Source organism: Mus musculus, chromosome 19 (assembly GCF_000001635.26).
Source record: "Mus musculus strain C57BL/6J chromosome 19, GRCm38.p6 C57BL/6J".
Taxonomy (NCBI): domain Eukaryota; kingdom Metazoa; phylum Chordata; class Mammalia; order Rodentia; family Muridae; genus Mus; species Mus musculus.
The window spans coordinates 40,277,757-40,565,379 of record NC_000085.6 but is presented as its reverse complement, the minus strand read 5'-3'; the positions used below and the strand labels follow the sequence as shown (position 1 = coordinate 40,565,379).

The 287,623-nt window shown below is 45.8% G+C and overlaps 2 protein-coding genes, 1 long non-coding RNA gene and 2 pseudogenes across 58 annotated transcripts in view; 3 read left to right on the top strand and 2 right to left on the bottom strand.

Annotated features, from left to right (window-relative positions):
* The window catches only part of Aldh18a1 (aldehyde dehydrogenase 18 family, member A1), a 38,207-nt gene extending 23,084 nt beyond the window's left edge, over positions 1-15,123 (top strand). For all 3 annotated transcript variants that reach the window (NM_153554.2, NM_019698.2, XM_030251003.1), the window contains 7 exons: positions 324-544; positions 2,341-2,478; positions 7,534-7,729; positions 7,840-7,961; positions 10,603-10,789; positions 11,761-11,856; positions 14,051-15,123. In NM_153554.2, the coding sequence (NP_705782.2) occupies positions 324-544; positions 2,341-2,478; positions 7,534-7,729; positions 7,840-7,961; positions 10,603-10,789; positions 11,761-11,856; positions 14,051-14,232 (1,142 nt within the window). In that variant the 3' untranslated portion in view covers positions 14,233-15,123. The remainder of the gene's footprint in view (positions 1-323; positions 545-2,340; positions 2,479-7,533; positions 7,730-7,839; positions 7,962-10,602; positions 10,790-11,760; positions 11,857-14,050) is intronic.
* Gm15801 (predicted gene 15801) lies at positions 3,625-6,461 on the top strand (annotated as a pseudogene).
* A 36,301-nt stretch (positions 15,124-51,424) lies between the features above and the next one.
* On the top strand, positions 51,425-273,340 carry Sorbs1 (sorbin and SH3 domain containing 1). Of its 54 annotated transcripts, none has more exons than XM_017318090.2 (32): positions 51,425-51,709; positions 113,982-114,066; positions 163,070-163,122; positions 166,770-166,838; positions 171,864-171,992; positions 182,598-182,624; positions 182,747-182,859; positions 188,364-188,396; positions 191,763-191,904; positions 195,661-195,690; positions 200,214-200,386; positions 202,115-202,178; positions 212,815-212,862; positions 212,974-213,103; positions 215,367-215,481; positions 220,941-221,024; positions 224,630-224,695; positions 225,234-225,335; positions 228,345-228,394; positions 237,758-237,930; positions 238,443-239,909; positions 240,548-240,633; positions 243,420-243,587; positions 247,312-247,358; positions 250,649-250,763; positions 250,891-251,016; positions 253,517-253,711; positions 255,047-255,799; positions 265,078-265,137; positions 265,727-265,917; positions 268,736-268,848; positions 270,264-273,340. In XM_017318090.2, the coding sequence occupies exons 3-32, from the start codon at positions 163,113-163,115 to the stop codon at positions 270,329-270,331; spliced, it is 4,947 nt and encodes a 1,648-aa protein (XP_017173579.1). In that variant the 5' UTR covers positions 51,425-51,709; positions 113,982-114,066; positions 163,070-163,112; the 3' UTR covers positions 270,332-273,340. The 54 variants fall into 54 exon arrangements, with proteins under 54 accessions (XP_017173579.1, XP_030106661.1, XP_030106663.1 ...); XM_011247172.1 differs by lacking the exons at positions 51,425-51,709; positions 113,982-114,066 and adding exons at positions 169,612-169,701; positions 187,001-187,726 and having other exon boundaries at positions 188,364-188,735; XM_030250801.1 differs by lacking the exon at positions 182,598-182,624 and having other exon boundaries at positions 188,364-188,735.
* Positions 259,594-268,498, bottom strand: A930028N01Rik. Its single transcript, XR_386702.4, has 2 exons — positions 267,285-268,498; positions 259,594-266,121 (listed from the first exon to the last, which is right to left on the bottom strand). It is a non-coding gene; the product is annotated as an RIKEN cDNA A930028N01 gene (long non-coding RNA).
* Positions 273,341-282,590: 9,250 nt separating the features above from the next.
* Gm5693 lies at positions 282,591-284,429 on the bottom strand (annotated as a pseudogene).
* Between the last annotated feature and the right edge of the window lie 3,194 nt (positions 284,430-287,623).

Here is a 287,623-nt window from a genome sequence, read left to right as displayed (position 1 = left end):
AGCCTGTCTCGTTAGTACTGTGGTAGATTATGCGTAACAACTACATCACAACCTCTTGTTTACTAAATTGTCAGATAGAATCCCAGGCTTCCCTGGTTTGAGATGCTGAAATGTTTTAGAATGTCACGTGGTGAAAGTGATAATTTGGGGACATGAGATACAGTTGTCAAGCAGTCTCTCTCCACCCTGAGGAAGAGCTATGTATACCTAAATGTCACCGTATCACCAAGACTCTCAGTTTCCTGTCTATCCCTACTCCAGTAAAGTCGGTGGCCAAAGCCCGCCCACATCATCCACTTTATCTTGTCCCACTGCCGTTTTAGGAAGACTTGCCAGCCCCCTGCTGAAGCGCCTTAGCCTCTCCACGTCCAAACTGAACAGCCTGGCCATCGGGCTGCGGCAGATCGCAGCCTCCTCACAAGAGAGCGTAGGCCGCGTCCTGCGCCGGACTCGGATTGCCAAAAACCTGGAGTTAGAACAAGTGACTGTCCCAATAGGTGTTTTACTGGTGATCTTTGAGTCTCGCCCTGACTGTCTACCCCAGGTATGTGAGACCATATCCGCCTGGGATTGGGTTGGGAGAAGCATATATTACCAGGAGATAAGCCACCGGAGATGTATGTATTGTGTATGTATGTGTATATATATATATATATGAATGAGCATATGTAAGAGAGAGAAAGATCTTTCTCTTTAGCCCAAACACATTTTCATGGCACTGCCAGTTTTATTATTAAGGTGAGTTATGCATTTCACCCTTCCAGCCATCCTAGAGAAGAGATGCAAACCAGCATTATAAAGCTAATATTCCCTGCCACACCTCCTGCAGGGAGGGGGAGAAGAAACCCCCAGCTCTCCTGGCTAGCTGTGCTCTTTGTTCTGAGACTGGCACATCCCTGCTAGGCTGCTGCTGTCATTCACCTAACACCTGCCTAACCGCACAAAAGGACTCCATTATCAGCGCCACAGAGTAATTCCTGTAGGAACATCACGTAGCAAAAGCGCTCTGTGCAGTTAATGGAAGACAGAATGCAGCCCTCTTTAAGGAATGTGGCTGACACGTGTCAAAGCAGCCACACCTGGAAACATGAGGTGACAGTAGAGAGCTGGCCTCGCTTCTGCCCTAAACTCTCTGAGAAATCAATAATGGGTCATCTCACAACTAAGCCGTGAATGGGATAAGATCAACTCTTTATTTGTGCTTGCTCCGAGGTCTCAAGGGGAAATTCTCTTTTAAAGTGGAAAGCTAGCCCCTGTCCATGTAAGGCATCGTGGACTGTGAAGGCTGCAGAGCTCTGTGGCAGGCACTCCCTGGCTGGACCTCACATTAGCTTGTTCCTCACAGGACTCCCTTCCCATGGTTGCCTGTCCTCAGCCAGGCTCACTACCCCTCTGGCCACAAGCCTGTCAGTGGTGGCTGCAAAACTCATTTGTGCTAACAGAAATGAGTCCCGATTCTGTGTGGCTCTGTTCATGAAATGTCCTAGCCACCCCCAGTTCCTCACAAGGAGTAGGCTTTCTCCTGTGGCTGAGGTGCCTCATCTGAAGTGTAGCCCCAGACGACTACACACGAATCCTAAAAATTGTGTGTGGAACATGGAGTATCTGCATTGAGGTAGAGAAGGTTTGCATGACCACCATAAGGGGCTAAAGAGCAACTCAAGCCAAAAGAAAGCATTAATAATCCCTAATCTGGAGGTTAAAATGGCCAGGCGAAGGGTTTTAGTAGCTTTGTTTCAACAGCTAGGGTGATTTTCATCTAACTGAAAAGTGTTCAGAAAAATCAAGTTTCTGGCTTAGGATGACTGAGCCTGTGTGAAGCTGACTGCTTCAGTGGGACAGCTCATCTTCCCCCTGCTCTGAGCAGTGGGTGCTCCCTCGGCACGCTGCTGTCACCGTCCAGGGCTGGCAGGAGCTTGTGTTCTCCAGATTCTCAGGATCAGGCATGTAGAGCCCCCGGGTCACTCCAGGACAGCCATAGGTCTCCCGTACCACCCCCTGAGTCGGTGGAGTGAGTGGGTTCTTTACTATAGAGGACTTAAGCATCCTAGGGAGTACCGTGTGACCCTGACCATGAATTTAGCATGCATTGCTGCTGCTTCTATGGAAATCACATAGTTTAGTTCCCCAGACAGAGTCAAGCATCTCGGAGTGTCTGCCAGCCCTGCGTTCGTAAGCCGTGTGACCTGGAGAGTCACCACCCTTTCTGGGCTTTGGTATAAAGTGGGATAAAATGAGTTTTTCATTGACTTGGATGCTGGTAAAGGTGAGATGGACACACAGCAATGCAGACAGACATCATTGTCACGCTGACCGTCTTGTCTTCCCTTTGGTCCGCAGGTGGCAGCCTTGGCTATTGCCAGTGGCAATGGCTTGTTGCTCAAAGGTGGGAAGGAGGCCGCACACAGCAACCGCATTCTTCACCTCCTGACCCAGGAGGCCCTCTCCATCCACGGAGTCAAGGAGGCCATACAGCTGGTAGGTGGCTGGGAACGAGGCTGGTCCCACCCAGATAGGGGCAGGTGAGGTCTATGGAAATTTGTAGCAAATACTCGGTTGTTTGAAGCCAAGATGCTTCTACAGGCAAGCTTGGTTAGAGAGGCAGCAAGTTCTGTGACCCCTAGGCCATTCTGCAGAGCCAGGCAGGTTTCCACTGGCTTGGGAGAGCTTCTGCCATACAGATGTATCCTGGTACTACTGGGTATCAATTAGACCGTCATTCTTCTTTAAAATATAATTTTCTTTATTCCTAGTGTACTGTGGTGTGCATGTGAGTGTGCTTGTGTATGTTTAGGTTAGAGAATCTCTCCCCTTCTACCTTTACATGGGTTCTGGGAATTTAACTCAGGTCTTCAGGCTTGTGTAGCAAGCACCGTTACCTGCTGAGCCATCTTACTGGCCCCCAGACCCTTGTTCATTAGTTTACGGGAGTGGGAGACCCACTATAGGGCTGGGTTCTTCCCATTGTTGAAGTTATGTAGGGTAATCTGACTCAAGGGTAAAGAATTCTCCAAAGCCGGGCAGTGGTGGTGCACGCCTTTAATCCCAGCACTTGGGAGGTCTAGGCAGGCGGATTTCTGAGTTTGAGGCCAGCCTGGTCTATAGAGTGAGTTCCAAGACAGCCAGGGCTACGAAGAGAAACCCTGTCTTGAAAAAGCAAAAAACAAACAAACAAGAGTTTTCCAGTCTTTGGTAGAGTTTAGATTAGACATAAGTCACTTTAAGAATGTTTATCATCAGCCCTCATGTGGTATGGGAGAATGAGAGCCTGCTGCTGCCCCTGCTACTGTGGTCACTGACCTGGCCTGAGTGGCCATATGAGCTCTGTGTAAGCGAGCAGCTTTCATTACCTCAGTTAATTCTCGGTATTACCCTGTGAGGAAATGCTGCTCTTTCTTAGGCCCTTGTTCTAGACTGCGTAAAAGCAGACTCTGGGGTACAAAATTTACCAGTCTGTGGTACGGTTTGGATTTGGTTTAAGCCAGTTCTAGAGCATTCTCTTTCCTATGGAAGGCTCCTCCCTCCAATATCTCGGGATTCCCTTCTTCCTGTTGGGAGGGGCTAACTTAGTACGTGCTCAGGGAGAATCTGGTGGGGAGATCCCAAGCTTAGAAATTCAGCCCAGGGCGCGCGCATTGGCTCTGGGCTGCGGCCGGCTCGGCGACGCTCCTCGGGCAGCTCACTGCATGGTCGTCTGGTGCCCCCGCCGCCTGCATCCCCGCCGCCGCCCCGCGACGCCCACCGCCGCCTGCCCTGCCGCCGCCGCCTGCGCCGCCTCGGGACCGGCTGTATGATTAGGCCACAATCTTCAATGAGTAGACATATTCCTCAGTTCTGTGGTGTTCTCGGTCACACATTTATGGAGTTTCTGAAGGGCAGTGGAGATTACTGCCAGGCACAGCACGACCTCTATGCAGACAAGTGAACTGTAGAAATTCATTACTACTCCACCAAGAAACCCCCATAAGAGTGGATAACCTGGACACAGGCGTGTTGAATTGAAATCTGCAGAGCATTTGACAAGAGCTCAGACCTGGATGGGGTAAACCTCAGTGCACTTCCTTTGTATTGCCTCAGTATTACTGGATTGAAGACTCACTGCTTCTTGTTAGGAGGTTCATTTCATTGCCCGTTTCTCCCAATTCATACTCAAGCACTGAGAATTTCAAGTGGAGTATATTGAATATTGAAGTAGACTTCAGGTTGTTTTTTGGTTTTGTTTTGGTTTTTTTTTTTTTCTGTTTTGGTTTTAAATCATTTCTGTATTCAATTTTTTAATTCTTTCATAACCCTATTGGGTGTTTTTTTAAACTAAATTAACATGGCTCGAATGAACCGCCCTGCTCCTGTGGAAGTCACATACAAGAACATGCGATTTCTTATTACACACAATCCAACCAATGCGACCTTAAACAAATTTATAGAGGAACTTAAGAAGTATGGAGTTACCACAATAGTAAGAGTATGTGAAGCAACTTACGACACTACTCTTGTGGAGAAAGAAGGCATTCATGTTCTTGACTGGCCTTTTGATGATGGTGCACCACCATCCAACCAGATTGTCGATGACTGGCTAAGTCTTGTGAAGATTAAGTTTCGTGAAGAACCTGGTTGCTGTATTGCTGTCCATTGTGTCGCAGGCCTTGGCAGAGCTCCGGTGCTTGTTGCCCTAGCATTAATTGAAGGTGGAATGAAATATGAAGATGCAGTACAATTCATAAGACAAAAGCGGCGTGGAGCTTTTAACAGCAAGCAACTTTTGTATCTGGAGAAGTACCGTCCGAAAATGCGGCTCCGCTTCAAGGATTCCAATGGTCATAGAAACAACTGTTGTATTCAATAAAACTGGGGTGCCTGATGCCATTGCCTTGGAAGTGGAACTTCAGATGGGACCTGATTTGTCATGCATATTACCCAATGTGTCGGCTTACTGAATAAGTCTACTGCAGCTCCACAGGAATACTGAAAAACCAGTCTTACCAGGCCACAAGTTTGACAGAATTGCAACCTCTATATTTGGGCTATGATCAACATGTTTGGACACTTAGCAAAAGATTTTTGCTGGTCAGCATTTAAAATGTGCTTATTATTTGTACCAATTGACCTTTCCTAAAATAAGGTATTGAGTTATGTCATTAAATGTACTCCTGTGCCAGAATATTATTAGTCTATAAGGAATTTAGAAGGATTAGGTGCCAAAATACCCAGCACAATACTTGTATATTTTTAGCATCATACAGAACCAAAATTGCAGGAACTGAGAACTCTAGACCATCCATGGTGTATTCCTTCAGTCATTTCAAACACTGCAGGGCTTCTCTCGTTATCTGCCTGCTCACTCTGTTTACATCTCCCACACTTATGCCAGAATACGTCAGGTTTGCTTAGCCATCCTTTATTTTTTTTATTTTTTTTTTAACTAAGTCTTGCGCTGATTATTTAATATGTCTGTCTCATTTTGTTTTGTTTTGGGAAACCTCTGTTTGAAAATCAACTTTGTTACAGAAGCACATATCTTCAACAATGTCTCCAGACAAAAAGCCTTATAGTTAATTTAATGTTTGCACTCAGAAGTGCAACCTAACAGGGAGGGCCTGAAAAAGAAACGAGAGGAGGCTATTAAATATTTTTAGTAATATGTTGCCTTTGTCATGTGCAGAACATGTAGAGTATGCTCTTTAATTTAGTAAATATTTTTAAGACATAGAGATACATTGTTGTAGCTAACCAATTCTTAATCAAAATTTCTGAAATTTTTGTGTTTTCCATACCTATCAGAAGTTTTCCAGCTTGTTTGAATTATGGCTTTCCTCTTCCCAATCTCTTGCAAAAAAGACAAAGTGGGATGGATCTGCTAGTGAACTGAGCAGAAATGTTTTATACGCCTTTTGAGCTATGTAACTTAATAATTGGATACTTGATCATTTGTTTTATTATGTAATCGATAAAATGGTGATGTGTATTAAAGTTAGTTCAACCATATATTTATACTGTCTGGGAATGTGTGGTTATAGTTCTGTGGGAGAAATAGTTTGTCAGTGTTCACCAGCTTGTAAAAACTTAGTATGAGAGCTTCAACATTTAAATAAATGATGAACCACATTCGTCACTGAGGACACTTTTGCCTAAAATTAACTTAATTTGTAGAAAACAATGGATTCAGTTAATATCATTTCAATTTATGGAAAAAATTGTTAGGGTTGCCAAGTGCTTTTTATTAAAAGTTTCTCTTTAAAGGTCTAGATAATTGTGAATCAGTTGAATGTTGGGCACCGAGGGGAAACAGTTTGTAATAGATGATCTAGATTTTTCAGTTCAGTTCCATCAGTCACTTGTAGCTCTGCAATTTCCAGACCAGTTTTCTCATTTTTAAGTTCATTACATGCCTGTATATATTTTGAAATTAATTTGAACCTGAGTATTTGGCACATGATGGCTTAATAAATTTTAACTTTCAATAAAAAAAAAAAAAAAAAAAAAAAAAAAAGAAATTCAGCCCAGCTCCTGCACAGCCTGCCTGGATGGGTCCCCTCCCTCCCTCCCTCCCTCCCTCCCTCCCTCCCTCCCTCCCTCCCTCCCTCCTGCCCTTCCTTCCTTCCTCCCTCCCTCCCTCCCTCCCTCCCTCCCTTCCTTCCTTCCTTCCTGGCAGTGTATACTATACTTACAGTGCTCCATGCAGATTGCAGGTAGACTACTCTGTAACTGTGTCTGTGTGGGTATGCATGGCCACTAACTACATGTCCCCAACACGCCATGGGGGCCCTTCCTGCCCTTCCTACTCTCTTTGACTTGCACCACATTCAGTTTCTTTTGTCTGTCCCTGAACTTTGATACAGTCATCCAGAACGCACTTCCCCATTCTATGACTTTTGTTTATTTTTATCTCGGTGCTGCTATTCATCTGTGTCTTTGCATCCCGAACTTCTTTCTCCTTTTCCATTGCCCAGTAGTAGTTCATTTATAGCCACGTACTACAGTTCATCTTTTCTTTGTCCATGAGAATTTGGGCTGGTCCTAGGTATTGGCTTCATGGAATAAAGCAGCTATGAACATTTTGGCACGTGTATGTTTGTGTAGCTGTTGTACTATGACTAGTTGGAAGACAACTGACAAATCCAAAAACGAAAAGAAAATGCCTGCTATCGCTGTGACCCAACACAGGCACTTGTGATTGGTCTAGTCTGCATCCCAGGATGGTGTTTGTCAGTGGAAGTCTCGGGGAAGTGGTCCCCCTCCTACCAAGATCAGCATGCCTTCCAGTGCCCACTTCTTTTAGTGATCCTGTAGCATGGCGTCCTCTGTGCCTGCCTGTCATTCACCACAGCACTCAGTACCTCCCAAGCATTTAAAAACACTCTCTGTCCTGTGTGGTTAGCTGTCCCACTGCCCTCCCTTCTGTGACTGAGCTCCCTCCAGGGACTGGCCTCGTCTCCATCTGAAGCGCCGAGCATGGCGCCACTCGAACCCTACAGTCCTGTCTCTGCAGTTTGACCAGAAGATGCCATCTTCCTCTTTGATCCTCTCCCTCTTCAGGTAAACACCAGAGAAGAAGTTGAGGATCTCTGCCGCCTTGACAAAATAATAGATCTGATCATTCCCCGAGGCTCCTCCCAGCTGGTCAGAGACATCCAGAAAGCTGCCAAAGGGATCCCAGTGATGGGCCACAGCGAAGGCATCTGCCACATGTACGTGGATTCCGAAGCCAGCGTGGACAAGGTCACCCGACTCGGTGAGCTGACCCGGGGCTCCTGGGGAGTCAGGGGAAAGAAACTCTTGGTGAATCCTCTATGTCTGCGGATCATGTGCACAGCACTCACTCTTTATTCTTCTTCCCTCCAGTCAGAGACTCTAAATGTGAATACCCAGCCGCCTGTAATGCCCTGGAGACGTTGCTTATCCACCGAGATCTGCTGAGAACACCCTTATTTGACCAGATCATTGACATGCTCCGAGTGGAACAGGTATGGTGGACCGGCGGGAAAGATCGGACCACCGGGAGCAGCTTCCGGGCACCTTAGGGAACAGGATGTTACTCTTGCACTGTGCATGCAGAGCTGTGCTGAGTACAGGGGCCCGAAAGATGTAATCCCTGCCCCCTGCGGTCGGTGGGGGGTGGAACTGATACACAGATGCCCGTTTCTATGTGTGTTCCAAGACACAGCACATTCCCCCACTGCGAGGGTTCAAAGGTAGCAGGCCACATAGCACCATACGGAATGGGATCTTCACAGCAGCGTTTCATTTGGGTAAAAAAGTTAACTAGGCATTTCCTTTTATGTAACTTAAAAAAAATGCAGAGTGCTTTTGTTTCTGTTTTGAAGTGGGGCACAGTGTTTTTACTATTTCTTGTGTGAGAGTGTTATGCATGAATGCCTGTAGACCACATGTGCCCCAAAAGGCCAGAAGAGGGCATCAGATCCTCTGGAACTGGAGTCACAGACAGTTATGAGCTGCCGTGTGGGTGCTGGGAATTTGAACCGGGGTCCTCTGGAAGAGCAGCCAGTGCTCTTAACCGCCAAGCCGTTCCTCTAGCCTCAGAAGTCTTTCCAAGAGTAAAATCTATATGTATCCATGCCTTTCCTCCACAATGTCTTCAGTTGCCAGTATAAACGCGCTTACTGAATGGCATTCAGGACGAGCAGTTTGAATAGCTTTTGGGTTTCATTCATAACCTGCTATCGAGGTTGTATGCAAATATATTCGGTAAGTTTGAGGTACAGACAGGTTTATGCTGTGCTAAATTCACAGTTGCAAATGACTGGAAGGTGTCATGGCCAAATGGACAATCTGTTAAAGGTCCTGCATGACTGCATTTCCAGCTTTGATAGCAGGTGTGAGCCTGCTGACCTCATTAGCTAAGACCCTGGCATGGCATCCTTTTGCCGGAAGGGAAAGATGCTTATCAATACAGTATGGCCCCAGTGAAGAGCTGCATTAGTTTTCGGTGGCATTATAGCCAAACAAAATGCCCAGAAAAAGCCACATAAAAGACTGTACTTAAACACAGCTACAGGAAGGACCATATAAATCCTCAGAAGAACAGAAAAATCCCTAGAATCTCTGTGTGCGAGCACAGAACTGAGTAGAGGCTGCCAGTGGAAATGTGACTCCCTAGTGGAGCCCAGCGTCTCCTCAAGGCTGCAGCTAGGTAACCCGAGAACCAACAAATCAGCCACTCCCTGTAGTTTTCCGTAGCCTGGTGCCGTCCCTAACTTGTTAACTTGGTTTACTGTGTCAGAGGGTTCGTTCCCTCATGGTGGGGAGCAACTCACCTCATGGTAGCTGGAAAGCAGAGAAGGGGAAATATAGTCTTCCAGGACATCTCTCCGGTGGTCTCCTTCCTTGAGAAGGCTCATCTTCTACCTTTTACCCCCCTCCCAGTAAGCCATCCTACCACAGAGCTGCCAAGGGACTGGTCCATCTTTGGAAACAGACACCCTTATTTGACCTGGTCATTGATACGTGCAGAGGTGTGCTTCACTAATCCCCAGTCAGGTTAACAGTGAGAACTACCCAGTGCCTAAAGTCATTGTTTTGAAAGTGAAAGTGCACCCCACAGAATAAAAGGGAGTCACAACACACAACTGTCCAAGCTCAAGTTGGTAAACTAGTGGCCCATTGAGTAGGTAGTCTGTTGGCTGCCTATAGATGCCAAAACTCACAGTTACCTGCACTGCACAGGAGGAAAGGTGTCCTTGGCTAGAACTGAGCCCCCTCATCCTAATGAAGGCAAACCCTTGGCATCCCCAAGTGTCAGAGGGAGGACTACCTTGGCAGGCTTCAAACCAAGATAAGGCAATGCGCAGACTGCAGGAAGCGCCTTCGTGTGTAGGAACTAAGCCCTCAGGGTGGTCTGATCACAGATTGGGTCCCCCAATCCTGGAGAAAGTGGAGTGCCCAACATAGTCACATTAGTCCCTCCAGCCACCAGGCAAGACAGAGCTTGTCATAGCTGGAACCAAGACCTGAAGGAATCAAGGCATGAACCTAGCTAGTCCTGTGCAGACGCAGAGAACGAGGCCTCTGTGGAGTTGGACTGCGATCAAGTCCCTCAGGGGCCAGCCCAGGATCCTTACATGGCTCTAACTGGGAATAGGATCGGTATGAGGGCGTGAGCGGGCATGGCAGGCCAACATCATCCAGGTAACTAATTGGAAGCACTTAGCCTGGAGCACCAAGCCAGGGCTTCCGTGGGATGTAAGAAGTAAAGATACATCTATGGTGCTTTCTCATGAAACCAGCGCGGGTTCCACTTTATAGAGAGTGAGAGTTTATGGTCAAATGTTCCTTTAGTTAAAAAGCCAGAAGCCAGAGGCTTGTGCGCCCAGACATTCACCATTCAAAGGCCTTTCCTGTCAGTCCTGCCCCAGCTTGCTCAAGGTCCTGTTGCTGGAAAAGTGGCCAGGAAGCCCTGACCTATCACTGAGCAGAGCATCCTGGTGTGAGGAGGGCTAAGACACCCTCCAGGCCCACAAGCAGCCTGGCCGTCGCTTGCCAGGGCCCTGCTGCTGCATAACCCAGCTCCTCCTCGCACAGGCTGTTACTCAGGCCCAACTGCTGACTCATTCTTGTGGGTTTTGTATTGGATTTCCTCTCTGACAGGTAAAAATTCACGCAGGCCCCAAGTTTGCCTCCTACCTGACCTTCAGCCCCTCAGAAGTGAAGTCACTCCGGACGGAGTACGGGGACCTGGAAGTGTGCATTGAAGTGGTGGACAGCGTCCAGGAAGCCATTGATCACATCCATAAGTACGGCAGCTCTCACACAGATGTCATCGTCACAGAGAACGGTCAGTTTGCAGTGATTCGGGCATGTGGTGTACAGTTTCTTGGCTCTGACCTACAGTTGGTGCTGTTGCTCCCAGCCCCTCCGGTCCCACAGGAAAGCCCACTCCAGACTAACCAGGGACAGTCCTGGCATTGGAGACTGTTGGTGGCTTGCTGAGTGCTCTCTGATCTATCTGTGGGTTCATCCTGGTGGCCCCCATCAGCGGGGCAGGGATGATTGGCACCACTTTAAGACTTCCTCTGCTTCCGAGGCATCGTCTTTACCTATGCAGCTGCCCTACCGCGTAGTTCAAAGCCAGACATTGTGTCTAAACATCTGTAATCTCAGAACTCGGGAAGCTAAGGCAGGAGGATTGCCACAAGTTGAAAGCCTGACTGGACTACATAGCAAGACCCTGAGTCCAAAAACAAAAAACAGAAACAATTTACAGCTAAAGTAAACCAGCACCCAGAGGTCAAGAGCAGGACAGACTCTGCACACTGCTTTATTTAACACGCCAACATGTAACATTTAGCATACACGCCAGGGTGGCTGGCGCTGAGATCTGCTGCTGAAGGAAGCCATATGGTCCCTGAGGAATTCACAGCCAATTTACTGAAGCTATGACCATAGATAGCACCAAGCAGCCGCAATCGTAACTGACCGCTTACCATGAGGCATTGTGGTGAGGATTCTCAGGGGCCAAATGGCTTTCTCCACACACAGAGCTAATGCCTGTGGACTTGGTCAGACCTAGACAGGCTGTCCCAGCACGGAGACATAACACCTACAGATCAATTCCAACTGACTGTCTCTCACCTCACCGGCCCGGCCATGGGATCTAGTTTGCCATCTTCCCCTTCAGCGTGCTCCCAAGCCTGCATGTTTAACATGTGAGGAAAACACATGCAGCCAGATCTGTCACCAGGGAGTGACCAAAAGTGGGTGTGCTCCCCATGGGTCCTCCTCAGTTGGTTTCTCTTTTCCCTGTAGAGAAAACAGCGGAGTTCTTCCTCCAGCACGTGGACAGCGCCTGTGTCTTCTGGAACGCCAGTACTCGCTTCTCTGATGGTTACCGCTTTGGACTGGGTAAGAAAGGCAGGGGAATGGAGTCCCCTGTGGCTCTCCCACTGTGGTGGCTCTAAGGACTGTGCTGAAGTAAAGACACCTCCCTCCAGCCACGTGTGTGACCTAGATACACAACAGCCCCGTGTACCACCTGTGTTGGTAGACCTCCCACCTGTGAAAATGGTAGCTTCACCTAATTCCTTTTCCATAGATGGGGAAACCAAGAGACAAGTCACTTGCCCAGAGTCACACAGCCAATGTCAGATCTAATGTGTACAAGCCTGGGCGCCCCCATTACAATGTAGGCTGGCACAGCTTATCTGGGCTCACAAGCTGCTATGGTCGCCAGAGAGCAGGCCATTGCAGACCTACTGTTCTCGAGTGACACAGCCAGGTTGCCTCAGAGATAGGAGGCAGAACATAGGATGGAAGGTGTTGATATTGGTGCCTTAGGACACATCACAGAGCCTAAGCACCAACATCAGGAACCAGGAAAGAAGTGTGTGTGTGTGTGTGTGTGTGTGTGTGTGTGTGTGTGTGTGTAGGTGGGGTGTGTCACTCTGGAGCATGGGCTTAGAATGTACAGGCTCTGGGTTCACCACTGGCACAAGCACAAACAAATGTGGTTACTAGGAATAGACACCTGGTCCTTTCATCACTTATAAAACTTCCTGCTCTCCTTAGCAACATTTGAACAGCCTGCTTTCCCAGGGGGCCATAACCCAAGAGTCCAGTAAGACATTATGGCACAGTTTGTAAATATTTGAAGGGCATAGGTATGTGTTATCATTTTGCTTTGTTTTATATTGTATTGTTTTGAGACAAGGTTTTCCTTTGTAGCACTGGCTATCCTAGAACTTGACATTTAGACCAGGCTGGCCTCAAACTCAGTTCTACATACCTCTGCCTCCCAAGCGTGAGTGCTAAAGGCTTGTGCCACCATGCCCAGGCAACACTTGAGAATTTTAATCCCTTGAAGCATTTTGTCTTTGGTGTTGGGCTTTTCGCATTGGTGCCAGGGATCCAACCCAGGTCCTGTGACATTGCTGTGCTGCTGAGCTGTACCCTAGGCTCCCTCCCCCAGGCTTTCTGCAACATGTGATCTGCCTGGAGAAATCCCTCTCCCCGAGTGTGGAGGGTGTAAGGGGATGGATGCACCACAGGTGTCTTAGTCATTGATTTGAGTGCCTGTTTGTGTCGCATTGGGACTCTCACTTAAATTAACTTTCACAGCCCTCAAACTCAAACACTGTAGAAAAGCAATGGCTGGCCTGTCCTTTAGTTCCCTGGCCCAGTGACTATCTACTCCACAGTAGCAGGGGCTTGCTCTTCACGACCTCATCCTTAGGCCTGGTGCATTGGACACACTCAGGGATGTTGTAATGCACGAGGAATCCCAACGGCCACTGAATATGGTGGAGAACACAGAGCCAGACCCAGGAAAACCCCTGACCTCAGGAACAGGAGGGAAGAGAAACGAGCAAGAACTTGTCACGTATTCAGTAACTGGCAGGGACTGAGGTTCAAAGCACTTGCTGCTTCGTCAGAGGACCAGCAGCCACATCAGATGACTAACATCCCTAACTCCAGTTCCCGGGGATCTGACCTTCTCTTCTGGTCTCCACGGGCACTAGCATGCATGTAGTATACATATAAACATGCAAGTTGCACATAGTTAAAAAAAAGTTTACACAAAGTAAAAATAAATGAATCTTTTTAAAAATGAGTAAATAGTATTTTGGTATAATGGCCCATACCTGCCACCCTACCACTCAAGAGGCTGAGGCAGGAAGACCAAAAATTCAAAGCCAACCTGGTCTATACAGTAAGACAATCTCAAAAGGGCAGTGGGGGCAGGCTTAGGGGGCCATACTTTATGCTAGACATTGTTATAAGCTTCAAGACATGCCCAGATGTTAAAATGGGGTCCACAATTGAATTAAACTGATGAAGATGGATCTAAGACTGTCAGAATACACTTGGGTGAAGGCCAGGAAGAGAGGGGACACACGGCACTGCATTGCAGTTTGATCTGTAGTGACAGGACTCACCCACAAGTGAGGACCGTCAGCCGGCCCAGGGAAGATGGGTCAGAAGTTAGCAGAGAAGACATGCATCGCAGGCTCATGGATGAACAGGGGGCAGTGGGTGGGAAAGCCTCGGCTTTCTCCGTGAGTTTTGTTTTCTTTTGTCTCGTTTTTTTTTTTTTTAATAGGAGCTGAAGTTGGAATCAGCACATCTCGAATCCACGCCCGGGGACCAGTAGGACTTGAGGGATTGCTAACTACAAAGTGGTTGCTTCGAGGGCAAGACCACGTGGTCTCGGACTTCTCCGAGCATGGAAGCCTCAAGTATCTTCACGAGAATCTCCCTGTTCCCCAGAGAAATTTCAGCTGAGAGGTGCCAGGCAGTCGGGACCGTTGTGCGCCGTCTGGCACATGGAGGCTACTCCAGGATCTCCAGAGAGAACCTGATCTCGTCCCTCACTTCTTGGAAGGGTCTGTCTTCTGGACAGTTCACCTATGCTTCTGGCTCTCCTCAGCGTTTCCAACCTTAGCTAATGTTCACACTCCATTTTGGCCTTCTTGGGTGTGTCTGTCTCCGTAACTGGGGTTGAATCTAGGGCCTTGCACATGGTAGGCAAATGCTCCACTGCCAGGCTGTCTCCCTGGCCCTGCAGTCCAGTCCTAGGAAGAGAATCGCTGTTGGAGACAGAGAGGCTTGGCTTTTCCCAGTCTGTTCACATCAGAGGTAGACCCTAAGGGACGCATCTACCATCAGAGACAATGGAAAGTCCTGGCTGCCGGAACGCCTCAGTGAGGTAAAGTCTCTTGGCGTTTTGACTGGGACCAGCCCAGCCATTCTCAGCCTCTCGACATGTAATTTCATTTCTTTTACGAAAGCTCGTCTTAAGGAGGGCTAACTCCTTAAAACCTTTAACATTTTCATTGGAAACGGTGACTGAGACAGACTGACTGTATCCACTGGGGAGATGACCTTGGTGTGTCTGTGAAGTTATGGGCGCACATCCTAGACATCTGCAGTCTGTCTCCGGCCTGGGGACACATGGTACCTTCAAAGTAGTTGGAATCTGAGCATCACGCTGGAGGGATGAATTTCAGGATGTTCCTACAAGTGGGAGGAAGATCTACAATCATGCTTGACCTTTTTATACAAATTATTTTGACATCCTATTCTCGACCTCCAGGACAAAGACTAGAGATTATTTTAATACTTTAGATTCTCCCCCCCCCCCTTTTTGAGAAATAAAATTCTTATAAAAGCCCATGTGCACAGTTCGTTTTCTCCCTTATTTGTCCTTGCCGTCATCTCCACTCTCCCTCCCTGGTGACCCTTCCTGCCCTGCTCTCAGCATGTTCCTGGAAGTTGGCTTGGTGGGTGGGAACGGTCATGGGGGAGCAGTTTCAATGGAAATGGCGAAGGGAAACCTTCCAGGGAGGGACTCCGGTCTTGAGAGGAAAAGAAAACAGAACAGTGGGCACCAAGAGTTTGTAGTCTGCTTATATGATGATTTGGGGCTGTGCAAGACATGAACATATTTGTTTCTGTCACGTCCTCCCCAGCATCTGCTCCACCATGTCACCAGCCCACATCTTTGGTTCACTGTGGCTATAACTCAATTCACTCTCCTGACCTGCCAAGTGTCTCTAAACACTTCTAATCCCCTCAATCCCTTTCCTTTAGCCCCTATTCTTAGTCTTCACAACCCTGCAGTCTGCATTTCAAAGACTTTTTATTTCTTGGAGGCCTCCAAAAAGAAGCAAGTGTTCACTGACAGGCTGCTTCTGATCCTCAGCGTGGTTTTATAGGCATAAGAATTACTGTGTCGTGTGGATCATGTTCCCAGACTGGCTCCAGCTCTACCTCTCATCTAGACCCTTACATGGTCTGGCCTGGCAAGGCACCCAGCCTGCCTTGCCCGGTGAAGGGGGAATTCTGACATAGCTTGCCTGAAAAGGGAATAAGCAAGATCCAGCTGAAAAGACAACACAGATTCCACAGGCAGCTCCCACCAGACAACAGATACCCCAGGAGTCTGAAATAGCAGATCCCTTTGGGAGCTCACTGTGAACACAGGCTGCCATGTGGGCTCTGGGGAAGGTGGGTTCTGGGATTGACTGGTGGTATGGCTTACAGGCTGCAGGTTAATGCAACCAAGGTGCAGGGCAAGAATGAAACCAGCGAGTCTGGAGAGCAGTGACTGTTGATTTAGGGCAGAAGGCTATATATAGGTTTCAAGAAAGTATGCCCTAACAGTGGTGTTGGTATCTCCTAGAGCCTTGTTTTTACAGCATGGGACAGAGATAGGGTATGTTCTGGAAAGGGCAGGTTGAACAGCCAACAGGGCTCTTTGCCCCTATTCAGAAACCGTAGCCCTGTCAATTTCCACAGAGGTGAGGCCACCAGCACCCTCCCTTTCTCCACTCAAAGTGAAGAAACACCTACAGGGCACTAGGAGGCAATCAAAGACTTGAAAGTGGCTCTACGTGGGTGGCCCAGTGTTTACTGGGCTGTCCTGTGGAGAGGAACTTCTTACTCTGAAGCTACTCCTGTGGTCCTTGCCTCCCACCATCAGCTCCTAAACAATACATGCCACAGAACCAACCAACCCTGACTCTCCCGGTTCCCACAAGGGGGCCAAAGAAAGAGTCCCTGGCACATGAGTTCATGGTCTTATTCAAACGGTAGTTGTACTTGGTTGTAGATTTTCTGTGATTAACAGCCCAAGGCATCACTATGGGACATACCCCCATTCGGAGATTGCTTATTAGATAGTTGACCAGCACAGGATGGAAAGCGGTTTGGCTGCCCTTCTTCTCTTATTTTATGAATCTGTCTCTCCCTTGTCTTGTCAGTTGGTGTGATTCAAAGCGGGATACTGCTCCCGCATCATTCTGCAATCGATGCTCACGTGATTCAGGCCTCAGTAATCCAAGCACTGCTGGGCATGTGGTTTAAATTTGACCAAATAGCATGTTGGTAGAATATTTAGGCAGTTATTAGGAAAAGTAAGCTCTAGTCTCCTGGGGCCATAAAGTCTATTTCAAGGAGATTAAAGCTGATTGTATCCAGTCTGCTACTGTGTAGGAAGAGTTTGTGGAGGTCATCCAGCAGAGGAGAAGCCAGAGGCTGTGTAGTGAGCCCAGCTCCATCCAACCTGTGTCTGAAGGAGATGTAAGTACACTGTAGCTGTCATCAGACACCCCAGAAGAGAGCATCAGATCTCATTACAGATGTTTGTGAGCCACCATGTGATTGCTGGGAATTGAACTCAGGACCTTCGCAAGAGCAGTCAGTACTCTTAACTACTGAGCCCTCTCTCCATATCTAGTCCGCTCCTAGATTCAACTCAGCAATTCAGTTTTTTGGTTTAAACTAGTCTGAACTGGCTTTTTATTTTTCATATTGGAAGACTGGATGATATACCTGGGTTCAAGTCTCTGCTCTGCCACTAGGAAACTGCATGGCCTAAGCAAGAAATTTAGCCTGTTTGTTCTTGGGACTGTTGTTATGCCTGCTACATAGTTGGTAAGGTAGAGGCACTGCATTGTGAGGGAGAGGTGACCACGTTCTGTGCTGTCATTCCTCGTGAGCTTGATGCTGTTCCCAAACTCCAGAAGTGTCTTGCTACTGATGATGCTACATTCAAGAGCCAGATTTTCCTATCCTGTCTGCAGCTGCTCCCCCAGAAGACCACACTGGTCCACTCTGTAAACACTGAGGTACAGAGCACAGAGTCTGAATAGACATTTAAGCACCGGGGCAGTGTGGGGAGCTATCACTGAGAAGGGCATGAAGCAACAGAGATCTTAGTTTGAATCTGAGAGAAAGGGAGAGGAATATTGCCTGTTGCCTGTTGCCTGAAAGAGAGGAGGTGATCCTGGGAGGGCTGAAGGGGAGAGAGTGTGGCAACAAAGTGAGAAACAAGGTTTCCAGATACTACACATGATTGATACAGTGTGGTACTGAATAGAGGGGGGTGGGGGCTCAGCATCCAAGAGCTAGCCACGCAAGCCTAATCCCTATAACCACAGTGGAAGAGGAGGACTGATTCCTACCAGTTATCCTATAACTTTCTCACATGCATGTGCAAATGTCATCGCCTCAAATAATAACAAAAGTAAAACAAATGCAGAATTTACATCCCCGAGAAAACACAAAGTTTCGGTATAGTTTTAGTCATCTGAAAATTTTAACTGTTAATCAACCCCCCCCATATATATATATATATATATATATATATATATATATATAACTATGAGATGCTGTTTGTTGTCATTATTACTCTGATGCCCCTAAGTTTGTGTGCTGGATAATTTGCTGTTAATTTGACCCAAGCTAGAGCCATCAGAGAGTAGGGAGCCTCAATTGCGAAAATGCCTCCATAAGATTGGACTGCAGGCAACCCTGTTAAGAACCTTTTCTTAATTAGTGATTGATGGGGGAGGGCCCAGCCCACCATGTGTGGTGCCATCCTGGACTTGTGGTACTCAGGTCTGTAAGAAAGCAGGTTGAGCAAGCCATGAGGATTAAGCCAATATGCAGCATCCCTCTGTAGCCTCTACATCAGTTCCTGCCTCTAAATTTCTTCCTCATTTGAGTTCCTGCCCTGACTTCTTTCAGTGATAGACTATGATGTGGAAGTGTAAGCCAAATAAACCCTTTCTCGCCCAGCTTGCTTTTGGTCATGATGTCTCATCACAACAATAATAATAACTCTAAGATGGATAGATATTGTTTTATTTGGGGGTAAGATTTTTGTGCTCTGTTATAACAAAAGCCTCTTGCACTTGTATTTCCATGTACAAGTAACAAGAAGTGCAACTCAAACTAGTATAAAGAAAAATAGTTGTTTATATAACTGAAGAAGCCCGGAGGTATGGAGAATTGCAGGCTGGTATCCAGTTGAGCTGAGGTCTGAACCCCGATGGTCATAATTCACCTACATGACATGGTAGGTGTTCCCTCATGCTCCTGGAACTCTGGCCTCTGCCTAAGTTACCACCCCCTACAGCCCCCACAAGAGAAGCATGGCCAGTAGTCATATAGACAATGGACCAAGCTTCTGACCTTCAGGCTATACTCCTCCCCAGTTACCTAGCAACAGTGAAGACCATAAAAGGGGTGCTCAGCCCCCACCTTGCTCTCTTACTCTTACTCCTCACTCTCTTACTTCTTACTCCTCTCTCTCCCCTCTCTTTGTCTTTTCTCCTTTATCTTCTCCTCTCCTCTCTCTTATTCTTTTTCTCTCTAGCTCTCTCTCTCTCTCTCTCTCTCTCTCTCTCTCTCTCTCTCTCTCTCTCTCTCTCTCTTCCCTTTCTCCCTACATTTCTATAATAAAGCTCTTAAACCATAGAGAGTCTCTGCTCCATCAAGATCCGCTGCACACTCTGGTCGGTGTTGGGAACCTCTTCCCTTATCCCTCTCTCCTACAACCCAGGTTTAGCAAGGTAGCTCCATTGTCCCCAGGTTGGGGCTGCCCCTTCTCCACCCCCTGATGAGTGGGTCAGAGGCTTAGATGCCCACCCAGGGCTGAGTGGAAAGCATCTGGGAGCCCCCCTCCCCAAGCCTGCATCTGCCTGCTCAGAGCACAGGAACTCTGGCCAGATGTTGGGCCCCTTTTCCCTTCCCCCAGGGCCTCCCCAGGGTCCCCCCTTTTTTGTTCCCAACATGGAGGTATAGTCTGACATGATTTGATTAGGATTCGAGCCCTGTTTCTCTAGAAATCTCTGTAAACTGGGTCTCCTCAAGCTTTGGAGTCTTCAGCATCATCGCAGAACTTATCGAAACATCACAGAGTCAATAGATCTGACGCAGTGGCAGAGTTTTCCATCTAGGTATGGGGGTATTCTTTCTATCGCTCAATTGCAAATCTTCAGTTCTTCCTATGTGGCATCCACACTGCCCAGGCATTGTGGACAGTGGGGGAACATTTGAAAGCTAAGTACATCTTTGACACTCCTCCTAGTCAGTCAGACAGGCAACACACACACACACACACACACACACACACACACACACACACCTTTAGTCATCACTGAGTTTATGGGTATTCATATACTCAATACTTCAAACTGGCCCAAAGAGCACAGAAGGACCAGCTAAAACTGAGAAAGACAAGACTGTCTTCTCTGAGACAGGAAGTAAGCCCTCACCAAGAACTGAATCCTGGACCTTGGAAGTGCTGGCCACCTGTTTTGTTGGGGAAGGGTGATTGTCTGGGAAGCATTGGGTTTTAGAAGGAACTCCTATGGCACCACTGGTAAGAATGTTCCCTGTGCAAGCATCAAGACTTGAGTTTGGAACAGAATCACATTTAAAACCGAGATGTAGTTACATATGCCTGAATACCCAGCAATATGGAGAAAGTAGAGTCAGGAGATTCACTGGGACTTGCTGTGGGGATGAGCCTGCCAGTCCTACTTTCCCTGAGCCATCCGAGCTCTCTAACACTAGAGGGCAGTCTAGCCCCATGGACCTGAGCAAGTCTGCTTTTCCTCAGTCTACCAAACACTTCTCGCAGTTCCATCCTGCTCTGCTAGGAATTGCTAAATTGCATCTCAGACAGAAGGAGGACATGGGCTTTTGCTGCTTAACCTATGGAAACTATGTAACATTTCTAAACTTTTGTAATGCTGATGCATACCTGAGGTTTTTGAGATCCTAGGGGAAGCACTCAACATCATGTCCAGCACATGGTACACTGGCCTAATGTTACAATGTATACTTCTAAGGAATAGATTTCAGCTTAGCCCTGGACATTGCTCTTAATGTTTAAGCATCCCTTCCTAAGAAATCAGGTAGTGCCATTCTTTGAACATAGGTACTATGTATCAGATGGCATCTTAGGATACTGAGGAAAAATCACTATTTTTCTTTCCTAGATATAGAAACTGAGAATTGGAAAGGTTGCCTGGGCACTTCAAGGTCACATGGCAAATGGTTGTGGAATCTAGATTTAAACAAGGGACCATGGCTTCACTGGGCCGTGGCTGAAGACCTTCCCCAGAAGGTTTTTTTGTTTTGTTTTGTTTGTTTGTTTTGTTATTTGTTTGTTTGTTTGTTTGTTTTCCGAGACAGGGTTTCTCTGTATTGTACTGGCTGTCCTGGAACTCACTTTGTAGACCAGGCTGGCCTCGAACTCAGAAATCTGCCTGCCTCTGCCTCCCGAGTGCTGGGATTCCCCAGAAGTTTCTTAAGCTTTGGCTTTGAGGCTAATCCTATGGCTAAAGGAGGTCGGCATAGCTACTCACTGGACCCCCTTTCAGTAATCAGATCCTCATTTCTGCTCCAGCTTTGCAAGAGGAGCTGCTGGGCTGGAAACTCTTCCACACCTGCTCTGGGAGGGAGCCAACTGAGTCTTAATGATTTAGGGAGTCTCTAGCCACTTGATATGACGAGCAGGTGTGGATGCTTCCGTGACTTTTTATAGCATGCCTTTACTTACCCTTGTCCCCTCCCCCAGATGCTGGAGGAAAAAAGAGGTGACATTCTCCATCCTGCAGGTGTGTCTGCCTCCTTCTTCATTTTCTACCCAGAAAACCATTTTGGAAGGCACGGACCAATTTCCTTGCAAGCTTCAAGTTGCACCTGCTGGTATAGATAGGATCCTAAGTAGCAAGTAGATAACTCATCTTTTTCTGTTAACACACATTTCCTTTTCTTGACCCTAAACTTACCACAAGTCAAGCACAAAGATTGAGTTTACATGAATGAACAAAAGCTAGATTTTTTTTTTGTATTGTGGATTGCAGCTATGTGAACAGGGGTGGCGGGAGGGGGTGTCCTACGCTGAGAAAAAAGAATTGGAAGGGAATATGAATAGAAAAGTGGCAAGTGGCCCAACTAGGGTCATGTGTGACCTTTACCTAGGCACTTACATACACCCCAGACCGTAACTGCTCAACTCCCTTTTCCTCACTCTTTTCTGGAGCTATTATTGCCCGGTGGGGTGCAGGATGGGGTGTCACTGTGGCACCACGAAAGCCCTGTTTTCAGGTTTGTTCTTCACTTGCACCGTCAGCCTGTGACTGAATTGTTAGCACCATCTTTCCTAGCTCCCAAACTGCATTGTGAAGTGAAGCCAGGGGAATCCACTGAGTTCTAATCATGTATCTCTTCCTTATAATGAAATAACTCATCATGAAAAGTCTTGTTTTGGGCTGGTGAGATGGCTCAGTAGTTAAGAGCACCAACTGCTCTTCCAAAGGTCCTGAGTTCAAATCCCAGCAACCACATGGTGGCTCACAACCATCTGTAACAAGATCTGATGCCCTCTTCTGGAGTGTCCGAAGACAGCTACAGTGTACTCACATATAATAAAATAAAATAAATAAATCTTTAAAAAAAAAAAAAAGAAAAGAAAAGTCTTGTTTTTATCGTTGATGGTTCGTTTTGTCCGCTTGACACAAACTAGAGTCACTTAGGAAAAGGGAACCCCAACTGAGCAATTGCCTCTATCAGACTTACTGATTGATGTGGGAGGGCCCAGCCCATTGTGGGCAGTCCCATCCTAGATAAATGGGCCTGGGCTCTGTAAGTAAGATAGCTGAGCAAGTCAGCAAGCAGTGTTTCCTCCCTGGTCTCCGGCTCAGTTCTTGCCCTGACTTCCCTCAGTGATGGATTGTGATCGGGGAGTCTTAAGATGAAATAAATCCTTTCCTTTCCAACTTGGCTTTGGCCGTGGTGTTTTATTACAGCAACAGAAAGCAAACTAGAGTAAGCATTTATTGACACCGAGGAGAAGCTTATTATAAAATGTCAATAGGGAAACTAGGCTATAAATAATAAAATGCTTCTCAGGTCAGCAAGATGGCTCAACAGGTTAAAGAGCTTGCCAGCCAACCAAGTTTGAAGCAGAGAACTGACTCCCACACAGTAACCTCTGACTCCTTCATTCTTGATGCAGCATGAGCCCTCCACCCCCCATACAAATAAAGATTTTTTAAAAATTATTGTATTCTCAATGGTATCATATACATAGAAAAGTAAAAGAAAATATATTAAAATGTTCCTGAGAAATTCCCATTGAGCAACGCGGTGGATAATATTGATTGTTGACAGGAAGTAGACTCATCTAGAAGACGAACCTCTAGCTACGTCAGAGAGGGGGTTTCGGATAACTGGAGTCAAGAGAACCATCCTGACTGTAGGCGGAACCATCCTTGGATTAGTGTTGTGAACTGAGTAAGAAGCAGAGAGTTAAGCGCCATTATTGGTTCCTCTCTGCTCTCTGACTGGATGAAAAGAGACCAACTGCCTCGGGCTCCTGCCATCATCACTTCCCCACCTCGATGGACTGCACTGGCAAACTGTGAGCTTTGGCTTCCTCCTTACTTAAGTTGCTTTGTCTGTTCTATGTCACAGCAATGAGGAGAGTAACAACATAAGCAGCCAGACTACAGCGGATTATATTTCTATCATTATTTTTCTAAGTTTTCTACTTTAGGACATGTTCCTTGTTTTCATGGTTACTAAAGTTTTTCTTTTTCTTTTTTTCCCCTGTGATGGGCATGAATGAACATAAAATTAGTCATATTGTTAGGTCTTTTTTCACTCTAATGAGAGACTTACTTTCCCTCCTAGCCCTTTTGTATTCTGTCCTTTGAAGAGAAGAAACCTAGACTTAGGGGCATTTGGAGAAATAGCCAGTTGAGGGAAAAGTCTAGATTGTGGCCCAAAGCAGCCCCACAGAAACACTGGGCCTCAGAGGAGACTAGACCAGAGTTCTAGCCCAGACTCTGTCTCTGCACTGTGCCAGCTCCACCAGGCACTCCAACTGTATCTTGGGGTTCCTATTGCTGTGATTAAACTCTATGGCCAAAAGCAACTGGGGAGGGAAAAGTTTCTTAGGCTTCTACTTCCACATCACAGTCCATCACTGAGGAAAGTCAGGAACAAGGAAGGAACCTGGAGGCAGGAGCTGATACAGAAGGAATGGGGGGATGCTGCTCACTGGCTTGCTCCTCACGACTTGCTCAACCTGCTCTCTTATAGAGCCCAGGATCAGCAGCCCAGGGGTGGCCCCACCCACAGGAGTCTTGGCCCTCCCGCTTTAATCACTAAGTAAGAGAATGCCGTATAGGCTTGCCTACGGCCAGATCTCATGAAGGCATTTTCTCAATGAGGGTTCCTCCTTTCTGATGACTCTACCTTGGGTCAAGTTGACACAAAACCAGCCAGCACAAACTGCTTCACTCAACTCCAGCTTTCCCGCTCGGCTCACTCAGGAGGCCACATCTTGGATTCTGTTTGCAGATTCTGTTTCACTGTAGACAATTAGACGGTAAATAATTGAAGAGAAACGGAAACTGGCAAAGTGGTGTGTGATGTCCAAATAGCTCTCTTGTTTACTCTCTGGTGTAAACTCAAGGCTGGTCCGCAAGCCTGGAGACCGGAGTGTAGGTAAAATGCGCAAACACAGGAATCTCCCATTTTTCCTCCTCTCTTTGGATGCCATTTGGGGAACTCACTTTCCTCCTTTGGTTAAAGTCAGAAACAGCTTGGCTTACGCAGACACGCAGATGACATCTTAGACACGTCTGAACCTCCTCCCACATGGGGTTGTGTGACCCAAATCCAGAAGCTCCAATTTCTCCTTCTGGGAGGACTCATTATCTAATAAGGCTGAGGACTCCATACATCTCCAGCCATGCTCTCTCTTCCTCCGTGCTGAGGAAGGTACCTTTCCGCCGGCCCCACTAGACCTGTCTGTCGATAAAGCAGCAGTCTTAGTTAAGACTCTGAGTTACAGGTAACATAAGCCAGCCCCACATAGCTTAAGAAGAAAAGGATGTGGACACCGGAGTATCCTCCGAGCCCAAAGGCGGAATGGATGACCCAGACACTCAAAGGCAGGAAGTCAGCTCAGGTGTAAAAGGGAACTGTGTAGCTCAGGTCATCAAACATCAGGAAAAGCAAGTGGACAGGAATCTCAGGGGTTCGGAACCCACCCTCAGCCCCTGGATATAACTGAGCTCCTCTCCAGAATGAGGGCTTTGTTCCTCTAGTCCTTGGCTAACTTCTTTCAGACTTTTCTCGCAGCTTTGTCAAACTTCCTTCCTCTATCCCACCACTTCAGTTTTAAAAGATGTTCACTTATCTATTAGGCTCACTGGTCTGTGATTTAGTTATGACCTTACTATGGCTAAATATTAAAATAGCTGCATGGAATCTCCTCTTCTGCGTGTGCTAAAATGTCTAATAAAATCTAGGTTTGGTATAAAAATAAAATCATAATTCTTAAGGGCACAGAGAGCTCAGACAGAGATGAGGATTAGTGAACTAAAATTCTGAGAGAAATGAGTCCTTTCTGAACAAACTTGTCACATCTAACAGTTTTATCCCCCTACCTCCCTTTTTTGTTTTCTTTTGTTTCCTCCAAATCCAGGTGCCAGGCAAGGAAGGCTACAGAATGTTCTGTGTGAGGTCGTCACTGGGACAAAGAACATAGTTGGATGCTTCATGTGACCAGCAGATCAGTAGACTCCACGGGTGCTCTGAACGCGTGGACAGTTTGCCCCATGGAGCAGTTACCCTAGTAAGTCTGATGGAACAGCAGAGGTTGGGTTCTAAATAGCAGGATACATTTCCTATGGGCTTACAGGAAACAAAATCTTAATGGAGGGAGGAGGCCTGCATCACAGAATGCAGTTGTGCCTCTCAAGATGTTTGCCAAACTCAGGGGTAAGCTGCCAAACGGCTTGCTTAGCTCAAGCTGGTAAGACCAGAACTGAATCTTCCACAGACTTGCAGGAGTGAGAAGACAAGAGTCTTGCCAGGCTGTCAGTCCAGAGCTTAAGTGGGTTTTGTAAACCTTTGGAAGGACCTGGAGACGTACCGGGATCAAGTGACTTGGAAATTGGTCCAATTGACTGTGTAATGACCATCCCCTCACCGTATCTGCCAGCACACAGAAGGAGCCATCAGTCAGTACCTGCTGCCTCTGGTTGGTCAAAGAGCAGGGAAATTACCTAATGACCAAGAAAGAAAGCAAACATGGAAACAAAAGTATTTGAGTTAGCAGACAAAGATTTTATAACATAGTAAAGAAAATAAAGGAAACACATTAGGTAAAAAAAAAAAAAAAACAAAAAAAAAAACACACATTCCATCAGACGATTGGAATCTATAAAAATAGAATCAAAGAAGTGTCACAAACTGAAAAACACGATATCTAAAATTTAAAATTCATTAAATGAAGTCTTTGCATACTTGTGTATCTGCTCACCCAAGCCTCCTGAGTTCCTTACCCACATTCTGGCCCACATGAGAATACACAGGACTTCTCCATGACCAACAACTAAAGAGACAACGGCCAGGGTCCCAGAAACCCCATCCTCTCATGACAGCATGTCTCTCTTCTGATTGGTCAATAGCTGCACTTTTCCAGCTGTTAAATTTTGACGTCAGTTAGCTGGGCATAGTGGCGCACACCTTTAATCCCAGCACTTGGGAGGCAGAGGCAGGCGGATTTCTGAGTTCGAGGCCAGCCTGGTCTACAGAGTGAGTTCCAGGACAGCCAGGGCTATACAGAGAAACCCTGTCTTGGAAACCCCTCGCCCCCCAAAAAAGAATTTTGATGTCAGTTTTCAAATGATTGAGGCTTCATTAGAGGAATTTCCTAAAGGATGAGGTCTCAGGTGAAGAGGAGGACAGTTTGGATATAGAAAGGGATATTTGCTCATTGATGGTTACCATACAGAAACCTGGAACTGAAGCCTACTGTTTGCTGAGTTCAACTTGGGAACCTCTCACGCTTCGTCCTTCTGAGTGTTGGTATTACAGGTGTGCACCACGACACAGGGCTTGTCTCTCACACATACATTGAATTTGTTTCACTAGCTGTTTTACCTTTTGCATTCCATACCTTCTGGATCACCAGGTAAGTGTGTTTGGTTTGCGCTGATTTAAAAGTAGTCTATCTTAGGGTCTGGAGAGATGACTTAGCAGTTAAGAACACTGGCTGTTCTTCCAGAGGACCCATGTTTGATTCCCAGCACCTACATGGTGGCTCATAATCATCTGTCATTCAGTTTCCAGGGGACTTGATGTCTTCCTCTGGCTACCATGGGCACCAGGCATACATGTGGTTCACAGTCATGCATGCAAGCTGTCATGGTTTGAATATGCTTACCCCAAGGAGTGGCAGGCACTATTTGGAGGTATGGCCTTGTTGGAATAGGTGTGTCACTGTGGGTATGGGCTTTAAGACCTCCATCCTAGCTGCCTGCAAGCTAGTCTTCCACTAGCAGCCTTCAGATGAAGATGTAGAACTCTCAGCTCTGCCTGCACCATGCCTGCCTAGTTGCTGCCTTGCTCCCACCTTGATGATAATGGACTGAACCTCTGAATCTGTAAGCCAGGCCCAATTGAATGCTTTCCTTATAAGAGTTGCCTTGGTCATAGGGTCTGTTCACAGCAGTAAAACCCTAAGACACAAGCAAAACACCTATGTCCCTAAAACAACAATAGTAAACATTAAAAGTATGACTGTGGGCTGGAGAGATGGCTCAGTGGCTAAGAGCACTGACTGCTCTTCCAGAGGTCCTGAGTTCAATTCCCAGCAACCACGTGGTGGCTCACAACCATCCATGATGAGGTCTGATGCCTGTCTTCTGGTGTGTCTGAAGACAGCTATGGTGTATTCATATACATAAAATAAATAAAAGTATGACTGTTCCAGACATTTTGACTTTTATGGACCCTTCAAAGAAGCCTTGATATGGAGTTCCGCAAATGTCTCAACGTTGAAATTTTACAGACGTGGAACCTGAGACCTATAGAAGAAGATTGCCAAGGTCGTGTGCTATGGTGGTGAACGTGGAGCCTTCACTCTCCTGAGGTCAGGTTCATTGCTTTTCCACTACAGCACCACTGGTTAAGCACAGAGGAGATTTGGAAAGTGTCGATGATCTTGTTTTCTGTGCTGCAAACAGCCACTGTGATAGACTTGTCACCTTCTCCTTTTAAAGCTGAGCTATGACAGCTCCTTTCACTTTTCCTTGTAGATTTTGTTTATTTGCCACCTCTGAGACTGTTCCACAGCTGTCTAACACATTGCTGGAGACTCTAAATTTCCTCTAAAATACAGGTTGCAGAACCTGTATTCTCCTCTCTTCAGCTAAGATTGTGATTGAGGAAGGAAGACACGCACTGTCATCTCTTGGCTACATGGGGCAGGTTGATCAATTATCCATTGATGGCAGTCACTACAAAACAAAAGCAAGCATAAAACGGAGGTAGATGGCAATTAGTAGAAGGGAGTCTGGAGTTCTCCTAAAAGCCTGTGTATAAAAGGCTTGCTTGGTTTCTTGCTCTGCACTACTGGGGGCTGGGAAAACTTTCTGAGGAGGGGCCTAATGAAATAGTGTGTGTGTGTGTGTGTGTGTGTGTGTGTGTGTGTGTGTGTGTGTATACCATCAATGGGAATTGAATAGCCCACATGCCATCCTTCTCCTCTTTGCTTCCCATGGCAAGATGACTGGTTTTGCCCTTCGGAGTGTTCTGTGATGTGCTTCCCTCTTACAGTGGCTTGCAAGCATCTTCCTGTGCAGCCAGGGCTGAATCCTCCCAAGCTGAGCTGAAATGAACTTTTTGCCTAGGTTTGCTGGGATGTTTGTTACAGTAACAAAAAGCCAAGGGATACCTGGACTTTGCCGTTTGGAGACTCCTTCCCTTCATCAGCCTTGATTTGGGCGCAGGTTGGTTTGTTGTGTACTGGCTGTGTGTGTGTGGGAGCGCGCTCGGTACTTACTTTGGAAATCTTATCAGTTTTGCTGGAGCCCTTCCAGTATGGGGTGCTCCTTATCAATGTTTTACCAGCAGCATCTTCTGTCAACAAGTCCTTCCTGTCAGGATGGTAGAAGCATGCCCTAGCTCCTCCCAGCCTCCCGCCAAACTGTCAATACACATCAAACAAGCCCACCTCAGATGCCAAGGTTCCCACATGTAATACTAAAATCTTTACTTTTTAAGTTAATTTTTAGATGTATTTGTTTTATTTAATACATATGAATGTTCTGCCTACATGCAAGTATGTCTACCACAAATGTGCTTGTTGTCCACAAAAGCCAGAAGAGAGCTTTAGATCTCCTGGCACTGGAGTCACGAATGGTTGTGAGCCACCATGTGGGTGCTGGGGCTTCAACGGGGATCCTCTGCAAGAGCAACCAGTACTTTCAACCACCGATCCATCTCTCCAGGCCAGGGTGGGACTTTTAGCCCCTTTAAACGGTCCTGCAATCAGGTCTTGTCTTTGTGGGGAATGATTTGGATCCGTTTGTAGATTTTCTTCAGGGAAGAAGAAAAAAGTTCTGATTTGCTTAAAGCAAGAACAAGAGCTGGCTTTCAGAGAGCTGGTTAGAACGGACGGAGAGCATCAATCTGCCTCCAAAAAAAAAAAAAAAAATTAGCTTCCACATGAAAGGTAGATGGAGCTTTAGCTATTTCAGCTTTAGTCAAAACGTTTCTTAAAAGCCCAGGGTTGTTTCTGTAAATTCCAAGATCTAGAGCCTGGCTTTGTTGTTACTATACCCAGGGGTCCACTAGAGCTACACTGCGATGTCTATTTAAGAACTAAATGTGAGGGTTTATGTGTACCACGACAGTTTCTCGGGACAGGATGCTCCTTCATCCCGAGCCTGGTTGCCTGGCGGTGCTCTGATCTCTCATCTTCAGTGCTCCAACCCTGGCTAGAAACGCAAAGCTAATAAACTCAACTAGGAATCATCATCATAACAACAACAACAACAACAACAACAACAACAACAACAACAACAAGGTATATAGAAGAGATCTCCCTCCAGCTCCATAAAGACTGTTTAGTGGAAAACCTAGTTAAAGGTGCAGTGGAGGCAGCCATAGGTAATGGTAAACTATCAGAGGAGTTTTTGTCCCAGGGAGGAACGTGACAAAGAGCTCCTTTTGGATTGAGGATCTAATAATGTAAGGGGAGAGAAGCTTCATGGAGGGCATGGACAAGTCCATGTCTCGTAACTCTTCTTTGCCTTAAAGTTGATGGTCCACTTCCCATGCTGACATTTGCCTACTAAGCAAGGTAGGCAAAGAGGAGATGCAAAATGGCCACAGCTTAAGATGTCTATGTGGAAAGAGGTAGAAGCTGCTGACGTCACTGTTTCCATTTTAATCGTTTCCTTTTAGCTCTCTGGAGCCAAGGTAGGAGCCATAATGGGCGGCGATGATGACAAAGATGACAATGACAACAATGGCGACAACAACAACATCTTATTGATTCAAATAAAACTTCCATGCTTTGAAGAAAGATGGGCAAGGGCTAGAGAGATGGTTGGGTGGTTAAGAGCACAGACTACTTTTCCAGAGGTCCTGAGTTCAGTTCCCAGCAACCACATGGTGACTCACAACCATCTGCAATGGGTTCCGATGCCCTCTTCTGGTGTGTCTGAAGGCAGCAACAGTGTACCCATTAAGTAGATAAAAGGGGTGGGGGCAAAACATTAATCAAGGCAAATCAAGCAAAAAGAGGAAAGAATGAGAAAGGGCAAATGGCCGCATGACTGTACATTGAGGAGCAGTAAGAGGAGGAGGGAAAAATGGAGAATCCAAGGTGAAGGGTCTGTTGACAAAATGGGAAGACAAAATAGCCAGAAAGTCACCAGGGAGAGTTATCAAAGCTGGAAGGAATGTGAAGGTTCAAGCGAGGGAGTGTGAGCAGAAACTGGATTAAGGGAAGGGTTTGACTGGGAACAGGAGTTCAGAGGAGAAGTTCAGGGAAGTGCTGGTGCTTAGAAATATATCAGACAGTCTGCTAAGGGGTTTACATCGATGGTCTTAATCTAACTTTACTGACTCAGAAGTGCGGCTGCTCTAGTTTTTCTCAGCACCAATGGAGAAACGGAAGTTTAGAGAAATAAGCATTTTGCCCAAATTCAGTCCGTCAGTGAGGAGCAGGGTTAGAATTTAAACCTGGGTGTGCTGACTCTGGAGCTCTGGCTGCTAATTCTAACTCTTCCAGAAGCTTCTCTGAGTCTCCCCCAGATTCCCTTCCAAGACTGAACAGATTCAGGGTGGAGTGCGATGTGGGTCAGTAAAAAGAATCTTGTCAGTCTAGTACGCTTTTAGATGCCAACGAGGTTAAAAAACCCATGTCAAATGAGGACGCTTTGGGGAAGAAGGGTAGATTATCTTCCACTAGAGAAAGGTGGGACACTAGGAATGTGAGAAGGAAGCAATCATTGCAGGAGACTTTTCAGGGAGACCAGTTGGGGTGCTAATGAGGGAGAAGTGGGTTAGAGTTCAGTCTTGAGACAATCTTCTACCTAGGATTTTCTAGAAATGGGGTAGGGTGGGGCAATGGCCCCATGCTGCAGAAGCCTTTCTGTCACTGAAGGCATATGGTCAGTATTCCAGCTTAACGTGATGACAGAGGTTCTCAACCAGTGGGCCACAACCCCTTTGGCAAACCTCTATCTCCAAAAATATGTACATTAAAATTCATAACAGTAGCAAAGTTACAGTTATGAAGAAGCAAAGAAAATAGTTTTATGGCTGGGGGTCCCCACAACATGAGGAACTGTATTAAAGGATCGCAGCATTAGGAGGATTGAGAACAATCGATCAGTGTCAAATGTGGAGCATCCACAATGTACCATACCTGTTCTAGACTGTCATCCAAAAAGTAATAAAAGGAAACACCTAATTTTACTGTGTGTGTATGTGTTGGGGCATGGGGGACAGACAAGAAATTACTATATTAGTTGCTTATAAGCCAGAATAAATAACATCAAGAAGATGAACAAGGCCCGAGGTAAGATACAAGTGAAAAGTCTGAAATGTTCTGCCGAGGTTCTCCTGGAATTTTTCTGTATTTCTAGTCCATCAGCCCCTGCCTTCTGCGTGTTTGTAGTTCTTAGCACCTACAACTTCATTCTAGTAATAGCTCTGAGTCACTGAGCTATCTGCTTGTTAGCAATGGAAAGTTCCCCCAACGGCTCTGTAGCCCAGGACTTTGCTGCTTCAATGAGAACATGTGAAGCCCACCCTTGGTTTTGGGGAAAAATGAGTGTCTAGAGATACTTTACAACCCCCAACTTCCCAGAGGAATTTGGCCCAGGCTGGGTCTATACTAGGAACATGAGCTTCCAGGTCTCCTTCCTCTTTGCTGTCTCCTCCTGACGCTCATGTTTATCTCCTGAGATACTTTCTGGGTAAAACATTGGTTCACGAGTCCTTATGTCTCAGGCTGCATCTTGGTACTCAGCCCTTACCAATGAGGGGGCCGTGGCCTGATTTACATTTATAAAATGCACTCACGGATGAAGGAGACTTTCTTTGGGAAGATGTCAATGGTGAGAGCAGAATAAGGAACCTGAACTCTTACTGTTTTTTACATTTTTCAGGTCTATTTTATGTGAATGAATGTTTTCCCTGCGTGCCCAGTACATCATCTAGGTCAGAAGGTGTTAGATCTTCTAGAGCTGAAGTCATGGGTGGTTGTGAACCACCACATGGGTGCTGGGAACTGAACCCAGGTCCTCTGTAAGAGCACCACATGCTCTTGACTGCTGAGCCACCTCTCCAGCCCCCAAGGTCTGTTTTGACGATAGAATGAACAAAGTTGGCTGGACTGTGAATGAAAGAAAGAAAGAGATCCAAGGTATTTCCTAGATTCAGTGATGTTGTTTAGAGATGTTAGGAGAGAGGATTGGAAGATCCATCTGCAAATCCGGAGCAAGCCTCTGAGCACAGCCTCCTGGCAGTGGTTACACAGGAAACTCAGCCACAGACAACACACATCTAGATTGGCAGGAAGCTGCAAAAATCACTGAAGCTGCCCAAACGCCTTTCGAGTTATCTACTGGGCTGTTCCTGTTTCCTGCTCCTACAGTTCTCCACCCTGTTGAATCCAGGTCATGTCAAGCATTATGAAACGAACAGAGCCTTTAGGTAAAACTGCCCTTGTGTAAGAATCATGCTGACTTTCCCAGCTTGTCCACCTTATGCCTTTGGTGACCGGTCATCTTGAGTCTGAGAAGAGCAAAATGTCTTATGTTTTTTTTTAAAATAATAATTATTAGTAATATCAGTTATTGAGTATTCACTAAGTAGCAAGTGCTTTGCTTAGAACTTTGCAAAATAATCTTATTTAAGCTTCACATTGCCTCTTTGAGGTGGTGCTCTGGTCTTTCCCTCTTGGGGTTTAAACCATTTTGGCTTAGCCATTCCTCCCAAAGGTGGAATTGGAACTTGGAAGTCCCATACCAGATCCCAAGTCCTCAATGTGTGGTCTGATTAAACTCACTGAGGACAAATGTACTCTCAGGAATACTGAGCATCTCCTGCAGTCTGGGCTGCGGAGCCCTAAGGCAGTAGAGTGCCAGCTCCTCAATTCCCCACTCTCCAGCTTCTCCCAGAGACACGCCCACTTCCCTCTGGCCCCACCTATGGTGGTTACGATTGTTGGTCGATGGTCGGCCTTTTAGAATCCAGAATCACTGAGAAGACAAGCCTCCGGACTTGGCTGTGAAGGAGTATCTTGATTTTATTAGTTAAGATGAGAAGACACCGCCTAAAAGTGGGTGGCACCATTTCTTATGCTGTGGTACTGGACTGGATCAAAAGGAGTGTCTAAGTTTCGACTCCTGTTGGTATGCTTTAAAAAAAAAAAAAATCTGACAAAAGCCATTTAAAAAGGAGATCATTTTTGCTCACAGTTCCAGATTACAGTCTGGAGAGTTGCAGTGGTAGGGGCTTTACCTTACCTCCACACTCAGAAATAAAAAGTAATATATGCGTGCATATTTGTATTCAGCTTTCTTTCTCCACTCCTACACAGGTCAAGATCTCCTGTCTAGGGAATGGTACCACCCATGGTGGGTGGGTCTCCTCATTTAATGCAATCAAGATAATTGTACTGGGCATACTCACAAGCCAACCTGATCTAGACACTCTATCTCCCAACAAGACTGAGTGTGATATTGACAGGCATTAACACCATAAGGAGAAAGACTGAGACAGCCCAGCAGGTAAAAGTAATCTCTATACAAGTCTGAGTTTGATTCCCGTAACCCATGGTGAATGGAGAATACTCCCTCCTTTCCCCTGATACTGTGGCACTTGCCTGCTTGCATACACCATACAGTTATACACATAAATATAATAAATATAATTTAAATTATTATGAGAGAGACAGCCCAGCCTCATTATTTATCACTAGTTGTTTTCTAACAGATACAATGATACAATGTGGCCAGCTGTCTCATGCTCCTGTCTTTAATTGATACAATGTGGCCAGCTGTCTCATGCTCCTGTCTTTAATTGATACAATGTGGCCAGCTGTCTCATGCTCCTGCCTCTAGGACTTCCACACCCTCAGACCGTGAGCCAAAATAAATCTCTTCCTTACATTGCTTTTGTCAGAGAATTTTGTCACAATAACAGGAAAAGTATTTAAAAAAACAGCCATCCCACCTCTCTTTGGCACCCTTTGGCTCCGCTCTGCACAGAAGGCTCCTCCCCTACAGAATCTCTTCTTCCTTATTTTGTTTGTATGTATGTGTATCTATGTGTGTATGTGTTTGTGAACGAGAGGGCTCATGTACACCTGTGCCAGTGTGCTCATGGAGGCCAGAGATCAAGGTCACATATCTTCCTCTATCTCTACTTTTTTGGTTTTTTTTAAAACAAGATCTCTCCGCAAAACCTGGAACTCACTGATGGCTGGCAAGCGAGTACCAGAGATCCTCCTATCTCTGCACCAGTCTTAACATTTAATTCTGGGATTAAAGCCACACTCTGGTGTTTTAAATGGATGCTTGAGGGTCTTATCTGCACTGGCTCCCTCTTTTGCTCCCTGAGAGGGCTATGCTAGAACCACAGGTGTTCAAGAATTTCTTTAGAGGCACTCCAAAATAATTTTTTGGGAACATGTCAGATCTACTCAACCCATGTTTATCAAGTGCCTGCTGGGTGCTAGTCTCTGTGTTTGTCACTGAGATGAGAAGTGATAGACCTTGGCCTTGACTGTAGGAGACCTGGGAGGAAGGCCAGTCATGTTGTCTGGGTGATCAGATTAGAAGTCTGTTCCCCGTTGCCTGGAGACTTCGAGGGCCTTTTCTAGTTTAAGAGAAGACTCAAAGCCAGAAAGAATTCTTGTTTTGCAGTAAAATATTGACTAAATCACCAATTCATTCTTATAAACCATTAAATGTATTGTTATTATAGACAATTAAATGTGTTGTTATAAACCACAAGACATTCTTGCAGATACTGAAGCAAACAAGGTGGCTGGGGAGTTGGCTCGATGGTTAAGAGCACTTGTTATATAAGCAAGAGGACCTGAGGCTGAATATCCAGCATTCACCAAAGGCTGAACCTGGCTGTTCAGCGGCTTGCCTTGTTCAGTGAGAGACCTTATTTCCAAAAATAAAGAAACAAAACTAACCAAAACAACAAAAGGGGAGTGATAATCAAAGACATTTGACATCCCCCTCTGGCCTCTGCATGCATGTGCACCTGCACACATGTGTGCATCCATCACAGACACCCCACCATCAATAACAAAAACAACCTGAAAGCTCATGGATCTTATACTATGTTGTGAAGCCGGAGTAAAGAGATCATAGTACTGCACACTGTAAGCCCACTGAGGGGAAAAATGTTAATAGTTTTAATGATAGTGATTACCTCAAAATAATGAGTTCTGACAGCCACTTTTAACATAATTGACTTTATGGGTTTTTTATTTGAATATAATTTATTAGCCTACCATCACTCCTCCCAGATCCAGCCATGAGAAAGCCCATTGTCTGTACCATGCTAAGGAGGGGAAAAAAAAAAAAAAAAAGACTGAGTGCAAAAGAAAAGAGAGCCCACATGTTGGAAAGCTTTTCTTTTTGAAACTTTGGTGTTTCAATTAAAAGACTTAGAGAAGACTACTCCCCCCAAAAAGGCATCATTGCCCCACCAGGTAAAGTTCTCAAAGCCTGGTTATTATGGTCTGGTTGGCTGGGAGAGGATGGGAGCCTCTTGTTATGACTAAGCTTTGGGATGCTGGAATCTCCGATATATAACTACAACAATTTCATCACCCTAGATCCCTTATCTATCTCCCTTCAGCCCACCTCACCCACGCAGCTCTAAACAACCACCAGTCTCCTTAATGTTGCTATAGACTGTTTGGCCCAGTTTGTATGAATAGAGCCATATATTATGTGGCCCTTTATGAATGATTCCTTTGAACTCTTGGCAAAGGTCCATCCATGTTGTACTCTGTGTTAGAATGTCCTGTTATGGTCAAATGATATTCTACTCTATGTATATACCACGTTGTGTTTACCCCCTCATCTGTTGGTCTGCATTTGGATCAGTTTTTGCTCCTTGGTCATTCAGAAGAATGCCACTCTAAACCTTCTGGGAAATGGTTTTGTTCTTGCAGGCATATGTTTTTACTTCTGCTCTGTGTATAGTTTAGTAGAGCTGCTAGATCATATGGCAACTCTATGTTTAGTTATCTGGAGAACTTTAGACTATGTTCCAAAGTGTTTATAATATTTTGCATTTTTGCTTTCATTATATGAAGGTTCCAGTTCTCTACATCATTACAAATAATCACCTGGCTTTTTTTTTTCTTATAAATAGGTGTGAGGTGTAAACTCATTGCAATTTTATTTTCTATTCCCCAGATGATTAGGGCTGCTGAGCAGATTTTTGGCTACTTGTACATCTTCTTTGGGAGAAACGTTTATCCAGATCCTTAGCCTAAATCTTATCTCTTAAATATGATGCTGTATTTTTTCCTTCCTGTCAGGAAGCATCGTGCATATTCATTAATCAGCATGTAAAAAAAACTTTGTTATGCAATTAGCAACTTTGTACAGGGCATGTTAGTCAGGATTCCATCATTCCAACCAAATATCAGAGAGGATTACTTTGTGAAAGGAAAGATTTCTTTAAGCCCACAGTTTAGGAGAGTCTACTCTGTGTATGTCATAAGCATCCTATCATAGCAAAGTGCACTGTGCAGCAAAACCAGTCACACCATAAGTCAGGAAGCAAATAGAACAGGACTTGGGGCCCATCCTCTGGAGGGCACACCTGCCAGGACCTAATTTCCTTCCACTGGGCCCCACTTAGGAAAGATTTTATCACCTCCACTCCCTCAACCTAAGTCCTTAGCACATGGTCCTGCAGGAAACATTGAAGATCTCAACTACAGCTCAGGGCTTTTAAAGCCTTCCTGCATTTTCCTGTCTGATTTTTGTTACTGTTGTTCTTGCTTATGTGTTTTGGGGGAATTCATATTCATTTGTACTTGCCCAGATTCTAAGCATCTCTTAGAAACTGCCCCAGGTTCTTGCTACTCTGGGTTCTTGGTCCTCGTTAAAGTCCTATAATAGTTTGGTTTTTCTCATGAATAAAATATGTTGCTTGGTATTTAAACATTATTCAGGGTACTGGGGAGACAGCTTGGTACTTAAAGCTCTGGCCTTGCAGGTGTGAAGACTGGAATTTGGATTCCTGTAATCCAAATGCAGAGTGGTGTGTGCTCAGCCTGGGAAGGCAAAGGCAGGGCAATTTCCGGACCAAGCTGACCAGGGCGACAAGCCACATGGGTGAACTCTGGGTTTGACAGAGAGATCCTGCCTTAGTGGATAAAGTGAAAGCATGATTGAGAATTGAGGACTAACACCATCTTGGGCTTCCAGATACATACACACATGTGCATGCGCACTCTCTACAGGTACCTACACACACGATCACCTACATATACATGCACATATCATATTCTTGAAAGTGGAAAAAGAAAACTTCATTTAGAAGCATATCGGAAAAGTTCCCTCCAAGATTCCAACTGTGTGGCACTCTGAAAAAGGGGGAAACTTCAGAGTGGAGAGGCAGACCACAGGTTGGCAGGGCTGCAGATGGAGAGAGGTATGATAGACTCAGTGCAATCCTCCTGTCTCAGATTTCCTGATGCTGGGATTACAGGATTGCATCCCTATTTTTGGATATTTTAAAGAAAAAATAATAGATTCTAGAAAATCCAACCTCTTTCTTCTTTTTCCAGGGAATTTTTTTTTTGTTAAACTTCTAGCCATTTTACATCTATTATTGCTTTAGATCCCTACCCTAAAATGACATTGAAATAAGTCTCTGCAAATTATTTTCAAAAGTAAGCTTAACAGTTATTTGTTATACATGAATCTCTTCCTTATTCATCTTTCTTGCACTGTAGCCTTTCATTGTATGAGCATGAATGGAAGTTTTAAGATATTATTTGAACACAGATTGTAACGATATGAGGAGATGTTAATGTTGGCTTATATTGTGGGAGTGTGGGATATCTTCTACATTTCCTAAACCTGTTAACTGAGTAAGCATCATTTTATACTGTTTAAAAATGTGATTAAAGAGAGACAGTACTACTGAAACAGGAGTCTGTGTCCCTGAAAGGATCATGTCCTGTCTGGCCTCCGCTGGCAGCCCCCCTTCAGGTGATCTCCAAGCAAGCAGTCTTACCTTCTTCTGCCTGGCCATGTTGCAGAAGCCACGGATTGGCCCCTCTCCTAATAGCTACATCCCCTTAGTCTTCACCGCATACTGGGGTAGTTTTTGATGCCTGATCCCTACAACAGGATTGGGTATAATTATGCCTGCTGTGATATTATAGGATTGGATATAAATATTCTTGCTACACGTGAACAGGGTTTATTTCTGTCCACAGTTTGCCAGCTGGCTGTGGTGGTACACCCTCTCCGAGCAGAGAGGAGAGAAGAACTCTCTTCAAGGCAGAGGTACAACGACAGTTGGATCAGAGATTTCAATCAACTTCCCGAAGATCAGCCTGTGTGCTGCTGACAGACAAGGCTCTAGTGTTGGGAGTTACAGAACAGAGGCATAGAGTTGGACAGATGTATTTACAACTAACGCGGAGCAGGCAAGCAAAAATATGTCCATTTTTCTCCCTGCTCTGGGCTCCAGCAGGCTGGCTCAGACAGTCCCACGTCACAGTGGCTCTGAAGCCTCTCCTCCCAGAAGTACCCATGTGGCCACCTTCTCCCCAACTCAGGTCCCACATTTTTTTTTTTCTTTCTGGTCTCTGGCTAGTTTCCCCCTGTCTGCTCAGGTCTGTCATCAAACTGAATCCATACTATACATTCTCAGATGCCTAAACTCAGACTTCCGATTTCGCTCCTTAACAAAGGTCATGATTCTGGTTACCTAGGGGTTCTTTGCTTTCTCCCCAGCTCCTTGCACCTCAGGAGAAGGCAAGGCTTGCAACACTTTCCCCTATCACACACAGTTCCCAGTTCTCAGAGATGAACAACTGAACAACTATTTGTTAGCCGAATGAATTACCTGATGCATGAAATGCCTCTTGATCTCCTTTCCCTGGGCCGCCTCCCTGGTTTCAGCCCTGGTTACTTCACACCTGGGCTATTGCAGCCACCTCGCAACTGGGCGCTCTGTCTCTCCACTTTCTTGGCACTAGTTCCTGTTATTGCTGTCACCAGACGTGTTGCCCCTGTGTGCCACCTCTGTCACACCAAGCCCCGTTTAAACACTCTTGCTCATTCTTCGTTGACTAAAAGTTCAGAATTTGGAGCTTAGTTTTTAAGGTCACCATACTCTACCCCACTACATCTCTGACTTACTCACACTCCTTTTTGTTTTGTTTTGTTTTGTTTTGTTTTTGTTTTTGTTTTTGTTTTTTTCAAGACAGGGTTTCTCTGTATAGCCCTGGCTGTCCTCCTGGAACTCACTTTGTAGACCAGGCTGGCCTCGAACTCAGAAATCCGCCTGCCTCTGCCTCCCAAGTGCTGGGATTAAAGGCGTGCACCACTGCCGCCCGGCTTTACTCACACTCCTAAATTCTCTTTTTTATATGTTTGACCTCAGCCCACCCCACCCCAAGCCCCTGCCCCTTGACAGAGTCTTCCTATGTAGCCTAGGCTGCCTCTAATTCACAGCCATCTTCCTGCCATAGCCACCACAGTGCTAGGATGACAGGCATGTGGCACACATGCTGCTGTTCTCATCCCTTGTCTAGTTCTACACATCTCGCTCTAGGCCATCTCCATAGCTACGGCCAGCCCCGCCCAGTCTCGACAGGACATTCCCATTTCTGTCCAGTCGCCACACTTCACCGTCTTGCTGTCCCAGCTCCCATTTACTCTCTCATATCATTTCCTCAGATCATCTTGGCCTGATGGAGAATGTAGCGCGGTGGCATTGAAGAATAACCAGTTACACTCTGAACTGTTTCATGTTGTTGCAGTGACCCTACTGCTTAGCTTTTTCTTTCTCTTCTATGCTTGGATTAACTAAGTATATCATATACTCCATCTGCTTCATTCCAATCCTTCTGTGTGTCCCCATCACGGCACGTGACACAGGCTAGCCAATCCCTTGTCACACTGTTTCAGGGATGAGTTATTGTGGTTCATGACCCCAACCAGTTTAACCACAATCTTCTAAGGGGTTTGTCCTACTGGAGCTATCATGGAGTTTCACCTGGGCTCTGAGCTTGGGAAGGGTGTGAGTCCAGGATCACCAGGTTGCTAGTTAGGCAGGGAAAGGTGATCTGGTCTGTAGTAGGAGAGATTGTAGCCAATGCCTGGAAAAAGCAGAGGTGAGAAAAGAAATCTGATGTCAACTCTGGTGTCCTTGGAATAATTATGCCCAAGCTGGATTTGCCCTTGACATTTTAATTACTACTTGCACACATTTCCTCCTTTTCATTTGGACTAGCTTGAGTTTTCTGTTGTTTTAACAGGCAGAGGCTAGAACTCCTTGTGAAATGAGATGAATGGGTTTCTCTTGTTACTTTCGCACATGCCATTTTGTTGCTCTACCTATTTTTATTTTTATAGGCTTGAGGAAAAATATGTTGCTAAACATTCTACATTATTTTGAAAATGCAGAGACGTTTAAAGGTAAAAATGAATATAACACCCACATATCCAGCATTTGAAGCCCCACTATACACAGTTGGCTTCCTTTATTCTTCTTCTTTGCATTTATATAGTTTTAAAATGTTGTGTACGCATTGTGTGTATGTGTGCATGCGTGTGTGTGTGTGTGTGTGTGTGTGTGTGTGTGTTTGTGCGTGCGCACGCGCCAGAGGTTGAGACCAGGTGTCTTTTCTAGACTGGTCTCCACCTTTGTTTGAGACAGGGTCTCTTGCTGAACCTAAAACTCACCCAGTTTCAGGGCTCCACCTGTCTCTGTCTCTTCCCTCAAGCCTGGGATTGCAGGACACACAGGATGGATGTCCATGGTTAGGTTCTGGGGATCCAAACTCAGGTCTTCAAGCTTGTGTGACAGGAGTTTTCCTAACTTAGCCGTCTTCCTGGCCCCTCTGTTCTTATGATGTAAAATTGTTATACTGTATGTATTATATATTCAGAGACGAGAGAAGAGAAAAGAGATAATAGGAGATTTTAAGAGAGAGAAAGAGGACAGCAGAGAAGAGATGGCACTTGTTTGGTTGAAGTCCATATTTTATCCTTCCTTGTTTCCAGGAGGGGTGGAGGTGCTTTGTATTGTGTTCTTTGGGCTTTGCGTGGCAATGGCTGCTTGGGCTGTGTGGGTCCATGGCTTTGTGTCCCACTGAGGGAGGAAGAGCTGCAATTCAAGATGGTCAATGTGCAATCCTAGCAAAATCAATCTATTGGAAACTAATGAGGCACACATAGTTCATGCACTCCGAGGCTGATCTGGCAAATGAGATAAACAGGGTTCAATCACCAGAGAAAAATCAATGATGCAAAAATGCATTTCAATCTGGCCTCACTTCCCTCTGGGATGCCCACGACATCACATTCTATTGTTCTGATGCTTCTGTGGCAATTCCGGTCTAAGCCTCTGAAAGCCAGGCCAGTGCTTCACACCCACAGAGGCTGGTAAATGCCAAGGTTTGGGACTAAGACTGAGAAGCCCCAGGCAGCCAACGTGTACAAGAAGTGAGGCCTTTCTGTTTTGTAATCAAACCCTGGCTTCTGTTTCTAAGCCGCTCTGGGTGTCGGTGACAGAATTAGCAAGTGATACGATTTTATAAGCTCTGTTGGAGAGCAAGTCACAAGAGTGCTATGTCATTAATTTATCATTTTACATTTATAAAACAAAATACAGCGTGATGTTTCAGTCTTAAAATATTTGGTGGCACTAAACTTATTTTTTCCTTAAATATGCTAGCAAGATATTATTATGAAAAATGTAGAAACTACTGGTAAGCAAAAAGAAAAAAATTAAGTCATCTCTATTAAATTACATCTGTCGAATTTACCTCTACACATAATTGTTTTTAAGAAATAAAGGAGGGGCAGAGAGATGCTCAGCAGTTGAAAGAGCTTACTTATACTGCTCCCTGTGTTGGATTCCTAGCCCATCAAGTGACTCACGACCTGTAGCTCCAGTTCCAGGGCTTCCAATACCTCTAGCCTCTGCAGGCACCGGCATTCATGTGCACATATCTCCCTCCCCCCATACATACATGATTAAAACATTTAAATATGACATGATATATGCTATTCTATAGCCTACTTAAAAGTCTTAATATATTGGAGCAGCTATTCCAAACAAGACTTTCTTCTGTCGTGTATCTGGTGTGTAAAATATTCTGTGTATTTGGAACCCGCTAGGTCCTCAGGAGGTCTGACTAGAGTGAGATTTTGGCTCTGGGAAGTGTGTGAAGTATTAGAAAGCACCCAATCTCATCCTAGATAGGGTGTCTTACAGGAACTGGAACCCAGCAAGGACCTGAGTGCCATAGGCCTGGCTCCAAGGCAGGCCATAAACAGACACTCAAATTGACCCGTGGGGTCAGTAGGTTAACTCCCAGTGTGGTTATCAAATGGAAGGCACATGTGGGATCCAAGACCTACATTAACGGAGAAGATTCAGGGCAGGGCCATCTGGGGCTCTACAGGAGCAATAGATAGTCCCAAATAGCTGCTCCTCTCCTCAAGAGTAAGGACTCAATCAATTTGTGCCAGCAGCGTTGGAGAGGATGAAAATTGGTAAGAAGTTGTTAAATAAAAGAATGCTGCACCTACCTCTTCCAGGTCACCCTAGACATTAGCTCCTCTAGGAAGGCTTCTATTGTAAATATCCTCTGCTAATGCTCCCTACCCACCCCAGCCCATGCTAAACGGTGCTCTTCTCTGCCACTCATACAAATCCATGATGAAAATGACAATCCAATCTAGTAAGACAGAATGTTTGAATAGATATTTCTACAAAGTAGAAGACATACAAAGGGCTAAAAAGGACACAGGACTCAATATTGTTTGCCATAGCCATGATGAGATACCACTTCCGACTCATCAGCACAGCTATCATAACAGCTATACATAATATCATGTGTTTGTGAGGATGTAGATTACAGGCCTCCATGGTGTATGTGCGTGTGTGTGTGTGTGTGTGTGTGTGAGTGTGTGTGTGTGTGTATGTGCATGTGTGTGTGTGTGTGTGAATGTGTGTGTGTGTGTATGTGCGTGTGTGTGTGTGAATGTGTGTGTGTGTATGTGCGTGTGTGTGTGTGTGAATGTGTGTGTGTGTGTATGTGCGTGTGTGTGTGTGAATGTGTGTGTGTGTATGTGTGTGTGCGTGTGCATGTGTGTGTGTGAATGTGTGTGTGTGTATGTGTGAGTGTGTGTGTGTGTGTGTGTGTGTGTGTGTGTGAATGTGTGTGTGTGTGTGTGTGTGTGTGTGTGTGTGTGAATGGCAAGTGGCACAGCTGCTTTGGGAACAACTTGTCAGTTCCCTAAGAAGTAAAACATAGTGTATGACCCATTTATGTGCTCAGGAGAACTGAAAACACACGTTCATTCAAAACGTTGTTCGATAAGGTTCGTTCGTTCGTTCGTTCATAGCAGTATTGTTTATAACAGCCACTCAGTAGAAACAACACAGATGTCCATGGAGTTGTGAGTAGATAAGAAATGTAACATATCTATATCATGGAATATTATTAATAATATTATCCAATATTATTCCATTATTGGAAAGGAGCAAAGTACTGACACATGCTACAAAGGTGAGCCTTATAAATGGGTGGAGCCAGGCAAAAGAGCCACCTGTTATATGATTCCTTTCATTTGAGATGTTCAGAGCAGGCAAATCTACATACATAGAAGATATAGCAGTGACTGCCAGGGATGGAGAGGTGAAGGCATGTGTGAGGTACCTGCTGGCAGGAATAGGAATAGGATATGCTTTTTACAATGATGAAAATGTTCTGGAGTTAGATAGCTGTGTTAGGTGGTCATACAACCTTACAAATTGGCTTGTTGACCATAATATTTACCACAGTTTTACAACTGACTATGAATCTATCAATCTCTCCCAGGAGACAAAGCATAGCAGGGGTGGGTGGAATGGGCTTCATCCCCATTTTCTGGTTCTCCAGCTCTGAGTGAGGACATGGAGAACTGTAGGCAGCTGTCTTAGTCAGGGTTTCTATTCCTGCATAAAACATGATCAAGAAGCAAGGTGGGGAGGAAAGGGTTTATTCGGCTTACACTTCCACACTGCTGTTCATCACCAAAGGAAGTCAGGAAGAAGGAAATGATGGCCATGGAAGGATGTTACTTACTGGCTTGCTTCCCCTGGCTTGCTCAGCTTGCTTTCTTATAGAACCCAAGACTACCAGCCCAGGGATGGAACCACCCACAATGGGCTAGGCCCTCCCACCCCACTTGATCACTAATTGAGAAAATGCCTTATAGCTGGATCTCACGGAGGCATTTCCTCAAGGGAGGCTCCTTTCTCTGTGATAACTCAAGCTTATGTCAAGTACAGCAGCCAGTACAGCAAACCATATAATGTTTATAACTTGGATAGCAGAGAGTTCTCTTTCCACAACCCCAGCCTTGCTTGTGTGGCGATGTGCCCGGCCTTTATGACCTTTGGTTGTCAGAAGTCTAGATGTAGCAACTTCTGGGAAGACTCACTGATCCAACATCCACCCCACAGTCTTATCTAGGGTCGTACTGAATCCAAGCAAAGGGGCTGCCTCTGGCTCTGCTGGGGCTCTTGCGTTCCTCTATGAGAGCTTATTGGCAGCACTCTTTCTCTGTGCTGTAGGCAGCTGGAAAAAACTTGTTCTCTTTTATAGAGTCCACCTGTTCTTGCTCTTTCACTGGTCATTATTCCTGGGTCCGTCCGTTCTTCCTTCCTTCCTTCCTTCCTTCCTTCCTTCCTTCCTTCCTTCCTTCCTTCCTCCCTTCCTTCCTTTTGATGTTGGGAATTGAACTTAGGGCCTTATAGGTATGCTAGGCAAGCACTCTATCTCTGAGTTTACATTCCCAGTCTGGTTAATTTTTTTTCTCACCTGCAGAGCCAGGCAGGCCAGGCAAACCTTGCTTTCACTGCCAAATGCCCCTGGGAATAGGCAACTTTCCCATACTTCCTCTCACTGAGTGCCTCTGGGGTCAGCTAGTCAGGGAAGCAGGCAGTAAGATTCCCTAAGAGGTATGGCCTGGGGACTACACTGCTATGCCGGGCAATGGGTTGAGGTAATAAAGGTATTAAGTTTTACTGAATGGGGACAAGGCAGCCATGTTTGGGGCAGGGCAGATGTGCTGAGGTAATGAAGGTCCTGAAACCTTGTGAGTACCTCAGCCGTCTCTCTCTGTTCTTTCCACTCGGTACTTCTTTTGATAAATGCTCACGAAGCAGAAATTCCCATCCCGAGGCATCCTTGTGACTTAATTTGGTCTTCTGCAATGAGTCCCTCAGTGAACTCTTCCAATTACCTCTGATAAGTCTCCTGCAGCTTCCGGAAAGCCAGTTACTCTCTTTAACATCACTGCTGTTGGTTTTAAAAACCCTTATTAAATTTACATTTGTTTCGTAAGGTTAGTTGCCCCGTTCCTGAAGTTGCTGTATTTTCCCTGCCAGACCATCCGACATGGTCTCTCTGGCTCTCTGCATTCTCTGTCCTTTTTCTCTTTCTCTGTGTCAACCTCCTCACATTCCTCCTCCTGCGTCCCCTCCCCCCTCTCCCCAGCCTCAATCGGAAGGCTTCTTGGAGAGTTGTCAGCTGTGGGTACCCACCCTAAACGTGGGTTTCTCAAGTAAACAGTCAATTAGTTAGATTATTCCACAGAAGAAAGTCTTCTGAGGCTCAGCATTTTCTAACTGACGACTCTCAACTCTCCTGTCCCAACCAGAAAAGATACATCTCTTAGCAATGCCTTCAGCAGGCCACCTTGTCTTTTTATCTGCTGAGTTCCCAGCCAAGGGTGTGAGCCCTTCTCTAGGGACACACACTGGTTACACACTGTGCCAACACGGTGGCTGACAGCTTTACAGCCTGATTTCTACCAAAGGCCCATTTTTTAAAATCATAATTATTTTGACTCTCTAAGAACATGTGAAAATGTCCAAGTCAAACCTTGCACCCTTGGTCAAACACAATATAGTACTTGGGGTTCCCTTGTGAATGCAAGCCTTCACCCAAGGGACAGTATAAAACACATCTGAATACATGTTTGTGGGTGATTAACACGGGGCTGGTAACTGGAATCTTGGTGTTAATGATTTATATTTATTCTGAGTAGTCATGTATACATCCTCATTGCTCTTGTTGTTTTTGACCTGGCTCCTGAGACATGTCCTGACCAATCTCCACTCCCCACTCATTCCATCAAGTTTCCCTAAGGCAGTGACTATTTTCATAGTCACAGGCTTTCAAAGAATGTGGAATTCTTGGAAGTGACATTCCATTCCATCAAGTCTTTTTTCTTTTCTTTTTTTATCTTTCTTTTCTTTTCTTTTCTTTTCTTTTCTTTTCTTTTCTTTTCTTTCCTTCTCTTTCTTCCTTCCTTCCTTTCTTTCTTTCTTTCTTTCTTTCTTTCTTTCTTTCTTTCTTTCTTTTTTTTTTTTTTTTTTGTCTTTCTGTGGTTCTGGGAATGGAACCCAGGCACTGAGCTATAGTATGGTATGTGCGTCCAATGTTTATATCAGTTCTATACATTTTAGGCATAAATTTTGCCCTCCCCTGTACTGCCATGCCTAGATGAGAGTCTGTTCATTAAGGAAATTTTGCTGTTTCTAAAGTTTGCCACTGTCATCTAGAGATCTGTCACTAAAGCTGTGCAACCCCAGGGATAGACAGAAGGAAGGCTAGTGACTCAGGTTGTCTGTGCAGCCTTGTTTCTTCCTCTCTTGATTCCTCAGGGAGAGAGATGGCCTGTGGGTGACTCGAGAGCTTGGTGCTGACTCCGGTTTGTATGCAGGACTCTCCTGCTTCATAGTTTACTTCTGTTTCCAGTAGTAGAGACACTGCTGGGAACAATCTGAGGCACATGAAGAGAAAATGAGGAGTTACTAATGAGAGTAAATTAAACTTAAGTAGATTTTTTTTTTTTTTGTTGTTTTCAGTGTGAGAGGAACAGTAGTAAGGCCTATTGAGATGAGCAGGCCCAGGCTGAGAGTTTGTGGCATTTACAATCTACATAAAGAGGGGCGGAGGAATAAAACTACAGAGAAATACACTACGTCATGTCAAATATGCGTCATTCCACATGAAAGATAGAGGTGAAGTGTTGTGGGTCTGGGATGCGGGGGCCTCCCCATGTCCCTGGGGAGCTGGGAATGAAAGTGAGCTATAGGAGAGACACAGTTGTGATATAGAGAGCCCTCATCTATAATCAAGGCCAGTGGTTCTTGACCTATGGGTCGTGACCCCTCTGGCTGTCTCATATTCTACATATCAGATGTTTACATTATGATTCATAGCGGTAGCAAAATTACAGTTATGAAGTACCAATGAAATAATAATTTATATTTGGGGGTCACTACCGACATGAGGAACTCTATTAAAGGGTTGTAGCATTTGGAAGGTTGAGAATGAATGACCTAAGTTTTACCCCTTAGGCCCTGGGGTCTCCTCTCCTTAAGACCAGTTACATTATTTATAGGGCCCAGTTCTTCGATCAAACCTAGGGCCTAACACATGCTAGGCAGGTGTTCTACCATTGAGATATAACCCTAACCCAAGGGTCTAGTTCAAAATAAAAATTCAGGACCTTTTGTATGAAAATAAAAGAACTCCAAGAGAGGCAATCACACCATTAAAGCAAGTGTGGGGTATTTCTCAGTGTAGGCTGCTTGCCTGTAGTGTGGCCTTGGCCCACGTCCTAGTCAAGGTTTCTGTTGCTGTGATGAAACACCATGACCAAAAGCAACTTGGGGAGGAAAGGGTTTATACGGTTTATACTTCCACGTCATAGTTCATCATTGAAGGATGTCAGGGCAAGAACTCCAACAGGGTAGGAATCTGGAGGCAGGAGCTGATGCAGAAACAAATGGAGGGGTGCTGCTTACTGGCTTGTTCATCATAGCTTGCTCAACCTGCTTTTCTATAGAACCCAGGAATCACCAGACCAAGGATGGCACAAGGATTCACAGTGGGATGGGCCCTCCCCCATCAGTCACTAATTAAGAAAATGCCCTATAGTCCTATCTTATGAAGGCATAGCCTTCATTGAGATTTCCTTCTCTCTGATGACACTACCTTGTGTCAAGTTGACATAAAACTAACCAGCACAGCCTACGTGAACTTGACTGGCTCTCTGCCTCCTTTAGGCCTCACCTTGGGGCAACAGGGAGAGGACAGAACTTACTCTTGCCACATCTATAACACCAGGCCTCCCTCCCAGATGAATCAGTGAATGGCTGGAGATAGGAATGAGTCGGTCTAATTAAACCTAATAATCCCTTAGGTTGCTTTTATTGTGAACTATTATTAGACCACAGTTTGGGAGTTGCTCTTTGAAACTGGGTCTCACTGGGTCTCACTGGGTCTCACTGGGTCTCACTGGGTCTCACTGGGTCTCACTGGGTCTCACTGGGTAGCCTAAGCCAACTCTGAACATTTGCCCCAGCCTTCCAAGTGCTGTTATCACAGAAGCAAGCTACCACATTCTGGTCTTCATGGAAGAGATGTCTTAGAAATGTTTTGAGGTAGAAGGTTTTGCTTCCTCTCTGTCTCTTCTACTTGCCACCTTCCTGTCTTTTCCAGATTTCTCCGTCTCTCTTAGACACCTCATTTTATGCTTTCCAGTGAGGAATGGGACACTTGCTGAAGCTACTAAGGGGTTAGTTCAAGAGTTCAACCTCTTTTTAGGTCTCTTGAGTTTCAGTTTTCTCATTTCTAAGAATGGCCTTGAGTAGAATTCAAATTTTCCTGAGTACAGTCTGGTGTTTCGTTTTTAAATTATTATTTTTTTAAAAAGTTCACTGGATAATCTGATAACTTTTTATTTGTTTGTTTGTTTGTTTGTTTGTTTTTCAAGATAGAGTTTTACTCTGTAGCCTGGGCTCTCCTGGAACTCATTCAGTAGATCAGGCTGGCCTTGAACTCAGAGATCTGCTTGCCTCTGTCTCTGGGATTAAAGGCATGTGCCACCACCACTTGGCTTGACAGATGTTTATAAAGGGAAAAAAAAATCAGAAAAACAAAGATGAACAAAAATATTTATACATAATTCTAGAGGAAAAATTGTAATGAGATTTTACACATCAGTTTTCAGTCATCCTTCCCATTCAATAATATAAGCATTTTTGAGTTTTGCTATGGCAACAGTGGGCCATGGCGGCTTACTGATGGTTGTGAGCTATTGTGTGTGCACTAGAAACTGAACTGGGTACTCAGCAAGAGAATAAGCGCTCTGAACTATTAAGCCAATTCCACAGCTCCCCACCCCTTTAAAATTACCAAAAATACTTCCTCATTTTTCATAGCTACCTAGTGTTCTGTTAAATGGTGCATATTTAATGTATATAAGTACAGTGTAGTTGTCTTCAGACACAACAGAAGAGGGCATCAGATCCCATTACATACAGACGGTTGTGAGCTAACATGTGGATGCTGGGAATTGAACCCTGGACCTCTGGAAGAAGAGTCAGTGCTCTTAACCACTGAGTCATCTCTCCAGCCCCAAACGGAACATTGAGTTGTTCTGACATTGTGTGTGTGTGTGTGTGTGTGTGTGTGTGTGTGTGTGTGTGTGTGTGTTCTAAACCTTGTTGCCTGGATTTGGTAGGTAGATAACTCTCAGTTTCTCTGCCTTCTATTTCCTACCTCTTTGGCTAATCTCCTAGTATCACTGTGCCTTTAGCTATGTTGTTGTTAGATGTGTAGCGGTGCATATAAAGCTCACAGCCCTGGTGCAACAGTGCACTGTTAATACAGGCACATTCATACTTGCTGCTTTATTATTTTATAGACCAGAGAGCTGTTTGTCCAGACTGTAGCATAAGGTAACAGCAGAGCCTGGGAAGTGTGTTTTACAAAGCAACAGGATGAGGTCTGGGCGAGGCAGAGCCCTGTGCTGAGGGACCCCGGGTTCTCTGGAGGCTTCTTGTTTCCTTGGTTATAGCACGAGCTCCCAGACAGCTAGAAGTCTTCAATTAAAATACACAGACAACAGAATTGAGGACAGCAGGTGCTCAGCCAGGACCTGTCACTGTTCCCTGACATCTAACAACCTTTACAGACAGGGTTCCCCTTGCCTGTGCAGTCACTAGGTCCTATTCTTACCCCACCACACAGCCTGCTAACTAGGAACACAGTTGGGCTGAAGATTCTTGCCCAAGATAGCAGAAAAGAATTAATTGTGCTCAGGTGACTATTCTGTTGTGTTGGAAAGTTGTAAGTCAACTTGACACAGGCTAAGGTCATCTGAGGGGAGGGAACCACAATTAAGAAAATGCCTCCGTAAGATGGGGCTGTAGGCAAGCCTGTAGGGCATTTTTAAAATTAGTGACTGATGGGGGAGGTTCCAACCCATTGTGGATGGGCCATCCTGAGCTCATGGTCTTGGATTCTATATGAAAACAGACTAAGCAAGCCATGGAGAGCAAGCCAGTATGCGGTATCCCTCTGTATCAGCTTCCTGACTCCTGCCCTGTTTGAGTTCCTGTCCTGACTTCCTTCAATGGGGAGCAGTGTTGTGGAAGTGTAAGCCAAATAAACTCTTTTCTCCCCAATTTGCAGAGTGGTGCAGCCAATAATCCGCTCTAGAGGCTGAGTCAGGAGGTTGGCCTGGGGTGTGAGTATGTGGGGCAGCCTCTAATCCCAGAAGGTGGGATTAAGGATCATCTTTGGCTGCACGGTGAGTTTGAGGCCGCGCTAGAATACGTGAGCCGCCTGTCCAAAAATAAATAAATAAATAAATAAATAAATAAATAAATAAATAAATAAAGACTAAAACGAGAAACTAGTAACAACGTCTTTTTCACAAGGCTGGGAAAATCAAATGAGAAAATAGGGAGCATTAGGCAACTGTCTGGTAGAATATAATCAGACTGACAGTGCCATTGGCAAGCTTTTATTCACTACATTTTATCAAGAGGAATTATGGTGCCATTTTACAGATCAGCAAAAGGGCACAGGGTTAAGTAATTTGTTTATAGCTAGGACACACTGTTATTTTACGCTTACTGTTCTTTTCAAGCTCTCTGTGGGCAAACCCTTATAGAGACCACAGGGCCAGCGTCTGGAGTCACTCGCGGGCAGCCCAGGGTAGAAAGGGTTAGCGGGTGCGCGCGCGACATCCGCGGGAACCCGCGGGCGCGCGCCCCGCTCACAGGGACGCAGGCTTGGCGGCGGGCTCTTCCTCGCCTCCCCATTGGCGCACACGCCCCTTCCTGTCACGGCCGGCCAGGCCCCGCCCCCTGGGCGCTGCCGGAGTGGACGGTTCCAGGCCATGCTAATGAGGGGCTGGTCGCCGCCGCCCATTGGCCGGCCCCAGTGTCGGTGAAGTCAGCTCGGAGTAGCAGAAAAACAGAGCGGGGCTGACTGTAGCGTGGAGCGCGAGCCGGGCTGGACGCGCGCAAGCCCTTGCCGGGGACCCGCGAGGTAAGCGGGCGGCGGCTGCGCTCTCCGGCGGCAGCTCCCGGGCGGGCGCAGCGGGCCCCCGGAGCGGTGCCTTTGTTCAGCGCGCGGAGGAGGTGCTTTTAAAGGGCCAGCTGTTGGAAGGACCTGGGGGCCCCCCTTCTCCCAGAGCATCCCCGGGTGGCCGCGGGGGACCTTCGCCGAGCCGTGTCTCCCGGCTGCTCTGTGTCCCCTCTCCCCGTCCCTTCAAGAAAAGTTGCTAGGACGCGGGGAGGTTTGGGGATTCCAGGTTTCTTTATGCCTTTTCGTTTTTGGTAGGTGAAGGTAAGTGCGATCATGGCCTCTGCTTAGGAGGGAATGTCCGCCCGCTTCAGCCTGGCTGCAGTGTGGGTGGATGGAGACGGGAGAGCCCTGGTGGGTTTGCGCTGGAAAGTGAAACTACTGAGGGTCTTTTCTGCAGTGGCCAAAGGAAGAAGGGCGCAAGTGTCAGGATGGAGGCATCTCAGGTGTATTCATTCATCAGCACACCCTTCCACTCCATCACCTAAGCCGAGGGCGGCGGGAGGGGGGCAAGCACTACGCTGCTGGCCCAGACCAGCCTGCATCCGAGCGTGTTGGTGGGTGTGTGTCTGGGTATACGGTGCTTCCGCTCACCGCCCAGGCCCCTTCATGCTTCCCTGGATGACTGGATGACAGCATCTTGCAGGGCAGCCCATCACCAAAGGGACCTAAAGCTACTCCTTTCTCTTATTTCCCAGGCTGTCCCTCCCGGGGTTTCCACGGTCTTTTCCCTGATAAGCGGTGGTGACATTCGAGATAGGAGGGAAAGGAGGCTTTAAAGTCATTATGCTTCTTTGAAGGGCGACGTGCTGTCGATTTCTGTATCCTGGAACCTCTGCGTGTCATACTATGCCTTTGAAATTCATCAGTGCTTTTTCCGGGCGGACAGAATTTATTATGCATTGCTACATAGAAGCAGAAGATCCCTCTGAGCCGGCTCATTCCATCCTGTCCGAGGGTTTTCCCAGCATGTTCTGGACGAGCCTTTGGATTTTTGTTTGAATCGCTGAGCTCTGGGTTGCCCCTGTTGTCACACGGCCGACCTACTGAAATTGCTAAAATTGATTTCAGTCAGTAGGCGGGATGTTCATCTAGAGACACCATAGAACCTGCCAGGCATGTTAGGCCGCTGACTGATCCCCCCCCCCCCCCCCCGCCCATCTTCCAGTCCCCAACACTGGTGTGTCCTTTTTCTTCCTTGGAGAAGGCCAGGGACAGCTTGTCTGACCACATGCTTTTTTTGATTTTTTAAAATACCTCTCTTTACATTTAAGTGTGTGTTTTGGCTGGAAAGATATCGAGGTGGTGATTGAAGGGTGGATTAAAAGTGGGGTGGACAGCAGCAGGGGACAGCCGTGCCAATGACAGAAAACACACATTGGGAGATTTTATAGCTTCAGCCTTCAGTGAGTGAGTGAGTGAGTGAGATGTCTACAGGGTGAGGTGTGTTGGCTGTGAGGGGGAGGGGTGGAGGAGGAAGATACTGCCAACAGTTTTTTGCCCCACCCTCCTGCTGCCGCCTTAAATAACTCCTGGCCAGCCCAGCCCTGAGGTCTTTTTGAGCCTGAGGGGAGAAAGGTGGTCTGTTAGCCCACCTCTGCCTGGGGCACCTTTGATGCAGATTAGGAAGGGTTAGTAGTTCTTAGGGTAGGGGGTCAAAGATGGTATATTCCTTAGCCTAAGGACTCGTGGTAACAGTCTGGTGACTTCCCTGCAGGCAATTAGTACCTGAATGAAGTGCTGGTCGACCTCTGTAGGACAACCCCCTTTTGTTGGCTCTACCTCCTTTTTTTTTTTTTTTTTTTTTTTTTTGCTAAAGCAAGTTGAATTTCTGTAAACTTTTTGAAGAGATTGGGAATATTGGGATGGGGTTGTAAATATGGCAAAGAAGAAAAGAAAATTGCTTCTTCCTGGCAGAACAAAGACCCGTTCAGCTCTTCTGTTTCTTCTTCAAAATAGAGTTGGATGCAGATTGCTGGGTGTGGAGAGATAGGGTCCAGGGAAGAGAGCCTCGCCTGTGGCACTGGTAGTGTCCTTGTCTTCGAAACTCCACTCTCCCTGGACCCTTCTCTGGAGGTGGATGTGGAAGGCACTCACTGGTAATTTAGGATTTAACTAGCCTTCAAGGAGGAATAGATGATCAAAAAAAAAAAAAAATTGATGTAAGCTTGTACCAGAAGCAGGCTGGCTTTGGCTCTGATCAGCACTCTCTGGGCCTTGAGCTTGTGGCTTATGCTGTGTTCCTGTTGGTAAAATAAGAGGCTTTAGAGTGGTGACGTTCTAGGGTTCCCAAAAGCACCATTTAGTTTAAAATCACAAGTACATTTTGTGACGGCGATTTTAGATTCTTTGCTGTTTGCTAGTCAGATGTTAAATTCTGAGTATTTAAGCAAGACTACTGAAGAAGCACTCGAGAGCTGGGGCTTCTGTCGGAGTCAGACTACCTTTTACTTGATTGGTGCGATTCATGTGGTTTTAGAGTATGTAAATAATTCAGGGCTAGAATGATCCAGAGTGAGAGACGTGGACGTAGGAGCGAGTTGGTGTGTGGGGGAGGTGAGGATGGGATGACAGATTGCGGAGGAAAGGGCGTTTCTATAATTCATTCCCTCCCCGCCTGTGTTTTATTTATGATCGCACAGGTGAGCGTTTAAATATTGGGAACATGGGGAGGGGGACCTCGATGATTGATCCCTCCTGGCCTTCACTGAGGAGTGATGCTGGGGAGTTGTGGCCATTTGTCTGAGGTCTATCTCGACTAGCAAGGTGCAGAGGGGGATAAGGATCTGGGTCTTGTGGTCCAGAGTAAGGCCCTCCCTTTTGTGAGAGGAGCCTAAGATGGGAAGGAGAAAGATGAGGAGGAAACAAGAGATGAAGGGGGAGACTGGAGACTCCATAGCTTCAGCCTTTGGAGCCAGGAGTAGAGCAGTCCTGTGTCCTTGGAATGAAGTAAGGATCGGAGCCCCTTAGATGAGTGTGTGTGTGTGTGTGTGTGTGAGATGAGTGTGCTCGTGTGTGCGCATGTGCATGCAAGTGTGTGTGTGAGTGTGGGTGATGTGGAGGTGTTAAGTGCCCTGATCCTGCCACAGATTTTCCTTGCTGACTCTGATTGTAGAATGAGGTTGAAGCTGCTTGTTCAGAGCCAAGCAAGACCTTTTGCCAGAGCCGGGAGAACTCAAACACTCAGGGGCATTAGGTGTGCTGAGGAGAGCTGACGTTGGGCCCAGTTCTGCTGCAATTCCAGGTTCATATTTGTGTATTTTTTTGTTTTGTTTTGTTTTTACATTTCCGATACAAACCTTAAAGTTTTCCATGGACTGAATGGTAGAATTTTCCCATCTAACCTTCCATCATACATTTTATGAGAGAGCATTTCATGTCTTGCCTTTCCAGAGGAGAGCTCCTGAATGGTGGCTCATCATCTTTGGGAGGTAGGGAGGCTCTGGCCTGTGACCTGCGTTAGTGCTAACCCTCACGTTTCAGTGAGCAATTAAAGGGTGGGGAGCAGTGGGTAACCAGAGCATTAACTATTCAAAGGCAAGGATAAAAGATGATAATTCTTTGACGTCTGTGGCCCAAGCCAACAGCCAACAGTGAGGAGCTTGCCTTCCTCGGGCCAGCTCCCAGGTACGAAGAAGTCTCTGTGGCTTCTTCAGGCCTCATGCTTCAGGCATGTTGTGAGGCCCTGTGGCCCTGTATCTTGTTACCTTCGAGGCTTTTTTTCCCCTGCCTATCTTTCCTGTGGCCGTTTGTTTTTTCCTCCCTTCCTCTTGTGTTCTTCTCCCTGCTCTCTTCCCTCATCCTCTTAGTAATATATCTTTGTAGTGTGTTTTAGTGTATTATTGCCTCATTAAAATTTCATGTTCTCTGTTCTTAATTTAAAAGCAGTTTATGTCTTTGACTATATATGTATTTTACACGCAAAACAAAAAGCAAACCCAATTAAACTGCTTTTTATTTCTGTGTGGCCTTCCATTGATTTTCCCCTCCCCCTTTTTGTCTGAGGTCAGTACTGACTCTTTCTAGAAAAAAATAAAACAACAAAAAAAACCCTTTTTTTCTAAAGTCTCTGTCATGTGGTTATTGTTTTAAAAACAAAACCAGCTATAACAGCAGAACACGTTTCCACCCTTATATTGTGAGCCACCAGGGACGCCCTGTCCCAAGAAGTGTATCCTGTTTCTTCCTTCAATGGAAGAAGCATTGTTAATGTGTTTCATAAGAAGGCTTAAACTGTCCAAGGGCTAGTGGTAGATATGGGTCTTGTCAGTGAGTCTGGTGGGAAGCAGGCAGGCTACTGCCATCCAGGGAGAATTTAGTGTGATGGTTGTGTTTCCTAGGCTAGACTAACCCAACTATCTGTAGCTGGACACACAACCCTTTAGAAAAGAGATACTTACCACTTTTCCAATGAATGTTGGGTTGAACTCAGGCCTATCCTGTGCCCACTTTAGGCAGAACCAGGGTTTCTCTGTGTAGTGCTTTTCTGACAGCAGGCTGATTCAAACGCTACCCTTCAGCCTTACTTACTGGCTTTCCCAGGTCCTCAGAGGCAGGCCCCTCCCACAGAAAGGTTGGGGCCTTTGCCTCTTTGCAGTGCCTCCTACTTTCAGACTCCCTCGAGGTGTCTTCCTTCCTCTGCTCACCTGTTTCTGTTAGTCTTGTTGACTTCCTTGTTTTCTTCTAGTCTTCTTCCACCATATTGGGAGTTCTGGAAAGAGAGAGGATTCTATACCTGTTACACACACACACACACACACACACACACACACACACACACACACACACACACACACACACACACACACACACACACACACACACACACACACACACACACACACACACACACACACACACACACACACACACACACACACACACACACACACACACACACACACACACACACACACACACACACACACCCACACACACACACACACACACACACACACACACCCACACACACACACACACACACACACACACACCCACACACACACACACACACACACACACACACACCCACACCCACACACCCACACACACACACACACACACACACACACACACACCCACACACACACACACACACACACACACACACACACACACACACACATACACACACACACACACACACACACACCCACACCCACACCCACACACCCACACACACACACCCACACACACACACACACACACACACACACACACACACACACACGGTTGTGGTGGGGGCGGGGAGAGAACTACCAGAACAATGAGAGACTTCTAAAGAAGGCAGTGTCCTCCTGGTAACCCATTCCCTTGAATCAGTCCTGAGGAGTTTCTATTGCTGCAGGAACAAAGCTCATAAACTCAGAGATGTTCAGGCCCCCGGGCTTGCTTCTGTTAGCTCCTTTTAGGAATCTGAGAAGGGTCTCATAGAGCTAAAGTCACGGTGTTGGCAGGCTGGTGCTTGTGGTGAGAAGAGCCTGATTGCTTATTGATGCCATTACTCAGAGACTGCCTGCATTCTCTACTCCAAGCTGCCTTCCTGTCTTCAAAGCCATCTCAGGGTTTCTATTGCTGCCATGAAACACCATCCCCAAAAAGCAAGTTGGGGAGGAAAGGGTTTAGTTGCTTTATACTTCCATCTTTAAGTCTGTCATGGGAGAAAGTCAGGACAGGAACCCAGCAGGGCAGGAATCTCGAGGCAGGAGCTGATGCAGACAGAGGCCATGGAAGGGTGCTGCCAAACTGGCTTGCTCCTCATGGTTTGCTCAGCCTGCTTTCTTACAGAACCCAGGACCACCAGCCCAGGGACAGCACCACCCACAAGGGGGCTGGGCCCTTCCACTTCAATCACTAATTAAGAAAATGCCCCTACAGGCTCACCACAGATTAGTTTTATGAAGGGATTTTTCTTAACTGAGGTTCGCTTCTCTCAGAAGACCTTAGCCTGTGTCAAGTTGTCATAAAACTAGCCAGCCCAGCCAGTGCCAGTGACGGCTGATTGAGCTGTTCTGCTCATGGCTCTGATCATCAGTGTGTCATCACTGATTCCCTCTTCCTCCTTTAAGGAGCTTGGTAATTACAGTGGGCCGCCTGCATAATCTAGGACAGTCTCCCATCTTAACATCAGTTGTTAGCAATTTTCAAAAATAGAAATTTCTTTTTTCCCTCTCCCCCTCTCTCTCCCTTTCCCTCTCCCTCTCTCCTTCCCCCTCCCCGTCTCTACTCTTTATTCTCCCCCCGCCTCTGTATGTGTGTGTGTGTGTGTGTGTGTGAGAGAGAGAGAGAGAGAGAGAGAGAGAGTTAGTGTGTATGTACATGTATGTGTAGGTACCTGCAAGAAGAGGGTGTTGGATTCCCCTGGAGCTAGAGTTAGAGGCAGTGCTAAGCTTCCTGATATGGGTGCTGGGGACTGAACTTTGGAAGAGTTATTTTGAAAGAGTAGCCAGGACACGTAATTGCAGAGCCATCCCTTCTGCCCCGTTTAGCAATTTTCATTCCATTTGCAACCTTCGTTCCCCTTTGCCATGTAACTCAACATGTTCTTACAACTGGAGCTTAGGATCTGGACACTTGAGGGAGGGGTCATTATTTTTTCCATTACAGTTACTTTGCACCCTTTATTATTTCTCCTGACATTACTTTCTTATTTACAAATTACCCCAACTTCAGCCTTGTTTGCCCATCCCCTCAATATGGCACCATCACAGTTTTTGGTTGCATGGATACTTACTATCAACACTGTTTTGCCTGAGCAGATAGTGTTTGTGACTGAGCCTTACAGTATACTTTAGTGGTACTTTTGAATGGAATTCACTGACTTAATGGCCTTACTTCTTCAAGTTAGGGTTTTTTTTTTTTTTTGTTTGTTTTTGTTTTTGTTTTAGTTCCCAAAGGCTTACACTGTATTTTAAAACATCTGTGTGCCCTAATGTGTATGTTTTTATTTTGTCACATTCCCCCACCAGTCTTCCTTTCCAGAGCCTCTACCCTTCTCCACTGTTCTTCGTTGTTGACCTGTAGGCCTGTGGCATGACTCCTGCTTGGAAGCAATCCATGGGTTGCTACCTCTGTTTCCATCTTTTGTCTTATTCTTCCAGAAATTTCTGAGAGAGGGTTTGTAGGAGCCGATTATTTCACACTTGCACATACTACATGGTCTTATTCTTTGTTAGTGCTTGGTTGGTGGTTTGGCTTATCTAGAATTTTTGATTGAAAGGCATTTTCCCATTATAGTTTTATTTCATTATTATTATTTTTAGACAGGGTTTCTATAGCCCAGGCTGGCTAGGAACTCATTGTGTAGTAGACCTGGCTGGCTTTGAACTCACAGTTATCTGCCTGTTTCTGCTCCACCCCACCCCCACCCCAGTGCTGGGATTAAACATGTGTGATGCCACATCCCAGCTCTCCATTAGAGCCTTAAAGGCGTTGTTATAGTTTCCTGTAGTTGCTAGTGTTGAGGCTGAAAGTTAGTATACCATTCTTGTTTTTGGTCATTTCCATTTCCTACATTTAGACCTCCTTGTTTTAAAAATGATTGGTATGGGTCAGGTCCTAAGTGCATGCTTGTCCTCTCAGCCCTTGAGAGTGGAGAGTGGAGGCCTGGGTGTCAGGAGTGCAAGGCCCTCATCAGATACATAATGAGCTCCGGACACTCTGGAACTAGAGAAACCCAGGCTCTGATATACACAAGAAAACAGTGGGCTGGAGTTTGGTGAAGGCTTCTATCCTCTATCTAAGGAGTTCTTATGTGTGAATATTAACTTTTTTCTCAATTTTCCTGGATTTTGTCTTCAAAAGTCCTATTAGACTTCCTAGACTGAGTTCATAGTTTGAAAAGTTGTAAATTTGTATTTTTTTTATTACTTTTATATTTTTAAGGGGTATCTTTATCCTCAACCCTTTTCAGTTTTTAATGTCTTTATTTGTGTTTTTACATGATGCGTGTACATGTTTTACTTCCTAAGGACGCCTAGTTTCTGTAATATCTCCCTCCCTCTCCTTCTCTCCTACTCTCCTTTTCCCCCTCCCCCTTTGTCCCCTATCTGCTTCCCTCCATATCCCAGGCTGGACTTGAACTCCAGAGTCTCCAGCCTGTCTCCTTGCTGGCATTACAGATGTTCCTCTCAATGTCTGGCTTCTTTATTTCTATTTTTGATTACTTTTGGAAATTTTCTGCTGATCTTTGCGTTGTCTTTGTTTCTTCCAAGTCCCCTTTTTTGCTTATTTTGGTTGCAGTGTTTCCCATTGGAGCCGTCTTCCCATGCCTGCTGATCCTTGCTTTGTTCAGTTATATTTAAGGGTGGACACTTAACTGTTGACTGGGCATCTGTGGGTGTAGGGTCATACAGCAGAGACCCGTCCTGCTTATTTCCCCAAATGGAAAAACCTAGGTATCCATAGATATTTCTGGGTCTTTTCTACAGAAGGATTCCTAAAGAGGATTTAGCCTGCTCTATGTGTGTGTGTGTGTGTGTGTGTGTGTGTGTGTGTATGTGTGTGTGTGTGTCTGTATGTCAGTCTCTGTTTATCTGTCTCTGTGTGTGTCTTGTGTGTGTGTCACTTTGTTTATCTGTGTGTGTGTATGTGTGTGTCGAGTGGGACGCGACAAGTTTGTGTGTGTGTGTCGTTATCCCTGCATATCTCTGTGTGTGTCAGTTTATGTATCTCTGTGTGTTTGTGTGTGTCAGTCTTTGTGTGTATCTATGTGCCTGTGTGTGTCAGTCTCTGTGTCTATCTGTGTGTGTTTGTGTGTGTGTGTGTCAGTCTCTGTGTGTATCTGTGTGTCAGTCTCTGTGTGTATCTGTGTGTGTGTCAGTCTGTGTGTGTGTGTTGGGAGGAGTAGTGGGCTGTTGCTATCTTGTTTGCTCTAAGGCGTTTATTCTGCCCCACTCTCAGAGCTTCCTCCCCTTGCTGAGCCTGAGTCTTCTGCTGACTGTACCAGGTGAGTAGCTTCAGGAAAGGAACCCAGATCTGACTGCTCCTTGACTGATCTTTCAGGAAGTCGGTGCTCCTCTTAGCCCCACGGCACCGCTCCCCTCCCAATCACTGACTCCTGGAGCTCAGAGCATTCCTCAGGTTCTGTGCCAGGGGTTGGCCACTTAGTGGTTCCTTGCTCAGCTGGCACTTAGCAGAGTAGATAAAGTAGGATCTCAATTTAGCTCCTGCGTGGTGATCAGCTGTGACTCCCTGGGGGTCTGCCGCTTGTCTTGGGTGCTGTTATTTCTTTCCATTAAGTATCGAGTTTCGCTTTTGTTCTTTTAGTGGGGTTTGAGGAGAAGATAGAGGAAAAAATGTTCAGCTTTCTGTTTTTTTTAAAAAGACTTATTTATTATTATATCTAAGTACACTGTAGCTGTCTTCAGACACACCAGAAGAGGGTGTCAGATCTCATTATGGATGGTTGTAAGCCACCATGTGGTTGCCGGGATTTGAACTCGGGACCTTCAGAAGAGCAGTCAGTGCTCTTAACCACTGAGCCATCTCTCCAGCCCAGCTTTCTGGTTTTATCAGAAATTTATTTCATCTCTTTAGCCAAACTCCCAAGCTTCTGCTTCCTGATGTTGCTGCGTGCATGCTCCAGAGATTCTCCCCTGCACGCACCTTTGTGGTGCCGTGGATGGAACACAGGGCTTGGGGCATGCTAGCACATTCTCTACCACTCTGGTGTGACCCCAGGCCTGAGGTGGTTGCTAAACAATTGAATATATGTTTCTACAATCATTAGCTTTCCAGACAGACCTAAAGATGCAATTTTACAAAAATCATGGTTTATTTTGAAATAGACATAAGCACGGGCGGCAGAGTCTGCCTTTTCCTAAGCTAAGCAGAATGAAACATCATCATGGACTGCTGGGATCATGAATGGCGAGGCCCAGAGCTGTGTTTTGCCCCATAAGTGACCATATGGGCTATCTTGAGAAGTCTGGTAACCTATCTGGGTCTCAGTTGACTCAACCCACTTGGTCAGGTGTTGGCTTAGTTCTATGTACTGAGGAGCTGTTGTGTGCAAAGCATCATAGTTTTATGCCAACCTGATACATGCCAAAGTCATCCAAGAGCAATTAAGAAATGCCTTCATAAGATCAGGCTGTGGGCAAGCCTCTAGGGTAATTTTCTTGATTGGTGATTGGAGTGGTGGGTCGGTCCCTGGGCTGATGGTCCTGGGTTCTGTAAGAAAGCAGGCTGAGCAAGTCATGAGGAGCAAGCCAGTCAACAGTACTCCTCCATGGCCTCTGCATCAGTTCCTGCCCCTAGGTTTCTCTACCCTACTTGAGCTCCTGTCCTGACTTTCTTTGTTGATGTAGTGTGAGCTGAATAACCCTCTACTTCCCCAGCTTTGCTTTGTGGTCATGGTGTTCTGTAGCAGCAATAGAATCCTAAATCAAGAGAGCATGTTATTCGGACCTTTCCAGAGGTCACTGCTTAGGTGGCCATGTGGTGTTTTCCATGTTAATCTGTTGTGGTATAATGTTGGCTCCATGTTTTTCTCCAAAGCTTAACTCAGTGTCTCCTTCATATATCTTATCTCTTTCTAGACTGTGGCCACCATGTAGGAAAGTATAATCCTGTCTTTGGCATCTACCACAGTTCTTGGCACATAAATGGATTAGAGCAAATGTTGATTTTTTTTTTCCACCAAGGAAAACTTGAAAGACCATGATAATGCAAGTCTGCCAGAGTCAGCAGTTTTCTCAGAGGAACGGTTTACATGTTGGGTCCTATTGCACATTTCCTGGCCACTCATGCCAGTGAGAAGTTCAGATGTGTTGATGCTGAGGTCAATGGAGAGAACCGTAAGGTTCAGGATGGCAGCCCTAGCCCTTGAGGACCGTTTTCCTCCTGCTGGGTTGTGGTCATGAACTTGTTCAATAAGCCTCATTTTGTTATAATGTAAGATGGATTTCATCTTAACTATGGCAGTGAATTACATATAGATTATACATAGATAGGTTTTTAAAGATACTTAGGGGCTTTTTCAGAGCTTGCTTTGGCTTTCTTAAGCCTATGAACTGTGTGCCAGGACTGCTGAGTGGAACTTTCAGGGATTAATGGGCTCCACTGAGGACCTTTCATGGTGTGGGTGGCTCCCTGACAGATTGCATTGGGAGACCTGGGGCACCTTCTCAGGCAAGGCTCTCCTCCCACTGACAACACTGCTGGAGAATCAATACCGATAAGGGAGATGAAGTACTGTTAAAAAAAATACCTGGAGAGAGTTTTGCTTTTGATTTGCTCAGTGGATAGTTTTAAGCACTGGGGGATGTACTGGGCGCCACGAATATCATGGTAAAAGGAAAATGGCACCCGTTCTCCTGCCATCATAGGCTAGAGCTCAGTTGTCCAGCATGGTAGCCGCTAGCTGCTTGTGACTGTGTAAATTCATTTCAATGGACTACCAACATAACTTGAGTCTCTCATCCATGTGTGCCACAGTTGAACGCTGAGTGACTCTCTGTGCTTGGTGACCGTTCTGTGGATAGCACAGGTCCAGAGCTCATTTCAGAGGGTTCTTTCAGGCAGACAGGATGGCAGACCTAAGACTCTAGTTTCTACACTGGACGTCTGTGACTAGCTTTGCTTTGTAGGTGGAGAAGGCAGAGGCACAGAGGGTTGTTTGCTTAAGGTTAGGACGTTGGGTGGACTGAGGAGGGTCTCTTCTTGCTGAGTGTTGCTCTCTTGAGTGATGTAGGGCTGGAGAGAGACTAGGAGTCTGGCCTCTCTTCCCACGCTACTTGATTCAGATCCTGGCTGAGCTCGAGAGCAACTCAGTGCCTCAGTTGTGAAAAAATAGGACTTCATAGAAGAGGAGGAGGAGGAGGAGAGGAGGAGGAAGAAGAGGAGGAGATGATGATCCAATTATGCAAGTGTTAGGACCTGGACACAGCTGTCTCAGTAGATACAGGTCACAGTCATTATTGTTGAATCAGAGTCTCACATAGCCCAGGCCAGCTTCGAACGTCCTGATCCTCGGTCTCTACCTTCAAGGTCTGGGATTGTGGGTGTGCCATCATGCTTGGTTTATGTGGTGTTTCCTGTATCCTAGGCAAGCAGTCTCCCTGTGGAGCGCCGTCCTCCATCCCTGTAAGCACCGTTACAGAGAATGAAACAAGGGCAGAAGTTACAGAGCCCGTGAGGCATCTTCAAATAGAAGACTGGAGACTAGAAAAAGAATATTGCCAGGTGAAGCTGTGTTCCTTGATCCACTGGGCACCCGGAGCAGGGCAGAAGTGATGATTTCAAAGCCAGGGACTGCTTTGGTCGTGTGAAAATGCCAGTGTGTTCGCAGTTTGTCTCCCCAGGCTGATCACTCAAACCCTGGATCTTTTTCTGTCTCATTCTTTCTGATTTGCCCCGTCTTGTCCTCACAGAGTCCTCCTACCATCTCTGTCCTCGGGGAGAAGTGGGGTCACATCACATGCTAGAACGGAAATGTGCACGAGAGGAGTTCAGATGACAAAAGGGACAGAAGTTGGGTCAGGTAGCAGTTGGGGCTTGATCTGCTCTTCAGGGTTTCAGGTCTTGGTGATGTCATTCCCACCGTTGCCCCATCTTGCCAGTAGGCCTATCTAAAGTAACACACTGCTCTAGCTACGGACGCCTCATTTTCTTGAATGAAGAGAAAGTTCTGATGCTGGTCTCAGGGATGGCAGGCAGGTAGAGCCCTGCTTTTATATGGAGCTTTAGCTTAGGACGTGTCCTACAGCTGGTGGCAGTGCACAACAAGAACCCCAGAACTGGACTGCAGTTTGAGGGCAGTTTGGGCTATGTAAATATCGCATACACGCACACGCACAACATCTAACATGGTTAGAGATGTAGATCAGTTGCCTAGCATGTGCGGGGTCTGGGCTTCTTACCTCAGCACCACTCTAGTCTATTTCATTCATTAATTAAGTGTTGTTAAGGGAGAGAAAGGGGCCTGGTGTCCCCTGACAGGCAGGCAGTCAGCAGTGTGTTTCTGGTATTGAGGTAGGATGGGTATATTTGCTCTGACGAGGTAGGAGGGGACCACTCAGGCAAGGCGGGCACTTCAGATATAGGTGAGGGATGTGGCGTCATGTCTCGTCCAAGTTGGGAGCACAGGGCAAACAAGTCTAGTGATGCATGTGAGGCACGTGCCTATAAATGGCCGATCCAGCACTGACTTCCTGTGAGGAGACTTCCCAACAGCCTGAATTCTCAAGATCAGGAAGGAGTGAGTGCAGGTTGCCTGAATGCTGGTACTCGCGAGCATTGGGTGCTTAAAGCTTGACCTGTAACTGGCTCTGTCAGCCATTTGCCTTACTGTCCCATTTTTTGCCTTGATGTTCTATCTGGGTGGGGGAGGTGGGTGTTGTGCCTTATATACGGTGGCTACAATAGGAATAGGTGTTGAGTAGATCCTGCAATTGCCCTTCTGCTCACCAGTCAGCATGAACACTCATTACTCATTTATATAGTACCTTGTGCATTGATTATTCACGGCAGCCTGGAGGGCTGACCTTTGAGCTTGGTTTCCCAGTGTGAAAGGGCATGCACTGTAGATTCCAGAGTGTCTCCTATTGCTTAGAGTCTGTGTGGTACTTGGGAGCTGTGCACATGAGCAGTTTCCTTCTCTGATATACGAACATACAAAATCATTTGCAGGTTACCTTTCTCTCCATGGATTCTCTTTAGTCAGGGCAATGCCAGGGTTGGGTGACTGTCTCCTGTGAGCACAGGATGTATTGGCCAAGGCTCACAGTTTGTTTTAGCAAGTAGGGTGGGAAATGGGGACATTTTCCTGATGTCTTGTTCTTAGGGAGTCTTTCTAAGGCCAGGGCAGCACAGATACTGGGTTCTCCTGCTCTTGGCCTTGCTTCCTAGACAGTGAGCATGGCAGACTGTGACAGGGGACTGGCAGGATCTTGAAGGTAGAGGATGAGGTAGGTAGGACTGGAACTGGAGCTGGGAGATCTAAATCACTGCTCCAGTGGCCTGGTCAGTAGAGATCTGGGAGAGAAGCTAAGGCCAGAGTAGGAACTGTTTTTAAGCCGAACAAAGAGAACAGAGGCTCCGGGGATAGCAAAATCCCAACAGGGATTGAAATTACAGAAGCTGGAGGAAGCCGGGAGAGCCTCAGGCTTCCGCAGGGTTTGGTGGTGTCTGCTGAAAATCAGATTGCCAGGCCCTCAAACCCTGACCAAGGTATTGTAGGCCTTCTCAGACCATTTTCTGTTTGCTTTGTGGTACATGGTGCATAAGTGAGCCAGCACTGGCAGGTGTGAGGGGGCGAGGCCTCTTGGGAACTGGGAAATATTAGTCATCCCTGCGCACTGATAGAAGATATGCGCCTTGTCAAGACAGCTGTTGTGGGAGGCCCCACGGCTGCCAGCCAGCCTGCATGACAGTCCACGTTCTTGGCGTTATCTTTAATTATTAAAGTTCTGGGCTATTTAAGTGCTCACCTGAAGGCTCATTGTGAATAAATTTTCCTTTCTCAGCTCGAGCAGAGGAGTTTGTGGTCTGTGGTTCTGCATTCCACAGGTGGCTCTCGCAAGGAACCCTCAGGAAAGATGCCCTTGATTGCAGGGTGCAGACCTTGTGGGCTGCGTGCGCTTGCTTTTGAATTTATTTTAAGTGAGTCCTTAATTTTGTGAATATAGCGTTTATTTATTTATTTATTTTTAACTGTAGGCCAGTCAGAGAGACTGCTGCTGGAATATGTAAAATAGTTAATCCGTCATTAAACGGCCAGGAGCCTTTGATTGGTGGTACCCATGGCAACCTGCATAGCGTTTAGGGATCTTTTGGGATTCTGGACTTCTCAGAAAAGATGGAGCAGGAAGTTTGGGGGTGCCTGAGAGCTTACCTGCTAGGCTTGCCCTTGAGGCTAGGGTTAGGGTAGGGCTGAGCCAGTCCTCCAGAGGTTGGAGGTCAGGAGTGGGCTAGACGGGAGGAGAGTAGAATTGGAGAGGAGACTCAGGTTCCTTTAGGGTTGGCTCATTTTTTATTGTTATTGGTCTCTGAGTCCTGGTGTTTACTGTCCTCTCTCCAGCCCCAGGACTTCAGCATGTGTACGTCCTTGGCCTCCTGTACTCTTTTCTCCCTTCATGTCAGCTCCGGTCATCCTTGAATCTCATCTGAAGCACCATGTGCTCTCGGAGACCTTTGACCCTGCAGACTAAATTAACCTCTTAGTGTCTCATGGTTCTGTAGCTCTGGACAGAACATTCTTCATAGCATTTGTCTCAGCTGCTATGTAAGGCTGGTCGGTGTGCCCATCCCACCAGTCTGTTGGCTCCCTGAAGAGAATGGCAGGGCCACGTCTTGTCACCACCACATCCCAGCAAGTAGCTGGCTCACAGCAGGTGCTATAGCTGTAGTGTAAATTAAATCATTTGATTATTTGCTAAGTTTTGGAGTTTTATACAAGATTCCTGGAAAACAAAGAAATGATACCACCATCACCACCACTACCAATAATAATAATAATAATAATAATAATAATAATAATAATAATACCAATAATAACAACAACAACAACCCCTTCTTTCCTCAACAGAGTCTTCAAGATATCCACTGAGGTACAGGAGGAAACAATTATAGTTGAAGTTCTATTTATTCTTTAAAAGAAATGCATGGATTTCTTATTTATAGTACTATAGATTTTATAGTTAGCGCATAAGTAAATATGTCTAAAGCTATTTAACTAACAGGAAGGTGTGATTGGAAACTGGTGACTGTTGCTCTCAGGAAGAGGTTGGTAAGTGGAAGGGCTTTTACATTAATGTATGATGCCCATACGTTACCTGTGTTAGGTGATGGTGACACGTGGACGCACAGGAAGGGGTGGGACCTGAACCAACAGAAGGCATTCCCAGTAGAAGACCGAGGAACTGGCACATGCAAAGGCAGGGTGGTATGGAAGGCCTTTAGTGAGGGCAGATACTGCAACATGGCTGGAGTGTGACACAGAAGGGCTTCTGGGTGCCCTCTACGCTGATTGGGGACATTTGGGAATGGAGACTCCCAGCTAGGAAAAGCTGGGCAGGGCAGACCTGGGGTGGTAGGGAAGAAGAGAGTTGTGCAAAGGTGCCTTAGGAAGTTACAGTATAAGGAATATGTGGGAGTCACAAGAACATGGCAGTGTTGGGGAGGAGGGACCATGCCGTAAACACTGAATGTGCTCCATGTCATACAGCTCCCGGTCTTCATTGCACAGTGGATGGGCCCGCCTCTCTAAAACCTTCATCAGACCGCTCTGTGAAGTTCTTATTTTTCTCTACCTGGCATAGTTTTTATCTTAATATGTTCTGGCCTACAACAGTGCATATGAATGAGAAAGCGACATGCGGTGTATGTATGTAAATGTGCGTACTTGGTGTTTCCTTACCTGTGTAATCAAGCTCACTCTTTGCCTTTTCCTTTCTTTTTTGTTTTGTCTTTTTGTTTTCAAGTCCAAGACATGAAGTAATTACGTAATTAGACTCCACATTGAGTGTGGCTAGATAAGGTGTAATTAAAGAAGAAAGCCTAATTTTGGAAGAATGATAAGAGGTCATTTGACTCAGTCTGGGCCCAAATCCAATCTTGGAAGAACAGTAAGAGGTCATTTGGATATAGGGAGCTTGAGGCCACCCTGGAGCCCAGACTGGCCTGAGGGCTAGATGGATTCCATTTCAATTCACTGTGGAAGCCATTCAGTGGGCATCCTCTTGATACAGGGTGAGTCAGTACCAGAAGACCTGGATTTCAGGGAGGGCATGAGGGGACATGGCTTAAGAATAATCAGGATATTCTAGACCAGGAGTTCAAGACAACTGGGGTGGACGTGGACGTGGCGGGTGAGGGTAGGGTAGAGGCAGGTGCCCTTTAAGCCATGCTTTGGAAGGAAAGGAGAATTTCAAGTGCAAGGACAAGAGGCACTTGGATTTTTGGGGATGAATGCCAGCGCCAAGGTTGGAGGTAGAAGGGACATGGCCGTGTTGGTCATTTCGTGGTGTGGCGAGGTCGTGCTTCTGTGGCCTTGGCAGTTTGACAGACAGCAGTAGGCTGATCACGGTTGTGTCGTGGTGTCTGGGTGGAGGAGTTACTGTTGTTGCAGGTGGTAGAGGTCAGGGCAGGCTTCCTTTAAACAGGTTTGGTAGGAGATCAGAGGGTTAGATGGGTTCAAAAGGAGAGAAGGAAGTTGTATGAACCAGGAAGGTCCTGTTCTTACTCCAGCCCTGCTTTGGAACCAACAGAGAGATCTTAGGTCAGTCACTTCCTTTCCTGAGCCTGGGAGAGTCACCACTACGGTTTGGGCTTCTTTCAGACTCTCTAGTCATCAGAGCCCTGGGCTCTGGGGCAAAGGGAAGGATCTGGGGTGAGGACTTGTGGGGCCACCTCAAGGTGGTGAGAGAAGAAACCACAGAGTCCTCTTCCTTGTCCTCACAGAATGGGCAGGAGGCAGGGGAGGCGCTCTGGTGACCAGGTTTGAGTCATCTTACATTTTTGAGACTGACATAATGTATGTAGAACCTCCTCGTGTGTCAGGGTTGAAAATTAAGTGCTCCATTCTGGGGCGGAACAGAGGAGTTAGTTCATCTCCCTGAACTCACAGAAAGGAAATCGTTCGCTTAAGGACCTGCTAAACTCGCCGTCTCCCCCAAGGCCAATCTTGGGAAACTTCTCTGGCCTCAGTCTTGAGGACCTCTGTGCAAAGAAGGCTGCAAGGCAAAGGAGCAGAGCCTTGGAGGCTGAGCTGCAGGGGTAGAGAGGAAGGACTTCTAGAGCAGAGAACAATTGTAGCTATGATGGCAGACCTCACAGTAGTGAGTCCAGGAAGCAGGAGGGCGGGCTGTGCTCTCCCTTGTTTGCTTGTCTGCTTGCTTGGTTTTGAGATAGGGTCTCACTGTGTAGCCTTGGCTAGCCGGGAGACCAGGTTGGCCTCAACCTCAGAGATCTTATCCACCTCTTCCTCTGGCGTGCTGGGATTGAAGGCGTGTGCCATCACGTCCAGCATACTTTCTGAATACTCATTGTGTATACTAGCTGATTCACATGCGTCCTTGGCCTCAGTGTCATAATTGTGATGGCTAATTTTGGTCGTCAGCTTGATACACTTGGGGTGAGGGAACGTAGCTTAGGAATTAATTGCTTTTATCAGATTGACTTCTAGTGAGCATTTTCTTGATTGCTAATTGATCCAAGGCCCCAGCCTACAGTGGACGGTGTCACCTCTGGGCATGTGGTAGCTGAGTAAGCACTCCTCTGTGGTCTCTGCTTTGGTTCCTGCCTCGAGCTCCTGCCGTGGGTTCCCCTTAATGATGGACTCTAACCTGTAAGCCAAATTGAGGCCTTTCTTTCCAAGCTAGATTTGGTCCTGATGTTTTATCACAGCAACAAAGAGCAAACTGGGACAATAATCCTTCCATCATTTCTGCCTCTGTTATTATCCTGGTCCACAGATAAGGTTGTGGGATTGGAGGGAGGATCTTGTTTCTCTAGGGTCTTAGTGGTATTTCATTTTATTTCCATTCCCAACTCCTGTGGCAATAAATACCTGTTACTCTGCTGGCTGCCTTGGAAATGTAGGGCAGAGAGAGTGACTTGACTCTATGACGCTCATGCCCAAGTTAAGCGCTTTTCTAAAACACAGCTTTAACTCCTGTTCCTGGCACAGCATTCCAGAATAGTTCAAAACCATCGTAACTGCAGCCGGGGGCACTCTGTGCTCATCACGGCCAGACCCCTGATTCACAGATTTGGAAACTGGGACGCAGGAAGGAGAGAGGATATGTTGAGGTCAGGGGCAGAGTGGAGATGAGAAGTGGAAGTCTGAAGACTGGTCCTTAGAGCTATTTTAAGGCTCCCTGTGGAAAAGTTTGTATTTAGACAACAATGGAGACCTTTGTCCAGAGAGTTGGTGTGGGCAAGGTTGAGTCTGAGCGGTCCTCTGTGTGTTTGTGCGCACACAGTTGTGTTTCCTTCACTAGAACCTCAGATGTCTTTGAACTAGCCCAAAGGATTCCTTCAGACCAAAGGCTTTGAACAGGTGGGAAGCGCTTAGGAAGAAGGGGAAAGGTCAAAAGCCACAGAAATAGATGTGTAAACTGTAAGCTTGGCTAAGGGGAGTTTTTAATTGGTTGAACCCTGACCATATAAGGCAATCTTGAGGCGTCATATGCCATTTCTATGGCTTTACTCTAAAGTAGGTATTCCCCTCCCACAGTTTTTCAGAAGGAACTAAGATTGTGACCCTACCCAAAGTCATATATTTGTAAGACAGGGCCAGGAGAGTGTGCTGGCCACTTTCCTGTCACTGTGATAAGATACCTGGGACAATAAACATACAAGGAGGAAAGGTGTATTTGGCTCATAGTTTCAAAAGTCTTATTAGTCCATGGCAGTCTGGCCTTATCATCAAGGTCAGCAGCCCAGGATGGTGGAGGCATGCGAAGGGAGCTAAAGTGCTATGGCGGATGGACAGGAGACAGAAAGACAGCATGGGCCCAGTACCCTTGTCATGGGCAGTCCTCTGTTCCTTTCCTTAGGTTCTACCTTCTAGACATGCCACCATTCCCCAGAAACATTGCTGTCTGGGGACCAAGTCTTCAACATTTAGGCCTTTAAAGATCCACACTATAGCTGGGCAAGGTCCCCACACCTTGGTTCCAATGCTTAGAGGCAGGTGGGTCTCTGAGTTCAAGGCCAGCCTGGTCTACAGAGCAAGTGCCAGGGCAGCCAGGGCTACACAGAGAAATTGTGTCAGTCTAATGCTCTATCTTTACACACACACACACACACACACACACGAGAGAGAGAGAGAGAGAGAGAGAGAGAGAGAGAGAGAGAGAGAGAGAGACTTTTATGAGAGGTAGAAGTATTTTAGGTTTTGTTGGTTTGTTTGTTTGTTTTTTACTGACACCTAATAGACAGTTGTTGACACGGAGTGAGCAAATGGTCAGAGATGGTGGGCCTAAGGTCTGCTGGGCAGCTGTAGCCTTTGGTGGCTGGACCCTGTGATATGGTCAGGTTGTGAAAGACAGAAAGGTGGATGGAGTCAGAAGGTGTGAGCTGGATTTCAGGATCCGCAACAGCGACTGGATCTGTCCTATGAGAGGATGGCCGAGATCACCTTCTTGCTTTCTGGGAGTGGTTTTGCCATGCTCCCAGTGTAATTACTAACAGCGCCCCTGCCAGTTTCAAATATGCCTGTGTGGGTGGTAAATTTTATGGCTCAGCAGTCCAGAGGCATCGTGAAACAGAGTCTGTGAGGGTTTCACAGTGGGACACAGTTGAGTAGGCTTAGGAAGGAGAGTGTCCCTAGTACCATGGAGTCTGGAGGCAGGTGATGAGACACCCTCTAGGCTGGCAGTTCAGGCCTGACCTCAGGAGCTGCAGAGATACCCAGGGAGTAGTTATTGAAATGACACCACGCAGTCCCTAAAACGGGTCCAGGCAGCTCTCCCGACAAGCAGTCTTCTAACTGGAAGTTATGATTGATAAGAAAAAGAAATACTACAATGTGCCCATTTCCTGAACAATTAAGAGCCAGAGAAGCGTCTGCCCAGCCTCTCCAAGGGCCTGGCACATCCCTTAGCTATTCACTTTCTTAAACCCGCCATTGTCCTCTGGAATTTAAAATAGGTTATGAATGTGCTTGATGTCAGGAGAGATAAATGTGTGAGGAGGACCGTAGTCAATACATTTCCTTTTTAAGTAGAGACAATATAAAGAGCTCGAGTCAGCCCTGAATCAGTCTCGCTCTGTTGTCGTGATTGTGTAAAACCTGGGCTGCTCTGTGTCTGTGTCACACTGTGGCTATTCCCCTCCGTCCTTCCAGCCTAGCAGCCCCCATGGACTCCCAGCCTTTTTAGGCCATGCACAGCTAGCTCTCCTCACTCGGGCCGTTTTGTGGGCCCTGCAAAGACGTGGTGCGATGAGTGTTGGGTGATTTGGTGCTCTGTCTAGGGGAGCTCTTTGGGGTGACATTCAGCGGTGCTCCCAAAGGAACCTTTTGGTCTGGAGAAAGTTGGGAAGAAGATGTTTAACCTTTTGAAATGTTTGCTATGCAGAGTTTAGAAGTCAGAACACTATGAAAAATACGCAGGTAGCTGTAGCTACTTCTCTTCCGTGTCTGCTCTCCTCCTTAGGCTCAGCTAGGCAGAGTGAGCGCGTAGTCCAGTTTTCCCAGTGCATTTCCAGTGTTCATTTTTGTCCCAGCATATGGTCAAGGGGCATTCTCTTCCTCAGTAATTATGTCACTCAACAGATAGTTTCTTGCGTATTCTTCCAAGATATCTGAAGGCAGGTTCATGGATAAAGGGGAAAGGGAGAATGGTTGCTTGTATCACTTAACTGTGTCCTGGAAACTATGTCCAGGCAAGTGGGAGTGTCCTCATTTTGCTACACTGTCTCAGCAAAGCCGTTGTCCTTCCCTCAGTTTACTAATTAGTTACTATTTGGGGAAGAAGCAAAAGGCTGTAGGAAGTGAAGACATCTCATTTTAAGACAAGTGAGCTCAGGAGTAGACTTTTATATTGGAAGTAACTGTTAGACAGAAACTTTGTGTTTGGCACGTTGGAGGGAATGGACTTTGCCTGTTCTGGTTGGAACCCTTAAGGCTGTGGTTCTGTCTTCCCAGTGTTGTAACCCTTTAATACAGTTCCTCATGCTGTGGTGACTTCCAACCATAAAATTATTTCATTGCTACTTCATGACTGTAATTTTGCTATTGTTATGAATCGTAATGTAAATATCTTGATATGTAGCTACAAAGGGGCCGCAGCCCACGGGTTGAGAACCACTGCCTTAAGGTCTAGCTCAGGTGCCTCAGCTCTTCAGCAAGGCTTTCCTGACTCACTGACCACACTTCCTTGGTATCTCTAGTGATCCACTTATCCTTGCCTCTATCCATCTGTCCAATGTCCAACATTATACCAGTCAGTGTTCAGCGAGCCCTTCCTAGTGTCAAGATCTTTGTTAGATATATACTTAGGAAGATGATGTGAACTTTGCTCAGAGAGTTAGAAGAGTGTTAACCTTAGACCCAGGGTGCAGAGGGTGCCTGGCCTCTGTGGAGCTTGGGAGGAATGGGGAGAATTCTGAAGATGGCGCTTGCTCTTTGGTTTCTATTACATTTGCCTTATCTGGGCTGTTAGATCTGTGATCTTTATGTCCTCTCCAGCTCTGGCCCCTGCCCTGTCACTACAGTCCCTGGTGTGGTGTTTAGCATTTAGTAGCTATTCAGGCATTTCTTGAACAGGGTGAAAATGAGCCCACATTAGTTAAGTGAACCTAAAATCAAATGCATTAACATTGCCAGGCAGAGGTGAGGTGTTCTGCACTGCTCTTAGCCGTCATGACCTGTGTGATCAGCTGGAATCCTCTAAGTTACTGCCTTCCCCTCCCTTTAGTCTGTCTCTATCAACCTAAGGAGTTTCTGTCCTTCCCTCTACACGTTAGCTCTGCCATCCTGAGAAAACACGCTCCCTGACAGTGCTGCAGAAAAGGGAGCCATAAGCCCTCCCCTACCCTGGAATCATGACCCTTTGGGCTCTTCTGTCTGGTGGCTCAGTGACTCTTCCTTTCATCTAATAACTTCAGCTTCCTTTGTAGCTTCCTGGTGCCACAGGGCTGATCGGTCCAGGATAAGAGATACCGAGTCCCGGAAATTGACCTTTTACTACAGTTAAAAAGGCCGCAGGGAGAATGGTGACGACCAGTTGTGTAGCCTTGAGCCCTTCCTCGCCAAGTGGACAGTGGTTAGCATGGCAGGGAGTTCTGGGTCCCCAGCTGTGGTGGCTCAGGAGCAGCAGCGGTGTTGGGTTGTCACGGGAAAGGCTTTTGGCCAGATGTTAGCAGCTGGTTTCCTAAGTGTGTAGAAGCAGCCTCTGGGAGGAAGAGGTGAGATTTGCTTCAGAGCCCAGATTTCCCTCATCTTTCCTTCCCACGGTAGCTTTTCTCAGGAAGTAGGGAGGCAGGATGGTCTCTCTCTCTGGGAAGTCTGTTCTGAGTTGATGTTTTAAATGCAGACTGTGTGCCCGGCACCGCTCTGGAGTCACCATGGCCTGTGAGATCAGTTATTCTTAAACTTTGGGGAGCAGAAAGACCCTTTGTGGTGCTTATGTGTATTCTTCCCTATTCGGATGTAAAAGCCTGCATTTTTAATATGTTCCCTAGGCTGTGCAGCCTGTATCTGGATATTTTCAGCTTGAGGTAACAAAACCTAAGCTAAAACGGCCGGTGGCAACTGGGAAACTAATTATTTCTTAAACGGGAGGCGTTTCTTGTGGCCTGTACTGTGACTTGTGACATCCTGACTTGAGACATAGGGTGGGCTTTAGAGTTGACCATTGTGATGCCTGAGTGAGGGCAGCAAGTCCCCCGGTCCTGCTTGCCTTGCTATCATTAGCATTGAGGGCTGCAGCGTTTCCACACCTGTCAGGCTTGCACTTCAGGCCTGAAGGCTACAGATAGATGCTGGCAGTCTCTCGGGACTTGGAAGCTTCTGGAAGAACATCACACACTCTTCCTATCTTCTACTCTAGGCTGGGTTTAAGTCTTTCTGAGTCAGTCACGGAGCAGTCATTCCTTGTGGAAAGGGATTACACTTCTTGTTCACGGAGTGGAGAAGTGGGGGTGGGGGGCACGTTTCCGGACCCAGAGGTAGGGTGGGCTTTACTCTGTGGTAAAACAGGGGCAGTACCTGAACAAACAGAGGCTTGGTCTGAAAGAGGGAAGCAGCATCCCAGACTGGCAAGGCTCCCACCAGGACCCCGCACACAGGTGCTTCGCCACACCCAGGGAATAAATAGGGACAACACTGGCTGTGATGTCCTGTGCCCTCAGGGTTGCTGGAAAGGTTATCTCTCTAGTGCAGCTGAGGAAATGAACCTCAGTGAGGCTTAGTAACTGGTCTCAGAAAAAACGCTTAGTTGGGGGGTTGGGAGAGAGAAGTGAGTTGCGTGAGACACCATTAGCTCTGAGACTGCAGACATCTTTAACATCTCTGATGTCCAAGCAGCCCCTACAATCCTCCTCCTCCTCCTCCTCCATGGTGGTAATTATTCCCGGCAGGAGGCCGTCTTCAGGACAAGAGTAAAATCTACAACACTTTCTCTAACCCCAAGTTGACGATGCATGAAAAAGGATAATAGTTGTGTGAGCTCCTGTTTTGTGAGTGAGGTCAGCCTGTCATCCCTTGTGCCTCATGTGCCGTGCATATATTGCTTCAAATCTGAGAAGTTAACCTATGAGGCTTGGTGTATCATCCGTGCTCTATGGATGGAGAAACAGAGGTGAAGGGGTGTGGCTGGAGGGGGCCGTCACACAGTTTAGGAGGCAGACTGCCTGCCTCCTGGCCATGCTACTTCTCTATGCAGTCAGTCCAAGGCTTATCAGTGGTGGCCAGCTTTGTTATGCCCCTGAAGGAAGGCACTCAGGAAAGGGGGTTTTAGTGTCATGGGTTTCCAAAGGAGCTGAATGTTCCTCAAGGGAATAATTCTCAGGGCAGTAGGAAACATATCCTGAGCACAATAAACACAAGAGAGAGTCAGGAAATCTTGTTTCAGTATCACAGATAAAATGTGACGAGGCGGGGCGAAACCCTCAGAAAGGCTTCAAGGGTTGTTGTCTTCGAAAATGGGAGGTTCTGAGGGTAAGGAGCCAGTGCTGACCGAGTAGACTCGTAATAAATGTGGGCAGCATAGCAGCAGTGGGTAGAGCATCTCACCACTTCTCTGGGAGCCCCCACTCTGCTGCTGTCCTTTCTGGGCAGTGCCCACATTTACAAAGCAGGGTCCTGACTTGCTCAGTGGGTAGAAGGATCAGATCAGAGAGGTGAAGGGGGAGTTTGTGCAGAGCCGTGCAAAGCATGGCACAGGGTTGAGACTGCCGTGTCTTAAGCTTAGTGCAGCCTCCCTGGCTGAGAGCTTTTAGTTGCCCAGAGTTTGTGGGCTCACCACATCTGGTTGGAGGGCAGCAGTCTAGCTTTGGCCTCTCTTTACAGTGGAATCTTCTGTCTGAAAACCTCCTCTCTCTTGAGTTTGGAGTCTTTCTTTTGGCTTGTGCCCCGGGCAGTCTTGGATGGGAGACTGCCACCTTGCCAGAGGCTGGTGGGGAACTAATGAGTGGTGTAATGAGCAGAGAGAAGTGCCTATGCTCAGTGTGAGAGGGAGAGGAGGGGGAAAGAAGGAGAGAGGGAGAGAGAGAGAGAGAGAGAGAGAGAGAGAGAGAGAGAGAGAGAGAGAGAGAGAGGGAGAGAGGCAGAGAGGGAGACAGGGGGGGGGGAGGCAGAGAGAGGAAGAGAGAGAGGAAGAGAACAGGTGGTCATGTTCTAGAGAGTCCTCTCAGAGACTCCTGTGCCAGGTATGGAAGAGTGAGGAGGAGGGGGTTGTGCACGGAGGGTGGACCCCAAGTGTGTCCAAGGGGCATCGATCTGAGGCTCTTTCCAAGTACAGCATACATCAGTCTGATCATCCTGGCTCTGGAGAGAAAATAACTCCAGCTTTCAGATATGAGCAAAAGAAATAACAGGCAGCCCTCCCGCCACCTAGTGAAACCCATCTCCAGCTCGGTAGAGTTTTGAGTCTGCGTGGTAAGGTGCTGGATTAGTTTCTTCCTTACTCTTTTTCTGCCCAGGTCCCGTTCATTAAACACCTTCTCAGTATTTGTTTTGCAAGTGTAACATGGCAGGTTGAGCTCTGAGCTGAGGTTTCACAGACAAAAGTCCTTGCCCTGGAGGAGCTGTCTCATAGGTAAACAAGATGATTACAAAGACGTATGAGAAGTGCTAACAGGCACGAGCAGGGTCCTGTGGGAGAAGGAGGAAGAGGTGGCATCAGAGCCTGGACTGTGTGGGAAGCGTGCCAGGTGCAGCCGCATCTTGGAAGGCATCCTAGGCAGAGGGAAGTTACAGCCTTCATTCTTGCAGTGAAAAAGTTCATGAAGACGTGCCCCGTGATAGAGATGGCTGGTGTCCAGCCCATGCCCTGCCGGTGCTCATAGTCGGGTGCCTAGGAAACCGCGTGACTGGAGTGTGGACAGAGTTCTCCTGCAACAGAAGAGCTCTGTTTAATTCAGTTAATATTTATTTACCAGTCTTTCTCAGAGCGGACCCTGTGTAGTGATCTTTGTGGATCTGACATTAATGGCTTACTTCATTTTCTGTTTCTGTGGCAAAGTAGGTAAGTCCGGATGCTTTATGGAGAAAGATCATAGTTCTCGAGACTCAAGAGCTTGTCCCCTAGCATCTGCTCTGCTCCAGAGAGGGTTGCCTGGTGGGTGGTATCACAGGGTTGGAGCATGTGAGGAAAACATGGTGAGACAGGAAGCAAGGGGCCTGGAAGGAGCCAGAGTCTTTCTAACAGTCTCTCTAACAGACTATTTTCTTGGGAATTAACCAACTCTAGTGAGGCTTCGATTCATCCATTTCTGAGAGTGTCTCCCTGTCTTAATTTCCTTCAACAGGGTTCCACCCCCTACAAGTTCCAGTTCCTCAGTACTGCCACACTGGGACCTAAGTTGTCAGATTTAGACTTCTGTGGGACGGACAAAGTGTATCTAGATTGTAGATATGTTTGGACATCTCTTACTTCCATGGCTTCCACTTTTTTTTCTCATTCATACTGGACCAGTTCAGTCTTTGTTAAAAGGCTAGCGTGGAACCACATACCCTAGACTAGCAGGGGCTGCTCGCTCGCACTCAGAACCCTTCTCTATTAGAAGAAGTGGTTTTTAATGCACAAAATAAACAACAGCTTTTCTTAGCCGCCCAGGAATTCCTACTTTCTTATCCTTTACCCTCAGGTATCTCTTAAGCAATTTCTATCCTAGGTCTTAACAGTTAAGAGTGTTGTCCTGCGGCTTTGTTCACTCCTGTTTCTGTCGTTTTGTCTTGTGGCTTTCCTCGTTCTGTAAGTGCAGATGTCCAGCTAATAAATTGTGACGAACCCCTTGGCATTACCCAGGCAGTGGGGATCCACAGCTGTCTTTAAGCTGTGAAAGGGGTAGAGACCATAGTTACCAAGAAGGTAAAGCCTTTTTTGTTTTCCTCCAGGGTCTTGCGTGGTTCTCTGTTCACAGTAGGTATATTGGAAGTGTTGTTGGCAGAATGGCTTTAACATAAAAATCACTATTGTGGTGTGTGTGCACACGTGCTCTAGCATGCAGTGGCTTGTGGGTAGAGGTCAAAGGTCAGCTTCGTAGCCTTGTTCTCTCCTTCCAGCTTTGTGTGGGTTCCTGGAATTGAACTCGGGTCCCCAGCTTTTGTGGCAATTTCCTTTACTCACGAAGTCATCTCACTGGCCAAGAATGGCTTTTTATGATATGCCAGTTATTTAGCTAGATTAAAAGCATGAAGTTTGAAGGGTGGATCGGTATGCTTTTGAATTTGCCCTTGGTTCTTTGCATGTTTGACTTTAATGGAAATTACCTGTTAGATGCAGGATTAGTGGCAGTGTAGAACAGCAGGGGGAGAAAGGCAGATCTTGTGTGTGTTTTCAGTACTTTGGTCATCTGATAGTTGTTCACTGTTAGTCACTTGGTTAGATAATCCCAAGAATTAGTTAGCAACATCTCTCTTTTGGGTTGAGGGAAACTGAGGCACGGAAGTGTAGCAGTTGGTATAAGTTTATCCAGTGAGACTACTGGTAGGCTAGTTCACCAAGAGTCAGTTGTGACTTAGAAAGCATCCCCTCTCTACTGCAGCACATACAAGCTCAGTACAGCTTTGTGGAACTGAGGTGGGGTGGATGTCAGCACCATGCTGTCTTGGAGTACACAGGTGCTTTGTCACCTTTCTGTCACTTGGCTGTTTAGCTTCTGCTTGTTCCCTTCGAGGACAGGAGCCCTCTGCTTACTTAGCCAAACCACTGTCCTTTTGAGTCTGTCTGTTGTCCCTGTTCTTGGGAGGTGGAGGCAGGAGGATTTAAGTTCAGGGTCATCCTTGGATCTCTTGTAGCCCAGGCTAGCTTAAACTGCACTGCTGAGGATGATTTTGAACGTCCGATCTTCCACCAATACCCCCAGAGTGCTGCATTTGTCAGTGTGTGCCACCATGCCTGGTTTTATGTGGGTCTGAGATAAACCTAAGGCTTTGGGCATGTTAGGCGAGTGCTTTGCCAACTGAATTATGTCTCTAGCCCAATAAATTCCTTAATATGAACTAAATTCAACCTGCGTTCCTGTTCTCTGGAGCACCCATGTCTCCTTTTGTGTGTGTGTGTGTGTGTGTGTGTGTGTGTGTGTGTGTGTGTGTGTGTTTGTGTGTGTGTACACCCATGGGCAGATGTGTGTGTCCTTGCATGCATACAGAGGCCAAAGGAGGGGGTTCCTGCTCTATCTCTGTCTGCCTTACTCTTTGAGACAGAGACTGTCGCTCAACCTGGAGCTCATTTTATAGAACACATTCTCCCACTGGACTTGCATTACAAGTTCATAGGTTCATTGGTATAGTACATGTTGTAAAATGTTACGAGCTAATTACTAAGTGTAGTGACAGCTCTTTCTTCTAGGGAGTAGCTCTTACAGTCTTGCCTGGTCCCTGGGCCACAGCATCAGCATCACCTGGGAACCCTCCAGCTCCACCCATAGCCGAGAACTCTGAAACTCAGGGGTGGGGCTCCCAAGTCAGTTTTACAAGCTCTTGGTAGGTGCTTTTGATACTTGGCCTAGTTAGAGAACTGCTGTAGACTAGAACAGTAACTCTGGCTTTCTATTGCTGTGACAAAGACCATGACCAAAAGCAACGTGAGGAGGAAAGGGTTTATTTCATCTTACAGCTGAAAGTCCAGCATGAAGGGAAAGCTGGGCAGGAACCTGGAGGCAGGAACTGAAGCAGATGCCAAGGAGGAACTCTGTTTACTGGCTTGCTCAGTTTGCTTATTTGCTTTTCTTTTAAAAAATATTAAAAAAATTAAAGTATAATTATATCATGTAACTTTAATTTATAAAATTTTTTATCCTTAATGATGGTATTTAAATAGTTTAACCTCTCTCGTAGCCCACCACCCACCAGAGGTAGTGGGAAAGAAAAGATACAGGGGAAGTGGACCTGTTTAGAAAGGTATTTTGGAGCAACTCCTGTCTGTGTTGTCTGGAAACCAGCAGCTTAGTTTATAGGTTAGCGGGCAGTGGCAGCTCATTCCACCCCAAAAGACTTCACAGCAGTCTAGTTCTGTAGAGTCGCGTTAGCAACAGTGGTGACATAACTTAGCAGACACAGCCAGGCCTCAGCCTTGGCTCCAGTCAGCAGGACAGACAGACCTGGAGGGACACCAGGAGACGTTCTCAGCTGTGCCTTTCTCAGGGAAGTGAAGATCAGTGAAGACATAAGACCCACAAGTGTTGCACGGCTAGCTGTACCAGCAAGCCAAGCTTGCTCTGTCACTTGGAGTCTTATTTATACCCTCTAAACAGTGTCTTGCCTTAGCATGTGCAGCTAATCAGCCCGAGTCCACGGGAGTGGCAAGAAACTGCAGCACACCACCAGAAGTTTTTTGGTGCGGTTTCTCTCTATGGAGTTCCCACAATGTAGTTCAACTATGCAATGTAAGGCAGACCAATACATGCACGTCCTTAGGGAAGAATCCTTCACAGGTCCTTTCACGTGCTTGCTTTAGCAGGGCATCCTTTCTCCTGTGTCTGCTTCAGTGAAACATTTATGAGTCTGCCCTAGTCTCTCACCTGTGTTTGCTTCAGGAAAACACTCCTTCATGTGTTTGCCCCAGCAAAACACCTTCTAACACAACTGCCTCTCCAAAGAACCCTTAAGTTTCTACTTTAATATCATTTCACCTTTTTCCTTTCCTCCCCCCTCCCAGGCCACCCCTTGTGTCTGTCCTCCAACCCTCTGATGCCTTCCCCAACTTTCTAATTAATAGCCTCTTAATAGCTATTGTTGCATGTGTGTGTGTATGCCTGAACATGGAAACGCAGCCTGATGAGTTTATTTTTGTTGTTTGTGTATGTGTGGTTTCAGGGATGTTCACTTTGCAGTGGATGAACGGGGAGCACATCCCTCTAATTCATTCATTCATTCATTCATTCATTCATTCATTCTCTCCCCCCCCATCATAAGTTATCTGTATATCTATTGATGTTTTCATTGTTCAGGGCTCGTTTATGCAGGCAGTTCTGGGAGAGACAGTCTCACGGCAGCTATCATGGTATTCTGGCTCTCACTATCTTTCTGTCTCCTCTTCTGTCATGTTCCCTGACCACAGATGCAGGAGCCGTGCTGTAGATACTGCCTTTGTGTCCGGGCTCTAGTCTGTTGTGTCAAGTTGTGATTTTGTCAGTTTGCTTTCTTGCATATCCCAGAACCATCTGCCCAGGCACTGCACTGCCCACAGTGGGCTGGTTCCTTCCATGCCAATCACCAATCAAAACAATGCCCACAGGCCTGCCTACATGCTAATCATATGGAGGTATTTCCTTATCCTCCTTCTCAGATGATGCTAGCTGTATCAAGATAACAAATCAAGCAGCATATGTGCACACTAAACTCACCGGAGGGTCTGATCCAAGCCAAGCCTGAGGGTGCCATTCCCATTGCAGGGCCCGGTCGGGAGGGACAGGGTTATGGGGTGAGGAGCAGGCTTTGCTGTTGACCTGGCTTGGTTTGAGTCTAGGTTTTTTTTCTTTCTGTTCCCGAGTCTGTTGGCGAGGGGACCCTGGTCTGGGGTTCATACTTGCAAACTGAAAGGATGAAGATCCTCTCCCCAGGGTTCTCGTCACAGTTAGTGGGATAATGCTCAGAGGCTTCCTGCACAGTGTCAAGCACACTCTCAGAAGGACTGAATGCACTGGAACTAGACAGGGGAGGTTGGAGATAACAGTATTCACCTTCCACCCTTGGCCCTTTTCCTCCATACTGGGAATCTTTAAGCTCAGTGGTTCTCAACCTTCCTAATGCCGCGACCCTCATGTTGAGGTGACCCCCAACCATAAAATACTTCATTGATATGTCATAACTGTAATTTTGCTACTGTTACCAATTGTAATGCAAATGTCTAATATGCAGTATTTCTAATATGAGACCTTGTGAAAGGGTCATTTGACCCCAAGGGTTCATGACCCACAGGTTGAGAAACAGTGCTTTAGGTCCTCTTTCTGGGGGCCAGATTGTTAGCCTCCTCTTTTGGCCAGACTCTCTGTTTTATCTTTTATGCTTCCTTAAAAGGCACCATCGAAATCGACAGCATTTACTTGGGTTATAAAATTATATTTATTTAAAAATTTCCTAGAGGAGTAGTTGTGCATTTGAGGGATGTATGTGTGTGTTTATATGTTCTTACAGAATTGTATGTAGCAAAAGACTGGAGTAACCCAAAGTCCATCAGCATAAAATATCTGCACAGTGGAAGGTGGTGCTGACAGGGAAACAATGAAACAGTTCAGGTGTCAGGTGCAGGCATTGGGTTCTGCGGGATTGGAACTGTGTATATGACGTGCTACGTACGGTTTGTACCAAAGGGAGAGGGCAGATATTGATTTGCTTGGGTGTTCATAGTTCCTCTAAAAGGGTCCATGAGAAAGGGCTGATGTTGACTGAGGGGGTTACATCTCGGTGGCCTATTGTGTGCAAGGCCCTGGGTCCAATCCCTACACCACAAAAGAGGAAAAATAAAGAATATAATCTTACCACCCAGGGATTGTGTTTCATATTTTAGCCAAAAGTAGTGGTGTATCCCTATAATCCCAGCACTTGAGAGGCTGAGGTAGGCAGGTGATGCAAGCTGAATGCCAATTTGGATTACATGGTGAGAGGATGTCTCAAAAAGACCGAAGGAGGAGGAGGGAGAGGAGGAGGGAGAGGAAGAGGAGGGAGAGGAAGAGGAGGGAGAGGAAGAGGAGGAGAAAGAGGAAGAGGAGGAGGAGGTAGATCTAGACATTGGTGAGGAAGGAGTTACCGTAAACTGTCTGGTGCCCTTTCAATTATTTGATTGGAGTCTATTAAAAATAGTTTTTAAAGTGTCCTGAGCGGAGACCCCCATCTGTGACCTGACGGTGACAGGCTACTGGAGTGGTATGGGGTTTTGTGAGCTGGATGCTGTTCTACTTTTGCTCCTGTTTGAGATTGTGTTACTTGCACTGTGGGCTCTGATGGACCTTGCCACACTGTATCAGTCTGTGTACTTGAGGCTGTTGAGAGCAGTTCCCGGCCAGTGCTTGCTCAGGTGGCTCTGTGTTTGGCCCTGAGGATCGTCTGCATCTTGACTCTGTTACCTAAAGCACCGGCTCCTCTGCCCTTTTTGTGCCACCTGAGGTCTTGATATCCCTACCTCCTGAGTCTTCAGCCAAGTCATTGTTGAAGAGACACTGGATAGGGTGTGGCTAAGAATCAAATCCTGCATCAGGCTGCCAGCAACCTTTTTCTAGCTGGCCTAGCTGGTCATCTGGCGGACAGGGATACCTGTGTTTTCCTGTTCACTGCCTGGATGTTAACAGCGTGCCTGGAACAGTGCTAGCGCTGAGGACCCACGGAGGAAGTGAGACCTTTCCCCCTTATCATCTGTTCTGTAATTGTGTCAGGAATCATCATTGGCTGTCAGGGCTTATTTATTTGTAGATCATCTTCTTTCCTGTCTTAAAATAGCGCATTGATCCATGTCCCAAGTCCTCAGAGTTCTTTCAGGCTTATGTGATTTTACAGTTGGTCAATAGCAGTTCTAAGAAACTTTTATTATAATTTATTATAATCAGTTAAATATGTATGAGAGGAATTATACTCTGTCTACGGAAAAGCTGAAACCACATTAAAAAAGAAAATGGAAGGATGGCTAAAGCAAATTAGCCATGGCGCTGCTGCTCCACCCTGGCCCATGTTGACATCTGTCTTGCTTCTACCAGAAAACGAAGAGCTGTGCTTCATGGGGGAGAGCCTGCTGGGTAACCTAATTAGATTGTTTCAGAGGGGTGTGACTCAAATGTGTACAAGGAGAGTGGCAGCGTGGGGGGGGGGGGTAGAGGGGCTGGAACAGGAGAGGTGCCACAGGACCTAGGACTCTTTTGATCATCAAGCCAAAATAGAGGAAAACCAAACAGGATTGTATATAAGCTGTGCTCACAGCCATGTACCAGATATTTGTGAACAACTACAAGGGCATGTCCCCAAATAATACTATGGTAGAAATATTGATAAATATGGTTTTATTTCCCCTGGTTTTCCAAATGAGAGTTGATTCCCTCTCTTAATTGTTTTTCCAAACCTTATATTTGCACACTCAGTTGTGGGAACGTAGGGTACAGAACTTGGCTATAGTTTGGGCTTTCTGGGCCACTTTGCTTAGAGCTATATCTCTGCCCTGCTGTTTCTATACGTGGAGGCCTAGAATGGAATAGGGAAGCCAGTCCTGGGAGGAGTCTCCTGGGATTCACTTTGCAACTTGAAAGTTGCAGTCAGATTGTGGGGTGGAGTTGAAATATAATGCTGTAGATTGTTTCCTTGTCCCCAAAGCCTGGTCAGGCCACACCTAATGGAGTGACTTCTAAAATTTCCAAGAGCAGAACTGTGAGGTAATGGTTTAGGAGGTGACTTACCTTGTCACGGCCATGGAGGAGCTGTTCAGATGTTATGTCTGGCAAGCAGATTTCTGACCCTAGCATTCATTTCCCACTTGGCACATGCACATGCAGACGACAGGGTGTGCAGATATTATGTGACTTGGGGCTAAAATTTCCCCTGTTCCGAAGTTGAGCTGATAAAATTGACCCAGAGTTTGTTGTAAAGATCGATTTAACCTTCATGTCTGCAAGCACCTGTCAAGTCCTGATCTATAAACAAGCGCACAATACAGCGGAGCCTGTTTTTCCTGTCGGTGAGTGCCAGCCTTGTAAGTTGGCTCCAGTGTGTTTTCTAGGTGGTCATGCAGAAAGAACTCTGGCCCTACAGTTGTTACGCTGGCATTTAGTTTATGTACATTCTGCCCACTGATTCTGAGTATGGACATGAAGTTGTTGGAGTGTGGTCTAATGGCATAGAATAACATTTGGCACAGTGTCTCTTCAGAGGTCTTTGTTGTTGATGTTGTTGTCCATAAGAGACTTTCTGCAAGACTCTCAGAGTTGGAGTTGATGAACTGTCAGGATCAGGTACAATGGCCTTACCTTGATGGAGGAAATGCTAAACCAGGAGACATATAGATGTTAAATAAGGGCTCAAGGAATACATCTTGACACTTGGTTTGAGAATGCCATGAATGGTAATTAACAAAACAAGAAAGAAATATGTGCCAAGACTCAGGCCTGGCGACACAGGCCTGTAATCTAATCCACTCAGAAGGCAAATCCAGGATGAATGTAAGTTCCAGTCCTGTCTTTTTGGTTGTTGTTGGTTTTGAGACAGGGTTCCTCTGCGTGGCCTTGTCTGTTCTGGAACTTGTAGACCAGGCTGGCCTCAGACTCAGAGAGATGTTGTCTCTGCCTCTGCCTCTCTGCCTCTCTGCCTCTCTGCCTCTCTGCCTCTCTGCCTCTCTGCCTCTCTGCCTCTCTGCCTCTCTCTCTGCCTCTCTGCCTCTCTCTCTGCCTCTCTGCCTCTCTGCCTCTCTCTCTGCCTCTCTGCCTCTCTGCCTCTCTCTCTGCCTCTCTGCCTCTCTCTCTGCCTCTCTGCCTCTGCCGAGTGCTGGGATTAAAGGAGTGCACCACCACCACCACCTGGTGCTGTTGTGTTTTTTCTGCTTGATATTGAGGTTGGCTTTTCTAGGCTCATCTTGGAAGGGCCTTGGGTAGTAGGAATGGGTTGTTGCAGGGCAAGACCATGGTGGCTTTGGGATGGGGGAACATGACCAGGTCTTGCTCCTTATACTACTTCTCTTTCTTTATGTTTCCTTTTCTCCCCCCTTAATATACTCGATTCTTTCTACTTCCTTGTCCCAGGACTATTTTATGTGTTGCCAGGTGTGATGTTCGACACAGAAGATGGAGAGTCCTTTTCTTCCCTTTATGTCCTTGATGCTCCATTTTACAGGCTGTCTTTGGCCATTTCTCCCCATGCCTTGCTGTACCCATTAAAGTCACTGCAGGCTTTGTGGAGTGGGAGACCCGGGTCATCCTCACACGAATGCCAGCTCTTTTGTGTCCCCTATTATGGTGCTGGGGCAATAGGGCAGGGTGTTGGGGTGGCTTTGCACATTCTTGGTTGCAACTGGCAGGGCATAGGAGCCAGTACAGCGGTGGGCCTGTGTGCTGCTGAAGCCGGGCCAGCACCAGGCTCAAAGGCTCAAGTGCTGCCCGGTGCTGACTCCACATTTTGGCTCTTAGGCTTCTGCCGTGTCATTTGTATTGGTCATTTAGCCTGGGCTGCTCCACAGCCTTGTCATCATAGGAATTACACAACATCTAGCGTTTTTGACCTTGTAAGGCTTTGGAGAAGAGACTGTAAATTCCTGCTCCGTATAGCAGCTCAGGGGATGGAACGAAGGAGACTTAGTCGGCTGACAGCCCTGGTGTTGGAAGGCTGCCCCTGCACTTGTGCATATGTTGGGCACGTCCCAGAGGGGTTCGTGCTGCAAAGAAGATTGCTGATCAGTGTTAGCCCAAGGAGGTTTGAGGACAGATTAGCTCCTTTTACAGCAAGTATTTTCTTCAACTCCCCACCACAGAAAGAGAGGTTTGGGTTTATTTAGATACACGTAAGAAGTCTCCTTTTCCTTAGTGTTTATTGTTGGCCTTTCCAAGTTCCAGGCCAGTTTCAGGGGGCCTAGGAAACAGTTTGTCAGCCTCTGTTGTTTTGACGTTCAAAGCTTCTAACAAACCCCAGTTTGGGCGAGAGCTTAGCAACTGCAGCGTGGCTGGGTCCCTGGCCAGGGAGGTGTCATTTCCTGATAGGTTTTGACTGCTAAGCACTCTGTGGGCTCAGTAGTACTGTGTCTCTTCTGAACCGGTCATGTGCTGTACTCTTATATTACTGGAGAGGGAGTGTCCCCAGAGCCTGGGGTGGTGAGGTCACTTACCTGGGTCACCACAGAGCCGTGGAAGAACCTGAACTGGAATTATCTCTTTTTCCAACCAAGTCTTAAATCCCATTTGCTGACTCTGTGTGTGTGTGTGTGTGTGTGTGTGTGTGTGTGTGTGTGTGTGTGTGGTAGTTGAATAGGGTCCAGGCACACACACTTTGCAATCAACTTGTCTGGGCTCCAGGTTCTAGCTGAGTTATTTATTTACTTTGCTTATGAGCATTGGCTTAGCCTTCCAGAGTTTCAGTTTCCTTATCTGTAGGATGGCGACTGCCCTTCTTGATAGGTTTTGAAGCTCTCCCAGGCTTGTTCCCAGTACATGTAGGCACTCAGTAGTTGGCACTTGGCAGTGTTATTTTCCATACCTTGCTGTAGATTTCTGGCTCTGCCGGGGTCTGTTATAGGCAGAGCTGCAGTAATCCCCAAACTTGCACGCCACCCTGCACCATCTTCCTTTCATTTAATGCAAACCTTGTGAGCAGACTAAGATCTGGGTTGGTGCGCACCTGTTAGAAGAGGATGCCTATGGATTTAAGCACCGTGCATTCCACAGTCAGCCATTTTTGGCTCAGTTTCAAAGCAGAAGCAGATTAGAGGTGTATGTGTGTGTGTGTGTGTGTGTGTGTGTGTGTGTGTGTCTGTGTGTACATGTGTGTGTGTAGAGGTTGGAAGTCAACCTTTGGTGGGGTTTCTCCTCAAGTGTCACCCACTTTGTGTTTTCTTGATAGGCTCTCTCATTGGCCTGAAATTCGAGAAGTAGGCCAGGCAGGCTGATTGATCAGTGAGTTTCTGGGATCCTACCATTTTTGTGTTGTTGGTTCTGGGGCTCAAACTCAGATCTCCATTCCTACACAGTAAAGTCTTCAGTGACTGCTGCCTCCTCGTCCCCAGACAGATATTATTGGGTCAGGAGAAGTTCCATGTGCTCCAGGTATCCTTGAGTTACAGACACTCTGACTTGTGAGCTATCCACCCATAGGACTTCCTCTTGCCTTTACCCTTCCTTGCCCAGCTGTTCGGATGATGATTCAGTCTGCAAACATTTGAGTGTCTCCTGTGTTCCAGGCATAGGGCAAAGTGCGAGGGAGAAAACACACGTTGAACCTGGAATTCATGAGTCTTATGGTTCATAGGGAAGGCATCAAGTCAATATGAGTAAAGTCATCACAAATCATTTTGAGGCTGCAGTGAGGAAGTGCTGGAGACCACTGAAGCACATGCTAGAGAGACCTGACTGTGTTTAGGGGACCACAGAAGGCTCTCAAAGAGGTGAGTGTTGAGCTGATAGCGGAAAGTCGGAAGCAGAGAGGAGCAGGGGATGGTGGTACAACCTTTGAACTTATCATCTACCTCTTTTCCCGTAGTCTTTTTGGAACCAGTCAGTTGTCATTTGTCTTTGGTGTGCTTGGCACCATGTACTTTGTCATTTGACTCTCCCAACTCTCCTTCAAGATGAGTGTTGTGGCTTCTGGGTGACGAAACCGGCTCAGGGTGCTAAATGCTGTGGGCTTTGGTCTCATGTTGGAGGCTAGGACTTAAACCCCTTGGTCCTTCTGTCTCTGTCTTTTGCAGACATGGTTTTTTGTGGCTTGACCTGGTGGTTTTAGCCACTGTCTCCACATCATGTCCTAGGAAGATGTAATGTGGGTTCCAACCTTTCACCTGTAAGTAGACTTTCGGTACCCAGCCTCTAAGTCGAGGGCTACTGCCTTTGTCAGGCCAGCCCTGGGAGTAAGTAAGTCTGACTCTTAGTGGTTTTAATATCACCTTTTCTGTTCATCACCACAGTTTATGGTACTCTTAGAAGGGGAATTATTTCTAATGAGTATATATAAATACCCAACAGAAGGGGAATACCAATGGACTTGGTACAAAGAAAGCAGATTTCACTCCTGCTGGCAATGGTATCTCTGGGCTTCGGAGAAGAGACTGGTATGGGCTGGTAACTTTTAATTACTTGGAGTTAAGTCTGATTGCCATGAGGTTGTCAGTGAGTCTGTGGACTCTAGGGCTCCGGGTAGGGATAATATCTACCAGCCCTACCTCAACTTCAATCTCCTTATCTATAAGGCAGGATAATACCACTATTTTGTCTCAGCCTTGCTCTGTAATGCCCTAAGGTAATATATTAGACATTGTTCTGTAAGCCTGTTCAAATGATGCTACATTGGTTTATCAGCCATTGTGGGTCAATATTAATAGCATAACCCCTCTGGTCCCCAGACTTCAGCTGTGTCAGAAACACATGGAAGACTTGTGAAGACATAGGCTGCTGACTGCTCTAGAATTTCTAACTCAATGTCTGGGGTGGGGTCAGATGATTTGTGTTCAGTATGGACACAATTTAAAATCTGATCTTTGTGGTTAGCATGCCAAGTAATGGATTTCATTATGGCTTTTTCAAATGTGTGTGTCGTTATTCTTTCTAATTGCATGTTCATCATCCTCTTCATACCACACACGCCCCCCCCACCCCCCAATGTCCTTTGCTTGATTCCTTTCCTTCCCTAAACATCCTCTTCCTCCCCATCACACACATTCCATCCCCACCCCCAGACCCCAGGTCTCTTAGGGAATCAGTTTAAACAAGCACCCAGGTGTTGGTGGTATGCTGGTAATCACTCTTGTATTTTGTTTATTGTTTTATTTTGTATATTGTTTGCTTGTTTCCCTGTGTGCCCGGAGTGGCCCCAAATTTGAGTGTTTTCTTGGTGATGGGATTACGAGTATAGACCATCACCACTGGCCAAGTGAGTCCACCTAGAGAAGTCCCACTGAGTGATGTCACATAAGGCAGCGCAGCCTGTACCTTAGCGTGACAGATGAAATCCATGTTTTCTTACGGTTGGGCAAACATGGATATCAGCTTAGGGGTATGGATTAGCTAGGGTTAGCTGAGTGGGCCGTGGTGACCCTGGGTCAAAGGCTGTGTCTAGAGGGGGTGGAGGCAGCTTCCACGAGAACTTAGGTTGACCTCAGGTGCTTGCTTTCTAGTTGGATGTGGTCCTGAGGGAAGGTTCTTCTTGTTGGTACTTTAGACTGGCTTGAGCAGACCTCCATCCACACTGGTGAGCACCTTTATTCTTAAATCACCAGGTCGTCCAGACTCAAGTTCTCAGCTTCTGTTAAAAAAAAAAAAAAAAAAAAAGAAGAAGAAAGAAATCTCCTGTCTCACGATCTTCAGGCACATTGAATGGAGAATTTCCATGTGGCACTGAATGGCTGATCATGTTGTCTCTCAACCTCTGTCTTCCCAGTTGCCCCCCAGCCACTTTTCTCTTTCTTACAACCAGTGACTGGTTTCTTGTTAAATCTCTTCCCCAATTAAGATACCCAATCCTTGACTTAATTACCCCCGTTTCAGGGGCTGGAGAGATGGCTTAGCAGTTAAGAGTGCATTCTGCCCTTGCAGAGAATCTGATGCATGGTTCCCAGTACCCATGGTGGGTAGTTCACAGCTACCTGCAATTTCCGGGCAATTTCTAGTCTTCTTAGGGGACTTCACTCAGGTGCACCCCTTGCATATTATAATGTAATAAAACTCTTAAACAGAATTAACCCCATTGCGGAAGAAGGTAGCCTATTAGCAGTGATTCTTACATTTTGGAATTACGTTGAGTAGTTGGCTAAAGGCACAGATTTTTCTGGCTACATTCAACTATTTTGACTTCTCAGCTCTAGAGAGATCTTAGGGATTCTAATGCCATGTTCTGAGAACCACTCTCAGAGAGAGAACCAAAGAGAATTTGACTCACTTTCAGACTGCTGACATGTAGTATGTACCACACTTGCCACAACTCTCAGGACTTGCTGCTTGGCTAACGAGACCCAGGGATTCCATTATGACTTTGAAGGAGGTCTGTTAAAAGCCGGAATGTCTACCATCAGTATACTACTATCCAAACTCCACTTCTGTCTCTGGGCCTGGTGTGCTTCTGAAGGCTGGTGACCTTTGTTGTCTATACTTAATCCATTCTCACAGCTTCTTGGTGAATGTTAGTGGGGTTTGGGGTTTTGTTTTGATTTGTGTGACTGTTTAGCTTCCTCTGGGCTGATTTCATATCAGAAATTATAAGCATGGTGGAAGTAGTAGTGGAATCTACAGAGTGCTGGGTCTACACATAGGCCATTTATGGTGAATGAGGTGGTTTGAATATGCTTTGTCGAGGGAGTGGCACTATTAGGAAGCATGGCCTTGTTGGAGTAGGTGTGGCCTTGTTGGAGTGGGTGTGGCCTTATTGGAGGAAGTGTTTCACTGTGGGGGTGGGTTTTGAGACCCTGCTCATAGCTGCCTGGAGTCAGTCTTCTAGCAGCCTTCAGATGAAGCTGTCCCTGCACCATGCTTGCCTGGACACTGCCATGCTTCCTGCCATTAATAATAATGGACTGAACTTCAGACCCTGTAAGCCAGCCCCAATTAAATGTTGTCCTTTATAAGAATTGCCTTGGTCATGGTGTCTGTTTACAGAAATGGAAACCCTAAGACAATAATTGGTTCGCTATGATGTTTCTAAGATAGAGTGGCTTCCATTTGATCTGTGTAGACATCTCAAATCTACGATCAAAACGGATTTGATTCCCTCAGTGAAATTTCTGGATGGTAAGAGATTGAGTATCAGTGCCCCCTGTAGTCCTTCTAAGAAGACCCCAGCTAAGTTTGGGTCATAACCAAAGTAGGCTTATTAACAAAACAGCGGCATCAGGATGGAAACTGGTCAGACAGTTCCCCCACCCCATCAGTGTATGGAAGAAGCTGACAGAACATGCTGGGTATCAGCTACGGCAACAGATTGCTCGTAAGGCTAGCTGAGCGTGTGCACGTGTGAGAGAAAGACACACACACACATGTAGAAGATTCTTACTTCAAATATCGTTCTCTCTGGGTCTCTCCCAAGAACGTGTTTTCCTCTTTTAAATCAGTTCCCCCTCCCCCTTTCTCCTACAAAACAGTCAATGTTAGATTGAGTGAATAGAAAAAAAAAAAAAAAAGAAGAAGAAGAAGAAAAGAAAAGAAAGACAGGAAAATAGAAAAAGAACATCAGAAAACAGTCCAAGAGCCAGGATTCAAAAGGGCCTGGGCAGACTCAGCATGTTTTGTTAGTGGCTCTTTCTAGCCTAGAGGACTTCTGTCCTGGCATCCAGATCTATCCTTGTAAGATTGCTTCTTGCTTTGTCTGGTTTTTGCCTCAAGTAACTTTCCAATTTATGCTAGTCCTTGCTAATTTTCATGGCCTTTTGCATTTGGGTGACTTGTTTTTAAAGCTGAGGACAGTAAATAGAACCACAGGCTCAAAGACAGAGCCGTGAGAATCTTTCTAACTGCTCTTCTCTGCCTCGTGGAGACGGCTTAGATCCTCACGGCTAGGGTCCTATGCCATGGGGTTGCACATCTGAGCTTGATTTTCTTGTCCCTGCCCTGCACTGCTGTGGCAGAGATCCTGGCTGTGTGGAGGTGTGGTCAGAAGAGAGAAGAGGCCTTCTGTCCCTCAGGTTGAGGGAACCATTGAAGTGAGAGTGAACTGGTGAGCGACAGCATTGTTTCTCAGGTTGTGTTTGAAAGGGGTTGGGAATAACACTTGCTGTGAAAACATTATCAGAAATCTGCAAAATCAACACTCTTTCTTCCTGGTAAACACGAAAGGCTTGGCAGATGCACGTCCCTCACACGTGTTCAGCCAACTGCTGTTCAGGACATTGCGCCTCCCTCTGCGGCTTATGGGTGCTAATTTAAGCCAGGATTGGCATTCCAGTCCTTTGCTGGGTAGAGCAGTGTGTTTCAGCGCTTTAAAACTGTGCCAGTTAATGGGGTAGTTGAACTTCACTGTGGTCCGTCCCCTCCATCTGGAGTCCTGCAGACCCGACCTCTTGTGCAGGGAGAAGTGAATCTGGGAAATCTTTCCATCAGAACTGTCACCCTTTTAGTCACCCCATAACCTCTGTAATTCAAGAGGCTTCTGATTTTGTCAGAAAATCAGCTCTCAAGGTTTGAAACAAATCCAAAAGGGACATTTGCCACCATGTGAAAACTCGTATGTTCCTGCTGCTCTTTGGGAATAGACCTCTGTGACTTCTGTACCCAGAGAAAACTTAGTTTGGAAACATAATGGCTTGTTTGTTTTAACCAGAGCTATCTCTTGGCTTTCTTGGAGGAAATACTCTGGGATCTCTGAACTGCCTGTTGTATGCCTGCATGCATCCCCCTTTTAAAATATCTTCATCAGGAGATGGCCTGGGAGTCATTGCCCAGAAGAGCACAGTAGCGTGCTCCCCAGTAAGTTATGGAGTGTGAGCTTTGCCAAGTCCTGTGTAGTCTTGTTTAGTCTTTCCCTCATTCCCTCCCTCCCTTCTTTCCTCCTTTCTTTCCTTTGCCCAGGCTGGCCTTGAACTTGTGATGGACCCTCTAGCTTTAGGCTAGAGTTACAGGTGGATGCTACCATGCCTGTCTCACAGTCCCTTCTTGACATGGATGGAAGCGTATGCTATAGGTACGACACAGTGTGTTTATTGATACAGTGACATCTGACCAGAAGACCCTGTTAGGAGCCTGTAGGGCTTGGAGGGTAAGGCTGCAGGTAGATTCAGAGCTGGCTGCACTAGCAGATGAGATTTGTTTCTTTAGTGGTCACTCCTGGACCTGTAACAGCCAAGGCTTTGTATGAGATACAGTAGAGCTCTAAAGGCAACCATGTGAATTGCACAGATTTCTGAGACAGATAGACAAGAAGAAGGAGAGGAAGAGAGAGAAGGGAGAGAGGGAGGGAGGGGGAGGGAGGGAGAGGGAGAGGGAGAGGGAGAGGGAGAGGGAGAGAGAGAGAGAGAGAGAGAGAGAGAGAATGAATGAATTAGTTTTAGAGTCATTAGGACCGAAAAAGCTCTTGTAAGATGAGTCTAGCATCTAGACTACCAAAATATCCTAAGCTGGATGTGGTGGTGCATGCCTAAGTAGTCCTACTATTTAGGAAGTGAGTGGAGGCAGGAGGATGAGGAATTGAAGGTCATTCTCTGCTACCCAATGAGTCTGACATCAGTGTGGGTCACATGAGTGAGACCCAGTCTCAAAGTGAAACAGTTCTAGGTGTGGAGGGTAAGGATGACCTGATTTTGAAAGAAGCTTTGAGGGGGGGGGGGAGGAGGGGAAGAAGTGGAGAGGGGAGGACCAGGCATTTGGAGTGATCAAAAAGGAGTCGTGATCCTGAGTGTGAGCACTGCCCCCTCTCCTCCCAAACCAGAAGGCAAGCCCCTCGGGGCTTAGTTTGGATTTACCTTCTGGATCTATTGATGGTTTCTGCACATGGGGCGAAGCTTGGGCTGGCGCCCCTGAAACCATACACATTTGGCGGACACTAGCTAATCCCCTTATTTTCCCTGGTTTCATTTGTAAGAAATGTTCCTTCCATATGCAGCAATCCCCCAGGTCTGTGCTGTTGTCTCCAGGCAGGGGCTAGGCTTTTCTGTCTGTTTTTTGTTTGTTTGTTTTTAATTATCTGATTAAAAATAAATCCCCAAGACCACAGCAGAACCAAGCAGAACCCATTTGGCTGCGTGGACTGAAGAAAATGCTCCAAATACAGTGTATTCCAGTTTTAAACACCTGACTTTAGTTTACTCTGCAAACATTAAAGGCAGTATACTGTGTCCTTAGCCGCATAGTGTATCAGGCTAGAATGGTAGGTCCCACAGGAGAGGAGAATAAAACAGGAAAGCAGGGAGCAGCTGAGGGGAAGCTAGTGATGGTGGGCGATTCTTGCAGGGAGAGACCAAAAAAAAAAAAAGTGTGCTAGAGACTTCTTCATGTTAGAGCCAAAAGGCGGTACAACTGGGATAAAGCCAATTTGCAGTAAAGATCCCACCTCATTGCTGCAATTTATAGATACAAATTCTTAAAAAAAAAAAAATCACTCCATCACTTTGAAAAAGGGCTTCTCTGGTTGTCGCTTGTTTGCTTTGTGACTACCACGTACAGGGCCCGTTTTCGTAGAACGCATACTTGACATTGACTGACGGCAGATGAAGCAAAGGCCAATTTATTTGCTGTGCTTCCACATAAAATAATTTCCCTCTCACCACAAAGAAGCAAAGGCCTTATTGTTTTGGGGGCATGTCCAAAGAGCTTGTGTGTTTCTATATATGGACGTCCGTGTGGACGGGAATATAATGCCTCCCACCTTTCTGTCATGGAGGGGGGATGACTTCCCAAATTTTCTAAAGAATGAAAAATATGACCTTAATCAGGAGGATAGCTAAAATAGAATGCTCTTGGTGGAAAATGGGGTGAATAGTACTTACACACGTTACTTGTAAATGGCTGGAGTTAGAAAGCATCTGCCCTTGTGGAGCCTTAGCCTTTTCCCTTCTTTTCTTCGCTCCTTTCAAATGTTTTTCTTGGAGCTGGAGAGATGGTTCAGTGGGGGAGGAGTACTTGTTGAACAAGCACAAGGACCCAAGTTCAGATCCCGACACCCACAAAACCGCTGGGTGGAGCCGTGTGCATGAGCCTGTAGCCCCAGCATGTGGTGGGCCCAGGCAGGAGGGCTGCTGGAGCTAACTGACCCCACCGAAAGTTCAGAGGAAGCAGGACCAGAGGCCTAGCACACATACTCACCTCACCCCTCAGAGTTATGCATTCCTATAGTCTTAGGAATCAAACCCATGGCGCCTCACCTTCTCTCCTCTAACACCTTGATTCCTCAGCTTCTGTCTTTTTCTTTTTCTGAGACAGTGTCTCCCTGTATAATGGAGTCCTGGAACTTGCTGTGTAGATCGGGCTAGCCTTGAACTCACAGAGATCTGCCTGCCTCTGCCTCCCGAGTGCTGGGATTTAAAGGCGCGCGCCACCACTGCCTGGCCTGTTTTGTATTTTTGTTTCGGCATTTAAAAATAACTTTGATGCCTTGCCACTTTGAGGACATTAGCTGTTGACTCCCTCTGTGAAGCCTGAGGGGTTTGGCTCTCTTCCTCCTCCTCCCTGTGTGCCACCCCCTTTTGTGTTGGGAGGAAGAAAAATGCCGTCTTGCTTTTGTGAAAGTCATGAGTGTCACTCCTGTTCTGAGGGGACAAGGCTTCCTTGTGTGGAGTAAGTAGCAGTTATGACCTCTGACCTTTCGGGCTATTTTTTAAGTCAGTTTTAAAGTCTGCTCCAATATTCTAATTTACAGGCTTGAATTGGACCACGTAGAGTTAGTTACCAGCTCCATCAACTGGAGATGGCAAGGGCCTGCCAATTGGCATTGAAGTTAAGGTCCCTCTGGGGGTTGTTTTCCAGACTAAATGATGAACACAGATCCATTTTATTAGTTTTGGCTTTTGTCATAGGAGCAGACTGCAGAGGGAGTACACACAGCCCTAGTGAAGTGGCTGTTGGACTCCGGGTCACCTTGGGAGGTAAGAAGGTACCTTCCCTGAGCTCTTAACTCTAGGATACTCTCAGAATGCTAACCTTTGTTTGTGTTTGGCTGGCGGTGTACAGGATTTGTGGGAAGATGCCAGGGTCTTGGGGACCCAGCTAGAATCTGCACGGAGTTCTGATAAGGCCACCTTTGCCATAGGGCTGCCCATCGTCCGGGCTTTAGAGTATAGCGTGTGAGCTATTTCAAAGTGCTGACAGCCTCACTTGGTTCCAGGACCACCCCCAGCCATCTCTGAATTCTTTGCCTGTCTCCAGAGTCCATTCCTCTAGGCTTATCCTGTTTCCTCTGGGCTCCCGAGTGGCTCCCACTGCCTGTCCTTGGCTTGTCTATTTATGGCCTCTCTGGGTTCTAAAGACGCTTCCACTGGGGCTCGTGCCAGTGAACTTACCATCTTTGTCATTCTTGAGGCATGAGAGAAGCCAGCGGGGGCAATGCCCCGTGCTTTTCACTGTGAAATACTTGAAGACGAGGAATCTACTTGTAAGGACACTTGGAAGCTACACAGGCAGTCCGTGTAGCTCTGTGTTCACACTTCTAGCACCAAAGGATGAAAACGTCTTCCTAGCTACCAAACTGTTCTTCATGTTCTGGCAGGAATGGTATCAGGTGGATGGCAGGCATGACAGAAGATGTTAACAGGCATTGTTCTGCACCACGAACCGTCAGTGGACTCCTATGACCTAGATAAGCCAGGCTTAAAGTTTTTGCCCTGTGCACCTCACTAGTCTGATTTGAACTTACAGGATCTTGTGTCCCATTAGTCCGGAGCATTGCATTGACCTATTTTAAGGCAGTCATCTCCTGGAGCTTCATTTCATTGTTGAAAAGCATCACACTCTGCCTTTTTTCTACACAAGTATCAAATGGTGACATGTAATAGCCTGGGCCACCAACTGTGTGACTCAGTCCCCTGTCGTTTCTTTATGTCTCACTTGGTTTTCACAGATCTCCCTGTATGTGGCCATCTATATGTGCGTTTAATTTTAAATCTTTTTAGAAGAAAGATTTTAAAAGGGACCGGAGCGAGAAGGTTCAGTAGTGAAGAGATCTTACAGCTCTTACAGAGTCCCTCAGTTCAGTTCCTAGCACCCACATCAGGCAGCTACAACTACTTGTAACTCCAGCTTCAGGGAGCCTGCCACCTCTGGCCACTGAGGGCACCTGCGCTACATATTCATGCACAGACACACACACACACACACACACATGCACGCACATACACACGCACACATGCACAATCATACAATGGTAGCTTTAAAATGACAGCCTGAAATTGAGTGCATTTTAGTAATCTCCTAGGAGTAGGCCATGTTTGATGTAAGATGTTTTTGGCTTTGGAGTGAAGGGATAAGAAACAGGCTCTTAGGATGATAGGGGCTCACTTTGACCCCAGGGCCGGTCCATGTTTCACTCTGAGTGCCAGTGACTCACTCAGGTCCCCATTAACTAGAAAGCTGGTGTTGGGACCCATGTTTTATAAATTTAGGAGTAGGTGTATTTCAGTACTTGGTAAAGGTGAGTTGACCCTTGTGGTGGCACAGACCTGTAATAGCACTTAGGCGGTGGAGGCAGGAGGATCTCGAATTCTGAATTTGGGATTAGCCTCAGCTAAATTCCAGAACCTGTCCATAAACGCTCCTGATAGATAGCTGTTTGGTGTTCTCCAGCTTGCCCTAGGGTTTAGCTTAGTCTTCTTACCCTAAGATACGTGTAACCTCTGGAAAAATCTAAGGCACAGTTCAGTGGGCTGGTGAGCAGTCTTCTTCTCACTGCTGTGGCATAAACTGTGTTGGAAATGGTTTTATGGGGTAGCACCAAAGGGAGTTGTCATAAATTCCTGTTTTCTAAGCAACCACTGTGTTACGGAAAGGTTCAGTTTTATTTTTCTTCATCACCGTGATTTTGATTTATGTGGGTCTGATAGGATGGTATCAGTGACATTAGGAGTAATTAAAGCATATTTTGAAATTCTGTCTTAGCACTGACCCAGCTTTGTGCCAAGGTACACATAAGAGGTTTGGATTTAAAAAAAATATTTTCAAAAATGCTCCTTTGAAATGGTAGACACTTTGATACTGAAAGAACATCGTTTTAATGGGTGGGGTTCTTGGCTTTTTAAAATTTTTCCCCCAAGGGTTTCTCTGTGTAGCCCTGGCTGTCCTGGCACTTGGTTTGTAGACCAGGCTGGCCTCAAACTCACAGATAACGACCTGCCTCTGTTTCTGCTTCACCAGTGGTAGAATTAAAGGCATGAACCACTACCTGACTGGGGTTCTTGTCTTGATGCTCAGAGTTAAACTTCTTAAATATATTCTGAAGGTTTCCAAGGGTATCTGAGGCCAGATCCAACTGATGTATGCCTGCATTCATGCTGGGCGGGGGAGAGGGGGCGATTATACACTTGTATCGTCTCCATTCGCCAGCCAGTCTTAGACTGCTCCGAGTTTTACTGCTTTTATTGAATCTTCGGAAATGTTTGCTGTCTTAGGAAACTCAGTGTGACATTCGGTTTTTCAATAAAAATGATTTGCCTCAAGGCCAGAGCTGGAGGGGCAGGGCAGCGATACATTAACGTGTTAGCATGGAATGGTAGCTCTGTGCATTTATTGTGAGACTTCCATTGTTTTCCTTGCTTTCTCTGGTGAACAGGAATTTCTTTTATATTGGAAAGAAACTGTTTTTGTTTTGTGAAAAGCACGAGTCCTTTTGAACCCATCCTCAGTATGTCCGAGGGGTAGCAAGGTGGGGAGTATGGGAGGGATAACAGATGGAACCGAGGACATAGGGAGCCAGGGTTGCCATGGGAACTGCATTGCCATCTTCCTGTCATCAATGATGTCCTTTTGTTGTTATTTTTATGCTTATTTACTTCAAAATAACCTTTGCTTTGAGCATTATTTATTAATAATATATCTGCTGTTGCTGGTCAGTCATAGATGTAACTGTGTGTTAGTGTTGCCTGCCTTGATTTAATGGAGGTGACACTGTTTTAGTTGAGAGCAGATGTATGGTGTTTGAGCCAACACTTTCTGTTAGACCCTCATGTGTCCTCTCTCTTCATTGCTGGCTGTGTGGGACTTTCTGGGCCACAGAGCCAAGTGTAAGGTTTTGCAGTTAGAGTGGTTTTGAACCTGGGTCTCTGATCCCGTGTGCTGCTGTTTCTCCCTATAAACCCGCCTTGATGTTATTTCCTTTTTCTTTTTTTAATGCAACAACATTGAACAATCTAAAACCTAGTAAGTAACACAGTCTTTCAGTCATGTTAACCTTTGCCTACTGTATGCCTCATTGTCCTCAACATAACTGTGACTGGGACAACAGCTGCCATTAATCAAATGAGCCCTTCCGTGGGTCAGGTACCGTGCTCAGTGACTGTACGGATGATCTCATGCGATCCTTACAACTCCCCCGTGAGGCCAGGACAGTTAATTTCCTCACCTTGGTTTTATTGATGGGGAAATCGAGGCTTAGTCATTGCATGTGTGCGAGGTTTGAGAGCAGCAGAGCTGAGAGTGGAATCGCTCCTCAGCTCTTACTACTTCGGTCCCTTTAGCCCTTCATATCAGGACCTCAGCTTTGGGTCATCTGCACGCACCAGTCCATCATGTCACCTTCCTGTGCACCTATTACTCTGCTGCATGTCACGGGTCCCCAGCAGATGAGGTGACTAGACACCACCAGCCTGCCGGGAACGTTCTCTCTCATGCTCTGCCTGGCTGGGTGTGAGCGGGAACTGCGTGTGTGGGAACTGAAGTTGGACTTGGATCCCTCCTTGATTTTGTTCTTCTTTGGAACTGGGGCCTTAAGCAATCCAGGGAGGCATTTCCAAGCCACAGCTTTGTTTCAGTGCAAAAAATTTTGTTTGTTTGTTTGTTTGTTTGTTTGTTTTTCGAGACAGGGTTTCTCTGTTTAGCCCTGGCTGTCCTGGAACTCACTCTGTAGACCAGGCTGGCCGCGAACTCAGAAATCCCAAGTACTAGGATTATGCTTTCTCTTTTGTGTCCCGTGGGTTCAGGGAACCCAGAGAACCTCTAATTCCTGTCTCCTGGAAAGATAGGAAGTCTTGGGAAAAAGTGGTCCCTCTCAAAGGATGGCCTTAGTTCCATGCCAGGAACAGGTTTCTGAACAGGTCATACTTTTTATTGCATCATGGACTTTCGATATCGGATGAAAACTTTGGTCTCCTTTCCCGAAGGCGACAACAGGCTTTTTTGTAGTGAACCTTGTGCTGAGCCCTGTTGTGTGTCAATCCCTTCAGATCTCTGTAACTCCATGAGGTATGGGGTCTTACAGTGTTCCCACTTCCCTGGATAAGGAAACTGAGTCAGCCAGGCGGAAACAATTTGTCCATGGACAAATGTCTTCGCATATGATTTCAGTCCTGGTTTTAGCACTCCAGTTCCTGAGCCACCACGTGTGTGACTTGAAGGTAGAAATCCATCTCTGCCCCCAGGGCAACCTGCCTGTCGGGGAAGTAGAGGGAAGACAGGCTGCTCTCATCCTCTCTCGCCTTCTTCTGTTTTCATTGAACAGTTAGGTGAGTTAGTATATCGGTGTCTAAGTGTCCTTGTCTCCCAGGGATCCTACATAGTGACCTAATTGGCATTTCATATTTGATCGGGAGTCTCATACTGTGGACTGCCCTCTGTCCTGCTCTTCTGTGGATCAGGGAGCGTGGGCTCTGGTGTTATTTATGATGAGGACATTCTCACTAACACGAGTGGACGCCACTGCCCTGTAGTATGTCTGCAGAGTGGCCCACAAGTAAAAAGTATAGCATGCCCATAGTTCCATAAGAGCCTATGAAGATTGGTTTGTGAGCACTGACTGTGCTTGGCCTTTGGTTTGAAGCCACAGTGGATATTTTCTTAATGCTATCGCCATTCAGTAATAACAGATTTTGTCATATTTCATATTCCTTTTCCTATCTTCCTTCCTCCCTGCCTGTCTGTAATTCCCACAGCAAGTGTTCTAAATATTATAGTATTGTGGAACATCACTCTTGAATAAGAACTCAGATACCTGTAGTATGCCCTTGCTTTTTGGAGAACTAGAAACAGTCAGAGGGGTGCAGGAGCTTGCCCAAGGCCCCACAGCCCATCCACAGCAGGGCCAGAACACAGATCATCACCCTTCTCAGACCATGCGCTGTATCTCATTCCTTAACTCTTTGCAAGCAGATGCAACAGGGAGCCACTTTTCCCTTATATGGTTATATGCTCTCTGCTTCTTCCTTGACAGCAGAGGCTGGGTCAGTTTACAGTCTCTCCTTCCTCCTCTAACTGCCACCCCCACCACCTCAGGGCGTGTAACGATGGGCCTTTCGTGAGAAGACCGTCTCCAGAGTTCTGAATGGTGTTAGGCTCACAGGTCATGCTATGAGAACTGCTAACTTCTCAAACATGAGGGTAGATCCCTGCTGTCGAGTCGGAGACTTTCCTCTTTCTAAATACTGTTTTCTCCCATTTAGTATGGTGATGAGTATAGCCAAGCTAGGAAACTCTTGGAAGCCAAAGTGCTATGGCTGATTGATTAGTGGCTGCTTTGAGGTCCCTCTCCAGCAGCAATCTGTACAAAGAACACATTTTTAAAGCTTAGTTCAAGCTGGTTCGAATAGTGATGCCTAGCATGCCTAGGTTGCAGCTCACTAGCTCACTACTCCTCGGGACATACCTCTGGGGATGTTCATGGACTTCTCTGCTAAGGAGAATTCCATTGTGTGTTACTCAGCTCTCCTAGTTACTCTGCCTTCTAAGGACAACTGTCTCCCACTTAGCTCTGTTTCTGGGCTTCCTCATATAGAGTCAGAGCAATGAGTAGAGGCTGAAATGGATGGAGAGGGTCAGAGTTCCACGTGAATGTTGGTAAACAGTGGCTGTACTTGTTTCTGGAAAGTTCAGTACTTGTGTGAGAGGAAAAAGCAGCCCCCACCAAAGGAGGTAGAAGGGAGAGAAGAGGCTTTGAAGAGCAGACTGGGGTGGAGGTGGGATGAAGAACAGAGTCCTTGGAGGAGCACAGGCCAGCAAAAGGTAGAGAGAGATGTGTGGAAGACTTGAAAGATACCTTCCTGTGCATCAAGAATTTAGACTCTGGCCAGACGTGGTGGTGCACGCCTTTAATCCCAGCACTCGGGAGGCAGAGGCAGGTGGATTTCTGAGTTCAAGGCCAGCCTGGTCTACAAAGTGAGTTCCAGGACAGCCAGTGCTATACAGAGAAACCCTGTCTCGAAAAACCAAAAAAAAAAAAATAAATAAATAAATAATTTAGACTCTGGTACATGGAAGCCTAGGTGTATCTGGGTTTCTCCAGCATGTTTTTAGACTCTGGTACATGGAAGCCTAGGTGTATCTGGGTTTCTCCAGCATGTTCATTCAGGATGGTGGAGCTGACAGTTGAGTGGGTTTGGGAAATGTGTTGCATGAGGTCCCTCCCAGTGATGCCCTGTTGGAGTCAGCACCTGTCAGTAACATCTGTCACTGCCAGGTCACTTTCCTGCCTGTAAAGCCCAGAAACAAGGCTGAGGGTAGACTGTCTGCCCAGTGTTCATGACATGACTGCTTCCATCCTCAGTGTGGCATTGACTAGGTCTGGTGGTGTATGATCCGAGTCTGAGGAGGTTGAAGGGAGGAGAATTGGTAATCCAGGGTTATCCTTGACTATATAAGGAGTTGGATGTCAGCCTGAGCTGCACAAGACTGTCTTAAAACAAACAAACAAAACCTCAAAGCACAGAAATGCCATCTTCAGATTCAGTTGCTTGTTTCGAAAGCAGTTTTAGGTGATTTGGATTTAGTTCGAGGAATATGCGAGTTCATTCAGTTTTTGTGCTTACTATCAATAGAAAAGAAATTTGCTTTAAGGAAAAGATTAACCTTCTAGACCATATTTTAGTCACAAAAATATTCTTGGGGAAGGATACTTTAATTTTTGTTCTTTAAGAAATTGCTCTTTTGTACTGGTTTGGGGTGGGACTGTTTGGCTTAGATAAAGACTGCTTTCTTCTGGCAGCCAGCCAGCCTCCCGGGGTCTAATCGATCTCTGCGTACTGTCTGCCTAACATTCACGGTCCATGATGACTCTTCTCCGAGGGGCTAAAGGCCTAGAATCTGCAGGTTGCTGGGACTTGCAGGTCTGTGCATGGAGCCCTTTGTGTTGGCTTTGGGGACAGCAGGGACAGCCCTTGTGTAGACGTGTGGCCTTCAGAGAGCTCTGACAATGCTTGATGCCACTGGGTCACAGGTGAGGACGTAATGAGCATGTGCCCTGGGCTTCCTGATAATCCTGCTGATCAGGGCCACACAGCACAGTCTTGTTAGCCTGCTTGCCAAACCACTAGGTGCCATCACACACACACACACACACACACACACACACACACACACACACACACACACACACACACAGAGAGACAAAAATACACGCAGGTATGTGTATGTACACAAATGTGTGTATAAATATATATACGTATGTGTGTATGCATGCATACATGTATGCATTTTTACAGTGCGGTGGACATGTGGGCTTTGCACATGCAAGGTAAGCTGTCTGCCACTTTGCAATACACTCAGCCTCCCTGTCCATACTGTTTGATCACCTTGACAATTTGTGTTGAGACAGGAAGTACCAGCTCCTTTTTATATTTGAAACAATATCCAAAGCAGACAGTCATTTCCTACCTTGGTTGAAAAGATCCTGACAGTCTTTGGCTCCGGAGAGGCTTGTGATGAGTTCCTTCCCTCTCTCTAGGCCACACATCCCCTTTGCAGGCTGGCCTGTCAGACTGTTCGCCAGAGAAGCCTAAGGCACTCCTAGTAGTACTGGACCCAATTCCTTAGCTGCAAGTGACTCCTAGATTGAAGCACCAAGATGCTCAGGTCTCTTGTGTGTGGTGCGGATGGTATCTGTGTCTGCTGTCGCTGGAGAACCACTGGGTCATCTGCTGCTGCTGTGCAGAGCTGGGGTAGAAACTAAGAGATCAAACTTTGTCCTTTTAAGAAAGCAGGGTAGAAGGAAGGAAGGATGGATGTGTGAGGCAGCGTGAGTGAGTGTGTTCAGTTACCGTCTCGTACTTGCTGCCCCTCAAACCCAAGACCAGGGTTTGAGATGTTATACCCACTTTGGGAGAAAGATAACTACCTGGGAAATGGATACCTTGCTTAGCTGTTGGCTGTTGGCTTATGTTATTTTTTCTTTTTTGGTTTGGTTTGGTTTGGTTTTTTTCGAGACAGGGTTTCTCTGTATAGCCCTGGCTGTCCTGGAACTCACTCTGTAGACCAGGCTGGCCTCGAACTCAGAAATCCTCCTGCCTCTGCCTCCCAAGTGCTGGGATTAAAGGCATGCGCCACCACGCCCAGCTTATGTTATCTTTTCTATTATGGCTATGACCTCAACACTAGAAGTTTCTCTCCAGTCCGATTGTGCAATAGAATATGATAAGTAATATATGAGTTTCTGGTAGTCACATTTACAAAGTAGGAACAGGTGAAGTTCATTTTAGCATGCTTTATTAACCCAGTATCAGAAAAAAAAAAAGGATTTCACTGAGTAATCGTTATAAAAATAGAACAGATCAGGAGGCCTGTATGGATCTGACATGGGTCCTCAGCATGTATGTTATGGCTGGGCAGCTTGGTGTTCCTGTGTGATTCCTAGCAGTTGGAGCAGGGCTGTCTTTACTCTTGCCTGCCTTTGGGACACCTTTCTTCCTACTGGGTTGCCTTGATGCTAAGCAAGGCATCTATCTGTCTCTCAGGGAGTTATCTTTCTCCCTAAGTGGGTGTGATTAATAACATCCTGTGCCCTGGGCTTAGGTTTGAGGGGAAGCCAGTAAGACAAGATAACTGAAATCAGTCACACATCCATCCTTCCTTCTCCTCTGCCTTAGGCAGCCTCGATGTGAGGGGTTGTGCCTGGCCTTATTGTAGCTTGTTATGCCTCATTTGGCTGATGTTTCTGAAAGGCCTACTCCTTTCTTGAGGGGTGGGGGAGGGATTTGCAGTTGAGATATAATATATGAGAGAAGAATAAATAAATGGAAAAAAAACCGTACAAAAATATCAGCGAGATACTTCGTATTCCTTTTAACGGTGAGACCTCAACTCCCACTGTATATGTTAGCTAGGCCTGTCTCAAGTAGTTACTGGTGTTTCACTCTGCAGCCATGTGAGCTGGTAGTTTTTCTACAAGATAGCATGACTTCAGGATTTCTTGATAAAAGATGTATTTTACCTGGCTACCCAGGTAGCAGGGAGTCAACAGTACAGGTGACCGCTTTGCAAACACTTCAGCATGGGTCAGTGCCAGGCAGTCTGCATATCTGTCACCTGAGGGGGATATTGAAGTGTCTCCATCAGACTGGAGCCCCAAGCGCTCCTTTTGTGCAGTCTAATTGGCACTGTCTACACCTTAGCTTCTCTGACTGTGCCTTACCCCCTTTCCAGGGATTCTTGAATTTCACTCACTGTCTTTGGGGGAATGCTGGTGTGGTAGGAAGGGCAGGGAATGTGCACGGTGAGGGCCCTTTCCCTCCCCTGCTAGACACAGCTGCAGTTTCTGATTTATCTAGATGCGATCATGTATTAATGGCAGAGAAGGCACCTGCCAGGAAAGGCAAGGTCAAGAAACCAGCATATTTAGGGAGAACAGGATACTGTGTACTTAAGACCTGTTTTCCTCTGGTGGTTTGTTTAAAAAATGTGTTTGCTGACAATCTAAGAGAATTGGCCCTACAGAGACATAGCCCAAGGGTATGAAATCTCAAATACCTCAGAGGCCAGGCAGGTAGCTTGGGAGGAAGGCTAAGATCAAACTGGGTGGAATGTTCTTGTTTTCACAAAAATGTTGCGGTTGCCTTATTTTGTGGGGTGGGGCAGACATAAGACACTCTTGGTCTTTTTCTGTTGATAGGGAAATATTTCTTTTAAGAGAAAACCAGTACATGCATCAGCATGGGGCTCTGGGGTTGGACAGATGCCTGTAAACACTTAGACCATCTAGAAATGGCTACTACCCAGTTCCATACAGCTGTGACCCTTGAGTTTTAGCATTGCCACATCTTGCTATTTTTAAGGAAAAACCACCCTGTAAAATTATAAGATCTTTGGCTTAATAATTAAAAAAAAATAAAAGAAAGAATTACAGACTGATAGAAAGTAGCAAAGTACCACTTTTTTGGGGTGGTGGTGGTGGTGGTGAGACAGGGTTTCTCTGTGTAGCCCTGGCTGTCCTGGAACTAACTTTGTAGACCAGGCTGTCCTGGAACTCAGAAATCCGCCTGCCTCTGCCTCCCAAGAGCTGGGATCAAAGGCTTGGGCCAGCACACCCGGCAAAGTACCACTTCTTTAGGTGGTTACATTTTGGGTAACTTTATATAATACAGTGTCTAATTCAGGAAGCAGACATTGCTACAATATATCCATATTGTTCCATAAACTCTATTATTTATTCTTTCCACTCGGATTTATTTGTTCTCATTTGTGTGTGTGTGTGTGTGTGTGTGTTTGTGTGTGTGTGTGTGTGTGTGTGTATGTATGTGTTTGTGTGTGTTGTCCTGTGCAGTTTTATTATATGTGCCATTTGTATAATAACAGCTACAGTTAAAAAATTTGGGAGCCAGGTGCAGTGCTTTCCTGTAATCCCACCATTTGGAAGTTAGAAGTAGGAGGATGAGAAGGTCAAATGTAGCTTGGACTGCACAGTGAGTGCAACTATGTTAGATTCAGGTATGAAGGTGTAGATGCACATGCGCACACCACCACCCACCCACACACACACACACACACACACACACACACACTTGAATTTTACATTGTGCAAATAATCTGAAATTGTTGAGGTCCACAGAACATGCCCTAGGCCTGGTAAGGCCTGTTGAGTCTCGAATTTTGAACCTCTATTCCAGTCTATCTGCTCCCTTTTGTTTGTTTGCTTGTTTTTTCTTTTCTGGTCAGATAAAATCGGTGCTACATAAAATGTACTGTTTAACCATTTCCAAGTACGCAGCTCAGCATCTTCCAGCACGTTGTCAAGTCGTGCAATCATTGACACCTTTTTCTGGCCTGCCCTAACGAAGGCCCTTATCCATCAGCATTCGTCTCTAGTCTCCTCTTTTCCCCATCCTCTGGCGTCCAGTAATCTACTTTCAGTCTCTATGGCTTGTCTGCTCCAAACGTTTATGTAAATAGAATTATATAATAAGGCTTTTTTTGTTTGCTTGCTTCTTGCTGGATGTTTTCATTTTACCAAGGAAGAGATTTGAGACTAGAGAAGGAAAATGACGTTTTTGTGATAATAGAGGGAGGAAAGGCTGTCTGCACTCATCCCTTTGTGCCACAGCTGTTGGCCTCTCTTCATTCTGTCGCCAGTGTGATGATCATGGTCATGATTTCTTTTAGGGAGGGTTGAACAAATACATTTAGCAGTAGGGTACTTCCTGTTGTGTGGAAAACCTTCAAGTCACTGTAGATATGGGAATTGTATATCAGAAAACAAGGTGTGTGGTTCAGGTCAATATATTATTGTTAGATACCTACTGTGTGCCAGGCTCAGAACCAACAGGTGCATGTTAGATTGGGTGCTGGCCATTAAGGGACACCCAATTAGGAAAACAGGCAGATGAAAGATGGTTTTTGGATGTTGAGATAAATACTGTAATAGCGAAGGACACCAGGCCCAGGTCCATGTGGAGGAAGCTCAAGGGTGAAAAGGAAGCTAATGGGCAAATGAGTTGGCAGAAAGAGGGTTAGACTTCAATAATGGGATCTGTAGCACCTCACTGTACGTTCATTAGTGGTGACAGAGGATAATGGAGAACATGAAGATGTGGTTCCAGTGGTGAGTTTTGCCAGCTACCCCAATCCCATATCTGAAGTTCTCAAATAGTGTATGGTTGAATGGAGGCAGAGGAGGAGAAGCCCAATTTGATAACTGAGTTTCCATGGGAACCCCACTCTGAGCAGCTAGGCTATACAGTAGAGAGTATACATGGGAGCCAATATCCAGGTAGTGACAGAATTGAGGAGTCATAGCTAAGGGCACCAGAAGACTCATCCCAGAAACCACAGTGAAGCCATGCCATGGAGTGTGCTCAGGGAGCCCTCAGCCATGTTCCACTCACCTGGTTACATGTCTGGCTCATACTGAGCACATGTCACGAGCCAGGAACTGTGTGGTCCTGGGGTTACAGAAATGAACATGTCAGGTAAGGTCCCTGCTGTTTGAATGAGATAAATGTGATAACAGTGGATCATGTTAGGTTCTACTTAGACAGGAGCCTTTGCTGCTGAGAGTAAGGTTTGGGAGTCAGAACTGGCCTTGGTCAAGAGGTACTATTTCTTCTGAGATCTTAATGATGACAGTGTCCCATCCTCGGCAAGAGATAGGAAAAGAAGTTTTGTTACTTTATTTTTTTATGCAGTAGAAATACAAATTCTGTTACTACTCAATGCAAGTAGCATTAAGGTGTTTGGAGTGGGTTGTCTCTGGCCATTTATGGTGTCCTTGGCTTTGTTGAGATGTTCTCAAGGCTGCCAAATCAGATAGAATAGATTTGGTATCTGTGGAAGTTTGGTCCTGAACATACAGTCTTAGGGTGGGGCGCAGGGAAGAAACCACCAGCTTGGAGGAAAGAAACATTCATATTCAAGTAGATGAAAAAGCATAAAGTTACTCTGAATCATCTTAAGTAGGTGTGGTTTTATAATTTTTTTTAAGGGAAGCTAAAATGATTATTTTTTTTTGCTAGTTTCCAGCTAATTCTGTTGTACTTTATGAGTATTGTGTCATTCAGAGGCCTTGGAAACATTCATTTTTCCTCCTACTGAATTTGTGGAGTAGGTGGGAGAGCTTAAAAAAACCTTCGAAGACCCAGTTCCTCTGCCAGTGGGTGCGGGAGGAAGAGGTTTGGCTGGCACTGGGACTGAGTGGAGAGAGCCACGCTAGTGTGAGCCCGTGGAAGTTTCAATGGAGTTCAGGCTCTTAGGGTGTTAGCATTGGTGATGGCCCCTGTGATCCCAGAAATCCCTTACCAGGTTCAAGAGGGGTTAATTTTGCCAGTTGTCAAGTGATCTTCAGTAGGATAACCGATGCAGTGTGATATGAAAGCAAGCCAGAAGGGTCAAGTACTGGAATTTGTTTCCTTTCCAACCTGGTTGGTTGGCCTTTTCTCTCTTGGGCTGTGGATTTGTTGCTGGTAGGAAAGAGAACACTACCTTGAGCTTGGGAAGTGAGTGAGGCCTTGTATTAAGCACACAGAGAGAGAACAGCCAAGTCTGTCTGGGGTGGCATGGCATTTGAGATATATTTTGACAGAAATCAGAGTTTGGAGGTACTGTCTGGGGATATGTGACTTGCTGCCCAACTTGGAACGTGAAGGAAGACAACAATAAAAAGGCAAAGCAGAATGGGACAGGTCCTTGTCCATGTATGGGCTGAGGCATAATGTAGTGTGAAAACGGAAGTCATCTGTGCTGTGGAGGAGATACGCATAGGTTTCTGAGGCCATTGGGCATGAGGGCTCCCCTTGGGCTGGAATGGGTTTGGTGGGTCTTGTCCGACGTTTGGTAGGAATGAGGGTAGCTGAGATGGATTTACAACAGCTAATGCTACTCTGTGGTCTGGGGATGGAGTAGAGAAGAAGAGGCCGCAGCTGAGGGAGGTGAGGGCTTTAGCAGGGCCTGAAACAAAAGCCGCCCTGTCTTTCGAAGCACTGGACTAGAGAAGTGTCTTGTTTTTGGCCAGGGCATGTTAGAACTGTACGAAGAGGAATGAACCATTTGAAAATTGAGGACTACCAGAAGGAGCAAAAGTCCCCTTGCTTTTGCCGAGCTCGCCACCCTCCCTCCCATACACCACCGTATACCCTTCTAAACTTGATTTCTGACTCAAAGTGGAGGTTAATTAGGTTGGAGTGGGATTCCTGGGAGAGTCTCTGTGTTTTGTTGAAGGTACTAAGGCTTGGCCTATTGTTCAAGAAGGTTGACCTTGGCTAGCTGTGGATTTCTTGGGATCCTGGGAGTGTCTCCTTGTTTTGTTGGAGGATAGTGAGGCTTGGTGCTTGGCCTCTTGTTCAAGCAGGTTGACCTTGGCTAGCTGTGGCTTTGTTTGGTGTTGGCTCTTGGAAGGTCACCTGCTCGAATGCGGTGATATGAGGAAGCCTTCTCTCCAGGCAGGTCCATTCAGCAAAGCAGCTTGCTCCAATCCATCATCTCTGTGGCACATACATTTACTTTGCCATTTTTGGCTTGGGATGGCTCAAGCCATTACATGACCACAAAGTGGAAATCTGCAAAGAGAAGTACTCAGCTGGCTTGGCGGATCTCCACACCTTACACTCATCTGCAGTGCTTGCCCTTTGATAGGCAGCAGGGACCTGGGCAGAATGCTTATGTCCCGAATCTGTTCCTCGAAGGCCATTTGATGTCTGGAGAGGTGCAGATCCTTTGTGCTGCTGGAGGGGGCCTGCACAGGTACGTAGGGATACTGTTGGGACTAAGCAGCCCTCGTTTCAACTGGGAACATGTAGTCTGGGTGTATGCTGCTGAAGAGAGGGAGGCCTGCCTCACTTATCCAGTTTCCATTCTTCCCGCATTCTGTCTTCTGCTTAATGGAGTTAAGTGAGCAGTGGCTGTCGTAGACTAGAAATGAGATGGACGTACCGAGAATGAATAAATCTCCTATAAGCAGTATTCTTGGTGCTTTCCTGGAAGATGCTTAATTAACGACCTCGACGAGATGATTCTGGAGCCCCATCCCCAGCTGGGTGCCGGAATCTCTGCTTCCTCTGACAAACAAAAAAATCAAAATTATTTTTGTTAGAGTCTTTTTAGTGCTCCAGGTGATTTTCATTTTCAGCCAGATTAAAAACAAACAAATAAAATACCACCACCACCACCAACACCACCGAAAAACTTGCCAAACAGCTGTGGTGAAATCCTGTCCACCATTCAGGGGGACTGTGTCTTGTTCCCTCATCCTGGCCTTAGCCTGTGTACATGCCGTGCTGTATACCGAGTTCCTGCAAATGTTGGGTTACATGATGCAAGACAAGGATTGGGTTTTGGTTTGTTTGTTCTGGTTGTTTTTCTTTGTGTGAATTGTTGGTGTTAAGATCAACGAGATAAGAGACCTGGACAAAGCTAAAATAGCTGGCTTTTCTTTCTGTTTTTTTGTTTGTTTGTTTGTTTGTTTGTTTGTTTTTTTGAGACAGGGTTTCTCTGTGTAGCCCTGGCTGTCCTGGAACTCACTTTGTAGACCAGGCTGGCCTCGAACTCAGAAATCCGCCTGTCTTTGCCTCCCGTGTGCTGGGATTAAAGCCGTGCGCCACCACCGCCCTGCATAGCTGGCTTTTCAAATGTCCTTGCTTTTGCCTGCATTGTCCCATGTGCTGGGATGAGAACCTTCTCTTTTTGGCCCCTCTCCCGTCTAGACTTTGGGGTTTCCCCAGCGTCCTGTCCGTGCTAGGAAGAACTGTCTCGGCTTCTGTTGCACCAGGTGCTCCTGCTTGGTACTCCTACGTCTCCTGAGCATGCCCATCCAGAGTGTCTAGGCTGGGCCTTTTCCTCAGGACAACCCAAGGGCTGTGCTGACTTTGTATCTCTGTCACCTCACGCAGTCTGGTGTGGGATAGAGCTCGGTGAACCAATCAATAAATTCTTTGAGAGAATGATATAAATAACTCTCACTACCTTAAAGCTGAGTGCTGCTAACATTGCAATGCTGGTGGTGTCTTTATACATCAGCATATGTCCTTGTCTCCTTTTTGCTTTTCTGTGAATGTGCTAGAGATAAAGCCTAAAGCCCTCCACATGCTAGGCACATGTTCTACATCTTCAGCCCTTAGATTTCTCTTTGAAATGTTATTTTTATCTCTGAGTGTTTGCCTGCATGAGTGTATGTGTGCCACATGCATGCAGTACCTATGGAGGCCAGATGAGGGCCTCTGTTCCCCTGGAGCTGGAGTTACAGATGGTTATAAGTTGTCCTGTGGGTGCTGGGCATTGACCCAGGTTCTCTACAAAAGGAGAGGCAAACGAGGGCTCCGAGGAATGAAAGTCACAGTTTTCTATGTAGAGAAAACCCAGGATGCTGGGGTCTGTACTTATGAAGGGTGACTGCTGTGTACTACCAGGTCATCAAGGTCTGACACGAATGTTGTCTGTGTTTACAGATGTAACTGTGGGCTTTTCTACCAATTCCCAAATGACTTAGAGCCTTATTTATAAATAAATGCCTAGGCCATAAGCTAGGTCTGTTCCCTGACTAGCTTGTAGTTTATATTAACCCATTTTTACTATTTTATGTCTACCACGTGGGTAGTTACCACTCCCCAGTTTCTTACATCTGGTCAGACTTCCTGAGCTTGGTTGGGGAATCTTCCTGCCTGCATATTTCCCAGGGTTCCTCTCTCTCTGCCAGATGTGTCCCACCTTCTAATCCTGCCTCAGCTTATTGGCCATCAGAGTTTTACTGACAGATGATGCTTCACACAGTAAACAGAGATTATCCCTACATACAGATCTTCTGATCTGTTTGGCTTTTAAAGAGAAGGAAAAAGTATGAAGTTTATCAGCAGCAGCACCAACAGCAGTAGCAGCATGATCATGATCATAATCTTAATTTATTACATGTGTGTATACACGTTATGGTCAGAGGACAACATTTGAGAGTGAGTTCCCTCATTCCAACATGGCTTCTGGAGATTGAATTAGTTTCGAGCTTGTGTGGCGAGAAATGTTTCAGGCCTAAGATGCCCGAGCTTTTCCATGGCATTCCTGAGTCTTTGCCAGGATCTAGGAAGCAGGTGCAGTGCTGTGTCTCTGCAGACTGAGGGCTTGCCCAGCAGTTGGGTTGAGACGAGGCTGCTGAGGTAGGTAAGGCTAGCTTGTTTGTGGTTTACTCAGAATGTTTTGTGTGCTCTTTCAGGAGTTGGCATCCATTGGAAGACCCTGAGATCCTCTCAGCTCAGAACTCCAGGACCGATGCATCTTCCCACCACCTTGAAGCACTGGTGAATATGTGTTCTTCTTCTTTCCTCTCCTATTGCAGGGAAGGGAAATATTGACCATGCACTGTGATTGGCAGATAGGACGTTCATCTTTTTTTTTTCCCCATGGAAGAAAGTCTATAGGCTGGTGTGTTAGCTACCTTTCTAATCTCCGATAAAACACCATGAGCAAGGCAGCTTCTAGAAGGGAGGCGGGACTTATAATTCCAGAGGGAAAAGAGTGCATCATGGCAGGGAATCATGGCAGCAGGCGGCAGGCTTGGTAGCAGGAGCAGCTGAGAACTCCCACCACCAACTAGAAACAGAGAAAATGAACTGGGAATGGTATGTGGCTTTGAAACTTCAAAGACTGCCCACAGTGACACACTTCCTGTAGCGAGGTCACAGTTCTTAAACCTGTCCACACAGTATCACCAGCTGGGGACCACCGTCACAGCTGAATTTAGGCATATCTAGGGTCTGCCAAGTTTACTGTGGGATCTAGAGTAATTGTGTGATTTCTGAGGTTTCAAACAGCAAAGTATATCTTGAATTGTTTACACTTTGGGGCTGCTTGCTTTGAAGACTAAAGGAGATGATATATGTGAAAATACTTCAGAGAGAGTGAGGTGTTAGGCAGATACAGTGTAACACTCTGGGCTTCCGAGATACCCTGCAGCTCACTCATCTCTCACACACTTTACCTTAATTACGTAGCCTTTTCTAGTGTCCCAGAAATAGCTTGAAGAGACAGCTCCTACAGGCAGGTCACTGAGGCCAGGGCTAGAGGGAGTCTTCCTGTCTTGCTTTGCGGTGCTCATGTCTCTCTTTACCTGCTACCCCAAGAGACAAGACTCTAAAGCTTGTCATGTCAGAGTTCACTAGCACATTAAAATTATCCTCCCATATGTACAGGTTGGTAACATGGCTTTTAAATACTTGTTTTCTGAGATCTCTAGGGTGGTTTTGTAAGACATTTTCATTTTCTTTTTAAGTTAGTTACTACTACTCTAACTCTGTTTTATTTTCCATACACACACACACACACACACACACTTTTTAATTGTTCTTTCCTTTTTGTTGAAAATATTTTTTTTTCATACAAAATATTGTGATTTTATTTTTCCCTCCCCCCAACTCCTCACAGGTCCTCCCCCCACCCAATTCCATCTCCCTCCTCTCATCAGAAAACAACCGAGCATTTAAAAAGTAGTAAAATAAGACAGCAATAAAGACTTCAAACCAGAATGGGAACAAAGAAGTAAAGAGCCAAAGAAAAAACACAAGAAAGTCAGACAGACACAGACACAGAGACACAACACGTTTCCAACAGAAATTATATAAAGACACAAAGTTAGAAACCATAATATATAAGCAAAAGACCTATAAAGGTTTAAAAAACAAAAAAGCTCAGACAAAGCATCATGAGACCAAAACTTCCCAAAAATCCCAGTGACTTCACTTTGTATTGTCCATCTATTGCTGGGCAAAGGGCCTGCCCTTAAGTATGGCTTAGATACTCAGTAAGACTCAGTTGGAGGTAACTAATTTTTCCTTTGCGTAACTCTGTGTGTGGTTTAAGACAACTACCCTCACCCCTGGAGGAGCTGGGTGGGTGCTAGGGTTGGCTGGAAGAAAGGACATTTAGTCAGGACAATCAGGCCTAGGACTAGGGACCCAACTCACCCACAGAAGCTGTGTTTTTGTTTTGTTTTTTAATCTGCTTTGGGGGAACATGTTGGTCATTCTGGGTCCCATCTTAAATCCCATCAGGTAGAAAGAGGGATATACAGTGGAGTCTTCAGGGACGCAGGTGGACATTTAATCTATCCAGCAAGCATGTGGTTATGTATACTCTATAAAAAGACTTGGGGATTTGCTGTCCACAAGGTGGGCTGTGTGTCTACTCATCCTTGGAGCTCAGCCTTGAGCGATGACCACAGATAAGAACATGAACTCCAAGGGGGGTTGAGATCTCTGCTTATCTCTCCCTGTGTCTTGATGTGGTCTCTCCACTTCTTAGGCTCCTTGAACCTGATGAATCTTAACTATGTGTATGGTTATACATGGAGCAAACACATAAGCCAAGTGAAAAAAATGCAATTTCTGGGAATAATAAATGCTATGAAAGAAATTAAAAAGAAAAGAGAGAGCCGGAGAAAGAGAGTGAGGGAAAGTGAAAAGGGGCGAGAGAGACCGATTTCCTATAGAGATCTGAATGGAGGAAAGGAATCAGGGAGGGGTGGTCTCAGGAAACAGCAAGGGAAGGCAGAGCCTTTGAGGCAGGCTGCTTTGGCATGGTGGAGGGACAGGAAGTGGGGTGGTTTGGCTGACCTTGGGCTGGGGGTGGCTTAGGGAGGGAGGGATGTGAAATGAGATGGTAGTGTAGATGGGAACCAGATTGTGTAGGTAGGTCATGGTGAAGTTTGGGTTTCTCTGTGTCTGAGTGACTAGATTGTACTGGAGAAACTTGGGTAGGTAGAGTAGTTAGTTGATGTGGTCCTCCACTGTGAAATCACTCTTTAGGATCTTGAATGGATAATAGAAACGAGGGCAGAGACCTTGTCCGTTGCCAGGCGATAGGTAGAGGTGCGGGCGAAACCACAGAGTGATGGTAAGTAATAAGGTTCGGCTATGCTTGGAAGATAGAGTCTGCAGCTCAGTGTGGGCTGTGATCGAAGAGGAGAATCACAGCTGAGCTAGGAGTTTGGGCCAGGTCAATTATTCAGATGGGGAACAAAGAGGGACCCTAAATTTTTGATTTCAAGGCTGGAGGTGTAGCTCTGCTGATAGCGTACTTATCTGATGGACACAGAAATCGTGAGTTTCTCATTCCTCAGCACCATATAAACTTAATATAGCGGTCAGCATGTGGAGGCGCAAGGACTGTACGTTTAAGGTTGACCTCAGCTGTGTAGTGGGCTATATATATGACTCTCAGAGAAAAGTTTCCACTGAGCCATATTAATTTTGAGATGCCCACCTACCATTATCACAGAGGTATAATAATGTTGCCTGATGCTATAAAATCAGCTCTGGATGGTATTTAAAGCTAAGACTGGATGAGGCCATATGTACGATTTTGACAGAGAAGAGAAAAAGACAAAGGGTGTTTTTTTTCTGGATAAACCCTAGGAAGTAAATTAAGGTCTGGTAAGATGGCTCAGAGTGTAAAGGCACCCCCTGACTGCCAAGCTTGACAACTGGACACTTATTCTCAGGACCCACATGGTTGAAGAAGAGAACCAACTTCCGTAAATTCTCCTCTGTCCACTTATGCTGTGACATGTGCACCTGCATATGATACACGTGCATACATAGGCTACATACATGTAATGAGGAATTTTTTAAAGAAGTAGACTAAGGACATATGCAAGAGAATATGGTTTGATTCCCCTTTGCTGTGAACTGCACAAATGATACGAAAATTGTAACAAAGCCTCATCTTGTATAAAAAGTTAAAACACCGTGATGTCCCCACATCAAGAAAATTCAGTCTAGATTTGCACAATTTAAAATCTGTTTTCTGGGACAATTTATAAACTGCATTTGTGCACTTGATGCATCAGTGTGCTTTTGGCTGGCAAGCCAGAAGACCAGCAGCAGCCTTTGCCAATAATCTGTAAACTGCATTGCTTTTCCTATGGGCTGGAGCTTTGACAAGCTGCATTGTGGCTGACTTAAATTTACTCCACACCCCAGTTGTGGTTTGGTCTTGCTGTATATTAAGTGTGGGCCCCCAAGACCTGGAGTCTGCCTGTAGGCCACATCCCCAGGTTATTTTTAATTGATAAACAAAGATGCCAACAGCCAGTAGCTGGGCAGAAGAGACATAGGTGCGGTTTAGACATAGGATTCTCTGGCTTGAGGTTGGAGGAGAATGACCCAGGGAGTAGGGGATGGAGGAGGGATGGAGGAGAAATCGCCATGGGTTAAGTGAGAACGTGGGTTAGGGCTGGCCAATTGGAGTGAAGAGCAGCCCACAGAAAACATAGTAAGTAATAACGCAGGGTTATTGATAAGAGATACATTTTAATAGCATGGAGGGTAGATATCTGCCCAGTTCTTATGCTTTTAAAGACTTAGAGTGAATATAAAGGTTGTGTCTGTCTTTTATTGGGGAACTAAGTAGTCAAAGGTGGGATAAAAACCCTGGATTGGGATTAAAATTTTTTATGACACATACCCTTCAGATTTCTTTTCCTGCCATGATTATGTTATCCCAGAGGGATAAACTGAAGACCCACTGTGTGTGTGAAACATGTCTGAAAATTAGTTAATTTCCACAGAAAGATACTATAAAATTCTATGAAAAGGGGTTGGAGGGGTGGCTTAAGGCCAGTGCCAGGGGAATCTGACACCTCTGACCTCTTAATGCACCCACACACCTGCACACGACTCCACACAGACACACACCTATACACATAATTAAAAAGAAGTATCCAGCAAAGAGTAACAGGCAGCACAGTGACATTTAGGACATCCTCAAAATGTCCCAGCTTAAAGACCAGAGTAACTATAACTGCAACGCCTATGTGTGGGGCTTATTCGTCATCCATATCCCCCAAACACCGAGGACTCGTGGGAGGGGACCCGTTTTGAATCGCATACATTTTCATCTTATTTCTGTGGTTCTGGCATGAAGTGCAGCTGCTCTGTGCTGGTTTCATTCATCTCATTCCATTTCCTGTGAATCACCTACGAAGCCTCCGCAGGATCTTACTGGTCTTCTTAGTTTACCCATTTCAGGCTACCGGAATATTTCTTTTGATTTTCTCCCAACTTCCTTAGCCCTTTCCAACATTATCTAAAGAATTATTTATTTATGTTTATGTATATACGTACATTATAGCTGCATTCAGACACACCAGAAGAGGGCATCTGATCCCTTTACAGATGGTTGTAAGCCAACATGTGGATGCTGGGAATTGAACTCAGGACCTCTGGAAGAACAGTGTTCCTAACCGATGAGCCATCTCTCCAGCCCCAACATTATCTATTTTAAAGCCTGTCTGCCTCCCCTCTCTGCCTTCAGGATAGCCCTACCCTTAACCTCAAGGCTCCTGAAGATCTGCAGGGTTTCTCCTCCCTCCCACCCCCTCTGTCTACCTGGCCTACCCAGCCTTGTGTGGAAAAGATGCCTTAATGGAAAGCCTTGGAGTGTATTCCAGGATGGGTTGATTTAATCCCAGGCACCTGATTTGTTTGGGCGTGGGCTTGAAGATGCCAGGCTTTTAGGGAAAATATTCAGAATGAGCCTCCGGTACACCTGGTCTCTGGAACATGTGGGCGGACTCGTGACAGGCTGCCTTTGAGAGTGGTTATGGCCACCGAAGGCTTCGGTGGCTTTTATAGTATCAATGTTGCCTTTCATGTCTTGTGTTCTCACAGAGTATAAACGTAATGAAGGTGACCCATACAACTTAACTCACAGTTGTTGGGGAGGATCTTTCCTTCATTTATTTATTTATTTATTTATTTATTTATTTATCTTTTATTAGATTTTTTATTTTACATACATTTCAAATGCTATCCTGAAAGTTCCCTCTACCCTCCCTCTGCCCTTCTTCCCTACCCACCCACTCCTGCTTCTTGGCCCTGGCATTCCCCTGTACTGGGGCATATAAAGTTTGCAATACCAAGGGACCTCTCTTCCCTGTGATGGCCGACTAGGCCATCTTCTGCTACATATGCAGCTAGAGACATGAGCTCAGGGGGTACTGGTTAGTTCATATTGTTGTTCCACCTATAGGGTTGCAGACTCCTTCAGCTCCTTGGGTGCTTTCTCTAGCTTCTCCACTGGGGCCCTGTGTTCCATCTTATAGATGACTGTGAGCATCCACTTCTGTATTTGCCAGGCACTGGCATAGCCTACGAGACAGCTATAACAGGGTCCCTTCAGCAAAATTTTTCTGGCATATGCAATAGTGTCTGGGTTTGGTGGCTGATTATGGTCTCTGGATAGTCCATCCTTTCGTCTTAGCTCCAAACTTTGTCTCAGCTATTAAAAACAATGGATTTATGAAATTCTTAGACAAATGGATGTATCTGGAAGATATCATCCTTAGTGAGGTAACCCAATCACCAAAGAAGTCATTAGATATGCACTCACTGATAAGTGGATATTAGCCCAGAAACATAGAACACCCAAGATACAATTTGCAAAACACAAGAAAATTAAGAAGAGGGAAGACCAATGGGGAGATACTTCATTCTTCCTTAGAATAGGGAACATAATACCCATGTAAGGAGTTACAGAGACAAAGTTTGGAGCTAAGACGAAAGGATCTTTCCTTCTTTATAGTAAGTGATCCCAGGAATTAAAATGAACGGGGCGTTCTCATGGTCCTGGAAATGAAGAGTAACAGAGCATGTAAGACAACAGAGTCTGGTCAGTAAGATGTCCCAGCTGGTGGAAGCGCTTGCAATCTAAGCCAGACAGCCTGAGTCTGATCCCTGGAACCCACTCAAAGATAGAAGGAGAGAACCAACTCTACAGTTCTCCTCAGACCTCCACACATGTGCCCCCGTGTGTATATCATACGTACAAACAAAATCATAGTTTGAAAAATGGACTATAAAGGACATCTTCCTCAAGGGGTTTTTCTTGTTTGCTTGTTTGCTTTTTTTTCCTTTTTCTTTTTTTTTTTTTTTGGTGTGTGTGTGTGTGTGAATCAAAAAGGAGGCTCAGACATCAGACTTCCAGACCATTTCAGGATGAACGTTCTGTTGGGAAGGGCAGCGGTGTGGAGAGGAGAGTTGGCCTTTCTCTCACTGTGTTCTCCTTGGTACTTCATGCTTTCGCATGACTTACTCTGTTTACACAGGACCACACTAGCATCTCTTTTCATTTTCATTATCCATTAAGTTCTTTTATCTCTTGGTCTGTATGTAGCTGTTCATATTAGTTTATATTGATTGAAGTCACTGCCTGTTCACAGTGCTTATTGTCTTTTTTAGCTCTTCAAGTTTATTATTGATCTATCGCAAGGGTTGGTAACTTAAGTTTCAGAGTTTTGGATGTGTCAGGTATGACATTCCAGGCCAGTTTCTTCCCTTCCTCTGTTCCTGATTTCTGAAAAGATATTAGGGTATTCTTAATGAACACTTTATTTAACTGCTTTAGGCAAATAAGGATTTTAGGTGTGGTTTAGTTGCCATAATTTGGCTCACAGATCAGACTATTTCAAGTGAATTTCACCACACCCTTTAGAGAGAAATCTTAATTTTTTTTCATAGATTTACTTATTTTGTATGCATGAGTGGTTTTCTTGCATGTATGTCTGTGCACTGTGTGCATGCCTGGTGCCTATTGAAGGTCAAAAGAGGGCATAGGATCCCGTGGAAATGGAGTTACAGGTGTTGCAAGGTCCACGTGGGTGCTGGGAACTGGCTCTAGGTTCTCTGAAATCTGGAATCTGTTGCAGTTTCTCGTTTCTAATCTCAGAGTTCAGATAGATTAAAATACAATCCAGACTCTTTCTTGTCTTAACAATCTGTCCGGACTGGAGAGATGGCTCAGAGATGGTTAGAAGCACTCGTTCTCTGAGCACCAGAACCTAAGCTGGCATCCCAGAACCCGTGGAATAAGCTGGCATCCCAGAACCCGTGGAATAAGCTGGCACCCCAGAACCCATGGAATAAGCTGGGTGTGGTCTCATTTATACACGTGTCTACACTGTTGAGGCCAGAGACAAGAGGATCATTGGGGCTTGATGGTACCAGATCAACTGAAGAAACACATGTTTCAGATTGAGGAGAGCTCCCATTTCAAAAGAATCAGGTAGAGAGTGATAGAAGATGGTACCTGATGCTGTCCTCTGGCCTCTGTGTACCCTGTGCATGTACCTGCATACAATTGTGCAGATGACACTCTGTTCTTCTCATCTTCTCTCATCCTCTCTTCTCTCCCCCCGCCACCCTTTCTATCTACTTTTTATTTTCTTATCAGTGGAAACTGCTTCAGGTTCAGGGAGAGACCACTCCCAGATGGAGTGATGGGGATGACACTTGACAGTGTCCTTTATGTGCACACATCTGTACACAGGTGTGCATATCATTCCCTCCCTCTCTGCCTCTCTCTCTCGCTCTCTCTCTCTCTCTCTCTCTCTCTCAAAGGCTCACAATTTAGTTTGCGTAAGTTGATGACGACATAGAGACGTGTGAGAGGGGAACTACTTGGCGTCTGTTGGGCAGTTTTTGCAATTTCATTGTCTACAAGTACTTCTTAGGGCTGTAACTTTGTTCTGTTACCAGTGATTTGTAAATCTCCTTTCTGGCCAGAACTCAGTTTGTGCAGCATTATCATCATTCTTAGATATTGATGTTTTTTCAAGAGATTTACACATTTGATTTTTACACCTTTTAAACAAGCAGGAAATTATGTCACATTTGCTGGCCATGTGTAGAAACAAGATATTTTCTCCCCTTCCATCTAGTGACTATTGCAAGGATAGATAAAGTATTTCCCGACTTTCTTTTTTGGTCCAGGTTTGGGGGCATAAACATTAGGTTGTGCTTTGAGTTGTCACTAGAACAAGGAGATTGGCATTATAGCCAGTGATTACTGCCCATCATAGGACAAAACCATCCCAATTGGTTCTTAGACCTTTCGGAGAGGGGTCAGGAACTGCTTTGAGGTGAGTATGTATGTATATGATCTGCATATAGAACCCTTGTACGTTTCCAGGAGGTGACACTCCCTGCTCAGTTATGCTTAGTCACACTCAGTTCTAAATGTGGCCACCTCTGGATGGCTCTGAGTGGCAGGCACCCACTCTGAAGATTGCTTTTCTGATTAGATAGAGCTGTGCTGAAGGCAGCCCCGTTTCAGTGCAATTTGTAGTTTCCAGAGCTGTCCCAATATGGACTCAAAGCTGGAAACACTCTTATGTAAGTTGCTGTTGCAGAGACACCTTGGCTAGTCTTATTTTCTCACAGTCAAGCTTGTACCCCTCTCCTCCCTGAGGCTCATTTACTCTCTCCTCAGACCCTTCTTCGGCCAAGAGAAAAACTCCTTTTTTTTATGCATATATTTTACAGTACATGCAAGACCAGCCAACAAAAGCCATAGCTAGACACTGTACTGTTGCCATGTTGTCCTTCATAGGTGTCCACAAACAGCAGCATTTTAAAAGTTTTAGAAACGGAGATCAGAATTTAATACTCAGAAATGTTCACATAATTTGGTTTTTAGTCGCTTTGGAAAAACAAGACCATCTATTAATACTGGGTGGAATTCTTGCATGGGCATGGCTGTTTGTTGCTGTCCTTGGATCTCCTTAGGGCATCCTATTCTGATCTCCCTGGCTTGGCTATTGTAACTCTCCAAGTTTGTCTCAAATCCTATCATGAAAAATCAAGAGATCTTTAGGGTCAACAGAACATTTTGTTTTCCCGGCTTTTGAAATTGGGGAACTTGGTTTAAAACAATAGGGGCAAAATAGTTGGAGTGGTTGGACAACTTAAATGCTTTTTTTTTTTCCTTCAAATGGAAGAAAACCAGAAAGTATTGTAATAATTTTTTTTAGTATTCTTTATAAATATAAAGCCATTATGTTAGTTTTGAAACATTCTGAACTCTGTATAATTTGATTTGCTCATATAGTTACCCTGTCAGAAACATTTGTACAAATTTTCTAATTATATTGTTTGCTCTTAAGTATTCTTAGCTTTCTCTTTTATATAATAAACTTCTGAACTTGAGAAGACTGACCAGGTCTAAGGGCTTTTGCCCCCTCCTCCTTTTTATAATATACAAATATAAGACTGAATAATATAAATGATCGTCTTTTTAAAGATGTTGTTTTGATTTCTATTTGAGATGTCCTTGTGTCTATGGGGTAAAGAGTAACTTGTGATAATCAGGACCCAGGTGATTGGTTTCTCTGTTCTTTCAGGTATTTACCTTTCTTTGCCTTGGGAGCATTCATAATCTTTATTATGTGCATTGAAATATTCAGTCAATTGTCAACTATAGTTATTCTACTGTTAAGGAACAGAACTTATCCCTTTTATCTAACTGTGTTCAATAACTGTTGCTGCTACTAGCATGTTAATTTCCTTTTCTGTCCGTCTGTCATCATCTGTTGGAATGCCTGAGATTAAATCCAGGGCCTCATGTATGCATGCTATGCAAACAACATAACACTGAGTTAAGTCCCAGCTCCTGCCAGCATTTTAACAAGACACAGAGTTGTCTGGTATTTGGCAGCCAATCACGCTGTCCCGAGTCCAGTAGATAACAGAAGAGGACGTTCACAACCATAAGAAAAGATAGCAAATCTAGCCTAAAACTTAAATGGCCATGTAGACCATTCAACCATTCATATTTTATGAGTTGTCTGCTCAAGAATTTTTGTTTCTTTTGTGCCTTTTCTCTCCCTAGTAGTCTTCAGAAACCCCTGGGCATGAAATAGTAGCCAGGATAAAAGAAATCTCAGCCCTTTCCATGTTTAGCTCTTGGTTTGGGGGTTAGAGCTCACCAGACTCTTGTACTGGGCAGGACATAGAGAGACTAGAACCCTCACCTTGGTCACATATGAGGCCTTGACTACTCTGGAACCACCAGCCCTCCCTTCTGCATCCTCTCCTTCTGACAGAAGAGTGAAACTAGTGTCGTCCAAAATTCTATTTGTTCACATGGGGCACCCACTTAGGGATGGGCATAAATTCTGGAAAACCTGGGGCTCCTGCTCTCTGACAGCCTCTGCAGGTTTAACTGAGCTGAGTCATAGTGGAAGAACCCCGATTCCTCATTTATTTTGCATGGCTACCTGTAGTACTCATAAGGAAGAACTAAGTAGTGAGTTACCGTGCGTCAGCTCACGATAGAGCCTTTTAACAGCACCCCTGGGAGGAGACTCTGTAGACGATGGTGCAGGAATGAGCCAGGCAGAAGGGCTTTTAGCTTGCTTACGTTATGGAGAGATACACAGTGCTACCTGCTCACTCATATTCATGGCTCTCATGAGACTTAGACCACCTAGTTTTCAAATGTAGGAGGATACTTTTATTTCTTTTCTTTGTGACAGGTTCAAAGCCCGTTGTATACCATCTCTTGGCAGATAAAACAAAAGTGTTGTTCAGAAAAACCATAAAAAAATGGTAAAGAGGCTTTAGCAGAGCAAACTTAGGTGTGAGAGCATGTTCAACATGAGATAGTGAGTGCAGGATGCCGAGGGTGTTGTATAGTGAGCCTGTGTTACCAGTCATGGGATAAGAGTACTTAAAAGTGTGTGTGTTCGGGCACACACCCAGCCATTCATCCACCCACCCCTATAGAAACCTATATAAATGGAGCAAGTGAGAGGACTGAAATCAAGACTTGCCAAGGCATTGTGTTTTAGAAAGCATCTGCTTGGTAGAATTCTAGGCTACGTTCTTGAGTCACTACCCAATGACCCTGTGAGTGTTTGAACTCTGTAGATGTTCTCTTGACACCAAAAGTGTTGATTTATTGACAAGTTTATTGAACCAACATTTGCAGATCAACAAGAAGTACTATTTGACGTTAGTGTATGCACACTAGTCTTCTAGTCTCAGAGCTTAGTTAAATATGTGTGTGTGTGTGGCAGCATTTGTTGACTTAAGTTTCTGTTTTAATTTGTTTGTTTTGTTTTGTTTTTATTTTTTGAGTCAGAGTCCTTTGTATCTTAGGCTGGTTGCTACCATGTTGTGAGGCCAAAGATGCCCTTTGATTCCTGACCCTTCTGTCTAGGCAAGATCCACCAAATCTTATTTCTGTTTTCTTTTTTTAAAGATTTATTTATTTACTTTATGTATATAAGCACACTGTAGCTGTCTTCAGACACACAAGAAGAGGGCATCAAATCTCATTACAAATGGTTGTGAGCTACCATGTGGTTGCTGGGATTTGAACTCAGGACCTCTGGAAGAGCAGTCAGTGTTCTTAACCACTGGGCCATCTTAACCACTGGGCCATCTCTCCAGCCCTGTTTTTTTTTTTTTTTTTTAATCACATCTACTTTTTTTTTTTTCTTCTTCTTCTTTCAGTCCTTATAGAGAGTCCTGTGGCTTTGTCTAGGCCATCTAGGAAGAAACCTGGGCTATTGCTATGCGATGCTTGCTGGACAGTCATTCCCTCGAACAGAGGGAGCTGAGACCATCTTCGGAGTGGGAAAGCAGTAGGCGGGATGTGGTTGTGGCTTTGAGGAAGATGGAAACTAGTTGGGACAGCTGATGTGGGCCAGGCACCATGAGCTGCTTAAGAACTGAAAGCAGGCCTCTGGGAGCCGCCATGCTCGCAGGTGCTGCGGCTGTTCAGGAAGTCAGCTGAGGCTTGGGAACTTTTGAAAGTCCAGGTCTGGGGCGTCGGAGTTAGGTTTTTGCTGTGCTGTTGGTATAAGTAGATCTGGTGTGTGAACGGTTTCTGACTCTGAGAGGTGATTGTCTAGGGAGTTGTTGAGGTGAGCAGCAGGAGAGGCAAAGGCTCAGTAATGCTGTGAGATTCTCTTCCCAGCATGGTAGATAAGTCCTTTATCTTTCAGGTCTCCTCTCGGGCATGTCGTGTCGGCCATTATTGGGTTCTCTTGGACTTGCTGTTCCTTTTTGCCTTTCTTTAGCTTGACACTCACCAGATGAACTTAACTAACCCTTTTTCTCCCTTCCTTTCCACTACTTAACTCCTACCTCAAGTCTTGGCTTAGGCTTCGTTCCAGGCAAGGTGTTGACGGTTGCTTCTTGCTCTGTTTTTTGCTACATCCCTTCACCCTGTGTACGCCACGTGTGCATTGTCCATGCTTGCTCTGGCCTTTCGTATTTGTGGGTTGGAAGTTTCCTTGAGCGTAAGACTGTCCTGTACCTAGCAGAGTGTGGCACATGGTGCTTGGTATGTGCCCTCTGGGTGGTTGTGGACTTCACTGTGGTATTGGTAGAGAACTGAATGTTAAAGCTGCAAGGAAACCATATTAGCAACTCTAACTCATTTGCTCCATTATTTATGTGCATCTGTGTGCATCTGTGTGTGAGAATGTGCACATGGGCACAAGTCTCTTCGGAGGGCAGAAGAAAGTTGGATTCCTTGGAGCTGGACATGGCTGGTGGGAATGAAAATAGGATCCTCTGCAAGAACAGAACAAGCTCTTAACCACTGAGCCATCTTTCCGGTCCCATAGCTCGTTCATTGTATAGTTTGCAGAGACCTACATCTCAGGGTTTGTTCCAGGCAAAGCAAGGACTCAGATTCCCCCTCCTGCTGTTCCCAGTGCCATGTGCCATGATGGTTTGCAAATGTGTTTGTGTGTGAAGATGGTGGCTTTCTGTCTCTTCTTAGTGCCTGGCTGCAGCAACTGCCCAGAGTGTTGTGGCATCGGATTTCTTTCCTGGGGAGGGGAACAGTGTCCTGACAACACTAAGAGCTTTTCCCCTGCACGGTGCCAGGTTTACGGCAGTCCTTACCTCACCGCTTCCCTTTCCCGCTTCCCTTTCCCTTTCCGCTTTGTCCTGGTTTATCTTTGGACAGGCTGAATCTTAGCAACTGTTGCTAAGTAAATAGAGGGCTTGCACATTCGGAGCTGTGGTGTCAGATATTCAGTGCCTTTGCTTTCACCTGTCCTGGCTGTTCTCACTCTTAGCATGTGTCGAGAACGGCACACAGTGGATGTTTCATCTGACAGCCCACAGGATAAGGGAAGCCTTAAGTGGGGAGGCAGCAGGATGCTTTGGTGTCAGTGAGAAAAGTGAATCTGTGTGTTTCAAGACCCAACCTTGGAACTGGGCTGTCTAGAAATGCCTGCTTGGATATTTTTTCTGCTCCCCATTCCCACTGATCACAAGTTCTGAGGGTCAGTTCAGAGTTGACCATTGGCAGTGAGCGTCATGACTGGTTTGAACCTTAGGCTCCTTTGGTAACTAACCAAATAGTAGATGGCTAAAACTGCCTTTGTTGTTGTTGTTGTTGTTGAAAAGTCACTGGAGAACAGAGGTTTTAAAAGGCTCTTTTGCTTCTTTTGCTTTTTGTTTCGTTTTGTTTTGTTTGTTGAGAGATACTGTGTAGCCAAGGCTGGCCTGGGACTCAGTCCTCCTGCTTCAGCCTCCTGAGAGCTGTGATTGTAGCCATGAGCCACCATGGTGCCTGGCCGCCTTTCCCTTCTTTTGGAACTCTGCAACATTGTTTCCCTAGGCATTTCTGTATGCCTTTCCTTTTTGCCTCTTTTTTTTTTTTTTTTAAAGTAAGAACTACACTATGTACAGTGACCTTTAAGCTCACAGGATTTAGAAATCCCGTGTCTTGGAAGAAATCCAGTGCTTTTGGTCTCAGGGATTTCTGAAGTCGCTTTGGGCCTTGTTGGCTTCCAGCCACATGGGAGCGTCTGATCCTCCCAGGGTTGGTCGGAGTTCCAGGCACTGAGCTAGAAGTGCATCAGCCAAGAGTTTGGCCTGTGTCAGGAAGGATTTTTGATTTGCTATATTCTCTGCTTGGCATCTGCTTATTTCCTCCCGGGACGTCCCCTTCCTTGGAAAAAATAAGTCCAAAGATGCCCGTCTGACTGATGAGCTAAGTAAGAAGTTCAGCCAGGCGTTTCCAATCAGGGATCATAACTTGTCAGTCATAGGTCACTGAGTGAGCAATGTGTCACCAACCTTAAAGAGTTTCTGACGTTCCCTCGCCTGTCCACAGGAGCCCCCAACACAGGCTAGTCTCAAGAATGACAATCTGAAATCTTGAGACAGGTCAGTCAGCATTGGTTCTGAGAGGCTGTAGCTCATGGAAAGTTCCTAGGCTGTGACCTGAAGAGCTGCAGTCCGTGGCAGCTGTACCCAGGCTTCGGGCTCCAGTCTTCCTGCAGCCATGAGTTAACTTTTTCATGTTGTAATAGGGAACTGTGGTTACAGATAGACTGTTGGAGGAGGCTGTGGGAGAGGGCAAGACCATCCTTAGAACTGTGTGCTGAAGTGACTCTCTCTGAGGGTCATGAAAGGGTCTCAGTGTGCCATTCCTTCTACTAAGTCAGCAGTCCATGAAATGCTCCTGCCTCCAACGTCCATCTGCTACATGTAGACTTTATGTTCTTTCATCTCTGATTCTACTATATTAGGTATAATTCATTTAAAAATCTGAAGACCTTTTAGAAACCAGTCGTAACAGGGTCTAGAGGGGTAGTGATCCCTCCCTCCTTTGGTCATCTTTAGCTATGTTATTTATCAAAATGTCCAGGACAGGGCTAGATTCAGATGCCTGCCACAGATTGGTTACATTTAGTGGGTGGTGACTTAGTCTTTGTGTAAGTCTGCTGGATTGCTGACATCATGCTGACATCATGCTGACATGATAATTCTTTTTATCATCTTCACAGGGAAATACAGAGCTTCATTAGAGATCCAGTGACCCCCACATCCATCTAATATATCTAATCTTGAAAGGCAGCTGATTAGCTCCGTACTTATTCATTGTGAACATATGTCCTTTCGTGGCAGTCAGTATTTGCTTTTCTTAGATATTCATTTATTTAATTGTCTAGGTTTGAACTTTTATGGATGCTGATGTGAGATTTCTTGGTATGCTTCTAGAACCTTCTTTCAACCCATTCTCCATCCTGGAGATTTTTGAAGGATCACTGATTCATCAATGGCAGTTATGTCACTTTTTTTTTTTTTTGCCAAGGATCTGATGGACCTGGAAACCTGCCATTCCTAAAGCAGCTGAGGCTGGCCTGTCTCATACCTGTCTGTCTTCTGCCTCAGTTGCTTTCATGGGTTTTTCCTCCCAAAAAGATCCTCCTTGTGGTTGGATGGGGCAGCATCACATGGCAAGTTTTTCTTGTCGTATTACAGTGGCCACTTCAGCAGCTTCTTTACCTCTTTGCCTCTCTTTTTGACAAGAGAACAACTTTAAAATTGCAGACGGGGCTAGGGAGATAGCTCAGCCGGTACAGTGGACAACCCGAGTTCTCTTGTAAGAACCCGAGTTCCATCTCTGGAAACCACATGAAGTCAGGCAGAGTGGCTCATTCAGTCAGAGCTGGATGGCCAGCCAGCCTCATCTACTTGTTGAGTGCCAAGTGAGCGAGACGCTGCCTTTAATGAAAACAAAACAAGTGCAACACCCAAAGCTGTCCTCTAGGGCCCACGCAGTCTCACACTCCTGAAGGTTATTCATACCCCACTGTTTTAACTCATCCAAGGCCTTATCTTTTTCTCAAGTGCTTTGTTCAGCTTCTACCCCGCTCCCTTTATTGTGGCCCAGACACTAATAGAACATTCCAGTGCTAGGAGGGCTTCGGAGCCTTTTAAAGAACTTTCCAGACTCTGTAGCTCTCTGCCTCCCAACCCTCTCTGAACCAAAGGGTTTTTCTCAACTTGGATTTCCCTACTTCCCTTCCAAGAACTCAGCATCTTTTTTCCTCTTCCCTCCAGTTCTGTGGCTGGCTTTCTGGCTGCCTGCTACAACCTTGCAGGGCAGAGGTAATGACTCCCTACAGGATTCATCCCTGTTGACCACCCAGAACTTCCCAGCACACCCTTAATCCCCAGATGATTTGTCCCTTAGGACTCCCACCCAGGACGGGGCTGGGCTGGCTGGGCTGGGCTGGTCTACTAACAACTCCACTGTGCTTGAATGTTCCTGGAGCTTGTGAGCCTCTCCCTGGGCTGAGGCACCCCCACCACCAGGTCAGAAGCCAAAGGAAAGAACCAACTAGGGATGGGCTGGTGGAGAGAACTCAGTAGCCTGAGTAGAAAGCAGAGTGTGTGGGGAAGGGAGAGGGAGGTGGGAAAATCAGTGGTGACCCTGAAGACCCTCAGCCTGCAATCCAGGCGTGGTCCCCTGTTCTGCAGCTTGGGACCCATTTTGTTTTGGGATGACTAAGTCCAAGGAGAAACCCTGAGCTGACCTCATAGAGCAAAGAAGTTCAAGTCTATTGTTACAGACCTGGGATCATTAAGACTCCTGGCTCTATTGAGGTTGATCTCTTTACTGTCTGTGGAAGAGGATTTAAAGAGGCAAATCACAGTGAGGGATGTTTGATTTAAGGAAAGCTTTTTAAAGAGCCCACGTTAGGGGTGTGCATTTGCATACAAACAATGAGAGTGCTAATTAAAATGATTCTCACATCCTTGTTTCAGCAGCACAGGACTGCTGCCTGGCAACACTTGCACAGTGGAAGGGAGCGCTTTGAAAGCCAGCCTGGTCCATCATTCTAATCAAGGAAGACATATTGTGAGCCTTTCATCTGCAAGGCGCTGTGCTAGGACCACTCTGTGTGTGTGTGTGTGTGTGTGTGTGTGTGTGTGTGTGTGTGTGTGTGTGTGTGCGCGCGCGCGAGTGTGTGTGAGTCTAGAGTATCAAACCTAATAGTTGTCTTCTAGGGTGGCAGGTGACAACATAGGGAAGTCTGAGTGGAACCTGTGAATTGAAAGGTTGGTAGGAAAGAGTAAAGAAGAGAAACGTCGTCCCACCTGTTGAGTTAGGACCTACTTGCTCACAGTGCTTTAGAAATTGCTAGCATTCTGCCATGTACAACTGCCCCTCCCCCCCCCCCCCCCAAAAAAAAGGAAAATAACAGACTTGTCTAATTCCCTTTGGAAGTCATAGCCCAGCATTTAAAGTATTTCTGTCATCGTCATCTTTGTTGGCATCAGCCATGACTGGGCACCTGCTGTTTGCGGCTGGTTTGGACTGGGCCCCAGGGAGTGTGGGAAGGGTTGATCTGGTCTAGAAGTGAAGTGAAAAATCTTTCAGCTCCTAAAGGAAGCTGCCGCTACCTTTATCTTTAACAAAGAAGAAGCATTTTCAGAGCATCAGGTCTGACATGGAGATGTCCGTGGACTGAAGTCTGTTCACTGGTTGGGAGACCTTGTTTGTAGTCATGTGGATTGGGTTGCACGTCCTGGCCACTTGCCAGCTTTGTGATCTTGGCTTGTGACCGACCTCTGAGCCTCCTTTTTCTCGTTTGTGAAATTGGGATTGATGTAAGGGTAATCATAATATGATGACGATGACAGTAGGCTTGCACTGTGTAGTGTACAGTAGAGTGTGCCTGGAGCTAGGCTGCTGAAGTTCACATTCCATTGCTCTGGAGCCCAGGAAAGTTGCTAAACCTCTCTGGGGCTGTCTAAAGGAGTAAAAAGGAGTAAACAATAGTGCCCTTACCAGAGGATTGTTAAAAGTAAAAATTATAAAGCACTGTATGAGAAAACATTTAATAATCATTAAAAACACACACACACACCTATAATTTTGATTTTCAGATTTTTGAGAGCTTTGACCCTGGGCAAGTATTACTCCAGCTCTCTTAGTCCCTGTTCCTTGTTGTTTATGTATAGTGGAGGTAGCCAATGTTCTAATGTATTAAAACACTTTCTGGAAGGAATTGTCAGAGCTGGGATCAGAACTCATATACTTGCTTTAAAAGTGGCTGCAGGCACATCTGTAGCCATTTATGCAGGCAGATGGCTGTGCGTGTATTAAAAAGTCTTTCATACCATAAATGTGTTCAGTAAAAAGCCAGTCCCCTCTTCTCGACGGCCGCTGTCCTGTCTCATATACCTGTGCTGGTATCTCTGGTGTTGTTGCTATCTGATGTCCCTATCAGCTGTGACTTTGAGCTCATGTCCTCTAATGGGATCTCGGGGGCACACCAAGGTAGCTATCACACTTTGGTCTTTTTTGGTCTTAGTGCTTCCTCTCTGGCTGGATTTGGCTTTGAAGACCAAAAAAGTCTATTGTATTGCGAGACCTGTTGAAGGTATTACAACCTTCCGGAAAAGGCTAATATGAAGTCATGCTTGCGAATGAAGTGCTGAGAAACATAGGAAATCATTGTATTGGGGAATAAAGCAAAGCAAAACAAAACAGAACAACAACCCCAGCTTCAACACATTTGCTGACTCCCTGTCACTCAGGCATTTTTTCATGTTTGCTGATGAAATGAACACTTTAAAATGCTGTAACATAATGTATTAAAAGACAAACACTACCCTCAATGAGTGGCGAGAGGTGCTTTAGTACTCACACCCTATTTTGGGCCTCTGGAATTCAGTTCCTTCCTGTTGCCAGCTGAACCTGATGCATTAGATGAAAATATAGTCCTATCTTCAAATGTGGACAGCGGGACATTCTGTCCTCTGAATTTCAGTGTTTGACTTGGGTGTTGCAGGAAACTTGGCACCCTCCCTTTTCAAAATAATAAACAGACATGATGTGGCCTCGTGTTTCATCTGATGGGCTTAGATGCTATTGCCTCATAAAGGCTGATTCATAGACAAATGGTAACTAATTATAGTAGCTTAAAAATAATACCCCTGTTTGAAGTTGACAAGGCAGGATGCCATGCGAGTCTTGGAGGACATGAGAGACTCTGTTTCTTTGGTGTTACGGAGGTGACACACACTTTTCTAGTTTAGCTGCTTGGTGGTTGTATTGGTTCATTAACTGCTGTCTTCATTTTAATTTTTCTAGTGCCTCCTCTGTGCACAAATACAGGAAATGTCTTTTTCTTGCTAGCTGTCTACCATATACATACAAACATATATACATACAAACACACATATATATATATATATACATACATTTACCTGTTCGTTCATTCATTCATTCATTTATCTACCTATTATGTACCAGGGTTTCTCATCTATTTATTTATTTGTTTGTTGGTTGGTTGATTGGTTGGTTTGTTGTGTGCTGGGGATCTAGCCTAGGACCTTGTACAGGTCTTCTGTACACTAGGCAATGTTCTTAGCTCTACTGATGATATCTTAATGAAACGGTGTCATGTTTGAAAAAAGCAAGTGCATTTTTTTTTCTAGTTCAAAACGTTCAGAATCCTTCTATGAAAAATAGCAGGAAGTTGTCTACTCCTTCATGGAAAGTTTAAATGACATATTATAGCATGCTTTTTAAAAAAGCAATTGGTTATTATTTCATGTGCATGTGTGGGGTTTGAGTGCACGCATGTGCACTGTATTTGTGCAGGCCCTCAGAAGTCTGAAAAGGTCATCCGATCGATCCCTTGCAACTGGAGCTGTAGGTGGTTTTGAGTCCCTGAACTTGGGGCCTCTGTAAGAACAGCAAGAGCACTCATCTGTGAACAATCTCTCCAGAGGATTGTTATCACAGATTACTTTCATTGCTTCTACCTCACTGTGAATTAATTTTACTCCTGATTTAGTTTTCTCTAAGTAAATAGACCGTATGTGATCGTGTATAAAACTTAAAAATTAGGAAAATATCTGCAATAAGAGTGAATCTTCTGCCCTTCCTGCCTTGGCCAGCTCTCTTCAGAGGCAGTCTGGGGCACCACTTGCCTGCATTCTCTCCTGGAGATGTCTTTTGCATTAACCCAGAAGGACCTCTGTGTACACCCTCCACCATATTCTTTACCTTGATATTTGTTTTCTTTTAATCCATGATCTTGGAGGTCTTCTCACTTTACAAATTGAATTGCTTAGTCTCTGAAAACCAGTTGTTTTAAAAAGTGGCTGTGTGATCAGAGAGCAATTGTTTCACTCTTTTACCTGTGAAGCTAAGCATGGTATTGTGTGAATAATGGTGTCCATCTACTGAACTGTTTTGCTGCTATGAGCAGAACTTGAGAACTCAGGGACATGAGTGCTTTCTCCTGTTACTATTGCACTGCATGGTTTTAGCCAGTTAATCTTTTTGTACCTCAGTTTCCCCATTGATACAAGGATATTTATCTCCATGTGAAGATATGATAATTAAAAACACTAGTCTCTATTGAGTGCTCAGCCCTAATTGGTGCGTCTCTATTAACCTTGCCTGCCCCCTCTGACCCCCAAGACTCAGGAACATCAATAAAGAAGAGGTAGGAAGAATATGCCAAGTGGGGCTCAGGGACAGTGCTGTGAAATGTGTCTTCTTGACATGACTTAGCCTTTCTACTTGTAAATAGGTATGCTTACCTGTGTAAGATCAAGCCAACAGAACCAGTCATTCCAATAGGCAGCATCAATTACACTTATGGGGAAAAAAAAATCTCAACTAAAACACCCCAAACCAAAACAGGTGAAGGCATGAATTAGAGAGGGGGGGCATATTTGAAGGAGAAAGGCGGGGGAGGAGTTAGGATATATATGATGAAGAGGCATGGTTTACAGGTATGAAATTGTCAGAGAGTAAATGAACAATAGAAATAAAGAAACAAAGCCCTACTAGTCTGTGCTGGGCCAGTGCTGGGCATATTGATAGACGTGGGAACACATGTATCCTAAGGTGAACTTAACCTCTGCATGTTCCTGAACTGACCTCTGACGTAGAAGCTTTGACACAGTATGGTGCCTGTGGGTTATATGTGTCTCTTAGATTTCCTCGGATCCCATGTTCATCCTCTTCCGTTTCCTGTTATTTTTGTATGACGTGCTAGAGGAGAAGAGTGAAGATGGTATTTCAAGCCTTCTTTTTCATGGGTTCACACTCCTCAAACGCATGTCTATTAAATGATTTCCCCCACATCTGACCCGGGCAGAGCTTTATAATAACCAGATGTTTATATCTAGGTAACTATGTAGTTCATGTGTGCATATATGATTCAGCATTTATTGAATGGTTTCTGCATGTTTTAGGCTATAAATAGAATCTTTAGTAATGTCTAGAAGGCGCACTTACTCTGGTTTATTTGTCTTTGGCAGTGGGAGTTCAAAGGTCTCTTTTCTTACTGCAGCAGAGACCACTCCTTTTGGATTCAGACTGAGCTAAAATCCCCCTGCTGGGGTTTGTTGGGTATTTGACCTGGGAGGGTCACTTAGTTTCTGAGGTTTGCTTCTCCCCTTACATATAGGATGACAATGACAGGAGAAGACAGATAAAGGAAGGACCTGACAGTGTGTGGCACGGAGCAGGTGCTCATGGGCTATTTATTGTTCTTTCTTTCCATCTCCCCTTCTTCCTATCCCTTCCTCAGTCTCCTGGGAGTAACCTCCTTGACCTTGGCCTCTGCTGCTGTGGTCAGCTCTATTCTTCTCCTGACTCATGCCCTGGATGCTTTCTTTGCCTTAATTTGGGGTGGTGGTGGTGGTGACAGCAGCAGCAACAGTTGCTGTCACTCACATTGTACCAATTGCCTCTCTTCTAGTGAGTCAGCCAAATGTGAGTGCCTGGAGGGAGGTGTAGCATCTTCTACACCACTCACGTCAGCATTGTGTCTTTGAAAGCAGCGGCCAGCAGCAGCACTGTGGAGTGGAATGGCACCTGGTGCCTGGTGGTGGCCTCTGAAGGTCTTCAGAGAGCTTTCCACTAGCTATCCGTTTGAGGCATTTGACTAGACCGTGTCAGTGGGGACCCCTTTGCTGGTTTTGTGCTATTGGAGGAGAGTGGTACCAAGGGCATGACTTCATTTCATCCGTGCTCCTTGAGAACAATACTTGTGGACGGCTACTCTTGCCTCTCCAGCCTTGCTTTACTCCAGAAAAGCATGGGCTGTTTGTCTTTCAGACCTAGTGGCCAGCATAGCTTGGTTCAGAGATGAGATCTTAGTCAGGCCAAAGGCCTGAGTAGAGAAAGGGAAGGGAAGGGACGGATGGAAAGAGCAGAGTGGCCTTTGCCAGGGCCCTAGAACTACTTATTTAGATAGCAGCTACTCTATTTACCAAAGTGTTTTGCTGTGAATATTTGAAATAGCAGTCACACCCTTATGCAAATGTAAGAACTAGAAGACAAGCAGGCCAGGCCCTTCCCACTCTGAAGTCCTGGGCATCTTACAAACATTATAGTCACCTGAGGCTTCTCTTCTGTCTGATCTCTCTGTCCTTTAAGATCTACCTCAGTTCCCACTGCCCGGCTGTGAGTTCTTTGGCCTCGCACTACTTGTTTGGTAATTAGATAGAGTGTTTTCTCAAGAACTGTGAGTTGTTGGAGCTCTTGTCCTTTTTGCATCTTTATATTGGCTTTCCCACTAATTCTATTATTTAGGGCAATTGCTATCAACCCTGTCTCGCTGCAGCAGAGGGCCTTTGCAGCAACAGCGATATACTAGCTAGAAATGTACACCATAACTACTAAGTTAGGAAGTCTGTTGTGATTTCTACTGTCTGTTGTGTTGTAACAAGCTTAAATGATTCTAACTGGTAGGCCTAGGTTTGAGAAACCTCTACTATAGCTAAGAGCAGGGGGTGGGGAATCCAAAGACTTGGTGGTACAACCCGCTAACTCCTGCATTACTCTCTCTGACTGATGTTGAGAAAATAGTTTTTCTTCTCTTGGAGTATTTTGTTGTATTGGTTGCTAATGGATATCCTACTTGTAGGGATGAGTGTGGAATTCTGGGTAAAATATGCAATGAGTGTTGCTTTTGTTAATTTAATAGGAGTTTTTGAGGTTGAGGGATAAAACATGGTCGCCTTATGTTGCTCAAACTAGTTTTGAACTCTTGAGCTCTTTCCTCCATCTTTGGAGGAATTTTTTTGGAACTGCAGATGGGTGCCATTGAGCCCATGTTAAACAGGGTTCTTTTTGGTAGGAGTTTTCAGATGTCTAGCTATGTCTTTGAAGGTCTCTTAAATGGGGTGTTACAACCACAGCTCCTTTGCTGTATATCTGTTGACTTCCCTGGGAATAGTGCTTTGTGGGACATATTTTCGGGAATGCTGGATTTGCAAAGGATGACTTAAGAATGCTGTGATGAGCCTCGAGGTCTTATGACCTTATAAATCAGCGAGAAAGAGACTTCCAGGACAGGTTAAGTCAGATACAATGTCAGCATTTATAATTTAGGTGAGCTAGATTTCTAGAGAAGTTGAACGCTGAGATGGTATGTGAGTGAAAGAAAGAAATAAAAATGGAGGACGTGACGGCTCCTAGGTGGTGGGGGAGAGGTTTATTGTAGATCTGAGGGAGAGCATAGCCAGAGGCAGGGACGTCTGCGAGAATTCAGAGTGAACAGGGCCCTGAGCTGAGCCATGTGAGGAGAGAGGGAAGAGGAGAGGGGAAGAGCCAGGAGACCAAGAGACCAAGAGTGAAAGGATAGACAAAGGGACTGGATAACCAAGATGGCTGGATTATATAGGGAAGGGTATGCCAGCCATATGCTGTAACAGGTAGGGACTGAGGGATGCTGGGAGACTAGCCAGGTCCACTATAGGCACCTCAGCCATTTGCCCAGGATTTGAGACCTAAAAGGAATGGAAGTAAATAAACAGTGGAAAGTGAAATGTGTGCATGTGTGTGCGTACGTGCATGCGTGTTAGATTTACTCAGTGAGTGTTTTGTCTGCATGTATGTATGTACACCATATGCATGCTTAGTGCCTATAGAGGTCAGAAGAGGGCATCGGATCCCTTGAAAGTAGAGTTGGGGAGCCATTGCATGGATACTGAAACTCAAACTCCTGAGCCTCTGCAAGAGCAACCGTTGAGCCATCTCTCCAGCTCCAAGGTTTTATTGTTTCAAAAGAAGCATTTTTTAATTTAATTTAATTTTTTTTTTTTTTTTGGTCTAAAGGAAGAAAATGGTACGCTTGGAGGAGGTGGGGAAGATGGGGAGAGGGAAATGTCACTTACTGAGCTTATCTGAGGCCTGGCAGGAAACATATGGTACATTCAAGTCAGGTAATTTGAGGAGATTTTAATAAAGGAACTATTTTTAAAGGGCGTAGGCAGGAGTGGGGAAAGCAACTGCGGCAACGGTGACGCAGGACTTGATTTCTCTCTGTACCTAAGGCTTTCGCCATGCCATATAATCATCCCAACACCCAGGGTAGGTGTGATGACGTCACACTCTGCAGATGAGGAAAGGCACCCACAGGAGAGGAGCCAGGTTTCCACTCTGCCCTGTTGGGCTCTTTTCACCTCAGGGCTCTGACGGTTTGACATTGCGATATAACCTTGTTGGGCCCCGTCCATCGCTGGGATGGATGCATGTGGCCAGTGAGCACCTTTCTTCCTCAGTCTTCCTCGACGTGAGGAGGCTCCATAGAAGCTCATGTTCTGAGCTGGATGTCTTGACTGAGTGAGACAGCTTAGCTAGCAGGCAGGGCCTCAGAGGAGGAGGAAGAGGTGAAGTGTTTGAGACCAGTGGCCCATTCAGGGACAGCTTAGCAGTGGGCGTCGAATGAAAGGGCACACTGTTCACCCGGTGCCTTAGCAGACTGGAGAAGGGGGTGGGCAGACAGTTGGCAGAGGGCCATCATGGGATGTAGGTTTGAATTGGTCCATGGTTGCCCAGTAAAGCCATTTTAGTCTGAGCAGGCCTTTGCAAGAATTTGATGAAGATTATTTTTTTTAAATAAGAAGTTTTATTTTTTTGCATTAATTTATTTACTGTGTGTGCACACGTGCTTGTATGTGGATTGGAGGACAACTTAGAGTCAGTTTTCTCCTTCCACCTCATGGGCTCTGGAGAGCAAGCTGCAGTCGTCAGACCTGGTGGCAAGCAGCACCCTTTGGGCTTTTTTAATCTTGCGGCCACAGAGGTTGGAATTAAAGAACTGTTTTTTACTTCCTCTGCGAAGTCTAGAATATACTTCATTTCTCTTAACCCCGACATTTCCATAGTACTTCTGTGGGGTCCCCACATCGGTTTGAATTTGGGTTTGTCTTTAGTACTCAGTAACAGTACTTCTCACACTGAAATACTTTCCATACCAAAAATAAAAAGATAAAACACCTCTTAGAGACTGTGCACAAGACCTGCCTTTGAAAACATCTGGTAAGAATAATAAGTTGTTTGGAAGACTGTGATCGCCAGTGGACCCCCACCCCGAGGTCCACAGGGAGTCTCTGGAGTAAACCTTTATTTCCTGTTGCTTCCACACAGCAGGCCCTTCATGGAAATATTTCACATGTTTTCTCAGGCAGCAGGAAACTTTGAGGGGCAGACAGGGCTGAGGCCCCAGATAGGAACAGAGCCAGTCTTTGCCCTCTCTACCCCAGCGTGCATGGGGAGCCAGCCTGGCCTTGCTGCTTTGAAGCTGGGCCAGTTCCTTGCCCCAAAGTGCTGAAGACTCCAGCTCTCTCTCCCCAGGCTCCACCAAGGCCCGACCTTGCCACACCTTCAGCTCTTTCGAAAGGCAGGCATAATTTTAAATGGTCTTAAATGTCAAACAACTCCTATCCCCCACCAACTTGCTCAAGACATCTCCTAAATGAGAGAATAAAGCTAATAGAAATTCCTAAAAATCCAAGAATTCTGGTCTGTGGAATTCTTTCATCTTAAATCCTTAAAACAAAACAGAACAGAACAGCAACAAAAACCCAAAAAACAAAAAACCAGGTATTGTTCCAGAGAGTTTTTAAATGTTTATTTTAAATTAGTTAAAAGAAATTATATTAAAAAAAAAAAGTAAAGTAGGGGCTGTGGAGATGCTCAGCTATTAAGAGCACTTGCTGGCTTCTTTTGCAGGAGACCCAGGTTCTATTCCCAGCACCCATGTGACAATTCACCACCATGTGTGACTCCAGTTCCAGGGAATCTGACACTCACGACACAAGTCATGCATAGTGGTCCGAGTCACACACGTGATGCACAGACACACCTGCACACAAAACAATCATAGACATACAATACAATGACAAAATAATCCCAGGAACTAAAAGCTAGGACCGAAAAGATCAGGTTAGTAATGCTTCCAGAGAGACAGATCCAATTAGCTGTGGAATGGAAACTTCCCTCCTTTCTCAAACAAACAAGAACTTACCTTTCCTGTGTCTAAGGCATCAAAACCACTAATGAGTTAGTTTTGTTCAGGCACAAAAGCTTCAGCCCTCTGATGAAACTACTGAGGGAGGGTTACCTTCTTACCAAATTTGATCATTTCCCTCTTCCTCTTTCCCCTACAAGTGCTTCCATGGATCCCTCCTTGCTCGCTTTCAAATTCATGGCCTCTTTTTTCATAAATTGTTACATATGTGTATGTGTGTATTATGTATGTGTGTGTATGTATGTATGCATGCATATATATATATATATGTGTGTGTGTGTGCGCGCACACACACACACACACACACACACACACACACACACACACACACACACTGTATTCCTGAATAAATAACTCCACCCTGCTCAGTCTTATGTTACTGGTCTGCATGTGTTCAGGGCTGACTGTGTGGTGTGAGGTAACTAATTGTGCTCTTTCCAGAAGACAATTGCCCCTGCTCTCAGAATTCCTTTTTTTTTTTAAAGATAATAATAAATTAATTTATTTATACTCCATATTTTATCCCCTCTGCCCCTGCTACTGTTCCACATCCCATACCTCCTCCCCACCCTCCTGTCTCCCCACTTGAATGTCTCCACCCCCCACCCCACCTGACCTCTAAACTCCCTGGGGCCTCCAGTCTCTTGAGAGTTAGGTGCATCATCTCTGACTGAACACAGACCTGGCAGCCCTCTACTGTATGTGTGTTGGGGGCCTCATATCTGCTGGTGTATGCTGTCTGTTTGGTAGTTCAGTGTTTGAAAGATGTCGGAGGTCCAGATTAATTGAGACTGCTGGTCCTTCTACAGGGTCACCCTCCTCCTCAGCTTCTTTCAGCCTTCCCTAATTCAGCAACAGGTGTCAGCTGCTTCTGTCCATTGGTTGGATGAAAATACCTGCCTCTGACTCTTTGCGCTGATTGTTGGGTCTTCTGGAGTGCGGTCATGCTAAGTCCCTTTTTGTGAGCGCTCCTTAGCCTCAGTAATGGTCTGAGGCCTTGAGACCTTCCCTTGAGCTGGATCCTACTTTGGGCCTGTGGCTGGACCTTCTTTTCCTCAGACTCCTCTCCATTTCCATCCCCATAATTCTTTCAGACAGGAACAATTATGGGTCAGAGTTGTGATTGTGGGATGGCCCCCTTCTCCCTCACTTGATGTCCTGTCTTCCTGCTGGAGGTGGGCTCTGTAAGTTCCCTCTATCGGGCATTTCATCTAAGGTCCCTCCCTTTGAGTCCTGAGAGTCTCTCACCTACCAGGTCTCTGCATTCTGGAGGGTCCCCCCACCTCCTACCTCCTGAGATTGCCTTGTTTCCATTCTTTCTGCTGGCCCTCAGGGCTTCAGTTCTTTTCCCTCACCCAATACAAGATTAGGTTCCCCTCCCCCCACTGCCCCACTTCCTCCCCCCACCTTCCCTACCCCCACTTCCATCCACTTTCCCTCCCAGGTCTCTCTCTCCCTCCCCACTTGTGATTGCTCCCTCCCAAGTGGGACTAAGGTGTCCTTACTTGGGCACTTCAGCTTGTTGACCTTTTTGAGTTCTGTCCTTTTAAATGTACTGAGCATCGTAGAAAATGGTTGTAATCATGAACCTGAATTTTTAAAATTTGGTCAATGTTTTAGTAAAATCTTATTATTCCTTGTCAAGAATTCCAAGGGCTCTGTGATTGACAGGGGGCAGTCGCGGAAGGTGTTGCTCTGATTTCCATCTGCATAAGAGGCTCAACTGTGGTAGAAGCACACACTGCAGCTCCCCCCACCCCCAACCTTCCACACAGCGCATCCCTTCTCCTTTTCACTCTGGAACTCATTGAGGAGAATCACTGTAAAGTGGACGATTTTCCACAGACCGTGTTTGCAACTTTCTGTGAAAATTGGAATCTTAGCTGGGTGTGACGGTGCTTGCCTTTCGTCCAGCCACTGAGGAGGCAGAGGAGAGTGGATCTCTTGAGTTTGTGGCCTCCTGATCTATAGAACAAGGACCACATAGAGAGACCCTGTTTCAAAAATAAAAACTTAGGAAAAAAAAAAAAAAAGAAACAAAGAAAAGGACCACTGAGATCTTTAGTTCCTTTATCATGAGCTGTGTCAGTTTGAGAAGTGTGACATTCTAACTTTTGACTTTTTGACTTTTGAGATCATTGAACCGCCTAATATAGAGTGGGAAGGAGTTCTGAGTTCAGGATTTTTCTGATCCTACCTGACCCCAGTTGCACTCACAAAGAGGTGGTTTTAGTTTGTTTGTTTTTTAAAAAAGAGCAGTCTGGCATGTGCTTTCTCGGTGAATTCCTTGGTTGTTAAGTCTGCGTTGTTGTCACATGGGCATTGGCTGCACAGTAAGGGGGGGGCAGGTTTCATATGTTACATGTGTGGCTGTAAACATAGTCTATTTTGTTGTGGGTGTGCCTGTCGTGGTTTGTCACTTGGTTAGGATTTGTGTCTATTTTTATTTGTTTTTGTTTTTTGTTTTGTTTTTTGAGACAGGGTTTCTCTGTGTTGCCCAGGCTGTCCTGGAACTCACTTTGTAGATCAGGCTGGCCTCGAACTCAGAAATTCACCTGCCTCTGCCTCCCGAGTGCTGGGATTAAAGGCGTGCACCACCACGCCCGGCTTCTATTTTTATTTGTAATGCTTATTGACTTGATTTATTCAGATACCAAGTTCTGAAAAATTAGAAGTCAGGGAAAATTAACTACTGATACACGGAGATGAAAACTTTGAACCCAAGGAGGTTCTAATAAATCTGGGATATATGAGGCAACTTGGGAGCCATCTTGTTTTTTTTAAAAGATCTATTTATTATATGTAAGTACACTCTAGTTGTCTTCAAATACTTTTTCTTCTCTCTCTGGTTCCGCTCGCTCTGGCCCAAAGGTTTCTTTATTTATTATATGTAAGTACATTGTAGCTGCTTTCAGACACCCCAGAAGAGGGCATCAGATCTCATTACGGATGGTTGCAAGCCACCATGTGGTTGCTGGGATTTGAACTCAGGACCTCCAGAAGAGCAGTCAGTGCTCTTACCTGCTGAGCCATCTCTCCAGCCCGGGAGCAGTCTTTAATGTCTACAGTGGTCCTCTAAACATCTCTCATCCCACAGAAGCAAACTGGAAGTCAGTCATTCCTTAAAAGTTGGGTTCACAATTAACCGGGGTCTTTCCTTATGCATAATATCCTCTTAGTTCTTTGTGGACAGCAGGTGTTTGTATGTCGAAGATATTTATAGAGAGAGTATTTCCTAGTATCATTTGGCTTTTCATGTAAAATCAAATCAACATCCTTTACTGCACCCAAGGCACTGTGTTAAAATTCAGAAGGAATATTAGCATTGAATAAAGAATTTCCCTTTTTTTTTCTTTTTTTTAAAGCGTGCAGTTCTCCCTACCATCTGTTCGGTAAACACAAAGGTAATAGCTTTCTTTGAAAGGCTTTTTTCTTTGAAGAGCTCATTTGCTGTGTCTGACTCAAAGCCTCGTCTTTGATGGGCAGAACTTGAGACAGGGATGGGAATGCTTCCTTTTCATCCTGTCCAGGTCCCACACTGACTCTGACCTTGTGGGCTGTCTTCCTCTGTCTTACTCAGAATGCCTTTTCATTAATAGAGTGAAGATGTCAAGTGAGGCCATTTCTAACGCGTTTCCGAACAAAAGAAACCTGGCGATGATGTTTATTGGATGATTTCACTGTGTGATAACAGAGGTAGTTCCACTCGAGTGTCTCCTCCTCCTGAGAGTTTCCAGTATCCCGTAGAGCTGGAAAATCCAAAAATCACAAATATGGACTGTTCTAGGGTTCCACAGTGAGCAAGTTAAATGGCAGGGTGTGCAGAGTCCCAGGCCCTGTCTTCAGAAAGAGATGCCTCCTTTGAGGGAAGAGTAAATGTTGTTGAAGCTGTCACATACATGGGACACAAAATGACATAGACAGCAAGTGCTTTACCAGTGTTGTCCTCACCACGCCTGGAGCTGCCACAGCAGCTGAGTGCTGAGGGGCTGTCATTTTCCAGAGGGAGAAACAGTACTTAGCTCCAGGCTGCACCAGCAGAATGGAGTAGGGCTGATGTCTGAACTGGACCCTGTATTCTTTTAAACGGTTTTAAGTTTAATTTTTTGCTCATTATGTTGTGACTGTGTGTGAGGACAACTTTTGAGTGTCAGTGATAGACTTTTATCTGGGCGAGAGGCTGGGATCTGGGCGAGAGGCTGGGGTGGGGGTGGGGAATTATTGAACTCGGGTCAGGAGTGTGTGACCAATGCTTTTACTGTTATAGAAATGGTATGCAGCCGGGCGGTGGTGGCACACGCCTTTCATCTCAGCCATCGGGAGGCAGAGGCAGGCGGATTTCTGAGTTCGAGGCCAGCCTGGTCTACAAAGTGAGTTCCAGGATAGCCAGGGCTACACAGAGAAACCCTGTCTGGAAAAACAAAACAAAACAAAAACATTTACGAAATGGTATGCCTTCCCGAAAGCTCTGCGGTGCACTTGTCCAGCTCAGGCGAATGCTCAAAGAGGAGCTGGTCTTGAATAGGTTTCACTGACTTGTATGGACCTCAGGCATTCTACATACACTGGTCACCACCCCTCCCCCAGCCCCATTCCAACATCTATACCAGAGCTAAAAAGACCCCTGTGTTTATAGGAACTGGGCACATCTTTGCCCCTAGAGTTGACAAGAGCCAAGTCAAAGGAGTAAGAGCCAGCTAGACTTAGGGTGGCTGGCATGGAGCTAACTCCTCAGGTACAACTGAGCAGAGTTTTAAAAATGTCCATTTCTTTACTTTCTCCCTCCCCCTTCTTTCTCCTTCTCTTTCCTTCCTTCGTTCTTTCTTTTCTCCTCCAAAACAGGGTTTCTCGCTGGCCTTGAACTCAGAGATCCACGTGTCTCTGCTTCCCAAGGGCTGGGAGTAAGATGTGTGCCACCACACTTTATTCCCATTTTTTCATTTTATTGTATTATTTGTTTGTTTGTTTTTAAAATTTTTATTTTCAACTGATGTCCTTATTTGGGGATTTTCACCTTTCCAGTTTTAGAATTTGTGCTGTTGAGGGGCTTCAGGGCGACGGATGTAAAGAAGTCTTCACTCGTCTTCTAGTGGACAGGGCTCACTCAGAGCTGCTCACAGGCTACTTCAGAAGCTTTTGTTGACTGTCATCCTCCGAGGGCATCACATGGCTTTAAAAATAAATAGCAGCGACTTGCCATTAAGCAACCTCTGAGCCTCAGATAGTAGGTCTGTCAAGGGCAGTGTGTGTGTGTGTGTGTGTGTGTGTGTGTGTGTGTGTGTGTGTGATCCCGGAGCACAGGCTGTGGTGCCACTCAGAGACTCCCCGGAACTGTATAAATGTATTGAATAGTTTGTTTAGAACATTCTCCAAGTCACCATTCAAATGCCACAGAGAGGACTTGGAATACAAACAGAAGGACCCAAAATGTGTGAGTCTCGACCATGGAATTCAAGGTCAGACAGAGAGGAGTTTACAGTTCCATTTCTTGTGGGTTTGGTGACAATTCCCACACCAAAGAGTTATCAGAATTAATAAGATGGTCTTTGAAGTGTGCCTAGCTCTCAATGGTGACAGGACTTGCCTCACTAGCAAAGTCAGATACAGCAGGTTTGGGTAGTTGAGAAGAAGCAAGAAGCACAACTTGAGGCTGTTTCAATCCCACACATAAAAAAAACCATTTTGCAGGGCGTGGTGGCGCACGCCTTTAATCCCAGCACCTGGGAGGCAGAGGCAAGTGGATTTCTGAGTTTGAGGCCAGCCTGGTCTACAAAGTGAGTTCCAGGACAGCCAGGGCTACACAGAAAAACCCTGTCTCGAAAAACAAACAAACAAACAAACAAACAAACAAAAAAGCATTTTGTGCTGCAGAGAGTTGTGAAGAGTTTGCAGAAGTCTCTGTCAGAGGCGTGTTCATCAGGGAGTGAAATGCTACTTCTGGGAAGTTGGTCTTGGTTTTTCTGGACCAACCAGAACTACAAAGTGAGGCCGTGTCTGTGAAAACAAAACCAAAACCAAAAAAAAAAAAAACCCCACAAATTTCTGAAGTTGGGAAAACCTAAAGAGGAAAGAATGGATGGAATTAAAAAAAAAAACATGCATCATTAGAACTTTATTTCAAAACCTTCATCGCAAGAGAGAAATACTTAAGAGGAAATGCCAGACATACATAATTTTCATGACCAGATAATGTAACGAATTATAGCCAAAGCATATGAGGTGTGTCAGGGAAGTGACACTGGGTCTTTTTATTTAATTTATTTAGTGTGTGCTTATATCCATCCATTCCTTCTGTAGTTTGAACAGTACTTAAAAAATGAAGCTTATTTGAAATGAAAAAGGGTTTCTTTATCACAAAAAGTAAAATATTTGAACAATCTCTTTAAGTTTTGTTTTGTTTTAATGTCTTTGCCAAAAGAAATTCTATTATTGAGTGGCACTGTGTTTAATACAAACAACTGGAGACTTTGGGAGCTTTAAGAGCTTGATGCAGTGAAGAAGGGAGGCAGGCAGGAAGTCCTCACCCTAGCTGAGCTGTTGGTACTTGGTGGCTGATGGAGAAGGGCGAGCAGGTTGTCTTTAAGAGGGTTTACCATGCTCCAGTGGATGGCCACACATCCAGGAGCATCTGACCCAGTGTTGTTTAAAAACGAAAACCAAAAAACAAAAAAACAAGGACACAAACTTGGGTGAGTAGGAAAGTGGGCTGCCTCTGTGAGGGTATGGGGGGCTGGTGAATGAGATCTGGATGAATGTGTTGTGTGATGGTCTCAAGGAACCAGCTGAGGAAAGGGTTTGATGCATTGTGAAACTAGCCCTCACACTGTGATAGGACTGTATGGTAGGATGTACATGGGGAGTTAGAAATACTTTCATGAAAAAGCAAGACATCTGCTTGTTACATTGTGTCGACGTTTTATAGGTTTTGGCCACTATGAAGTATGATGTGAAGTGGCTTTGCATTCAGGGCCCCTTTGAATTCTTTGCTCTCCCAAACATCCAGCTGAGATGTGTTGAGATAAGAAATGCCTGTGCTTTTACTAGATTTCTCATTTGTAACCCACTGCCAGGCTGCTTGCAGACGGGGCCGGCAGTCATGACTAGCAGGCCCTGTGAGTGGAACTGCACCCACACATTGCTTTATTCACTGTGAAAATTTTACAGGAGAAGAAGGAAAAATCTGTTTCCTTGCTTAAATGAAAGCCCGACACAATTAGTATAAAACATAAATACTATGCCAGTGAGTGAACAAATTCTTCAACATGTCCAGCACTGTGTGAAGGCTTGGATTTGGGCGTGGACATTGAATGGTTGTGTGCTTTATACTTGCTTTGGTCAGTGTTTCTTGGACTGTAGCCTTAAAACCTTCCTGCCAGGAGCAGAGGTTGCAGGTTCCACAGGGCTCTTCAGTCACCTATCTGGGAGCAGACCCTACACGTGTTGTAGAGCAGCACTTCTCACAGCCACAGTGCGAGCAGTTTCCCAACAACAGACACCCTGTGGTACATCAGTAAAAGGTGCAGGCTACCTTGCTTTTCTAATTGGATTTTTTTTTTTTTTAATCTAGAGAGTTCAAACTCATGCAGAAAAATTGAGAGCAAAGCCGACTTATTTTGAGCCCATGATTTTACTACTGTATGAAGGAGATTTGAAAGTTCAAGGCATTGTGTACTGTGTCCTCAATTTGAGCAATAAAACTGACTTTTTTAAAAGTACAGGTTAAAAATTTAGTGGAAGGGCACGGAATAGTTTAAAAATGTTACTGTTGTTTTTCTGAATTCTGTAATTCATCAAGTAGCGATTAAAAATACATTTCTGTTAGGAAAAGCGTGTATTTGAGAAATCATTTATTATTAAGATGCTTGTGAATTTATAAAACAGCAAATGTGGAGGGGATGGATGAAGAGAGAGACCCAGTGTCTTAGCAAGGTCCATCAGCATCCCTTTGTTATAACTTTTGTGATGAAATCAAAGTCAAGTAGGAAAATTTGTGTCTTTTTTTTTTAACTTTTTATTGATTCTTTGTGAATTTCACATCATGTTTTATGTAAAGATATTATTGGGATTTTTTTGTTGTTGCCTGGCTAAGATGTTATAATTATCTTAAAGAAACAACAAGAAAAGCCGGGCGTGGTGGCGCACGCCTTTCATCCCAGCCATCGGGAGGCAGAGGCAGGCGGATTTCTGAGTTCGAGGCCAGCCTGGTCTACAAAGTGAGTTCCAGGACAGCCAGGGCTACACAGAGAAACCCTGTCTTGAAAAACCAAAAAGAAAAAAGGAAGAGAGAGAGAGAGAAAAGAAAAGGAAAAAAAAGAAACAAGAAGAAGCCTGGGCAGTGATGGCTCAAGCCTTCAATCCAGCACTCAGAGGAGGATCTCTCAGTTCACGGCCAGCTTTGAACAGCGCGAGTTCCAGGACAGCCAAGGCTACAACAGAGAAACCCTGTCTCAAAAAAACAAAAACCAAACCAACCAACCAAACAAACAAACAAAAAATTGACAATGTGGATATCAGAGAATCCGTCACTTTAACTTTGACTCAAAAACAAAAAAGATTTCATGTGACATATCTGTGCTTAATTGAAACCTCCCTCCCACCCCCCTTAAAGCCAGGATCTCACTATGTAGCTTAGGTTGGCTTTGAACATGCTGTCTTTCTGTCTCTTGTCCCAAATGCTGGGATTATAGACCTTAGCCACCATGCCCAACTTGAATGGGAGGTGGTGCTGGTTGGTTGGTTGGTTGGTTGGTGTGGGGATGGGACCAGGAGCTGCAGCATGAGAGAGAAGCACTTCACTGTTAAACTCCACCCCAGCCCTGTGACCTCAGAGGGAATGAGGAAGGAAATGAAATAAGGGTTAGATGAAATTTACAACCTTGATTTGTGAATAGTTTGATATGTATCTAAATCTCTATATCAGTGTGGGCAAAATATATGGTCTATTTGAAATAAATTGTCTTTATGTAACTCGTCATCATGTAAGTAGATATCAATAAAAAGTAAATACATATCGGTAAAAAATATAATTTTGGTAATTTAATAATTGGTCTCTGCCCCGCCCCTATTGATATTCTCTAAGCCAGGGCCAACATCGATTCACTCCTCACCCTTGTTTCATTTGTTTTTGTCCCTTCCCCCATCATTTCTTCCTCCATTTAAACCTCTCTAACAACTGGGGGTTGGGGGGAGCAGTAGGAACCCCCAATATGTCCTCTGTGTCTTGCCAGATGACATTTCTGGTTCTCGGCTTCTCAGCTGGAAGGGCCCACTCTGGGGTGACATCCTTATCTTTCTGACAGTTAGCTGCCTTCCAGCCCTGAGATCTGAGTTCCCATGACCCAGGCACTCTATTTTCCTAGCTAGGAATTTCCAGAGCCCCAGCTGGGATGCCCTTTGCCTTCCCGGCAGCTGGCTTCATTCGGAATTTAATGAGCTTGCTGAGTTGAGTGGCCAGAGAAGGGTTTCCCTCACTGGAAGGACTCTGACACTTTTTCCTGTAAAGTAAGTAATTGCCAGGGGCTGCCTGGCTCCAGGAAAGGGCCTTCCCAGCCCTCTCCCCTGTGGTCAGGGTCTAGGGCCTACATAATCCCCAGCCTTCTCACCCTGTTTGAGGTAGCCATCAGTGAAGGAGGAGTATATTTTAAATTCTTGGTGTTGTTTTAGTTCCATGTCCACTGGGGACAGTTAAGCCAGCCTGTTGGTGAACTTGCGTTGGCGGTCGGGATTTCCATTTCCCGCCACGTCTGCTTCTCTGCATTTAAGTTTGCTGGTTAGGCAATACAGCTGTGAGTTTAGCAGGCGGGAGCTTCGAGTGCTTCATTACCACTCTGAGAGTTCAAATATTCCTGCTTTTATGGAGGGCTTTAGGCACGTTTTAGATCCACCTCCTCCCCGCCACCCCCCCCCCCAATATAGTCTTTACATATTTATAGAAGAACCTGGTTTTGCACCGTTTTGAGGAAACAGAAGGAAGTCCACAATTACAGACTTCTGAAGCTGGGTTCCTTTGGCCACATGAAACCTTCCTGAGAGCAGACGGCGGTGGTGGTGGCTAGATGTTTCTCCCAGCCCCCATCTAGATCACTGATTAACCTTTGTCACAGATGGCCAAGGACTTTGATGTCTTGCAGCCTACAGACTGTAGAAGCGTGGGTCCTGGGTAGAGTCACCACAAGGTCGGAGTTAAATATTCTCTGCCTGTGGCAAGAAAACCTACATTCCTGGCAGTGGCTTTTCCTTCTTCATGCTGGACCCAGAGGGTTGCAGGTATACTTAAACAGTGACCCAAGAAGCCTTCCATTAACTGGAATTTCTACTCATCGCCAACTCTCTTCTACTTTGGGGGTTAGAGGGAGACAAGAAGAAAATAAGCCAATCATGTCAACATGGCGCTCACGTATGAAGCGCTTCCTGTGTGCACAGCAGTATATTGATGGGCAGAGGCCCCTGAATCCTTGTAACATGAGTCTTCGCGTTATTTTACTCCTTTGGCATGTGGGGACACAGAGGTTTACAGTGTTAGCAGAGCCAGAGGGAGGCACTTAGAACTCTTCCATGCTGGTTAGAGTTCATGCCAAGAAGGTAGTTGTTCTCTTAATGATGAACTTCCATTCCCAACTCTGCTGTCTTCTGCAACTAACCCCAGAAGGTAGAGCCTTCATCTAGTATCTCTTGAGTGTATGCACTCTCTGCCTGTCTCTCTGTCTGTCTCTTAGCTAGAGGCTAACATATGGTGTCTTTATTCTTTCTCCACCTTACTTCCTTTGCGATCTATTTTTTATTATTTTTAAGTTTTATACAGGTGTGTTTGACCTCATGTGAGTTTATGTACAGGAGCCCTCGGAGACCAGAGGTGTCAAACGCCCTGGCACTGGAGTTAGAGAGGACTGTGAGGACATGAACTGCCTGAAGTGTTCGGAACTGAATTCAGATCCTGTGGAAGAGCAGTGAGTGCTCTTAGTCACTGAGTCTTTTTCTCTGGCTGTCTCCAACTTACTTTCAAGAGAGGATCTCTTGCCCACCTTATTTTTTTGAGAAAGTACCATTCATTATTTGGACACATTTGAAGGCAAGCCTCATGTCTGCCTCTGTAGGCCTGGGGTTCTAGGCATGCACTGGCATAACACCTGGTTTTTATGTGAGTGCTGGAAATGTTTTTGTGCAATGACAGGGGCGCATGTAGCCCAGGCTGGCCTTGTACTTGGTGTGTAGGTAAGAATGACCTTGTAGTTCCGATTTTCCTATTTCTATCCCCCCAAATCCTGGGATTACAGATGTGTGCCACCACACCCAGCTCTGTCCAGTTTCTCATGTTTAGATCAGGTGTGAGTTGTGAAGCCTGGATCATTTGGGGTTAACCATTCTCATTAACATTTATTAGCTTTAGAACAATCCTGTAAACATCCAACTCTGTCAGTTTTTGTTGTGTTTTGATGAGTTTGTTCTGTTTGCAGTTTTTCTCCTCTTTGAGGTCTACAGGATTGTCAACACCTTTTTGTTCCTGGTAATTTTCTTGTCAGCCATCAAGCAGTAGGGCAGAGGGGGGTGGGTGGGGGGAAGCCTCCCTATGGGCCGGAAACACAGAATGATATTTAGGGAGTATGCTTAGATGATCAAATTCCCTCTGCATGGCAGTTTTTGCTACCCATAAGCAAAAAAAAAAAAGACAAATGTAGAAATTGTCACTTGTGGTTGCTGTAATCAAGGTTCCTGTGCAGCTTTTCAAAGCCGGATTGCAGGAAGCTTTCCCCCTGGGCAGAGGATTCTTGTACCTTGGGACTTTTCATATATGGGCCTCAGGGCACCGGCACACCCTCCTGCCCCCTTGATCCCCACTGCTGTGGTGCATTCTGTACGCTTCTCAGCAACAGTAAGTCAGATCACAGATGGTTGTGAGCTACCACATGGTTGCTGGGACTCGAACTCAGGACCTCTGGAAGAGCAGACAGTGCACTTAATGACTGAGCCATCTCTTCAGCCCCTGAGAACAGCTTCTTATGACCAGAAGGAGTAGAAGACAAGTTTATCTCCAGATTAGGCAGTGATTGCCTGTAACATATGTAAGCTACTTCACTTGTTACAGAAGTTAAAATTCACAGAGAGAATTGTATTAGGAAAAGGCAGGTCATGCTACCTCATTAGGGATAGAGAGGAGAGCCAGTTAGTTGCCTGCCCCCCCCCCCCCCCCGTGTGTGTGTGTGTGTGTGTGTGTGTGTGTGTGTGTGTGTGTGTTAGGACGAGAATGCCAGGGATGGAAACTTCTGAGCTGTATCGAGACTACTAGTCTTTTCTTTCTTCCCACCCAGACTATATCTCCTCTCAGGGCTACAGAGGTGGCTCAGTGGTTAAGAGCACTGACTGCTCTTCTAGAGGTCCTGAGTTCAATTCCTAGCAACCACATGATGGCTCACAGCCATCTCTAATGGGATCCAACACCCTCTTCTGGTCTGTCTGAAGACAGCTACAGTGTAGTCATATACATAAAATAAATAAATCTTAAAAATATACGAGTAAGAATATCTCTCTCTAGGGCAGGCCCTATATCTAATTTTGGTCGACAAGAGTGACCAACGTCTCAATGCCACAGATAAAGCGCTCTGAATTAATCCGTCTGTGTGCGCTCAGTGCAGTCTGTGTAGGAGGAATCTCTTACTTTAGGCAAACACGGTTTTACAACTTTAAATTTATTTATTTATTTAACTTATATTTTTACATTTTTATGTGTATGAATATTTTGCCTGTGTGATTGTATATGTACCATGTATATGCTTGGTGCCCACAAGCGTTAGAAGAGGGCTTTGGTCCCTTAGAACTGGAGTCATGGATGGTTGTGAGCCACCATGTGGGTGTTAGGGATTGAACCCAGGTTCTTTGCAAGTGCTCTTAATTGCAAAGCCATCTTTCCAGGCCCGTCATTTTGACTGCTCATTGAGTCTTGCTGTCGTTACTGAGGCTCAGTTTTTCCATTGTAAGGAGGTGTTTGAGGATTAGAAATGACGTATGTAAAGTGGCTGGTTCCCAGCCAGCTTTGGGGAAATGCAGACGGTCCATCTGTTTGTTTAGTAGTGTGAGAGCAGGGGCTTCTCATGAATGTATCATGTGTCCATAGTGATGGTTTGGTTTCTTGAGACATGCCCTTCCGAGGGGACAGTTACCCAGGGTTTTGCTTGGGAAGGTCAAGCTGGGGACTTGATTCTTGGTGCTTGATAACGACTGCAGTTGGTAAAGGCTGGTGCTGGTGCAGTAGCATCCACCTCAGGAGGAGGGCTTGCAGCCAACTGTCTGTCCTCATAAGAAACAGAGGATTAGAAAGGCCAGCCTGCCGCCTTCTCTGTTAGAATACTTCTCCTGGTACCCTACCGTTAACACGTAAATGCATATTTTAAAAATTTAACCTGGAGAAGAACAACTTATTAAACTAGGTGTTATTAATCTCATCTTCTAAGTCAGTAAAATAAAGCAGACAAATGAAGGGGTTTTCTAACTTAAACAGCCCTGGCCAGATTTGGTCCAAATCTATTTCTCCTGGCTCCGGTTAGCTTCCAGCAGCTGCTAAGCACTACATGAATCTGGAATAAGAGTGGACTCCAGATAGCAGAAAGCCAGTCACTCTACCTGAAACCGAGATGTTGTTTGTGTTGTGTATGAGTTTCCTATATTAAAGTGTTAATGCTATTTGACACAGTCTGGTTTGATAGACAGCATAGGTTTGAGAGATGCACTCTGGGTAATTGTTTGCTGTCAGCTTGGTACTGCAGTGAACGCTTTGGAGGTTTTACTCTTAAAGAAAACCTACCTCAGGAATTTGCATTATATTATCAACTGCTTGGATGCAGTTTTGATATCTGATTGTTAAAACAAACAAACAAACAAACAAACAAAACCCAGCCTAACATTAGTAAAGAGGAAGAAGGAATTAGAGAAAAGTAGTTAGTGTCGTCCTGTGTGCACAGCCGGAGTGGGGGCAGCCTGACAGTTACCACAGTTAGGCAGTAATGATCCTTGGCCTCAAACTGTGACTTTGGAGTTATTGATTTGGGGCCTGTGCATACATGTTTCACTTCAGCTATTAGGCAAATACCGTTGAGAAGAGAGGTGTTCTCGGACAAGATAATGTTTTCAGTGTTCTGTGTTGACTTTGGGGTAGGTCAGTATACTGTTCAGTGACATTTGAAAGTTTAAGGAAAACAAGCAAAGTTTGAATAAGTCAGTGCTATGAATTGAGGTATTTAGGTTAGATATTTGCAGAAGACATAAAATCCTTCTAGTGAAGGGAGCCCGTGTTCTCTCATTCCTGAGCATGGCGTGGCCTGTACTGTAAAGGTCTGTCTTACATAGGATGTGGTGAACCAGTGGCCTCAGGGAATTCATAGCGTGTGAGGAAGGTGGAACAGGAACTGTGTGGACCGTCTGTTAGCGCTGACAGCCCTGCTGTGTGGGAGACCCAGGCTTCTGCCATTCCTGGACGCCAGCAGGCCCCTGGCCAAAGGCTTTCCTAGGCCTGTTGTTCAGCCCCACACAGCACTCATTGTTCAGTCTCACTTACCTGCGTGTGGCCCGTGGCCCGGCCTGGACTCTGCAGGGAATTGAAGATGCACCCATTGGCTATTTCTCAGTGGGTTCCCGTTGTGTTGTGACCCCTTCGGAAAGAGTGTGGTGTCTCTGCCATGGGCCCGCCCTGATTTTAAGACTCCGTATAAATCTTTGTGTTGAAGCTTTACTTTTATCTGATGAGTTTGGGAATCTGCCCTGTTTTGAATTCTCTAGATTGTCTTTAGGGAAGAGCGCCACAGTCACTGGACGCCGCAGTCAGACGGTTTTGTTTGGGTTCTGTAGACAGGACCATATTTGGGAAACGCAAAGGGACCAGTTTTCACTTTTAGGGCTTGTCTTGGTTAACAATGCATGCTTAAGAACCTTTGTATGCCCGGAGTTGTACACACTGAGATTGTGAAGTAGCTAAGGGTTCTGGAATGCTAAGACAGAGGAGCGGGGAATTGGCAGGAGGGGAGGTTTGTGTCTCAGGGAGGGACTGTGTGGGTGGTTACCTGGCAGTCCCTGTAGCCCTCTTAAAATGAGATATTTGGTGCAGTTGCTTCTTTAGGAAATCTGGCAGAACCTTTGAGTCACTCCGTGTCCCCCGAGTCCTCATAAGGAGTTACAATGGGGTAGCCTGGTCTCATAAGCAAAAGCAGTAGATGTGATTAATGTTAGAGCTCTGCACGCCAGGTCACCAGTTAGTCCAGTGGAAAGGGGCATTGTGTGGACTTCTCATAGACAAGATTATTAGTCACAGTTTTTTAGTTTGCTAGAATTTTCTCTTGAAAGTTGTAAAGATTACAGATATCAAATATGAGCTAAGAAAAATTACTTTTCATGAAAAAAGTGTCTTACAGGTTGAACATCCCTGGCCTTTTTTTTTTTTTTTTTTAAGATTTATTTATTTTATTTCTATAAGTACACTGTCACTGTCCTCAGACACACCAGAAGAGGGCATCAGATCCCATTACAGATGATTGTGAGCCACCATGTGGTTGCTGGGAATTGAACTCAGAACCTCTAGAAGAGCAGTTGGTGCTCTTAACCGCTGAGCCATCTCTCCAGCTCCACTTCCCTGATCTTAAAGCCCCAAATCTGAAATGCTCTAGAACCCAAAACTTTGACTGTCAGAGTGACACCACAAGTAGAAAGGCCCAACTCTGTCTCATGTGATAGATTGAAGGCAAATGCTAAGAGTACTGTAGAATTGGTTTTTGGCCTGTAGGCATTAGACGTGATGAAATTTCATGTAGATCTTAGATCCCTCATTCATTTCATTTTTATGAAAATACTAGATATCCCAAAATGTGAAAATTCAAAATAGTCTAGTTTCACACATTTTGGGCAATTTTGATGGTTTTCGGTTTTGTTTTGTTTGGCTTTGTCAACTTGACCCAAGAGTCACCTGAACAGAGGGAATCTCAAATTAGGAATTGTCTCCATCAGATTGGCCCATGAGGAAGTCTAGGGGGCATTTTCTGGATTTCTTATTGATGTAGGAGGGCCTAGCCCCCGTGCAAAGTGCCATTTCTAGGTGGGTGGGTCTTGAAGTCTTGGACATGGTCCATCTTGTCACTTATGCTACACACAGAGTTAGTGTGTATGGAGCACGTGATGGAGGTAGACTGTGCTCTTCTGGGCCCCATGGCATGTTAAGTTCAGTGGTTTTTTTTTTTTTTTTTTTTTTACAACTGTCACATTTGGGGTAACTTTAGAAATAATGCAACTGGTTAATTGAAATCTTTTATATTTATTCACTCTTTGATTCTTCCCAGTCACATGTCCTCCAGATATTATCAGAAGAGACGTCTGACTGTTTCACTGTCTGTAGGGTTTTGAGTCACTTTTCAGATCTGCCACAGGGCTCGACTGCTTGGGGAGGGGAGTTTGATTGCACTTATGTCACACCTCCCAGTAGGGTGTTAGGCTGTTGGCCCTGCTTGGGGTGGGAAAGCACTATCTGAAGCATGGGAAAGTGCAGTCTGAGGTATGGAATAGCCAGAGTCCGTTTGTGGGTCCACAGGCCTGCCACAAGGCTTGGGCTATGGGGTTCTCAGATCCTTGGACACTCAGGTGCACAGAGTGGGGGCCTGAGGGCTGGGTGTAGCCTGGGGCCGGGGAGGAAAGAGGAGCTGGTCCCACTGAGAGAGTCATTGGCTTGACAGTGGCAGTCTTGGTTGAGGTTGTGGCTGGCAGTGCAGAGAGGCCTTCTTTGGGAGATTAGACAGCGGTTTTGTAGGTAAAGGCCTTCTCCATGGCTCTCCATGGCGAATCCCAATGAAAAGAAACGGCCTATGGTTCCAAATCATTTATTACCATGGTCAAAGTGGATGCATAAAACCATATTTCACTTCTCAGGGTGGGCTTGAGGTTAAATACCTTTTGAAGGGAGGAATGTCTGGGAAGGAAAGCTTATTGGCTACGCCCTCCATGCCTCTAGGTACCTCATTAGCATGGAGACCTCTGTCTCATATGACCTGTGGTCACATCTCTTTTATGTGAGATGCATGTCATGTGTTCCAAGTCAGGAGTCTGGCAGCGAGCTGGGAGTCACCTCAGCCTCAGGTGTGTGCCCACCGAGTCTCTGGGTCTTGACCTGCTCTACCTTACCAAACATCCTGGCATGGATTTACATCCCCCACACATCTTCCAAGCATACCTCTTGTCCTGCGTCTTGTGATGGTCTTAGAAGCAACAGTAGAGCCAGGCACTGTCCTGGTGCATAGTATTTGCTAAAGGAATACTGTTTTAGATTAGTGGACTTTGCTGACAAATGGTTTCCCTTTTTGTGCTGCCTGACTAACTTTGGGGGCAAGAGAGGCCCTCGTTGGCAACAGACACAGGAGCTCTTTCTTGCTTAGGTCAGCTCATGGTAGTTGTGGGGTAGGAGGGATCTGAGGCTTCTTAAAGTGAGAGCATGATCTAGAACTTGGAGGGTGGATCTCAGTGGTGGGTATGAGGGTACAGGGGCAAGGAAAAGGAAGAGCTGGGAAGAACAGCTTTACCAGTCTGGTAGTGGGGGAGGGGGGAATATTGACGAAGGAGAGAGGATGGTGCCCTTAGACACATTCTCAAGGGACAGATTTTTCCCTTACCAGTGCTATTGGATGCTTGGTCCGCCCCAGGCTTCCTACTTGATGTTAGGGAATAGAGATGAATACTGGCCACACTGCCAGCCGGGTGAGCTCTGTCTGGTGGGCTTTGTGTAAGGCAGCAGAGACAGGGCAGGCAGGAAAAGATTAGGAGTGGACCCAGCCAGGCCTTGAATCTCCTTGTCTGGACTTTGTATTGTGCGGTGAGGGCTGGGTACCGTTGGAAGGTTCTAAAGCGACTGGTTGTTAGGTAACTGTAGAGGGCTGGCATTCCAAACCCTGATGGCACGGAGGCTGTCCTGAGAAAGGAGATGTGCCATAGCAGGCAAGTGTGTAGAAGGGCCGGAGAGATGGCGCCGTGGTTAAGAACATTCTAGAAGACCTAAGTTAGGCTCCTTGGTTGGGTCACTCACAACTGCCTGTAACTCCAGGTCCAGGGAATCCAACACCCTCTTCTATAAGTAAATAAAAATATAAAACAAATCTTTAAAACCAAGAAGTTGGTCGAAGGGAGACTTAAAACTACAACTCAGTATTTGGAAGTTGTGGGTCAAATTCCAGGCTTGTGAACTCTGTATTTTGTAGCCACAGACCTCATCAGAGGAAAACTCAGGAAGTCGATGCTAATGAGATTGCCAAAGCCATAGTTGCCAAAATGAAAATGATGGGTGGGGAGTGGGTGGGTTCGAGTCTGCCCAGTGGCCTGGGGGGTCATGTAAGCCTCCTTCCAACACAGTTGGGAAACTATAGATATGGGCCAGAGGCCTGCAATCATCTTGTTCTGACACCCATGAACTCGGAAGGAAGTCAGTATGGAGCCGGAAAGGAGTAAGGGCCAGCTCGTGACCCTGTGGCCATGAGCTCCTGGAAGACCCACAGGAGACCTATCCTTCCAGGAGGGTCCTCATTTCCCACTCCAGTCATTCTTTGTTGACACTCATGAGTCAGAATGTGCTGGTGGGAAGGAAGAAGGAGTTAACTGTCTTCAATGTGGTCCGTAGACCTGAGCGTCTCTGTCTAGCACAGAAACTGTCGGAGTTGGCTGAGGGTGTTCACGGGCGACCTTTCTAAGAGCCGGTTCAGATAATTGGTTAGAACGGAAACGGAGTTGGACAGACTCCAGGAGGAAATGGGAAGACATAGGGGGTGGCCTTTTTGACATGTTTTTTCTAGGATTCCCTCCCCCAGAAACCATCAGCCCGTTGTGTTCCAAGCCCCCTTCTGATTCTTGGGATTCCAGATCGAAGCTAATGACGGGGCCCAGCCTATCCTGGTTTCTTCCCCTTGAAAGGAAGTTTCTGCAGCTCAGAGTTAGCTTCTCCACTTCCTGAAGAGCCTCCTGCCCTCCGTCCACAATGCAGAGAGTGAATTTGAAGGGAAATGGCATTAATAGCAGTTGAGAAGGTACTGTTGAGTAATTGGAGAGATGTGCCTCTCTGGCAGGGGATAAACAAGTCCCGAGAAATGAAGCTGGGTACCGTTCTGGGGCTCAGCAAGCTGCCTGCCCTTCTCAAGGCATCGGAAATAGCTGCCTGTACCTAAAGCCCATCTCAGATCGGATTTCAAAGATTGAGCATTTGTTCTGAGGGGAGCCTGCTCCCTTTTAAGCAACTGCAGCAGAGTAGAGGATTCTTGTCTATTTAAAGGTAAGACTCTACAGGTAGGTCTTCCTGGCAGAGTGGGTACAGGGGCAAAGCTCACGACTGTTTGTAGTCTTGTCTTACGTGGGGATAGAGAGGAGTCATGAAGACAACACTGTGGTACTGAGGAGAGTGTGCTGTGAGAGAGGCTAACTTGAGCCTCCTCCTCTCGTGAGACTTCCTTTCTACAAATTTGGTTTCTCCAGCTGTGTATCCCCAGACTGCTCATGTTTAGTTTTTTGATCCTGTTTCAGCTGGAAGCATGAGTTTGCCTGTTAGCTGATTATTCATTCTTTGTCATCAAAGCTTGTCTTAGAATTACAGGATCTTAAAAGTGAAGAGGCCCGGGCGCAACTGTCGGTGATCTGGATCCTCGTTCTCAACTGTGAAGATAGTTCACATCTTGTTCTTGTGTGGAATGTCTATGTTGATGCTGTGCTGTGTTGCCCAAGTATGGTAGGGTCAGCAGCTCTAGGTGTAGGATGGTGGCTTCTCTCTCTCTCTCTCTCTCTCTCTCTCTCTCTCTCTCTCTCTCTCTCTCTCTCTCTCTCTCTCTCTGGCCCACCCAAGCTGGCCCAACTGAGCTAGGTTCCTGCAACCACAGGAAATAAATGACCGACCACTTGCAGTTGATTGGTTTTGACACTAGGTGGAGTCATTTTTCTCTTTTGGGCTTTTACCCAAGGGCTTCTGGGTATGCCACTATTTGTTCAACCAAATCATGTGTCTTAGAGCATGGCTTAAAAGTAAATTTTAGCAGCTAAGTGCCAGAGGTTTGTGTGCTTGTTTCTTGGTGCATATGCATGAGTCTACATGAGCCAGAGGTCAATGCAGGGTACCTATTTGAATCCCTTCTCTACCCCGTTTTTGAGACAGGGTCTCTCACTGACCCTGGAGCTGACCAGTTGGCTAGTCTAGTCTAGTTGGCCAGCAAGCCCCAGGGCTCCTCCTGTCTCGACCTCCCCAGTACCGGCGTAATAGACACCTGGTCTCTTATGGTATGCTGGGGAGCCATACTTTAGTCCCAGTGTTAGAGGGCAAGTGCTTGACACTTTTCTTTTAGGGTCTGACTCTGCGTTTGTAATTGAAGTTGTGGAATTTCTCACTCAAATTGACTTCTGAGTTTCATCTGTCTGCTTACTTGACTCTGAGGTTTTGGTGATGTTGAAAACTAGACCTGAATTCTTTGTCTAACTGTTCATCCGTTTCAGTATCCTTGGATACTGGTGCCAGGATGAAGGTGAAGGGTGCCCTGGGTGGGAGGAGCCAGTCGGCCCTCAAGGCCTTCATTTTGAAGTCTGTAAAACATTGGTGAGAGAAATCAAGGAAGGCCTGGCTAAAGGAAGAGAGAGACCTTGCCCAGTAACTGGAGCACTAAAAATTGTAGAAATGTTAGTGTGCTCCTAAGTGATTACAGAGTCTACAAAATTCCGCTAGAAATCCAAAAGAATTTTTCTTTCTTTTCCTTACTTCCTTTCCTCTGAGAAAAAAACACTGTGAAAAATTTAAACTTCACATGAAAATGCAAAGGACCAAGCTGGGTATACCAGCACTAGAAAGGTCAAGGTGGGAAGATCTCAGCAAGTTTGAAGCAGATCAGGGCTACACAATGAGCTCTAGTTTGGCCTGGCTTACAGTGTAAAATCCTATCTCAAATATAAAACAAAACAAGACAAGTGAGAAATGTGAAGGACCAAAAATGGCAAAAAAAAAAAAAAAAAAAAAAAAAAGATTTTGAATGGGGATGAAGTAGGCAAACTTATTTGATTTCAGGATTATGTAGGAAGTAGTAAGAAAACTAGTGGGCTACTGGATAGAGATAGCTCAGTGGGTAGAGCGGAGTCCAGAAGGAGACTTACACATAGAAAGATAGCCACTGGTGTTTCGAAAGCGTTATACTAAACATGAGAAGGTAGACAGAAAAGGTTACGTATACGTGGTACCATCTGTAGAAGATCCTAGAAAATTGTCCAACCATGGGGATGCTAAGTAAGTGGTCAATGGTTCCTAAGAGCTTGGTGGGGCATACTTAGATGTAAGGCGACATTGTGACCTTTTCTGGGAATGCTGTATGTTGCGACTTTGGTGGTAATTATAGGGTCTTGTTTATTTGTCAGTGTTATAGTGTGTGTGTGTGTGTGTGTGTGTGTGTGTGTGTGCGCACACCTACATATAGTCTCCTATATGAGTACAAATCAGACCCAACCCTGCTTAACTTGAGATGAGATTGGGCACGATTAAAGTTGTATGGTTGTACACAACATACCAACATATGTAGTGAAGACAGGCCTCAAACTGACAGTGTGTGACCTTAAACTACCTCCCTGGGATTACAGGCACACACCACTACAGCCAGTTTACTTGTCAAAGCATATTAATACAGCTTGATTTGAGCATCAATGTAGTTTAGAGGTTGAGTCTTTGGTTAGTATACCCTTGAAACTCTGGGCTTGATCTTCATCACCATCCAACCCATCCACACCAAAACAGATGGATGCCTTTTATTAGAGACAGATGATAAATAAAAGGTCACACATTGTAAGCCTCCTTTGGTTTGAGACCTCTTACTTCTAAGGGCTATCCACTTGAACATTGGTGATAATATCTGCCCATAAGCGAGAAGGGCAGTGCCTAGGCACTTGGCCCCTGATTCCGGCTGCCTAGTTTCCATGATCAACCACAGCATAGTTAGGCAAGCTATGTCACCTCCCTGTGCCTCTGTGTTAGTGCTTGGCTGTCATGAGTCAAATTATTTAAAGCACCTAGAACATTTTCTGGTACATTGTGAGCACCCACTGTAAACATCCACAATTATTATTAACCTCTGATGATAGTATTTTGTTTCTTTTGTTTTGTTTTGTTTGAACATTTACAAAGTTATTATTCTTTAATTGACTTGCTGCTTGAAGATATCTGGGATTGTATCTAAACATCGTCAGGATGACGAAGTGAAGCAAGGAAGTTTAGCGAGATGCCCCAGGTCCTCGGAATCTGTGACTCACGGTGAACCGGAAGCCTGGCCGGCCGCGTGGCTCCTAGTTCAGCTCTGTTTGACCAAGGGTTACAGTGTCTGCATTTTAAACACTAACTGGGGGACTTATCATTCGGCTGCTGTTCATCCACTTCCTTGTGTGCTTTTCTGCAGAGCCCTCCAGAGCTGCATCTGGGAAGACTCGCCTGCCTCCAGCATGAGTTCTGGTAAGTCATTTCACATCCCCCTTTCTCACGTCCAATCACAAAACTGCACGCTTCACTGAGAGTTCTGTGTATCTTAAGGTCACCAACAGCAGCATTACCACTTAGAATGCAAATGATTTTCCCACCCACAGTTATGAAGAACTGTACCATATACTGTGTATACAAGGTCTGTCTTCACAAGAGCCCCCTTTCCTTTCAGTGAGATGTAATTGATGTACAACGAGCTGCAGTTGTTTTAAATATATGTTTGGTAAAAATTCGGCACATTTCTACACCTTTGTGGCATTTCTTAATCTAGATGATTGATGCAAAATACACAATTTAACCATGTTTATCCCCAGATTGTGGGCTAACCAAACACTTCCTTTATCTGGCATGTAGAACAGCTAAGTTATGCTTTTAAGAATCAAGATCTAAATAAAAGTGTTTCAAGTATTTTTAGTCTTGGATGGGGATGAAAAACTCAGAGCAGGGAAGACAGAACATGGGACAGATCTCTGTGGATTATGTACCTGAGATTCTTCATTGTCCAGCCTGGAGATGTTTCCTTCCAGGGAATAGATCCCACCTTGGTCTCCTGAACCTGCAGGTAGGGATAGAAGGCAGAGGACCATGTGCGTATGTCACTCAGGACCCTGATCCTGTACCTTATTGAGACTATTTTCAGAGCCCTCTATAGCTTGTAAAGTCTTTCCTATTTATTTACATACAGTGTACTCGTTTAGCCAAGTCCTGACCTGTGTGGGCCCGTGTGTGGCGAGCTCTGGGAGGGCTCTGGAGTAGGGCAGTTCAGGGCTGCACGTTTCCTCATATGCTTCATGTGCAGCTTGGGTCTGTGCCAGAAGTGCCTTCACTTCTCTGCTGTGAGGTGGATATCGTAATAGCACTGACTCATGGAGGGTTTTCTGACACCGAGTGTAGCAACACCGAGTGTAGTGTGCTGAGCACAGGGCATGGCAAGATCTGCACATGTGTGGTAACTTGCTCTTTTTAGCCTGGAGTTCCTCCTTGCAGAGTGAGGTACTTGGTTTGCCTTGGGCCCCATTAGTGTATTTTCTGTGCCACAGTAGACATGGATGCTGCTCGCCGACTCAGTTGCTTTGATTTGCCTCTTGGGTCATTCTTTTGTTTTTAGACTCAGCCCAGGCTGGCCTTGAACTCTCCTTGTATGGAGGCAAGGAAGACCTGGAACTCCTCTTTTAGCTGTCCTGGAACTCACTCCTTGGACCAGGCTGACCTTGAATTTAGAAGGGAGGCCTCTGCCTCCCAAGTGCTGGGATTAAAGGCATGCGCCACCACTGCCCAGCTTGACCTAGAACTCTTAATCATCCTGTCTTTGCCTCCTGAGCGCTGGAGTTATGTGTGTGTGCCACGCATTGCTCCACCCAGGGCTTCACACATGTTAGTAATCGTTTTGACAGATGAGCCATGTCCTTTGGCTTTTGTTATCATTTATAATAGCCCGGACCCTTTTTCCCATTTCCCTTTTAAAACAAACAAAAATTTGTTCTGCAGCGTAGTCAAGTCTCTTGCTCTTCTAAGCCAGTTGCTACTCCTGACAGTTTTAAAGGCAGGAGAGGGAAGAGGGCAGTCGAGGGTGCTCCATTGCCCTGGGGAATGAATGCCCTTCCTCCCCCGAATCTCTCAGGCAGGTGCTGGAAGGAAACTTTACCCAGGAGTCCAAAATCCAAGGCTTTTTTGACATGAAAATCCTGTATTGGGATTTTTATATTAATTCCAAGAAAACAAAAACACTACCGTGCAGGTGGGTGGGGAAGGAGAAGCTGTACCGCTGTGTTTGCTTTGAAAGTCATCACCGGGAAGAGAGTAGCTTCATGGAAAATACTTGGTTGCATCTTTAGTGGGAAGAATGGTAGTTTTAAAAATAATGTATTGTCAGTGTCTCAGTTGGTCCTGGGCTGCCAAGCGCCGAGGAAAGCACCGTTCTTGCAAGGTCTTGTTTCCTTCTTGGGAATCCCTGCCCTCACCTTACAGGCCGGGTCTAGTTTGATGCCTCTCAGATACAGATGGGGAAACTGAGCTTTAAGGATTTAATCACCTGTGTCAGTTGCTGGCTAGTGTGGAGGCTGACCGTAGCTGCTGTGTGTTGATTTCTAAATACCAAATGCTTATTCCAGCTTGGTTATGTTTAACTAAAAAGGAGAGGGGGAAAGAAAGATGTGGGCCTGGTAGTAGCTCTCAGGCAGCTCCTCAAGAGAGCACAGTGCCAGGCCAACCAACATTTGGAAAGATGTGACCTAGCTCAGGTGCTCAGGGACAGGACAGGTAAAGCCTATGGCATGTCAGGGATGTTGAAGTATGTTTTCTTTCTTAACACTGTCCCTGACTTCAACTCCCACCGCACTCCTTCTTCCACCACCCCGAAATGAGGCTTCAAGGCAGATATGGCTTGAAGAGAGTGAGTCCTTCCTTGTCTGCAAGTGGCTATGAGCCACAAGCAGGATGCTCCCTGGACAATCCCGGCCACCGTGGGGGAAGGGCTGCCCAGGTGCTGTAGAGGCAGCAGCCTGGCCGCCATGCTACCTACTTCTCAGGTGCTCGGCTTTTGGAGAGGCTGGCTATTCAACCAGTAAGGTGACTTGGTTTTAGCCGGATTTGTGCATAGCATGTGAAATGGATTCAAGACTGCTTATCTTAGTTGGGGAAGAAGATGAGCTATGAGCGTGCCAATTCAGTTTCCGGCTAGTGAGCTTGGGAAGGCTTGGCCCTTGGAGCCTCAATTATCATTAGAACTGCAGTTCCTGACTTTAGCCCCCAAGGACTAGATCCGAAGGAGATAGTCAAATAGTAATTGTGGACTACTCAGCGTGGACTAGCAATCCTGGCAAACACGTGTTTAAAGAACTGAGGTAATGATTGTCCATTGCCATTTTGCTGTGAGAGTCCCTCCAAGCCATTGGCCACATACCCCTGGTCTTCCCTGGACTGTCTCTGAGTTCTCAGAAGTGATTGGTGGAGAACGTGGTAGGCAGGGAGGGGGTCTCAGTGTTTTCCACTGCTGAGCTGAACTCAGGAAAATCTCAAATGACACTGAAGTGGCAATCAGCTTGAGCCCCAAGAACATATAGGACTTCCCTACAGTAAGAAAAGGGGGTAAGGACTTCCTGTCTAGGGACTTGTAGCCAAGGTCTAAGCCTGAAACTCTCCTACTCAGGACTTGAGAGCAGGCAGGAGAGTGCTGGGCGGTGGCGTGCAGACGAGGCTTCAGGTAGAGAAGGGAGTTAGGACACCATGCCATCTCTGGGACAGTCACATGAGTTCCAGACTGGAGAAGAGGGACAGCGTCTAAAGGCAGCTTATAGAAAAGACTGCTTGTCTTTGACAAGGAGAATTTGGGGAGCCACTTAGACACTTGAAATATCAAAGAAAGCCACCCCAGTAAAGCACTGGGATTCGTACACTCCACAACACAATTCCCATCCCCAAATAGCCATTGCATCCTGTCTGGTTCAGGCCACAAGCATTCTGAACTCTCCCATGCACCCTGGGGGCTGGTCCCAGGCCTGGGAAAGCTTTTAGGGTGTGTGTGGTTGGAACTGCTGAACATCTCAGCTCTATCCTACCTCATCCTCTGCTTGTTGAGCAAGCATGGTCACAAGCCTTCCTGTTCATCTTCTCTCTTTCAGAATGTGATGTTGGAAGCTCTAAAGCTGTGGTGAATGGCTTGGCATCTGGCAACCATGGACCAGACAAAGGTAAGGCTGTTGAAGAGAAGTCTGGCTTGGTATTGGAAAGCATTTCTGGAAGATGCAGGGCATGCTGGGTAGGACCATTTCCACCTCTCTGGGAAAGACATCCTTGGCCTAGTCTTAGTTCCCATCGTGGCTTCCTGAGAGCTGAGCTATGGTCCTACTCTTCATGGGTCCGAGGCCGCCTTTTCCAACTGTGATGATGTACTCACAGTGATGCTGGGATGACAGGTTAGATAGTGGGTTCTGGGAAAGTGTCAGACCTGGTACATATGGCACTCATTGGCCTGGAGTTGCCTGTTTATGGCATGCCACCTTCACTTGCCACAAATTGGAACACATCCACAGTCCTGTGAATGAAGTTACTTCAGTGTCATTAATTTTAGCTCCTCCCTCATATTGGCACTTCAATCAAGAAATGAGCTTTGCATGTGTGGTCAAGCACTTTACCACTAAGCCGCCTTCTCAGTTCTCATAGTTTCCATGTAAAAATTCTTCCAAATAGGAGATAGAAATGTGAACTGAACTACTGATATGGTAAGAAGATGTTTGAGAACCCAGCAGCCCTCATCGGGGACCCCTCTCAGCTGCTCCCTCTTGGCTTCTGAGAACTTTGCACTTTTCTACTTATTAAGTCCCCTTTGCTTAAAAAAAAACAAAAACAAAAACAAAACAAAACAAAACAAAACAAAACAAAATGAAGAGGACACCTCTCGAGTGTTTGCCCAGGGCACTCTGACCCCAACCTGACATTGGTCTTGCAGTCTGAGGTGACAGGAAGCAAGTTGGAATAACTAGATAAACATAATCCCAGTTCTCCTTATGAGGAACAGAGGCGTGTAGGGGCCCTTTCCTCTCTGCGGGTGCATCTGCTCTTACCTGCAGAGGGAGGGAGCGTGACCTCAGCGTCTATTTCTGCATCCCATCCTGGGCTCTGGTGACCCCATGAACAGTGATCCATCTCTGTGTTCTATACTGTCATTGAGGAATGACTAAAGTCTCTGCATGGGGCATAGAAATTTAAAAAACAAAAATCATAACATGCCCCAAAGAATAATTTCAGAGTTTGTCATATTTAGCTTTTGTAATTTTCATCAAATGCACCCAAATATCCCCTTTGAAAAGGCAAGATGTGCACTCAGGAGGAATCCTCCGGAGAGAGAAGACAGAGGGCAGAAGATGAGGGGTGGGAGGCCTGGGTGGCATGAGGCTGAGTTCCTTGGGCACAGGACATCTATGCCATTTTTATCCCTCACCTCCCTAGCTTGCTGCCCTCCTCCATTCAGTTCTTGTGAGCTATACTCTTAGGGTCTTGGGGCTGTCTTGGCTGTCTTGCACGTAGGGAATATTGAGGGGGGGCGTGCTGTGGGAGGGCTGCAAGGGAATATTTAAACTGGGAGCATGGGAGGGGCTTCTGAAATCCTGGGATCACCAGTTTCACTCTTTAAATCTGTATATAGAAGAAACTTTTATTAAAAGAGTTTGTGTGTGATGTTGGGGGGGGGAGGATGTGTGTGTGAGATACATCACAGCAGTAGTGATGGCTTCCCTCTGCCTTAGCTAGACTCACGTTTGGTAGGAAACAAGGAGACAGGTGTAACCTAAAGGTCATCAGAATGGCCTGCAATGGACACCGAGCCAGGATAACTGGGCTCCTGCCTCAGCCTCTGCACTTGAGAACAAAGGTAGAACAAGTGACTGAGTGATTGGCTGAAAACAGCACCCCAAATCTGCTTCCCACCCCAGCGCAGTCTCCCAAGTGATTGTAAGGTACAGTGAACAGGATTCCTGTGAGAAGTTCATTCAATCTAGATCTATGCAGAATTGTCGCTCCTGTCTCAGTTATTGTAAACATAGACTGTGTGCGTGCTGTGTGCCTTCCGAAGCAGCAGCAGGATGGACAGAATGGGCGCTGTCCACTTTCCTTCCATTCCTTCCTGCCCACTTGGCAATCCCAGTCACGTGGTGCTGAGTCAATAGTCTCTTATTTCCAAGCAGACCTACCCCGTGTCATTCTGTTTTCTGTGACTCTGAGACCCCTGGGCACAGTCCATTGGGGTTACTCTGGCACCATGCTGCATCTGCAAGGGAGGTTTGGTGATGTGCCTGTCATTGAGATGGGTGGTCTAGGCAGGCAAGAAATGGGGTCTCGGCATCCAGCGCTGTGTACTGGGGTGCTGTCCAGAGCCTTCCTCATCCACTTGGCACCTCTTTTCTAGCAAAGAGTGGGATTAAGCAGCACCATCTGTTTCCCAGCAGATGGGGGTCAGAGCAGGTACAGGACCCTAAAAGGTATGCTTTGAAAGAAGCAGCTTTGAGGCCTGAAGGACCAGGCAGTCTACAAGGGCATTCCCCCTTTTAGCTGCACTCAACCTACAGCCATGGCCCCGTCCTCAAATTCCCGGTTGTACAGCAGATGACCCACTGTTCCTAAGGGACACCTCGTACTCTGATTGTATCCCCCTTCCTCTACTTGCCAGGCCATCTGTGTCTCTGTACATCTCTGTCCAGCCCTGGCAAGCTCCCTGTGCCAGGGGCTGCCAATACCCATGGATCAACTCCATCTGAGTGATGGCCTCAGAAAGCTTCAGCCATCTTGGCCCAGAACCCCAGAGAGAGAAAGCAGGCTATTTTTAAGGACTGCATCCACGGCTCTCTTCATTGTTCTTGTGGCGTAGGCAGTTTCCTCCTATTGTCCCCACACAGTTCCTCGACTTGCCTGAGCGGCTCCCAAATGTTGTTTCTGGATGCACCGTTTACCCTCTTGTGTTTCCAACAGCCGACCCTTTCCGTGCTCGCTCTATATCTGCTGTTAAAATAATTCCCGTGAAGACAGTGAAAAGCCCTTCAGGCCTAGTACTCCCTCCAGGTATCTCTCTTTGGGGCTGTTTCTTTTAATTGTCCGATCATGCATGGTTTCTTTCCTTCTTTGCTCCTAACACCATACTGTGAGCCCTAATCCTCGCATGTGTAGAAGGCATTTCCTCTCCCTAAGTTGTTTCCTCTGTGTGTGCGTGTGTGCGCGCGCGCGCGAGTGTGCGTGTGCGTGTGCGTGTGTGTGGTCTGTCTGCAAGTGTGTAAGCCAGGGAGGAGTAAGGGAAGAGCCTGAGGCTGCAGCCTTGTCTTCCTTGCTTTAGAAGGCTTACTGTAGAGGCTGAACCTTCTTTGTAGTGGGGCTCTCTCCTGAGAAGTTTGCAACTCCCAATACTTCTGTGAAAACTGTGTTTCCGGGAGAGTTAGCCTGGCCTCAAACCTCTGAGTCAGGCTGAATGTGAAGCAGCTCCTGTAGATGTTGGATGGTGACTCCCCGTGTGATACTCAGGGCCATTTCCCAGAGCACTCCAGCCCCTCTCTGGCTTCGCCTGCAGTTCCTTCCTGCCTCTCCTCTCCAAGAGGTGGGGGGGGGGGTGTACATTTCTGATTCAAAGTTCTGTGTAGTCAGAGTGGGATGGGTGGAGCTCAGAAGTTGGACAGATCTGGCTATGCGTCCAGGATCGTACAGCTGGGCTGTAGATTTGCCAGTTTGCCTGATGTTCCTATGACCAAGGTTTGGCTTTCCTAATAGTTTTATAACACCAGTCACTTACTCTCTTGATGGGGCTAGGCGCTCCCTGGGGTTGCCATGTGGTCTGGGATGTGCTGTGAGTTTTGTGGTTTCCTCCCCATGGAAGAGGGGGTGTTGGGGGCAGGAATAAAGAGCAGGGGGAAAGGAAACTTGCTTTCTCATTACTTCCCCCCACCCCACCCCCAAACAGACATGGGCAGGGTGTTGAGTCCCACCCAAAGACACGCTGTAAGCTCCAGCCTCGCCCTCTCATCCTCATTGTGGTAATTTTAGATCAGGAAGCTGGACTCTGAGCAGTTTGGCAGGTGTGGGGATGTAGGAAGTAAGTGTGGAGTTGACTTGACTTAGCTGCATAGAAACACTTGGCTCTGTGCTCTGAGAAGTAGCGTGGTCTGTTCTCCTTCCCTGCCTCGTTACTGACTTTCCTGAAGGAGGGACACTCAGCCTGCTAAAGACAGCAGGCCTCTGTTAGCCACAGAGTCAGTTAGTTACAGTGAACCACAGTCAGAAATATGAAATGAAGTTATTAAATATTAAGTGAAAAATGTTAACTGGAAACAAACAACACACTTTTTATTGAAATCACTTTTATATAATGAAATAACGTATAACAATGTTATAACGCTACCATTTTATCAGAGTCACTGTTGCCAGTCTTATTACTGTGCCCAACTCATACATTAAACTTTATCAAAAGCACGTCTGTTTGTATAGGAAAGATTGCTCCCATAGGCTGAGTATCATCTGTGGTTTAAGGCATTTGCAGAGGGACTGGGGACATGTAGCCCTGGATTCAGGAGACTGCTTTGCGGGTCTTCCTAAAGATGTCCAGGCTGGTATGGACCTTGCCTCTGCCTGTGGACAGTGAGGAGTCTATAGACTATAGAGAGGTTCAGAAGACACTGTTGAGTGTGACCAAGCCTGTCTGGCCACCTTCCTGTTTTCTCATTATGCCTGAGTGTGAAAGCTCCCATCTGTGAACAGCACCTCCCTCTGTCCCGTAGTTCAGGGGTATTCACCAATGAGAGCATCCCCGAGGTGCCACATTGCCAGCTTGCTTTTTTTTTTTTTTTTTTTGGTGAGAAGGGGATCAGCAAGCTTGAGAGCCCTTTCACAAACTCTCCTGTGAACCATGCCTTACTAACTGGCCAGTAGTCTGCTTAGCAACCCAAAGTTCATTTCGTAGAAGGAATGAGCCAGCTTCCTTCCACTGGTAAATGTTTTCAGCTGACATTGTAACTCATGCATTTCCTCAGAGCTTACCTTGCCTCTTTTCCCTAATTTCACAATGCTGGTGTACCGCTGTACCGATTAATTCTCATTGGTCGTAGATGTTTGAAGAGTAGGCTTAGATGTAACCAGGTTCGTCTCAGTCCTCCGCTATAACCATCTGCTCACGGACTGGACTATCCTGCTCCCTCAGAAGTCTTGGCTCACACCCTCCCGTTTGGATCTTTCCTTTTCAGACATGGACCCTACCAAAATCTGCACTGGGAAAGGAACAGTGACTCTTCGGGCCTCGTCTTCCTACAGGGGAACCCCAAGCAGCAGCCCTGTGAGCCCCCAGGAATCTCCGAAGCATGAAAGCAAGTCAGGTGTGTTGTCCTGGAGTCTGGGAGGGTGGACGTCCTTATGGTTCTGGACGGGTGGGGCGAGGTGTTGTGAATTCATCAGCCTTCTTCTCCAGGGGTCCCAGGATGGTGACTATGATGACTGGTCCCTTCTGTGATGACTGGTAGGTCAAGCCCTGATCTGGGCGAGACAGTCACATGCTTTGGGTGAAGGCCCAGCCTAGTGACCTCTGCTTTGACTGAGCAGAGAGCCCTGTTAGGTGGCCAGTACTGTGAACACTGTGTTGTGTGGATGTAGGCAGCTCAGCATCTGCAAACAGGTGGGATAGGATGGTGATTAGATGCCCCTAAGGTTCCATCCACTTCTGAGGCTAGCTCTGACTTGGCCAGGTAGGGCTGGCTGAAGGAGCCAGAGACAGAAGTACAGGAGACTACAGAGCATAGCTGCCAGAAGGGGTGTGGAAACCAGGGGCCACAGGTGTGGGGTAGGGACCAGGCTGCAGGGGCAGGGAGGATCACAAGAGCACTTCTAAGATCGGTGGTGAGCAAGGGCCAGGTCAAACCCATGGAACCCATGCACAGAGCCTCTGTCCACCCTGACCCTGTGGACTGGGAAACCAGAGTGCTTATCACATGGTTGTTGGGACTTCAGCCTGGGACCCTGGATTCTGGTAGACCTTTGTTTATATCCTGTCTTCCCCACCTGAAGTCTGGACAGTCTGGGACAGTTGATTTCTTCTCTCAACCCTAAGGCTCTCATGGGATTGATGATACTTGCTACATGGGATTATTATAAGCAAGGAAGAGATGCAGGTTCTAACAGGCCTGCTGGCATGGGATAAGCTGTGAGGTACCGTTTAGATTAAGATTGGGATTGGGTTATTTTGACCTTTCCAGAGAGCATTCTTCTGCCTGTGTATTCTGCCATAGAGAAATGCTGCCTTGTGGTTCCACAGGTAGCTAGCTTGGGGTGGTTCAGTCTCTAACCACTCTCTAGGGCTCTTATCCCCACTGTATCACAGGCATCCAAAGTAGACAAGCATGATGGGCCCAGCCCAGAATGTCAGACCTGTGATGCCTACTTGTCAGTCTGAGGTAGGCTCTTGGCTTTTGTATTTCTGACAAGTTCTTAGGTCACGATGTGAAGCCGGCCCAGGGGGACCACATTTGAAAATGGCTACAGGAAATGGGGTTGTCTTTTCTCTTGAAACTGGGAAGCTTAGCACCTTCTTGGAATCAGAGTGTAAGGGAAATTGGACTTGCCACTTCCGGTAAAGCGGGAAGTGAGTGTTGTGACATAGTAGAATTATGTAGCATACAAAGGAGAAATACTTGCATCTCCTGATAGTCTGCACCAGCTACCTATAATGGGTACCACGGCAGATGCTCTCTCGCGAATGATGCCAGGCTAGGGTTTGAACATAAGCTCCTTACAGGTGATACTGCACTCTGGGGAGGTCTTCTCTGTTCCTAGGCCTAGGGAAAGACTTGAGCCATCTTCAGCACCTCTGCAGGTACAGGACTTCTTGGTTCCATATCTAAGTCCACACTTGATTCCTGACCCTCTGAAGTTTGCCATTCCCTTCTCTAGGAAAGATGCGGGCAAGAAGGAAGGCAAAATATTTTCTTTACAAGGCCGCCGGAGGGTATGCGGGGAAGAGAGATTACCAAAGAGAAAAGCTAAGTCAGGCAAGCTTAACCTGCCAACCCTTAGGCAATGGAGAGGGAGCCTTGCGCTCCCTCTAGTGGCTGTAGCTGGCATTACTAGGAGCCAAGCTTTCCACTGGTGCTTGCTAGGGAACTATTGTGCTACACAGCTATGTGTACAGCTGATGCAGTTTAGGAAGCAGCATCTCGTCCTATGGTAATTCCCACAAATTTATTCCAACAAATTTGGTGGGGAAGAATTTCAACCTTTTCAGCCAGTCTTTAAAAGCTTCTTAAAATGCAAATATTAGAAAGAACGGGTGGCTACTATGTTCATAGCAGCCTTATTTATAATAGCCAGAAGCTGGAAAGAACCCAGATGCCCCTCAACAGAGGAATGGATACAAAAAATGTGGTACATTTACACAATGGAGTACTACTCAGTTATTAAAAAGAATGAATTTGTGAAATTCCTAGGCAAATGGTTGGACCTGGAGGGCATCATCCTGAGTGAGGTAACACAATCACAAAAGAACTCAAATGATATGTACTCACTGATAAGTGGATATTAGCCTAGAAACTTAGTATAGCGAGATATAAGGTACAATTTGCAAAACACATTAAACTGAAGAAGAATGAAGACCAAAGTGTGGACACTTTGCCCCTTCTTAGAATTGGAAACAATCACCCATGGAAGGAGTTACAGAGACAAAGTTTGGAGCTGAGACAAAAGGATGGACCATCTAGAGACTGCCATACCCAGGGATCCATCCCATAATTAGCCTCCAAACGATGACACCATTGCATACACTAGCAAGATTTTGCTGAAAGGACCCTGATATAGCTGTCTCTTGTGAGACTAGGCCAGCGCCTAGCAAACACATAAGTAGATGCTCACAGTCAGCTATTGGATGGAGCACAGCGCTCCCAATGGAGGAGCTAGAGAAAGTATCCAAGAAGCTAAAGAGATCTGCAACCCTGAAGGTACAACAACATTATGAACTAACCAGTACCCCAGAGCTCTTGACTCTAGCTGCATATGTATCAAGAGATGGCCTAGTCGGCCATCACTGGAAAGAGATGCCCACTGGACAGGCAAACTTTATATGCCCCAGTACAGGGGAACGCCAGGGCCAAAAAATGGAAATGGGTAGGTAGGGGAGTGGGGTGTGTGTGTGGGGGACTTTTGGGATAGCATTGGAAATGTAATTGAGGAAAATACGTAATAAAAAAATAATTTACATGAACAACAAAAAAAAGAAAGAACGGGTGGCTTATTAAAGCAGTACCTCTAGTTTCTCCTGCAAGACCCATCTTATACTAAATAAGCGCCCTCCCCCTGAGAAGTTAAAGTCATTGGCTCCACATTAGCGTTTGTACACTACTGAACTCTCATCTTTACCACCTCCGTCCATCCTCGTAAGTTTCCATGTTGTGTGTTTGCTAGGGCTGGAAACTCCAGTTATACGTACAGATACCTCCGTTTTCAGCCATTGTTCTGACTTCCTCCTTGTATGAGAGGCATATAGTTAGAGGGTCACAGAGTCCCCTATCTCTCAGCCTTGGCACTTACTATCTTTGGAACATGGACAAGTTCGTTAACCTTCGATGGCTCCAGTTTTGTCATCTATACATATTGGGCAGTGTCCTATGGAGTCGGTGACATTAAATGAACTCCTTCATAGCAAGCATTCAGCGCAGGCCTGTCAGGATAAATAACGCTTGTTGTTACCGTGGGTCAGGAGGCCTGATAAAGATTGCATCCTGTCAGTTGGAAGGCATGAGGTTCTGGGCCAGGCATGAGGACGGTGTGGATGGAGGACAGGGTAGGATGGGGGTCAAGGGCCTTAGAGAATGAGATAACAGAGCTCCGTGTGCGCCTCGGGGACTCCAGCTGACCAGTTGGTTTTCTAGATGGAGGAATTTGTGAAGGAATTTGGAACGGGATGATCAATTCCTTTATTGTCTATGTTGAGTTTCCTGGGAAGAGAAGGACTTCCAGAAGAAATGTCTAGGAGACGTTTGGAAATTAAAACCTCCAGTGTGGATACAGGAGTCTTGTGCACCCATATAGATCTAGGAGGATGGAGGCACCCTCTGCCATGGATTGCTGCTACCAAGCTGAAGAGCATGTGTGAGCGTGAAACCAGAGGAAAGGAAGCTGGGGCCCTTAAAGGTGCCCAATTCAAACCCAGTGTTCAGGCTCCTGCTTTAAAGGAGATTTTAAATTATAGTTAAATTTAAATTGAATTTTAAATTCTATTCTTAATTAGGTGTATGTCTCTGTGTAGGTATGTGTCTCTGGGCAGGAGTATATATGTAAGTGTCTGTGGAGGACAGAGGTGACACATCCTGTTGGACCTGGAGTTATAGGTGGTTGCAAGCTGCTCCCCAGCCCAGTGTAGGTGCTTAGAACTGAGCTGGGGTTCTTTGAAAGAGCAGCAAGGACTTTAACCACTGAACCATTTCTCTGCCCCGATCAATACCTCATCCTGGTCGACTTTGGACCTTGGGATTAGGATCACTTGGAATGGAAATGATCTTAGCACTGAGTCCCTTTGCCTGGGAGGAACCTTATTATTTTATCCGTGTTTCCTGCACTTATTACCCAGCCATGTCTGGGTGTTTGCTGTGTCAGTTCCAAGCAACCCCACCAGTGCCAGAGACCAGCGGTTTTCTTCTTACTCTTGGAAGAGCAGTTAAGAAGTCTGCAGTGGTGGTGGGTGAAATTCCCAGTTCCTGTCTGGTGTGATCTGGAGACCATGTAACTTGTCAGCCTAGATGCTGGGCTCGGACTCAGGCTCCAGGCTTTCTGTTAACAGTTCCTTGCAGTCTAGGCGCTGTGCTAGTTAGTTAGCTCCAGCGTTTGCTGCAAAGTTATCCTCAGACAGAATGACTCTTGCAGCCACGATCAACTCATTTCCTTTGTTGTGATTCTTGCATTTGCTATCTTTGTTTTGCTTTCGTTGTTGTTTGTTTGCTTTGTTTTTGAGGCAGGGTTTCTCTGTGTAGCCCTGACTGAAATCAGTGGGTTTTGTTTTTTGGTTTTTTTTTTTTTTTTTGAGTATATGTATAAGAATTAGGGCCAACTGAAAAGTTAGAGGAAAGGGCCTCTTGAGACACCATCATCCCTTCTGACACCCAGATGCAAATTTAGGGATTTAGGGTACTTTCCAAAGCACCCCAGGCTTAGTGCTAATGATAGAAGGGTCTAGTTTGTTTATTGCAGGGAAAGGATGGAGATTAAAATCAGCCCAGAGAAGTTCATGGTACAGAGTCTGGAGAGGTAGCAAGCAACGTGTCCCCGACAGATTGTTTCCAGCATTCATTCGATGTGCGAGTCGCAGAGCAGAGGGTGCGCCATTCTCTTCCTTAGAGACTCACCTCTACTGTAGTAGGCAGTGAAGCGCTCGCTGACTCAAAGCCCTGACTCTAAATCATGTTGCTCTTCTTCAAGACCTCAGACAAACAAACAAGACCTTCCTATTTGATATAGCATCCCAAGGATTGGGCAGTTATCTCCAGAAGCCCAGGGTAAAGACCAACTTTTTTTTTTTTTAATTGGTTATTTTATTTATTTACATTTCAAATGCTGTCCACCTTCCTGGTCTCCCCTCCACGAACCTCCCATCTCCTCCCTCCCTCCCCTTTGCCTCTAAGAGGGCACTTCCCCACCTACTCCCACCTCACCTCTCTAGCAATCCCCTACACTGGGGCAACAAGCCTCCACAGAACCAAGGGCCACCCCTCCCACTGATGGCAGATAAGGCCATCCTTTGTTACATACATAGCCAGAGCCATGGGCTGACTCATGTATACTCTTTGGCTGGTGGTTTAGTCCCTGGGAGCTCTCGGGGGTCAGGTTAGTTGATATCATGAGGTTGCCATCCCCTTCAGCTCCTTCAAGCCTTCCTTTGACTCTTCCATTGGGGTCCCCCAGCTCAGTCCTATGGTTGGCTGTGAGCATCTGTATCTGTCTTAGTCAGGTCCTGGCACAGCCTTCCAGATGACAGCCATATAAGGCTTCTGTCAGCAAGTGCTTCATGGCATCAGCAATAGTGTCATGGTTTGGTGTCTACGGATTGGATGGATCCCAAGGTGGGGCAGTCTCTGGATGGCCTTTCCTTCAAGGACCAAACCTTATTATTCATGATATTGAATTCTCCACTGGATATCATAAATGGAAAAGTACAAGTAAGATATAGAACATGCATAGACCTGCTTTGAGCACACCATCTACCTCAGAGCATTTTCCAGACCACATCAAGTCTGACTTAGTGAAAAAAGTATCCGAAGGTCCCGAGAAAAACTATTTTTTAAAAATAAGCAAGTAACCAAAAATGAAGTTAGAAAAGAAATAAGATAATAGTTGATATCTGGTGGCTTCTAGCTGTGGGACAGAGAAATCCCTAAAGAGCAGATAGGATAAAAGGCATGGCAGACTGTGGTTTGTTTTTTACAGAAAGATGGAGTATTTTCAGGCTGCAGATTCTACAAGGCAGCCTTCCGTTTTATTGGAGGAAGCATTTTGACAATCTCTTCCATCAGGAGTCAGTAATTGATGACTGTGTATGTAAAGCTTCACCCCGTGCACTCAGATATAATTGGCCCTGGGCTGCTACCAACCTTCCAGATTCAAAAGAAGAGATAATGGAAGAGGGCTGACAACCTGCCAGAGACACACTCTCCTTCCATAAGGGACCAAGCCGCTGACTGAGATCCTGGGGACTAACCTCTTGAACAGTGAGGGAGATGGTTTTGAAGATTTGGAATGAGTCATTTTCCAAGGACAGTATGGCTTTGAATTTATTAAATGGAAGGATCACACACTGTAATTTGTTTCTTTGTGGATTTTTCTATGTTTTGAGATACATGTTGTGGTGTATATCTGCAATCTCACCACTGAGGAGGCAGAAGCAGGAGGATCGCTGAGAGTTTGAGGCTAGCCTGGGCTACACACCAAATACTGCACCAGCCAGAGCTATCTATAAGACCCTGTTGCAAAATCAAACAGTGTTGTGGAGATGGCTCCTGCGTCCTGTGCAAACATAAGGACCTGAGCTTGGACTCTCCAGCACCCATGTAAGAGCCCGGCATAGATGTTCATGTCTATAACCCCAGTGCGGAGTGGAGGGAGAGACAGGAGAATCATCGGCTTCCGGATGAGGGCCTAATTGAATCAGTGAAAACCAAGATGGGTAGAGACTGAGGAAGTATGTTGAGTTGTGGACCTCTGGCTTCCATGTGCATACACACAGGTAAACATACCCATGAATGTACATATATATTTCATACATTGACATAAAACATACAAAAAAACAAATCCATGATAACACACACATGCATACACACTCTATAATTTCTATCTGTGGGGATTTCTCTCCCTATGTTTCGGATTCCAGTTTTATAAAAGTTGTATATTATAAATGCCATATTTTAACATTTTTAGATTTATTTTATGTATATGAATGTTTTCCCTCCATGCATATATGTGTAGTGTATGTGTGCACAGTGCCTCAGAGGTCAGAAAAGGACATTAGATTCCCGGAACTGGAGTTATGGATGGTTGTGACCCACCAAGGGTCATATAGTTTTAAAGAAAGCTGACGAGCTGGGAGTTGAGCCTGGGTTCTCCACAAGTGCATCAAGTGCTCTTAACTACTGAGCCAGCTCTCCAGCCCCTTGGGGTTGACTTAGTCCTGTGATCCATGTCTGTTTTGCAGATGAGGATGCGCAGTTGACTAGGAAGATTTGGACTCATGGGAGGTGATCTGATGATATGAGGATGGCTTCCTTATAGCACCTATAGCTTTAGAAGGACAGTCGGTCACTCCTTGATTTCCATGACCCGTCTGTTTTCCAGTGTGGCTTGAATAGAACCAACCCAAGAGGAAAAAAGTGGGCAAAAGAATGGGTCCCCGAGTCAGTGTGCTGCATTTACCTCTATCACCAAGGAGCCCCTCACCTGAAGCCTATTGCTGTTTGGTGTATATATAAACTTAATGCATTTGAAAAGTAGCCTGGCAAGGGCTGTGTTGGAAATAGCAACTTGGAAAAGAAGAAGGGACATTAAAAGTGATAGAGTAAAGAGGACAAGGGCCATTGTCACAGGATGTCTCTAGTGTTCTAGGGTTGGCTGGGTACGTGAAGTTCCCTGGGCCAGGCCTGGGGCTAGCAATGAGTATTAAATGTGGTCACCTTCACATGCCTGATCTCAGATTCCTCAGCAGCCTTGGGCGGAGGTCATCGGAGATGGATTATAGTTTACAGATATAGTTTACAGATGGTGTGGTTAGCATACTTGCTCCAGTTACACAAGCCAGTTCAATGTGATAACAGTGACATTTATGAAACCCATGCCCTGGGAGAGGTGGCTGCTGGAGAAGACAGATGGCTAGGAACTGTCTGTGAGGGAGTGGCAGAGCTGTAATGGGCACCCTACTACGAGTATAACCAGATCACCCTAAAATTCTGCATTCTGGGGATGTGACAGTAGGGTGTCATGCTCTCCGTAGGATATTTTTAAAAAATAATATTTGTATTGATTCTTTGAGCGTATCCTACAATCTATTTTGATCATCCTCACTTTCCCACTTCCTGGTAGATCCACCCCCTCCTCCCTTCCCACCCAACGTTGTGGTCATCCTACCTAAGGTCACACCCTTAAAGAGAGCTAAGAAACCCTTCAACGTCATTACACCTCCCACACTCTGAACTTAGATTTCCCCTGGCTTTAGGGGTCTCGTAAATGGTGTTAGAATTGCCACGAGTTCGTGATGTGCAGTCGTCCAGTTACTTGGGAAAGCTCTGTTTCTGGGTAGCAATCCACCACCTCTGGCTCTTAGAGTTTCTCTGCTTCCGCTTCTGAGATGACCCTTGAACCTTAGGGTGTCCTGTAATAAGGATATTTTTCCTGTGTGCCTCCTATTAGTTGTTAAAGTGTAGGTTGTGTGGGCTACCAGTACCAGCATCACTGGAAGCTGTTAGAAATGCAAACTCTTGGGTCCCCATTTCTTACTGGATCATAAATACTGAGTAAGTCTCATCGGTCTGGACTTACCAAGACTTCTCCCTGACTAAGGCAGCGAGACCATACTGTTTGTGGGATGCAGGCCACCTCGTCTTTTGCTGTGATGCCCTCTAGCCTCCAGCATCTCCCTACTACTGATGCGCTTGGCAGCCAGTGGATGTTGGTCAGGGTCCTGTACTGTTTTGTCCCTTCCTGTGTAAGGCTTTCTGCTCTGGGTAAATCACTTGACCTTTCTGTCTTCTCGTTCATGAAGTACAGTGAGCATTTAATGAAGTACTAAGTAGGTGTAAAGTGTAACTATGTCTGACACCTGAAAGGTCTTTGATAAATGTTTGCTCACCTTTTTTTTTTTTAAGATTTATTTATTTATTTTATGTATGTGAGTACACTGTAGCTGTACAGATGGTTGTTGAGCCTTCATGTGGTTGCTGGGAATTGAAATTTTTGTTTTAGGACCTCTGCTTACTCTGGTCAACTCCTTTCAATCCCACTTGCTCAGTCCCTGGTCCCTCTGGCCCAAAGATTTATTTATTCTTATTCATAAGTACACTGTAGCTGTCTTCAGACGCACCAGAAGAGGGCGTCAGATCTCAGTACGGGTGTTTGTGAGCTACCATGTGGTTGCAAAGGCCTCTTACTCGCTGAGCCATCTCGCCAGCCTGTTGTTTGCTCTTCTTAACATCTGGAAAGTCACCATTGGTCTGAGAGACCTACACTGAAGGCTTGGACTTTAAGGACTTCAGTGTTGGCCCCCTGCTTGTGTCTACAGGAGTGTGAAAAGGAGTTCTGTCAGGAAACAGAAGGAAGTTAAAGGATTGTTAGAGTAGGGCTGGCCAAACTGGCCGTGAGCAAAATCTAGCCTGCTGGCTAAGTGACTTTTGTGTTTGAAATGGCTGGTAGAAAAAGGCAAAGAAGAATGGTATTACGTGCTACATGAAAGCTGTAGGAAATTCAAATTTTAATGTCCATAAATCAGGGTGTTTGGAAGTACAGTTCATTCCTTTCTGGATTATCTGTGCCTGTTCCTTGCTGTGGTGCACAGCACACAGAATCACTGGGTCTTATTTGAAGTGCTTGGGATCTGTTTCTTTTAGATTTTAGTGTTTGCATTCTCACTAGTGGAGTATGTTATGGAAGGGACCCAAGCCTACACATGAGATTCATTTGTGTTTCACATAACTTCATACATGTAGCCTATTATATTCTTAGCACACTTAAGCTTTGACTGTGATCTGTCATGTGAAATCAAATCAGGTATGGGTTTTTCTTATCTAAAAAAATTTTATTAGATTTATTTATTCATGTGTGCTCATCCCCCCCCCACCCCCCCGCCAGCCTCCCTTTGGCAGAGGCCAGAAGAGGGCAGTGCATCAGATCTCTTGGAACTGGAGTTAAAGGCATTTCTGGGATTCCTGACTTGTCATGTGGGTACTGGGATCTGAACTCTGCTCGCTACGATTGTGTGGCAAAGCCTCTTAACTGCTTAGCCATCTCTCCAGCCCACATTGTGAATGTTCGTGTACTTTCATTTAATGTGGTGGAGACACTTGGGATCCAAAACCAAACAAAAATATGCTACTGAGGCTTCCTTCAGTCAGACTCTAGGGCCCATTAACTCAGCCTGCTCAGGCGCAGTCCTGAGCCTACTAGGGGCTGGGGACTGGACAGCAGAGAGTTCTGTTGCCTTTCAGTCTGTAAAGTAAGAATGTCAAGGAACAATTGTTTCTTCATTCCTCTGAATGTAGTCTTGTGTTCTCAAAGGTCAGCGCCTGTGAACACATCATGGTCTCAAGTGGGTTCCTATGGTAATCGGGCCTTCTTGACTGAGGGAGTTTTGTGTCAGACGAGGGCCACTGATTTTCATCGGTCAGTGTGTCTCATGCTTGCTTCCCGAAAACATAACCGGTTCTGTTTTTCCCTCTTTGTTTTCATCCTTCTTGCTCCTCGCACAGGCCTGGAGCCAGAGGACCCTTCAGCAGGTATGGCTTTTCTTGCATTCTTATCTCCTGTGCCTTGGGGCACCGGGGACCCTCGAATTCGTGGGAAGCTGATGGGTGTTACCTGTGAGTGATGGGGTTTGTTTGTGTTTTTCTTGCCTCAGATGAATGGAAACTTTCTTCCAGTGCAGATACCAATGGCAACGCCCAGCCCTCCCCACTTGCTGCCAAGGGCTATAGAAGTGTGCATCCCAGCCTTTCTGCTGACAAGCCCCAGGTAGGTGTGTGCACGCAGATGGGGTGGAGACTTGTTGGCCGTGTCTGTTCACAAGCTTGGCAGCCCAGACTTGTGCCTTCCAGCTAGATTGTGGAGTTCGGATCCAGACTCTGATCGTCTCTGGAATAGCTTTCTTAGGAGGAGAGTTGGGGGTCAGTGAGAACAGGGGGATGGGATGAGGCTGGTCTACGGGGTGTTGGTAACTTTCTAAAGCTGAGACTTTCAGAGTTTGAGTGACTGTATTGTGACAGGTTAACATCAGCTATTTGTAGCCAGACCTTAAATCCATAGCCCAAAGGCCTGAGAATGGCAATCACAATTGCAGCACAGGCTGGATTCACAGTCCGGATCTGCTCTGCTATAGAATACCCGCCCCACACATACCCATACCATACATACACGGTCATCTGATCTTGGAAGCTAAGCAGGGTTAGGCCTTGACAGTGCTTGCATGGAAGACAGTCCTCTAAAGCTATACAGTTTGGTGTAGGGTTGATTTTGCTTTGGTTTTTGCTCCTAGGTGGTTCTCTACCTTTCTATGCCCTTCTCCTCACTATACTTTGCCATTTTGATAAAAGGACTAGATCCTGTCATTCCAGTGGTATAAGAAGGGTGTTTTATAAGGAGGAGCTGCCTACATGGAATGGACCCATCTTCCTTATAGGAGGTGCTGATGCTCAAAAGATCCCAGGACGGTACAAGCTCCTGTACTTCCTTCTGAAGTGCTCCTAGAACATAAGAGGAAATCAGATGGTGTCTTCTCTCTGTGTAGACCTGTCTCCCTGGTCTGCAGCTTGTCACTCCTCGGTCTGTTGATGAGCAGCACCATTAAGCCACGACTTATCTCTTCACTTTCAGCATTGCACACATAGGCCCTGGGTAGAGCCAGGCGCTGTGGATAGGCCTGGCTTCCTGGACGTCACTCGTCTGTTAAATGGCTTGTCAGACTTTTCCCATTTGTGAAAGCTTTCTGTGTATGTAATATGCTGTCTGTGGTATTAGCACTTCCTTTGCAGCCGTCTCAAGGATGGGTACTATTGCTCTACTCAGATTAGAACATAGCCAGCATCCAGTCAAAGCAGGCATTGAAGTACACTGTCTTTCACTGTCACTGGCTTAGCCAAAGGCTAACCCTCCACTGCCTCTTGGTTTTGTGAACACAAACAGAGCAAGGGCCACGTTGGGGTTGTATTTCAGGGGTGAGACACTTGCCTGGTAAATACAAGGCCCAGAACTTATTTCCCAGCACTACATAAATAAATGTCACATGAGAGGTAAAGATGAATCTATTTAACACAACTTTATTATGCACTTGTACTCAGACCAGTGTCTGAATGCTACCCTCAGGGAGTTTATAAGGGTGGCTTTATAGTAAGGTTGAACATCCTGTGATATGTCCACCAGCACATGCTGCGATCTGTCTGTTGCTCATTTCCTGCACTGTCTTCAGGGAGACAGGCAAATAGCTGACATAGGAAATGTATCCTGCACGTTCAGGGTTAGATTTGCCATTTGAGTGTCAAGAACTTTATGCCCTATATTACTTTGCAGATTTATTTTCTGAATGTAAACATGACTTCTTAACTGTGTACTGCTTGCTTTAATTACATACTGGCTTCAGTAAAGGCAAGGCAGGCAGGGCAATTCTTGGCTTTGCTCCAGCCCTGTGAAGTTCATGGGTCTGTTAGCAGAACGTCTTCCCTTAAGGACTCAGTCGGGGTCCAGAAGATGGATGGGCTAGGTGAAAATCCTATGTCCTGCCTGCCTGGGCTTATTCCTCCTAACCCTCCTCCAGTTCCCATGGCCAGGGAACCAGTGTCCCTTTCTCTGATGTCATCATCAGCATGGTAGTCCCAGTAGAGATGAGGCTTGGGTGTTTCTGAAATATAAACTATGAACACACCATGTTTTCTAAGAAGTGTCCCTCTTCCATAGACACACTTTCTAAAAAGATAGTTGAATTTCATTTGTGGGCAGTGGGCAGGGTAGGCTGCAGTTCTTAAAAGTAAGCAAAAAGCTGCTATTCCTTTGTGTGCTTGCTTATACAGCTCCAGCTCCTTCTTTAGAATTAAAAGAAGCCCCAGGACAGGAAGTCCTTTGACTCTGTGTGTATTGTAGACATCGTGGGGGGAGTGTCCTCTATGTAAGGTTACAACCCTAGGAAGACTTGTGCCTGACATCATGCAGTCCTGGTGCCATACACGGCCGTGGCTGATTAAGTTTAAAAATCATCGAAACAGAGTCCTATCTTCGGACAAGAAGAAGTTACATGCAAGAGACTCTGGTGCAAAGCCAGAGTGAACCTGAGCCAACATCCACATGGCTTTCTGCTTGCATCTCATCAGCTCTGTGAGCTCACTTGACAGTCCCACTGGTGGAAGCTAGTTCATTCGTCATTTCTGGAGATTGACTTTGTACAAAGCTCATCAAACCAAAGAGCTATTGTGACAGGTTTTGCTCTTGTTATATACTAGAGGGGCTCTTTGTTGTAGGTTTAGGGCTGCTATAAATGGCCACACTTTCACTGGCACTACTGTGGATGTAGTGGATAAGACCCAGACCTGGTTAATTGAGAATCCCCCAGTCTCTACCCAGACTGTCTGTCATTTCAAACTTGTGTTCGAGGTATAGGCTGTTGACTGTTTCTGGATGATAGTCTAATCCACACCAAAAAAAGACTTTTTTACTTTCTTCACTAGTAGCCCTTTCTAATGTTCCCTCCCTTTCGCATATATCTTCTACAAAGTATAAAAGTTAAATAAAAACTGGCCTCCGTGTGGGCCGTTAGATGCATGTGAGTATGCAGATGTGCCCACCTGTGTATGCCCATCTGTAAGACAGACAAAAATCTTAAGACAGGATTTTCCAGTGAATCACAAGCTCACTGTTTCAGCCAGGCCAGCTGGCCAGTGAACTCTGGGATCCCCCTGACTATGGCCCATGTTCTTAGGGATGTACAGTCATGGCAAGCTTTTTCTTTAAGTCCTTGGGATTTGAACTCGGGTCCTCAGGCTTGCACAGCAAATGTTCTTACTCACGGAGCCGTCTCCCCAGGCTCTTCCTAGTTTCTGGTCACCACACATCTGCCATATGTTTACCAACTTCTGCTCTCTCACAGCGGTAATTACAAGAGACTTCTAGTTTTGTTCTCATACTGAAATCTGAAGATCAGGGCCAGCAAGCAAAGTCTGGGCACATTGGTGCTGCTCCTCTGGGAGTCGAGTTGGCTGAGGAAGGTCAGGCTAGAGAGTCAGCTGGCCTCCTGCCCCTCTGCCCCACTGAGACCCATAGAAGAAAGGTTGGATGGAGAGGGGTGAGTTTCAGCTCTGTAACTCTGAGCCTGTTTCCAGAGCTTTGTTCTTATGGCGTGGCTAAAGTAGAGTCTAAAAATCATTGCCTATGCATGGTGGTAGACTGGCTAAATAAATCAGACTTATCCCAACCCCATAGGCTAATTGCTTGCCCATGTGCCTTAGAGGTGGGAGACTACATGTTTTTTAACCTCATGACCGTTTCCCATGCCGTCTTATTTGTTCTGGGGATTGAACTTGGAGCCTTAAGCGTGCTAGGCAAACTGAGGCCTATCCTTCAGCTATGTTCTTAGTGATTAATTCTATCAGATTATTTCTTCTGAGAAAAGAGTACACATGGACTCAAAGTTTTTTAATGCCCTCCCCTAAGAGAACTCTGTATGGTCATGGAGTGGAGAACAGAACCAGGGACTCCTGTGAACACACACACAGAAGGGCCTTCCATTTCTCCTTTTCCTAGAGGGAAAGAATTAAAGTAGCTCAGACAACTCTAGTGAACTCAGACTTTTAAAGGGGGGTTGGGAAGGAAAGAGAACTCAGCTCAGGGCCTTCCTCCACAGTCAGGATGCAGGCAGACAAGCATTAGTGATGGAGCTGGCTCCGCCTCCCTGGCTTGTGAGGCAGGCCAGCCCTGCAGGTAAGTGAGGCAGTCCTCAGAGCTGCCCAGACAACAGCTGTGGGCACCAGAAGGATTTGCTTACAGTTCTGTCAAAAGAGTTGTTTTGTCTTTTACCATGCCATGCTGCTGTTTCTAATGGTCCTTCTCTCCATCTCTCCCCTCCCTTTCTTTCTCTCTGTTCTGATGTCATATCTTGAAACCACTACTAAAGGTTCTGTCTCCCCCATGCCTTCCTTTCCCTCAAGAGGACCGCTTCGCATGGCAGTCCCCCACTATCCACCGCAACTACAAGGACTCCCTTTACATGAGTTCACCAAAACCCTATATCCCACCCAGCACCCCCAGCCAACAGAACCCCTCACTGCCTACACCCACCTCTGTTCCCCTGGGAGCTAGGTTGGCTCCCCGAAATGCATCATGTCCCCGTTCATTACTTTTGGGGTCCATGGGCCTTGAAGTGCCCTCCCAACCCCAGCAATACTATGTAGCCTCCCGATTAGTATACAGTAAGAATGTGAGCTCTAACACACGTTGTGAGGCCACAGGGAATAAACAGGTCAGCAGCTTATATGTCCCGTGTTTATCCAATAACATTTGCCGGGCATCATCGGAAAACTACCCTCCTGTTGCACGTGACTCGGCCCCAGACACTCCCTCGGAGGCCGCAGGCACTCAGGCACCAGCTCCCTGCCTTGTCCCTGGCACAGCCACAGTTGGCACAGGAAAACCACCCCCTGCTCCTCCTCCTGACCCTCCCAAGCTATTCTTTGACAACCGCAAAGATGACGGTAACCGCGGTGAGAATCACACACTGGGGACATGGGCCTCGTTCCCAGATGCAGTGAGGCCTCCCAGGCTAGGCCCCCAGGTTACCTCTGATCCCGAAAACCAGAAGAACAAAGAAACTTACCTTTTGCAGCCGTGTTATCCAGCCAAGGCAAGAATCTAGGAATGTTTGTGTGTCTTCTACACTGTCTCTCTCAGAACCGGTTGAAGCGGCTCACTTGTCTTTTGGGCTTCCCTGCCCTCCCTCTCCTCACTAGTGTTACAGCACTTGAATCCCGAGTCCTTCTATCTAACTCTCTGAGCACAGCCTCTCCTGTCTCCCTGGCTCCTGTCTGTCAATGTCTCAGTATGCCAGACCATGGAATTCATAGACTAATAACGTGGTAAGAGTGTTCAAGTCTTACGACAAGGTGCTAAAGAAACTGCATTTGCTCCCAAGCTTGCGGGCTCTGTGGCAGTTTTGTGGGGTTAAACGCTGTCTGCTTGCCCACCTGACTCTCTTCTGTTGTTTGTTCTCTTTCTCTCTCATAAAGTGTTAAAAGGTTTCAAAAATAGACAGACGGAAAGTGAACTTGGATGGGGCTCCCTCTGTGTCATAGAGTATCAGGAGGCCAGCTGGCTAGCGCTGGCTAGCACTGACTGTCTCATGTACTCTGAGGAAAGGGCACTGATTAAATATTTCTTGAAGTGCATCACTGCATGTCCACGCGCAACTGTTTAAATGTGGAATTCCTGTCTCTCTGCCGTCCCCTTTGCGTAACTGCGTAACAACCCCTTATTTCCCACAGGGTGCCACCTCCTCCAGCTCAGCCCCGTCTGAGGTAATAGTTGTTCCTCTCTACCTGGTTAATACTGACAGAGGGCAAGGGCAAGAAGGCACTGCCAGAACTCCAGCATCTCTGGGGCCACTTGGCTGCGTCCACACTGTCCCGGCGACCACCCCTGCTGCCTCACCTCTGACCTTCCCGACACTCGATGATTTCATTCCCCCTCACCTGCAGAGGCGGCCCCACCACAGCCAGCCAGCCAGTGCTTGTGGCTCCCTCTCCCCTGCTAGCCAGACGTCACCACCCTCACCACCACCTCCGCTGGTCCCTCCCGTCCCGGAGGACCTCCACAGAGGCCTGGAGCCTGACCTCCCGGGAGCTGTCTCAAGTACCGTAAGCTTGCTGGACCCCCTTCCCCACGGCTACCCTGAATGTCTGCTCCTGGCAGTAAAACCCTCCCTTTCTCACTGAAGTACTAAGTTCTGAGGCGGCCTTGGCCACTGTGCTTGTGTGCTGGCTGGATCTGTGTGTGCTATCCCTGAGAGCATGTCTCCCTTGTGCATCCTATGGGCCACCTATGGCTACTCTTGGCCTTTCAAGAACACTCTCTTCCTCTGCTCTGTTGGGAACGCACGTCTTTCTGATGGAAGTCTGTCTTCCCTCTGAGAAGTGTCTGTGATCTTTACCTCACCTGGTCCTGATCTTCCTAGGTCAGGGCAGATGTAGTGTTGAAGGCTGAGAAAAGCTGTGGAAAGCCACAGGCAGATTTGGTGATAGGACACGAGGAAGAAGAGAGTTTATGAGGAGGAAAGTTTTTATTCTTTGGCTGATTTCATGAAGCGGACTCTGTTAAACAGAAGCGGAGAGAGGGAGAGAAAGGGGGTGGGGGCGGTGCGTCTAATTGAGTAAATAGATCTGAAAACTGATGTGTTAAGACTTTCTCACAAGACATAATTGCTAGGGCCCCTGAGGAGGAGGCCACTGTGGTTTTGGTGGCAAACACATATATCAGTAACGGTGGGAAATGTAAAAGTCCTCTCTGTTCAGAATGAGTCTCTTTATAGACAGCCCAGCTGCTTCTGATACAGTAGAAGTCCGGAGCGAAAGAATCTGAATGGACATCATAAGTCATAATGTGAGGACACTTGCTGGCTCAGTGGGATCATGTCGTAACCACTCCTATGATAGGGACTCAGTGGACTCAATTCAGCCCAGCCTAGGGGAAGTCCTAGTTCCTGTTAGCTGCGTTGCTGAGGACTTACCCTAGTGAATGAAGATGTTAAAGGAACTGCTAGGTTAGTGATGGTTTCATCGATGTTCTAAGCAACTAGGATTCATTCACAGGTGCACTTACAACAAGCCAGGACTCCTGCTTTCAGACGGCCTGGAGGAGTTAGGTAGAGAGTATCCACTCTCAAGGCTGGTTGGTGCGCATGGGATCATCCGAGCACTGGAGAAGTCTAGTTTATATACCATAGATTTGATTGAGTGGGTCTGGGAAGGAGCAGGGGCCTCTCACTTGGTTGCAGGTATCAAGTGGGTTTTGATGTTGGAGCCATAAACACCACCACTATTGACACGTGGTACAGTGAGTACCACGTGTTTTGCGGCTAGGACTGAACATTTACTTGCGTCCTTTGTTGGAAGAAGTGTGCCCATGAAACTAGGTTAAACGGCTTGTTAAGCCGAATCGAGTCAGAGAACAGGAAGGAAACGTCTTATTTAGTTTAGTGGGGAAATTGTAATGAGGTGTCAAACACACAAAAGCTGGGAACTGTTGCATCATGGGATGGGCCTCTTCTCCAACCTTCCAGATGCAGCTCAGTGCAGTTATAGATAGAGCAGGATTTAAGCCAGATAGAACCGTGAGCTTGGATCTCTTACTTTGAGCTTTGCAGCTCATCTTTGCTGCAGACTGGTGTACTCTGTGCCTGGTAGGGTGGCATCCAGACCCTAAGTTGATTGGTACAAACCCCTCAAGCCTTGGAAAAAGATCTTACTCCAAAGTTGAGCTCATAGAAGTGGCTATCTAGATAGAGAACATTTAAAAGAGTTCAACCAAGGTATTGGTGACAAAGGCCCCTACTGGGTGACAAAGGCCCCTACTGTGTATCAGGAGCTGTCCAGGGTGCTGATACCCATACCTCTTCTGATGAGCGTGCATTCTGTTGCTGGAAAAACTTAGCTCCCACACACCCTTGCTGGTAGCGAGCCTCTGTCACTTTCATAGTGTTGTTGCTCTTGCTGTTGTTGTTGTTTTGTTTTGCTTTTGAGCCATTTTCAGGGCATTGTATTATGTGGTGACAGGAGAGAGAGAGCGAGAGATTGTCCTTGTGTGCCAGTATACCCTGTAGGTGATCGCTGAGCATAATTGTTTCAAAAATAGCCATCGAAATCCTGTTCTTAAAGCCCTTTAAGAATGCCAACTTACCAAGCTTAGTGGCACATGCCTAGATGCAAGCAGATCTCTGAGTTTGATGCTAGCCTGGTCTATATAGGTAATTTCAAGCTAGCCTGGGCTATATAGGGAGACCCCGTCTTTGAAAAAAGAAAAAAGAAAAAGAATGTTACCCTGGGGCTGAGGATATGGAGTGTTTGCCTAGCATGGGCTCAGCCCTAAGCTTAGTCCCCAGAACTGGGGCATGGGGGTTGTCATCTTTAAGGTTAGAAAGATATAAAACAAAACCTTTGTGGAACCTCTAAGTGTGGTGGAGAGGGAACATTTGCCAATGCCCTATTTTAGGACCTTGTTTCTCATTTGTTTCAAAAGATTGGCATTATCGCTTCATCATTTTATAAAAGTATGTTTCTGGTAGGAGTCTCAGGTTTTAAAGTCAAGATTTCCCATGGCTTGGTCCAAGGATTTTTGTTGGTCTGACACTGGAGTGAAGAAGAGACGTCCCAGCAGGCAGGATAGGATCCCGCTTGGCTGCTGAATTGCTCGGCGCTTCTCTGACTGCTCAGTGATGTTCAGAGTAACCATCTATGACAAAGGGGTCCCTCTTTCTTCTTACACCAGCGCCTTGTCTGACATCTCTCCAGAGGGCGCCTGGCTTTCCCCACTTTACACCAGCTCACGTTCTTGGATTGCATCTGGAATGGCATGAGTTTTGCATGTTATCCTGTTTGGGTTTGAGTTTGCCTTTGCAGTAACCAGATTGATGCACAGCTTCTACTAGGTGAACAAAATGGACGATACTGAGACTCTCAGCAACATTTACTGACCTGCCTTCTCTTCCTCCTTACTAATACTGACTAGGAGAACAAATTTCCAGATTCAGCTTCTAACTGGAATTGACCCATTGGTTACATTTTCTTTTATAATTAAGGACTTGGTAGAGATGGTCATTCCCTCTTCTTACTAAGTCTTAATTCGAGATGTCTAGTATTTACACTTCTTTTTAATGTTTTGTTTTTCAGGGCAGTCCTTTACTAAACGAAGTTTCTTCTTCCCACATTGAAACCGATTCCCAAGACTTCCCTCCAACAAGCAGACCTTCGTCTGCCTACCCCTCCACCACCATCGTCAACCCTACCATTGTGCTCCTGCAGCACAATCGAGGTAAGGCAGCCTCCTGCAGGGTGCTGGGGTCAGCAGTTCCAACTCATGATGTCTGGGGCAAGAAGTTTCTCCTTCAAAAACATTTCCCCAACCCTGCCTCTAAGGAAGCTGTCTATCTGTCCAAGGACCCAAAGATCAGCCCTAGCCGGGAGACAGAGACCTCTGATTTGCAATAATGTCAATTAATCTATATATGCTGGGCTGGTTCATGGTCATGTGCTCAAGTGCTGTACCTTGTTTTGTTTTTGTTTTTGTGGTTATCTGCAAACAGTTAAATGCACAAAAGTGGGAGTTTGTGTCTCTGGGTTCCTTATCTTATGGTTTGTAAAGAAGCTTTGCCTCAGGCCTGTGGCTATAGTATGTCTCTTAAGTGCTGTCCTAAGTGACGAACTTGTCCAGAGTGATAAGTTTCTAGAAAGTGCAGTTTTGAATACTAAATTTCGAAAGAGGAAACACTGAATAGTTCATTGTTTACAATGTAAAGGATGCTTTTGTGCCTCTGTAACAGAGGCTTCTAGACTTTCTCCTGGTTATTGGCTGCTCCTCTTCTCAGAGTGCCATCCTCTGTGACCTAGATTTGTGTGTCTGTTTGCCCTGATTCCACATGGCCCAGGCAGCTCTGCTGCTTAGGGCTTCTGTTTGGTTCCTATAGTTTCTCTGGCTATTCTGGTTGCTCCTGCTGCGTCTCTGAAAGAGCCTTGGGGATCGGTCAAACCCAAGAGCTTCGGCATAGTCATCGTATAGCTTCACCTTTCTGCTTTAAAATTCAGGCAGTGGTTTTGAATTCCAGCCTTTCCATTTTGGAATTGTACAGAGGAATAAACTTTGCATTTCTAAAAGTCTTTTTGCAGCACGAAATAGGACATTTTTAGGCCATCTCTCAGGCAAGGGTTCTTCTACACTGAACTAAAAGAACACTGCAGGGCTGTGTACTGTCTGTAGCTCAAAGCTTTGTTCCAAGACCTCTCTTCTTGACACCCCCTTTCTCACTCACTTCCCTACCCTTCCCTTAGAGGAGATGGGGCTACAATCTTATTTCCATACCGAAGAGAGGTTTCTCTTTTCTGCTTCTAACTGGAAAAGTAGATACATTAAAACATTTTCTCTCACTTTAAATGCGTTCACTCAGTCTTTCTCGGTGGCTTCAGCGGTTTCAGGCTGTTTTCGTCATTGTTGTTTTTGCACTGTGTGGCCCCCGGTGTTCTTCCTCAGGATAGAAGGGCCCTCCATCTGAGCACCCATTCTCCTTCTGCCCTGACACCCTCCCTGGCAGCGGCTCTCCTTGCCAGTGTCTGTCATGCAGAACAAAGAAAAATGCAGAAAAAAAAAAGCAATAGCTTCTCTGTGAACTTCATGACTCATTATTTAAAAAGCAAGTTAGTTCCCAGAAAGAAAGGCAGTTTCTTTAAAGACGGGATTTATTCCCAAGGCAGCTTGGGTTTTGGGAAATGCCAAGCGTAATGTCAGCTGCTTTTGCAAAGGCCCTCTGACAACACCTACAGGGACGTTTTCAGGCACCAAAATGCCTGAGTTCCCTCTTTGTTTCTTCCTTGAATGAGTGAAATTCTCTTATTCATCAAAGAGAACTTTTGGTTCCTGTTTTTCTCTTGACCAAAAGTTCTGCCTTTGGTTTACAATTAGGATTGGTCCAGAGTGAAGCACATCCTGCAGAAAAGTATGTGTGCAGTGATGCTGCGGGGTTTGGCTTGTCTGGGTTTTGCTTTTTAATTAACTAGTGGTTTCTGTAAAGAGAACAACCCTGGGTTCATCCCAGGTAGGCCACGATAGGTAGGGAAGAGTGAGAGTGTGTGCCTATCAGTGGGATTTGCGTCAAGTGTTTCCTGGCCCTGCTTTGGAATGTACCCAGCCTGGCATCTCTGCTTCTTCTCACAAAAGAACAATTTCTTAACTATGGCAAAGTTTCCTAAGCGGTGAGAACTTTACTCTATATCTGAAAATCTGGTTTAATCATCCTTAAAAAAAATAAAAGTTTCCTCTTTTTTTTTTTTTTATTTTTTTTTATTATGTCTAGACTGTCACAGGGCCTAGTTTGGCAGAGATGTCTCCCCTGGCCAACCTCCTCACACTAGGGGACAACAGGCTCTGAGTGATTGTGAACAGCACTGTCCCCTTTCCACTCGTGCCAGTGTGTCCCAGGCATTGCTCACCCTCATTGAAGTAGAGGTTCGACTCAGGAAAAGCCTCAGGGCTGAAAGATACACACGGTCCCCTGCTGGGGCCCTTCAGCCTGTACTGTGTGTTGAGATCTCGAGAGTCTGGTTAGCTTACAGTTCAGATTCCAAAGCTATGGAGATGGGGTAGGAGGACAAGGTTCCAGAGCGGAGGTTTGCCATTGTGGTTGGCTGTGGACCACCTTGAACAGCAAGACCTCCATGGTTCCCAAACGTCTGTGGACAGGAACGGTCGGAGTGTCATCCCAGTGCTGGTGACTGAAAAATAGCTACGGCCGTCTGTATGGCGTTCTGCGAGAACAGCCATTTTGCCTTGGAAGCAGAAGCAAACATCTTACGTTTCTCTGTTGCTTACATTTGTTTCTGCTGGCAAGGGAGGGCCCTGCCTGGCACCTTGCAGTATAGAGTGTGGCACCCGTAAATCCTTTAGATACCAGGGTACTCTGATACCACAGATGAAGAAACTGAGGCCAAGAGGTTATTCTGTTGGTTCCTGTCATCTGGCAAGTTGCCAGCAGAGTCGAGCCTTGAACTTCACGGTGCCTCTCGTTCAGCCAGTGTGAGTCCCATGCCTGAAGCGGAGGAGGGCAGCTGCGGTGTCCACTGGCCTTGAGGTCCCAAGCTGCTCTGTTTGCTTCTACTGCATACCGATTCTAGCAGCAGGATAGGAATGTGGCCACTGGGGACAGTGACAGTGTGCATGGGCCGGCACAATCTATTTTTATCTCTCTGGTCGGTTGCTGTTTAGCAGCTGTAGAAGGTAAAGGTTACTTTTCTGCTTATCACATAGGGCACACAGGATGCTGTCAATAAGACCTTGGCCTCCCCTCCACATGATCGCCCAGGAGAGTGAGCAGCTGCGTTCAGTATCGCAGCGACTAGGTCACGAGGGTTGGAAAGAACTGTAGACTGTGAGCTGGAGGTTTTGCTTCTAGAACCAGATGGTTTTCAGTGTTATCTTGAGTAATCTAAGCCCCTTATCCCAGTGAGGTCACTTTGCTAATGCCGATTATTTTTAGAATTTCTCTATTACCCTGGAACAGGCAGATGTTTGGTGACTAAGCTACAGTGCTGAGGATCTCCACTGAGGAAAATAGCTGTCCCTAACAGCCGAGGCTGGTGCTAAGATTTCAAGTGCTAGATGAAAAGGCTCTTACAACAGGGCTGGCATTGGCAAGCTCTGGAGATGGCAGTTGCCATGTCCCCAATTCTTCTCATAGCTCTACCAGAAGGTACCGAGTCTGGCATGGTAAGAGGACCATGTGAGGTTGGAAGAGTCATGAGGGAAGAGATCACCTTGGGACAAGATGGAAACTCCTAGATCACTTTGGTAGGCCCAGGTCCTGGTGCGGATCTGTAGTTTGGGGACCTGGGGGACCTCTTGCCTGGATCATTAGAGCTACATCATGACTCCTGCCTCAGCTGGGGCGTGCATTTTAACATCTAAGCCCGGAAGACAGCAGGGCCCAGAGTATGCGGTCCTGATTAATTATTCTGGGGCTTCTCTGTCTCGCCAGGTGCTGTATAAACACTACTTACGTTGTGTTCTTTTCTTTCATCACAGAGCAGCAAAAGCGACTCAGTAGTCTTTCAGGTAGGTGAGCAATCTATTTATTTACCTGCTGACTTCTGATCCTGTTCCGGCCGTGTCCAGTCAACACTGTCTTCTGAATTTCCCTGTGTGTTGATTGACAGACCACAGGGGTAATGGAAATAGGAATAGTTTCTATACCCTGGAGCAGATATACCCATGAACCACAATAGTAAATGTGCCTTGAAGAACTGTGGCCTGTACCCAGATGGTCAGGCCAGACAATCTGTGCACTGACCAGAGGGGCTTTGTGGAGGCAGACTTATGGAAGGCCTCTGAAGAGCACCTGGTTGCTCTGTCTCAGATGAATCAGGTGTTGGGAGATGTGGGAAGTTCTTCCCTTTTGGGTGACTGCCAGTAGATGGATGACCCTGGGTGGCAGGTCTAAGTGAGAGCCCCTAGACCCACACAGTGCTTGAAGCTGCCGGCTGAACTTGAGCTGGCGTCAGTACCTCCTGGAAAGCGTGTTGAGACTCAAGAGGGTCAGATTCGGTGGACAAGGATGACATTTTTGGATCCCAATGGTCTGTGTAGCTCATGGGAGATTCTGCGAATGAGTGGCTGTTCCCTGAGTGCTGTGCCAAGCGCGTAGTAGATGTGAGGCACCATTGTCTCTAGGTGCTTGCGTTGAGTCTGGTCTATTACTGAGTTCTACTCTTGTGCCCAGTGCAGAGTCAGCCTCTGGGGCTGCAGAAGGGAGCCATGGTGCCCGTCAGTAACTAATGGTGTGGCACGATGGCTTGCCGCTGTTCTTTGGTCGTGGGCACCTTGGGAGGATCTAATGAAGGCAGTTGATTCACTCTCCTGACAAAGCCAGTGTGCACGCAGGGCACATGGAGCAAGGGCTCAATGAGCTCTGGCATTAAGAACCCCTGATCCCCTGAGTAACAGAAGCCACCAGTCTCTGAGCAGCTGCTACATGGCTTCTGCATGACTTTAGCATACCGCTGCTCTTGTGATTTGGGCAGAGCCTGAGTTGGGAGGACATGGGGTTCTCATAGCCTCTCAACTTTATCAGGACTTGGCTGGAGGACCAGGACAGGCTGTGGTTAAGCCCAAGGTGCCCTTCACAGCCCTTCTCTGAGTCATTAGGTTCCAGCCCACTTTCCACTGGCCAGCCCAGGTGGCTGTGGTCTCACACACACACACACACACACACACTGGTGGGGGTAGGAAAAGGAGACATTTATGTTAGGAACCCCAGAGTTTGTTTTTTGTCTCCCCTCATATAAATATTTGTTCACTTCTCTTACCTGTGGAATGCTAATTCTTAGTCCTGCCTCCAGGTGCTGTTTTGTATGGCTGAATGAGGGGGATGCTACCCTCACTGGAAAGGACCAGTGAGGGCCAGGCTTCTCTGCTGTGCAGGCAGGGTTTTCATATAATGCCTCTGCAGTCCATGAGTTTGAGAACAGATCGCTAGTGTCCAGAAGTTTCCTAGAATGTCACTCTCTAGTGGCTCTGTGTTAAAGTGACCATCTCCCTCTCACGCATAGGTTAGACACCTAAGGACAGGCAGTCTCCTTCCCCTCAGTACACTTGGAGCAAACTTCTGTGGGTTCAGCACTCAGTAAGAGAGTATTCGGTTTTCCATTGCTATTACCAAGTACCTGGCAGAACAGCTTAGAGGAGGGAAGTTGGTTGGAGGGGATTCAGCCTGTCAGGGCAAGGAGGGCCTGGTGGAAAACAGGAAGCAGTGAGAAACAGCAGCAGGAAGGGGCCAGGATAAGATGATGCCCCAGAGATAGGCTTCTTCAAGCAGATGTCATCTTCCACAGCCTCCCAATGGTAAATCTTGAGTTCACGGATGGATTTAACCATTGACAGTGCAGAGTTCCCACAGTTTAATCATCTCTGGAAATACCCTCACTGTCATATCCAGAGGTATGCTTCACTAACATCTTAGGTGTTTCTTAGTTCTCAAGCAGACAGTGAAGATGAGCCCTCCTGGAGAGTTATCTGGGGATGGAGCCCACATGTAGTTTGGCTTTGTTTGATTTGTGGTCCCCTTGGTAAGAGACTACAGGGACTGCACAGGGAGGGTGTAGCAAGGCTACTGTCCTTCCCCAGGGAAATATAAGCATTGCTTTAGACTGTCACAAAGGTTTGGATACACAGGAAGTCTGCTCCTCCTCCTGAGAGAGCCCCATTTGAGGTTGTCATTATTTTGTTTAGTGATTCAAGACTTTTAAACTTATTTATTTTTACTTTGCATGTATAAGCATTTGCACGCATGACTGTATGAGTATTGTGTGTGTGTGCGCGTGTGCGCACTTGGTGCCCGTGGAGACTAAAAGAATCTCTTGGAACTGGAGTTAAAGGTGGTTATGAGCTACGACGTGGATGCTGTGTCCTCTTCAAGAGGGGAAAGTACTGTTAGTCACTGAGCCATCTCTCTACCCCCCAACTTGGGACCTTTTGAAGCACATTATAAAACTAGAAAGAAACAGATATGATACAGATATCAGAGTATGATATAAAGTTGTAACAGCAATACAATGTTATGTGGCTTATGTGGAGCAGTTACGTATTACTTTAGGTTTTTAACCATATCAAATAACATTCTCCCCCCCCCCCCTTTTTGGTGTCTGAGCCCTCCATATACCAGAATCCCGTGATCTTAAGTTTCTAAAGTTTAAAGGTTTTTATAAAGGGGCTGATGGGCTGAGTGTTAGCAATTATTAGAACCACTTGCCCTAATCTTTTTTTTTTTTTTAAGAATTATTTGACCCAGAAACATCGAACATGCCTGTAGTCCTCATAGTTCTACATACCAAACAAGGTGGGGTTTAGAGTCAGCTGGCGTTACAAGGATACTTAGGAACCAGTCTGCTCTCGTAGATGGAGCAAGGCTTTAAGAGGCTTGCCTGGAGTCAGGGCTGAGTGGCTCTCCTGAGTAGACTGTTAGAAAACCCGAGCTTGCTGCCTTCACTGTTCCTTTGCCCCTCAGCCACGCCCTCACACGTGGGAGTCTCTGACATCATCACAGCTTTGCATGGAACCTCAGACCCTGCCTTCCTGCCAGACAGAGTGTGTTCCCTGTCTAGCGCTTTGCACTTCTTCTTAGTCAGGGAGTAATTACTAATTGCTGGACTGCTGAGGGAGAGGCACACTTCATTCTTGCTCAGGCTGTCTTGGCTTAAGCCCTTTCCCCTCCATCTTGCCCTTCAGTTACCATCTGACCCGCTCCTTCCTCTGTGTGGAGTTCACCTCTGCTTCTCTTTCATACACATATCCCTTTCTCTGCGGTCTGATACCTCCCTGTTGCCCTCTGGGACTGCTCCCTCTGAGCCCTTTGTCTCTTTCCTGTTGCTCAGGTGACTCCCACAGAGCTGCGGATTCTCTGCTTCTCTGCCTGTTTCCTTTGGCATCCTTCAGTGTGTGACTTCAGCCCTTGGCTCTGCTCTCACTTCCTTCTACCACAGAGATCTGCCGTCACTCTTGCGCTGGTGGCTGCAAACCTGCATCCTGCCAAGGCAACTCAGCTGGTTCCTGCAGCATCTCCTGGGTGTCTCTAGGGCTTTTGTTTGTTTGTTTGTTTTTGTTTTTTAGCTATAGGGTCTTCTTGTCTTATCAAAGAGTTAATGGAATGCCAAGCACATGATTAAGTCAGAAAAGTTCAAGGTGGCACCTAGTTAATGGTTCCTTGTGCCAGGACCGTCCTCCACTTTCTTTTCATCTGGTTGGCTCCTCTTAGACAAGCTGGCTCAGAACCTGAATTCTGCAGCTAAGCTGGGAAGTTAACTCCTCTGTCAGCCTAAGTATCCGAGGGGTTCACCTGCATCTCCACGTGCATAATGGCAGGCATCATACCTAGCAGGTCCTTAGGAAATGCCCCTTCAGTACCTGCATGGTCCGGTTTGGGAAAACAGACAATAATGATAATAGGCATGTAATCTGTAGACCACACCTGGTATGTTTGTTGGCTCTCTGTAAGTTCCTATCTAAAACAGGTTAAATAAACTGTAATGAGCACACAGCCATGTCTAGCTGTCTGAGTGCTTTGGCTTACAGCATCTCTGTGAGTTTGCCAAGGGAAATGTCTTTCCCATATTTTTCAGTGAGAGAACCAAGGCATGGGAAAGGTAAATGAAGAGAGTTAAGTGCGTCCCAAGACAAAAAAGGGAACTTTGTAATAACGCTTTATCCTCTTCTCAAGGTTTTACTTGCCCCCTTACCTTCCCAGAGGTCTACAGAGCAGTGTTCATACCTCTGCAGACTTCTCTTAAGGAGCCGGGTAACTAATACCAGATCCTCTGCAGGCCAAGTGGTCCGCGCTTACTCAGCTCAGCCATGGTAACACAAAAACATCCATAAAGAATGTGTGGACAAACCACCATGGCTGTGTTCCAGTAAAGTTTTACTTATAAAGGCAGGTGGCCAGCAGTGGGCTGGACTTTGCTGACCCTTGCCCTACGTGGGGTTGGTGCCAATGGGCAGTTAGCAAACACCCCTTTTCCCTAGCTGGATTGCTGGAGAGGAATTTTGCTTTGGAGTTTCAGCTTGTGATTGTTTGTCATTTCCAGATCCTGCCTCAGAGAGAAGAGCGGGTGAGCAGGACCCAGTACCAACCCCAGCAGAACTCACTTCGCCCGGCAGGGCTTCTGAGAGAAGGGCAAAGGATGCTAGCAGACGGGTGGTGAGGAGCACACAGGACCTGAGCGATGTGTCTACAGATGAAGTGGGCATCCCACTCCGGGTACGGATATGGACCGTTGTGTCCTCAGCAAGGGTGTGGCCTTCGTTATGCGTGTGAACCCCTTGGGACAGGAGGAGGTTACAGTGGCTTCGAGGAGAGGGTTTTCTCTCTGACAGCAGCACAAACTACACCCTGATGAGGGCGTCTACCAGGCCCCTGGCTGCAGAGGTATCTTTACTTTCCATTTGTAAAGCTGTTCTGTTCTTTTAAGAGAATAGACAGACACGTCAGTAGGCTAAGCCTCTGAAGAGCTCTGCTTTGTTCTCATTGTAATAACAGAGAGAGAGAACCTTTACCAAGAGTGATTTTTGCCACCTTTCCTGGGCATTATCTTCCATTGCCACTTGAGTGGTGGAAGCAATTATCATCCTTACGGGTTGCTGAATTGGTTAGCTTAGCCTCACTGTTACGAACACTCAGCACAGGCTACTTATGAAGTAAGGAGAGCCTTATGTGGGCTCACGGTTATGGAGGTTTGTGTCCAAAATTGAGACACCTGCTCTGCAGGACCCTCCGACAAGCGTAACACATTATGGCAAGAGCATTATGTCAAAGCGAGCGCTCAACTCAGTGCCTGGGTGGCATCCCAGATCCCTGTGAAGTCATCCTCAGTGCCCCGAGGGACCCACCACACACACACACACACACACACACACACACACACACACATACACACACTAGGTCCCACCTCCTAAAGGTCCGCAGCATCTCCCAGTGATGCCACCCTCGGAGACAAGCCATTAACTACAGAGAACAGACGTCGGAAACACAGCATCAGAAAGGCACTGACTGTGAGGGGTCCCATCATTTCCCAAGTTTTCACAGAGTGTGAGTGGCAGAGTGTCTCCAACCATTGTGCTAGTTGGATCTTCTACTTTTGTCTGACACCTCTCAACCTCAGACAATGCACTTTGACTTTTTCTACTTAATTTCTTCATCTATAAAATAGGAGTGATACTATTGGTCTTACTACCTTAATTATTTTCATTTTTGACAAAAAGGCCCAGCTTAAGGTAAGCATGAACTCTGGAGTTGGATGCCATACGTGTTCCATTTAAAAGCATATTATGCTCTAAGTTTGGCTTTATGCAAGGTGACTTACATACATTTGTACAGAATAATCCAGAAGGGGTGGGGATAGATTGTGGTAAGCAAGGATTTATTGCCTTGTGATTCTGGGAGGGCTTAACTTCTGTTTCCCAAAGTCTATGTGTGGAGAGAGATTGTCTCTAAAAGTGACATTTTAAGGAAGGAGGGACGCTGGGCTAGAGAGATGGCTCAGTGGTTAAGAACACTTTGTTAAGACTCAGTACCTACATTGGCTGGCTCTGATGCCCTCTGCTGGCCTCCACTGAAACTGCATGCACGTGGCGCACATAAACGCAGGCAAAGCATTCACATACATAAATTAAAAGTAAGTATATCTTTTTTTAAAAGAAAGGAGCCATGGACATAATTCAAATCTGCCTTTGACTGTTACATCCTTAGGCCAGTTATATTCGAGTCTCTTATGTCTCTGCTTTCTCAAAAGGTTTGCCTTTTAAGAAAATGATTAGCACTGCAGCCAGGGACGTATGTTGTGGAGCGTTGGCTGATCACGTGCAGGGCCCTGGGATCAATTCTAGTACATCCCTGTTTGATTTTTGACTTGGGGATCACAAACCTTTTGAAATGTGTTCAAGTTTTCATTGTTTTTACCCTTGTTTGTGTTTTTCCCCCCCCCTCTAGAATACCGAGCGATCGAAAGACTGGTACAAAACTATGTTTAAACAGATCCACAAACTGAACAGAGGTACCGCTTTTCATTTGTAGATGCTGTGGGATATTGTGGGAATTTATTGACTGTCGGTTGTGGGCCTGTGCTCCGCTGTTCACTTGTACTGGAGGAGCGAGGCTCCTGCAGTCGGATTATATTAGGTGCTGGCCTGCCTGATTCTAGCCATGTGCCTTCAGCGCACAGGTGGGAGGGTTGCGCCTGTGCCTGTCTCAGCTTTGAGGTCAGCTTGCAAGTCCTCCCTCCCAGCTACCGTGCAGTGTAGGAGGCTGAGCCTCACACTCCATCCCTGCTCCCTACCTATCTGCCTGGGGACAGACAGTTCCATCTCCCACCTGCTTACAGCTTTAGGTATACCTGGTGTCAGCCCTTGACTGCCTTGTGAGAAGGTCAAGTTGAGCAAAGCCCTAAACCCAGAGTTAAGAAAACCGTTCTCCCCTGGAGCCAGCCTCCAGGCACTTATGGGGATCTTCTGTCTTTCTATGTTGGCCCCGCTTCCGGTCCTCTGGAGGGTATTGTGGGTGTCCAAATGGGAAGGAACACCTTGTGAAGCACAGTGCACTGTGCATCTCTGAGGCTAACCTGGTGCCAAGTTAGCCTCCTTGGCTGGGAGTCAGAGTTTAGCAGGTAGAGAATCAGTCATGAGCTGACGTACCAGAGCTGCTCAGGTTGAAAGAGGTGCTTACAGATCAAGAGCCTATCCCCCCGCCCCCCCCCCCGCCCTAGCCCCCCTCAGCTTTCCGTGAACGAGCCAGCATGATGGCAGAAGTCCAGGCTACTGCTTTGGCAGGTCACAGCCCTACCAGCTCAGCACCCATCACTGCCTGTGCTGCCAGTTACCGGACAGGCAGGCGTGTCGCTGCACTGCAGGAAGGGTGCCACTCCTCCTGAGAGCAGAGATCCTGTCTTTATGCCCAAATCCAGTCTGGCCGCCTGCCATGAAGAAGAGGCATCCTGGTTAGTGTTCCCACCTAAGTCACAAATATCCAGCAGCACTGTTAATGAACTTCTGCTGGGTTCGGAATGCTGTACCCTGTTCCTAAACACTGAGTGTTTAGCATCTCTGAGTCAGGAGTAGATTTGCTAAGGTCCAGCGGATAAGCTCCATCCAGAATGGTGGTGGTGCTAAAGACTGGTTCTCCATAGTAAAATTCCCCGCATTTCTTGCAGCCCTCTGTGACTCCCCCCCCCCCCCCCCACCTTCAGACCTGCCTCTAGAAGGCTAACTGCAGGGCTGAGTGCATGCATATGCAGGGGCGAAGGCACCAAGACACCCCTAATCTTCTTGTGCTCTGCTTATTAACACAACTAAGTCACAGATTGTAAACAGAGCAGCCTAGGGGCACCCGAAAAACTTCAGATTCACTTGTTTGCCTTGATTCTAATCTAATCTGCTTGTACAAGACAGCCTTCGATTAAAATAAAGAATCACTTTAGGACAGTGTTTTCATTTCTCATATTTCATATCTCCAACCTAAAACTTGTGAAATTTGAAACTCTGTGTCAAGTGCTTCTTGTCCATTGGAGTTTGTTTCTGTATCATTCCCTTTGACGTGTCTTAATTCAGGCAAAAAGACTGGATTTTTAATTTCTCTCATCTCATTAGTGAAGCTTACTGTGCCCCAGAATTCAAGGAGCGTGAGTTGTGTGGGTTCTTACATGTTCATTCTCTCTATTTGTATCTTCTTTCTCTCTCACATCTGCTCCTCTGCCTAGACACTCCTGAGGAAAACCCTTATTTCCCTACGTACAAATTCCCCGAGCTTCCAGAAATCCTGCAGAATTCTGAAGGTACCATTAAGTTTAGACAGCGCATCTGTCGTCCTAGCGTTACATTAGCCCTTAGAGTTCCATTGTAGGCGTACGGTCTGGCTTTTAGATTTTTGTTTCAGTAGTCGTTTCAGACAGTGAGCAGTTTTTTTTGTTTTACTCATTTGCATGGAGTGCTGTATTAAAATAACTAAGTTCTCTCTAATTCATTAATCCAAGTGTGATGCCCTCGTGCTTTAATAATAACACTAAAATAGATAATCATTGGAAGGTGTCAGCGGGGGGTTAAGCGGTTCCTCCGCTCAGTGGTGGGTAGCTTCAATCCACTGCCTTTCTCTGCTGCAGAGGACAGCTCTTACACTCCTACCTACCAGTTTCCTGCATCTACGCCTAGTCCTAAGTCAGAAGGTAACTACAGGAAAATGGTGTGCCGTTTCTCTCTCACCTTGGGGTTTTTGCTAGCAGCTAAAAAAGCTCCCTCTTCATCGGCCTCCCTTTTAACCTTTTGTGATGTTGTCTCAGTCCTTGCTAGCTGCCTCTCCGTGTGGCATTTTATTCCCTGCCCCTGTAGGGTTTACATGGCTTAAGGCTATCTTTACAGCTTTCTTAGGATCTGGATGTGTGGCTCTGGGAAAAGCTGCTTGTACCTGGGGTGTTACCTAGAGTACTGATGGCTAGGCAGTGACTTCCTGAAGCTGAGGAGGGAGACCCGCTAGCAATCAACAGTAGATGCTTAGCAGTGTCCCACACTGCACCTGGTGGTCACTGGGTTCCTCGTGTCATGAGTTCTCAGGGTGTCTCTTTTTGACTGGGAATTCCTGAAGAGGGATGCATATGTTTAAGCATCAGTCTTGGTAAGCTATGTCTTGAAAAGAAGATTTGGACCAAGCTAGGAAACATTTCATGGAAGTGCTAGATGGGAATTTGACCTGATACGGAGAACAGATATTCCTGTGTACTGGAGATAATCTATTTTGGGGGGCTGGTAGTGTGTGTGGAGGTGGGGGGTACAGGTGTCAAAGACAGTTGTAAAAAGTGAGTGAGGAAAATCATCTTGGGAGAAATCCTGCCTCTCCCATGGGATTGGAAGATGGCCTGACGTCTGTCTGGCTTCCTTCATCTGCTTGGCTGTGATCTCAAGGCAGGGTTTGATGACTGGCTATCAAGCTCTTAGATCATTGGTCAGTACACCTGACAACTCCGCTGACAGTAGCATCTGCTTTCTGTTATGTGTGAAGTCTGGCACAAGAGGAGGTAGGGCTGTTTTGCCTAGAGACATAATCAGTAAGAGATGGCAGGACAGCTTGTCACACCTATTTAGAAGTGGATATGTATGTGGATATGTGTGTCTATGCATACACAGGCTATTTTCAGAGACTGAAAAAGAAAAAAAAATGTCCTTAAAGAATAGAAACTAAAAAAAAAAAATAAGTTCAAACATAAAAAATTTCATAATAATGAAGGTAATTAGACTTCAACACAAGTTTCAAAGAAGTTATCTTCCCTAGAGATCTTTTTAAAATAGGGTAGATCTATCTCACGCCCCCATCCTGCCTAGATGACATGTCTAGCATATTGCTGATGTATTTAATTAGATAAAGTCTTTTTACAAATGTGAAAAACATGTGAGAACATCTTTAAAAATTGCTAGCCTTAAAACAATTTTTTTTTTTTTAACGTTCAAGAGGTGTTCTGGCTTTCTAAATCCGGGGTTTTGATGGTGTTTGAGCAGCAATAGCCATGTCTGTGAGCACCTACAGCCCTCCTTAGCTCTGGCCATGAGGCCATTCCTCACAGACAGCTTCGGGCTCTCTGCTGGGTACTCACAGGCACTGGAAAATAGAGATGGTAGAGATACATGCCTGTAATCCCAGTGCTCAGGAGGCTGAGGCAGGAGGATTACTGTGAATTAAATACTGAATTGGGCTATATAGTAAGTTCTAGACTAGCCAGGGCCACATAGTGAGACCCTTCAACAGGAAGGTAGGGAAAGAGGGATGGAGGAGAGGAGGGAGAGTTTGTCTGAGGGAGAATCTAGAAATTGGAGCTATAGGTCCCATAGGGGGGAATCTTGCTAATGCTACTGTTGATTCATGGTCTTGTAGTTTATAGTTTGGAAGTAGGATTGTCTGGAAGAAGCCTATTCAAGCCTGCCTGAGGGCTAGAGCATTTTTCTAAATTGTAGTTGTTGATGCAGTATTTTTTTTTTAAGATGATACTTATAAGTGGCTCCAAGCCGAATGTCCTGAGCTGCAGGGGCCCTGTGAGCATGTGTTTATACTGGCTGAGAAACCTTTCATTTCCATGAGTTGATAAGTAAACTTCTGGCCAGATGCTGGAAGATAAACAGGATGACCACGTCTTAATGAGGCTTACATGTACTTTGAGGGGGATCAAAGCCCTGTAAGTTACAGCAAGGAGCAATCTGCACATGGCATAGTCCTTAAGAGAGCTTGGTGCTGGCCCGCACCCCCACACTACTCCCCTCTGAAAGACAGCCTTCCTGCTGCCTCAAGTTCTGCTTCAAGATTGCCATGCTGCAGAGGGGGTGGCCTGTCACTCACTGAGCTTCCAGCCTTACCAGAGCTGCTTAACTCCCTCTTCATCCGAGATAGTTTTAAGCTTCTTCAGGTGCATACATATCAAACATTTACTGATAATAAGTCATAAAGAAATTCATTCTAAAATAATCCTTCGGTGTACATGCACTTTTACCGTTTATTAAAGATTAAAACTTTTTTGTGTACAAATAAGAAAGGTGCTTATTTCTATTATCTATCTATCTATCTATCTATCTATCTATCTATCTATCTATCTATCGTCTGTCTGTCTATCTATCTATCTATCTACCTATTGTTTTATCTATTTACTTATTTATTGGCAGAGTCTCACTGTGTAGCCCTGGCTGGTCTAAAACTTGTTATGTAGATCAGGTTGGGCCCCAAACTCACAAAGATCTGCCTGTGTCTACCTCTCGAGTACTGGGATTCAAGGAGTACACCTCCATGCCCAGCACTCGTTTATTTTGTCACAGAGAGTTGAATCTTAGCTGAATTATTTGATACTAAAAACCATAAGCTATCTTCGGTGTTTCTCAGAGTTGATCAGTATTTTTGACTTTATAGTAATAAAGGCAGAGGATGGAACTTCCCATAAATAAGTAGTCCGAAACAGCAGAAATTGGAGAAAATTCTGTCATGAGCTCAAGCCATTTAACATTTTTTTAAAAATGAAACTCAAGACAGCAACTCAATATTCTAACATAATACAACTCAATATTCTAACATAATACAACCCAAAGACAGATGAACTTGACGCTTAAATGCTGAAGAGTCATGATAGGAAAGTCTTTAAGGTATGACTAAGCCATGTAAATCTATAAAGAGCAGAAAACTTTCCCTGTACAGTCAAACAGTACAGTTCAGTCTGAGCTGGGTTTTTCAGGCCACCTTGGGGTTGGGTTACAGTATGGCGGCATACACAGTATACATACATGTTGTGTGTTCAGAACCAGTCTGGTGTGTGGTGAGTGCCAGAAAGGCCTTAGATTTGTTACTTTTGACTTTGAATTAGCTTTCAATCATCCCATGTTTTAAAACGTCTTTTCCAAAGTTTTCATAGCCCCCCTCGCTCAGTTAAGTGGTCCCAAGACACAGTTTTTAGAAACTGTTGCTGTACAGTATGAGGCTCTGTGCCGAGCACATCAACCATGGTTTTTCTCATTCTCATCCTCACCAGAGGAGTCTAAAGAAGTTTGGGAAGGAGTGTGTGTGTGTGTGTGTGTGTGTGTGTGCACTCGCAGCAGAGTCACACAGGAAGTGGGAGAGTCGGGATTATTCAAGCCTGGATCTTTGGGTTGCCGAACGGGGGAGCCTTTGTTCTGCTGATCCTCTTCGTGATAGACCTTGTGCCTGTGGTTGTCTCCTCCTTGCCAAGAGCTCTCTAATAACTCATGGTAGCTTCTCCTGAGTCAGTCCTGTCTTAGGCTGCTGAGCCAATATCTCTTAGGATCTGTCTGGGGACATGTGGTTAGGAAAAGCTCCCCAAGTGGTATGACCATGACACTGGAATGGCGCGATACCACCAGGACCAAGGTCCTTGCCAAGATGCAATCTGGCCGTTTGGACGTAGGGCTGGAAAAAGGAAGGCAGACTCAAAGCTCTAGCCTTGTAAGGACAGCGGACTTGGCATATGTAATATCAAGAAAACAAGATGCTTTTACACAATGCCCCAGAATCTACAGCAGAGCCAAGTAGCTGATAGGCTACTTCATGATCCATGGCCTGAACCACACTGGAGTAAAGGGCTCTTGCCAGAGGGGAAGTCAGAGAGCAGCTTTCCTGCTGGTTCGCGACCTCCGCTAGCACCGTTTCTGGCTGGAGGTTGAGACCCACCAAGCTCTGTGGCTGTGACTCATGGTGCCACTTCTAAGCATCTCTGGGTTGTGTCACAGGGTTGTGGTGTCTTGTGTTCTCCTTCCTGCTCCAGCTTGCCCTAAGGCAAGGCTTGTTGAAGGCGGGTTTTCTCAGGCACAGATAGAGTTGAGTGAAAATAACTCTCCTAGCTGTGCAGGGTTTCTAAGAATAGCCTTATTTTGCTCGAGTTCTAGTAAGTTGTTCTGTTGTGGCCGAGAGGAGATGCTTGGCTCCCTTGTGCCTCCTGCCCCAAACTTTTGATGGTCCTGCCCAGGGGGAGGGGCCGAGTGAGTGGCTTGCAGCAGTCACCTTTGCTCTCCTTAAGTGAGCTGCCCAGAAGGTCTCCGCCCAGCATGTGCAAAAGTCTTTGGTCTGCAGGATAGCTAGGAACTGAAGTATTGATCGCCTTCCCACTCAGGACTCAGAAGGCTGAATGAAGATGGGATTGGTGAGCCTTCTCTAGCCTGTGGGTCCCTCTAGGCTTCTGGTCCCTCTCCCCTTGGGTCCCTATAGACTGTCTCCCTTACTTCCTTTCTCACTTCACCAGCTTTTCTAAGGAGTATGTCTTCTGCAGCCACTCTGCACCCTCCTGTGGCCTTTGTTTTCTGTCCCTTAGTATTCTATAGTCTTTAACCAAAGCACACATAACCTATTACTCTTCTCCCGGCCCCTGAGGCTTGGCATCCTTGTCCTCCCTTATCCTTCTTTGCTTTTTCTTTGCCACCCCAGACTCTGCCTTTTTGTTTTGGAGCCGGGTGGGGGGGTGGGGGGGGTTGTGACTCCCATCATATATCCTTGCTTTTGCATGAATAATGCGTAAGAAGGAATTGTGTTGGATAACGGAATAAGATCATGTTTAAGTGAGCCGTCATTATTACACACACACACACAAAATCATTTTGGGTTTCAAGGCCTAAGAATGGCACACAGTTCGTGGCTCTGTGGATGCTGCTTTGGGCTGAGCCTTCCATGTTGTCAGTTATGTAGCATTTTAAACGGTTTTGATGAGCACTCTCTCAGGCTGACTTTCAGAATTGTGTAAGTTCTAAAGAGTAACAGCAAAATCAACCCGGAGGAAGTTTTTTAGAAATTCATTTAGTGTTGTTCTTGTGTTTGAGAAGGCAGCCATGCAGTTCCTATTAGCCCTGGGGCTGGCTATTCTGCTCCTAAGGCCAGACTGCCAAAGCCTGCGGAGAGCTGTTGGTGTGTGAACACCAGAGCCTGTCTGGGGCCTTCAAGGCACCAAAGTTACAATGTTCACCCTGCGTGTGTGCTGCACAATGTTCAGGCTTCCTGGAATGGTTGACCTGGGAAGTTCTGAATGTTGTTGTCAACATTTGATGTCAGTTGCTTGCCGTTCCAGGGGGCACAGATAGCATGTGGTCCCGTCACAAGCAGGAACCACAAGACCCCAGCTCAGAGAGTCCTCTCTGGCATTAGTGTCAAGAATCCTTGGAGGATGGATGTAGCCATAGGATTTGTGTTGTGCTTGCTTATAGAAGGTTTAAGAAAGGTTTTGCTTCGTGTATCTTACGGTTAAACAGCACACGTATGCATACTCTATGTGCACAGCTCTAGCAGGACTGGTAGATGGACGGCCTCACGCTCAGGTTCCAGTCTGTGGTTATTCTAACTGTATACCCAGCTTTCTCAGTGTGGACTTGCTTACCAGGAGAAAGTTTCAAACAGCAGGAAGTGCAGGCTGTAGCAATGTTATCTGTTATCCCTGGAGGCCAACAGGAGGCAGAGTGAGTGTGGTGGAGGTGCCCTAATGGCTTGCCTAAGCATATCCTAGGGCAGGGCGGTGAGAAAGTGGGGCAGAGGCTTCAAGGCTGGAGATGGCTTGGCCTGTGGTGCCCTGCAGTTTCAGGACACCTTTCTTGGTTGGCTCATGACTTAAAAAAAAAAAAAGACAGACATTTTTAGTCTCCTTGCCCAGAATTGGAGATACAAAAGTGAATCAAGAGAACGCGACAAAGCAGCTACCCATGTCCCAGGACTGAGGTGACATCAGAAAGATCCCAACCCTTTTTCTTTTTCCCTCCCTCCCTCCCTTTCTCCCTTTCTTTCTCTTTCTTTCTCTTTCCTTCTCTTTCTCTCTCTCTCTCTCTCTCTCTCTCTCTCTCTCTCTCTCTCTCTCTCTCTCTCTCCTTCCTTCCTTCCTTCCTTCCTTCCTTCCTTCCTTCCTTCCTTCCTTCTTGTTTTTCAAAACAGGGTGGTCTCTGTGTAGTTCTGGCAACCCTAGAGCTCACTCTGTAGACCAGGCTGACCTAAAACTCAGAAATCCACTGCATCTTTCTCCCAAGTGCACCACCACTGCCTGGCCCATGTATCTTTTTCATTCACTATGTCACTGAGGGCAGTTTTTCTTAATGACCCCAGGCCCTGGACTTGTGTTTATAAAATGAGGGGTTTGTGTTCTGTGATATAACTATTTCTGGATATTATTAATGGGAGTTTGTATTCTTATTCTCAGTCATAAAATGAGGTAAAATTTTCTTGTATTAGACGCGTAAAAGAGATGTAAAAATTAATTGTGGACCCTGTCATAATTGCCGAAGTTCCTCGGATTAACCCATTTGACATCTGCATGCCTTCATAGAGTCCCTGAACTAAAGTCCATGTAAGAGTCCTGTGGACACTGTAAGAAGTGAGACGCTCACTCACTCACAGACACCCTGGCCATGTGTAAGTGAGGGTGGATGAGACTTCTTTTCTCACCTGTACCCAATAATAGCATAAAGAATATCAATTATAGTCTGGCTGATGTCACTCTTTATGTGAATATATTTAAATATATATCTTAAAATCCCTTTAAAAAATAAATCACTCCAAAAGCAAACAAAACGCTGGCAACACAAAATTATTCAGAGCACTTTTTCCAAAACTTTTTCTGATTCCATCTCATCTCCCTACTGCCCTATTTTTAGAAACTAACAAATAAACTTAACATACCCAGTTTATAATAGTGAAAGGAGAGTGGATTTTGATGATGCATGCCTGTAGTTTCCAGCACTCAAAAGGCTGAGGCAGGAGAGTTGTAAATTAGAGGTTAGCCTGAGCTAACATAGTAAGACCCTCCCTATTCCACATTAAAGAAGAAAGGCTTAGCTGTGTTGGTCCCTGTCCAGCCTTGGTGTTGACCAGTTCTTAGGAGAGCAAGGGGAGGGTGGGGGCTGGATGGAGGGCAAGGATCCCAGGCATCCCTGGTGCCTGTCTGTTTTAGTTGAAGGACACCTGGGACAGACAAAAATGGGAAGAGGAGAAGGGACAAAAAGGTAGGAGCTGTCTTTGACTACCACTGTACTCAAAATAATGGCAGTTCTAGCTCTGTTTACATTTCATAAAACACTCTGACCTTTTCCGCTCTGATACTTAATTTGCCCAGGAACAAGGACTTGATTAACACTGTCGTTAACATGTCTTTGCTGGCTAGGTCACATGCTTTGCTGAAAGAGTGCTACCGAGCTTAAGGGATCGATCTGGTCTTCATTCTAGGTGCATGTACCCTAAATTCAGATGAGCAAGATATTAGACTTTTAGGCACTCGGGAGGAAAAACGATGTTTAGAAGGATTATTATGGATGTCGTGACTAAATACCTTGTACTTGGGGCAGATCTGTTTTGGAAAACAGTTCCTGTAAATGGACTTGTGATCTGATTTTTGCTTTAAAAAAGCCAGTTCCATGAGGTGTTCAGATCATTTTTTGGTCATCTCAGAGTCCAGGATTTAGTTTGCCTAGGGGAGTGTACGTGCACACACTCCCGCAGAGCGCATCATACTCCGTTTGCATCATGTGAATTTGACTTGCTGCAGACTCAGTTTAGATACCCACCCCAAGCAGTGCCCTCACAGGGTAGACCTTACATCAGCCATGGCCGTGTTAGGTCCTGAGAAATCTATGCATGGAGCAAGGCTGACATGTAATAAAAACAGATTATGATGTGGATGTTCTCGAACTCAGCTCCACAGTCTCTTTCCCAGTTGTATTATCTGAAGAACATATAAATCAAAGCTACCGTAGGGAGCAGCCATATTCTTTTGACCTCTTCTTTCTGCCCAGTAGCACCTCTAAGCCTTAAAAGAGGCCATGACGCTCAACGGGCCAGACCAAAGACTGAGCATTGAATAGCTGGATCCATGTTAGCCCCTGCTTCTCAGACACAGAACCCAGCCCTCCAGATTTGCTGGTGGGCTTTCTCTTTGTGAGGAGTCTTGTCCCTGTATGTTATCTGGTATCTGGAAGCAGTTTCACCAAGCTGTGTTGGATCAGGTAGATTCTTGCCAGCCTCAGGGCTCTGCAGTGTACTCTGTGTGGTGTTAGCCCCTCCTGGCTTGAGTCCTCTCCCTGCTGGGTCCCTGGACTGGCTGGATGTCATGCAGGACTGTAGAGGTGGGGCTTGGTGTGCACCTGGGATCTGTCATGTTAGTCTGTTTCCCCTGATTTCTTTTCTTTCTTGTTCACTAGATGATGATTCTGATGTCCATTCCCCTCGATATTCCTTCTCTGACGACAGTAAGTGACAAAAGCCCCTGCTTGTCGGGGAGGAAGCGGGGGGCAGGGAGTGACAGCTTCGGGGTTTAGTTTTCATCTGAGCCTAAAGTATTTTGTGCGTACTTTCTCCAGCAAAGTCTCCCCTTTCTGTGCCTCGCTCAAAAAGTGAGATGAACTACATCGAAGGGGAGAAAGTGGTTAAGAGGTCCGCCACACTCCCGCTCCCAGCCCGCTCCTCCTCACTCAAGTCCAGCCCGGAAAGGTAAGTGATTTTTGAGATGCTTGTCCCCAGTGTCTGAGTCCCAGCAGCCTCCTGTGTCAGGAACAAGAAACTTGAATCCTTGCCCGGCCACCTGGTCACCGGTCGGCAGCAGCGACTTAATCTGAGTCTCCATATCCTGTGAACTGAGGATGAAGTCAGTGTGAGAACCACGAGAATAAAAGAAGAGATTGCACTTGACCTTCCTGTCCGGGCCTGGCTTGTAGCATGGGCGTAATTAATGTCAGCGATAATTACTATAACCTTTTCTCTGTTCGAGAGGGTTAGTAATGAACACAGAGCCTTCCTGAATACCAGGCAGGCACTCTGGTATGGAGCTCATCTTCGGACCCTCTTCTTTCACTTTTTCTTTTGAGACAGCATCTCACTAAGTTGTCCCGGCTAACCTTGAACTTGCTCTGTATGTAACCCAAGCAGGGTTTGAACTCTCAGTCTCCCCGCTCAGCCTCCAAACAGTTGGGATTACAGGCCTGTACCATCAAGCTCTGTTATAAGAAAACTCTTTACTTGGAAGTTCATTTACATATTCATAGCAAACACTGCAATATTAAAATGCAGCTATATTCTGTAAGTCTCTTTCACTGATATAACACGTATTGGCATAAATGCCCCATGAAGTAATCGTCTGCTGTCATGTGGACAGGTGTCCCATGTGTTTTCTGGCCCCAGCTTTTGCCAGTCTCCACAAACTAAAAGGTCTGCAACAGATGAAACTTACTATTTTTTCTTAAATTCACATCCAGTTTCATACCTCTGTATCTCCATGGGCAAGTGAGTAGCTGTTTTAAAAGCCCCACATGTGCTTGATACATCTACCTTATGAGTGTGATAATAAAAAAATGGGTGATGCATATGCCATGAAATTGTAGGTGTGTTCAGTAAGGACCTACTGGGCACATTCTATGCAGATGGAACCAGACTTTATAGAAGAGTATACACATCATTGTCCTATCTTCCAGAAAGTCTCAACCTTTCGTGAAAAACAAAATATAACCATAGTGCAAAAGTGCAGCAGTGTTTCTGCATAAAAAGTTTGCAATCAATTTGCAAAGATTCACGCATCCTATGAAATCCCATCTCTTGGATGTCAGGCTGAAAATTGGGATCAGGGCTGATAAGAGAGCTCAACAGGTGAAGGTGCTTAGCACCAAGCTTGACCTGAGTTTAATTTCTGTAAACAACATAAAGATGGCAGGAGGGTGACCCGACGCCATAGAGTTATCCTTTCACACACACACACACACGGTATTAGGGTTACTATTGCTGTGATGAACACACCATGACCAAAAGCATCTTGGGAAGGGAAGGGTTGATGATGTCACTCACAGTTCCATAGAACAGTTCACCAAAAGCAGTGAGGGCAGGAACTAAAGCAGGGCAGGATCCTGGAGGCTGGAGCTGAATCTGAGGTCATGGAGGGGTGCTGCTTACTGGCCTGCTTTCTTATAAAACCAGGGACCCCCAGCGCAGGGATGGCCCCACCTACAATGGGCTGGACCCTCCCTGACATTTATTACAAAAGTGCCATATAACTGGATCTAATGGAGGCATTTTCTCAACTGAGGTTCCCTCTTTTCAGACCACTGTAGCTTGTGTCAAGTTGACATAAAGTTAGCCAGCACACAGACAAATAATAAATCTTTTAAAAAAAAAAAAAAAAAACCCTTTGACCCAAACTGAGATGACTATGTAGCAGGTTCAGGCACAGAGCAAGAAAGAACACAGGGCACACAGCTGTTGTTTAGTGGGGGCTGCTGTGGCCATGGCATGCTGCCACAGAGGTCCCCATCTAACACTGAGGCGAGCGAATGCCCCAGGAGTTTGTACAGTACTGACATCACCTGGGTGACTAGGGCTTGAACCACAGCCTGGCAGCTCTGCATAAATTGTATGGGAGTCCAGGCGTGTTTGGGGAACGTTAGAGTCACAAGAGGCAGAGCAAGGTGAAAGAAAGCCTTTTACCAGGACGAACCCTGCTGCATACCCCTTCCTCCTTCCCCTCTCCATCTCCAAGTCCTGGTGCCAGGTTTTAGGCACAGGGTACCTCGTGCCCCTTGTGAGCCAAGACAGAGATTTAATTGGGTTGTTCTGAGAAGCCGGCTAATACAGCTAAATTACTGGCCTTGATTCCAGTTTTTATGCTTTGGATATACAAATTCTTGATCAAGGCGACAGCCAACCAGGTTCAGACCTCGTGGGAAGCCGGTGCTATTTTCATGAAAATAGGATTTTTTTTCTTCTACAGAAACGACTGGGAGCCCCCAGATAAGAAAGTGGATACGAGAAAATACCGAGCAGAGCCCAAAAGCATTTACGAATATCAGCCGGGCAAGTCTTCGGTCCTGACCAATGAGAAGATGGTAATGTGCATATGAAAGGTCTTTTGTTTGCTCCTGTGTAGTTGGAGCTTATTCTTTCCCCACTAGAGATAGACTTGCTTTGTTTAGAACAATGAAAAGAGTTGAAGTATTTTCACCCTCTGCATTTCTGCAGGTCTTCATAAATTAGTCCTGAGTCTGCTTTTTAAAAAAACTGGTTTTTTTTTTGTGGCTCTGTTGTTCCATTTGTGCGTGGTTTAACTCATTTTAATTTTCTACTAACAGCGATTGATCTCACTTATTTTAGGAAAAAAAAAGAGTACTACTTTGTCAAAGTTACTCAGTAAAAGTTATTATTTTTTTGTAGGCAATTCTTGTTCGAAATGGATGACTATTACAGAAACGGCCAGTCTAGCATTAAAATCATTCAAAGATAACCAATAGAATGTTGTAACTTGGGGTAAAGTCCAGGCTGTTAGAGTTTTATCTTTTGGTCTGCTGTCTTTGATTGGCAAAGCATTGAGAACTAACATAAAAATCAGTTTGGCTTATTGTCCCTTACACAAATTCACACTTCTATAAAAATTAGGTGGGAAAAATGTGTGGAAATTCTAGGCTGCCATGGAAAAGTAGCCACTGCTGGGAAATAGGAAGACTTTACAAACTGATGAGTTTCGTATATGCCAATCCTGCTTCCTTCCATTCACCCTTCGCTAGGAAAAGCTGGCTCAAATTGTGGGGAATGGTCAAAGACTCTCTAAAGCTCCTGCAGCTTCACAGCCCTCTGGCTGGAGAGCAGGATGGAGATTCTGAAGTCTCCTTGAGAGCTGACAGCCTGCCGTTCTGTGCGTTTTTAGGGGATAATTGATTAGACTTTTACTGACATGAGGTGTGATGTCTTTATAAGTGCTCGAGTAATTTTAATTAGGAAAAAGGTCCCTGGTTCACAGAAACACTTTTAGAGCTAACATTCTTTTGAGTTTGCTGGGCAGACAGCGAAAGGCAAGCTGAGTGACTTCCTTCTGCTTCCCTGCCTCAGAGGGAGTTGTCTGCCACCAGGAAGTATCCCAGGCATAATGAATGCAACTGCAACCTTCAACCCAAGGGTTCCTGGAAAGAAAGCCACACTCTTTAGTAACAAGCAAGTGATCTCAGGGATTCTGGAGGCCCTTGGGTGCTTTTATTTGGGCAATGGCCATTCATGGATTGTCCAGGCCTACACTGAAGGCACACCCTTCTTCTTAAGGTTGTCTTTGTTTCCCCTTCCTTCTCTTGGTCTTAGTTGTCTCACCTCTATACAGAACGAGGAAAGCGACATTATTTTGTTTTCTCCTTTGCTATCAGTGCTTGGGATCACTGGGTTATTTTTTTTACAAGCACCGGGCAGTGCCCTCACAGTGCCCATCTTTGGAGTGGTGGAGACTGTCTACGAGGACAGCAGAACACCATCTGGTGTCTCAGTACAGGAGCTCCCCTGTAGTGCTCCAGGCCTGCGTCCCACCCGTAGTGGCATGCGGGCACCTATCCAACAGTTTAATTCAGTGCCCTTCAGCCCAGTTAGCTCCCTCCTTCCAAAGAGAAGTTGTCGGTTTTAGAGAGGAATTTCAGTTGAATCTTAATTTTTTTTTGACAGTGGCTGAATTGGTCCATTATGCTTGATCTTTTTTAAGTCCTGCTATTTTAGTCACGTGAACAGAAAAGCTGCTATGTGAATTTCAATGGGAGCCTTTCAGTGTGAGCCTTGCCTTTTGGAGTTATCTGGCTGGCTGGGGTTTCAGCAGCACCCCCATTCATAGATTTTTTGAAGAGAGCTAAAGAATCATTTCATTATCAAACGTGTAAACGGGTGACAGATGTAGGCTCTATGTTAGATTTTATTTTAGTTTCCTTTGTCTCTCCATGAAGAAAGAGAAACCCCACTTTTTCTTCCGTTTGAGGTGTTCAAACCTGCTTCATTCTGCTGATTTAAGAAATGGGCCCAGGCACGGCTAATTGATGCCATTGGGAAGAATGTTAAACTACATGGACTGTGGGGGCTTCTCTTGCCCTAGAGCTTGCTCCCACTACCCAAACCCATAAAACACTGTTACCCTCAGAATCCCTGGGTGACTTCCATTCTTGATGACCTGTTTGGCATATTCACAAAGATCTAAATACTTCATGCCTGTAAGTCAACCTTTTCTCTTCGGCCTTGGACTTAGAGATGCGTGGTTTGGTCCCAGTTGTCAGGAATGTCTAGGTTTTATTCCTTAATACTTTTTCTTTTCTTTGCTGAAGTCTCCCCAAAGGACATGAGCCCCATTTAATCAATATATAGACACAGCTTTTTCATGCTGAGCCCTGGGCTGGGTGTTGGGGTTTATATTTCATGGGTGTGTGGTAGCAAAGACAGATATCGGGATAGTAATTACAGGCACAAAATGAACAACACGTAAGTGTGAGTGAGGGGTTTACCCAGCTCTGTCTCTCTCGTCCTCTTAGTAGGAGGGTCAGTGGGAATATAGCATAGTTTACAGAATGCTGGATGGGTTATGGGAGGCCTGAGCTCTGGGTTCTAATCCTGACTCTACTGTGTGCCTTCGGGCAGTCATTTAATCTCCTTGAACCTCAAGGCTTCCGTTTGTGAGTAGAAATATTATCTGGCCCTCCAGCCTGGCGGAGGACCAGGTGATATGGCCAGGGGGAGTAATATGGGTATAAGAGCCATGAAGATTATAAAGCAAACACACCATAATCACATGATTTACTTAATTGAAATTTGAAGCTGACCAGCTTCAAATTCTCTGGCTCCTGTTCAAGCATCAACACTGTCTTTGAGGAGGTGACACTTGCCTGGCAAGCCACTTGCCCGTTCTGTGGATTTTATCAGGCTGGAAAAAGAGCAGCCCACAGCAGCAAAGACCAGACCCTGGCACTGTAGAGGTGTCATGGCTGTGGGAACAGAGAGCCCCCTTTGCTTCCAGCAGGGGTGTCCGTTCTTAGTCTGTTTCTTGATTGGTTGCTGCTCAGTTACACCTGGCAACCTAATGCAGGTATGAGCACTGTGGGTAATACCTTTTTATCTTTATGTCTGGGCAGCTCTCTCTCAGAACCGAGGCTTTGGATCTAAGTTATTTAACATGACCTTTTCTTTACTCAGCACTAGCCTTGGCAGTCAGCTATCCAGCAAACAGCATTCAAGACTGAAACAAGTTAATTCTTTTAAGGCTGTAAATATTGTAACTTTTTGGCAGCATCCCAAAAGAGTTGGTATGTTAGTACATTTAAAAAAAAAAAAAACAGCAAAAACAAAACCCCTAACCTATTCCCAGGGAACAGTTTATAAATAGTCTTTGTAAGAATAACAAATATGAAGTAGGTTTCATGAAAGGCCATCATCCTAGATTGTAGAATGAGCCAGTGTCGAAGCCGTCATTCCCAAACGGCTTGGGGGTTGTGGGCCTCTGCTTTTCACCGAATAAAGGCAGAAGCCAGGCTGGAGAGATGACCCAGCTGCTGAAGGACTTAAGTTCAATCCCCAGACAAAGAGTAAAAGGACACGCTTGGTGGCTTGTGCTTACAGTTCTAGCCCTGGAGCAGTAGAGCCAGGCAGGTCCTTAGGACTTGCTGGCCAGCCAGCCTAGTCCAATTGGCAAGCCCTGAGTGACTGAAAGACCCTGGAATCAGAAAACAAGGTAGCTGGCTCCTCAGGATCTCTCACTTAAAAGTTTTCCTCTGATATCTACATACATGCGCATAGATATGTAAATCCATGTACACACACCCAAGACACTATTCATGTCTGGATGGGCAGGCTTTTTCCTTCAGGATGGAAACTCTAGAGGAAGCTGCTCTTGATGCACATAAATTACCCTGTAGTTTCAAATCATATTTCAGTTTAAGTCTCTGACAAGTGTCCATATCCTCTACTTTTAACAGCAGGAATGGACAAATAGCAGACACTTCTGGGGAATTGGGAAGAAGGGCTGGGTAAAGTCACATGGACAGTTTGCTGCTTGCAGAGAGAGCTAAAAACTGTCTTAGTGGGTGGTGTCAGTACATCCCGGAAGGACTACTCTGAGGCGCAGTAGCGCTGAAGGCCTGTAGGTGGCGCTAGCAGCAAGCTGTTCTGTGTCATTTACCTTAGTGGCCATGAGGTAGCTAAGTTGCTTGTGTGATATCTTCAACCTCTGAAGAAACTGTGTACATTTTTGTATTTCGGGTTGTTATAAAAAAAAAAAAGAAAAGAAAAGAAAAAGAAAAAAACTCAACCTTTTATAATTTTCAGAGTTCTTAAGAACATATGAACTTATTAAGCAAACCTTGAACTCAGTGAACCTAAGTCCTTTTATTAGAAAACTTGATTTGAGGGGGCTGGTGAGATGGCTCAGTGGGTAAGAGCACCCGACTGTTCTTCCGAAGGTCCAGAGTTCAAATCCCAGCAACCACATGGTGGCTCACAACCATCCGTAACAAGATCTGACTCCCTCTTCTGGAGTGTCTGAAGACAGCTACAGTGTACTTACATATAATAAATAAATAAATCTTTAAAAAAAAAAAAAAAGAAAGAAAACTTGATTTGATTTCTAATCATCCATTTTTAGTGTTTTCCAAAAAGTAGGTGATATTTCTTAGATAAAATGCCAGAACTTTAACACACAGCTGATGAAATATCAAATTGCAGGATCAAATTATTAATCTCCATGACGAGCCTTAGCATAACCGCAGTGAGGGAATCTAACTTTGGAGCGTCACCCGGAAGTTTTCTCCCCGTTCTGTTCTCCGTCCTGTCCAGCTTTTCTGTCACTCGTTTTCCTCAGTCCTTTAACATTTATCTGTTAGAACGCAGAGTGTGTGCTGTCCGTGCTCATTCCCCACAATGCTTGTTTACAGTGGTTTTTTTTCCCCCTCCTGTCCTCTATTTTGACTTACATCATTTTCACTTTGCTGTGTATGACACATGGTATCTCACCTATTCATGTGCCATTAAAGATGCAGTATTAACCAGTTGGCTTTTATAAAGTGTCAGCATCTGCATTTATCTTGAAAAACCTTAGGGCAGCCTTGCAAATAAGTACTAAAACCATCCTGGCCCATAAAAACCGTTTGCTTCATTCTGACAGATGCTGAATGTTTGGTGTGCTCACAGTTTATGTGCTCACAGTTAATGTTTATTTCCCCCCCGCAAGAGGAAATAAGGACTTTGTTTTCTCTAATGCTGAAATGATTAAGAATACCGCTCTGCCCGTATTTAGCTTTGTGGTGCCGGGTCGCAGTGTGGTGCCGGGTCCTCTATATCCAGTCCATCTGCCTCTGCTGTTGGACCGAAATCAGATACCTCACTGCTGCCTGCCTCAGTTTCCCTGTTTTTTCTGGTGTCAGTAAAACTGGACAGTCCCTGCTGTCGAAGCAGGCGCTGTGTAACCCAGAGCCGCTGCATCTCTACTGGCCTGTTCCTATGTAATCTTTTACATAATGTTATCCTTCTCTTTCTTCCATTTCCCTGTCACCAACCCTTATAGAGTCGGGATATAAGCCCAGAAGAGATAGATTTAAAGAATGAACCTTGGTATAAATTCTTTTCGGAATTGGAGTTTGGGAGACCGGTAAGTGCAATAGCCTCGGTGGTTATCCACCTTGTGAAATGATGCTGTGGGTGCCTTGCTGCTGCTACAGAATCAGTTCTGTGTGAGGGATTCTGCAGTGGGAGCAGCTGTGATAACGGTCAGACTGTATTACCTCACTACAACGCGAAGGTTTTCCTCAATGCACCAAGAGGGGACAGTGAGCTCTGAGGTACACCTTCCTAGAACATCCAGAGAGTGACCAGGGCAGCATTTGTCCTAGGACCTCTCTCTGCCACCTCCAACAAGTATCACATACCCTGGTGGGTGGCTTTTTTTTTCCTGCCAAGCGGTGACAACCAGTCCATTAAGGTTTATGAAGACAGGCAGGGAAATGTGTCACTGGGAAGGGCAGGATTATGGTGCCTCATATCACGTTTTATAAAGCATGCATGCAAGGCAAGGGCATGCAAAAAACAAAATGAGACAAGACAAAAAACCAGCTGCTTCCCTGTGCAGATATAACTCCTGTTTAGCCCAGCTAAAGGCAGCTTTCAGGGAATGATTTTTCTGAGTTGGGCCAGTATCATTTGGAAGGGAGGGCAGAACTCTAGAAACTTTAGTGTTCGGCAGCTTCCCTGAGGTATTTCTGATTTATTTTTTAATTTTTTTTTTATTTTTGGAGGGGGGTGGTTCTTTAGTCCTATGCCCAGACAAGTTTCAAACAGGACAGTCTGTCGGAGGTGATGCACTTGAAACCTGTAGTTACTTTAAATTCTCATAGTGATAGACTTGAAAACTGTAGTTACCTTGAATCCCCAATTATAGCTGCAAAAAGGAATTTATAGGTGGAAGAGTCATACCTAGAAAAATAAACACTGGACGTGAGTATGAGACTCTGACCATTGGTTTGGGTCTCGGATGGTGGTTTTATCTGCCGATAGGAAGTGATTTTTACAGTTCAATAAATGTTAAATCCCATGCTGTGTATTTTTTTCATTAAGATGAAGACAGGCAATTCAGGCTGGCACTGGGGAATTGCTGATTTGGCGTAAAGGTACTGAGCTTGAAAGTTAGGAGTGCCCAGCTGCCAACGTTCTGACTGGAGGAATGGGTATCCCTCCTTTCTGGGCACTTCTGGCAGTCACGGCTCCTCTTCTCCTCAATCTGTTGTTGGTGAGCGCCACCTAGGGGCAGTGGAGGAAAGTGTCTAGTGCAACTACTCTTCTCTCCCCTCCCCAGAGCACAGTGCACAGCTCATTTCTTCTCCTTTCTCTCTCCCCCTGTTTTTAGATACCAAATTTAATACACAGTCTTTCCACATGCAGTAAACTGGACAGTAATCCTTTTTCTTACGAACTGATCAATTATTGAACAGGTATTGATATGTGCGCTCCCCTCCGAAGCACTAATTGATGTCTGCGACAGTGATGTTGTACTGACCTCATGGAAAACGGGAGATACTCACTGTCAGTTCCATGCCAGTGATTTTTGAAATCCCTTCCAGGATTTTCAGACTGCTAACCATGCCCTCATCTATCAAGTAACTAAGCCAGTTTAATCTGAAAGTTTTTTGTAAAAGTTAGGGAACCTTTTTTACTAATTTATTACCAGTGATGCATTTTTATAAATCTATCACTGCAAACACGTCTCATTGATATTAGACAATACTTCAGAGTCCCAGCCTTTAGTAAACAGGTCCTGAGAATAACTTGGTTAATTAAGAGTTTTGCCAAAAGCTGTAACTTACCTATGTAAACACGGAGGGCACAGACCATTTGTCTAATAATTCTTTCTCTTGGGGAATTCCTTTTTGTGTAGCCTTAACTTTTGAAGATTTGTCAAAAGAACATGGACCACATCTCCAGGAATCTCAGTAAAAGAACATTTATATATGGTCTGAGACATCCCCAGGGTTTCTTATCTAGTTGAACCAACAGAATTCAGGAAGGAGAGTGAGGGTTTTGTTTTTTTGTTTTTTTTTTTTTCCCTTTCTTCTCTCCTATTCTGATTACAGTGGACCAAAGAGTACACGGCTGTGGTAAAGCCATGAGCTGTGGCAGTTGGTTTGGAAGCTGTGTTAGCCATTCCAGAGTCTACCAGTCACACATGACCCAGGTTGTCATCGATACTTTGTTTCTGTTGTTCTCACACTAACTTAGGGCTCTTACTCCTAGAACCACTAGAACTTTGATACTAAAAGTTGCCGAGTTTCCTTTTCTCCCTGAACCTCCTTTTACAAAGCCATTCAAAAAGAACAGAAAATTGCAACAAGATCCTGATTGGTGACCTCGGTATGTCCCATGAAATAACAAATGATTTAAGACTTCAGGGACCATTTGGGGGTGGGGTGGGAGTAGGGTGATTATTCGAAGCAAATTTAATTTGTAGACACTTGCTTATGGAATTCTGTGACAAAGTAAGAAAGGTGTGGGGGTAACACGTGTTAAAAAGTCTACTTCCCTGACAGCCACTGAGTGTATTAAGAGGTAAAAATGAACGGTCGCTGCTCTGTCATTGACTTTGCAGAGCACATACCTCACATATGTGGAAGACCTGCTGTTGACAGGGGAAACACAGTCAGAGCCAGTTCTTTTCTTTTGGAGAGGTAGTACAGAGACCAAGAGGACCCACCTTTTACTCTCCCCTTCCCTTCAGTTTCTACAGAAATTGATTTGATGTCTAGCCACAAACTCAAGGCAATGTTTCTCAATAGTAATCCCTCGAATGTGTCTGTAGAATTAACGGACATGAAACTTGCATGCAATCTGTGGGGCTTTTAATGATCTCCTGTGTCTGATCTCCCCGGAGGTCATAGCATGGTAGATCTCAAGTGTACACAGGCAGAGTCAGAGAATCCACTCTGTGTGAGAGAAGTTCAGAGTTAGAAGTTTCTGGAAGTTTGCTTAGCTCTCACTGCACACAAACCCTTGGGAAGCCTACAGCATTCTCCTGGCAGATTTTCAGCGCTCTGATTGTCCATGAAGGGGTTAAAGAACAAACATCGTGACCTCTGACCTGCCAGGGGGAGGGGGCGGAGCCTGCCTCTAGCGTTACTTCTGCCGCCTAACTCTACTTACATTATGAAAGGCCAGTTGAGCTGCAAGCATGAAATGGTCACAGCACTGTCTGAATTCCTACTCTAGATGCCAATGAATCCTACTGTGGATGCCGCTGCCACACACCAGAGGGTCACCCTTTTAGGTCAGCCTCTACTGGACAGACTTACAGATTTACACATTTATTAACATGCAATGATTTTTTTCTATAGTAGGAAAGACTATTTAAAAAATGTGAAAATCTCCAGGGTCAGTCTTTGTTTGAAGAGAACAAGAAAGAATTAGAGTTTTTAATTTGTTTAAATTCGTTATTGATGCTTCCCTCCCCTCCCCCCCCCCCCTTTTAGTTTAAAATTTTTAGTATTGAGACTCAAGGGTTGATTTGCTCTTGAAACTTATACTTCCTAGTCAGGGATTTCAGGTCCCCCTGGGGCAGACAGCTTTGTGTCCTCAGCCAGGATCCTTTGCTTTGAGTTCACCTCTCTGTGTTGGTCCGGTTCCTAGCGTGCCCCTCTTTGTTTGAGCCCCCCATGTTTGTCGTTATGTCTTTATGCTCATTTCTTCATTTCCTCCTCTGCTTCCCGTCAGCCTCCCAAAAAGATATGGGACTATACTCCTGGAGACTGCTCTATCCTTCCTAGAGAGGATAGAAAGGTAATTCGTGCCTCCTCCTCGGACTGTGTGCTAGATCTCTAGCTTTGGGTGCCGTGAGTGTGTTGTGGATTTGTGTTCTTTTCTTAAATCTTTTTTTTTTTTTTTAAACTTAGTAACTTGTTTGGCTTGGTGATAAAACTATTTAATAAAATCCGTGAGACATATACTAATGTTTAGAGGTTGGTTTTGGTTTGCTTTTTTAAAAACAACTCTTGTCACGGTCACTATACTCTGACACAGAGGAAGCAGGGCCTTTCCTCACAGGTAGGTTTCTGTGGCATTTGTAGTTCTCATTAGACCTAGAATAGATGTCTGAAGCTCTGTTACTCGGGATTTCCTTGAACCTGCCTAATTTTGCTCTTTCTGTGTTCATGTCTTTAAACTAATTTCTGGTGAGCCCTTGTGATTGAGTCAGGCCACTGTGCCCCTATTAAAAAGTGACGCTAAGAACAAAATTCCTTTTCAAACGTAACCCTCCACTCCTTCTTCTTTTCTCTAAACTAAAACATTCTTTCTCATCTTTTCTTTCTTGAACCAGACTAATCTAGAGAAAGATCTCAGCTTCTGCCAAGCAGAGTTAGAGGCAGATTTAGAGAAAGTGGAGACCGTTAATAAATCACCCAGTGCAAACTCGCCACAGGTATTTCCAGTTTTTCTCTTGCTGTTGGTTTCTTCTCAAGCTCTGCTTTGTTTTCTTCTCTGTTCTTTGTTTTCTATGTTGTGGAAATGACAGAGGGTGAAGCTGCTAGCTTTAAGATGCATGGCTTTCTGTTTATACACACATGTACCACATGCACACACACACACTACATGCACACATACACCACACTCACACACTACACCCAGTCAGTTTTTTGTTTGGAACCCTTTGGAACTTGGCATATTCCTTAAATTATCTTTCATATTTATATAGGATAGCTGGATCTGAACTTTCCCCCACCCACCATGCCCCATATTTCTACTTTGATGACCTTTTAAAAGTTCTTTCCTTTGCCTTCTTTGAATTTCCAGAGTGCTATTTGGGGGGCCAGTTTTTCTTATCCTTTTTTTTTTTTTTTTTTTGTCACCCGGGGAGATGCCAACATCAGAGGTCATTTTGATAGACATAGCAGTAGAAACTGGGCCAAGGCATTGTCAGAGCAGTGGTGTTTGTCATCGTAAAGGCCAGCAAGTTCATGACAGAAAACACACTCTAGATATCAAACAGCCTGGATGCAAGTATTTGAAACTGGGCCTGGGTTAAAATGTAAGTGTTTAAAAGGGAGGGAGTTGAGGGGCGGAAGGGAGAGCCAGTGCAAGGTGAACAGACTTCTAGGGGGAAGATGAAAGTTTGCTGAAGTGTGCTTTGGGTTCCCTGACAAAACTGAAGAGACTCTAATGAGGAAAGAATGGCTTTCTGTGGACATTGCTGTAGTGGCCAGGAAGGACCACAGACTGTGGAAGGTCGTGTGTAATTGATAATGGGTCTATGCTAGATGTAAGTATTGAGACCACTGGTTCAAGGCTAGAGACCAGGAAAAGGCAGAGAAACCAGGATTTTATGGTAGCCTATTTGTGGGTCTGAGATAACAGAGTGGGAAGCCATTGAGCTGTGGTAGTCATGGCTGCCTCCTTGGTACATAGAACTTAGATTTGGATGAAGAAGACAGCAGTGGGTGGGCCCTTCTCCCTCAGAACTGAAAAGAGACAAAGAGGTAAATTGTCACACATCCCGGTGAGACAGGTGATTGGGGTGGAGAAAGCTGGAGTGGGATTCTTGGTTTCTAACCAGGTTGAGACCATACCAAGACCTGGTATAACTCACTGTAGGATTACAGGTTCAAGGAAGAAACTATCCTAGCCTGTTCTGGAATATGAGTTATGGCTGTACGTCTGTCCTAATATCAATGGCCAGCATGCAGGATGAGAAGTCTAGTAACGAGCAGGCCAAAATGAATCAAGAGCTGCTTTCATAGAAGTCACACATCTGCAGCTCATGCAGAGATGGGGGCTCAGCCAAACCTGATAGCTCCTTACTCCAGTTAGGGCCCAGACCCTGCCAGTGGCACCATGGTGCAAGGAAGTGCCTGATGCATCCACCCTCCATTCCCTTTGGTTGTCTGTCTGGTGCTGTTAGCCTTGAGCATATGTGAGGTATGCTCACAGGGGTTCTACACACACACATACACACACACTCACACACATGAGACTGCCTTCAGGATGTGACAGTGGAGTCCATACTTGCTGGGGATATCTGTTTTGAGGCACTTAGGAAACATGGAAAGAGTACATGTGTTCAAATGGGTAAGACAGATCAGCTCAGGCTGGAGAGGTGGCTCAGCAGTTAAGAGCACCGACTGCTCTTCCAGAGGTCCTGAGTTCAAGTCCCAGCAACCACACGGTGGCTCACAACCATCTGTAATGGGATCTGGTGCCCTCTTCTGGTGCGTCTGAAGAGAGCAATGGTGGTGTGCTCATATGCATAACATAAATAAATAAATCTTTAAAAAAAAAGGGAGGGGGGCAGATGAGCTCAACTAGAAATCTTGGATGGGATGGGCAGGTTTGGGAAAGACTGTAGCCTCAGGAGTGTGACTGAGAAGATGTTGGCTTTCCTTCCAATCACGATGATGTGGAGAGGGAGGGGGAGGGGAGAGGGAGGGAGAAGGGGAAGGACTGGTGGGGATCAGGTAGGGATATTGAGAAGGCAGTAGGAACCGTAAGACTAGATCTTAGGAAGCAGACAAGTGCTTTAAAATCTATCAAGAGTTGCCTACAGGGAAGCCATTGTGGGGGCTGAGTGAGGAGCCACCCGTGAAGCCACCTCCCCTCCCTGTCATCTCCTCTTCCCTAATCCAACAGCCTCCTCCTCCTCCACTTTCTGTTTGTTTCTTTTTCCTAAATGTCTCTTCTCCAGGTAGTTTGTTCTCCTTACAGTGGTTACTAGTAGAGATGACAGTCATTATCAAATAGGAATATCTGTAAAAGTTAACTTCTACATTGATTTATTTAACACAAATACATTGAACCCTCGACATTCCCCCCCCCCCCTGCAGTACAAAAGAACCTCTGAATTCTGTAATGACATTGCTCTCGCTCTCTAGCAGGCCTGGGTTGATCTCTTCCTTTTGTTAGTGGCCTGCCATTTTATGAAGCATCTCCCAACCTGTACTGGCAGTGTGGTTAGTGGATTTTGTGAAATTGTGTCTCGTTTTCACACTTCTCCAGGCACAGGCATAAATGAGTTGTGTAAATATGGCGTGGTCATCTTAAAATGCTTTTTAGAATGCAGTCTCTCCCTAGAGTGTTGTGTGCTGCTCTCGGATGTGGCATCTGTGGTGCATGATAGGAGTTACAGCCTTAGCAGAATGTCTGAGGATTGGGGAAGATGGGTGAATGGGCTTCTGCTCCCTGGGATTGCAGCTGAGGAGGAGCTGAAGTCCACTTCCAGGCTCACCTGTGTCTGTGGCTGCATCTCCTGTGAAGGAAAACCTAGGAGCCCTAAATCTTTCCTAGCCCAAAGTCCTTGTGCCCAAGCCTCTTGTCTACATGACCAAACTGAAGTGGCATGTCTCCTCTCCCTTTGCTTTGCAACCTGTGAATTAACACCAACCTCATATATAGATATATATATATTTTTTACATTGTTCTTTCTTTATCACTTTTACAGAGCTCAGCAGTCAGCCCGACTCCAGACATTACGTCAGAGCCTCCTGGATAGTAAGTAGCCACTCCTATGTTTTCATGGCTTAATGTATCAAGGACTAGACAAGGGTGAGAACAGCTGGTGGGTTGGACCATGATCTCTATCTGTCTTGTGGTGTCCCGTGGTAGGCAGTAAAGGCTTTGGCCCTGGGGAGGGCTCATGGCCCTGGGCTGTCACATGCTTTGGGCTTTGTCTTCCAGTAGTTTGATGGTATTGTAGTTTTCAAATTAGTTTTCTTTGGTTCTCTCTTCTTTCTCCGAATTAACTTTAGAGATTCATGTTATGTTTGCTAGCTTTATCCCAGGTTGATGCCTTTAACTTTGGAATGTGAAGTTATTTGTCTGCGCTTATTTTAATTTTACTTACTTTGCACACATATGTGTGGGTATATGTCTGTGAGTTGTGGGTGTGGCTATGGAAGTCAGAGCAATGCTATGGGAGTTTTCTTCTCATCCTGAACCCTGGAATCTATCAGGTCATCAGGTTTGCACAGTGGGTGCTTCTGTTTGCTTAGTCATCTTATTGGCCTATTTGTCTACATCAGAATCAGTCTTGCCCTCAGTGGATTCCTGAGGGAAGGGACTGTAGCCAGGATGTACTGGATCTAGAATAAAGATACAGGAGCTGATAGTATGGTTAGGTCCTCAAGCCAGTCCCACCATGCAGAATGTGGAGCCTAGATTTTCATATGGACATGGATTTTTCTTTTATTATTCTGCCAATTCTTAAGAATTTGGCTGCACAGTGCATGCATGCCCCATTCACTTCCTCGTGGAGTAACTGATACTAGGGATACAGGGATGGGTTTATTTTCTCTGACAATGAATTAAAAAGCAAGAGAAGGAAAGAAATGGAAATCTTGGGTGTCCCAGCAGAACTACCGTGTGATATCTTGGAAATTAGGATCCCTTCTTGGCTCCCAATTTCATTAATAAAAGAGTTTTAAAATGGATATACCTGTAGAAGTTTGAGGAGCACTTATTAGAACATAAAAGGGGAAGACTGGGACAGGCAGGCTGTCAACCTCTAGTGCCTAGAAGGAGAAAGAGGGAGAAAGGAACAAAAGCCAGGCTGCTTGAGATAGGCAATTACAGGTCAGCCATGTGACAGCAGTCAGCCTGGGGCCAGCACGGGCGCTTTTGAAAAAGTCAGGAGTTAGGGGGGTTAAGTTAGTTAGGGAGTTTAAAAGTGTAAGTTCTGGCCAGCAGCTGAAAGAAAAATACAGAAAAGAAGAAACGGAAACAATTAAACACCTTCTAAGTCAGTCTTGAGAAAGGCTTACACATCTAGCTGAACCTCATGGTAGTCAGACTGCCAAGGATAACCTTGGAGGAAGGAATTCTGGGAAGGAACATCCTAAAGTGAGCCTGCCTTACTACAGACGATCCTACAGCCAGGATGCCAACCTGCCCCATTGGATTAACCTTTACAGGAAGAGAAAAGGGCATGTCTCCACCTAGAGGTAGAGTCCATTTTTTTTACATGACCATGGTCTCCTCTAACTCTAATCCTCTCCCAGAATGCCCTTCCCAGGGCTTTGCCATGCAGCTCTTACTCTGTCTGAGTTATTTTCAGGGCTACCTTTATCTTACCCTAGGAGATCTGTAGTACATAGCAAGCTCCTACGCTGTATAAAAAAGTTCTGCCTGGACTTTCTCATGCCCAGGCTCACGCTAGTGCTTTATCCGGCCTCTGCGTCTGCTGCAATTATCTGAGTTATTTGTGGATACTTTCCTAACTGTTATTATAAACTCTTCAGGGACAAGACCTATCTTCAGGGTGCCAGGTAGATAAATTTGATAAATTTGAGGTCTGGCAGGGTTTGGTTGCACTGGGCATTTTAACCAGGACTCTCCCCGCCCACCTTGCTTCAGCATTGCTTGGTATTAACCATTGCTGCCTGGCCTTCCCTCTGACCCTTCATGCCTTCTCCCAGAACTGCCCAGAGAAGGCAGCTCAGCGAATTCCTTAGATGTGCCAGCACTAGGCTACTTCCCACAGTAGGAATTTTGGCACGGTCCCTTGATTTTCTGGGGGATCCTCTCACCTTCACAAAATAAGTATAGTGAATAAAAGACAAAGCGGCAGAGGAATGAAGTATATGTAACGGTTAGAAGTGTTTGGAAGAGTAAGTCACTACCATGGTGATCAGTTGGGGCTAAGAGCACAGATCTCAGTGGCATACTTTTAAGTTTATTGAACACTTACTGTGTCCTCTTCACATTTATTCCTCTGAGCATCCCAGGTGCAGGTATGACATGTGAGGAAATGGGTGTCCTAGCTCAGTGTTCTGCACACAGTTCATAGCTGATGATACTCTGGGCCAGGTGTCAGTAGTAGCACCTCACCTAAACTATACTGATTCAAACTTAGTAGGAATGTAGCCAAAAGCATAATAAAGCCAATTTTGAGCTATTGAATACAATATAAGCAAGCCTTTGTAGTACTAGCATTTTGAGTCACTGTCACTGTTTTATTCTCCAACTGTCTCTAGACCTTTAAGTTTGTAATTTTCATCTAACTACCGTTTATCATTTCTGCATATTAAAGCTGTTTTCACCTAACCGAAAGAGCTCTGCTCTGTTCAGCCAGCAAGTGGCACTTAAGGAAAAGCTGCTCTTTCTGAACCCACAGAGAGCAGTTTCCTTAATCTGAGAACAAAACACAACCTGAAGAGCTATAGAAAGCATTGGAGATTTCCCCAGCCCGTAAAAATATACCAGAAGCCTGTGTGCATGTAGGCATTTGGATTTAGGAGCCTTTATTCCACCAGCTTTTGTTTAACAACCTTAAAGGGCACCAAGCTTAGGAAGATTAACCAACAACCTGCTGGAGTCACTGTGGAAGGTGAACCGGATTTGTTAGTGGTAACTTGAATCCAGCGTGGCATATGTGATGCTGAGATCCAGAAGGGGGCGGGCTCCTCTCACTGGATGGAGGAAGAGAGAGATCAAGGGAGACTTTATAGAGAAAAAAAAAAAAAAAGAAGAAGAAAAATAAAAAACTGAGTAGCGGGAACATTATATTATAAAATTTTTAAAAAATGTTTTTTTTTTGGTTCATCACAAAATTCTTTAAGATGGAACTTCTAGAGAACTGTATAGACTCCCTCCCACAAAGCTACATTCATGCAGTGGCCTGTATTTCTTCATAAAGTAGTCAACTGACTTTCAACAGGAAAGATTTAAGATATTTTTAATTATATATATATATATATTTGTGTGTGTGCATATGCGTATGTGTATGTGCCTGAGAATTCAGTGTCCTTATGATGAAAAGTGTGGTTGCATCCCCTGGAGCTGGAGTTATAGGTAGTTTTGAGCTGCCTGAAGTACTGGGAACTGAACTCAGGTCTTCAGCAAGACCGGGGTTATGCTCTTAACTGCCAAGCCATCTCTCCTGGGCTAGAAACTTTGGTCAGTTATGTCCCTTGTTCAGTCTTCCTACCTATGAGAAAGATTGACACATAGAAGGTGCTCAGTAAATACTTGTTTAGTAAGTCTCACATGTTGGGTCGTCATATGTCTTTCTTTAGATATGATACCAAGAGTGACTGCAGGTCATCATATGTCTTTCTTTAGATATGATACCAAAAGTGACTAGCAGCTGGGTGGGGTCATAATGGTAATGAAGTGACAATTGGGCAGTAGAGAGAACAAGGGAATTACTGTAGACTATCAAGGAAGCGGGGCCTGATGGCTGAAGGAGACTGGGGAGAAAGGCGAGGAAGCACCGATTCCTCAGACTTTGTGCTTGAGTGAGGGCAGGGTGGCTGTACAGAGCCAGCTTTGGTTTGGAATGTGTTGGGTTGGAGCTGTTTGGAGAACATTCAGGTAGTGTGGCTGGCAGTCAGCTTGGAGACGGACAGAAAGGTGTACAGGTTTGCTGATGGGTTTCCTACACAATCTCACCACCAGTGTTAATGCTGCAAACGAAAGAAACTGAAGCCAAGAAAATCATCTTGTTTGCAAGCTTTAAAAAACAAACAAACAAACAAACAAACCACCAAACAACTCGAGCAGGAGTGCATCTCAGCTGGGCTGCTGCGTTCTTTGTTGGAATCTGGCTTTTCAGTACCCTGTCCACTGACCCTGGGCCTCTCTGTTACACACATGGAAGGCAGCCTGTCCACTGCCCCACACCTCTGTTACACACATGGAAGCAGCTGACTCCAAGTGATCGCTCACTTTATCCTTCCAGTGAGCGTGGTTTTGTTGAAACCCCGTGACTGGTTCTTCGTCGCACAGAAGCTCAGTTCTCCGCCCTGTGTCCCAGCAGTTCAGTTAGCATACATGGGACTCAACACAAACTTCTCAGAGCTGAGCTTCCGAACCTGACTGGTTTGGTTTAATGTCAGCAGCTGCTAATTCTGGTTGTATCTCAGTCACTCAGCCAAGGGTCCCATGGGACTTCTTTCAGCTCTCATCTTTTTAGATTTAACAAAGTCCTAGGAACTCTATGCCCTTAAGCAAAGGCAGTCCCCACTCTGGTCCTCAGTTTCCTCTTGGGAGCAGTGGAACAAATGACCCATCCTTAGGGTAACTGTTTGAGATGGTGTACTTAAAAACATGTGTTGAGCCGGGTGTGGTGGCGCACGCCTTTAAACCCAGCACTCGGGAGGCAGAGGCAGGTGGATTTCTGAGTTCGAGGCCAGCCTGGTCTACAAAGTGAGTTCCAGGACAGCCAGGGCTATACAGAGAAACCCTGTCTCGAAAAACAAACAAACAAACAAAAAAAAAACATGTGTTGAAGCTCTCGGATACTTCTCTTAATAAGATGCCGCAGTGTACCTCAACCATCTGGGGAAAGCATTCTTTTGTCAGCTTTGTTATCAGAAAGAAAACATTTGTCTGGAGCAACTGCATTCCCAGAGGTTTCCTGAGTGCTGGCTTGTGGATCTGTGGGAAGCAGGAAGAAATGGGTGGGGCACAGAGAGCAGGCAGGCTGGGTGGGGGAGTGCCGAGGGCTGCTGAGATAGATGAGGCCAGGCAGCTGTGGGAGACTAACGGTGGGCTGAAGCGCTGGCTGAGGGTGAAGTGATTCAGAGACACAGGTGGCAGGTGGAAGTTGTCCAAGTTACCCGCCAACAGCAAGGGCCAGGCAGGGCCCTCATGCCACCAAAGTCCTCTGTCCCCTTAGCTGGGGGCTGACAAAGGACAGTGGATAGCTCTTCAGTTGGGGGTTGTACAAAAGGGAGAAAATGGGATGTTACACTGATGTTTAATTAGGAAACCCAAAGTTTAAAAGCCAGTTTAGATGAACGTCCACCTTTTTGAAAGTGGTATCTGTAGAACTACATTCTGGGTTCACCATTTTTAATGGGAGCTGATTTTTTTTTTTTTTAATCAGAATCTTGGGGTGAGAGGGCAGAGTGTTTATGAGCATATCCTGTGGCCCAAAAGCTTTAGGCCTGACCCCTGAGCCTAGGAAAGCCAAATCCTTTTCTCTGGAGGTATGGATGGTCCCTCCAAGCAAACTTCGGTCAGTTTTCAAGTCAGGAAATGAAGGGGTTTTTTTTGTTGTTGTTGTTTTTTTGTTTTTTTGTTTTTTTTTTTTTTGGTTTTTCGAGACAGGGTTTCTCTGTATAGCCCTGGCTGTCCTGGAACTCACTTTATAGACCAGGCCAGCCTCAAACTCAGAAATCTGCCTGCCTCTGCCTCCCAAGTGCTGGGATTAAAGGCGTGCGCCACCACCGCCCAGCCTGAGGCACCTTATTAAGAGCAGTATCCGAGAGCTTCAACACACGTTTTTAAGGACACCATCTCAAACAGTTCCCCTGAGGATGGGTCATGTGTTCCATTGCTCCCAAGAGGAAACTGAGGACCAGAGTGGAGACTGCCTTTGCTTAAGGACATAGAGTTCCTAGGACTTTGCTATATCAAAAAGAATACGAGTCAGGATCTCTAAATTAACTTTTTTTTTTTAAAAAGGAATTTCGAAATTCATGGTTGTACATATCAAGACATATCATTACTCAGCCCATATGCCACCTTTCGCATTTAGAAAATGTAGCCTTTTATTCGTTCCGAACATTCATTGGGTGTCCTTGTGCGCGGTAGAGTCCACGGGCTCTTAGAAATCAAGGCAAGCCGAGGGAAATAGGTCAGTCCAGCCTGGTTCTCTGAGGTTTCTCCAAGTAAGAGATGAGCCTAGAAGGCTGCTTAGCACTTCCTTGGTTTGCGTGTTTCTCAGCCTTGAGATGGGGTTCTCTCATCTTTTGGGTTCCAGTGACTTCTTTTTTCTGTTTCAGCTGAGAAAGGGAAATTCTTTTCATGTATGCTGTCTATAGTAAGAGGGAGGGACCTGTAGCCTCAGGGTGGAGCCCTGAAATCGCTCTTGCAGAGCCCTTAGCCTGTGGTGAGCATGAGGTAGCATGAGCGGCAGCTGTGAGGGTTGTTAATAGTGCTGGGGGGGGGGGCACTTATCCACTGAACAGTGGGGACAACACTGTGTCTTAGCAGAGCATCCTTTCTTCCTTGATTCCTGGGTTCTGGAACCACTTGCTCCTGGGGTAGAGTCCTGACAGATGACGATTGGTGGTAATGATGTCATGAAACGCAAATACCCTTGACTCCTGCACCATTCGAACCACTACCTTGTTGGCCAGAGGGAAGTATTCCAAGACACCATCAGAGAACACGAGCTACATAGCACCCAGTGGTGTCACTAGGGTTCTGGCTCTGCAATCTGCTGATCCTGCCTGCTTTGACAGGCTGTCTAATCTATCGGTGCTTTATTTTCTTATCTGAAAACTGTGTGTGTGTGTGTGTGTGTGTGTGTGTGTGTGTGTGTGTATTAGAGAGAGAGGATGACCAACAGGCACTTAGCACAATGCCTTTTATGTGGTCCATATCCAGGCACACGAAGTCACACACTCATACATACAAAATAAAAACAAACAGACCTTTGAAAACCTAAATGAAACCGTAGCTGGAGAGATGGCTCAGCAGTTAAAAACTTGTGTAGCCTCTGCAGAGGACCCAAGTTCAGTTCCCAGCATCCATATGATGGCTCACGACCATTCATGACACAGGTTCCTGAAGATCTAGTACTTTCTTCTAACCACTGTGGGTACCAGGCATACATGTGGTACACATACATATACATGCGGGCAAAACATTCATATGCATATATAACATACATTTAAAAACAGAGTTCATATTTACAAGTAAATGAAGCACATAAATAGATGGCAGTGTATGTGGATGATACATACTGTCAGGCTCTGACAGCAGTGTATATGGATATGATACATACTGTCAGGCTCTGACAGCAGTGTATATGGATATGATACATACTGTCAGGCTCTGACAGCAGTGTATATGGATATGATACATACTGTCAGGCTCTGACAGCAGTGTATATGGATATGATACATACTGTCAGGCTCTGACAGCAGTGTATATGGATATGATACATACTGTCAGGCTCTGACAGCAGTGTATATGGATATGATACATACTGTCAGGCTCTGACAGCAGTGTATATGGATATGATACATACTGTCAGGCTCTGACAGCAGTGTATATGGATATGATACATACTGTCAGGCTCTGACAGCAGTGTATATGGATATGATACATACTGTCAGGCTCTGACAGCAGTGTATATGGATATGATACATACTGTCAGGCTCTGACAGCAGTGTATATGGATATGATACATACTGTCAGGCTCTGACAGCAGTGTATATGGATATGATACATACTGTCAGGCTCTGACAGCAGTGTATATGGATATGATACATACTGTCAGGCTCTGACAGCAGTGTATATGGATATGATACATACTGTCAGGCTCTGACAGCAGTGTATATGGATATGATACATACTGTCAGGCTCTGACAGCAGTGTATATGGATATGATACATACTGTCAGGCTCTGACAGCAGTGTATATGGATATGATACATACTGTCAGGCTCTGACAGCAGTGTATATGGATATGATACATACTGTCAGGCTCTGACAGCAGTGTATATGGATATGATACATACTGTCAGGCTCTGACAGCAGTGTATATGGATATGATACATACTGTCAGGCTCTGACAGCAGTGTATATGGATATGATACATACTGTCAGGCTCGACAGCAGTGTATATGGATATGATACATACTGTCAGGCTCTGACAGCAGTGTATATGGATATGATACATACTGTCAGGCTCTGACAGCAGTGTATATGGATATGATACATACTGTCAGGCTCTGACAGCAGTGTATATGGATATGATACATACTGTCAGGCTCTGACAGCAGTGTATATGGATATGATATATACTGTCAGGCTCTGACAGCAGTGTATATGGATATGATATATACTGTCAGGCTCTGACAGGAGTGTATGCGGATGATACATGCTATCAGGCTCTGACAGCAACTTTGAAGGAAGTGAATGCTGGGCATTGTGGTGTGTGCCACTTGTCCTAGCTACTGAGGAAGATGAAGCAGCAAGATCACCCAAGCCAAAGGCTCAAAACAAAGCGATGCCTGTGGCCAGGGCACATAGAGTTCCAAGTTCTGATTTTCTCACTTGCTGATTTTCCTGGAGGCCACAGGTAGCTGGGGTTGTTCTTTTTCTACTGGTGATTTTGATGTTTCTGTCAGCCAAAGTTCTCCTGCAGTGTAATCCAGAAAAAACCTAATCTAGGTCATGCACTTTAACTGGCCGGCCACACTGGGAACTCTGTCTTGCATCCTTGTCCCTAGATGGACCATCTTGTATGGAGCCACTGGGCTCCCCATTATCCTACCCATAGTGTTTTTTCGTTTCTTTGTTTGTTTTTGTTTTTGCTTGCTTGTTTGTTTTTAAAGATAGGCTCTTACCGTGTAGCTCAGGGTGGCCTCAAACTTATGTTCCTTTTGCCTCAGCCTCCCAGGTGCTGGAATTACAGACTCTCACTCATTTTTTTAAAGGACAAATGCACTCATTGTAGTGTGGAAGTTTTCTTGCTTGGATCATGTTTCTATGAACTCAGGCATGGTGGCCTGCCTGTCCGCAGAAATCTGTCTAAATTAGTGGTTCTTAACCCTCCTAGTGCTGTGACACTTTAATACAGTTCCTCGTGTTGTGATAACCTCTAATCATAAAATTATTTTTGTTGCTTCTTCATAACTCTAATTTTGCTACTGTTATGAACTGTAATGTGAAAAAAAAATCTGTGTTTTCCAGTGGTCTTACATGGCCCCTTATGAAAGGGTCACTTGAACCTCAAAGGAGTTGTGAACCTTCAGGTTCAGGGCTTTACCGGGAAACCCAAAAGCAGTTTTCTTCTCCCCAGCTGGTGACAAACAGGTTTTAAAAAAGAATGTTAAACAAGCTAACTCTATCTTTCTCTCCCTCCCCTTTTCTCTTTTTAAAATTACCTTCTCCATAGTATCTATTCTTCCAACTTCCATGCAGTGAAGAGAGAATCGGACGGGACCCCCGGGGGTCTCGCTAGCTTGGAGAATGAGAGGCAGATCTATAAGAGTGTCTTGGAAGGTGGCGACATCCCTCTTCAGGGCCTCAGTGGGCTCAAGCGACCTTCCAGCTCAGCTTCCACTAAAGGTAACCGACAAGCTGAAGACTGCAGGCATGTCTCCTCCATGCCTGTTACCTGAGTGTTGGCAGCGGGTGGCCCTCCAGCCACAGGGACAGAGCTCTGCCTATCCATGTCCAGGCTTTGGAGCCGCCTTGTGCCCCATCACCTGTTTTCTTGCCGGCCATTTTTCTTTCTGGTCTTAATGGTCCCTACCCACAACCTTGCTCTCTCTAAAAACATCTCTTTCTCTCTCTCTTTCTCTTTGTTGTTCTAATATCCCTTTCCTAGAAGTTCGCTGAGCTTCGGCCTTTCTTAACTGGCAGGGTGGCCATTTCTTTCGTTGCATTTTTTGCACCTGCTTTGCAGCACCAATTATTTTGCTTCTAGACATCAACTGGAGATTGATGACATCAACTTTTTAAAGCCCTTATGATAAATGAGCATGTTACCTCTCTTTTTTTACACCCCTCCCCCCTTTAAAAGCAGCTTTCAGCTTTAACCTAATGGGTGTGTTTATTTTATTCTGCATGCTTACCAGTGGATCGTAAAGGCGGGAATGCTCACATGATTTCTTCATCATCAGTTCATAGCCGAACGTTTCACACTAGCAATGCTTTAGGCCCTGGGTGTAAGCACAAGAAACCCCTGTCGGCTGCGAAAGCCTGCATTTCGGAGATCCTTCCTTCTAAATTCAAACCCAGGCTCTCTGCTCCCAGCGCTCTTTTGCAGGAACAGAAGAGTGTCCTGTTACCCTCAGAGAAGGCTCAGAGCTGTGAGAACCTCTGTGTGTCTTTGAATGATTCCAAAAGAGGCCTCCCACTCCGGGTTGGGGGGAGCATCGAGAACCTGCTCATGCGCTCCCGGCGGGATTACGATAGCAAGTCCAGTAGTACCATGAGCCTGCAGGAGTACGGCACCAGCTCCAGGAGGCCCTGCCCTCTCTCCAGAAAGGCTGGACTGCACTTCTCCATGTTCTACCGGGACATGCACCAGATCAACCGAGCTGGCCTCTCCCTGGGCTCCATCTCCTCCTCAAGTGTGCGAGATCTTGCCTCCCACTTTGAAAGGAGCAGACTGACGTTAGCCAGGGGTGAGCTGGGCGCTAGCCAAGAGGGCTCAGAGCATATCCCCAAGCACACCGTGTCCTCCCGCATCACGGCCTTTGAGCAGCTCATTCAGCGGTCCCGGTCCATGCCGTCCCTGGACTTCTCTGGCCGGCTGAGCAAGTCCCCGACCCCTGTGCTCTCTAGAAGCGGCCTGACCTCAGCTCGTTCAGCGGAATCCCTCCTCGAGTCTACCAAGCTCCGTCCCAGAGAGATGGACGGGATGGACTCCGGAGGGGTCTATGCGTCGCCCACGTGTAGCAATATGGCGGACCACGCCTTGAGCTTCCGGAGCCTTGTGCCCTCTGAGCCTCTTTCCATCTGCTCAGATGAGCTAGACCACTGCTCAAATGTTTCTAACGACAGCAGGGAGGGCAGCGGGGGCAGTGTTCATGGAGACTTCCCCAAACATCGCCTCAACAAGTGCAAGGGCACCTGCCCGGCTTCATACACCCGGTTCACCACTATCCGCAAGCATGAGCAGCAGTCGTCCAGGCAGTCAGACTGGCGCTCGGATTCCAGGGGGGACAAGAACAGTCTCCTCAGAAACATCCACCTGATGAGTCCCCTCCCTTTTCGATTGAAAAAGCCCCTCCAACAGCACCCCAGACAGCCTCCCCCCAGTGACTCCTCAGAGTCCCCTGCTGGCCAGAAAGCAGACCTTCCCTGCCACGACCCTCAGGACCAGCCCCACTCTGCGGGGAAACCCCTGGTCCCTGCTCGCCTGTCTTCCCGACATACCATGGCAAGGCTTAGCCACAACCTAGAACCCCCTCTGGACAGACCCGCAGGCCTGGAGGACTGCACAAGGGCCATTAATAACGGGAACCCTGTGCCCTACTCAGACCATGGCTTGGACAGGAACAACAACCCACAAAGTGAACTGGCAGCGGCCCATGGAGGTGGCATTTTGTGTGTTTGACCAGTCTCACCTCCCCGTCTCCACTTGGCTTGCTCTGTCCCTCCCTCTGTGTGCTTCTGGTGCTCATCTTCTGCCTTGTCTTTTGCTTCTGTTTGTTTTGCTTGGCAATTAACCATGGCTTGTAGTGGCTGCACTTCTTTAAAAAACAACCCCCACCCCTTCATTTAGACTAACCAACCAAACCGTTTCGAAAGAAAAATTGGCCGTTTAGCTCATATCCAAGAACTGGGTTCATTTGAACTCGCAAACCCCTGTTCACATCAATTCCCAGCCTCCCTGTGGTTTTTTGAGAGTCAGCCTCTCTCCGTGGCCCCGTGTGTATGTGAGTGTATGGTCTGTCCCTGTTACAGCCTGCATACCTCTTTGTGGGGACACTTAAAAGAATGTCCCTTTCTTTGCTCACCTTTGGCTTTCTGGTGAGTTGTCTTTGTATTAAACCAGTTTGCAAGTAAATAAAAAAAAGCAGGTGGGGTGGGGGCTTGGGGAGTTTTCCCTTCAGAATTTGTCACTGAGTATTTATCAGCATTGTTTATAAATTTGACCTTAATAATAGAAAACAAACAAACTGGCTTCCTACTAAGCCCTGGCTCGCTTTAACTCTGCTGTGTTGTTTTGAAGATTCAGAGTCACCAAGACATTTTATACCAGCTGATTACTTGGAGTCCACAGAAGAATTTATTCGGAGACGGCACGATGATAAAGAGGTAAGTCTCCCTACTTAGCCTCCTTGTTCTTGTTCAGGGAGAAAAAAAAATGAAGGAACTGAACTTTCTGGACACCTTTCAGAAGAGTGGTGGGGTGCAGGGACCAGAGGCTTTCCCAGAAAGCAGGACTGACTAATTTCCATACAGCCACTGGGTTATAGGTGCCACCTTCCTCCAGCCTATCAAAGGGAGCATACTTCACACTGGAGAGGATTGCAGTGGGAAGAGTGGAAGGTGACAGCCCTGGCCACTCTACAGTTTATAAACAATGAGAGGAAGTTGCTTGTGGTTCTGCCAGCTTTAACTTAGAAGGGGGATGCCCACGTTAGTGCTGGCAGACGCCACACAAGCACTTCAGAGCCTGGGCATTTTCTTGGAGCTGCTGAAATGTCTCTATGTGGGATGCTTTTCAGGGCCTGAATGGAGACTGTTTTGGAATATAGGAGAAGGTTATCCTGTATATTGGCTAAGTGGGCAGAATCTTCCCATCTGCTATGATAGATAGAGCATCCCGGTGCACACGTTCTGGCTGCATATTCCCAGGAAAGGGGATCCCATAGCTTAGATAAGTTCAGTTGTCCACTTTCCTGTCATTTGTTACGAGATGCAAGGATACTTTGAACTGTTGGCAATGGGAGAGGACGTTCAAACGTGACAACTCTCCACATGTCCTCTTCTGTGTTGGTCTAGCTTGAGTGGTTCCAGAGTTTAGGTGGAGTTTCCTTAAGGATTTAAGGCAAGGCTGACTTTGAGGGCTCTAATTACAATCATTGCTGTCGATGGTAGAACACAAACATGCCTCTCCTTGCCCTCCAGGCATGGTAAGCCAGGGGAGGCGTTTGAAGTCCAGAATTGTTTCAAATATCAAATCCTAAACCCTCAAATAATGAGTGTCTGTCAAGATTGGAGCAGATCTCCTTCCAGACTTTTCTGTATGCATTCTGTCAGAGAGACCAAGTCCGCATGCCATGAGAGGAAAGATAAAATGCCATTTTAGTAATGAAATGCTGCTATTCAGTAGGGAAGGTTTGGTGGGTGAGTCTTACTAAGATGTTTTATTAACCATTGAACACTGCATACTTCAACGAGAGAAGCTTGCATCCTTGGTGATGTTGAGAGCTTGAAATGGTTTCTCTTTACTCATGGATACGGGCTAAAGCACAGATCTGGTACCAGGTTGAAGCCTTTTCCATTTGATATCTGTTCCATGGATGATGAACTGTCAGCCAGAGCAGCAGTGCTTTTGAACAGGGCCTCAGGCAGGAATCCATCCCCACTGCTGTAAAAACAGCACAGGAGGGAATTTATGTCAACCCATTATTACTGTTGACGCTGATGATAATAGCCTTTCAGAAAAGGAGATCCCATCTGCCCTTGAAGGGCCTTTCGTGGTCACCAAGCCAAACCCCTGTTTTATTCAACAAGGGTATGGCTCGAACAGGGACACCTCCCAAAAGTGCTTGGCTAAAAACTAAGACTCCACCTTCCCGGGACAGCACTTTTTCTGTGGCACTGTGCTTTGCAAAGCACTTTGGTCTTGCTTACTCCTTATTACAGTTTTCTGAGTGCTGGAAGGTCCAGAGCCATTTGTTGAATTGTTATTTTGTAGACCCCAGAGGAAAACTGAGCCATTCTTCTTTAGAGCTGAGTGTCACATGAGTCATTTAATTGTCTGCTGGAAGAAGACTTAGGTCTAAGGAGCATGTTAAGAAATACTAGTTCTAATAAATGCTTTCCCCCAAGGAGTATTAATCCCAGGAATGAAAATTGCAGTGAAATAAGGAAATGCTTTTCTATTGGGCCATTGGAGTAGGCTGTGAATGGCATTTGGTGAAAAGCAACATGGACAAATAGAAAAAAATCTTGAATAGAAATGGATGGTTATTTTCCTTTTAAAACATATTTCTTACTTATTGTTTGAAAGTTTTGTGCAAGTATACAGTGTGTGTGGGTCAAATCCCCCACTTCTTCTTTTCTAACTGGCCCCATGCTCCTCCTCAACCAACCCTTTGAGTTCCTTAATAGGGGTACCCGTTTCTTCTCACCCCAGATGCTGTTATTTTCTCCACTGTATTCTGTATCATTCCCTGAAACTCAGCTTCATTTCCCTAATGTAGAAGCGAGGCAGAGGGACAGAAACAAGACCCTCTGTCAGGCACATGAAGAGCCTTTGCTGTATATCCTGAGGCCTCCTGAAACTTACACCCGGGGGAAGAGTTGGCTGTCCTGGGGGGAAGGGCGCCTCATTCTCTAACAGGGGCAGCTCAGCTGTGTAGAGAACATGGCAGTGTAATTGAAAAAGAAGCCAAAACATGACCTAATTTCCAGAGCGTCTAAGACCCATAGTCTGAAAGGCCTGGTGTAGTCAGGGGCAACAGCATGCCCCATCCTGTCTTAGAAACACATTATGAACCCTAAGGCAGGTAGGAATGCCAGCTACCAATCAAACATGATCACAGTGCCTAGGCTGTACCCTTGTTACCAGAAGGCCCAGGCTTTGGACTAAGCCCAGGGGTAGTCAGCCAGACAGAGGGGTCATGTAGAATCCCATATCCCATATCCCAGTGTCCCAATTTTCTTCTGGACAGTGTTCTCTTCCTCTTACAAAGTACATAGTGGATGGTTACCATAGGGATATAGAAGTTGTGTCCGTAAGTCCCTTTGACAGTGATCTTTAATGTCTCTTCCTTGTTCACCGATGCCTTCCTCCTTAGTTGCTTATGTGGCCATTTTCCGTTAAGCTGGACCAGATGATTCACTGCCTGTTTTATGCAATTTCATGGCAGAAACTTTTAGCGGACCAGAGACGACTTAAGCGCGAGCAAGAAGAGGCCGATATTGCAGCTCGCCGCCACACAGGTGTCATCCCGACTCATCATCAGTTTATCACTAATGAGCGCTTTGGGGACCTCCTCAATATAGATGATACGGCCAAAAGGAAATCTGGGTTAGAGGTCTGTTTTGGTCACCGCCAACCGCTGCTTGACCCAAAGCAATATTTGCCTTTCTTTGGCATTGCCCTCTGTAGGCCAATTTAGTTCTCCAAACAGCACCTGTCATCCTGGCTTTCTTAGCCTTGCTTTGGCTCTTTTGTGGCTGGTGAATAGACATGAGCCCCACTGTGTCCTGTGCTCTCTATGTTAAGCATGCCTGGCTGTGGGACTGGGATCTGCTGGCGCACACGCGTACTGCATGCTTAGAGCATCGGCTGCCTCATGAGTCCAGTCCTCTCCATCCTGCATTTGACTGTGATACCGTGTTGCATTGTGGTCTGCTTAGAAACCGTGTCCCTTTGGCCATGTGTCTCAGAAGCTCTGGTCTGGACAACCGCAAGAGTCTTCTGTAAAGAGATGGTTAATGAAGCTTTCATTATTAGGGTTACCAAGTGATATTTTATAGCATTGACTTAGTGGCACTGCTGTTGAAAACACAGTACTGGTTGCTCAGTGGTGTTAGAGTATTTCACAGGAGTGTGAAACTCTGACCTCTGCAGCTTGGTTAGACCCATGGAGAGTATGAGAGCACTCTGAGGGAAACCTTATCTGCTTGCTCCCTCAATTTTGACATTTCTAAGCTTCGACTACAAAAGTTTAATATTCCAACAGGAATGAGGAGCAAGAGCATAGTGGTTTTATCCAGGCCTTGCCTCCCACGTCAATGTCGGTACTATGGTAGATCAAGGGCCAGCTCTCGAGTGAGAGTTTATGTCCTGCCATATGACCTTACAAAGCCTTGCTGAGCCAATGTCTTCTCAGAGATGTGTCTGTGACATCATGAGCTGGGCTGGAGGAAGTGACCCCAGGAACTAGTTTTATGACCTGTTAGTATAACCAACTTTCTGTCTTTCAAGTGACAGGCATCATTAATTTTTTTGTTGTTTTTTTTGTCTGTCTGTATGTTTGTTTGTTTCTTAAAGAAATGAAAGATCCCTGGGAAGAAGTATAATTTGACCCAAAGAAGGGAACTGGGGAGGTGGGCAGGGCAGATTCGAAAGTATGGAGAAAAAAACAGCAATGTGACCAGAAAGAAGCGAAAGGCAGCAAGTGTCAGCCCACTGTGAGTGACAGGCAGCTTCTTGGTGGACAGTGAAACGCTCCTTCACAAAACGGTCTTGCTCTGAAGACACTGCTGCTCACTATCCCCATCCAAAGGTGTGTGAGGAAGAAGATGGCAGCCTGCAGACCTGCCTCAGGGATACGTGGGCCTCTCGGTGCTGCTCAGCGGGAGTAGCTGTGGCAAGGCGGGCACACTCTTCTAACCGGACCTGCCTTTTCTCCACAATGGCATTTCCTAAAGACACATCAAAATGTAGACTCCCGCATCATTTCCCGCGTGCCACCTGTGATGCTTTGACCTGGGGTGAGGTCTAAGAATTGGCAAGTCTATCAGTTTCATGCTTTGATGTTTTAAGGCCCACGTAAAGAATCCCTGTCCTTTAGCTGACTGACAGAACTGGGCCAGTGAGACCAGCAAGTGTGGGTACACTGTGGTGTGTGGAGGCATTTCACTCCCAGCAAGAGTCAGCAGCCACTAATTCTGTGTAACACTCTCCCTGTGGAGAGCAGAGACAACTCAGTTTGTGTTTTGGGGTAGCTGTTAGTATAAAACCACCTTCATACACAGTTCTATGTCAGCCAGCTGAGGTGTGCAACCTTAATCCCAGTGCCTGGGAAGTAGAGTTAGGAGGACCAGGAGTTCAAAGTTATTCAAAGAAGGAATATTTGCTGCTGTGGTATAAATTTATAATGTTCACATGGCCATATAGCTGGATGACTGGGTAATCCATCTCTCTCTCTCCACACATTTTTCTGTTGTGATTTCTGGTTTGGTTTTTTTTTTTTTTCCCCTTATAGTTTTGGTCTTCGGGTTTTCTTTTGTGAACGTTATTATTTCTCCTTGCTCTCACATCTGTTCTGCTCGTGTTTGCCTACAACCTTTAAAAAGTATGCCGTAGGGCTGGAGAGATGGCTCAGTGGTTAAGAGCACTGACTGCTCTTCCTAAGGTTCTTAGTTCAAATCCCAGCAACCACATAGTGGCTCACAACTATCCATAATGAGATCTGACGCCCTCTTCTTGTGCATCTGAAGACAACTACAGTGTACTTAAATATAATAATAATAAATAAATCTTAAAAAAAAAGAAAAGAAAGTATGACATAAACATAGGCATTAGGATGCTATGATATTACCTCGATTATAAGGTGGCTATTGAGTTGCCCCCTAACCTGTATGTATAGAGATAGATGGGAACTGCAGCATGAATACAGGATGAAAAGTTCTTATGGAGAGCCAGTCCCAGCACACACCTGTGAGGTCAAAGCTTGGGAGAAGGTCCAAAGCTCAAGGCCAACCTGGGATCCAGTAAAAACAGAAACTTAAAACAGAACAAAACACCAATAATTCCTGTGGTGCAGTGTGAACCCTAGAAGACTCCCGTGAAGCCCAAGCCAAGAAATGTAGGGCATGTGACTAAACAAGGAGAATCATGTGATGATGCTTTTGGGAGCCTTTTCTCACCTCGGCTCCATTTTCCCTTCCCACTCTGCCCTTGTCTTCTAATCTGGTAGAGGACCTACCATTCATTTCCTTTATGCCGTTGCAGCTGAAGAGGTCAGAGGTACATCAATAGAAATAGCTTGTGCATGTGATTTCAAAAATGTCATGGGCTCCTTTAAAAACAAAGCTGGTTAAAATAACTGCTTTTAAGAGCAAAGAAGAAAGAGGTGCAAGTTGATCAAGGTGAAGTTCTTGCCAGAGTTGGAGGTGAACAAATTCCAGGCTGAGACTAGCACATAAATGTACTTAGTTGGGACAGGGGAGGTGACAGAAATAGACATTTAAGTGTGACTGGGGATATGACCACAAACCTCCACCCAGGTTAGGGGGAGAGATTTGACCTACTAGAGACAATTGAGAGCTGAAGCCAACTTCAAAGCAAAACCAAGAAGTGTGGAAGAATTTGTGGAATGTCATTTGTGCTCCTGGGTGACAGTAGATTAGACTGAGGAGAAGGTAAAGTCAAAGGAAGCTTTGTGTCTGTGGGAAGCAGAGGTCAGACCCAGAGCAACAGGGTTTTGGACTGAGGGCGAGCAGACTCGGGCGGGCGTGAGTTACTGACAGACTTAATGAGAATGTGGAGACGGCAGAGCCTGGCTTTGCAGGCAGGGGTGTGTAGGAGCCGCCACAGTCAGGATGGACTTTCAGTAGAGATAGACTCAGAGTTTACCCTAGCTTTTTCAATGATGTCACAAACCGTAGGGACATACAGAATGCAAGATGATATGAAAGGTGAACCAGACTCTGTTATGCTTTCAGTTCCTAACTTACACCAGGTAAACAGAAGATGCCCCACAGGGAGTAAGATGATAGGTAAGGCGTGTCTGAAGACTTCTGGCTGACAGTAGCCATGATCAGCTTGCCTAAAGGGCTTTTCAAACCATCTCTTACCTACAAGTGGCCTTCTTGAAGGGGAATTTTCATGCATGACACAGCTGACTAAATACCATCTATCATGCTGATGGGGTCAGGTGCTGCAGTCTTGCCTGGATTTTTTAAAACTAAAATGAACTGGGTAGAGTGGATCTCTCTGCTTTGCTTTCTATAGAATCTTGTGAAAATGTGACCTTTTCATTGTTTGACAACCATGAGTTTTAACTCCACGTTATTTCTTGTGTTTAGATGAGACCTGCTCGAGCCAAATTTGACTTTAAAGCCCAGACCCTGAAGTAAGTGCTGCCAGCCATGCTTGTCTTCTTAGCTGCCTCTTCAGAAATCTGTTTGCTCAGGGCAAAGAGTTGGGATAGACAACTGTTGCTTCACCAAGATAGAAATACAAATACCAAACAGTCGATGCTATATGCCAGCACCGTTACATCAACTCTGATGAATCAGGACTGTGTGTGTAATTTTCACTTCCAAAACTTAGGAAACCAGTATGAAAAAACTTAGTCCACCTAAGAGGTTGATAGAGTCAGAATTCAAACCCAGCACCTTGGCATCTGAAGCTGGCTCTGACGCACTGTCCCACCCTCTTTCTACCTGAATAAGGCCTCTTTTTACTTGGCTAGGTCACAGAATGATCTGACCCAACCTTTAGTAGAAGGAATCAGAACCAGACTCTAGGAATAGAACTTGACCTGTTTTTTTTTTTTTTTGTAGCTCATGGGATACTAACATGTCTCTAAGTGTGTTCCTCAGAGTGTTCATCCTGCAAGATGTCCTTAAAAAACAAAACCAAAGAACAAGTGTTATAGAAATGAGCCAGAGATCCAGCTCCAGATGTCTTTAGGCCCCTCTCCCACTGGAGGAGATGGACCGTTGTTGGCATGTTCATGACTGTGGAACTCAGAGTCAGAGACTGATCAGCTTTTGTAGCCCAAATTTAGATGAACAGGAAACCTTTCTGTTTTCTGTGGAATACAGTTTGGGAAATGTTTCCACAGACAGGTTCCAGAAGGACTTGATAGCTCTATAGCTAATTGTGGATTAAAACAGACCATTCATTTTCTTTGGCAACTGAAGATAATGTGGCCAGCCACACCCCATTGTCCTGCTGACAGGAGGCACCACGTCTGGGGATAAGAAGGAGTGCTTCCTTTCATGAGTGATGGGAAACAATCTCTCCAGGCTCCTCAACCATGTTTCCCATTTCTTCTAACACAAAACGAATAGCCAGGCCAGATTTGTAGAACACAGCCATGAGTCCGATGTGGTTCGATTTGGCTGTATTACTCCATTCCCTTAGCTTGCAACAAGAGATGGCTGTGTGTGTGTGTGTGTGTGTGTGTGTGTGTGTGTGTGTGTGTGTGTGTGTGTGTGAACTTTAGATTTAGAAAGTCTACCACTCACATCTCTGTAACTATGGCCAGTTTATCAATGTCTCTCACCCTCTGTTTTCATCATTGATAAGATGAGACAAAAACTGCCTACTTTGCAAAGAGACCAGGCAGGGTAAAACCAGTGAGGTGTTTTGTACAGCGCAGCAGAAGTCCGTACTCAAAAGTATGATATCCACCATCCTCATATTTGAGCCAGAGAGAGAATAACAAAGACATTGATCAACTTGCACTTTAACCAAAGAGAATATTTTCCTTTAAATTGCGACTTTGGGTGATACATATTTTTAGAATTCATTTTAAAAGTGTCCCCCATCCCCTTTTTGGGTAACCAGTCAGATAGAAGAAGTAAGAAGGCCAGAGGTCCGTGGGACTGTCATCATTTATCAGTACTGCTAATGCCAGAGAGCAGTGCCTGCCTCATGTTCCCATCATGCCCTGCTGCCTTCTTAACAAGTCTATGTCCCGTGGTTGGTAGTGCATGCTTAGCTAAGGATAGATCACTATGAGTGTGTCCTATTGAGGAGCGTAAGCCATTAGAGACTGTTGGATGATGGGGCAAGGGCTTGATGTATGGTTCTGGAACCTGGAGTTGGCGGAGGTTGATGTTGCATTGCAACAATAAAAGGCTATACAAATCTGAAAGGATCTTGTACTGTTTTTTCCCAGTCCTCTAACACTAGACCTAGGTATGTGGACCTTGTGGGAGCTGAGAGTGTGGCCTGAAGGATTGCGCTGGTGAAACCACTTTCCTTGAGACTGGTTCCTGGTTTTCTTCATTGAAGAAGTGGGTCAGACCAAGCTGCTGCCTAATTAAGTGTACAGGGCCTTTATATAGAAAGAGGTCAGGTGCCACAGTGCCTAAAAGCCAAGTTTCTGGTCCCGAGGTGCCTGAGGAAGGGCATCCGCCTCAGGATGTCTGTATTCACCTTTCTCAGAGTGGTGACTCTTTGCTTAACAGTGGGGCTGTTTCAGGACCCACCCGCTAACACAGTGTGTGACACCCAAAGGGGGACTCAGAACACACAAGGAGAAGCTTTGGGAAAGCACTAGCCAGAGATGTTTCCTTTTCACAACGATGAACATCCTGCACCCTTTTTGTGGACTTCGTTTTGGAATCCAATTCCCAACCTAGTATCTACACAAGCCTCTTCAGGATGCTTTTATCCTGCTTAAGGCCAACGTTTTATAAATTTTCCAGCTGTGCCCTGATGCTTAGTCAGCACTCCTCATTTAGGGCTTCCTGGTATACTGCAAAGCTGCCACACCCCCTTCCAAATGATGTTGGGTTGTAGCAAAAAAAATTTTTTTTAAATTAATTTTTTAATTCAAGAAAAGTTCAAGTTATTATTTTGTTCTGTTTTCTTTTTGTTTATAGTTTATTTGTTTTTCTCCCCAAAACAAAGAGTACTGGTTAGATGTGAATACTGTCAGATCTGAGGCAAAGAGATGGGTGTGGAAGAAAGAGTTGGAAGGTGGGGGGAAAGGCACAAACAACGTTTGAAGGAACATCCATTTTTCTTCCTAACTCTTCTTTTTCACGCTGAGGAGGAAGGCATGGCTCCAGAGCATGCACTGCACTGGGTGTTTTACCTGCAGTTTGCAGCTGCATTCGCCAACCTTGAATTAGATGCTGTGGTCAGATGAGGGAACGTTCTCACCAAGAGGTCAAGCTTCCAGACCAAGTCCCAGAACTAGTAAATCTTTGAATTTGGTTTGAACTCAGCCTGCCTAACTTCAGAGCATTCTAGTACAGGCTGATGGAGACAGATGGTGGAGGAGGGATGGGTAGAGGGTATGAGAATGCCATAACCTGAAGTGGTTCGTTCAGGCATGCCTAGCTGTAGCACACAAGGAGCAGTGAAAGTATCCAAAGGGAGACATTTTACCATTTAATAAATATAAATTCCCCCCAAAAATGCATTAAGAAAATCACAACAAACTATTATGACCTCTGAGCACTCTAGTATTAGTAAGTATGTGTGTTGACATCCATCCCATAAAAGACTAGAGAACTACCCAATATGATGTAATTTCCTGACAAACGGGGCTCTCGCTTCCAAGGATGGAGCCTCCCATCTTCTGGAACTTTGACTCCCTCGACTCCATGTAAAAGTCTTGTGTCTTCACCACGCGCATTTTGAAGCATCTGCTAAAAGACAATGACCTTCCGTCAACAGGGAGCTGCCTCTGCAGAAGGGAGACGTTGTTTACATCTACAGACAGATTGACCAGAACTGGTATGAAGGTGAACACCATGGCCGGGTGGGAATCTTCCCACGCACCTATATCGAGGTACCACGATCCACAGCTCTGTCCTTCTCAGGAGAAGCCCTGCATGCCTAAAACACCGTTTTTCTTACCATGTCCTGTGTTCTCTTCTATTCCTCCTTTTGCCCTTTTGCTTTCTTTCCTTTCTCAGCTTCTTCCTCCAGCTGAGAAGGCTCAGCCCAGAAAGTTGGCACCCGTACAAGTTTTGGAATATGGAGAAGCCATTGCGAAGTTTAACTTTAATGGAGATACACAAGTAGAAATGTCTTTCCGAAAGGTAAGCCGCACGCCTCATCCTGGCTTTGGGGCCTTTGAATGACGCTGTTATCTCAGAGGTGTGATGTTGCTATGGCTGCCAATCTGTACCCTCAAGAACATAGTGGACTGGTCAAAAATTGGAATAGGGGAACCAGAGGCTTTTCTGAGATAGGATTTTACTTATTTTTATTTTATGTGTGTGAGTGTTTTGTCTGCATGTATAGCCTCTTCTGTGGAGGTCAGAAGAAGCTGTTGGATTCTCCAGAACTGGGGTCACACAGGGGTGAGAGCCACCACGTGGGATCTGAAAAACAAAGCTGCAGGTCCCCTGGAAAAGCGCATAGTGCTCTTAACTGCTGAGCTTTTTATCCATCTCCCAAGATTTCTTTTTAATTATTCACACACTCCGTTTAGCCACATTGGGTTTACCAATTAAAGCCAGCATTCATGGCATCTTAGACCTCATATATTAACTGTATTCAGCCAACATAGAATGATAAGCATTGTGCCAATGATTTGATTTAGGTTTGTTGTGTCTCCATAAACCAAGTGGGGAGGCAGAAGCATTGGTACCAGGAGGGACTTTAAGGTAAGGCCTCTTCAGGGTGTTGTAAGAGAACTGGATGAAGCAGTGTGACTGCTTGGGCCAGGTCAGAGGTCAGTCCACAGGTGGGAGCAGTTCTTGTGGCAGAGCTCAGCATGCTTAACGTGACGGCAGTGACCCCATGGGTGATGGGATGGGGTGGAGACGAAGGGCGGGGTGGGCTTCTTCTTCCCACTGACTCAGACATTCTGCACATGTCATAGATCTCCAGCTCGCTGACGTTGTGACAATTACTACTTTTATTGAGGATCAAGAGCAATGAACTGGAACCTTGGGAGTAGATAAGCAACCTTATACAAAGAAGAAGCCAGATGTTCCTTAATCGCCCATTGTCAGGGAATTCATGATTAAATTGTTACATATGTGGAAGGATACCTCCAAGGGTGGTCAGTTAAGGTTTTATAACATCTGCACAAATGGAGAATTACGAGAGGCCTTGTTCCATATACCTGTCATCCTCATGCTGGGAGGCAGAGGCAGGGGGATAATAGTGAGTTCAAGGGCATCAAGATTGTGTGTGTGCATATGCGTGTGCGTGTGTTTTCCTTGATAAAGTTGCTTTACTATATATCATTAAGTATCAAAAAGTATATAGGTGAGAGTGCAGTGGGCCACCTGATAAAGTACTCACCATCCAGACTTTAGGAACTCATGTAAGTGCAGATGCTGTCCTCTGACCTCTACACAGGGCCTGTCACACATGTGTCCCCTGGAACCCACCATAAACATGTTACTAATAACAAAATAAAGGTGGAGGCAAACAATGTATAAAAGTCAAAATATGGTACACACTCAATTTCCATAGGGGAAAACAGTCTAATTCGTGTCATAGAAGCAAATCTGGAAAGCACCTATGTATTAACAATGGTGGTCCCCATGTACGGGGCGATTGTTTTGGGCTTTATTTCTTTTTATTCTGACTTTTCTATAACATAAAAATAAAGTACAGAAAAGAATATAGAGAACTTTCTGAGGTTGGGTGAGATGGGTAAAGACACTAGCTGCCAAGGTTGGGAACTTGACTCCAGCAAGATGTCTCTGACCTCAACCAATTACACCTACAAAATTATATATAATATAGTGTATTATTATATAATACAATTTATTATTACATGAAAATAATATATAATGTATATATAATTGTATATGAGAGAGATAACCTATAAAATTATATATAATTTATTATATAATAATATATACATATATATATATAATTTTATATGAGAGAGATAACCTGGTTTGGGTGTGAGATGGCTCACACCTGTAATGTAATCCTAGCATGCAGAAGGTTATGTTAAAAAGACTGTTATGAGGTGAAGGCCGACCTGGTCTATATAAGTGAGCATGGGCCCTGTCTCAAAAAAATCAAAGGCTATAGAGGTGGCTCAAGGGTTAAGGAGCACTTGCTGTTCTTGCAGAGGATACAGGTTCTATTCTCAGCACTCATGATGGTTCACAGCCATCCATATCTCTAGTTCTAGATGCCCCCTTCTGACTTTCATAAGCACCAGATCATGGTATACTTAATTACATGTAGAAAAAAAATGTTCATACAAAACAATTAGTTTAAAATAATATAGTATCAAAAGAACAACCCTCCAGGTTCAGGGTTGCCTTTGCCTTGCAAATGAAGGCTAGATATGTGACCAACTTGTTCTAAAGGAGTCTTAGACACTACAGTTACCTTCTGGCTCTAGGGCATGAATCTGAGCTCTTTATGATTAACTCCTTGGTTAAGGAAGCTCTGCTGTGTTAGCATCCCCAACCTAGTACTCCATCCAAGGCCAATAGAGATGGCCCTCCTGAGCATAGTGTGGTGAAGGACACAGGACAGCGCAGTGCAGGATACAGGCAGTGACCTCTGATGGGTTGCAGTGTGGTGCTTTAAGACCTCTTGCTTGACTGTGTCTTACAGGGGGAGAGGATCACGCTGCTCCGACAGGTGGATGAGAACTGGTACGAAGGGAGGATTCCTGGGACATCTCGCCAAGGCATTTTCCCTATCACCTATGTAGATGTGCTTAAGAGGCCATTGGTGAAAACCCCTGTGGATTACATCGACCTGCCTTATTCTTCTTCCCCAAGTCGCAGTGCCACTGTGAGCCCACAGGTATCTAAGCTTTCGAACTCAGCTTGCAGTTTTCATCCTCAGCTGTGTCAGCGGCACACAGCCCTTCTGGGACTACTCTTCCATGCTCTGATTAAGAGCTACCTAGAACAGGCAGGCTGGGAGTTCTTTTCATACATGTCTGTGGCATTTTCTTAGCACTCTAAAATATATGATGGGAAGGGAAGAGTTTAAGGTAGTTACTGTCGGGATAAAGTGTAAGGAGAAAAAAAAAATGAGCAAATTATCAGTTAGTGTATCCCTGTGAAGCTGGTGGTATGTAGACCACGCCCCTGTGGCCCAGCATATTTCTCTGTGCAATACTGTCCATCAAGATTGATTTCCAGGGGACAGTGGTTGGGAGATAATTTCATGATCTCAGCCTTACATGCCTTCACTGGACTCATGTTGGGAAAGAAACTTAAGTAGTGTGTCAGTCTCTACTGGGTCCGAAGTGGGTAGCTTATAGCCATAGTAATATGGTTGCTTTTCTGAACTTTAGCTATGAGCATAATTATTTAAAATGTTATTCCAAATGGTGCCCACTTTCCCAAAGCCAATAAGCAAAATAAGGTCGGGTGGCATCCTGTGGAATGAAATGGAGGGTGATAGCTGAAAGACTGGGACTTGGCGGTGTTGCCATGGTACCTCCTTTCTCCCGTTCTCTATCATTTCGTCCCCTCCCCATGCTGGCCACCGACACAGCAGAGAGCACTTGGCACAAAGCGTTAGATGGGCCTTCGTGAACAGTGAAAACAACATTCTGCCATCTCACACGCGAGGCCGTGGACTGGACTGGGCTTCTTGCTCCATAAGAGCTTGGGGAATTTTCACTTGGCCGTGGCTAAGAGTGATGGCCAAACAAAGTGACCACACACTTCCTACTTCTGTGTGGAAGACCCTGCAGAGTTGAAGGAAGGGCCTGGACAGAGGCTATCCACCCAACCAACCCTACAGTTTTGGGTCAGCGCTGTGGTTGCAAGAATGGTTTAGTGGGCTGGGGTAGGGCACTTCCTGGCTTTTCCTTTGAACCGTGACTCTGCAGAGCAGCCCAGCACTACCCACAGCTGTTGGATGGGAGCCTTTCCCATCTCCATGCCCCTCGCCCCTCCTCTCTCCACCCTGCCTGCACACTCTCATGTATCCACCCGGCCACTTTGCAGTCTCTCTCCCAGCCTCACCAGATGATTTCTGTTCTGGACTCCAGGGTGTCCTGCTCATCCTCTCTGTTTCATTCTTACTATGCCCCTGTGGTGGTTCTCCTCCTTTCCTTTATGCTGACACTTTTATCTCTGCTTCTTTCTTTTGTTTTCTCCTCTCTCCTTTTTTTTTTTTAAGTATACTAGTCACAGCAAGCTCATCATGCCAGCCCCTTCATCTCTACCCCACCCCCGCCGAGCCCTGTCCCCTGAGATGCACGCCATCACCTCCGAGTGGATCTCTCTGACTGTCGGGGTCCCAGGCAGGCGTTCTCTGGCCATGACACCACCCTTGCCTCCTCTGCCTGAGGCTTCTGTCTATGACATGGACCGCCTGGCCTTGTCAGCAAGGGCCCGTCCCTCCTTGCCTCTCAGCCTCCCCTATTCAAGTTGGTCAGATCACTCCACCCTGCGCCCAGTGGTCTCCCCGATGGCCCTGCCTCCACCCCACAAAGCCTACTCACTGGCACCCAGTGTCCAGGCTCCTCTTCACGTCAATGGAGATGGTGGTATTCACATTCGCCAAGATGGCTTCTCCCAGCCACCACCTGGGAACTCTGATAGGGTCATCTCAGAGCTTAGTGACGCCTTTAGCAGCCAGAGCAAGAGACAGCCCTGGCGAGAAGATGGACCATATGACAGGAAAGCAGAGAGCGAGGCAGGTGAGAGATACCCTGGTGGACCCAAGATCTCTAAGAAGAGCTGCTTGAAACCTTCAGACGTGGTCAGGTGCCTGAGTTCTGAGCAGAGACTCTCAGAGTTCCACACTCCTGAGGACAGTCAGTCCTGCAAGCCCCTGGGTGGCCCTTTCCCAGCCTGGGAGACTGGGCCACCAGAGCTGCACAGAGCTGTCGAGGCTGACAGGAAGGCTGCTCAGAGTGGTGTGAGCCAGGTAGGCCTGAAGCATGACTGGTGGGCCTTGGCCTCTTGCTTGGCATGGTGGGCCAGACCAGACGTCTTACCCTTGGTCCATTAACTGAGGCCAAGTTGGTGCCTGTGAGATCTGTTTGCTTGCCTTGGAAGCAAAGAGATGAATGACCAAGAGGGAATGGAGGGGCCGTGGACTAGGGTGTTGGCTGGGGATAGTTCAGAGAAACATTCTAGCATCTTGAGATATTTGAAAGTATTCCTCCATTGACACCTGCTATACTGGTACAGAAGCCCTCAAACAGGAAAGCCTTCCTTGTGCCCCATTGACATCCTAGAGAGGGTCCTTGGTCTGCTTTGACTAACACAGCTGAGAACACCAGGCTTTGGTGTCATGTGGTATGCTTTTCTTGTGAGATGCACTGTTTCCATAACTCACGGTGCTCAGTTTTGTTGGGTGTTCGTCTTGTCTCGTGTTTGTGTGGAACTGAAGGGCCACGTTCACAGTGAGCTGAAACATTTTGGGTCTTCAGAGGTGGCAAAATGCAGGGGCTTCTGGTGTGGTTGAGGTCACTAAATTGGTGTCCTAGGTTTTGAGTTATAGTTTTTCTCTCTAAGTGAACTACAAAGATTTCAGCATATAAATTAAGGTGGACTTAGCGTATTTTGAAGGGACATTAATTTGATAACTAGACAGATCATTATCCGGTTTTGTTTATGTAATTTAGTATCCAGAAATTCAAAGACTTTGGGCAACTTTTCCATAGTAACCAGATTTGAGTACCAACTCCAGCTGAGTGCTGTGATGGGAATTGTTCACCCTCTCAGAGACTCAGTTTCCTGAAAAGATAACTTCCCTTGTAGCATGGTCCAGGAAATTCCTTGAAATAATGCGGGCAGGTGTTAATTACAAACACTTTGTAAGGGAAGATAGAACCGCCATCTTGGGTGATCTAAAACTGCTTCTAGGACCAGGGACATTATAGAACCTCAATAGAATCGAGTGTTTTTTTCTGAAGCCATCTCCCAGTTGGCTGTCATCTGTTATATACAGTGCCTCCCTGGGCTGTGCTCCTCTCTCAGGCGGTTGCTCCTGTTTCCTCTTGTAGCTCTGTTGGTTTTTTGATGAATGGTTCAAGGAGCTGCTATTACTGGTCTATGGACCAGAGGTTGTTAAATCCCTTTCTTAGGGAGCCCATACCCAGTGACAGTGGCTGACACAGTTGTGTCACCTGGCCAGTAACATGAGCACAGAGGCACGCTGGACCTCCACAGGCCTGTGTGTTTGGTGTGGAGTAGAGATCACTGAGGGTAATCAAGTGTGTAGTAATTTATGTGGAATTGGGTTTAGACTACATAAAGTTAGCAAGCACTGAACATTTCCCCCCCAACCCCCCCACAGGCCCTAACCACTCATATGTAAAGTAGGGGTGAAAACAAACAGTACACCCCTCCCTGGAAGGGCCACTGTGCTGATCAATAGAACAGTGGATGTCAGTACGGTACTTGGCATATGTTCAGTGTCCATTAGACGGGGATTCCTGCTCTGACTACTGTATGTAGTTGCTCTCTCTCCCAGTGCAGGGCTCTGGGACAGGTGTACTCTAAACCAAAGTGTCCATCACATTGAGAGGGAAAAAATAGTTCACCGGAAGAGGTAGTGGAGTTGCCGGTTGAAAAGGAAGAAATGTCTGACAGAGGCGCGGTTCACAGATCAGCCTAAATCAGGAGCCCTCCTGATTGCCAGGTGTGAGTCATCACTTCAGTCCTGTTCCAGGATTCAGCGTGTACAGGAAGTGCGCACAGCCCAGTACCGAAGCACCAGTGAGGTTCAAGGTACATGCTTCCTGCTTCCTGCCAAGGGTAGGAGGAGCTGGCAGTACCAGAGACTGTGCTGATTGAAAGGCCAGGTTTGTTGAGGGTTAGCTTTCCTTTCCTGGTGAGTCTCTGGACAGCAGGTGTATCACTTCCTGTCCCCTCCCTTCCTCCTCCTTTCCTGGCACAAGCCATTTCCCCATGGATATGTAGAGGCCATGGTCTGGTTAGCTGCGTTTGAGAACTGGGGGTGTCTGGAAGGGTAGCTGCATACACAAGCCTTCTCAGCCGCTCACTTCAGCAGGACAGCTCTGGGGATGGGTCCTTTATAAAGGACTCCCTCCCTCTTCTTGAGATCTGTTTGGCTGACAGGCAAGCTAAGGACGAGAAGGACTTACTTCATCAACTGTTCTAGTAGCCCTGTCAGGATGTGACCTCAGGCTGTGTCACTTGTCTGGGTAAATGCATTCCAGTGTCAAGAAACTTGCCAGCCACTCTTCTTGATGAGCCCCACGTTCTGTTTGTCCTTCTGTTGGGACGAGGAACTTGGTTGCACATCTGACCAGTAAACGGAATGTTAGGTGAGAATGCAGTCCAAGACGTTGTGATCCTTCTGAATATCTGGTGTCCAGCAGTGTATTAAGTGACCCGGGAGCCAAAAGGCTTGGACATCACTGCAGGCTTCCTCTGCCTCTCGGGAAAGTCCTTCCCCTGGGCTTGGAAGACTCCCTAGTGAGATGCTCTTTTAGATATCAAGGCAGCCTCTTCTAAAGTTTCTCCAGCTACTGTGTGTGCACATGCTCCTAGTTTGTCCTTCATGGCTTCCTAGATGCTACATTTCCTAGGCAGCCTTCTCTGGCTACTTCCCCGAACCCTGCACAACTGGATGAAGAGCTCTGAGCCTGACCCTGGGAGCAAGCTCTCATGCATTTGCCCTTTTGCAGGCCTGTGTCCCTGTAGGGCATTAAGGCCCAGCGGTCAAGGGTCATGACCTAATCTATGGAATGTGCTCAGTAAATACTTGTTGAGGGAAAGAAAAGGTTAAAAAAAAAATCTGAGCAGACCTAGAAGAGTTTATGATATTGACTGGGGAACCAGCCCTGTTCTCATGTAATTATAATGCAAAAGAGAGACAACAGTCTATCCTGGAAGTTCAAGATGGGAAGACATAATAAGCATAGGAGGAGAAAGGTGATTCAAAGTAGCATATTGTGTGTGTGTGTGTGTTTGTGTATGTGAGTGTGTGTAAGTGTGAGTGAATGTGTGTATGAGTGTGTGTGTGTGTGTGAGTGAGTGTGTGTGTGAGTGTGTGTTTGTGTGTGAATGTGTATATGAGTGTGTATGAGTGTGTGAGTGAGTGTGTGTGTGAGTGTGTGTGTTTGTGTGTGAGAGTGTGTGTGTGAGTGTGCGTGTGTGCTTATGTGCTTATGTGTGAATGTGTGTGTGTGTGTGTGTGTTTGTGTGTGAATGTGTGTATGAGTGTGTATGAGTGTGTGTGAGTGAGTGTGTGTGAGTGTGTGAGTGAGTGAGTGTGTGTGTGTGTGTGTGTGTGTGTGTGTGTGTGTGTGTGTGTAGTTTAAGTATTAGGGAGTTTTCCCATAGATACAGCAGATTGTACTTGCTAGTCAAAGGCCGGAAGGTAGGAGGTACAATGTGTATGTGTGTATGGAGAAAGATGTGGTCCTAGATTCAGCAAGCTTTGGATGCACTTGTGAGTTGGTAGATCAGTGGGAACTTGCCAGGGGGCTGGGACCACAGCTTGGCCAGTGCCTGTTTGTGCCTCCAGCATTCACCATACCTCATAAGAGCATGGATGCTGTCTTCCTCACTGTTCCCTAGCCATTGACAGTCAGTTCCTGCTCTGCTGCATTCCTTCCCCTGGGTCACCTGTCCATATCCCCACTTAATGGATAGGTGAACTCCTACGGAAGATGCTTTGAAGTCTCAGTCATTTCTACTCTCAGAACGCTTTCACGCTGGGCCAGCTGCTTATTTTTAGGTTTGTTTTCTCTGAACACCAGAAGGGGTAAATCAGTGCCAGGGTCTCTAGGGAGGCAGGGGGAACATTGGTCTCCAGGTTCTGGTTCTGGCTCTGCTGTCAGCCCGCTGAGTGTCTGTGGATGAGTCACATCTCCTTCCCTAAAACTTCCTTGTTCCTAAACAAAAGATGCTGACGTGGGAACTGAGCTTCCTTTCCGCTGTGGTATTCTGTGATGAAGTGAGGAACCCATGTGAATTTCAGTCGATGAGAAAGAACACACAGTGTTTAAAGTATGGGCTTTATTATAGACCCACAGAGCTTCGCTGTTGAAAAACAAACACCTCTTTGCTTGGGTTTTTTTTTTTTTTTTCTTTTGAGTGATGACTTTGTTGACTGGACAAAAGCACACATAGGTACACTGAAAACACCCAGGAGATCAGGATTAACTGGCAAGTTCTCGGATTCTGTCTGGCATAGTGTGGGCTTAGCATGTCGCGCAGCTCATCTAGAAAGGAAAGGAGGAGATTGGGTGCGAGCGCTCAGCCAATAGCGTCACCAAGCATTTACTGCACCTCTCCAAGAGAGAAGCAGTTTGCGAACAGGTATCTGGATTTGTGTATAAGAGGGCTTGACATTGGGGAGATGCCGCATTGAATTTCTAAGTTAAATCAGGCATCCCTGTGGTCCCATAACTCAGGAGGGAGAGGCAGAAGGGTCAGGGAAAGGAGAGGTGCAACTTGGCTAAAGAAAGAAATATGTGCTTTGGTAAGCATGTGGGAACTAAACAGTCCCCAGAAAGATGCAAACAATGCCAGGGCCCTGGCTGGAGAGTGGGGATCAGGAAAGGAAGGGAAGAGTGAGGTAAAACCTGTAGGAACAAAAGGGAAGTGAGAAGTATTAATAGTGGGAAACCAAGACCAGAAGTTGCAGCGTTCATCCCTGCTGTGGTGCCAGAAGAAATGGGCGGCCTCTGTAGAGATCAGGTGTCCGCAGCAGAGCACTGAAAGGCGACCTTCCCTCCACACTCCCTGAATGATCGGCTCGGTGGTTGTGAAGTTTCCCTCTGACAGGGCACCTAAAGGACCGAGGACAGGGGCAAATGCACAGAACTTAGAGTCCAGGAAACAGATGGCCAGATAGGCTGGAGAGAGCACACTTAGCAGAGACCACGTAATGGAGACTCAGCTCTGGCAGGGCCTGTTGTGTGCTGCTGGAGAAGCAGGAAAGGCGAAAGATGCCTTTCTACCCCGAGAAGAACATGGCAGCTGGGGGCTGGGAGGGAAAGCTAGGGCACGGGAGACTCATTTTGCTTGGGTTGTGTAAATGAAGAATTTAGGAATTCGCAGACTAACAAGATGTCTCAGTAGGTAACAGAGGCAAAGAAAAAGAAAATTAGAAAACATGGGGTTTGTACTCGACACACTAATGTCTCTTTTTATTTTCTTTTGTTATGAAGAAAAAAAAAGCGTGAGGTACACTGGAAAGGTCCTCAGTTTTCTTCACACCTAAGCCACGAAACCGCCATCTCTCCTAATAGGACAGAGATGAGCAAGGTGGACAAAGTGTGATGTGAGAAGACTGAGTGTTCCTGACTGTTGGGAACAGATTGAAATTCTAAGGAAGTCCACGTGTTGTCCCACGGGTGCTCTCAAAGGAGATTGAGTATAAGCAGCGGGGGGTCCCAAAGACTTGTCAGGAACTCGCTTTATGTTGAAATCGCCACCTTTTTCCTGTTGGATGTTATAGGAGAACTCGGGGGAACCAGACGCCCCTTTGCTGGTTCTCTGGAAGTTTCCTGGAACAGAAATGCAGGAGTGGTCCTCTAGGCTTCCCCTGCTCCCAGAGTTGCCTATGTTCCACATACAATCAATCGTGTATCACTATCCTTGGGCAATAGCTCACCTCCAGAGTTTACAGAAAGGAGCTTTGCGTCTATGTCTGGAGGCTGCGATCTGACAAGCAGAGGGGCTGCCTCCTACGAGCTGTGTTGGTGCTACCTGTTTCTAATTATTGATTCATAAGATGGCCACACTCTAGTCATAGAGCTAGGGCTGAATATGATGGTATTTGTGTTGGAATTTGAAATCTTTGTTCAGAAGACGGTCAGTATCAGAGCCCGTCTGGGAACCCAGATTATTCATTGTCCCCTTAGGAGGCCAGTGTGGGTTGCATAATGTGAGGGTAAATCTGAGGAGGCACAGGGTACGACTTAACTAGATCAATGTCATCTCAGAGACTCAGGGGCAGTGGCCTATCAGTGGAATAGTTGATTCCTTATGGCCGTGTGGGGATCCAGACCGCACAGGGACTGGGTATCTATCCCACGCGCCCCTCCGGGGTCTCTAGCTCCTGTGCAGCTTATTTTGGACTTTCGACTTTGGCACCCCCAGAGTTGGATGCTTAGTAACTCCAGGAGCACCAGGCGCTTTCTGGGTCCCCCGGGGATTAACAGCTCCAGGGAAGCCGAGGTCAGATTTCTGACAGACTCCAAGCTGAAGACAGACAACAGGGAAACAGCAAGGACACACAGCGCATTTTTAGGGGAAACGGAAAGAACACTGTTTCATACGAGTCCAGAGAAAGCGGTTTCTGGATCAGCAACAAGCTCCTGCACCTCTAGTGGGGAGGAGAAGGGGGTGCAGTGTGTGCTTGCTTGAGTGTGTGCACACACATGCCTTGCGCCTTGGACTGCTTGCTGTTTTTCCAGGCACATGGGAAGCTGGAATGTGACTCCAGAATCCAAGATGTACGTAGCGTGAGCTCATACTCCCTTTATTCTTAGCACCAGCCGGGTCCCGATGAGAACATGTATCTACTCTTAGGTTAAGGAAGGACAGACTTTGAAACTCTGAGGGAGGGCACTGCCAGTAGAAGGGAAATGTGAAGCACACAGGCAGTTTAAAATGTCCTAGCGGCCATAGTGAAAACAGAACATACGAGTTAATTTTAATAATGCATGCTGTTTCACCCAATATAGTAAAAAGATTATTTAATGATCTATTTTAACATCTTTTTATTTTGAACCAGGGTTTTGAGAACCAGTGTCTGTTTTTCAGTCGTAGCACATTTCACTTCATCCTCGGAGCTCACGTGCTCACGGCACAGGCTCAGAGGAGGAACTGCAGAGATAGTGTTAGAAAGCAGGACAGGAAAAAACAAGAACATGTGCCTAGAGGGAGAAAGCCCTCTGAGGATAAACAGCCTTCCAAGTGATGGGCTGATCCAGGTAATGGGTGCTGGTGGTTTCCAGCTACATGGGAACTCTCCCCACTCCAATAAGTTTACATTCCAGCTATATGAGCTGTTTTACCAAATCTAAACAAGGAAAAACAGAATCTGATAATATTTACCTCGACAGCTTCCTTCATTTATCCAGCACTAAGTGGGGACTCTTCTTCCCTACGTCTCAGGAATGGGGCTGCTGTACTCTCTGGATGTTTGAGCTGATAATGATCTTCTGCTCTGGGTATGGCCAGAGACCAAAGGAATTGCTGAGACCCAGATAGCCCTCTAGCACTGTGGCTCCTGGGTTTAAGATCAGAGGCTATTTTTTATGGCACACCTTTTATAGGAGAAAACGACTTTGAACATCTAGAGCAGTGGTTCTCAACGCCCACAGGGGTCTCATATCAGATATTCTGAGAATCAGATATTTACATTATGATTCACAGCATTTAGCAAAATTATAGTTACGAAGTAGCAGTGAAATAATGCTATGGTTGCCGGGTCACCACAACATTAGGAACTGTGTTAAAGGGCCACAGCATTAGGAAAATTGAGAACCACTGACCTAGAATAAAACATTCAGGAAGAGAAGGTAGAGTGTCCCTCTTAGAAGAGATAGAAATTGAGTATTGGTAACATGGCGTCAGCCATCTTAGCCTGACCGAGTAGAGGCCAAGAGGTTTTAATGACAGAGGCTAGGAAGGCTTTCTTAAAGCACCTGAAGGAGTGTCTCAAAAACAACAACAATGAGGGGTGGCTGGAGAGCCAGCTCAGTAGTTAGGAACACTGACTGCTCTTCCAGAGGAGTTTGCCTCTGTTCCCGGCCCCCACATCATCGCTAACAACTGTCACTAACTCCCATCCCAAAGGAATCCCTTTTCTGCCCTTCACAGATGTTGCATGTATGTGGTAAACAGACACACATGCATGCAAGACATCCATACACATAAAATATTTAAAAACAAAACAAACAAACAAACAAAAAACAACCCAAAACCCATAGGGAAGTGATTCCTGGTGCAGCTGCTGTTCTGGGCGTGTGACAAGGTGAGGACATCTACAAGTGGAGATGAACAGGAACGGTGATGTGGCAGAATTGAAAGAACAGCCAAGCAGTTCTCCTCTCCCTGGTGGGCTGTGTAATACTGAGGTGTGCACGACCCACCTCGAAACATGCGTTTTTTAGAACATTATGATCAGCACACCCTGCCTGTCTCCTGGTTTTGGGGTGGGAAGGCGGTATTCATTGGTGATTATGTCAGCACACCTGATAAGGATATGTGGAAGGTGGTGGTATGTGAAAGAGATCAAACAGGACAGTGGCAGAAGCCAGGAGACCACTGCACTGTCTGTGTGAACTCGTCTTGCTGGCTCTCTCTGAAACAAGTGTGGCCTGCATGTAAAATTTCTAAGTGTTCTGAAACACAGTAGGGCGGTTGTAATCATCAAGGTTACCTGGAGGGTGACTCCAAAGGTGGACATCCAAGTATTCATTCAAAGGGACTTCCTAGAGCTTGGAATTGAATCCTCTCTGGAGAAAGTGATTCCAGACTCTCTCCCAACAGAGGCTTGACCTCCTCATGGGAGTCCAGCTTAAAAGGAAGGTCTGTGTGGCCTCATTGCATGATCAACACACGTAGCCCCGGCTGGTGACAAGAGATGGTTCATTGCTGTGTTTCTCTCAGGCCATTGCTGCTCTGAAACTCCCTCCATACCTCACCAGACTAAATCATGTTTAGATTCATTTGAGGACATGGTCTTGAGACTTTATCTATTACCCACGAATATAGTAGTGTAATTATTCAGTCTCTATGAGTGCCCCAGGGTGATGGCCCTGATGGTCCCACCATTGGAGTCCCATTACCCCAAACCTGAAACCATCTTTGATACAGCATCCCCTTTCTTGAAGAAACATGTTCACTGAGATCAGAAGGTTCTGAATGGTATGGGGGTGAGGGGGTGTGGCAGTTCTGTTCCTAAAGGCAGCCCTTCCCTGTGTCTCCTGCCAGTCCGAGGACCCCGTGTTGTCCTTACCTCACTCCCACCACGTTTCCCATTTCCCATTCCATTGCTGGATGCTTGCTTCTAATTCTCTACATCTGCATTTTCTCCTGTGCATCTGCCATGTTGTCATGGAAACCCAGTGGCCGTCGGCCGCAAATATCTGGTGTCATCTGAATGTGGTGGTGTGGTACGTGTATTTGCTCATGCTTTTTCTTTGAATCCTTTCCAATGTGACATCTGCTAAAATGTCTCCCTTATGATTTGCTTGGTGATCACAGCCTTCTCATCATTCATTGAGCGCAGGACCTGATCTCACAGAATCTGAAAAGAACTATGTGGTAAGATGCCTGTTGAATAAGACTGTGGCTTTCCTAAAGAGCACCCTTACTGACTGCAGCGTGTAGACCAGAGTAACCCCTGGTAAACATCCGGCTGTGGTTTGCAAAGAGCCCACAACCAACAGATATGGTAGAGCCAGGGATTCGGCCACCCTCTGTGCCTCTAAAGGAGAGGAGGAATTTAGAGACAGTTCCACCCTGCCTGCAGGTGGGATTAAATGATGTGCTAGTTAGTGCATGACGGGGGATACATTGTTGCATTTGCAGCCAGAGATTATTCCAGCTGTAACAGTTAGTCACTAATCACAGGCTGTTATGCTGCTGCCTTTTCAAAATAGTCATACTAAATGCCAAATTCCTCTGTATCTTACCTGTCTTTCCATGCTTACCTGGATCCCTCCTGCACTCTACTACTGGAATCTCTCTCTCTGTTTTTTAACCCGGATCTTCAACTCTGTTTTCTCCCTGGACTTACGTGCTTCGTCTGGAATGTTACATCTCTTCCTCTCTCTCTTTTTTTTTTTTTTTTTTTTGTCCCCACATTGACTGTTTTATGGGGGTTTCTGGATACCGCGGGGCCACCTCACAGGAAGCGGTTTGCAATGAGATCATAAACATTGCGGAGAAATCTGTTCATTACTGCAGCACTGTCTCTCATCCCCTTGACTTCCATCACAAGGTACCCCCTTCTGACAATAAATCATCTTTAATCATTTCTCAGCAACCTCAAGCCCAGCAGCGAAGAGTCACCCCAGACAGGAGTCAGCCCTCACTGGATTTGTAAGTACAGCCTGGGGAGTTAGGTTCTTATGTTGTTGGCGGACTTGCTGCCTTGGAAAATGGATGGTTGGCTGGCGTCACAGCTGTTTGGGGGTGGGCGGATGAGCTAATTGCTTCCCGCTTCTTTGGGGATTTCTAGGGAAGGCCGTATTTCCTGTCAGCCATGAAGCTAGGTGCTAGGTAAATTAAAGAGGTCATGGACTCCTGGAAGAGAGAGATGGGTAAAGAGTTAATGACCATATTAGGGAAAATGAGAGCTGTGCCAACCAGTTTCAATATCAATGCTGCGGAGAACAGAAAGAAAGGAGCGCTTGCTTCTGAGCTGAAATGAGTGAACAGAGTTGATTCATTCACTCATTCATTCAAAACATTTTTTGGATACGTCCTGTGGTTTATACACATAGGAGAAAACCCTGTTCCTAGAAGAAGTAAAGTGAGTTGAACCAAGCTCTGACAGAAAGGGCATCGATAGAGTGGGTAGTTTGGAGACCCTGAAGGTTTGTGTGGCCAGCACATGGTTCATGGAGGTGAGGTTAGAGATGAAAGTTAAGATGTCAGGGTGAGACCAGGTTCTAGACTGCAGCTGAGATAGGTTTGGATTTTATTCTGCAGGCACCAGGAAGCCACTGAAGGCTTTTAAACTGAGTTGTATGGTGATTGTGCCTGTTCTAAGGAGCAGATGGAGCGTGGGATTCAGAAAGGAGGGACAAAGATGATGTTGGTTAGGAAAAATGAAGTCAGTCATGGTACCCTTAGCTAGAACAGAGTGACTTTATGTAACCATGGAAATGCATAAGATTCCCAACAGAGAGTCGGGGTAAAGAGAAAGAGTCAGTGAAGGAGGATAAAATAGAGCAGCAAGACAGGCACAGGTCTAGGAATGCTCACTTTTATAGAACAGAGCTTGTTGCATCTGGCCAGCAGTGTTGCCTGCCTCTTAGAGACCAGGAGAGAGGGGTCCTTGCACACAGTAACAGGGACAGGACAACAAGGAGAGACAGACTCGGGTCTGGAGGGGAGGAAGATTAAGGTCTTGTAGAAAATAGGGGACAGAATACGAGACACTCTGTTGAGAGTAGGGTACTAGAACCAGCAGAAGAACTCAGCTGGGGACCTCCGAGCCACAGGGGACCTTTAGAACTAAGGCCAAAAGGGTACATATTTTCTCTGGTCTTTCTCCACGGTTTGCAGACAGACAAGCAGAGTTATTTTAAAGAACATTCTCTAGCAAAGCAGTTATAGTGGAAATTAAGGGGACGGGCAGTTTCAGAAGCTAGTGAGGACATACATGTATTACACATCCAGCGGTAGGAATCCAAGCTAGGTAAGAAATAAATACAGAAACAGGAGACAAGGTATTCACTTACCAACTTGAAAGCTATCTTCATCTCTCCCATTCCTCGTTACGAGACCTTCCCACTCACACCCAGATCCTTCCACCAAGATCTCAACACACTGGGACAAGTGGTGAAAACAGGATCCTGTGTGTGACAGTCAGTACAAGCCTGTTAGTGCTTTAAGCCAGCGCCATGTGCTGTCTAATCTCTCTTACTCCACATTGGAATTCACTGGCATTATTGGAAATGGCATTTGATTGGCACATTTACAAAATGCTGGTGCTACCGTGGTGTTTTAAAATGAATTGTGACATTGGTGGTGCACATTAGATGCCCCAGAAGCATTTGGTAAGAGGAGAATGAAAACAAAGCTCTCCCTTGCTGCTGAAGCTGATGCCAGTTTCACAATGAGCCTCACTGTTATCAGAGCACAGAGCAGCACAGACCAGATGTCCTAGGCCAAAGAGCAAGTCAACAAAACCTTATCTGCAGCTATCCTTGGGTGGAGCAGAAGCAGTGAGTTTTCGGGCTGTTCGGAAGAGGGCCCCCACACAGTGAGACAATGGGAATGTGCTATCTTAGTTTTAATTAGTATTGCTCTGAGGGGTTTTGATATTTTTATTAATTTGTTCTCTCATATTTTATCCAGACACCAGTTTTCCCTGCCTCCTCTTTTCCCAGTCCCTCTCCCCACCCCTGGGTCACAAAACAGGAAAAAGTGTCAGAAGTAGCTGCTGCTCCCTCTATTAGGAGTCCCACACAACACTGAGCTGCACAACTACAGAATATATGCAGAGGGCCTAGGTTAGACCTATGCAGACTCCCTGACTATTGTTTCGGTCTCAGTGAGCCCCTAAGGGTTTGCTTGTGGTGTCCTTGACCCGTCTGGGTCTTACTCTGTAAGCCAGGAGCTCAATGTGCAGCACAGAGTGGCCTTAGACTCAGTGACGTCTTCCTACCTCAGCTTCCTACATGCTAAGAACACAAACATGAGCCAATACATTTAACCGGGAATGTACAATTTTCTGCCTGTGCATAATCTATCCCGTTTGTACAATTGCTTTTTGTTCTCTAACATTGATTGCCAGAATTTAATAATCCTGGAACTAAATAACTGCTTATTATTCTTAATTATCTACCTATATTATCCTATTATAAAAAGGGGCGTGGTTAACTTTAAAGGTAGTAAAGTGGATAGAGGCTAGGGAGAGGCTGTAGACAATAAAGGTTTCCCATGGTAATGAGGAAAAAAAAAACAACTAAGTTTAACCATTACTTGATCATCAGAAGTCCCCCAACCCCTGTTGGCCTTAATTGATTTAATGCATTTCTTCAATGCTAGAGCACTAGTCAATAAAATGCTTTCAACATTAAGTGGGAAACATTACATCGATGCTGGGTTTACAGTGTTGGGATTTGTAGATGGGCATCAGATTCTGTCGGCAGCTGAGCCACTCACTGGTCCTTCCTCTGGTTTGTAGGTGTAGCTACCAAGCGTTATATAGTTATGTGCCACAGAACGATGATGAGTTGGAACTCCGAGATGGAGATATTGTTGATGTCATGGAAAAATGTGACGATGGATGGTTTGTTGGTAAGAATCCCATCATGCTTTTCTTCCTAGTAGTGTATTGGAAGAAGGACTAAGAATGATGAGACATGTAAAAAGCAATCTTCCAGCCCCTAGGAATGCTGGGCCACTCATCTCAAGGTCGTATGAATGTCACTGAGTAGAACCTAAAGCCAAGATATGCCAGAGTCTATGTCAGACCGCAGTGCCACATTTGTCACTGCTGTTAATTGGGTTCCGTTTATATTTCTATTGTGTATATGTCTTTAATATTTAAAGATTCCACCTTTAAAACTCTCAAGAAACAACACAAGGTCTGGACAGTGGTAGTTCATGCCTTTAATCCAGCACTTGGGAGGTAGAGGCAGGCGGCCGATTCTATAGAACGAGTTCCAGGACAGCCAGGGATATATATAGAAGTCCTGTCTCAAAAAAAAAAAAAAAACTACCAGGGTGGGGGGTGGACAGGAGTGGAGAACACGAACATGACTAGGTCTCCACCATAAAGTTCGAGCACATGTGTGGATGTTCCTCACATCATTGTAGTTATTCTAGGCTTCTAATAACTTGAAGAAAAGCAACCAGCTCAAATAATAAAACAAAGGAGGGTTCTGCAAGGCTCAGTGGTAGAACATTTGTTTAAAGCATGAGGCCTGGGTTTGTCTCTGAGTACCACAGACTTCACGCACACTTACCAACCTCTTAGAAAATGCTCTGTCCTCCCAGAAGCCAGGCCTCCCTGTGGAGTTCTTTACAAAAGAAAGTCTTATCAGGAAGCTAAAGGCCACAGAGCATACTGCAGCCCCATAGAAACAGTAGGTGTGCCAAGTGTAAAACTGAAAACTTTAGACAGGCCGCATTGAAAAAGTAAAGAAAAACCTATTAAATTAGTCCTGATGTCTTAATGAATCTTGAGCTGTACAGCAAGACTGTTTCAAGAGAAAAAAAAGAGAGAGGAGAGAAAGATAGACGAAGAGAAAGAAGGAGAGGTTGAGAATAAATTTGCAGTGAGATTCCTCTAGGAGTGCTTCTATCTCCAGCCGGTGGGAAGGGACACCAGTTCTCCAATGAAGGCGGTGTCCTGGCTGAAGGAAGGGTGTTGGGCTGAGTATCTTCCTTGCACACCTCAGTTATCTTCAGAAGGGACCTAATATGGATTTTGCAACCCAACATTTTTCATCAGCAAGGACAGAGTATTGGGATGAACAGTGGGGCTGGAGACAGAAGACCTGGGTTCAGATTCTGTTAACTCTGAGCCTGGGTCCTCCTCCTCACTGCCCATCATTTTATAGCCCAAATGATACAGCTTTGCAAATCACAGTGTGAGGTTGTTACCAAGGGGGGACTCTACAGCATCTCCAGCATCTTCTCTGAACTCAGTTGTATGTGCCCTCTCATTCTGTGTCTGTTTTTTTGTTTGCTTGTTGTGTTTCTTCCAGGCACTTCGAGAAGGACGAGGCAGTTTGGTACTTTTCCAGGCAACTATGTAAAACCTTTATATCTATAAGAAGACTAAAAAGCACAGAGATTATTTTTTATCGGAGGATGAAGCATCATTCATGAACTGGTCTCTTTATTTAAGTACTGAGTCAGTAAGAAAACTAATGCAGTTGGTAAAGAAAGAATTCAAAGAAGGAACAGAGAAGTGTGTTTGAAACCCATTGTGTATCAGGGATTAACTATCTGCTGAAGACATCTGTATTTACATGACTGCTTCTGGGAGCTGCTCTAGCCCCCGCTGCTTGGGGAATCTGATCTGGAGCATGTCCATGAGCAACATTAGCCAAAAAAAAAAAAAAAAAATGTGCCCAGTCTTTACCCACTCCCATTTTAAAGAGGTCCCTTGGGGCTAGATAAGTCAGTCCCCATCCGTGTTCCACAGGTCATAGCCTGAGCATCACTGACAACTCCTGCCTCTGTTCCTGAGTATCCCAGAGCCAGCAGACCTCAAGTGCTGCTAGAGGCTGGTCTGGTTTTGAAGTTTTCCTTCAGCACCATGACTTGATGAAGTCTAGGGGAAGAAATGGTGGCAGACCAGGTGCCCTAGCACTCAGCCTTCTGGGTGATATTGCCTCTTACTGCCCTGATACTCAGACAGAAAGCCATGCCATGTGTGTCCCGAGCTTGGGAGCAGGTGGCCTGGCAGATGGGCTACATTTGTGTCTCCACATGATTAAGCCACACCTTGGGGCTCTGGAAGTCACTTGGAGTGTGTTCTTCTCCTGGTCACTACCACTGGCTAGCCAGGGTTAGCTGTGCCTTTCTTCTCTGGCTTAGTATGGGCTTGATACACTTGAGCCCATAGAATACAGCCTGGTTTCCAGGAGCTCTCTTAGCATGTATAGATGCAAGCTGGCTGCTTGGGCACCGTGAGTAAGATACTCGCTCGCAGACCTAGGAGGGACTCTGCCTCCTGGGTTGTCCGTGGAGTCTGAACGCCACCCAGAATATTGTGTTCTCTGGTCCTTCCCCCTCCTCCTCTCCACCTCAGGCCAGGGTGTCCTGGTGCACATGGTGAGGCCTCCATTCAGAGCTCAGGTATTGCTCACTGGCCTGGGTATGAGGCAGCAATCCTCCTTTTGGTGGCAGCTGTGAGTCTGTCTTCTGTGAGCCCCAGTTATGAGGAGGGGGCCCTTTGACACCTGGGTATCCCTAGTTGACATGAAGATAAGTGTGGCCCTGTTCCCAGAGCTGAGCCTGCCAGGGTCTCAGCTGAGTGGACAACATAGGAGAAGCCAATCTAGAGAGACCATGATACGTGCAGAGGGTGTGAGAGGAAGGGACGCATTTCTCCTACGAGGGACTCTAGAAAGCAGTCAGGGTTCCCTCTCCCTTGGCTCACTTCTGAACAACCGGGGTGCTGGGAGACCCTTTGTCTGAGGGCAGTTTATGTCTGGAAATATTGAGATTTTTTTTCTTTTCCAGATTCTGGTATTCTTCTTCTACCCAAAATTACATGCACTAGGCCACAAATACCAGGGATTGTAGGTGATATGGGGTATATACTGAAACCCTGGCTCTCTGCATAGAGTTCAGAATCACCCCAACCACTATACTGTCCCAAAGTCTGGAGTCTTTACAAGTCCATTCTTCCGTGACCGCCTGCTGTCTTAGATAGCATGGGACCCTAACTCCCCCTGCCCCCCAACCACCACCAGTCAGCCACAATTCTCCGAGGAGGCTCTCGGGGAAACTGCCACAGGTTGATTCACACTGAAATATAAATGGCTGATGGGGAAATAAATGTGTTGCCTCTTCCCGGAGACATCCTTTTTAACTGAGACAGAGCAGAGCCTTTAATCCCAAGGGAAAATGGTAGAAGCTTCCTGGGCAGAAAGACCCGGCGAGTCTATGACCTGTTGCTTTGCAAGCTCAGCTTCCCCAGCCAGCTGCACTGCTTGCTTTTTTGACTTTGTCCCTCTCGAAGGGAACATAGGACAAATAAATAAAAGTGCATATGTGCGTTTTTTTACTTTTCTGGAATGCAGCCTTTGCTCTCTCCGAGATGCCAGCCACGGCTAGTGCGATTGTATCTAAATTTCCTGAGGGGTGTTTTTTGATTAAGTAGGTAATGTCAAACACCCCTTTAACTACAGCTAGAAAATAAAACCATTTTATAAAGCCACCCTTGCATCCCCTGCGAGCCTCACACAGAGCATCTCTCCAAATCCAGGTATGCCAGCCACCTTGAATAAAATCTCTTCCGCTTCCGACGTATGAAAAGCAAAAATGAAAAGAGGGAAGGTTCCCAGTTACTCTTTTGTCTTCAGACATTTAGTAATATAAAGTACCTATTTTTATGCTGAAATGTTTATACAGGTTTATTAACAGCAAGCGCAACTAACTGGCGGCATGCCGTGCAGCTCGTTTTGATATATTAGCCATGCTTGCAGATAAAGGCAAGCCCCAAACTACTCACCTTTTGCAGTCTCTCTGGGATCAGGAAAAGAAAAAGCAATCACATGTTTGAGAAGTGGGACTGTAAATATGTAATGTATATTTAACTTTGTGTAGCCCATGTACCTACCTTGTATAGAAAAATAATTTTTAAAACCTGAGCAGAAAAGGAGTAAAATGAGGGAGTCATGAAGGGTCCCCCCCCACACTTTTATTTAAATGAAGGAATTTCAAATAATTCACCTGCAGACTTTTAGCACAAAAATAGTCCTTGGAAATTGTTAACATATTCGGTTGTTCTTTGGGGAAGAGAAGACCACTATAATACCATTTACTTTTCTTTTCGAGGTTCTATTTATCTGCAGTAGTATTAAGTCATATTGCTGGAATAGGTTACTACCCCCCCAAAAGATATTATTGAGAAAAAATAAAAATGGTCTATGTAACCTATGAAAGTATTGCATTTAAATTGCACACCAAGCGCATGTACTACGCAGACACAGGTTTTTCTGTTCATCTAATTTTTTTCCTTATTGCAGTGGATTGATTTGATAGACATGTTGAGTTACTACTTTGCTGTACATATTATTTAATAAACTTTATTCGGAATTGCGTGGCACCTCTGTGTTCTCTTCCTTCATTGGTTCGTTCTTCCCGTGAGCCCCCACCCCTGTTCCTGCCCTCTTTGTCCTAAGTCAGTGGCCACCTGGTTTCCTCCCTCGCTGCTTTCTCAGTAGCCTAGCTGTGTTCTTCGGTGAAACTAATTAAAGTGTATCACTTGTTCTGATAACAAAAGTAATGATTCTGTGTCTTCAGGAGCCAAAAGGAAACATTATGAAATATGAATAAGTCTCAGTCTGTGCCTCAAAGCATGGGGAAACATGGTATTTAGTATTTGAAGACCAAGAGGGACTGTGTGTTTTCTGCTGTGGTGAGATGCTTGGGTGTTCTCCCCACATCAAGTATATCAGAACACTCAGCTCACATCCCAGTCCCTGCCTCCCACCACCACCACCTCCCCTGCAGCCATCCTATGGCTGTGAGCTGACATCTCATTCAGGTGGAGCCTGCTGTGTATATACAGGAGGTCCTCGAAGAGAAAAAACTCAAACCTCTCCCCGCTTGGTCTGTCCTCCTCCGAGTAGTTGCTTACACCAGACAGTGCACTGGGGCCTCAGACAGCCTGGGAGAGCTATGCCTTCCAGAGTCCGCCATTCTTCATCTTGGGCATTTCACAGGCTTGCTAACCTTCCTCTGTGCCTCCGTCCTGTTCGAATCCATCATCCCATTCTCAAACTTCATTTACAACCCAACCACGTGTAATTTGGTAACTTTTTTTTTTCTTGTCCAGATCACTGCAATAACTAGCTGGCCTGGTGGTTTCTCCCTTGCCTACTTTCCCCCAGCCATGAAAAGGCAACCAAAGTGATCATTGTGAAACTGACCATATACTCTCTTGGTTGTGGGCTGGATCCATAAGCTCTGCCCTTACTCTCCCCTACCCATGATCTCATCTGGTGGCCAGTTCTCACCCCAGTATAGGGTGCCAACTTCATCCAGCATCCTTCAGCCTTAGATTTTCATGCTCAGTAGTCCTTGTGCTTGGAAGACCCCCTTCCCCAAAAGGTGTTGGCTTTCTTCCTTTCTTCCTTTGGTCCTTTGGTTTGTTCTGTGCGAGGCTTTTTCTGGTCACTTTTTATAGGATGGGAACTATTGCCCTGTGTCAAGCATTCTGTCTTCTTTTTGTCATTGAAACAAATGTAGGCTTGTTTCTCTGCACATACTAAACATACATGGCTTCACATAGTCTTAGGTTTTTGTTCTTTAATAGAGCTTGCACATAGCTCCAAAATGTATGTATCCTGGATGATGCAAGTGTGTGAGATTCTCACCAGCTTTTTACCAAGGGTGAAAGAACGATGCTGTTTTGAGTAGAGCTGTTGGTTCTAAGAAGGAACATTTCAGACCTTTGGAGAATGTCAAGTTGCTCCCCTGAGGTACCAACTGAATACCCCTGCCAAGTCCAAGAGACTGCTTCCCACTCTCCAGCTAAAGCAGCTGCCAGCCTCCCCGGAGTGCTGCTGTTTCGCTTTGGCCACACTCTTTCTGGATCTTGACTGTGCTTTGCAGCCCTTTGTTACTGTCTCTCAGTATGTTCTGCTCCAGGGATAGAGTCTTCAAAATGCAGTTACGGTCTAGAAAGGCACTCCTTTGAAGGTTCCTTGAGTGAGAAACCCAACACTCTTGGCTTGTGTGGAGACATACCAAAAAAAAAGAGTTGGACGTAGCCTTAGGCAGGAGCAAATCCAGGAACTCAAACTCTCTCTGCTGTATTTATCTTATTCTTGGCTCTGAGGTCTTGTTTGACTACATTTTTGACTACTGGGTACAGCCATGGGGTGGAGACGGCTCCAACATCATTTTTAGTTTTCTGACTCTAGCAAAGGAGCTTCTAGCTGACTTTCCCTGGAAACAGTTCCAGACTCCGGTAGGTTCCTCCTGGATTTTATTCACTATCTAGAGAGTATGACCTTAAATTTCTAAACCTTCCAACTTCAGAATTCTGAGCGTAAACTCATATGCTACCATACCTGGGGGGCTGGAACCCTGAGAACTTTATGCATGCTAAAGCAAGCACTCTATCAACTAAGCTCCATCCCTAGCCAGCCCCCTGGATTTTATTTTTCTCTGAAATTGTCACTTTGACAAACAAACAAACAAACAAAGAGTATGATTGGTGCCCCCACTAAAATCTATAAAAAGAGACATGACAGGCCCGACTGATATACTACGTAAAGAAGGAAGAATTGTATCTTTAACCCCAGCACTCAAGAAGCAGATCTCTGTGAGTTTAAAGCCAGCTTGGTCTACATAATGACCTCTAGGAAAGCCAGGGCTACATGACAAACCACCCTGTTTCAAAACAACCACAACCAAAAAGTGTGGATGAGCCGGGCGTGGTGGCACACGCCTTTAATCCCAGCACTCCGGAGGGAGAGGCAGGTGGATTTCTGAGTTCGAGGCCAGCCTGGTCTACAAAGTGAGCTCCAGGACAGCCAGAGCTATACAGAGAAACCCTGTCTCAAAGAAACCAAAAAAATTAAAAAATAAAAAAAATAAAAAAATAAAGTGTGGATGAGGGAATTGGATATTGTCTTAGTCAGGGTTTCTATTCCTGCACAAACATCATGACCAAGAAGCAAGTTGGAGAGGAAAGGGTTTATTCTAGCTTACACTTCCATACTGCTGTTCATCACCAAAGGAAGTCAGGACTGGAACTCAAGCAGGTCAGGAAGCAGGAGCTAATGCAGAGGCCATGGAGGGATGTTCTTTACTGGCTTGCTTCCCCTGGCTTGCTCAGCTTGCTCTCTTATAGAACCCAAGACTACCAGCCCAGAGATGGCACCACCCACAAGGGGACCTCCCCCCTTGATCACTAATTGAGAAAATGCCTTACAGCTGGATCTCGTGGAGGCATTTCCTCAACTGAAGTTCCTTTCTCTGAGATAACTTCAGCCTGTGTCAAGTTGACACAAAACTAGCCAATACAGGTATCAATGGGCCCTTGAGTATGCGGAGCAGGGGAAGTCCGGAATGAATGTGTTTTGTTGATATCAGCATGGCCTTGAAGAAGCCCAATAACTCAGACACATGGGAATGTGGAGGCCTTCTTCTGGACCAAGTACTGATATTGACTGTGCATAAAAGTATCAACCACAGCTTCCTCATCCCTGATGAATGCAGCCAGAGCCTTCATTCCCTACAGAGATCCCATAGTTGGCAGACTCCTGATTTGGGCTCTATGCAATAAATGTGCTGAGTTTCCAGGTTCCTGCTGGCATTTTTCCATTGGTACGCATGTCCCACCTAACCCTGGCTTTTCTGTGCATGTGTCTTTCTGTTTTTCGTTCCCAGTTGCCCCACTTAGGTCCGTTCCTACGTCATGGAGTTCATGGCACCTAGCCTTGGGGAATCATTTGGCAATCTTTGGGAAATGAAACACCACTCTCCTGTCCCAATGACAGCTGGGACAGTGCCGCTGAGAGGAAACAATATCCTGAAGCTCTTTGATCCAGACCTTGGGAGGACCTCAGCCGAGGATGACATCTATCCAGTGCAAGAAGCCAGCGTGACTATGAAGGCATAGCACCAGTGTACCACACGCTAAAAATAAACGGGCTCTCCAGAAGGGAGTAAAAATGTTTGGATGAGCTAGAAATGGGTTTATTTGCCAAGTGTTAGCATGTAGAAGCCGATGACTTTCAAGACAAATAAAAGACAGTAACTGCTTGATGCAGGTAATTTGTGACATGAATTGGTGAGGAAATGGCTGGGAATGGAAGGAAACATTCTACACTGTCAATGTTTTACCTATATGCACATGCCGGTGATAAAGTTTCATTTATGAATTGGGCGAAGTGAATGATAGTAGTGGCTAATACAAGCAGAATTACAGGCTGAGGCAGGAAAATTATGATTCCAAGGCCATCTTTAATAATAATAATAATAATAATAATAATAATAATAATAATAATAATAATAATAAATGCCCCATCTCAAAACTATAGTTATGGAAGAGTGTGGTCTCAGAATGTCTTCTGTTCTACTTGCCTGTCTTAACCAGAAGCAGCTAGAAAGGACAATCACAGAAAGCAGGATGGCCACGATGTTAAAAATTTTATAAGAGAAACTGATGAGAGGCAAAAAGGATGATAAGCAGATCTGAATGGCTGCGAGGCACTTGGTGAGTTTGTTGTGATACATATCTGCTTTTCGGAGACCCTGGCAGATGTCATCACATCCAAAAAAGTGAGTAGGTTCAGATAGTCTGGGCCTTTCTGACTGGTCTCTAAAGTGAGAGCTGACAGGCAGATCTGAAGACTGGAGGGAGATCCAAGAATCCCCTCCAAATAGCAGTATAAAGTGTGTAACTCGATGACCTTGAAGCACAAATCTGTGGTCCCCTTAGGCACTTGTCTTAGCTTCATTTCCTGTTGCTGTGATAACACATACTGACAAAAGCAGCTTCTAGAGGAAGGGGTCTGTTTACCTCACATTTGTAACTTACACCATTGTAGGGAAGTCGAGGTGGGCAGAAAATTGAAGCTACTGGTCACAACACATCTAGTCAAGAGTAGAGAGCAATGAATTAATGTATATCAGGGCTCAACTCCGCTTGGAAAAAACACTTCAGAAACCCCCTGTGTAGAGAATGGCGCCACCCACAGTGAGCAGGTTTCCCCAACTCAGTGAGCAACAACAAGACAATCCCCCTACAGTTTTGCCCACTGGCTACTCTGATCTACATAATCCTTCATTGAGATTCCTTTTCTGGTGATTCTAGATTGTGTCCATTTGACAAGCCAACAATCTAAATCCTTAAACCCTCTATTAGGGGTTACGTAGTGTCAAGCGACTTATACAATGATGATATGTGGATTCTGAGGTAAGGTCATAAGAGGAGCCGTGACTAGGATGTAAAGTGAATAAATTAATGGAAAAAACAAAACAGCTTGTCGTCACTGTCTTTTGGATCACTCTGAAGAGAAGCAGAGGAGTTCCGTGCTTCAGAATTCTACTTATCACCTACATATATGAACACACACACATACATGCACATACACATATACATACACACATACACATTCTGAAAAAAAGCAGGCTACTGGGAATCAGATGAAATGCTGAGTTCAAATGACGAATGTCTCTGAGCATCACTTGTTATGAGATCTCAGAAATGCCACCAAGCTCTGGGTCTGGTTTTCTCCGTTAGCTGGTGGAGATAGCTGGACCCCAGTGAGGTTGTTAGGAAAGGGAGTCTATCTGGAAGTCACTCTGTAAGGTCCCCAACAGCCCTGCAGTCTTTGCGGTGCCTAGGGCACTTTCTATGTACCACCTACCTCACAGCAGCATTGCAGGAAGGCAGCCTTATGTCTGTCAGAGTTTCAGCCCAAAGATGTGCAATGTGCAAAAGCAAGCAGACTCTGTTTGGCTCCAACATTGGCATCCCTTCCTTTGAGCACATTCTACTGCCTCCATGGGACAGCTGAGATGAGCATGGACCAGCAAGCTCCTGTATCACCGAATGTTTACCAAAAGATCACATCATCTCCAATACATCCTGAAACAGTCATAGTAGTGATGACAATTTGCTGAGTGCCTACCATGGCTTAAACATTGAACATTTAATAAACGGTCCCTGTCATTCTCCTGCTAGGGCTGGCACACGGTAATGGTACAGAAGAAATCTTCCTGAACCTCCTGTACTGTCATTAATTCCATGACATCTGTTGCCATCACAGCCGCTCAGGAGTGTGTGCTTCAGCTTCATGCCTTTCCTTTCTCACTACCACACTAACTCTTTATCACCTTATGCTTGGATCCCCTTGTCCAGTGCTATAGTCTAAGAAGGTGGCCAAGAATGTTTTTTTCCTATTTTCTTTATCAGGTAAAAATATCTTAAGGGGCTGGAGAAATGGCGCCGTGGTTAAAAGCACTGCTGCCTTTCTAGAGGACCTGTGTCCCATCACCCACATAGTGACTCACACCCATCTATAACTCCAGTCCCCAGGGGTCAGATGCCCTTTTTCTGGCCTCTGCAAACACCTCATGCGTGTAGTACAATTACATGCAGGCAAAACACTGATATACATAAAATATAAATAAAATATTTTTAAAAAATGATTTTAGCTTTCGTAACCAATAACAAATGACCCAACAAACTATAGGTTATGTGACCCTGATGGGCGTCTTTACCTCATAGATGACAGGGTTCTGGTTATTGGTTCCGATTCCTTTGGACATTCTCTTATGACGACAATCTGGTTGCCATCACAATTCTAAGCATTGCATCTTGTATACTGACATTTAAAAGGTGTGACAGGGTACAATATGGGACATACATTTTTTTCTTTGTGTGCTTTCCCACCTAAGGAGGAAAAATTATTTCCAGAACTCCCTCAGCATCTCAACTGGCTAGAAGTAATCCTGTGCTTGCTTCGGGCTGCCAGTCAGGTGCTTCCTAGACGAAACAATGTGAGCCGATTGGGACTCCCTTCCTCCATCTGTTGCCTGGGCAACTCTATCTGATTTCCTTTGTTTGAACTATGCTCCTTGGCAAATTACTTGTTTGTAATTTCTAAATCCAACAATACAACCCATCCCTGGCATCTGAGTCCAGGACTGCCACAAGTTCAAGACCAGCTTAGCGTACATCATGAGTTCCTGCCCTTTCTAGGCTAGAGACTGAAACCCTGAATAATATAAGATAAACCAAAATAAAATAATATAATAAGCCAAGAGTGGTAGCATTTGCCTCTATATTCCCAGCATGTGGGAGGTGAAAAACAAGAGTTCAGGAGTTCAAGGCAAGCCTGGGCCATATGAGACTGTCTCAAACAAAACAAAACAAGAAACAAATCCAAACCAAACCAAACAAAAATGTAAACAATAGTGAGTTTCAGACAAACCAAGACTATCTAAGAGACTCGGATGAAAAATAAATAAATAAAAATGAAAGAATGCAAAGTTGTTCGTTAATATTTTAAGGAGTTAATGGGGAGTGTATGTAATTTATTACAGTTATGCCACAGCCTCCATTTGTGTGTTATACAAATGCAATGCCTATAGGCAGTGATTTTGATTGATGGCTATGTCATGAGCTCCTTATGACACTAATGACTGACCTCTGTATCACAAGGCTGATGACTAATATTCCTTAGAATTAATGGGCCGTGGAATATTTACCAATTCCCTATTGTTAACGTGCTATGTATACAGTATCTTATAGTCATGGTGAACTGTGTGACATGACATACCTTTGACATACTGCTTCAAGTGAATACACCCTCTGAAATATCCTTTGAAGAAATGATTCCAACCTACAAAATGACTGTAGATTTAGAGAAGTGGACTCCTCACCTGTAGCCTGGGAGTCTGCTTGTAGTTGAGCAGGCTTGGGTGTTGTCTTGAGAGTTTCCAAGGTATCAAGGAAGAAGTTCAAGAGTCACAGATAGGCCCATGGGATAAATTGGGGGGTGACAGGGGAGAGAATGGAGGGCTCACAGTACATACTGAACTAAAAAGAGCATGTAGGAAATGAAAGAGTAAGAAAGATAGATGAGACAAGGGGGAAGGACTCTGGGGAGATAGAATAGAGCTTTCAAGGCAGTTCCATTAAGACCCGTGATAGACAGGAAGTTAAGCTCCAACACGGAGGCATTAAAGGGTCAACCCGGAGCAAGGTCAGGCCAGAGAAAGAAGAGTAACAATGGAGCCCTGTTTTCCTAGGATCAATGAAGTGTCTACTGGACAATTACAGTGACCTCACATGACCCTGTAGAGGTTGCTTGGACCCCCTTTAACTTAAAGGGTAAAACCAAAAATGAAAAGAAACAAACACCCTCCCCCCAAAAAAAATCTGGTTTTGACGCTGTCTCTATCTCCATAGCTATTACCTCACCTCTCTGCTTCCTGTTATTAAAAAAAAATAAAATAAAAAACTCCTCAGAAGAGCAGTCTATACTTACTTCTGTCTACAAGTTTTCCCTCTCACTCCGTCTTGAACTCGGTACAGTCAGGATCTCTTCAAGACCCCAGTGACTGTCATAGTGTTAAGTCTTATGGTTGCATCTGTCTTTAGGCAACACTGAACACAGTATGGTTCCTTTCTCATCCTGGCATGCTCTTCACTGACTTCCAGGAAGTCATTCTCTGGGCCCTTACTCTACTCCCTTGGTTCCTTCAAAGCATCCTTTGTGAGCTGCTCATTTCCCACACCCACTGTCTGCAGCTTTTCCCCACTCTCTGGAGCCCCTTCTCATCTGTGGTCTTCTAGTCTCCTCTACATGCTGGTCCTTTGCCCAGATTTTTACCTAGAACTGCTTGCTCCACATCTCAACTGAAGAATTTAATGAGTGTCTGAGACTTCAACACCCCTGCAACGAAATCCCCCTAAGAATATACATTCTCAAAAGCTGCATCTGCCACACCCACCCACCCTTTCAGTTAAGGGCAGTTTTGTCCTGTAGCCAAAGACTCTGAGTCATGTCAAGGACCAGCCTCAGGTTGGAGAAGGGTTCTAAGGAAGGGGTGTTTGAGAACAGTGAAACAAAGGACTCGAAGCTAACAGCCTATGCTCTGCTCTAGACAGCTTTCCACATCTCTATCTCTCCCTCCCCCTCCCCCTCCCCCTCCCCCTCTCCCTCCCCCTCTCCCTCTCCCTCTCCCTCTCCCTCTCCCTCTCTCCCCTTCTCTCTCCTTCCCCCCTGGCCCCTCTGTGTTTGCCTCAAGAGAGCTTTCTCTTGCTATTCTAAAAATTCTCTGTAGATCGCTTGCAGATCAAAATCCCAGTCTTTTGTTTACATATCAATTCAATTGTTTCCCCAGGTTCCCTTTTGATTATCCCCTGAATCAGTAACCCAAGACCACAGCCCCTTGATGTGTAGGAGACAACAAGCACTTTTTTTTTAACATTGCAAAAGAGATCTGCCTGCCTTTTGTTTTTTGTTTTTGTTTTTTGAAAAGCAACATATTTATTTGTCAAGTTCCAGAAACAGGGTCTCTACTGAGTAAGTAGAAAAATAGAAAGTTTACTACTTCTAAAAGGCAACTATGACAAACCAATATATAACCAGGAAAGGGGATTCTAGGAGCCGAACATCCAGTCTATAGTGCTGCTGTGACGACAAAAATGAATTTGTGGAGCCGGGCATGGTGGCGCATGCCTTTAATCCCAGCACTCAGGAGGCAGAGGCAGGCAGATTTCTGAGTTCGAGGCCAGCCTGGTCTACAAAGTGAGTTCCAGGATAGCCAGGGCTATACAGAGAAACCCTGTCTCAAAAAATAAAAAAAATAAATAAAAAAATTAAAAAAAAGAACTTGTGTTTTCCACATCCTGAGATTTGAGACTGACATTTCTTTGCAGAGCTGGGCTTAAGCCAAGATGCTTTGGTTACCCCCACTAGCTGGCCCAGTCCTGGAACCGGAAGCAGTCACTTGCTATCTTCCACACTGTGTTACTGGATGACGATGACGCCTGAGCAGTTAAGATGAAGTTCTGGTTGAAGTCCCCCTGTTTGTTGCCTTCAAACTTCACTGTTCCACAGATGACCACAAGCACCATGGTCTAGCTTGGTGTTGCTTTATCATGGACAGGCTGGCAGTCTACCACGTTGATTTGGAACTCACTGGAAGGCAGCATCTCAAAAAACTCACTCAAGGATTCTTGTCCTGAAACAGCATTTCCATTCCATACTAAAGTGGCTGTGCCCATGTACAGGTGGGACAGCAGCCGCTTATCCATAGTCGTGTAGTAGACATTGACAAATTCCTCTGCAGCTCTGCAGGCCTGGTCCACATAGGTCTTGAAATCTACTGATGCCATCTCTGGTTCTGCTGACAAGAGGCCTCTGCCTGAGTGCCTCCTCCTTTGAGATCCAAGGACTGCTTAGCTTGGGTCAGCACCGCCAAGGCAACTCTGTCCTGGTCCCGCCCCGGTCACTGTCCATTTGAACTTGAACTCAGGAATTTGCCTGCCTTTGTAAAGCACAAACAAAAAACTTAGTGGGGTGGGATCTTGCCCTTTGATCACCACTCCCTAAATCTCTTTACCATCTTCTTTGGTATCTTTCTGACAAGATGGCTCATAGTACAGCTGCCTCTGTTCTTTTAGATCTGTGAAGTTCCTTATATCACTCATATTGCATCCTTATATTTTGCATAGTTGAGAAATTATGTATTTTTGAACTCATGTTTTCAGTGTTCTTTCTCACAGCCTTAAGGGTCTCAGTGTTTACCATTTTGCTGAGACATTAGCCATACCCTCACCTCCCAGACTTGTGCTGTCTCTGATTATCATGGACATTCCTATAGAGGACATTCCTTAGTGGAGGAACATGAAAATACATACATTATTATTCAAACAAGCCTTATGCCCATAACAAGCATCAACACACGTGGAGGCCCATGCCCTGCTGGCTCTGTTCAGGGTGTAAGGGAGCACTTTCCTTACCATGGCCAAGCCAGACTCATCCCTGACAGGTCTCCTGTGCTTTTCCTCCTATCAGCAAGTGCTTTAAAATAAAGGAAGAATCTAGGCACTAATCAGATGCCTCTGTTCCTACCCTGTATCCAAGTCATTGATGGTCTTTCACCTGAGTTACTCTGACACAATGATTCTCAACCTCCCTAACAACCGTTAATACAGTTCATGTTGTGGTGACCCCCCCAACCATAAAATTATGTTTGTTGCTACTTTATAACTTTAATTTTAATTTATTAATCACACTATAATATCTGTGTGTTTTCCAATGGTCTTAGGCAGCCTTTATGAAAGGGTCATTTGACCCTCCCCAGGGGTTGGGCCCCACGGGTTGAGAACCACTGCTTGAACAGTTCACGGGTGCCTAGCTTTGTTGTCTTGTGCGCTCATCCATCTGTTTTGCTTTTGCATTTGTATGTATGTATGTGCCAGCACAGGTGTGTATGCATACATGTGGAGGTCGAGACGATTTCAGGTGTTGTTCCACAGGAGCTTTCTGCCTTGGTCTTTGAGACAGGGTCTCTTACTCGAGTAGGCTAGACTGACCTTCGAGTGAGACAATGACCTACCTGTCTCTGTCCAGTCCTGGGATTGCAAGCATATGCGGCTGCTCCTGGCTTTTCTATGTGGATTCTGGGGACTGAATTCAGGTCTTCACGCTTGCCAGTCAGTCACTTTACTAACTGAGCTACCTGAGCCTTTCCATCTGTTTTTGATACAGTAACCAGACTGTGGAAAACATCCTGTCTTAGTAATCCTCTGTCCTCAGCCCTCAGGGCATCCTCTTTCTCCAGGGCTTTCAGAGGTGTGTCCAGCTGGGTTGCTGTCTCTCTGACTTCAGCTTCCTCTCCTTTCTCCTTTACTCAGCCTGAGCCCTCTGGCCTCCATGCTGGTTACCAGGCCCACCTTGTTCTCTCCTTTAACCTTTAACTCACTGTTTGCCTCACCTGGGATGTTCTCTCTCCAGATAGCTGGATGAATTCCCCCACCCAGCTTGCTTAGGCCTTCACTCAATTCAGTCTTCTGGAGATGGCTTTTCTCTTCACTCACAACTGACATTTGCAGCCCTGTTGCATTTAGCAAAGTCCTAGATTTCTAGATTTAGGAAGCCATGGAACTAGCACCATTGGTCTTAACATAGCTTCTCTTTTCTTTTTGTAAAGCTTTATTTATTTTTATTTTATGTGCATTGGTGGTTTGCCTGCATGTGTGCTTGTGTAAGTGCCAGAACCCCTGGAATTAGAGCTACAGGGAGTTATGAACTGCCATACGGGTGCTGGGAATTGAACCCATGTCCTCTGGAAAAACAGCCTCTTAACTGTTGAGCTATTTCTCTAGCTCCATGTCTTGTCTTGTGTTCTCTCTCTCTCTCTCTCTCCCTCTTTTACTTTCTTTCCTTTAAAAACATATTTGTAAGTAAATCCAAGATTACAGAAAAGTTGGAAGAAAACATGTCCGTATCTCCTTCGGGTGAGCTTACCACTTGTATGTAATTTTTCTCATTGCTGTCATTAGAGGCAAAAGTGGTTGGAGGAGGAAGAGTGTATTCTGATAGATCAGAGAAAGACAGCCCATCATGGTGGGGTAGGCAAGACAGCAGGAGTGTGAGAGGCTGCTCACGCTCTGTCTAGTCAGGAAGCAGAGAGAGAGAGAGAGAGAGAGAGGAAGTGGTGCTGGTGCTCACCTGACTCCTTGCTCGTCCCCCCACTCCCCGCCCCGTCCACTGAGCCCTAGACCCTAACCCATAAGATGGAGAACCCATTTGAGGTAGATCTTTACAGATACTCCCACAGGCAAATCTAGAGGTGTGTATCTTATTGATTCCAAATCCAGTGGACAGCTAAGAGTATCCCTCATGATACTGTTGTTTTATCTAATTGCCTCATTTTTTTTCTTTGTCTCTCATCCCCAACTCAACATATATAGTCACATACACATATTTTTCCTCTTAACTATTTGAGAATAAGTTATATATCTTGAATTCCTTTATTTCTAACCATGCCAGTATGTATTTCCTAAGGTTTAGGAATATTCTTTATCCTGACCACGATCCTATACCAACCAACAAATTTGATATTAATATGATACATTAGTCTACCAAATGTACCTGATTTTGTGAATTGGTTCAATAACATCCTTGATAGAAGTTTTTGCATCCAGCACAGGACTGTGCTCAGCATCAGCTATTGCATATGGGTTGTCCCTACTCTCTTTTAATCTTAGTATTTCCTCAGTCTTCTTTGCTTTATGACATTGCTGTTTTGAAGTTAAGAGTCATTCCCACTCTTGTCTTGGTTTGATACCCAGAACTCATTAAAACAAACAAACAAACAAACGCAGTGAGACTCAGTAATTAGCTAGCTGCTGACAGAGACAGAAAATAGCCCAGACAGCACCAAAATTTTCTCTTCCTCCTCTTCTTCTACCTCCTCTTTTTTAAACAAACAAACAAACAAACAAACAAACAAGCAAGCTCTTGTATATTCCAGGCAGGCCATTTTTCTGCCTCTACATCCCAGGGATTAGAATCAGAAACATCTGCCACCACGCCCTACACAGTTCTCAGGGAACTAAACAGCCAATGTTTAGCCAGGATAATGACCATCTTCATCGTCCATCTCTCATCTTAATTTTTTTTTCTGTCCTCTTTATCTTTAGAGCCCTGTCTGAGTCCTCTCTCCCTACCATCTGGGCTTCATAAGTCATCATAGCCAGTAGGTAGATGTTAAAGGTAGAGGTTTAGTGCTAGGCCTGGGGAGGAGAGTAGGTGAGCTATGGGTACATTGCTCAATAGACATAGCTGAGCCCTCCTCTTCCTTCTGGAATGTGGAAACAGACCTCAGTACCTGGAGTCAAGGTGGCTCCTTCCAGCTGGCCTCTGGCTCTAATCTCACTGAGCTGCAGTGCTGATGTGACCCAGGGAATGGCCTCAGCCACAAAAGAACCGAGTTTTGGAAGTAACAGAGTTCCAAAGCCCACAGAGTGTAGGTAGGTCACGGCAGCGAGGAAACCACCCTCTAGCAGCCCTGACCTCATGGAAACTGCCCTAGTGTCCTCTGTCCGTCCTCAAACGCTATAAATAGTCAGCCTCTGTATCAGCTGTGGCCAGAGCAGGCCTGCGGCACAGGCCAACACTGAAAGGAAATGGAGTTGGCTGGGAAAGGTTGGATTCGCAAAGAATGAATAGGTGGAATCAGAAGGGGGGTGGGGGGGGGGGAGTAAAGTCATTGCCTGTTCCCACTGCATGGCCCTTTGGCTCACTGGCACTCAAGAGACCACCTACCAAAATATCTAACCTGTTCCTTACCCACTAGTGCTGCTGTTTGAGCAAACCCTCCCCAGCCCCCTTACAGCCTTGCTCATTCTGTCTGTTACCAAGACTGGCCTATTTGGTTTTGCTCATATTTTAAGACATTAAAAAATTAATTGTAGATGTATTTTTATTGTGTGTGCACGTGTGTTCTGCTTACGCGTATGTCTGGTGTTGACAGAGGCCAGGAGAGGGCACTGGATGTCCTGAAACTGGAGTTACAGATGATGGTGAGCTGCCTTGTGGGTGCTGGGAGTTCAATCCCTCTGGAAGAGCAACAAGTGCTCTTAAGCACTGAGCCATCTCTACAGTGCCCGCTCCCCCCCCCCCGCCCCCCCCGCCCCCCTCCATGCTTTTGCTTATAGTTAAAACTTTATACATGTACACAGCGTATTTTAATTATATCAATGTTACACTCCCGCTCTAACTCCTCCCAGACACACCACACGCTACGTCCCTCTCCAAAAGCCTGATTTTTGTTTCTTTTGTTTGCCTTATTCTATCAGTGGTGTTTAAAAGTGTAGGGCTAGCCACACGAACACGGACAACCT

Excerpts from the sequence above, each read along its gene's own strand:
- Sorbs1 (XM_011247172.1), top strand. Across the intron at positions 212,863-212,973 it reads ATATTCCTTCTCTGACGACA|CAAAGTCTCCCCTTTCTGTG; the intron begins GTAAGTGACAAA and ends TACTTTCTCCAG. Across the intron at positions 247,359-250,648 it reads TTTAAAGCCCAGACCCTGAA|GGAGCTGCCTCTGCAGAAGG; the intron begins GTAAGTGCTGCC and ends TTCCGTCAACAG.